The sequence below is a fragment of the Diorhabda sublineata genome, chromosome 3 (assembly GCF_026230105.1).
Source record: "Diorhabda sublineata isolate icDioSubl1.1 chromosome 3, icDioSubl1.1, whole genome shotgun sequence".
Taxonomy (NCBI): Eukaryota; Metazoa; Arthropoda; class Insecta; order Coleoptera; family Chrysomelidae; genus Diorhabda; species Diorhabda sublineata.
The window spans coordinates 25,944,372-26,207,777 of record NC_079476.1 but is presented as its reverse complement, the minus strand read 5'-3'; the positions used below and the strand labels follow the sequence as shown (position 1 = coordinate 26,207,777).

The following is a 263,406-nucleotide window of genomic DNA, read 5'->3' as shown; positions in this document are numbered from 1 at the left end:
CATGTTCAAACGTAATAAATCAGATTTTTTACATCTATATATGATAATAGATCCATAACTTCACTCCGGAATCGAAAAGATCATCATCTAAGTGGACTGCAATCAATGAACCACGTCCTAAATGTCCAAAGGCATTAATCACTCTTCAAATTGTTTCCTCATCCACCATATAACCCAGATCTGGCCTCCGCTTATTCTAAACATGCTCCACAGCTCAAATAAAGACAAATGATTGGAATGATTGTATCTGGTTCTACATTCTCAATTCTAGCTTGGAATTTCGAGTCCATAACGTAGTTTGTGTTCTAGAATGTTTCGTTATCTTCTAAATTATTTTTAATATAAATTTCGAAGTTAAAAACTTTGTGATTTAATATAGGAATGTCGCGGAATGTTTTAGAACCAGTACCAAGACTTTTATAATATATATTGATGGATTTTTCTTTTGTTTCAGCCATCGCTAGTTGTTTTAACATTAATATTTGCATATTCGCATACAGTCAAACCACCTGGATATGCGGAACCACAAAAAACAGATGCAGATCCGGTATGTTTCATATTTTTCAAAAACCAAATCATAATCGAGTGTTTTGAGACATAAATCAAATCAAAAAAAAACCTTTATAACCTTTAAATTTTGAATAATCGTTCTTTTAATTTAATTCAATCTAAAAAATACGGTTCTCATTTTACCTTGAATTTTGTATATACCTGCTCTAGATTTTGGAAAAGTAGATCAGACTAGATTGATTGATATCAATACGAACGAGCTCTGTTTTGGTATTTATTAAGTTAGTATCAGGTCTAGGTCGTTAAGTATAAAAAAAATCGTTAATTTGTACAAGGACAAATATTAGTTCACTTATATAAAATCTCGAAATACGAGGGTCGACGCATAATCCTATGGATTCACTTTTGGCGGGTAAATCCATAATGGCGGACATGTTTACGTTGCTGTAGCACAACGCCGACTGACACCTGATTGTTAAGAATCGTTTTTTTTTATATTTAGATTAATAAAAAATTGTTTTATACTACTTTTTATTATAGAATCCTCCAAAATACGAATACGGATACAATATAATCGGAGATAAAGGAGAAAAACAAGGAAAAGAAGAACAAAGAGACGGTATATATGCTTCTGGAAGGTATGAATCAATACGAGCAGTATTTTTCAAAATAAACAATAATTTTTGTCGTTTATTTCAGGTATTTCGTTCAAAATAAAGATGCCAGACAAGACGTCCAGTATTTCGCCGACGATTGGGGCTACCACCCAGCTGTAGAATATGGCAACGTCGGACCGCACAGCAAATCAAACGCCAAATTCGCCCTTGGTCACGAAGCAGTTATACAACTAAGAAACAAAGAGGTAAATACAATTAATCAAATCAATCTTCAACCAGATAACTAATATCATTTCCAGAACAACCTACCTCAACTTGAAGGTCTTCCAGATACCGGTCCGTTGAAAAAAGAAGGTACAAATATACAATCGATCAAAACACAACCACCAAATTCTCAATTCACTTTCCTGGAATCGAATAGTCGACAAACAAACTACGATCCCATAAAACAACAACAACAAATCGTTCTACAACAATCAGACCAAATTATTCAAGAACAACAGCAGATTATTAATGAACAACCACAGCAAATCGTTCAAGAACAACAGCAGATTATTAATGAACAACCACGACAAATTGTTCAAGAACAACAGCAGATTATCAATGAATATCCACAGCAAATCGTTCAAGAACAACAGCAGATTATTAATGAACAACCGCAGCAAATCGTTCAAGAGCAACAGCAGATTATTAATGAACAGCCACAGCAAATCTTTCAGGAACAACAGCAAATTATTAATGAATATCCACAGCAAATCGTTCAAGAACAACAGCAGATTATTAATGAACAACCGCAGCAAATCGTTCAAGAACAACAGCAGATTATTAATGAACAGCCACAGCAAATTGTTCACGAACAACAGCAGATTATTCATGGGCAGTCACAGCAAATTGTTCAAGAGCAACAGCGGAAGATCGTCCAAGAGCTGCCCCAGCAAATTATCCGAGAGCAACAGCAGATTATCCATGAGCAACCACAGCAAATCGTTCAGCAGATTATTGAAGACCAGCAACAAGTATCTTACGTTTATAACCAACAACCGATTGCTTATTCACAACCTCAACAAGTAATTGTTCAACATATCCAACAACCTATTGATAACGTGATTTTTCCTCAATCTACACCAAGTTCTGTAGGTGAAATTAAAGCGATTCATCAAGAAGATGAGAGATTACGTGAATCCGATGAACGAACAAACACTTACCAACAATTCGGAGTTAGATACCAGTCGAAAGAACCAAACAAATTGATAACTAATACCCAGAATTTGATTAACGGTCAAGATGTTTTAGATATCAATAACGCCGTCTCCAGTACTGTTACAGAAGATTTTAGCTTCAAATCGACGACTCCTTGTTCTGCTTTTAAAGATCTAACTAGATCTAATTTCGAAGAACAACCAATAGTAGCAGCAGAAATAGAAAATAATCTAGTATCGACTACAGAAAGTATTTTTAATGAAAAAGAACAGTTTGTATCGACGATAGGTAGTACCAACAGTGATATATATACAACTTTCGAATCAACTACACCTACACCAACTGTAGTAGTAACTCCAAGACCTAATCCTGTTACAACTAGATTAGAAAGTACCAAAAACGACGAAGAAAACTATAGAATAAATAAACAGAACGTTCAAGTCGAAATACAAAAGACAATTCCGTACTACTTGGGAAAATACGATTCCTCCTCGGGATACATCAGTACCAAGAACGAATTAGAACTCGGTAAAACGTTGTTGTACCTTCCCGGGCAATTCCAATCTTCAACAACGAAACCAGAAGTTGATAATGACGTTAATATCCAGAAATTACCGAATCCAACAGTTGATAATCGATTCGTAGAGTTAGATCAACACCAAGCCGTTTTTCAACAACAATCGGGGGTACTTAATCAACCTTACCCGATAAGAGTACCGATACCAGTTGTAAAACAAGTAACGGTACCAGTACACGTGGAAAAAGTTGTTGAAAAACCGATACATATAACGAAAATAGTCGAAAAACCTGTAGCGGTACCACAACCTTACCCAGTAGAAAAAATCGTTGAAAAACCAGTACATGTTCCAGTACAAATAACTAAATATATAGATAGACCTTATCCTGTTGCAGTTAGAGTACCTTATCCTCAACCGTATCCTGTTGAAGTTAGAGTACCGGTACATATCGATAGAATAATAGAAAAAAAAGTACCAGTACCTCATTACATAGAAAAACAAGTACCAGTAGAAAAGATAATCGAAAAAAAAGTACCGCAATACGTGGATAGACCGTATCCAGTACATATACAAGTACCTGTACCCACTCCAGTGGCGGTACCTGTCGATCGTATAATAGAAAAGAAAATTCCAGTACCACATTATATAGAAAAACAAGTACCAGTTGAAAAGATAGTCGAAAAACCAGTACCGCAGTATATCGATAGACCTTACCCAGTACCACAACCTTATTATATAAGAATAGAAGTACCAAGACGTTACCAAACGGTTAAATACATACAAAAACCTTACGCCAATTGGCCTTTACGTAATGAATGGAATTACCAAGTTAAAACGAATTTAGAACAATTTCAACGAAATATTAATACCGAAGTACAAACGAGGTACTTAAATAAAGAAAAAACCGCCGAGGAAAGTAATTCGGACGGTTATCATTATCCTAATCCATATACCTACGCGCCTAAATTTTATTTACCGCCCAAACAAGATTTGGTTTTAAATAAAGGATATTTACCTCCTTTAAGTCATAGTTGCGATCATGGTGAGGGGAAAGATAACCATAATTATGTTGGTTTATCGCCACCGAAAGCAGATGAGGGAGTTTCGAGGAAATACCGAAGCGCTAGATCGAATTTCAACGACAAAAATATTAAAATGGAATATGGATTTAAGCCGCCTCTAGTTCCGTCTTTGGAAATCGACGAGTATGGACAACCGGTGGAAAAAGATGAGAAATAATTGTTTTTTTTTACGGAAATTTGTTGCTATATTGGTATTCTATATTTAGCATTCACCCTGTATAAGAACGAATTTTTTAAATTCGGTTATTTCCTTGTTAGTTTATAAAATTCAATCATTTAAATGTTTTACTGTTACATTTATGAATTCCCATCTCTATACTTGTTAGTCATATTTCTTCTTTTTTATTCAATGTTCCGTAGACGTATCTCAGATAAATCTTCACTATCAACACGATTATAATGATAATTTTCATTAATTCAATTATTTTTCGTCCCTCGTATAATGTAACATGTCCAATTGCTTTTTTTAAACTTGTTTCCTTCTTCAAAACATTTTTTGTACACAGAATTTGTTTTTTTTTTGACATCAAACGAAAATATTCTAAATGCCCATTGAAAAACTGTTATTTTTGTAATGACAAGCATAAATTCCCATCTCTATACTTGTTAGTTATATTTCTTCTTCTTTATTCGATGTTTCGTAAACGTTATATCAAATAAATCTTCACTGTCTACAAGATTTTTATGAAAATATTCATTAATTCAAATATTATTTGTCGTCCCTCGTATCATGTGACATGTCCAATTATTTTTTTTATAATTATCATGCTTAATCAAAACAATTTTTGTACACAAAATGAATTTTTTACTTTAAACGAGAATTTTCTAAACGCATATTGAAAAACTGTTATTTCCATATTGACAAGTATAAATTCCCATCTCTATATTTGTTAGTTTTATTTCTTCTTTTTTATTCAACAATCCGTAAACGTTATATCAAATAAATCTTCACTATCAACACGATATTTAAGAAAATTTTCATTATTTCAAATATCATTTTTCGTCCCTCGTATTATGTGGCATGTCAAATTGTTTTCTTTTACATAATTTTTATGTTTATTCAAAACATTTTTTGTATACAAAATGTGTTTTTTACTTCAACCGGAAATTTTCTAAACGCACATTGAAAAACCGTTAAACGCACATAGAAAAACCGTTATTTCCATCATGACAACTATAAGTTCCCATCTCAATATTTGTTAGTTATATTTCTTCTTTTTTATTCCATCTTCCGTAAACGTATATCATATAAATCTTAATTATACAAACAATGTTCATCAATATTTTAATTAATTCAAATTTTCTTTATCATCCCACGTACATTTTTGAAATTCTTCTCTCTATTTTTAATAATATTAACGTATAAAAATATAGTAAACACATACAAATATAGTTGTATAAATCATTTTGTTTATGTAGTCAGTAATACTCCACCGTATGGTTGGTTGCATAATTGATGGAAGCAAAATATTTCTTATAAATATTTTCTACATATTTTAATATAGTAACTAAAAAGACGTAAATCGATCTTAATTTTTTTTAATATTAATGAATAACAGTAGTATAGCAACAAATTTTTTTAACGAATGAAAAGTCCTAGTGAAAAAACTTGCCATATCTAATAAGACGTAGATATAAGTGAATTATTTTGGTTACCCTCGTACAACGATACCTCAATAGATTGAGATAGTTTGTTGTAAATTTGGGAAAGGTGTGGATGTTTTTATTTAAGTACATATTTATTAATAGTGATTCTTGTTGTTTCTAAATTATTTTTATAGTAATAAATTTGTGGAAATATTTCTTGTTAATATAATTTATCAAGTTCGTTACTTCATCACCACATTTTTATGTCATTTTAGCTCATATTTACATATTGCTTGCTTAATTTTTTTTTCAAAATGCTCAATATATTATTTTTTTAATATACTAACTTTTAATTATTATAAATAACTCTATAAACTGCACATTTGTTTAAATGTTCAATGATATTATTTAAAAATAAAAATTGAGAAATAATTTAACTGCTTTTCTTCTGTTGTATACAGCAATCGTCAATGGTCCTATATTATATACAACAAAGTATTATTAGTTACAAACTACAATAACTTTTACCATCGTTAGTTTTGTTCTCTAAAACATATTTTAAACCTCAAATACCCAACAAAAGTCATTGAAAATAACAGATTCGAAATTTCCCTAATAACTTACTGTTTCGAAAAACCTGGCAACATTGACGTAAGCTATGCGTTCGTCACTGCACCCATAGATAAAATATGAAATATGAGAGTTGTTTACTGTAATAATACAATTATGTTGATCGGAGAGCCACCAGGTAAGAATATATGAATTAATTTTTACAGGGTTACTCAAATTTACTAGTTTTTATTTTGGGTATGTAAATTGTATAATTTGTATTAAAATTCTTTGTTATAATTATTTATTGTGATTAAAAAATTATAGTGAATAATCAGAAGGCAAATACTTTTGATGAATAAGAAAATTTACACTTTTTATTCGCACAAAATGGATCAAAAAAAATTTGTTCAACGAACAAAGGACTGATATATACAAGGGCTGTTCTTCAAGTTACACTATTATAAAACAAAATGTACTCATATGAAGTATTATTTGAGAAAAATATTATCTGGAATTACTAAAAATTATATTCGATTAAATTTAAAACTGCGATTCTGGGATTTATAACATTTTCTATTGCAAATTGTTTCAGGTCTAGGTTAGGAATGACAATTTTGTCCTTACTTGGTAATATTAAAAACATTTACATTTCGTTTTCTATAGATATCAGCCTAAATTCACTTCTACTACGCGAGAAAGTTCTACGGGCAGATGTTACTTGTACTCTGTATATCGTACAGCGTTGTCAACAGTTTAAAAATGTGAGAAACTTTTCATAATCTAATTAACACTATAGCATTGCATCGAAAATTTTTCAAGATCGTTTTGCGTATGGTTATTTTAGTTGTTTAGCCACATATAACTGTAAGGTCTAAGGGTCTAATAGTTCGGCAACCAACATTACATTGGTATTGTAGTATACTTTACTTTAGTGAGAACAGGTTCGGACTGGGCCCGTTATATATCATTCAAAAAATTAATTTTTCAAGTTATTTGCATAAATTAACCCGCGTTTAATATCTTTTTTAAGCGCATGCGTTTCTAAACAAAAGAAAAATTTAATTTTGTTTCATCAAATCCAAGTATGGAATTTTTTGTTCATATAGAAGAAACACTCTTGAAATTAGTTGTTGATATTGGGCGTATGTCTTAGAGACGATTTTTACTTATTTTTCAGTCGTATACTAAGGTATACAGTCTTCTTCAAGTGATAATAATTGAAAAATTAAGTATCTGTCAATTTTTTCGTCGAAAATTTGCTCTACGTATAAATATTTTACGATGCTTGTTGGATTTATGGAAAATAAAATTGGCAACACTGGTTAGAGATATTACGTTACAACGATTGATTATTAAAAATTATATTGAAGATGCTGGTAATGAATAAATCTTCAATTCAGTAGAGCGAATACTCTCAATTAGGTTGTAGTAAAAATATTAAATTAATGACTTTAACGTTACGTAATTTTGTAACACGTAATTATTTTTTTTAGTGTATGAAATAATGGAATAAAAAGTAGTGTGTATCTAGTGTACTTTCATGTTAATTGTTCATTGTTTTTGTAATAATAATAAGTGGGAAAAAGATAGTTTTAAAAAAAAATTTAATATTAATTTTTCTTAACGCTAATTTACTTTCAAATTCAAATTCGATTGATATGTAAACATGTTACTTTCAAAAATAACAATGAAATAAAAAATAAAACATGAGAATACTGAATTAACTATTTGGCAACGTTGCTAGTTAGCAAGTTATAATCGTCAATAATGATTCATTACAAATAACCCATCGAAACATTATTTTTAATTAATTGTTTGATATCTACCAATATTCTATTTTATCCTTTCTAAATATTCATTTCTTTGGAAAGGAGAATTTTTGTTTAAAAGTAAAAGTTTTAAAAGGAAACGATTCGTAAAATTCTTCTATATGAACCAGATGTTTTATGTAAATCCTCGTTCATTAAATAATTTCGTTTTTTTTTGTAATGTACGAATGAATAAAAGTGGCCTTGACATCGGGACAAGTGCATCTATTTGCATATATTTGAATCACGATTATTAAATTTGAAAAAATAGAAAGTTCGTGGGAGAATATTAAAATAAAATAATTTATTAGATATGGCATTAAATTAATAATTATCCATAAGATGAAATTTCTATATTATCAATTCTTGTTGAATAGTTACAAAATTAACAAAAATAGTGACAGAATTATTTAGATCAACTCAAATATAAAAATAATAAAAAACCGTAAAATGCGTGTTTGTATTAAATTTCAGACTCATCACAACTGTAGACAGAGCCAAAGAAATTCCACCATTAAAAAATTGTGGTATAAAGAAGTAAAACTTGAAAAATGACTAACGATTTTTCACGATTATGATCTCTTAAAGAGTTTATGTCGGTAGGTATTTCGAAAACTAACTGAATATTCTCCAATAACAATTTATTTTTCAATACAAATTTTAATTATTTATAAATTTTGATATGAATATGATTTTTGGTGGAATAAATTAGTGTGTGTTAAGGAGAAATGCGGGCTAGAAGAATCACATGTCTGAGACAAGTTCACATCCTCTCTCTTCCTCTAAAACACAAAGATACGTTATAGAAAGAGGAACCATAATCGAGATGGCGAAGTATAGAAATGAAAGCCGCTATTCAATTTCTTCAGTGCCAATGCTAAATGGTTCTAGTGAAGACGTAGAAGTTTTTGGTTAGTTATAAAAGTTTATAGTGGAATTATGAAATTTATAGAGGTAGGTTTTTAAATATAATCAAATATAAATGCATAGAATTTTATTTCACTTTGAAATTAAATTTTCATTGTATTTAAAAATAATATTCAATTAGAATAAATCAAGTTATAAAAAGCATATTTTTCTTAAATTTTTTCTAGTCTACCCTCTCTAGGGACTACTAATATTTCAAAAGTTACAGTCGATCAAATTAACCTTCATTTTGACGTCACATTCAACAAACAAGTTATACATATCGTTGCTTCCAAAAACGAAACAAAATATTAAATAAAATGCGTTTGTATTTGACACTTCTAATTAAATCACAAGTTGAATGATCTTAAAAAAATGTTGATACTTATTCATAATTTCGTTGCTATTTATATTACGTACTAACCAATTTGGTAATTAGAAGCTCCCATCTCTATACTTCGAATTGACGATAATTATTTACTATCCTTGTTGTGTTAATATATTATTAAAGGTAAGTCCTTTTTTTGTTATTTTAAAGGTAGTTATACACGATCTTTTAAAAGTAAAATTTTTTCTATGAAAATATTAGGCCAGTACAAAAGGTTAAACGCAATTAAGACGAAATTATTGATTAGAAAACTATTTTATTCGGTTTTCGCTCCCAAATTGTACCTTATAATGATGAAATTGTCAAAATTATTTAGGTTTTCTTAAATAACAGATCATTCGAAGGAAATAATCACTAATTTCCTTTTAATTTTGTTTGAAACGAAGTTATATTGAAACTTGATGATTTCGGGATGAATTTGATCAGCTGTATGATATTTATAATGAAATTTTCATGATTTCGGGATGAATTTGATCAACTGTACGATTTACGATGTTTATAATCAAATTTTGATGATTTCAGGTTGAAAATGAACGATTACGATATTTTTAATCATTTTTTGATGATTTCAGAATTAATTTCATTGACTGTACAAACTTTTTAATCAAATTTTGATTATTTCGGGTTGAATTTGAACGATTACGATATTTTTAATCAATTTTTAATGATTTCGGAATGAATTTGATTGACTGTACAAACTTTTTAATCAAATTTTGATGATTTCGGGTAGAATTTAAACGACTACGATGTTTTTAATCAATTTTTGGTGATTTCGGAATGAATTTGATTGACTGTACAAACTTTTTAATCAAATTTTGATGATTTCGGGTTGAATTTAAACGACTACGATATTTTTAATCAATTTTTGATGATTTCGAAATGAATTTGATTGACTGTACAAACTTTTTAATCAAATTTTGATGATTTCGGGTTGAATTTAAACGACTACGATATTTTTAATCAATTTTTGATGATTTCGAAATGAATTTGATTGACTGTACAAACTTTTTAATCAAATTTTGATGATTTCGGGTTGAATTTAAACGACTACGATATTTTTAATCAATTTTTGATGATTTCGAAATGAATTTGATTGACTGTACAAACTTTTTAATCAAATTTTGATGATTTCGGGTTGAATTTAAACGACTACGATATTTTTAATCAATTTTTGATGATTTCGGAATGAATTTGATTGACTGTACAAACTTTTTAATCAAATTTTGATGATTTCGGGTTGAATTTAAACGACTACGATATTATTAATCAATTTTTGATGATTTCGAAATGAATTTAATTGACTGTACAAACTTTTTAATCAAATTTTGATTATGTCGGGTTGAATTTGAACGATTACGATATTTTTAATCATTTTTTGATGATTTCAGAATTAATTTGATTGACTGTACAAACTTTTTAATCAAATTTTGATGATTTCGGGTTGAATTTAAACGACTACGATATTTTTAATCAATTTTTGATGATTTCGAAATGAATTTGATTGACTGTACAAACTTTTTAATCAAATTTTGATGATTTCGGGTTGAATTTAAACGACTACGATATTTTTAATCAATTTTTGATGATTTCGGAATGAATTTGATTGACTGTACAAACTTTTTAATCAAATTTTGATGATTTCGGGTTGAATTTAAACGACTACGATATTTTTAATCAATTTTTGATGATTTCGAAATGAATTTGATTGACTGTACAAACTTTTTAATCAAATTTTGATGATTTCGGGTTGAATTTAAACGACTACGATATTTTTAATCAATTTTTGATGATTTCAGAATGAATTTGATTGACTGGACAAACTTTTTAATCAAATTTTAATGATTTCGGGTTGAATTTGAACGATTACGATATTTTTAATCAATTTTTAATGATTTCGGAATGAATTTGATTGACTGTACAAACTTTTTAATCAAATTTTGATGATTTCGGGTTGAATTTAAACGACTACGATGTTTTTAATCAATTTTTGGTGATTTCGGGTTGAGTTTGAACGATTACGATATTTATAATCAATTTTTGATGATTTCGGAATGAATTTGATTAACTGTACAAACTTTTTAATCAAATTTCGATGATTTCGGGTTGAATTTGAACGACTACGATATTTATTTTGATGATTTCGGTATAATATTGAATGTTTTTTCAGGTGATTTTACTTTTAACTTTCGTCGCTTCGATTTATACTATACCAAATCACAATCCTAAAGTTACAGAAGACGAAAACGATGAAAATACAAACGACAAAGATTCCGTAAGAATAATCCGACATACCGAACCGACAAAATTTAATTTCCATCAGACTAAACAACAAGATTATTTAAAACAGAGATACGCGCAGCAACAGAAAATCAACTTGGAAAAACTCACGCAATTTAGAAAAAATAATTCTAATAAACAATTTTTAGACGATTCCTACTTGAAAACGTTGGAGAACCCGAGAAATTACGATAAAAAATTTGTTTTAAACGTTAAAACTAGACATGGAAGAGATATTAAAGACGTCGATAGACAAGATGGCGGGTCTGAGCTAGACAAACACGTCATTTACGTTGACCCAAAAGTGGTTAAACAAATTTTAAAATTAAAAGCTAAAAGAAATGCGGTTCAGATCCAAAGTAGATCCTACGAGGACGTAGATTCTTTAAACGATCTCATAGGAAAAAATCCACAGATGCAATTGGAAAGTTTACAAAGATTTTTACAGCAAAACACATTCGTACCGGTGATTGAAAGAGCGCAGCCCTTCAGCGGTAAAGACCTCACTTCCATCCCAGAAAAAAACGCAAATATCCAAATATCTAATCAACCCCTAACTCCCGAATCAAACCAAGTGGTTACCAAAGAAACTTTCCAAAGGATACAAAAGCAACTCGAAGAAGCGTCCAAATTTCAAGTGCAAAACGCTTTAGAAAGGGCACAACAAGCTGCACAAGCTCACGTAGCTGCCCAACATAAAGCTATAGAACAAGCTCAAAGGGCTATATTCGAAAATGTACAAAAACGTTTATACGATAACCCACATGCTTTGAGTTTAATACAACCGAAGCAATCAGAATATACTACTCTTTTAAATACCCCCGTACATCACCAAATAGTGTATTCCACACCTATACCGCCACAAGTAGTATCACCAACGCAAACAATACAACAAATTAGTTATAAAACTGCTTTAACCACCGCGGTTCCTTCTATAGAACCAGAACACGCACCAGATCATATTAACCAACCACCAAAGCAAGTTTTAGTACAACCCCAGGTGAAACCTCAACAGTACGAAGATAAAAATATGGAACATTACGCCCCACATCATCTCCATAAAACTATAGCTCAACTAAATGCCGAAAAAGTAATTTTACAACAAATCCATCAAAAAAATAAAGCGATTTTAAATAGAAATAAAGCTCTAGTTGAATACGTCGATAAGAAAGCACAAAAAGAAGAAGAACAATACGAAAAAGAAGCCGAATCGACAGCCTACCAGCACGTGATATTAAAACAACAAGAAACATTTGAGAATAACCCTGTAGAAGATAACGAAGACGTAAGTATTAATAATAATAAAGTAAAACGAGATATAAATAATTATACAGAAGAATACGATGAATATTACGAATATTACGATGACGAAACTAACGAAATTATTAAAACTGTAAAACTAAACAAAACACAAATTGAAAATACTAGTAAATTAGATGAGCCCAAAGCAGAGAGACTCGTTTTTAATAATTTCGACGATTCCCTGTATTATTTGAACGATTATATTATACCCGATACGACCAAAGATATAATTTTTGATTCTCGAAAAGATACTGATGAACATTTCCATTATGATATTTCTAAACGGTTTTATAAACCTTTGGTGAGTCATTATTTACCGTCTCCAAATCACGATCATGGTTGTAAACATGTGGTTATTATAAATAACGATAAATCTCCCGTTTTTAATAAAAGAAGGAAAAGAAGAAGAAAGAATCATAAACGATATACGAATAGATATCCTACGTTTCGCGAAATCGAGAGGAAAGTGCAACATGCTTTATCTAAAATGAAAATTAAATTATAACATTTGTGTAGGTTAGGAGTTACTTGATTTCAAAATAATCGATTATAATAAGACAAACCCTATATTGAATCAACACAAAGAAACAAAACTGTTATTTTCAAGTTTAAGTTCCCACCTCTATTCCTAGAATCAATATTTTCATATTGATACTATTTGTTATCCTCGTTTAGCTAATATATTACTATATATCTGTCATTGTTAAGTTGCGCATCAGTGTTAGATTTATCATCTTCATAATGGTTAAGTCATTTATATACGTTGTTTATGTTTTTTGAAACATGAATGTTTTTATTGTTTTCTTTTTGTTTATTAGGAAATAATCTCGGAGTCGTTATAAAAGTTATTAAAATGAAATATAAGAATATGATCACGTAATGTAATATTTAGTGTGTGTCTAAATTTAGTTTTTAAATTATGTATACTTTCTCTTCTCGTTATAATTACGTACTTATTTTTTTTTGTTTACCATATTGTTAATTGAATTATATTACAAATAAATATTATAGAAACATGAATCAAATAACTGAACTATACTTTTTTTTTCAAAATTTTACCATAAAAGCCAAAGTTTTGTACTTAGAATTTTGCATTTTCCTAGTAGTAAATAAAAATTATTTTCACCTATCTCTCGAATGATACTTTCACAAAGAAAGTACAAAATCGATTTTATCGATAAAATAACCGTATAAACATCGATTATTTTTAAATAAAAGTATCATTCAATAATGAATATTTATAGAATATTAGATGTGATAAATAAGGTTTAAAAATAATCATCATAACTTTTTTCATTAATTTTTATTATTATTTAGTGAATTTAATTGAACATTCATAATCAAAAGACGTATATCTATTATATGAAGGTTAAGTTTACACAGAAGCACCATCTATATTTCGAAGATAGTATTATTAGGTTGAGTTTAGTAAAGTAGCGTCATCTCTATGTCAAAGAACAAAGTTACTAAAACAAAATTTACATCTCCGCCTGTAATTTTAATAAAACAAAACAAAAACTGAGTTTTATTTCACTTATTTTACAATAATTACATATAAATGCGAGAATAATAATATTTATTAACAAAAAATATATTTAAATATAGTGAAATTACATGTATTTAAAAAGTAATTTACCTTGAACCAATATTATAACCTATGATTCCTATTTGTTTTTTTTTTCATTTTATAACGTTTTATTGGAACAAATATCACACAATTTGATTATTTTCCGAAAAGAAAACTATTTTTTGTACAATTAATTTCGAATGTTGTTGTCTCGAAATAATTACAACACTAAACCACTGAAATCGAGTCTTTCAATATTTATACTTAACTAAAAATATACTCAGCTTTATAACTATTAATAATTGAAAGTTTTAACAATGAAAAATGTTTAATGATGCTATCGAAATGTTTTCATTGGCGAGAGTGAAACATATTTGAACAACTGTAGGTAAACATTTGAAAAATTTCGTTTATGTATTTGAAAGTTGGTGTGCTAAATTCATTCAATACTCAATATGTAGATATTATCTACAATAACATTTTTTAACATCTTCTATAAATATTTAATGTTTATTGTTATTTAAATAGCTAAAATTTCAATTTATTACCTTTAAAAATGAGTCACATCACTCTGTATACGAAAATGAAATGAAAACATACATAAACACGCAAAGAAAATTCACTTAGAAATATCCCAGCCCACCCCTACATAGAAAACAAATCCTACATCTTCACCATGACCATCCTAATAACTAAAATACATAAAATCATCAAACTCAACGAAATAAGAGTGGTAGGGGAATTAACATTCCTAGAAAGACTTCATAATAGTGCGATGTTGCCATATGCAAAAAAAATAGTCTTCAAAATTCAATTATTATATTTCCGTTTTGATTACTAATTATTTCTAGTTTAAATTAATGAATGTGTATATATTTTTTTCAGTTGCAATACGCATCCAAATACGCTTTCGGTTACAGAATCAAAGACAAAGAAGGTAGCGATTTTGGACACGAAGAAAAACGTAGCGGCAAAAATGCAGAAGGAAGTTATCACGTGCTATTACCGGATGGTCGGCGACAAAAAGTCCAATACTACGCGGATGATAATGGGTATCACGCTAAAGTTACGTACGAGAATATAGCCAATCACAAATAAATTTTAGAAGAAATTGAATTTTCTTTTGACAACTATTTATTTAAATCCGTGGTGAAATACGATTCACACTATTTTTTTATATTTTTGTTTGCAATCTTTTTAGAAGCCCCCACGATTCAATCTGTGACTATTTTTTCTTGTTCTTCTCATTATTTATGACACTCTGTATAAATAACGCGGGGATGTGTGCAATATTATTTTAGATTAGTTCCAATTAAAAATATTGACTGAATTCTCAAAAAAAATGTATTATCAAATGATATTTCTATTTATATTCTTTTTATTTATATTATATTGTATTTTTTGTTATTGTTTGAAATAAAATGTTTTATTTTATGAACTTCTTTCCATATTGTAGTGACCTCAACCAAAAAAATTATTGCGCCCCTCGTAAAACAAATGATTGCCAAATGATTAGTTTGCTTTTATTAAATGTAGTTGTAAGAGAAGAAGAAACATCTCAAGAAATTTTGTTTTGAACCAAATCTCATTTACCAGACAAAAAACTTTTTATCAAAATAGACCCCATATTGTAAAACATAATTTATTTATTTTTGAATTAGTTTTCTGAAGATCCGACTGAATGTTATAAAAGATAAATTACATTATCATACTTTTTATTTGACTCACCGGTGAATTTGTAAAGGATTTGAGTTTCATGAATAGTTTACATCATTACAATTTTCCGCCACCGGTGTAACAATGGATAATTTCCTTTTACACTAACGTGACTTTTAAATGGTACAATTAAAAATTATTTTAAATAAAACACAACACTCATAAACAAATTAAACATCTAAAAAAATACTTTACGAATAAAATATTTATACCACAACACTCGTTCTATGCTAGAATCGTTTCTAAACGACGTGAATTGATTGATTGTCAATGTTCGTACATACTTCAGGTGGCTTCTTATGTGATGGGACGGACTTATCATTTCCGAACTCGCGGCATTAAAAAAAATTTCTATTTTGTTGTTGATACGAGAAATATGGAATATTCGAAAATAATGATAATTAATAATAGAAAAAATGGGATATATTGAAGAAAAAATACCAATATAAATAAAATAAACGTTTATTTAGGGACTAGATTCAAAAATTACAATTAATAACCAGCATTTTACATATTTACAATGTTTATACTAATTTTTGGTTTTAAGACTCGAATTTTTTTTTATTATTTACATTTATACACGATTTTTGGTAATTTTATCACAACAGTTAATTATAATAAATATAAAATTAATATAATAAAACCAAAATACTTATAAAAATTGCAAGTAGCGACGTTGATAATTGGGGTATTCCAGAATTATCTGAAAAAAAACCATTTGTATCACTTTCTTGATGTTCTTAAGTAACTGAACTTCCCTTTATTATTTACAAAATATACGAAGATATCATGCAAGTATTGACAAATGTACCGAAATATGTCTACTGAATAACAATTAAAGCATGCCACTACAACTAGTGATTAAATTCAAATACATATACAAAAATGAACGCTTTTATAGTTCGATAAAAAATATTTCAAAGGCTATGCCGGACCTGTACATATTAACAATAAGGTACACATCGTGACGTAGACGAATATTCACGAACATTCAACATTGTTGAATTAACAGAAAATGAAAATAATTTAATGATTATTATGATAATTTTATTAATTCATTGTTATTTACCGTTCTTTTTTTTCACGGATCATTAATGAGAATATTATTTTCTATTTGAATAATACTCCAAAAATTATATTTTATTCTAACTAATCATAACATTCGGGACGTCTATTAAACTCGTATTCTATGAAGAAGAGAATTCGTTAAAATAATTGGTATCACTGTTTGCTGCGTTGCCAGGTCGCTAAATTAAAATAAATTCTAGTTATATAAATATTCTTATTATCGTTGTATTTTGTATTTTCTTATTACTTTTGTGTATTTTGGCATGAAATATAATTAAACACTGAATATGAGGAATTTTTTTTCATTATTTCATCATCGTTAACGAAAACGTGATGATAATGGCTATATTCTGATATTTCTACCGGGGGTATCTGAAAATTTATGTATATAAAAAGCGCCCATCTGTGAGGGATCTGTTAAAATGAACAAAGCAAAAGACAAAACAACTAAATAAAGGATTTTTTTTATATACCTCGGTGAGTATCGCTGATAATTTCCGCTGAGGTATCATTCCTTGTCAAAGTTATATTTAAATCTTCTTCAATCGTGACATTTGTCAGTGTTTGATCATGATCATCTTCAAAATATTGAAAACATTAAAGAACTCTGATGTTTAAGTGAGTGTATTACTGTGTACAGTGTTGCCTATGTTATTTTTAGAAAATAATTATAATGTCGACGTGAAGAAGAAATTGCAGAAACGTTCATCAAATTAAAGATGCTAATGAATTATTTCCAATATGACGTTAGTTATGATGAATCATTTGTAAACGCTTTTGCAACTGTCTGTATATACGGATAATGACAAGGAACATTGATTAAAAAAAGAGATAGTAAAAGAACTAATCGATCAAATCGATTTTATAATCGATTATGGTGGAATCGATTTTACAATCGATTCCACCGATGAAACCATTGAATCCAGTTTATAAACGGGATCAGTAGAATCGATTCTATAATCGATTACAGCAGAATCGATTCAGTTATCGATTTTATTAAAATCTATTCAATAAACGATTGGATCAGTTTCAATTATATGATCGATTATAGTAGGATAAATTTAATAATTCGATTACAGTAGAATCGATTCTTTAAGCGTATACGATAAAATCGAGTCTATAATCGAATTCAATTTCATCCTTGAATCAAATTCAATAGAATCGATTAATTAATCGAATTTTTGAGAATTGATTATGAAATAGAATCAAATCTATAAGAATCCATTCTATAATCAATTACACTAAAATCGATTGCAGCACAATCAATTCAATAATCGATTCCAGTTGCATCCATTTTATGAGCGAAATCGATTCTATCCTAAAATCGGAAATTATAGAATCGATTATGTAATCAAATCAAACAGAATCGATATTTGAAATTATGTTTTTTTTGTTTTAATTTGGAATGTACGTAATTGTGTATTTTGTTTCGGGTTTATATACTTACTACCAATATTGACGATTTCCTTGAATAAAAAGTAATCCGTCCCTGGTATACTGATATTGCAAATAAATGTTATAGATCCTGTAGAAGAATGATTATATTCAGTTATATCGTGGGTAGCATTTATATTATAATAACCATCTTCATCTACTTCAATATTTTGATCTTCGTTTATGTCAATTTTTGTTCCATTCCTTCAATAAAAAATAATTATTTTGAACATTTTATTCAAATTAAACCCTGAAGAAACTGATATGATTGGTTATGACAGTTTTTTTTCAATATTACTTCAAGGTCTAATAACACTCACCCCTGTAATATGTAAAAATCAACTTCCGGTTCCGGGTATAGTCCATTCCCAGAACATATTATAAATTCATTATTATTCAATATAAAATTAATTCCAGATTTAGCTGGTGCTGGAAATTGGTTAAAATAAATAAATCAACAAGAAATAACTGTGTTTTTGAAATTAAAACATACTGTATATTAAGATAACTTTTAAAAATTATTCAGTCATTATGTAGGTTAAAGAATTGTAAATAATATTTTATGGCGCGTAGAGTTTTTCTTTGTCGAAATTCAACGAAGGGTAACCGACTGTGGCACGAGCCAAGAAATAGACAAACAACCGGTAGGAATATAATTACGAGAGCACGTACAGGAAACAAAACAGTGTTGCCAAAATTCGAGAATTGTATTTAATATGGATGATTATAAACTGAAATTTCCATTAATCGTTAACTGGGATGATTTTGAAGAAAATTCTTATGAAATATTACAATAATTTATATCATAATTAGTTTTTTATTGGCACGACAGGTTTATGAGCCCTCCACTATTCCACTAGGGAATGTCCATAAACCACGTAGCTGTTCTTGATAAAAAGAAATAAGGAAAAATTCTTTATTTTTGTTAATAAAAGTAAAAAACAATTAATATTATGATTTCTATAATTTTTCAAATTGAAATATTTGTTTTTGCACTTAAATCCCATCGAATATAAAAAAATGGAAAATATCAATTTTTCGACTTTATATGGCTAAAAATTGAGTGGACCTCTCCAAACATATACTAAATTCTCTCTTTTCACTATACTCGACGCTGTTACGAAAAAATTTATTTACTTCAAGGAAATTCGTTTAAAAAATACTGTAACTACACATTCAATATTCACAATAATTATTAGTTTTCAGTTTGAGGTTACGTTTATAAAAATCAATAATCGATCATGAATATTATTTAAAAGTGTAATAAATAAAGAGGAATTGAAACGAAAATCACATTTTTTTATACAAAAAAACATCCTTAAAGTGAAATTGATGCACTTAAAAAAGCGGGAATTTACGTATAAGGGATAAACATTCCAAGAATTTGAGATTGATATCTAATAATTTTGAGTTATGAGTGAGTTAATGTTAGTTTAAATAAAGAACAAAGAAGTACATCATTTTTTAAGGTAAATTTCATTTTAATTTTGGAGAAATGGGAGAACTTTTTGAAACTAATACATTTCAAGGGTTTTAAAAGATTAGCAATAAAGTATCATTATCACGTTGACACTAAAATATTAATTTACATTTTTTAATATCGTTAATAAAACATTATCTAAGCAACTTCAAGATATAAACATAGTATCGTGTTGTGTTTGTAAACATTTAGAGTCAAAACTTATCTCTGCAACGTCAGCAATTTGTAGATTATAAAAATCGTATCAAAAATAAATGTCAATACATAAATCATACATGTTTCACTTCTTTAAAACGAAATATATCAAATCTTTTACGTAATATAACCTATAATTTATAAACATAACCTATAAACTTTCATATTAGATGTCAATTCCATCAGAATACTTACAATAAATAACCATCTGCTTAGTTTTCGAAGCCTCGTCTGTTTCTCCACTAATTTTACACGTGTAATTCCCAGTTAGCTCTCTTACAATATCCGTTATTCTGAACCCCCGGTACTCAGTGTCGCTGTTATTCGTTACTTTAAATTTCGGATCTAATCGGTCCTTTAAAATACCCATAGCGGTACGACTGTCATTGTAACCAGGCACCCACTGATAAATTTGTTCGTACTCGCCATTAAAAAACCATTTAACTTCTATTCCTGATTCATTTACTGTTTGAAATTTACAGTCCAGATCTATAATTTCTATAGTACCGTTTAAAGGTATGGATTTTGGTACTGATAGTTCGTTAATTATTATCTTGGAATATGCTAAAAGACGTAATTTTTATGTATCAAACAGACAGAAGAGAATTTAAAAGGTAGAAGAAAAAATAAATTTATGATTACATTCATATTTTTAATAACCCTGTAATAAGAAAACGTTATTGAATAGACAATATTTTCATATTAACTGCCCGAATGAACATAATTAAAAATATTTGAGGAATTTATAAATACTATAAAACACACACATTGGCTGAATGCGGTCCTGTTCAATATTTCAATATGCGCATTTAAGGTTATGTTAAAATTTCTTTCATTATTTATCAAACGTTTGCCGAAAATTATATTAACAGTTACTCTAATTTTAATAGTTTATATTAAATGTAAAATTGTTTTAAACGGTAAATCACGTGACTAAAAATGTCAATGGAATCTTAAACGACGTGTATATGTGCGGGTTGGAGTACCCGTTATTATTCTATTAAATATATGTATATATTAATCTAAATAATGTTTATTGAAGAATGGTAGTTTCATTTAAAGTTGAGTTTAAAATATTTAACATAAAGTTAGCCGGAAGACGTGTATTTTTTATTATTTAATTTGTTGTCTACACGTACAAAAATTTATAGATGATATCATTCAAAACGGAACCTCCCTTGTGTTATAAATAGAAATTCACACTACATTCAAAATACTTGGATCGTTTCCAAACGTTTGCCGTATTTTTGATTATTTTTATTAATACGAAAGTTGTTTCAAATCATATAATTCGTCGCTATATCATATATATATATATATATATATATATATATATATATATATATATATATATATATATATATATATATATATATATATATATATATAAAACTATTTTGAAGATTGAAAACTTTTATTTCAATTCCAAAACTAATTCTTTTCAAAATAACTGTGACATTGGTATTTCTAACCTCAAATTATACTACTACTTTCAACGATTATTTTGCTGCATTGCCACGTCTTCCTATAAATTTTGTTTTCGTAAATTTCTGTTACAAACGTAAAAAAATAATCATTTCACCGGTTTATTTTATTAAGCCGTTTATAAAATGTTGAATTAAGTGATTGGAATGCCAGACATAAAAGAAGTTTTTGGCATGCAGATATAGTGACCTAATTCAAATCATGTAGTGAAAAGATTCAGAGGATAAATAGTTTGCCAAAACTGTTTATCTAACATAAATAAATATGTTTTTACGAAAATGATTTAAATTTTTTCATGAAATCTATAAATGCGTCACCTTTTTATAAACAATGTGACTACAATATACGAAACCCTTTCAACAAATCTATTAACGCGTTACCTTTTTCTGTTTAAGTCTGCGTTAACTAGTTAAATTTATAGGTTAGTTGATGATAGACAAAATAAAATTTTTATCTTATAGTTTAACGGATCTAATAAAACAAAATTACACATATTAATTCCATCAAGCATTTCAGCGAAATTAAATTCTTGCATGTTATATTTATAGTTATAATATGATACGTTTTGAAACCATATGCCATGGCTACGTATCCGGTCAGGGTAATTCGGTTTCCGTTTCTGTGTAAGGTCAACGCCGTCTGTGATTTTAAATACTTCCCTTAACGAGGAAATGACCATATTGAACTTGGTTTCGTTTTTCATTGTATATTTACATTGCATACATTATTGCATAAGTTCCAAATGAGAAACTATTAGGATATACGCATTAAGAAACAATATATAATCAAATTTAAAACAATTGATTCGATATTTTGTAATGATTATATAATAAAGTTATCTGTGGTGTTTTTGCACCAACTACGAAAATTGTTTCAGCAAATGTCCATATATGAAATTAAAATACCGGAAATTCCTTTCTACTTCCTTGGACACGTGCCGTTTGGCATAACACGTCTTAAAAAGTGGGAAGACTAACTTAGAGATTAAATATAAGGCGGGGTTTCGGTTAAACATAACCAGGACCGGATCTAAATTGAACATCATCTATTTCAGATATTTTTTTATTGAAATATACAAGTGAGGTAGAATTAATACAAATTTTATCAATAAAATTCTTGTAACTTTCTAATTTTATAAATAATTGAGTAGTTTGAATAATAAATAATGATAAATAATATAAATGGAGAAATTTTTTGATTTCGGCTCTGCTTCGCGTATAATATAGGCAACAGATGGTTGTAAATCAGTGGGGCATAACCGTTGGGGTTGCTCACTTCATATTTCTTGTGCATTAAGTATAACATGAGGCACGCTTATTATGTACAGGATGTTTTTGTTAGTTAGTTTTATTTCGATACATTTTTAAAATACGAGGGTTGCTACTTATGTTTTGAGGCAAATAAGAACTGCTACTGGTTTAATCCACCTCGAAAGTCATAGAAAATTTAATTCCAATTTTTGATCAAAATGAATGTATCTGGAAACAGCTTGAATAGCACTCGTATGACAACACGTTCTGATTACGAGCAACCCTCATAAAATACTAAATTAAATAAAACATACGAGGTCTTGTATTAAGACTAATATTTATTGAGAATATTATATATTTCATTGGAAATATATATAGAATTCAACAAAGTATAAAATTTTTTGTTCTGTAGTAATTTGATGTTTTTTTTAGTTACCCTGTATATAGAGAAAATTTAATTTCAATTCTATTTTTAGGTTATGTTCAGCAGTTCGTATTGAAAAATTTGTTTTTAGCAAAAACTATCAAAAATATTTAAACTATAACAGCCATTATTACTATATGTAACATTTTTTTTAATTAAACTTACGTCAATTCCCTTAATTTTTCAAAATATAACTCAAAACTTCAATTTTCTAATATTATATGGTGAAATTAACAAAGTTCGGTTATTACCGACCTGTATAAATATCCGAAGGCTAGACTAAACTATTCCAATATAAAATTAGTAAACTTACCAAAACTAAAAAATACAAATAACCACATGCAACAGTGTAATTTTTCCATTATTTTTACGTACAGGAAAACTGGAAACAAACAAAAACAACGGCACTAAGTAAAAAACAAACAGTTCGTTTGCGGGGGTCGTGCTTTTTTCCTCTTCTCCTCCCGCTATTTCTAACCTTCCGAATCCAAAGTTACCAACGGACTGCCCGACTGGCGCGCGTTCTAATTTTAAATTTTCACTGGCACATGGAAATCAACGGAGCGTAATGCACGTATGGGGTAATTCAGCTTTCGATAAAGGTAGTTTATTGTGTTATACAAAGTGATAATTATTAACGTGAATCAACTATAGACGGTTAAAAATATGTTATGAAGTTATGAATGATTCTACTATGTTTAGAACGTGTATATATCAAAAAATAATTCGATAATATAATACATAATTGTTCTTGTGACATTGCGATGTTGCCGCTTATCTGCTTAAGAATATAAGATTGTCTGGAGGAGTACATCGCTTTAAGATTGATAAGGTATGTGTATCTAAGTTTTTTTGACTATTTTTCCATCAATTATTCATTAATGAAGCAAGTCTTATACAATATTTTGTATTTTTCACCTTAAATTTTATTGATTGTTTTATTTACTTTTCTTTTGAATTAATAATTTATATTAAAGATGTTCAACATTTTATAAGGAAAAATAAAACACAAAAAGTCCTTAAATCATTTTTATTATCAAATAGTGAATTTTCCTGATAACTTTCTGAGTTTAATATACAAATTTATGGCATCTTGTGGATTAATTACCAAATAATTTTTTACCTAAAAATAATCAGTCAGTCAGTTCAGGAATCGATCGCATGCGTTGGAGTGAAATCTTTGACAAGCTATTAACTTTGTTTAAAACTAGAATCGCTTCTAAATCAGTTCGTAACCAATTTAGGAATGTTTGATTTTGATCCATTGTTTTTTACTACACTTTAATATACGTATTTGAGTATTAAATATTTTAAATTGAGAAAAAAATTAATTTCAATTAATATTTAGAACTAAGCGAATCATCAAGTACAATTGTCTAAATGCGCTTGCATCTAAGTACAGCTTCGTAATTAGATCCCTTAACAAAGCTATGGTTTATATAAATAAATTTCAAATGATACTAAATAGATAATTTTTGTTTTTTTTAAAAAAATTTTTTATAAGTTGGGTATTCAAACACGTTTTATTGATCATTATATTTGCTTACAATAACCTTACAAATATTATACCGCCATTTTGTTCTACGTCATGTATCCATAAGAGATTATCAAATTTTTTGTGTAGTAGTATTATTTCTTATAATATCACCTCAACAATAATAATGACTAGTTAGACAAATGTGTTTACACTAAAGAACAATAGTAAAATATGATATCAGTTTGCTTATCGAACCTCTCACTCCGATTCTGCATTTAGATTTTAGAGTGTAATGAGTGTTGTCTAAATTAAACGACAATTATTTTATAAAAAAAAATGTAGATAAACTAACGTATATGAATATTGTAATATTTCGATTAATATCTTGAGATAATAATCACTCAAATATTAAATAATTTCCATATCGACTTTGAATTATTTAATTAAAAACACCCGCCATATTGATATTACCTATCATTTGACTTCACAGAATCATAGAACTCATACATCATTCAATTTTTTAGTATATAGAGTGTTGTCTAATCGTCGTAGGAATAGAGATAGTTTAGTTTTTACGAATATTTCCAATAATTCATATACAGAGTGTCTAAACACTTTTACTTTATATCAAAAAGTAATAATTGTACCACAAAATCGAATATTTCTATAAAAAAAACGTAATATTTTGAATAATTAACTTATATTTTGTCTTACAAACTATTAGGGGATATTTTACTAAAAAAAAACAAAAGTGTCATGATTAAAAAAAGGTACTTACCTCATCTAGTGCAGTTGACCTTTCACCTTCATTGTCCTTATGTAGAGTTTTTATAAAATACTTTTTTAACAATTCTAAATTGACAAAATCGCTTTTTAACCTTAAAGTATCTTTCCTGTTGTAAGTAATCTCAATCTTACTGAACCAAGCACGAATTTGAACAACGAAATCTTTTTTATTATCATTTTGTATGTCAGCGAATAATTCGATATCTAAACTATGATATGCGTTTTGTAAAATCATTTCTATGAATTTTCTCTCATTTAAATCACTAAATTTTAACTCATAAGATAAAAACGGTATTTCTTTCAACTGTTTTGAATCAAATTCTTTGTTATAAAGTTGATTTAACCGTAAAATATTGTCAATTTGAGGAAACTTGAGTTTTTGTTTAAATTTATGAAAATGGTACGAAATATCAATGTCTATATGATCTAGTTTCACGCAAATCCATTCGTTTGTAATGTTTATCAAATCAACATCCACGCTACATTCAATCACATTATCAGGTACCAGTAATATTTCTAAAAATAACTAAAATATAGTAAAAATAACTTTTTTTGTATCAAAAACTTACCACAAACTGTAGTTTTTTTCAATTTTACACATTTACAGATACGAAAATTGCCATTTTGTACCGATATATTAATAAACCAGTCTTCTTTACGTAATTTTTTAAAAAATTCTTCTGAAATATAAATTTCCACAAAATAAAACTTACGATGTTTTTCTACTGATAACTGATTGACACTTTCTCTTATTTCTTCGGAATATAGTGTTAATAATTCAATAACATCACTAAATATTCTGACTTTAACTAAAGATAGTTTTTCTATTGACTTCGTTCTAATTAATTTGTGTATAAGTATACTGTCGTTTTCTTTTTCAAGTTCTTTAGCGAGTTGTTTATTTTTTTCGTATTCTTGATTAATTTCATTAATTATATTTTCATATTTATTTAGTACATCTGAAGAAATGAAATCCATTACAGTTCAAACACAACACAGTTATTAATAAGGTTATGATATGTAAACTTGAACTTATCCCGAATCGATTTTTTTATAAAAATCGATTATAAATCATACATTCTTATTTTCATTTGAATTTTAATTATAAAACGGCAATAATACTACTTTTGCATCATTTTTCTAGTTATTAGTAATCGATCGCATATTTTTTATACTTTTAAAACACTTAATATTATTTTCAATAATTTTTAAAAGAATCGATTCTTTTATAACCATTAAATACAGTCAAAAATTATGTCAAATCGTTTTAGACGCTGTCCTTTTAACAGCTCAGCCACTCTTTCGATAAAATTGTAACTGAATTATCTAACAGTTATGCAACCAAAATTACATTGGTATTATTGCCTACTTCACATTATTAAGTACAGGCTCGGACTTATCTTTTGTGTATATTAAAACAAATTATTTCTTCAGAAAATTTTTTTTTTTTAAATTTTCATTACATTAATTAAACTGCTACACTGTTCTTGATCAATTAATTCATTTTCTTTAAGTTTATATATCGTTTCTAAAGTTACTTTTTGAATATTTTGAAGTTGGTCGCACAAATTCACCTGAATTTCATATTTTTTTTGAAGTTCATGTAATCGAAGCGTCACCTCAGACCTAAAACAATCAATTTTGTCCTTACAAATTCAAATTATAATGTATTCCCCTAAAAAACGAATCTCACTTTTGAAATTCCAATCCAATAAGTTGTTGTTGATATTGGGCTATATCTTGCCTTAGAGAAAATATTAAATTTTGATTTTCTTGGCAATCTTTTTTGAGTTTTTCATTTTCGGCTGCTATAACCTAACAAGATATTAAAAAAAATATAGAAAAAAAATAATTTTTCGTGGTATTTAATCCTACTTTGATCTCGTCTTGATAGGCGACATTGTCTTCCAAATATACAACCTAAAAGTGTAAAAAAATTTCGAAATTTGACATTTCCAATCACATTAATGATAGATTTTGTGTTTCCAATATTTTTTTTTTCAAAATATTGAAATACACTGTCAATTTAGTACGAATCGATCCAATTAACATCTTACTTTCTCAGTTGGAATCCTCTCAAGTTGTTCTTTAACTTGTTCTAATTTTTTTTCAATTTCTAATCTTGCTTCTTTCTCTTGCACGTTTTTCTTCACGCTTTCTATAAACTTGGACGATATTTCTTTATGTATGTCAGATAAAGCTGCATATGATGTTTTTTCCTGCTCAAGTTTTTCAGTTAATTCAATGACATTCAATTTTATAGTTGAAAAATGATCGATTTTCTCTTGGAAACGTATATTTTCTCTAAAAACGTTAGTTGTGGAGTTATTTACGAAAATTACAGAATATTTTTCACATATTTTCATTTTTTTTAAATTTATTTTTGTTTTCGTTCATAATGACACCACAGATTAATAATAATAATAATGCCGCATAGCAAAAATGTTCTTGAGATCCTCTTGTTGGGCTAGATCAGTTTCCATAATCCATCTCTAAACTTTCTAAGTCCTACTCTGCTTAGATCAACTTCCATCTCTTTTAACCATTTTGTCCTAGGCCTGCCCTGTCTTTCTGTACCATCAAGATCTTGTCACACCGGTCCTGCACCCAGAATTGGCAGGGTTTTAAAATTTTTATAGTTTCGCTAACCATTGATAAAAGTTATATAATGGAAAATTTAGAAATAAAAGATTATCTTAACATATTATTTATTCAATAAAATAACAACAATCTATCAAATAGAATTGAATTATCTAATTCCATTGCTTAAAAAGCTTAGAAACAATAATTTACACAATTCCAAAACTTGCAGTAATTGAATAAAATGATATTCTGATATTAAAACTGATTTCCACTGATATTGGTGATTATAATGTGTCATTTAGTCAGATAAAAATCAATTTACGAACTTACCTCGACGTTTTTAGGAAGAAAAAGCATTTAAATATCGTTACATGTGTTCTTACAAGTGATTATAAATCAGTATTAAATAATTTTTAATCAACACAATCACTATAAATCACAAAAAAATTAAATTAACAAAACAAATTAATAAATGCATATAGACGAACCAAAACAATGGCTGACAATTGACAATTAAAATAAGTTATTTAATGGCGGGATTTTTAAAATCTGACATTTTCTCGATGTTCCAGCGCCACCGGTGGGAATAAGTATAACACGAATTGAACTTTCTTCTTCTATTCCGTATTAGTGCGTTATTAGTACAGGTCCGTACTAGTTTAGTTAAATTAAAATAGTATGTTATTTTGATAAATAATTTTAAAGTGAAACTTACGATTTGATTTTTTCTAAATCATTCTGTAAACGTATTAATTGTTCTTTTTTGTCTATAACTTCCTATTTAAAAAATATTTAATTATTAATTTGTCAAAGGAAATATTTATTTTTAACCTTTATCAACTGCTCGTTTTTAATATCGCTTCGCAGCAACATTTCTTTTTTCTCGTCTAATTCGGTTTTTAATAATTCTTCTTTTTCGGTTGTGTTTTTTAAATTTTTTTCCAAATCTTAAAAAAATCGTCTGTTGTTTAATACAAATTTTCATTTTAATAATTTATTTTGACTAACCGGATAAAATTTTTTCGCAAAATTCATTCGATTTTTGTAATTCTTGTGATAAATTATCTTTATCCGTTGTAAGATTCGCTATAACATGTCCGCTTTTAATAATCGCCTCTTCCAACAATTTCTTTTCAGTTAAACATGAGTTTAACGTATCTTTGAGTTCCTAGGGGATCGAAAATAAATTATATCCAAACATTAGAAGGAAAAAATTCATGTAAAATACTTTTTCGTTACTTCTAGAGGAATTTAGATCATCGAATAATTTTTGAGTGTTGTTTTTTAAATAATTAATACTGTCTTCCATATCAGTTTTTTCTTTTCTCAGCTAGAATAAAATAATCAAACATCTAAAGGTTACAAGCGTGATGTATTTTCAATATAAAATCACCTCGAAAATCAACTTTTCCAACTGCTTAACATTTTCTACGTAAGTTCCGGTTTCTAACCTCAATTTATCTTGCAATTTACAAATCTTCAAATCATCCTCCTCACGTCTTTTTAACAAAGTAATCAATTTATATTCATTTTCTTCTTTTATCGATAATAAATAATCAATTTTCTTAGCGTAATCATCGACTAATTTTTTCATTGAATCAAGCTACAAAGTAGAACTGAAATTTTATTTGGGTAGATCCGACCCTGGTCTATTCTAGACCACTAAGTGTAAAGGTGCGAATAAACCGCACGAAACCGGAAACTTACAAAATGTCCATTATTTAGTTTCTATTTTAATAATAATATTTCGGCTTTATCCTTGAAATAATTATTATTTGAAGTTATGTTTTTTAAATGTCTAATCTAATTCAATCGATATCTCAATTATACAATCATCTAAAGCTATACAACACAGGCCAAATACTATTAAAGTTGAGGCCAAACAAACAACATAAAAAGAAGGAATGAATATCGATACTACAATATACATAAATTCTACTTAATAGAAAAAAAGTTATTTAAAATAAACAAACGTATTTCGATTATTTAATAACCCAATTTTTAAAAATTTAAAAGTATCGAAAGCTGTAAACAAAACATGAAGTTACACAGTTAAACATGACTTTACATTGCTTAACATTGTTGCCACGTTATAATTTTTTTCCAGTTTTATACTCATAATAATAATTTATGTAATCAATATTCAGTTTTGCTATTTTATACTGAGTGTTTTGAATTTGAATTTCCATAAATATATTCGATACAGTTAAAAAATAATTTATTTTAGCTAAAAAATAATTATACCTCTTTTATTGTGATTTCCCTTTCTTTAATCAACGAATTTCTCTGTTTAGTTACTAATTTCATATCCTTAAGTAACTCTTTAAAAGCAATTCTCTCTTTTCTCTGAACTTTCTCAAATTTTTCGAGCTAAAACGTAACCTCAACCTATTTATAATCTAGCCTAACCTCACTTACCTGATTACTTGTACATCGAACTATATCTTGCTTGGCCTCGTCTAATTCTTCATTTTTCTTAACGACATTTGACAGTTGATTGTCAAGTTTGTCTTTTATCTGAGACAATTCGGAAAGTTCGAAACACAACGACACTTTTTCTTTCGTATTTTTCAATTGAATGTCGTTTAAATGTTCGATGGTATTACGGAGGGTCAAAATAGTTTTATCTTTTTCTTCTATTTCCGTTTTCAATTTTTTACCGAGTCCTTTGTTATATTCAGCCACAATCTAACAACGAAACTACTTTATAACCTATAAGTTATGCAGCGACATCTATTACTTACGGCTAACTTATTGGCCTCGTCGCTGACGTCTGATATAGTGTCTTCTAGTTTTTGAAGACGGGTTATTTCATTTTTCATGTGCTCAAATATCACTTTCAGTAACGATCTTTCCTCTAAATAAATTTTTCTTTCGTTCTGCAACGCTAAAAGTTTATTTAGAAACAAAAATCTTATTCGGAGCACGAAGAATGACTTACAAATGACAGTTTGACGTTCTGTGTCGAGTTTTTCTAACAAAATTTTATTATCAGTTGAAAGACGAGCTATTTGCTGTTGATATTCTTGTAGTAGCGATTCCTGTTGTTTCAACAAATTTTGTTTATCGATCAAAATCTAAAATATCATAATCTATTTCGTAATCTGACGATTCTTGAATAATGTGACTCGAAATATGACAACCCTGTATGTTACGAATGTTCTAACCTGATTAAATTGTTCCGTAGTAAAAATATCTCTGTACGAAAAATTTTCTTTGTGTGAAAATCTATTTTCCATATCGATATTTTTCATTTCGTCTAACTGTTTTTTCAAAATAACATTTTCAGATGATAAGTTGTTTATGTAAGTTATGGTTTGATTGTACAAACTTTGACTCTGAAAATATGAATTGATGATAACTGCGCCATCTAACCAATAACGAACAGACTTAAACTAATTGAGACGCCATTTTTAGTCCGCTTTTGTTGCAAGAAGTTTATTTTAATGGATGAATCACCTTGTTTTGCATTTCTTCGTAATACTGAATCTGCCTAAGCAAACAATTTTTTTCCATTTCAAAACCAAATTTCAATCTTTCATATTTATCAGTACCAAGTTTAAAATCAGTTTCTAATTCCGATAAAATGTGATCACCGTTGTCGATTTTTTTTTCATCGGTATTATCAAATTTGCTCGTTACAAATTTTGAATTTACCTCCATGTTACTTTTTCTGTAATAAAAATAATAATTTAAAAGTTAATAAATATCTTAATCCAACTATTGTAAATGCAGTGAAAAATGTAGTTTTCTTTATTATATTTTTAGAGTTAAGTGACTTAAGACTATTATGCGATTAATAGATGTCACTGGCGTATAATTGTTTGTGGGGATAGATATATACCTATTTCCTTTTAGTATTCTCTCGTTTTAGTTAAAGAAAATGCTGAAAGTTGAACCTATGTCGCAATTAATGATGGACACAATTTAAGATCAAAATTTGTTTAGTGAACTTGTAATAACACCGTTTTGAGTGATAATTTACGTAAAGCCCTGACGTGACGTGATATAATTTAGTGTTTTTTACGCCATATTTGTTAGTGAGTCATTTACTACAAAAACATGTTATTTCGGTATGTGTTGTGAGTGTATTGCATCTATTTCCATTAGCGATATCCACTTCAATTGGGATGTAATAGAAAAAACAAGAATTTGATCTGTACGTAAGTCGTTAACCGTATGTATGATATTGTTTCCCGCCAACATTGTTTGACATTCCGGAGAGTTTCAATGCTGGTTGCCTATATTACTCCTTCTTGTTTTACATTTCGCTATTGAGAAAGATGTATGAAGTGTTAGGACAGGGTCGGAACTTATACGAATTCAAAATTTTAATAACATCTGGGAAATTGTAAAATCGATGGGTTTCACTGGTGATACCTCGATCAATGCAAAATATTTGAATTTTTTTTTGTTTTTTATGTGTAATAATCATTGTAAATTGTTGTGGTAAGTGTTTGGTCATGTAAAATCGAAAATTTTTTATTTTTTATTTGATTTGGTTAATTTTTCCGGTTCGTTTAAGATAAAAAAAAATCCAAGCTTCAAAAACAAAATTTCTACAGTTTTTTGGCCATTACAAAATCGAAAAACAATAAATTTCTTAATTTGTTTCCAGAACTTTACATGAAAAATTTTTCCGTAGAATTTCGTCTTTTTTCAGGAAGTACACACAAAAACTAACAATTTGAAGAGAAAAAAAAACACATCAACATAATAATTTAAGCAATTTATACAGATTATTATAAATATAATATTTCCGTTATTTTTTTTATTTATAGGAAATTGGAAAATCAAACTTTTCAATACATTATTTCCATTTTCTTAATTTTTTATGAAAATTAAGTTTAAAAATAAAAATTTCAACACTTTTTTTGGTGAAAAAAATATATCATATTAATGAATTATTTATTTTTTAATAATTATTATTTACTGATTGAATCATTGTGAAATTAACAGTAGAAGAAAGATAACGTCAAGATCGTGAATTCTAACCTAACCTAAAAAATTTTAATTTCTGCACTGATATTTACTAACCATCATATAAAAAAATCAATCAAAGCGACACAAGCACGTGTTGAGCATATTAAACAAAAATTAGCGTTGAATTTATCAGCCAAATATATTGAAAGTTACAGAGTTCTGTACATTTTCACGTAAACTCAAAATATTTTATTACGAAACAATTTACTTTTCAGTAAAATGTGTAGTCGCAGTACTGATCCGATTCTGCACTTTCTCTTACTAAAGCTAGAGGATATTAGAAAGAGATAGGTATATCCTAGCACCACAGATGTTGTCGGTATAAATGAAAATCATAAAATTATCGATGGATATGACAAGAAATAATTATTTTATAGAAGTGTTCAACGAAAATCAATTTTTGAACTTACTTACATATTTTTTTCTTTACTATTAAGTTTGTTTCTAAGACAAACGACATCTTGCGTTAAATTTTTGATACATAAATGTCCGATGTCTATAATATAATATAAATTTTCTTCCTCACTACTCTACAAAAGTAATGTAGATGAAAATAACCAAAAATCTAGTGAAAACTGAAATAATTCAAATCTTTGTTAATGGAAATTATTAATTATCACGTATAGGAAATTATTTTCAGGTTATGGATATAGTAGATTCCTACTACAGTGTAGTTTAGCTCGATCAATAAATCAAATATGAACGACGTTTAAAGGTGAACGTCTGTAAAATAATTTTTTTTGTATTTTTGTTATGCATTCAAGTAGAGATGGCGAAGAAACAGTTTTCGGTTCAGAATCGTTTCGCGTGCATTCGATTTCCAATAACAACAGATTTTATTCCACGGCAGTCACAACCGTTATCGAAGATACTTTATCACAATTAATTATTTTAAAGAACCTGAATAACAGGAATACAACATATTTTGATAACTATGTCATCGAATACAAAACAGTTGGTGAGAGGTAATTGAAAAAATAAAATAACGAGGTAAGTAATTAACCGAAAAGGTATTTATAGATTTTCAACTGCAGAAAACCTCGCAGACGTCCGTCTACCGAGCGTAGACACTAATTACGATAAATTGGCCAATGATATAAATTGTTTAGTAAACGTTTTTCGAGAAACTTCGCAAGAACTTACTATATACGAAACGTATTCAACTTTACGACGATATGTAACGGCGCTAATTGCCATGGAAAAAGACAACAAGAAATTAATTGATAGCCAGATAAAAAATAAAAACGAGATTAAAAAATTAAAGGAATTAACTAGTCGAGAACGAGATACGAGATTGAACGAAATTCACGAAATTTGGGAACAGATACAAGATATGAAATTGAAAATCGATAGTAAAATAAGTAAGATGATATCGGAAATATTTCGGTAACGTATAAATTTTTTTTTATTTAAATAAAATTGTAGTTTTCGGCCGGTACGAAATCGCCTTTTACCAAAAATGGGAGAAAACAAGAGGTGAACAAAACAATATGGTTTGTAAAGAATATGAAGCTTTTCATATGAATACCATAAACGAAATGAGAGAAAAAATTGATCTAGAAATGAAATGTCATTTGAAATTTAACACGTATATTGAAGAAAGCAGAAATGTAAGAAATATTTTACACAAAATTCACTTTTCCTAAATCAACATATTATTTATAAACTCTGGCAACGTTGTTCAAATATACGTTTTATGACTAATCTCATCTGCGCACTTAAATGTGCAGATAACGAACACAGACTATACAATAGATAGAGAAAGCAGTACACAATTTTAAGATCAAAATATTTTCAAATAAAATCATGAAAATTGAATATATTTGTGTTTAAGAGCTTTTATATGCTTAAAGTAGTGAGTAATATCATATTTTCCTATATAGAAATACACTATTTCATAACTTTATTCACAATTAATTTTAATTCCATATCGGAAGTGTAAAGAATCCGTGACAGATTGTACGATCAACACTTTAAATGTTTCAATCTTGATGAGATTTACGATTTTTATTATTATTCCTGTTTTTCAATATTGTAAACTATTTTTTCAAATCTAAAGGATATGATTGATCAAATAAATTATTGGGTAAAATATTATGACGACGAAACTGAACGAAGGGAATCGGAAATGATCAAAATGAAAGCATCACTTGAATCTCTGACTAAAGAACACGAAGAAGTTATGGCTGAATATGAAAAAAGGCAAGAGGAAATGGCCAAGTGGAAGGAATATAAGAAGTTGAGATCTATAAAGAAAAAACGCGCGAAAATTGAAAGATGGGCGTCGATGGTTATACAGGTAAACAATAAAATGTGTTTTTATAATATAATAAGCGTGGATTTTTGCATATTTGTCGTTTTTATTCTGAGTTTTAAAGATTTATTGTTGAAAATGTTGAGTTTTTTGCGGGAGGGGAGATAAATTGAAAAAATACTTTAAAAAATCTGTTTTTCGTATAAATATCTCAAAATTATTACGAGAGGAGGTAAAATATTCTATAAAATTCTTCTTGTTTACTTGATGTAGTATAAATAGTTCAAATTTATAGAATATAGCGGAAAAATTTGAAAAAAAATAGAAAAATGCGAATTTTTTTATTATTTTTTTTTTGTTTTCAATAATATTTAATCAAGTGTAAGCTTAAATAAATGAATTTTATTAAATTACAAACACGTAAATTTAAAAAAAAATTGAGAAAATTAAATTTTTGTTAAAATATGAATCTGGAAAAAATCAAATTTTGCTCAAAACAAAAACCAACCATAGAAATTATATGATTAAAAACAAAATAAAACACAATTTTCAATTTTTACAAATTCCAATTGTTTATTGGAAATATCTCGATTTCTATTAAAAATACGTCAAAAATGATTAGAAATCATTTTGTAGCAAATTTTTTTCTCTACAAATGTTACCTAAAACTTTTTTTCATATCTTTTCGCGTTTTTGAAATATCTCAAAAAAAAAATATTTTTTTGATGGTTTTTAATTATTTTCGAATCCCCCACCCCGTACCATAAGTATGAAATGTATTTTTTCCAGGCTTGGTGGCGAGGTATGATGGTTAGAAAGCGATTAGGGCCGTACAAAAAAAGAAAGGGAATGGGTAAAAAACAAAATAAATAATCATATTTTTATAAATATACGTAAATAAATATAAATATAATAAATGCATTTTTATTTTTTCGAAAATAACGTGTCGATTAAAAAAATATTTAAAATTCTCAACCATTTAAATTAAATTGATAGAAAAATATTTTACGATTTGATTTACCTTAAACTTTTCCCAGTCGAATTCAAACGGAAAACCGTTCAGTTGATTCCTCATCGACTCCACTTCTTTTTTAAATATATCACATGAGTTTTTGATTTCCAACATAATTTTTTCTTTAGATTTGAAATTTTTCAATTCCAAATCGTAATCACTTTTCGTCCTTTGAAAAACCGCTAAAAATTATCCAACTAACACAATAAATTTTTATCCGAAATAACGAATTTCACCTTCCAAATCCCGTAATTGTCCCGAAACCTTCGACAATTGATCTCCTAAACTTTCATTTTGTTTCCTAGAATCCATCAGCTGGTTCTCGAATTGCTTACAGACGTTCTCCATTTTGTTTATCAACTCTATGTTATGTTTCATAACCTCCTTGATTTCTTGCTCACATCCTTTTTCGTTCGAATCGTTTTTCTCGACGAAATTTTGGAATTTATTAAGAAGTTTTTCGTAAGTTACGTAGAGACCTTCATATTCGACAAGTAATTGTCTATTTTGTTTTATTACCGATTCCAAAGCGTCTTGTAAAGTATTCTGTTGCCCCTTTTCAATTTCTAGTTGTTTAGACCACATCTCCGTAGATAGATGGCGGGTCAGTCTCTCTGTTTCTCTGTGTAAACTAGAATGAGCACTAAGAGTATCAACTAAAAATAAATCGAAGAAAATTTCCGGCTAGAAATATCAAATTACATAATTTCCCACTCACTTAATTCTTTTTGTAAGGTTATATCGTTAACGTATCGTTTTAAAACGTCTAATAAATATTTTTCGCTTTGTTCTAATCGAGACGTTAAATTTTGGAGGGAAACCACTCCTTCGATTAATGAAGCGGACAGGACCGGCTTCTTAAGTTTTCTAAAACATCACCAAATATAGAATAATATATGAATTTAAAAAAAGCAATTCGTTATATAAGGTATTTGAAGGGTACAAAAGGGATGAAAAACAAATTTCCAGCTACCATAATAAATGAATCCCCTCTTTTGGTTAAAATACTCCTAAATTTTTTAAGAAATTTGTTATTTGTATAGATAATTGGAGCATATTCTAAATTGGGTCTTTTAAGGGTTGATTTTGTGCATTAAAGGGTTGAAAAACAGAAATTTCCAACTATTATATCAATACAGGCCTCGGATTGATCTATTTTGTGTAGAAATATTTTCCTTATTAGGGATAATCAAAACAATTTCGAAATTCAAAATAATAAAATTAAAACTGGAAGAGAGGGAGAGATAGAGAATGGTATATCGATGTGCTTTTTCCTTCTATCAAGTCCACTTAAACTCCCTCTATCTTTTATATTAACTCAATGGAGAAAAAAGATAAACATGATAGAATTATAAAGACAGAAAAAGTGAGCAATCAAAATCACTTACATAAACGATACAGGGAATTCTAAATGACTTTTTCTATCAGTTATCTTTTCTTTATTTGCGTTTTGCGCGTCATCCCCAATACTGTACAAATTTTGTTTTCTAATATCGGTTGAACTGTGCTTCACTAAAAATTTACTGAAGAACTTACTCTTTGTTTTATTCATGGAATCAAATGAGGGCTGAAATTTGTAATAAAAAGCGTAAAAAATTATGTAGATATAATGTACAATACTCGGAGACGGTCCTGATAGTTTTGACGACCGATTTCAAACTGTCTGTAAAGTAATCTGCTGTCTCTTTTTAGCTTGTTTATACATTCATTGATAGATGGCGCATCTGTCACAAGCAAATGAGTATAGATTAAATTCTAATATATTTAATGAATAGTGGAAAAAAAAATAATATAGATAAAAATAGAACAGTTTCAGAAATAAGAATAAGAGATGTGATCTATTTTAACTTTATAAAACTAATTTTACAGATTACTAGTTAATCAAACTTCAAGTCCTTAGTTCGTTACCTATAGAAGAGATGGCGTGGTTAATGATAGTTTGTTAATTTTACTTTATTACGAAAAAACTATGGTTTTTTGAGAAAAACTCAAATAAGACCGAATAACTTTGGTAAAATTGTGTTATTTGTGGTGAATAAGAATACTTACTTCTGATTCTGTTGATCCAACAGAATTTACGCTTTTAAATTCTTCGGATGCCATTTTGTCTGCGTAATTGCTACCGAAAGTGGAAGTACTAGACACACAATTCAACTCACAATCATTATCGTCTTGTTTCTTTTTCTTCTTTGTGCGTCCCACAATCGCAGATAATAAATTATAAGATTTTTTATGTTTCTGTATTCCGTGATTTTTTTTATCAGTTAACTAAATATGAAAAAACATATAAACGTTTTTTAAAAATATCGAAATTTTCTAGTAGAATAATTCCTAACCTCATTCAGTTTCTCTTCGTTCATATTTATTTATTATTGTGTCCAATTTTCGAAATCATACATGAAATAATGTAAAACATCATAATTTTTATAAGTAAACTGTCAGTTTGACATATTTTTTAACGCAAAAAGAAGTTTTTGATGTCAAATATAAAATAAATCATTTTTACGTAATGCAGTAATATATTTCTAATTTTTTATTCCTGTAAAATTGTAAAATTTTTCATATTTTAAAGAAATTAGTTCAAATATTTCCATTTCACCACTTACTATATGAAAAAATGTAGTCATTCAAAGTCTTTTGTAAATATAGAAACTTGGCAACAATGTAACTTCTATTTATAACTTCGTGATTCGTTAAGGTATTAAACTAACAGTTTCAAGTTATGAAATTTCGTAGGTTTTTTGAGTTTATTTAAAATATTTTATGTTAAATTAGGTTTTAATTTGTTATAAAATACTTTTCATAACGTGTAGACTTTATCTGATTCTTTCGTTTATTTTTTTGTAGATTATCTCATTTACTTGCTCCTATTTATAATATATAAAATCTCTATGTACTATTTGTATTTTACAATCTAATTTAAATCAGTAAATTACTATCAGTCATACTAATCATTTTATTAAATTCAAAATTATTATTTAAATAAAAATATAAATACCAAAGTTTGTTTGAATATTGTACTCGAGAGTTAGTTCCGAGCTACGTTCGTTTGACTTATACTGATTGATGTTATTAGGTTGCTTATGAACGAATACAACGTTGCAACATGTCGTTTATGTGAAATTTCTTTGATTTGTATTGGATTACGCGTTTTATCATCACGAAATAAGTTGAATTTGATTGGTTGAATAAATATAGATATTTAATAATAGAAGCATGATAACTATGACTCCCGCTATGAACTAAAATATATATTTGCGGCTTTTTTTAAGTATATGAAGTGAATTAAATGGAAAATTAATTGGGATTCCGTTGCAAAGCATCGTTTAATATACATTAGAAAGTTTTAAATAATATATTTTTTATGGGATTATATTCTTGCTGCTTGTTCGTTTAACATAAACTGATTGATGTTATTAGGTTTGTTTATGAACGAATATAACGTTGCCACATGTCGTTTATGTGAAATTTCTTTGATTTGTATTGGATTACGCGTTTTATCGTAACGAAATAAGTTGATTTTGATTGGTTGAATAAATATAGATATTTAATAATAGAAGCATGATGACTATGACTTCCGCAATGAACTAAAATATATATTTGCGGCTTTTTTTAAGTAAAAAACGTATATGAAGTGGATTAAATGGAAAATTAATTGGGATTCCGTTGCAAAACATCGTTTAATATACGTTAGAAAGTTTTAAATAATATATTTTGATATGGGATTATATTTCCGCTTGCTTTAAACGCCACATTGGAAAACTTTTGACAGGTCGTTGAACTTTGATACAGGGAGGAATTTTTATTTACTTTAAGATAGTATTTTAGGAAATAGTATAAAGGGATAAATAAATAAGCGAAAACTATGTAAAAAAATTTATTTTATATAATATATATTTGTTATTGTAAAAGACAGAAATAAAAAAGGGACTACACGTAAAAACGTTAGACTCTATTTTTTGGTACGTTTCAAAATTTACTCGCGATGACAAACTAATTGAGACAAAAATTCGACTAGAGTACGAGTCGGTCGTCCGGAAAGTCCTTTCCGTAGGTATGCAAAATCTTTTCCGTTAGATAACATAACCCCATAGGTATCGAGATGTATCCAATCACCACACGGCACGAATTCGTTCAAAAACGCCGCTACTTTACACGCCTCGCCACATCTGGGACGACCCCCCCTTCCGAAAGTCTTCACGTCGACGTCGTGATGGTGGGCCACCAGTTTCGTGAAATGATCCCACAGAGGGAACCGCCACACGCGATCTCCGGTGTGCATAGACGAAGCCAACATGTATTCCCAAAGCGCCTCGGAGTTGCTGAATACCCCAGTAGCAGCGGCTCCCAACGAATGCTTCATATCGTTGGTCATGGTACCGACGTCGACGATAAACCGCGGCCAGAAGTTTTGAGCGTAGACCAAAGCGTCTGCTAGAACTAACCTTCCGGCGGTATCGGTCGATTCAATTTTGATGCTCTTCCCGTTCATAGCTTTGACTATATCACCAGGTCTCATAGCGGCGCATCCCGGCATGTTTTCGCATAGAGGAATCAAAGCTCTAACGTTGATCGGTAGTTGTAGACCAGCGACGGCTCTGCAAGCGGCTAAAATATTAGCCGCTCCACCCATATCACCTCGCATGTATCTCTGCTTGTTACACGGGATTATACATAAACCTCCGCTGTTGTAGGTGATTCCTTTACCGATTAAAACGACTGGTCTTTCGTCTCTGCAAGCTCCGTAGTAGCTGAGCTCGAGGAAAATCGGCGGTTCGCAAGATCCTTGGGCTACCGCTAAGAACGCGTACATCTTCTGCGTTTCCGCCCATCCTCTCACTTTAACTTCGACGTTTACTCCCGATTTGCACAACACTTCGACGGCGTTTTGAGCGAACGATGTCGGCGTCATCATATTAGCTGGGGTATCCATCAATTGTCGGGCTAGATTTTGAGCCGCGGCTTTCTGTAAACCGATCTGCCAACCGGTCCAATCGCAATCGTCGTATAATTCCAATTGGGGGATGAATATTTGGTATCTTCTATTCTTTTTTTCTTGGTATAACCAAACTCCGAGGGCAGCTCCTTCAGCGGCCGATTCCGCGTGTCCGTAACTTTCGACGTAGGCTCTTTTGATCGACATTTTCTGCAGGGCTTTGCAACCGGTGGCCGCGGACGTTCTGATGGCTTCTTTTCCTTCGTCCATTTGTTCGAATACGTCGTAACCTTGACATTCCCGTCCCAATCCACTGACGGCCACCATGGAAAACTCATCGTCGATGTTGTAGAAAACGCGCACTTCTCTTTTACCTGGAGGCGGGCCTGCGTATCGTAACAGTTCTGTGAGTCGATGACATACCATGTGGTCGTATCGTTCTCCGGTCGGAGTCAATTTTCCGACGTCGTAATCCGCGTCTGGGTTCGTGTAATAGCCTAATACTAAACCTTTATGGCGACTGGGTTTGCACGGATCATCATCGATTTTTCTAGGGCAGACTTCGACGTCATCGGCAAAGGTTCTTCTCAAGGCCGCGAATCTGGGTTTAGTTATATTCTTGAGGATACGGATCGGTAGAGACATTCTCATTCTCGATTACAAAAAAAAAAAACTTGATATTGTCTAGTCACAATTTACTACAATTTTTTGGAACATTTTATATGTCAAAAGTTTACATAAAGATCTTGTTTGTTGTTTCTTTGGTAATTCGGTTTTGTTTTTAATGTTTCGTACCACTTGGATACGTTGATATTTAAAATCTTAGAAACCGGCACCACAGTCAAGATTGTTTTCTTCTTCTTTTTTATATTTCAAGTTTATATTTTATATGACAGTGACATTTCAATAGAAAATCGATCGGAATGAAATTTTGACGTACACGTATTACAGCGTTGCCGTTTTGTAATACAAATTGTATCACCTTCAGAAACTAAATAGTAATAGAAAATAATTTATATTACGTATATAATTTGAATTATATTAAACAATTATTCCTTTTTTTTTTCTAATCTCTTCGAAAATTAACCGAAATTAAAAATAATTCGAATCTATTTTCATAAAAGATAAACAATTCCCAATCCAACGTTTATTTTTATTTATAAGATTTTCTAAGTACACCCTGTCATAGACGTGACGTCACCGCTTGGTTTCCGTCCGTTACAATTTACGTCTACTTTACCATAGACAGTATTTGATATATCTAGTCGGTGTTGCAAGCTTTCTTTATGTTTCTTTGTACCATTTCATTTCTCGCTTAAAATAATTTAGCGAATTTTTTGACGAAAAAAACCAATAACACACACATTAAATAAAACGAATGTTAACTATATCAATTTGGTTTATTTATTTATATAACAATTTTTAAATGAAATTTGTAGAAGAAATATTCATGATATGGTATATTTGTGTTAGATTTAGATAATGCACTTTTATAATAGTCCAGGGCAATTAGATCGAAATCGACGAGAATTAAGAAAACATGGTAAACAGTAGATTTCGAGGCTTTTTTCCTTGTCTTCATAAAGTGGTCGGCGAAAAAATTTAGAAAATTGCATTCTAGTGCAATAAATGCATTTTGCGGTTGCATAATTTTCCGAAACTCGGAAAAATCTCTTTAAAATCGTTTCTCGGGGATTTTCGGACATGGTGAATATAATTTTGGCATTGAAATTCCCTAGGGGTGGTTTTTAAGAGGCTGTTCGGGGGTTACAAATCAATACCATTACAAAACGATTATTAAAACCAGAAAAATCGCTGAAAAATCGTTTCCCGTGGATTTTCGGGCATGGTGCGTACAATTCTGGTATTGAAATTCGCCGGGGTTGATATAAATGATGAAAGTTCAATCTTAAATTTTATTATAAATTATGAAAATTTAAATTCAATCTATATCTTATATATACAGAAAATCAACCACTAAACACCTCGTAGAACCACCCCCGTGTCTTTGGCGAGTTTTAATGTCAAAATTAGACTCAGCATGCTCGAAAACCCCCGATAATCGATTTTCGAGCAATTTCTCTGGGTTTCCCATCGTTTTATAAGAAATTAAGCTGCAAAATGCATTTAATGCATTACTATAATACTAATTGTTCCGATTCGTTTCCTAATTTTCCTGGACTATAAGCACAATATAAATAGTTGTATATTGGTATTTTTAAAAAAATTAATATTAATTTTCAAGAATTTCTATACCTATCAACAATATTAGTTACTATTTTTTTTTAAGTTTTTTCAATATTTACTAGCGTTAAATGCCTGTTTACTCTATCATTTCATGATGACGTCACAACCAGCCGCCATGTTGTCTTCGTAGACGAATGTTAATGTATTTACATTAAAATTATTATTAGTAACGGTGTTTTATTTTCATTTTTTTTTTCACCAAAAATATTCGTTACGATGAAAAAACTACTCGAAACAATCAATTTTCTATAAACAAACGAAATAGAAACATTATTTACCACGACAATGTGGCCGACTTCCGAATCACCTCACCAGAAATGTATAGACACTTACATCACCGCATATTAAGAAATTTTATGGTTTTCATGATCTGGCAACGTTGTTTCGAATACGTACATGAAATTTCAATTTCATAATAAAATAATTCGACATAAACAACGATGTATAAAGCGGCAAATTTAGATAAAAATATAAAACTATATATAAAAATTTTGAAAATTATAAAAAAATTAATAATTCTAACCTAATTTATTTGAAAAGATAAAGATCGGAATGATACACAAAAAAATCGAATATTATTAGAAGAACTAATAAATTGACCTTGAAATCACAAGTCATTAACCCGCGTAATTAAATACCTCCGGTCATAAATATTATAATAACCTCAAAGAGTCCAAATGAGAACTAGACTTTGAATTTTCCATATGTACTGATACTGTTTGAAATTTTTCTATGATTCAAACAATTTTCTAAATTTATGTCGAAAATTTCAACAACCAAATACGAATTTCATAACGCCGTTATCTGTACTTTAGTTTCGAACGTTTGATTATCCAAATTGCTGGTTTGTCTATGACCAGCGTGCAGCTATAGTTATGTCTGGGAAGCCCCCAAAGACGCGCTAGCCGATTCTTTGATTACATGAACGCTTTTGACTTGATTCTTCTCCTCCAGAGAATTATACATCGGATATTCGCAGCAAAGTAGGAATTTTAAAAATTGAGGAACTTCGACGTATATTGAAGGCGGTACTGGAATTAGAGGAGACGTTGATGCCTTGTAGTACCGGTATTCTGATATACTAAAACATCATTTACTACACGGGGGATCCAAAAATCATTATTTGGATACTTACTCTCTATATTTTTCATCGGAAGACTTTTCTAGAAGAGGAATACCAGATAGGAACAATATAATTATTGTGGTGAATAATGGTGACATTATTGCTACCCATTCTACACCTTCGAGTACGTTTAACGATATTATAAATATCCCCCACCACAAAACTATCTCACCGAAGTAATTGGGATGTCTGGAGAGCCGCCACAAACCTTAAAAAATATGACACTACTAACTGCCATATTTTTATTCCGTTTATAAATAGAGTGCTCGACAAAACAATTCGGAGTAGACATAAAACGCGTTTCTATCATTATAATCATAGTATATATCGTAAGAAATAAAATTTTTTATTGGGTTTACATATAAATTTCGAAGTTTGGCAACGTTGTTAAAATATATATTGAATAGAAAGTTTTATGGCACGAAAAACTAAATTTCATTAATAGAGTGTTCGAAAGAGCAGTTCGGAGTACATATAGAACCCGTATTTGTCAGATAGTGATAATTCAGTTCACTCGTAAAAATACATATATACATTTGGCAACGCTGTTGAAATTTATATTGAATACGAAGTTTTATGGCGCGGACTAACTTGAATACTCACCATCGTTACACCACTTGCCCTGATTGTTGGCGTCCTGTCTAAAAGAAAATTTCTGTAAATCTGCGTAAGTTTCGGCTAAAAATCCAACTAGAAAAAAAGCCGTCCCTGTAGAATCTAATGTGGTCATAGTTTTAGGAGCTTGCGGTATAGAATGTCTGGGGGAATTTATTATTATCACCGGTAAACTTACTATATATACCCAAATGGCCTGAAAAAACTTGTAAATTGGTACAAAAAACATTTAAAATAAAATAATTATACCTGGAACGTCCAAAATATAGCGAATCTAATATTATTACTTTTCTTATCGTCGAATTGTTTATCTCTACCGATTTTCATTATTCTATACAATAAATAACAAGATAGCCTCGTGCCCCAAAGGCATACGTAAACTGTTACCATCAACTGTCTACTGTCGTAGCTTCTCTAAAAAATATATAAAAAAACTACCATCTAATTCTCGTGGGGTTCAATAAGTCCCACTTACTCTTTCACCTTGCCCCAAAATAAAAGTTAAAAGGGCTAAAATGATGAAATTTATCCCCCCGGCAAAATCCGTTACTTTATCCATTTGAAAAGTAGCCGCTATTATGAAAAATATAATTTGCATAGTAACAGTAACTATTGCACTAATAGCGTAGTGATCTTTATCTAAAATTTCGACAGCCATAATTTTTTGATTATTTAACTTCGTTTCGCCCTAAAAATATATTTAAATATAATATCCACGAAAATGATAAATCTCAATAGAAATTATAAATATGGCACGCCCTCTATAAAAACAATCTTCATATCTAGGTCATTACATTGTTGCCGTTGTTATTTAAAAATAGAATGTTATTACAATAAATAATAGTGTTACAAAATTTATAATTTAACTGTAATTAATACTATTCAAAACAATTAGTACCCGATGCAGACTTCTATGCAATTTTTACAAAGTATATGATCTGTATTACTAAATTTATTTATCATCAAACTATATTTTATATTTATGTGTCTTGGCCTCTTTCTTCATTGTATTTGGCTACCGTAAATAACAGGATTATTTTATCTATGTAAAAATATTTAATACAGTTTAATGATTTTGTATTTATTACATCTAATTTTTAACGTGTAAATCAACAAAACCTCTATGAAACAAAAGTTGCAAAAAAACCATTTTGTGATTTTTGCACCATAAAATTGAATAATTGTTATTCTATAAGATTCTTCTTTTATTTATTTTATGGAATAGTTCTATGATCTCAACTCTCGTGGAAGATATAAATTCATCCGAATTTCAGGGTAATGACCTTCAACCTCACATTTTAATTATTAAAAAAAAATGATTCTGTAACCATTTTCGGTATCAAGCTTGAGTTAACGCATTTGTTTTTGTAAGTTTATTATTAGGTACGCCGTTACCAAGTCGATAGAAAAGTAATTTCATTATAAACTATACAGAGAAAAAAAACAAACACGTATACATTTAGATGGTCTATAAAATTCGGTGAAATTATAGATCCAGTAGTTTATATACTACGAGGTGAAATAAAAACAAAGTTTAACTAATTATATGAAACTAAAAACTGAATTTTGTTTTTATATAGAAGGAATTTTCTTTCGTAAGGTATGGGTCAAGTCCATTTGTAAATAGTAGGGGAGTCAATACAGTCAACATTAAAACATTTAAATCACGATAATAATGAATTATTAAAATGTTTGGATTTAATTGTTTATTATAAATTATAACTATGGATTATGGATATACTTTTTTCAAAACTTTTTATCAAAGAAAAATTCAATATTTATCGTCTACCTATCTTACTACTGTGAAAGCTCAGACCTTGCAAATTAAGGAGATAACCAAGTACAAGGTCACAGCATCCCAGATCGATACTCTCTTGAACAACAGCAGATATCAGAATCTAAAATTTCAGTTAACTAAAACAACACACAAAAACTTACCAACAGCAACAATTTTATTATTAATTTTTTATTAATGAAAACCTGAACTATTCTTTTTTTAAATTAATCACTCTTACTGCTTGTTGCATGTACTTACTATAAACACAACACTTGACGAAAATAAATTATAAATAGATCAAATATGGAGGGAAAATACTATTTGCAGTTATTTTAGCGTATTATTGATTGATTTGCAGGAATTTGATTTGGGCAAAAAAACTTACAAAACATTGTGTAGAGATTTCTAACGACGCGGAGCGTCGAATTTATCTGCTTGACGACGGCGGGCGTACTGATAAGTGGTTTCGGAATGGGAGCGGTAGTGTGCTATAAATATACAGGGAACTCTCTAAAAGTTCTACTGAAATGTTTAAATGAATCATATTTTATTATTATTAAGGTAAATTAATAATTATTCTTCACTTGAATATTGATCTACAATAAATTATATCTTATTTTTATTTAATAAATAAAAGTTTACTAATAATTAAGTAATAAATTAAAGCTGATACTAATTCTTTATCACGTTAAAGTAGAAACATAGAACTAAATATTGAGGATGGTGTAAATGTCATTCTCAAAAACGTATCAATATGTCAAAGTTAGTGGAGGATAGGTTACCTGATAACGGTGTGGTAACTGACGTAAGATGGAAGCCGTTACGTCACATGTTGAAAACGATGCGAAAAATGAAGTGTTTGCGTTTGATTTGGGTCATTTGTGGTTAAATCTTGATTTGCATTCGATTTTTTTTTGTTGATTGTGTTTTTAATTTTATTTATTGAAATATTAATATATCAATAGTTCAGTAACTTTGATGAAATATTGCTATTTTACTAATTTCATTTAATTTTTTTTTTATAAAACAAGAAATATATTTTGAATAACCATAAGATATTATGTTGAATGGGTAATTTTGATAGGAGAATTTCTAAAAAAAAACAATAAAATTACAAAAAAAATATCTAATATCAAATATATACCTATATAATATTGGGAATTCCATTTTTTTTTATTATAAAAATATTTTGCTTTATATTTATCTTCAAAAACGACGTCACGCATAGATCGAATAAGTTAATGGGCAACCTATTCTCCTCTAACCTTGCCAATATTTCGATCCAATGTAAAAAATGACAGCGTATCGTACTTAAAATCAAATTACTTTGTGAAAAAGATCATTTTTATTGTTTAATATCGTATTCAAATGATTTTGCAAAATATCACTATAGATAGAGCTTATTATTAATAAATTTACATTACAATTACCAAATCTTGAGCAAGATGGCTAGTACAGCTCTGATAAACCAAGTAACATGAGCGTTCTTCTGTGTAATTTGTAGCAAACGAAATTAACAATGACATTTCAGTTCTCCCGAACTAGTTCTGTGGTTGACGTCTATTAATGTCAAATGTCAATCTATATAAAGATATTTATTCATTCTAATATTTGAGTTACATCTGTTAAGGTAATTCGTGCTAATTATATCGATTTAGGAATATAAAATTGTGAGTATTACATATTTCTTATTGTTATATAGTTTTTTAAATAAGTAAACCACGTTTTTAGATTTCCTTAGAATGAACGTCAATAATAAATATAGATACGTAAAACAAAATGTTCTACCTACAGTAACACCTTCTAAAGTTTTAATAAACCCGAATTTTAATAAAACAGTTTTTGTCAATCCAAATTTTCGACCAGGTACAACCACATACCCAATACCTGGGAAGATTCATATAAATCCCAACGTAACGATTAATTTACCTAAAGATAGGGGAAATATTCATGTAAATCCTAAAGTACTACAAAATTTATCAATTACAAAACAAGAATTTATAAAACAACCGTTAACTTATTCTTCTAAAACGAAATTAGTAAGGAAACCGTTAAAAGAACGATATACAGAGGTACCCAAAAGAGTGAGACGAACTTCTGTGTATTCAAAATTCAAAATAATCAAATCTTCCGTTTTAAATAAATCTGGTGAGAAGAATCGATTATTATTCAACAGCAAGTATAAATTGAAGCGAATTAGTGCTAATAAGACAGAGAAAACGTTTAAATCGAAAACTAGATTTAAATTGGATAACAGGAGATTTTCCGGCGGTTCAAAATTCGTATTTATCAATAGATATATTGATATTAGCGATATAGCGAAGAAAGTACCTTTGAGAGCGAAGAATATAGTAAATATAGGGGGTAATCTTTATATAACGACGCCTAACAGGTTACAGAAAACCGCATCGGCTCAAAAAAACAAGAAGAATAGTTTGAATAAACAAGAAAAAGTTCTGAAGAAGAATAAATATAAAATCGTGAGATTATCGCAGGTTAAATCTAGTTCGGAAAAGAGAAAAAGTGGAAACAAAACGGTATCAAGGTAAGGGGATTTTCTACTATCGCGATCCCTTCGTATTTTGATTCTTGAGTATTGAAAAATCATCTCATTTCATTACGTTTGTGATTCCCTCATATTTTAATTCTTGTGAATTGAAAAATCATTTTATTTGATTAAATTTGTAATTCCCTCGTATTTTGCTTGATACTAATTGTAAAAAATCATCTGATTTCATCAAATTTGCGATTTCCCCGTATTTTGGTTCCAAAATCGAAAAACCCTGCGATTTCAATGATTTTTTTTTTCAAATCTTTAAATTTCAGAGATAATAAGTTTTTTATAGTTTTTTACCTAATCTACCAATAAAAAACAATCAAATTATGATAAATTAGTGTCAATGTTAATTTTTTATGATTTTATAACTTAAAATTAGAAGATTTCCTTTGAAAATAAATTATATATACTATAAACATAACCTAACTTAATAGGTTAGCTTACATGTTACATTTTACATACAAATATTGAAGAAAAAAGTTATTTTAAGTAACGTTAATCAAATTTCATTAATAAACAAAATTTTTACATGTTTTTTTTCAAAATGTTCATTTTTTTTGGTTGTATTAACAAAAAATTTTCTGAAATTGAAAAACGAGGGAAATACGATAATACATATAAAACTACTAATATTTTTTAACAGAATCAACTTGAATAAATTGTATTATAGATATTCCAGTAGTAAAAAACAAATTTCCGGCGAAAAATTGCGGAAATGTAATATTCCATGTCCTTATTACCGAAAATTGGGTAAATGCAAAGGATACGAACAAGGAAAATGTCCTAGAAAACACGATCCTGATCAAATAGCCTTATGTACAAAGTACGTATAATTTTACATGGGAAAAACAATTTTTTCAAAAAAAAAATTACGTAGGTTCCTTCAGGGTGCATGTATAGATTCGAAATGTCTTTTATCGCACAACGTATCCCCGGAAAAAATGCCGACTTGCAAATATTATTTGGAAGGATCCTGTTCGAAGGACATCTGTCCTTATCTACACGTCAGGATAAATCCCAAAGCGGATATTTGCAGGGATTTTTTGGAAGGATTTTGCAAAAAAGCTGCCGAGGTGAGTCATTTTTGTATCAACATCTTTTACAAGGTGGGAACAAAAAATACTGTGAAAATAAATGTATACAGGAATTTTTTTAATTCTAAAAGGATTTGGGTTAAAAATATTACAAAATTTTGTTAGGAGGGTGTATAAGTTACCCAAAATTAATTATTTTATACAATTTGAAACTATTTTTTGGTATACAAGCATCAGAAAACGACATTTATTTATTGATTTCAAAAAAGCGAATAAACTTGTTATTTTTTCACTTATAAAACATTTGATTCGTTGTAGTTTGTATTTAACATGTAAATATAGAATTTTTAGTTTCTAGAAGTGAATTATCACAAGATTTTTATAGGGAGATGTAAAAATGAACTAAATTTGATAATTTTATATAATTTAAAATTTTTTTTTATATACAGCGTCTGAAAACGTTCCAAATTTGACAAAATGCATTTATTGATTCCAAAAAAGCGAATAAACTTGTCGTTTTTTACTTTAAAAATTTTTCATTTATTAAAATTTGATATAGCTTGTCAGTTAACGTGTTAAATATGGAATTTGAAACTTTTTTTGATATACGAGCATCTGAAAACGTTTCAAAATTGACAAAATGCATTTATTGATTTGAAAAAAGCGAATAAACTTGTCGTTTTTTACTTTTAAAATTTTTAATTCATTAAAATTCGTTATTGCTCGACAGTGAACGTGTTAAATATGGAATTTCAAATTTTTTTTGATATACGAGTATCTGAAAATGTTCCAAAATTGACAAAACGCATTTATTGATTCCAAAAAAGCAAATCAACTTGTCGTTTTTTCACTTTTAAAACTCTTAATTCAATGAAATTCGTTATAGCTCGTCAGTTAACGTGTTGAATATGAAATTTGAAACTTTTTTTGGTATACAAGCATCTGTAAACGTTCCAAAACTGACAAAATGAATTTATTGATTTGAAAAAAGCGAATAAACTAAGATTTTAACCTCGAGAAAAAAATTTGTCATTACTCACTTTTCATAAAAAAATCACGTTCATCAAAGTCATTATCATTGTGAAAGTATTATTTCGTTTAAAAGGGAAAAAACGTAAAATAATCTTACGAGGGGGCTTCGAAATGTTATCGAAAAAGAGATTGCAGTACTTTTTGCTCGCGCTTCGTATATTAAAAATGTCTTATTTGTGTCGGGGACTATGTAATAACCGATTGGTTCCAGTGTGACAAACGTCACCAGTTCTTATGTCCGGATTACGAGAAAAAGGGCGTTTGCCAAAAACCTAGATGTTGTTACCCGCACGGTAGGTTGGTAAGAAAATATTCAGTTTTCAATAAAGACAAATTTGCCAAGAAATCTTCTGTAAATAATAAAGAAAACACGGTGGCTGAAGAACGAGTCTCGATCGAAAATAAACGTGAAGAAAACGCGGGTAAAGAATCGACTCGGTATTATTCGGAAACGAATATTGAAAATTTTTCAAAATCCGAGCAGAAAGTTTTGAAGTTTAGACAGAAATTGGGGGATTTACCTGCTTTTATATCTTTCGAAGATACGTAACGAACATTTCTTGGCAATATTTTAATTTTTTTCTTTTAGAATATTTATTGTGGAAAAAAAATATTAATAAAAATAATTTTTTTAACGTAAAAAGTTTTTGTTTTATTTCAATCCCATTTCTACAAAAAAAATAAGAAAACAATTGAAAACGCCAAAAGAAAATATTATATGAACCTCGTATTAGATCAGAATTTAAGGACCATACGGCAACGTTGTAAACGTAGTCTTCACGTGATCGCCACAGTCATAAATATTAAATCAAAGATGCTCCCGCGATAAATATCGCGAAACATTATTAGTCCAGTGAAATTTTACAAGCACATTGTTGGTGATTACAAAAACGAGCCAAAATAAAAAAGACTAAAAAACGTGGTAAAAATTCGCGTAAAATTTGACTAACAGAAACAATATGGCCGTTCACATGATTCACCGTCATTGTTAGCGCAGGTCAGGGATAACTTTACCATCGTATATATATTTAGCGATTTGTGATTTTTTCGTATTTTCTTTGATAAATTTTACAAAAAAAATACCTTCTGACACAAAACACTTTTTAAATAACTTTAAATGACAAACTTTGTTCGGAAAGTTACTTATAACAATATGATGGCCGTGACGTCACTTTCCGGTTGTGTATTCTAATTTAATTTGAAATAAAAGAATTCAACTATGGCTCCCTTAAAAAAGTACTTTGAACTAAAATTTCTTTAGATTTTGATTGACAAAACATATAAAAAAGGGTACGTTGGATTAGTCATACTCTACATTATCAAAAAATATTCCAGTCCATTGAAATGTTACAAAACTTAGGCCTTACCTTGCGATGAAACTTTTGGGAAGTCATTGGTATAACAAGATCTTCTTTTAAGCACTATACACAAACACGACAATTGTTCACTTATTTGCATAAAATTTACAAAAATAGTATTAAACGGATAAAAAAATTTTGTTAAGTTAAGCGGTTTGATCTTAATTGCAACGCTGCTTTAATCACATTGACCAAAATGGATACCGATTGTCGTGAAGTAAGATCGCGACGTTGACATATTTACGAAAATATTTGTAATATATATATATATATATATATATATATATATATATATATATATATATATATATATATATATTTAATTAATATAGTGTTTTGATGAAATAATAGTAATTCAATTATAAAAATTTTATTTATTTATAAAAATAGAAAAATTTAGTCATACGATTTATAGAAATTTAATTTTTTCGAAAAAACTTTACAGACAGATAAAACTGGCAAAGACGAAATCTTTGGTAGGAGGAATGATTAGTGAAATAAAAATATAAACAATTCGGTTTTTTGGTTGTATTAGTTTGTGTTATATACACAGTGGAACAAAAAAGTACTTTTCTACATTATGGTAAGTTGTTTTATATTAATAAGGTTTGTGAAATTAAATAAAAATACGGTAAGTGGAACAAAATATATTTCGAATTTTAAAAGCAATTAACAAATATTTAAATTGAAAACAATCTACAATTTATAGCTAATTTTATTAAAATAATACTAAACTGATATATAATTTTGTCAACAAAAAGAAAAGTCACATTTTTCAACGTAAAACCACTATTATAAGTTGCCACCAATATATTACGAAGTTATGGCAGTGTTGTCAGACTTATTGATAACTTCTTCAACTAAATGACAAAAATTCTTTGGAACAAGGAGTGATTACTATTACAAAACATTTTTTTACAAATAAAAACTTCATTATAAATGAATATTTTTAATAAAAATGCGAACAAAACTAACAGAATATTTATTTTGTAATTGACGTTGAAAAAATGGCGTTTCGTATTTATTATATTCAAAAATTAATTAATTTCAATAAAAACAATTTGAATGAATACTTGGCAACGCTGTTATATGAGGCGTGTTCAAATATACTTGAAGTTAGTTGTAAATCTTATACAGATATGCTGTGTTGCCGGATGTAGTTTATAAAAATATTTGTTATTGAAATAAAAGCATTCTTATTATACGAGGTGTAAATGAAAATATAACCGGTAAAACAACAAAATTATATCTTGGGAACATGTTATTGACCGTCAATAATGTCAAATATCAATTTTTACTTGAAGAACCAACTTTTAAAAAAAATATTTGTCATTTATTTTGTTGTTATACATCTAATAATCACAGACGAGTAGTTATTTGTTTTATAAATTCTATTTATCTTTATAAATGAGTTTCCAATTTGACGGGGCATTATAAGCTAATAAAATTGGGGCATGTAGTAATAAAGAATAAGAATCTTTGTCTACAGAATCGGTCAATTTTATCCAATCGCCCAACCATTTAATCATTTCTTCGTTACTTAAATTCGTTGGATTCAAACCTGTAATTTGAATAAAAGAATACACTCGCGTATACAATATAACCAAAATTTTTCTATAAAACATTTTATTACCGAGTTACAGAGCGAATTTTTTTTACAGTTTTTCTTTATAATCTTTGTCACACTCTTGCCGCCTCTCCGGATGCCTTTCCACCCCAGCATTGATTTCGAATCGCCCCCAAAGTTCATTTTTTAATGTACCAAATAAATAATAATCACATAGCGACAATTATAGGGAGAGTGTTCCAGTGTTTTCTAACCCAATTCGTTCATTAATTTTCGATAACAAACAAGAAACACTAAATTTATCACGCGTTTATTTAAAAATTCCGGTATAAATTTGAACCACCAGATTGCCAGATTGGTGGCGTAGTTGAATGGATGGAAAAGGGGGACTCGCGAGACTTTCATCTTAATAATTTTATACCATTTGAAAACGAACAATACAGATTTATAAAACATTTCTTTGCCTCAAAAATTGATATTTCTTATAAAAATCTCGTTTTTAATAGTAATTTCCAATGATATCTGAAAATACTTGGCAACATTGTTTTAATAAATAATCAAAGATGGCGGTTTGAACCTCAACAGTACATATCTAATAGAACTAGAAGGAATTTCGAACCAGTTCCTAATTAATTCAGAATCAACGTAGTAGACAGGACCGTATTAGGATTTTATGTTACCGCGATCGAAATAAATAATTTTTGAATTATCGTGACTGAACAATGGTAATAATGAATAAATGTCATCCTTAGAAAAATAAATAATGGTGTTAAAAAAAAATTTTATTATATAATTACCTCTCATGAAACACGCCCTTTTAAGGGCGTCAAGCGGCAGATTATTAACGCCCCCTTCTCTTTTAATAGCCTTATCCAATTCTCTCAAAATAAAGGCCCTATATGCCAACCTCCTCCTTCTGAAGAAAAATCCACTTCTCATACCGTGCATCTTCAACAGATGCTTCTGAAAAAAATTCCTCTTAACTCATAAAACCTTTCCAAAAAAATTATTTACCACATGATTCCTGCTTAAATAAAGTAGACAGTACGGCTCTTGAGCAAATAAAGTCTTACAAACTACGATATTTTCAACAGAAGGATGTTGTCCACTTCCTATGTTTGCTATCACAGATTTCCAAGGTTCATACAAATGATGGGGTTTTAAGAAATCCATTTGGGTTTGTAAATGCCTAAATACGGGCCTGTTGTGAACGAGTCTGTCCCTTAGATTCAAAATTTGGAAATCGGCCTTTTGTTGTAAGCTCCAGAAGTGTGAACATAATAATTGCCTTGGGAACAAGTATAATATTGGTAGGGATATGTATGGGACAACCGGTAGCATGAACAACACCAAAATCGGACCGATTCTTTTCATATCTTTCGGTAATTGGTAATAAAGTTCGATTTCTCTCCTTAATAAATTGTTGAAATTCTTTTCGGGATTATAAAGGTATCTAACTACTCTGAGATATTCTTTAGTGTCTTTAATAAATTCTTTGGTACCTTCAACGAACTGTCTATAAGTGGCTAATGCTTTCGGAAATTTTTTTTCTAATACCCTGCCGATATTTTTTACATACTGTACATATTTCAAAACCACAAAAAAATGTAATCTTTTCGCTTCATCTCTTTTAAAAGATTTCTTGTGATTGAATCTAACTAAATTATGACTAAAAAATATATAATTATGGTGATAAAATAAATTTTAAACAAAAATTCCTACCTTAGAGAGTTGGTTATATTCCATGATTGCTTTAATATTGGATAAGTACGACTAGATCTTCTAAAGTTACCTACTAAAACAGGTACTCTTGCTATATTCATCATTTTGTAATTTTATAAATAAATTTATTTACATATTGTAATATTCAGTATTTTAATCTAATTATTAATCTGTTTTTGTAAACTATTTTGAAAATTTTTTAAATGACATTTATTCTTCTTCTTATTTATTGAAACTCTTTCAGACCGCGTTCAGCTATATACATCTATGAACACTTTAAGTAACATCTTATTGCTTTGAATCTTTAAAGAGATTTCTCATACTATTGACATATCAATTGGTTCACCATTATTATAGAACAAATAAACATTTTAAAAGTCAATTAATTCATTCATTTCGATTATTTTGGGTTAAGTATATTTTCGTTATTTTACTGTTCGGCAATTAATACGATCAATCTATTCCATCTATGATCACGTGATACAAATCGCTCTCTGCTCCGCGAACAACATTAATGAACGTAGCTATTGCTGTCATGGTCCACTGTATAATTTAAAATAAATAGTTTAAAGCTATTTAATTATAGTTTCAATGATGTTTAGTTAAAAAAATAACAAATATAACAAATAATTGAACTATTTATTGTCGCCACAAACAATAGCTTTTATTAATAACGTTTTTGGTTTGTATAAAGGGCTGTAGTAAGAAGTATATAATAAATATATTTTATTATATAAAACTCTTAGATTTTTCATTTAATCTAATTTTTTGCCTGTGGAACATATACCGGAAATTTTTTACGGATCATACCCCTGTCAGTTTATGTCAAAACAACTGTTTCCTGTAAATGTTGTACTCCATCTTTCTTTTTAATTCAAGTAAAGCATGGTAAGGTTCATCAATGATTTTTTTAATTTTTCATCTAAATATCAACATAATAAATTAAATTTACTTAAACTTTCTTTAAACGAAAATAATTTTTAATTGATGTATATAAAGTAGTTGAGAATTATTCTTAAGTAGCTATAACAATGTGTAATTTATTATTTTTATTTTCAGCCTTTTCAAAGGTTTGTGGAAACTGGCCGTGTAGCCGTTGTATCTGACGGCCCTCATAAGGGTAAATTAGTCAGTATCGTGGACGTTATTGACCAGACAAGGGTGAGTTTAATTTTTAATGTTGAGGTTATGTTTTGTACGTGTATCAATAAAAGAAATTTTGTTACGATAAATTTACATGATGAACCTCGATTTTGATAGGAATTGCCGACTGATACATATCTGAAGTTATTTAAATATCTGATTTATATTAAAATTTAATGTTTATGAGTTAGTTATCAATTTTTTCAGTAATAATGATTATTTTCTTAATAGGTTTTAGTTGATGGCCCTTTGAGTAATGTACCAAGAGGACAACTTAGATTAAATGAATTACATTTAACTAAATTTCGTATTAGATTTCCGTTTTCAGCATCTACACGTATTGTAAGAAAAGCATGGACAGATGCTAAAATTAACGAAAAATGGGCGGATTCTGTTTGGGCTAAAAAAGTAGCCGCAAAAGAGAAGGTAGATTTAAATTAAATAATTTTATTTTTTAATATTTTCAATTAATTTAACATGATGATCCTTATTGATAGGAATTGCCGACTGACACATATCTGAAGCTACTTTTTTCACTGATTCTCATTTTAATAATTCGATTTCACATTTTAAGAATTCCAGTTGTTTTATCTTGTTTTTAATTCTACTGTAGAGGGCGCAACTCACCGATCTCGATCGTTTCAAGTTACGTAGAGCTCGATCGAGGAGAAACAAAATCAGAACTGCCACTTTTCTTTGTTTGAGGAAAACTGCTTCCAGAAACGGTACACTCTATGGTAAAAAGAAGATGGCCAAAGGAGGCGACAAACCCAAACCACCCAAGAAAGGAAAGAAAGAAAAAACTGCTCCCAAGAAGAAGTGATTAAGTTAAGACAATATATTTGTTTAAAAAAAATTCACTTGTTTTATTTTTTTCCTAAACTGGAAAATTTGGAATTAATCCTAATCTATGGTGTAAAATACAGTGTGATTCATTTAAGGATATTTAAAAGGCAATTTTAATTTGAATAATCCTGTATTTGATTCAGTTTGAAATCAAATTTATAATTTTGTTGTTATTTGGAGCGCTATGACCATTTATTTTTTTCTTCTAATAATTTGAACTACTACAATTTATGCAAATCATGTATGAAACTGCTAAAAACTCATTTCAATGGAGGACTCAGAATATTACGATTTATTGTACTAATCATTTTCAAAACTGAAAAAAAACTTATTTTAGTGGAGGATTTTCAATAAATGACAAAAAATGAGTTTTTTTCTTTTAGTTCATTTGAACTACTGTTACCATTTATGGTAGAAATCCTGTTGAAAATTTATTTCTATGGAGGACTCTGAATATAATAGTTTTTTCTTTGGGTTCAATTTAACTACTACTACGATTTATCATAGAAGTCATGATCAAAACTGATAAAAAGTTATTTCAAATAAGAGCTTGAATGAGTTTTTTTTCATTTGAACTTGAATAGGTGACGAAGGAATTGTTTTTTTGAACTACTGGTATAATTTATCATAATTATCGTATACATCACATTTATAAGTAAATTGGGAGTTATGAGGGAAACTTTTTTGGAATTAACCTACCAGAAAAACGGTCACCATGTCTGTCTTTCCTTGTTTTTCATTTTTTTTTTACTTTTAGAGACATTTACCTACACAGAAAGGTTCTTGATCAATAAAACACTTTTTTATTTTATTTTCATATCAGTAGAAACCTCAAAAAAATGAATAAACCATAATGAAACAAATTTATTTAAAAAAAATTAATTCATAAAAACTTACATATAAAACATATAAATACAAAATCTCCTATGTATATACCAGATCCTAAAAAAATCGTCAGTTTGATTTAGTTTTGAAAAAAAAAATAATTATTTTACGAGGGCTGTACACTGTAAATGAGTTTATCGCCGCAGTGGGTGTTGTTAACGTCGCCATTTTATTTTCACCATTGACAGTTCCACAAAATCAGTCAATTAAAAATCACAAAAAACGCGAATCATGAAATTAGTTCACAAAAAATTTTTTAATCAAAAACATTCGTGTTATTTACCCTCGTAATATAATTTCACTGTTTTCTTATCATATTTTTTTTATTTTTAAGCGGATCACACACTACACATAGTGATTTGTCGTTATTTTCACAGTCCAACAATAATTTCTTCGTAGACACTTGAGAAACATTAAAAATAATTATTTTGGGGCTTCCTTTCAAAAATTATCATCATCAGATGTGCGTCACTTATTTTTATATTTCAATATCCAAGGATGGTCGAGCACTTGCCCCAATTCTAATCTTAAATCTGGTTTCACAACCAACAATTTTTTAATAAGATCTCCGGCTTCGGGTGATACATATGATGGAACGACGAATTGAGCCCTGCTTATCCTCCGGTAAGTTTCGTCGTAATTCGATGACTCGAACGGCGGTTTCCCGGTGAGAAATTCGAAACACAACACACCGAGACTCCAAAGATCCACTTTCTCGTTATGGGTTTTCCCAGTCACCATTTCCGGGGGTAAATAGTCTAACGTGCCACATAGGGTGGTTCTTCTGGATGATGGAGCATGTACCGACCAACCGAAATCGGCTATTTTTATTTCTCCTTTCGTTCCTAGAAGTAGATTTTCCGGTTTGATGTCTCGGTGAATAACTTTTTTTGTATGGCAATAGCGTAGAGCATCGGCTATTTGTTCGATATATTTCGCTGCTACTTCTTCGGCAAACCTTTTATTTGGACTCGTTGACAGTTTGGAATATACAGCTCCTATAAAATAGAAACAATTTCCCCTTGAAATTTTATAGAATAGAAAAGTGATGAAACCAAATCACAGTCTTCTAATCAAATGGAAAAACCATTAAAATAGAAAAAAGAAACATAGAAAGATATGAAATTATTAGTACAAATGGAAAAAACATTGTAATGGAGAAACCAAGCACAAAAAGTTATAAAATTAGCTCAACAAATGGAAAAAACCATTATAATGGAGAGAAAAGGTATAAGAAGTAAAATTAGTAGTACAAAAGAAAAAAAGAAACATTGTAATGTGTAATATAAAAAGACTAATAGAACTTAGGGTTAACAATAAAAGTAAATATCTAATACAGGAAATTAAACAAAATTTGAATAGATTAAACGATAATGGTAACATTTTAGAAGGCCGACAAAATGTAAATATAAAAAACGAAGTAATAGAAACTAATTTGGATGAACAAAATCTTACCATTTGCAGCATATTCCAATATAAGGTAAACTCTGGAATCATCATGAAAATACCCATACATTCTTAATATATTCGGATGTCTCAAATGACTTTGAATTTCGATTTCTCTACGCACTTGATGCTCGTTGTTGAATTCTTTGATAGCCGATTTGAAAAGAACTTTTAGAGCGACCAGAAATTTGGATTTCTTTTCTCTGGCTAAATAAACGTTGCCGAATTTTCCTTTTCCTAACGGTTTGCCTATGTCGAAATCGGCTAAGGTCCATTTATGTTTTTCTTCTTTGCTAGTCGTCCCATCCGATGTTTGTCTATTATTATTTTCGACTTCTTTAACGTTATTTATATTCGAATTTTCTTTTAGAACATTAATCTTTATATTTTCTTTTGTTTTAGAATTTTCAGAATTTTCTTTTATAAAATTTTTATTAGTATCGTTTCCCTCTTTTTCCTGATATTTCGTATTTAGTTTTACAATGGTTTTCGGTTCATTTTCTTTATGAGACGTTTTAAAAACGGTTGGGTTGTGAGCCATTTTTAAAATAATACAAGACACAAATTTTCGGGGAATATATTCACTTAGTACCACTCTCAGCAGTGTTTAATGTCCTGGTAATATTCAGGATAAAAGTTTTAAAAAATTCACTCAACGGTTTTTACTTCACACTTCAAATAAAATCTGTCAATCACTCTATAAATGTCAATCTATAATAGTTGATGTATTATGTAATTTTCTTCTCTTTTATAATTTATTTTAAAAAACATGGAAAAATAAAAATGTAAATCGATTATTTAGATCAAAAATTTGGATTTTATATAAAAAAATATGATTTAAAAATGATAAAAATCTACCAAACCTAACCTAACTGTGATCAGATGGATTACTGATTGAACTTCCATAATCTAAACGTGATTTTTAGTAGTTTCCGAACGTAGTGGATATTTTAAACTGATGGTTCGATATAAAAAAAAACTTATTTTCTGAAAAATTGCGAAACTTATTTGGATTATTCATCAAACAATCAGATTTTGATCGTTTTACTACAGACTGAGAAGTTATAAAGAAAAAGGTCAAATTTAATATATGATCGTTGGTAGATTGAATAGTAAAAAAAAGAAGACGAAGCTTAACCTCAAAATTGATTTAAATATACAAAATGTCTACAATTTTAATGTGTCGTAAAATAATAAATTGGAGTATAAAAACGAAATTTTCATCGAAAAATTTAAAACTTCATACATTTAATGGATCGAAACTACCGATTTTGAAGACGAATAGTCATAGTAAGACATCAAAAAGGGGTTTTTTTAAGATCTTAAGGAAACCAACGAAAGAAGATTTGAAGGTGTTAGATGATATCCCCGATCATTTTAAATTAATCCACAGGAACACAATGGAGCGTTATATATTATACACTCAAATAGGAACGTGTTTATCAATTGTAATTGTTGTGATTTTCTGTATGTTTTCCATCGAATCTCCGACGAAAGAATTGAAATTTTTAGGCGAACAAAAACACGTCCCTCGATCGACACAAAACGAATTAGAAATCTACTTGGCGATATTCGTCGCCCTGGTGGTAATATTACAATTTATAATTTTAAAGATGCCTTTGAGAATATATTATTGCTGCAAACAGAAGAAGTACATACTGATTTTTCCTACGAATTTACCGTTTACTTATAGTAGAATGACATGTGAGGTGGGAGACTTGGAAAAGTTGCCTTTACAGGGGATTTTACCGTGGAAAGACGCTAGGTTTAGGATAAAAGACAGAAATATCATACTAATTGATGATCACTTTAGAAGGCCTGCAGATTTATCGGTTATGATGGGAATTCAAAAGGACCCCGATAGTGAGGACTAATGTGCAATATTTGTTGTATCCTCCAGTATATAAATGAGTTTGAGTTCCACTTGAAGTTATGTAACTGAAAAGTCGAAGATAAGGATATTAAAACATGATGTTAAATAAATATTTAATGGTTTCCTATGTTTTTTTTTTAATTATAAATACAGTAGTCTCAAAAATAAAGATAACATCGATAATTGATTCAGTTCTACAGTATATTTGAATAAATTATGAAAATATAAAAGCCATTTGCTGCATTGGATATGAAGAAAAGTTTTTTTTATCATAATTGACATGCAATTGTATTTTAAATTAAAAAAAATTTAAATAACAAGTTAAATTAATATGTAAGACAACATTCAGTGGTATATTCACTTATTAGTGGAAAAACAACAACTTTATTTGCTTTTTTGTGATTAATAAATAAATTTCGTTAGTTTTGGCACTTTTCGTATGCTTTTATATGAAAATAAAATTTTAAATTGTACAAAACCATCAAAATCTTTTGATAATTTGCTAGATTTCTTATAGAATTAAAAAATTCCATATTTAACAAGTTAATTGACTGCAGTAACAATTTTAATGCATAAAAAGTTTTAAAAGTAAAAATACAACAACTTTATTCGCCTTTTTATGATCAATAAATGAATTTTGATACTTTAGGTACTTTTTAGATGTTTGTATATGAATAAAAAGTTTCAAATTTTATAAAATCCTCAAATTCGATTAATTTATATACTATACTCCCTTTTCAAAATTTTGTGTTATTTCTCCAAATTTATAACAGAAATAACAAATGACACGTTAACTGACGTGCTATAACAAATTTTAATGAATTAGAAGTTTTAAAAGTAAAAAAACGACAAGTTTATTTGCCTTTTTGTTTACAATAAACGAATTTTGATACTTTTGGCACTTTTCGGATGTTATTATGTCAAAATGAAGATTCGAATTTTATAAAATCCTCAAATTTATCGAAATTTTGTAAATTTATTTCAGAAATTAAAAATTTATATTTAACACGTTCCCTGAAGTGCTATAACACATATAAAAAAACCTTTTTGAATAATTGAAATAATAAAAAACGAAACATTTAGTTTTGGGAGATTCAAAGGGTTTTATTTTCAAATAGTTGCTACCTGGGATGGTTTTACAAGAAAAAAATTGGTTTTTTCGAAAAAAAAAAAAAATATCTACCACAAAACCATTTTTGACTTATTTTACCACAAAACCATTTTTGACTTATTTGAATGCATGTATGGATAGAATACATAGATTTAAATCAGGTGGTGTATAAATGGCCAGATAAATAGTTTTTGGAATCAAAGTTGGAACGTCCGGCAGTAAACGTGTTAAAATTTTTATTATCTATAAATAAATTTAGTTACATAATAATGTATTCACATAAAATCAGCTGTAGAATTTGGAAATTCCATTCGAAAGATGAAAACTTGATTCAGAAATTGAAGAACTGATCAATTTACAAAAATGACTACTAATTGACTAAAATGGCTATCGGAAAAGCCAAGCACTATGAAATTCAAATACTAATGCGCATTTTAGACCCACTACTTTAAGGCTACTTTGTATCACATTTGGTATAGGAAAATAATTTGACTGTAAATTTTTGAAGTAGCTCGGAGATTCGTTCAAAAAAAATGTAAAATCACAATGAAAAGTTATTTGTATGTGCCCACCTCTATTATTCAATTTGTGTATGTATAGAGATGAAATAGTTTAAAAATTAACCGACGCATGGAACTGAATTAAAATAATCATTCGTCCACCTCTTTTATTTGATATGTACCTATATAGAGGTGGCTGAAAAAGTAACTGTTGCACGAAACTGAATAAAAATATTCACTTTTCCAACTCTATTAATCAGTTTCTTTAAATATAGAGGTGGTCGCTTTATAGAAATAATTTTTTTTGTATTTACCCACCTCTATTATTTAAATTGGATTTATGTAGAGATGGCTGTTGATAAAAAGAAACTGTCGCACGGAACTAAACTGAAATTTTCAATCGTCCACCTCTCTATTCTTCAATTTGTACTTGTATAGAGGTGGTTATTAATAAACAGTAACTGACGCGCCGGACAGAAATAAAATTGACTTGACTTTCTGTAAATGTAGAGGTGGTGGTTTATAAAAATAACAGTTTATTTTCACAGAACACTATGAATAATAAATAAAATGCAGATCTCTTTTATATTTGGGCTTAAAGTAAAAAGTTTTTGAGTCTTATCTTAAAAACGAACGTAAATATACCGGGCGTGATTTAAATATACCTAATTTGCTAATTCCTACAAAATTTTCGTAATATTTTTATATTAGGTATAATTTAATTGGATATTTGAAACTTAAAAGTAATTTTTGTATACGGGGGCGTAAACGAAGTAACTGTTATTATTTCACCAATTACAGTGTTGTCAAGTATACTATTTTTGTTTAGACCGTTTTCAAGGTGGCAAAACTGAATTGCACGTGATATATCAACGTTGTATCATATTTTAGATGACGAATTAACTAGTGGAGGCGGTTTTTATACTGATATGTATTAATAAAGAAGAAAGTTCCAAATCTTCGCTGTAAGCGTTTTTCAACCAAACGCTTCTGTATCCGGTTCTCATACAATTAACCTAAAATACAAAAAAAATGACGATTTGGCAACCGCGCGATAAGTTCGACGACGAATACTTAAGAAACGTTCACTTACAGGATAAGTGGCTTGTCCGATGAAGTTAGGTTCGCCGAAAACGTCTTCTTCTTGTACGAGAAATCTCAACATGGCAAAATGTGGATTGATTACGATGAATTCGCATATTTCGGCGTTCCATTTTGGATTTAAACCGTTATCGACGATATGTTTGGATACTAATTTAACGCCGGAATCGTATACGGCTCCGACTACTTCGATTTCAACGAACGGCGTCGCCGTTCCCTTTTTTAACCTGAAAACGTAACGCTAATTCGTACAGCCCCACCTCTATTAACCGTTTTTATAAGTATAGAGGTGGACGTTTAAAAAAATAGCTACTCGGAACCGTTATTTCATTTTCATTGGAAAGTGACGTTATTAACGGCTACCTGATAATAGATTCATTCGCTCACCACTATTTGTTTGTGTTTGCAAGTATAGAGGTGGCCGTTTATAGAAATAATGACGTGAAATTGCAAATAAATAATTTAATAGTTATTTTAAATGATTAATAAATAACTGTTTCAATATTTTTAGTGCCCACCTCTATAAAGATGTTTTTAAAAGTATAGAGGTGGCCGTTTTTAAAAACGATGACTTTAACTGTTTTAAGTTATTTTTAACGAGAAAATTAATTCCTATTATATTATTTTTACTGTCCATCTCTATTTATTTGTTTTCGCAAGTATAGAGATGGGCGTTTATAAAAATAACAACGTGGAACTAATAGAATCAAAATTATCAATTCTTTATTAGAATTATTGTTAATAGAGATGGGGGTTACGTATCAACATTGAATTTATCTGGAAATGAATCATTTCACCTATAGTTTTAACTATAAATTAATTTCTTTTAAAATTTCCATTTCTATCTGTTTGTTTATAAAAGTATAGAGGTGGTCGTTTATAAAAATAACGACGGAGAACTTTAATAAAATGAATTTTTTAAATATATCATTACTAGAGATGGATGTTATATATAAGGAAAAAAATCATTTTGAAGTTATTTCTAACAATTGCAAAATAAATATCAAAAATTTTTTACTTTCCACCTCTATTAGTTCGTTTCTACAAGTATAGAGGTGGCAGTTTATAAATATAAACGACGTGGAACTGTGAGAAAATCATAACTTTCACATCTCTGTTAAAATTAACGTTAATAGAGATGGCCGCTTATAAAAATAACGAAGCGAAACTGTAGGAAAATAATAATTTTTCGTTTCCATTAAAATTAATGTTAATAGAGATGGCCGATTATGAAAATAACGATAACCAAATTACTATTGAAATATTTTCATTTTCTATTTCTATATTTTTAAAGTATAGAGATTACTTTCTATGAAAATAACGACGTGGAACTGTAAGAAAATCATAATTGTCAACTGTCAAACTTGTATTAGAGTAGACGTTAGTAGAGATGGTCATTCATAAAAATAACGACTTGAAACTGTAACAGTTATTTTTTAACGATAAACAAATAACTAACGAAATATTCTAGCTTTCGACCTCTATTTGTATATTTTTAAAAGTATAGAGATGACAATTCATAAGAATAACTACGTGGAACTGTAACAAAATCACAATTTTCACATTTCTGTCAAAATGTGTTTTCATAAAAATAAAGACAGAGGAGTGTAATAAAATCGATTTTTCAAAACTATTATTATTAGAGATGGGTGATATGTATCAGCGAATAGATCACGTGGAACTGTAAGAATATGATAAATTTCAAATTTTTATTAGAATAAACGTTAATAGAATTGGCAATTCATAAAAATAACGAATTGGAATTGTTACAGATATTTTTAAACGATAAACAAATAATTATCGAAATATTTTCACTTTCCATCTCTATTTATTTATTTTCAATAGTATAGAGATAGCAATTTAAAAAAATAACGAATTAGAACTGTTAAAGTTATTTTTTAACAATAAACAAACTATCAAAATATTTTCACTTTCCATCTCTATTTATTTATTTTCAATAGTATAGAGATGGCAATTCAAAAAAATAACGAATTGGAACTGTTAGTTATTTTTTAACGATAAACAAACTATCAAAATATTTTCACTTTCCATCTCTATTTATTTTCAACAGAATAGAGATGGCAATTAATAAAAATAACGACTTGGAATTGTTACAGTTATTTTTTAACGATAAACAAATAACTATCGAAATATTTTCACTTTCGACCTCTATTTGTATATTTTTAAAAGTATAGAGATGGCAATTCATAAAAATAACTACGTGGAACTGTAACAAAATCACAATTTTAATATGTATTTCTGTCAAAATGTGTTTTCATAAAATTTAAGACAGAGGAGTGTAATAAAATCGATATCGATTTTTTTAAACTATTATTATTAGAGATGGGTGATATGTATCAGCGAATAGATCACGTGGAACTGTAAGAATATCGTTAATAGAGATGGCAATTCATAAAAATAACGACTTGGAATTGTTACAGTTATTTTTTAACGATAAACAAACTATTAAAATATTTTCACTTTCCATCTCTATTTATTTATTTTCAATGGTATAGAGATGGCAATTCATAAAAATAACGACTTGGAATTGTTACAGTTATTTTTTAACGATAAACAAACTATTAAAATATTTTCACTTTCCATCTCTATTTATTTATTTTCAACAGTACAGAGATGGCAATTAATAAAAATAACGACTTGGAATTGTTACAGTTATTTTTTAACAATAACCAAATAATGATTTTCACTTTCCATCTCTATTTATTTATTTTCAACGGTATAGAGATGGGCGTTTATAAAAATAACGACGCGTAACTGCAACAAAATAATATTAGAATAACGATTAATAGAGACGGGCGTTATTTATTATGAGCGTTAAATTTACCTGCAAAGGTGTCGTCCGGCGATAAGTCTGATAGATATTTTCAAGGGTTCGACGCCGACTAAACTATTTTTATCGTACGGATCGAATTCGTCGTGAAACATAAATTCCGGTTTTAACAGATAACCGCAATTGCCGTTATCCCTAAATTTCGCTTGGTTCAATTGCATCGGTTTATCGCCAGTTTGAAAATTCAATGCGACCATTTGCGATCCGCAATTCCATATATTTATCGGATTGTAATTCGAAGAATCGATCCTTTGCCCTTTCGGATAAACCTACGATCAATAATTTTCGCTCGTTAATTTTTTCCCAACAACTCGCTCTATCGCTCAACAATAACTCACCCTGGAAAATTGCTGTTGGTGATATTCGAGGAAAAACTTTTTCATCTGTTGGCACATCAATTTTTCGGCTTTGGTTTCCGGAAAGGAGGACATCTCGTAGAAGACGAAACCCTGTTGTTTGGTCCTTTCGGCGTTGAAAGTCGTCGCTTGGCAATAAATTATCAGATTCGACATTTCCTTGGCGATTTTGAAGGTGCGCTCGGCGTCGCTGTGCGACGATTTTATCGGAGACATCGTTTGCGACGCTGATTGTATCGCCGTACACCAATCGCGGGCCATTTGCGACGCCAATTGTATCGCCGTACACCACTCGCGGGCCGTTTCCTCCGTTTGGACGCCGCACTCCAGGGGCGGACCCGCCGTCGGCGAGCTTATCTTGATCACCCATTCGATGGGTTGTCCGGGGTTTCTCGCGTAGCTCGCGAACACTCCGTTCATATCGAGGGTGCCCTGCAACGCCGATTCGCCGGACTGCAACATTTTTTACGTATACATGAAAAAAAAAAGACGTCGATCGATTGGGGGTGATTCGTTTACCGTTTCGTCTGATTCCTGCGTTTCCGAGCGATCGATTTCCTTGACGTAATTTTTCGGGAAATAGAGTTGTTTCAATCCGCCGTAATCGCCTTTCCACCATTCGTCCATGTTTGTATTTTTGTTGACGTTGGTGATAATCGCGTGTTTGCAGAAACTCAGTTCGTCGTCTCGTTGACGCATATAATCGAATATTGCTTTGACTGTTACGTTGGTATTGATGGAATTCGGGTCCATGTAAGACGGAGCCGCGTACGGACTCGTATAATTTTGTTCCTGATATACAAAATACCCTGTATATTAACGGAAACTAATGAAAAATCGTCGTTTCTCCCATTAACCACCAACTTTTCGAAAATATCAAGTAATTCGACAAATCAATTAATTTTTTTTTAATTTTTGGTACATCCTGTATATAGAGTTAAAAACACCCTGTATATTATTCAATAAATGATCGACATTTTTCTAATTCACATATAAATTTTTGTAAACTTCACTTAAATCGACAAATCAATAGAATTTTTTAAAGGCTTTTCGTGTTTTTGGAACATCCTGTATATGCAGTAAATAAATAAAATTATAATAAAACCCTTATGAAAATGAACTGAAAAATTATTTCTTTATTACGTTTAATTTTGATTGATTAAATGTAACTAAGAACAAAAATATTTTTTAAACACCCTGTATACTAATTAAAATTGATAAATTCACGATATTTTTCCAATTTACCATCAACTTTTTGAAAATTTCACTTAAATCGACAAATCAATAGATTTTTGAAAGATCTCCTTTATTTTTGGTACACTCTGTATATGGAGTTAAGAATTACCCTGTATATTATTCAATTAATCATCGACATTTTTTCAATTCTCACCTAAATTTTTAGAAATTCAACTTAAATCGACAAATCAATAGGTTTTTGAAAGACTTCTGGTGTTTTTGGAACATCCTGTATATGCAGCGAATGAATAAAATTATAATAAAACCCCCATGAAAATGAACTGAAAAATAATTTTTTTACTACTTTCAATTTTGATTGATTAAATGTAAATATAAATAAAAATATTTTTGAAACACCCTGTATACTAATTAAAATCGATAAATAATCGATATTTTTCCAATTTACTACCAACTTTTAGAAAATTTCATTTTTTTCGACAAATCAACTGATTTTTTTAAAGATTCCCTTTATTTTTGGGACATCCTATATATATATATATAAAGTAATAAAATAAATTATGATGAAAAAATCATGAAAATAAATAGAAACATTATTTTTTTTAATACGTTTAATTTTGATTGATTAAATGTAAATATAAACAAAAATATTTTAGAAACACCCTGTATACTAATTAAAATCGATAAATACTGGATATTTTTCCAATTTACCACCAACTTTTAGAAAATTTCACTTTTTTCGACAAATCAACTGATTTTTTTAAAGATTCCCTTTATTTTTGGGACATCCTATATATATATATATATATATATATATATATATATATATATAAAGTAATAAAATAAATTATGATGAAAAAATCATGAAAATAAATAGAAACATTATTTTTTTTTAATACGTTTAATTTTGATTGATTAAATGTAAATATAAACAAAAATATTTTAGAAACACCCTGTATACTAATTAAAATCGATAAATACTGGATATTTTTCCAATTCACCACTAAATTTTTGGAAAATACCGATCTAATAGATTTTTTAATAGTTCTCCTTATTTTTGGGACATCCTGTGTACGAAATTATAATGAAATAATATTTTAGATGCATTCTGTCTATATACTAATAAAAATTCATCATGACTTTCTTTTTTTCGAAAATATGACATAATTCAACAAATCAAACTATTTTTTGACAATTTTTGACAAAATGATAATAACGAAAATTCAATCATAATAAACCCGAGAACATTTTTTAAATACGTTCAATTTCGATACTATTCAAATGCAACGTTTCAATATATTTTTGGAAGATCCTATATGTCAAATAAAAAGTTCAGAGTAAAAAAATAAATAAATGAAAATATTTCATGATCAATAAAACTTTTTTATAACCAAAATTCCGTGTACTAGTATTCATATCCAATCATTTCTGCAATTGCAATAAATTTGGCAACATAGTACGTTTAGAATTCAAGATGGCGACTATAACCTATTAAATATCATTTAACGATTAAATATTTATTTGATTATTCGTTTCCCAATTAAAATAATTCGTGACCAAATAAGAAAATAATTTTGTATTTAAATTTTATTATTCCCGCTTATACTACGTCACGGCTATTATAAGACGTCGCCAAGTTTTATTATTACGTAACAGTTGAATGATTATTTGGACCTTGACCTATTTCAATCATATCGTTACTCTTCATTGATATACAACGAAAATAACTTGTAATTTTAACGATTCTTTGTATATATATATATCTTCATTAAGCTTCATCTATTATACCTCGAGATAAATTCTTCTCGTGCATAGTTCATTTTCTTTCATGTTTCCCGTCATAATTTCGACGATAAAAATATAAAAAATCGTTGAATAATCTCCCAGGATAAATATAAGATAAAAAAAAAACCTGTTCGAAAGCGTAGGATTAGTTATTAAACCACGGAAACCAGCTCAAGAGTACAGGTTATTTGAGTTATAACATATTATCAAATAGAGAACTACTTTACTGGAATAATAGACAGGACCGGATTAGTATGAAAGTACGAAATCAGAAAATAATTATTTAGATATGAGAAAAAACTCAAAATTGAAAAAGTTGTGAAAAATGGCATATTTTTGGTAATTAGAATAAAATATACGGGGTGGTATCGAAAAGATGAACCTCAACTTTATTAATTTACATTACAATGACTAAACGTTGTTGAAGTTTTCCTGAAACGGTTCATTAAACTTATGGTAAACATCAACTTTATTTGGGTAATAGACAGAACCGGACTAGTGAGAGTGTACGAAATTAGGAAATAATTATTTAAATAAAAAAAATTGAAAATTACGTGAAGCATGTTTTTTATAGCCAATTTTTTATTCACGAATCGGTAATTAGAGGAAAATATACGGGGTGGTATCAAAAAGAACCTCGACTTTATCAATTTCCATTGTACTGACTAAATGTTGTTGGAATATGAAAAAAATTTAATATATAAAGGGAATTCTTCCCGAAACGGTCCATATAAAGTAATGAACAACTACTCGGGTAATAGACAGAGCCGGACTAATGAGAGAGTACGTATTTAGAAAATAATTATTTAAATAAAAAAATTGAAAATCACGTGGACAACTTATGAGAAACGGATAATAAACGAAAAGATAATTAGACGAAAATATACGGGGAACTATCAAAAAGATGAACCATAAATTTACGACATGATAAATCTTTTCGATACAAATCACCTACTATTTTAGAGACGGTTAAGTTATAGATGAATTTTGTACCGAGCCGTCTCTGGAAAAGTACCTTGTCGTCTTAAAGGTATGCACCCTTCAGTTGGAAGTATCTGTTTGTTTAGGAGAGGGGGGGCGTTAACGTTAACATTCCAATCTAGGGTTAAAAAACTATGAAGGGAGTCACAGACACTGATTTTTAATCGAGTCGGTCGAGGTGCTTGGAACAGGTAGTACGGGACGTGTTTTTCAAAACGTGAAATTGTACCTTTAAATTTGTCAATTTTATAAGTGATAAGATGAAGTTTTTCGTTTGTTTGGTAAGTAAATCATTTCATTGGTTATATTTTAGTTACAAATTGTTTCGTACGTAATGGAAAATCGAAATAAAAAACAAAGTAATTGGGAAAAAATTTTTTTCATTTTGAAAGACTTAATATGAAGAAATTGAACATAAAATTAGGATTTAGAAATAAATTGGTTACGAAAGTGGCGAAATTTGGTATAACAGTTTAAAATAAAGGAAAGAAGAATAAATGGATGATGTACAACCAATTAGAGGTCACAAAAAATTTTGTAAAATGAAGAATTCAACTCGAGTTAGCAAAAATTATTTCAAACATTTAATAACCATTTAAAATCGTTAAAAAAAGAAGAAAATGATGTTTTACAACCAATACGGATCTTAAAAAAGAAGATACAAGTTGTTTAATCATCTTTAGTGTTAAAAAAAAAAGAAATACATCGTTTATATATCAATTAGATTCATTAGATTCATAACTATTTCGGAATGCCAAAAAAGAAGAAAATGATGTTCTAGAACCAATTCTAGTTTAAGAAATGGAAGATACGAGTTGTTTAATCAATTGAAGCTTACGAAAAAGAAGAAATGGACGTTTTAGAATCAATTTTAATTGTAGAAAATTAAGATACAAATAGATTATCCAATTGACGTTCTCAAAAAGCCGATTTCAACCGATTTACGGTCATTAAAACTTTTCTAACCAAATTAAGTTGACAGAAAAGAAGAAATAAAACTACCAACTATTAAAAAAAATGAGAAATAAACGATTTAGAAGCAATTTATGGTCACAAAAAGTTTTAAAACCAAGTTACATTGACAAAAATGAAGAAATAAAACGTCGAACTTCTTAAAAAAGAAGAAACGAACCATTTTAAATCGATTTACGGACATTAAAACTTTTATAACCAGATAAAGTTGACAGAAAAGAAGAAATAAACGATTCAGACAGATTTATGGTGAGAAAAAGTTTGAAAACCAAATAACGTTGAAAAAAACGAAGAACTAAAAGTTCCAACTCCTTAAAAAAGAAGAAACGAACCAGTTTAAACCGATTTACGGACATTAAAAGTTTCATAACCAAATAAAGTTGACAGAAAAGAAGAAATAAAACTACCAACTATTAAAAAAAAAAGGAGAAATAAACGATTTAGAAGCAATTTATGGTCACAAAAAGTTTTAAAACCAAGTTACATTGACAAAAATGAAGAAATAAAACGTCGAACTTCTTAAAAAAGAAGAAACGAACCATTTTAAATCGATTTACGGACATTAAAACTTTTATAACCAGATAAAGTTGACAGAAAAGAAGAAATAAACGATTCAGACAGATTTATGGTGAGAAAAAGTTTGAAAACCAAATAACGTTGACAAAAACGAAGAAATAAAACCTCGAACTTCTTAAAAAAGAAGAAACGAACCATTTTAAATCGATTTACGGACATTAAAACTTTTATAACCAGATAAAGTTGACAGAAAAGAAGAAATAAACGATTCAGACATATTTATGGTGAGAAAAAGTTTGAAAACCAAATAACGTTGACAAAAATGAAGAAATAAAACCTCGAACTTCTTAAAAAAGAAGAAACGAACCAGTTTAAACCGATTTACGGACATTAAAAGTTTTATAACCAGATAAAGTTGACAGAAAAGAAGAAATAAAACTACCAACTATTAAAAAAAAGGAGAAATAAACGATTTAGAAGCAATTTATGGTCACAAAAAGTTTTAAAACCAAGTTACATTGACAAAAATGAAGAACTAAAAGTTCCAACTCCTTAAAAAAGAAGAAACGAACCAGTTTAAACCGATTTACGGACATTAAAAGTTTCATAACCAAATAAAGTTGACAGAAAAGAAGAAATAAAACTACCAACTATTAGAAAAAAGGAGAAATAAACGATTTAGAAGCAATTTATGGTCACAAAAAGTTTTAAAACCAAGTTACATTGACAAAAATGAAGAAATAAAACCTCGAACTTCTTAAAAAAGAAGAAACGAACCATTTTAAATCGATTTACGGACATTAAAAGTTTTATAACCAGATAAAGTTGACAGAAAAGAAGAAATAAACGATTCAGACAGATTTATGGTGAGAAAAAGTTTGAAAACCAAATAACGTTGACAAAAACGAAGAACTAAAAGTTCCAACTCCTTAAAAAAGAAGAAACGAACCAGTTTAAACCGATTTACGGACATTAAAAGTTTCATAACCAAATAAAGTTGACAGAAAAGAAGAAATAAAACTACCAACTATTAAAAAAAAGGAGAAATAAACGATTTAGAAGCAATTTATGGTCACAAAAAGTTTTAAAACCAAGTTACATTGACAAAAATGAAGAAATAAAACGTCGAACTTCTTAAAAAAGAAGAAACGAACCATTTTAAATCGATTTACGGACATTAAAACTTTTATAACCAGATAAAGTTGACAGAAAAGAAGAAATAAACGATTCAGACATATTTATGGTGAGAAAAAGTTTGAAAACCAAATAACGTTGACAAAAATGAAGAAATAAAACCTCGAACTTCTTAAAAAAGAAGAAACGAACCAGTTTAAACCGATTTACGGACATTAAAAGTTTTATAACCAGATAAAGTTGACAGAAAAGAAGAAATAAAACTACCAACTATTAAAAAAAAGGAGAAATAAACGATTTAGAAGCAATTTATGGTCACAAAAAGTTTTAAAACCAAGTTACATTGACAAAAATGAAGAAATAAAACGTCGAACTTCTTAAAAAAGAAGAAACGAACCATTTTAAATCGATTTACGGACATTAAAACTTTTATAACCAGATAAAGTTGACAGAAAAGAAGAAATAAACGATTCAGACAGATTTATGGTGAGAAAAAGTTTGAAAACCAAATAACGTTGACAAAAACGAAGAAATAAAACCTCGAACTTCTTAAAAAAGAAGAAACGAACCATTTTAAATCGATTTACGGACATTAAAAGTTTTATAACCAGATAAAGTTGACAGAAAAGAAGAAATAAACGATTCAGACAGATTTATGGTGAGAAAAAGTTTGAAAACCAAATAACGTTGACAAAAACGAAGAAATAAAACCTCGAACTTCTTAAAAAAGAAGAAACGAACCATTTTAAATCGATTTACGGACATTAAAAGTTTTATAACCAGATAAAGTTGACAGAAAAGAAGAAATAAACGATTCAGACAGATTTATGGTGAGAAAAGGTTTGAAAACCAAATAACGTTGACAAAAACGAAGAAATAAAACCTCGAACTTCTTAAAAAAGAAGAAACGAACCAGTTTAAACCGATTTACGGACATTAAAAGTTTTATAACCAGATAAAGTTGACAGAAAAGAAGAAATAAACGATTCAGACAGATTTATGGTGAGAAGAAGTTTGAAAACCAAATAACGTTGACAAAAACGAAGAAATAAAAGTTCCAACTCCTTAAAAAAGAAGAAACAGACGATTTAATGTCACAAAAAGTTTAGTAAGCAAATAAATTTGGCAAAAAACGACGAAACAGAAATTTAAACTACCAAAATAAAAAAGAAGAAAATCACAGTTTTTAACCAATTTGAGATTTCAAAAAATAAGATACAACATTTACGAACAATTAGAGGTTAGAATAAGACGAAAAAATATATTTACAAATCAATAATCGATTTTATTTTCGGAGAATATTAAAAAAAAGATTTATATCCAAATTATTGCAAAAAAAGTAGATAACGATGTTTTTTTTAACGAATTTAATGTAAAAAATGAAACATTGAATCAAATTTTTTCCAGATTTTAACAATCTGCACGAAAACTTCAACGTCATTACCGATATCCACTACCACGCACGCGTCAACCGGAATCATAGAACCGCACAACATAAAATTAAACGACACTCCGATACCCAAAGAGGAAAAATCGAAATACGCGCAAAATTTGGAATCGAAAGAAAGCGGAATTGAATTCCACGATGTTTTGGACGACGACGAAGAAGTAGCCATCGCCAAATCGACTACAGAAGACGCAACGAAATTGAACATGAGATGCCAACAGATTTACAAATTGCTTTTCCCCAACAAACCCCATTACAAATCACCAAATTACGAAGAATACATCGAAGAAAATCGACCGATTTACGTGACAAGTCAAAAACCGACAACCAGACCTTCCACAACAAGACCGAGCAGTTTTTACATAACAGCGCCGAGCGTCAATAACAGACAGACGATATCGGCAACGTCGCCAATCAAATACATCCGATTGGAGCCGGTCATTTTACAAAAAACGATCCTTAGTAACGGGAAAACCGTTTACTATTGGCACAAGAGTCTTCCGACCGCCGTGGAGTATCCCGAAACGATCGCCAAAGAAGACACCCAACAACATTTTTATAATCCTTATTATTATTATCCTCAGTATTATCCTGGCGGGTTGTACTATCCGAATGTCGAGAAAAAGAACGCAGAAACGACAACGGAAGCTGTCACCACGACAACAGAAGAAACCGGTTTCGGGTTGAGTAACATTTTCCCTTTTTACGGTTAGTTCGGTTCGAGTTTATATATACCAGGAAGAGTAGCGAAGAATTTTACGTTCTACCGACAACTGAAGGCTTTCATTTTTTTTATTAATTTACGGTGATTTGTTAAAATGACCGTTTGATTTTTTGAGTTTTTTCATGAAGCTATCAAAAAATACGATCGGTATTAGATAAATTCCAGGACCTGCTTTGGAAAAATCAATTTAGGGATTCGAATATATATTTTTTAATAATAATCGTCAGAAATGTCAAAAGTTTGTGAAGAAAAAGTCGGAATTTTTGGTTTAACGTCAGATTTTTTCGAAAATTTTCAATGTAAAAGTCGGGAGTTTTGTAAGTACGTTTGTACGGTCGGAAAAAGGACCCACTGTTCAGAAAATGATCAGAAATTCTTAGGGAAACGTCAGAATTTGTTAAAATGTCAGAATATTTGGAAAACGTGAGGAGTTTCTAGAAAAACTATGAGAATTTGTGAAAAGTCGTCGGAAATTTTGAATAATCGTCAGAAATGTTAAAAGTTGTGAAGAAAAAATCGGGATTTTTGGATTAACGTCAGATTTTTTCAAAAATTTTTTTTGTAAAAGTCGGGAGTTTTGTAAGTACATTTGTACGGTCGGAAAAAGGACCCACTGTTCAGAAAATGATCAGAAATTCTTAGGGAAACGTCAGAATTTGTTAAAATGTCAGAATTTTTGGAAAAACGTCGGGAATTTCTAAAAAAACGTCAGGAGTTTGTTGAAAAACGATGAGAATTTTTTGAAAAGTCGTCGGAAATTTTGAGAAATCGTCAGAAATGTCAAAAGTTTGTGAAGAAAAAGTCGGGATTTTTGGTTTAACGTCAGATTTTTTCGAAAATTTTCAATGTAAAAGTCGGGAGTTTTGTAAGTACATTTGTACGGTCGGAAAAAGGACCCACTGTTTAGAAAATGGTCAGAAATTCTTTGGGAAACGTCAGAATTTGTTAAAATGTCAGAATTTTTGGAAAAACGTCGGGAATTTCTAAAAAAACGTCAGGAGTTTGTTGAAAAACGATGAGAATTTTTTGAAAAGTCGTCGGAAATTTTGAGAAATCGTCAGAAATGTCAAAAGTTTGTGAAGAAAAAGTCGGGATTTTTGGTTTAACGTCAGATTTTTTCGAAAATTTTCAATGTAAAAGTCGGGAGTTTTGTAAGTACATTTGTACGGTCGGAAAAAGGACCCACTGTTTAGAAAATGGTCAGAAATTCTTTGGGAAACGTCAGAATTTGTTAAAATGTCAGAATTTTTGGAAAAACGTCGGGAATTTCTAAAAAAACGTCAGGAGTTTGTTGAAAAACGATGAGAATTTTTTGAAAAGTCGTCGGAAATTTTGAGAAATCGTCAGAAATGTCAAAAGTTTGTGAAGAAAAAGTCGGGATTTTTGGTTTAACGTCAGATTTTTTCGAAAATTTTCAATGTAAAAGTCGGGAGTTTTGTAAGTACGTTTGTACGGTCGGAAAAGGGACCCACTGTTCAGAAAATGATCAGAAATTCTTAGGGAAACGTCAGAATTTGTTAAAATGTCAGAATATTTGGAAAACGTGAGGAGTTTTTAGAAAAACTATGAGAATTTGTGAAAAGTCGTCGGAAATTTTGAATAATCGTCAGAAATGTTAAAAGTTGTGAAGAAAAAATCGGGATTTTTGGATTAACGTCAGATTTTTTCAAAAATTTTCTTTGTAAAAGTCGGGAGTTTTGTAAGTACACTTGTACGGTCGGAAAAAGGACCCACTGTTCAGAAAATGATCAGAAATTCTTAGGGAAACGTCAGAATTTGTTAAAATGTCAGAATTTTTGGAAAAACGTCGGGAATTTCTAAAAAAACGTCAGGAGTTTGTTGAAAAACGATGAGAATTTTTTGAAAAGTCGTCGGAAATTTTGAGAAATCGTCAGAAATGTCAAAAGTTTGTGAAGAAAAAGTCGGGATTTTTGGTTTAACGTCAGATTTTTTCGAAAATTTTCAATGTAAAAGTCGGGAGTTTTGTAAGTACATTTGTACGGTCGGAAAAAGGACCCACTGTTCAGAAAATGATCAGAAATTCTTAGGGAAACGTCAGAATTTGTTAAAATGTCAGAATTTTTGGAAAAACGTCGGGAATTTCTAAAAAAACGTCAGGAGTTTGTTGAAAAACGATGAGAATTTTTTGAAAAGTCGTCGGAAATTTTGAGAAATCGTCAGAAATGTCAAAAGTTTGTGAAGAAAAAGTCGGGATTTTTGGTTTAACGTCAGATTTTTTCGAAAATTTTCAATGTAAAAGTCGGGAGTTTTGTAAGTACATTTGTACGGTCGGAAAAAGGACCCACTGTTTAGAAAATGGTCAGAAATTCTTTGGGAAACGTCAGAATTTGTTAAAATGTCAGAATTTTTGGAAAAACGTCGGGAATTTCTAAAAAAACGTCAGGAGTTTGTTGAAAAACGATGAGAATTTTTTGAAAAGTCGTCGGAAATTTTGAGAAATCGTCAGAAATGTCAAAAGTTTGTGAAGAAAAAGTCGGGATTTTTGGTTTAACGTCAGATTTTTTCAAAAATTTTCTTTGTAAAAGTCGGGAGTTTTGTAAGTACGTTTGTACGGTCGGAAAAAGGACCCACTGTTTAGAAAATGGTCAGAAATTCTTAGGGAAACGTCAGAATTTGTTAAAATGTCAGAATTTTTGGAAAAACGTCAGAAATTTCTAAAAAACGTGAGGAGTTTCTAGAAAAACGATGGGAATTCGTGAAATTCGTCGGAAATTTTGAATAATCGTCAGAAATGTCAAAAGTTTGTGAAGAAAAAATCGGGATTTTTGGATTAACGTCAGATTTTTTCAAAAATTTTCTTTGTAAAAGTCGGGAGTTTTTTAAGTACATTTGTATGGTCGGAAAAAGGACCCACTGTTTAGAAAATGATCAGAAATTCTTAGGGAAACGTCAGAATTTGTTAAAATGTCGAAATTTTTGGAAAACGTGAGGAGTTTCTAGAAAAACGATGAGAATTTGTGAAAAGTCGTCGGAAATTTTTAGTGATAAGATAGAAATGTTCACGTTGTCTGAAAATTTTCAGATAAACGTCAGAAATTTTGAAATAACTGGAAAGATTAGCGAATTATAAATTTTTTTTTTTGAAAAACCTTGGAATTTTCAAAAAATATCAAATTGTTAGTAAAACGTCGGGGATTTTTAGAAATCCGTCATAAAATTTTTCAAAAAATAGGAAATTTTTAAAAATAGACGAAAATTAATGAAAAGAGCCGAGATTTTTCGAAAACTTACAGAAATTTTCATAAGAACGTGAAAATTTTTTAGAAAATGTCAAAATCGACTTATTTCTCGAAAATTCAGTGAAAGTTTGGAAAAACGTCTAAAAATTTATTTTTTGAAATTGATATTTTTAGAAAATTGACTGGAAATAATTTGAATAAAAAAGGAAATTCTTAAAAGTGATGGAAACTTTGAAATATGTCAATAATTTTTAGAAAAACCTCGTAATTAAAAGAAAAAAACATTTGTGGTGAAACGTCGGGAATTTAAAGGAAATCGTCAGAAAATTTTGTAAAAAAAGACGAAAATTGAGGAAAATCGTCGGCATTTTTCAGAAACTTTTGTGAAAACGTCACTTTTTTTACGTCTTTTTGAAAATTTGTCTGTAAGTTTTTGAAACATCCCGACGATTTTCTTAGAAACATCAATTTCAAAAAATAAAACCAAAAATTTCAGATGATTTTCCAAAAAAAGACGCAATTGTTTCAATTTTGACTTTTATTTTAGAAATTTATCTTTTTCTGGAGATTCAGGAGTTTTTCTAAACATTTCTGATATTTTCGAAAAATTTGTCTGCAAGTTTTCGAAAACTCTCGATGTTTTTCCTAGAAATATTAATTTCATAAAATAAAACCAAAAATTTCTGACTTTTTTTTAAATTTACCTTTTTTTAGAACACCAGGAATCTTTAAAAACATTTCCGACAAAATTAATGACATTTTTTCAAAATTCCTTTAAATTTCATTACGATTATCCAAAATTTCTGTTACTTTTCAAAAATTCTCATCGTTTTCCAAAAAATTCGACGTTCCTTCAAACATTTCCGATCTTTTCGAAAAATCTGACGTTTGTCTGAACATTCCGACATTTCGAAACACTCCCAAAATCACTCATTGCGTTTAAAAAAATACATACAGGGTGCAATATCGAATACAAATCCCTAAATTGATTTTTCCAAAGCCGGTCCTGGAATTTATCCAATATCGATCGAATTTTTTGTTAGCATCATGAAAAAATTCAAACAAATCACCCTGTAAATTGATAAAAAAAAATAGAGGCCAACAGTTGTCGGTAGATCGTAAAATTCCTCACGACTCACTCTGTATAATAAAAACAAAGAAAACACGATGTACACGTTTTTTGTTTTTGTTTTTTTTTCAATTAGGTAGCAGTTCGATAACCAGTACCGAACCTCCGACTACAATTTCGACCGAATCATCGTATACGAGGGGGCCGGAAGATGTTTTAAATCGTCGATTAAATTTCGTGGTACCTTATTATTACCAAATGTTAATTAAATCACCTTGGGGTTATCAACCCTTGGACTATTATCAAAAAATTCCTCCTCAATATTATAGATTACCGTATAATTATCAGTATCAGTCCTTAAGGGAGTCTAGACACAATAAATGAAGCGGTTAGATAAAACTTCTCCACCCTGTATAATAGAAATGTCGGATTTTCGTGAAATTTTCAGTGAGAGATGAAAGTTTCAGAATTTTTTGGAGAGCGACAAGAATTTTTAGAAAATAATAGAAAATTTTGTATAAACGCGAATAAATTTTCGGGAATTTCCAGAAAAACGTCATTAATTTCTTTTGGATTTTAAGAAAAAGACAAATTTGTAAAAAAATTGCAGAAATAACAAACTTTTTTCGAAAATTCACTGAAATTTTCAAAAAACGCAACCATTGTTTGGAATTGATATTTATAGAAAAACTTATGGAACTGACTTTTGAAAATCGTTAAGAATTTTTGGAAAGTGAGCAAAAGCGTCGTGATTTTTCGTTGAAAATTTTTAGAAAAAAGTAACAGGAATGTTCAATAATATATTTTCCAAAATTTAATGACATTTTCTAGAAAATTTTCAAAAATCAATTCGAAATCAGTTCGAAAAAAATTCGCGATTTTTTTCAATAATTAAGTAGATTTTCGAAATTTACAGTCCCTTTTCATAATTTCTGCAATTTTTTTTTCAAAATTTGTCATTTTCTAAAAACTTCTGACGGTTTTTGAATTTTTGCAAAACTTTTTGACGGTTTTTCGAAAATCCCTGAAATATTTTTAAAAATTTCATGTTTTTTCTAAAAATTCCTGATGATAAAATACGGTCGTTTTTTGAAAAATATCAATTTCGGCCACAATTTTTCTTAGGAACTTGTTCTTTTCCAAAAAACCAGGAGCTTTTCAAAAAATTTTCGAAAAATGAATGGTGTTTATCTAGAAATTCCAAATTTCTTACGTTTTTATGAACATTTTTGTAGGTTTTCGAAAATTTTAACGCTTTTGCTAAATTTTTCGAAAAATTTAATTGACCATTGAAAATTGTCGGGAATTTTTATGAAAATCATAAAATTCTTAGAAAGATTTCAGGGATTTTTGAAAAACCGTCAAAAAGTTTTGCAGAAATTCAGAAAGAGACGAAAATTAAGGAAAAACCGAGGAAACGCCGAGATTTTTCGAAAAATATCATTGATCTTTTAAAATCGTCGTTAATTGTTTGAAAAAAATATCAAATTTTTGCAAAAATTCTGACAGGTCTTCAAAAATCCCTGAATTTTCAAAGGTCAAACGATGTTTTCCGAAAAATCTCGGCGTTTTTTCCTCAATTTTCGCAAAACTTTTTGACGGTTTTTCGAAAATCCCTGAAATATTTTTAAAAATTTCATGTTTTTTCTAAAAATTCCTGATGATTTTCAAAGGTCAATGATATTTTTTGAAAAATATCAATTTCTGCCATATTTTTTCTTAGAACTTGTTCTTTTCCAAAAAACCAGAAGCTTTTCAAAACATTTCTGACATTTTCGAAAAATTAATGACGTTTTTTTTTGGAAATTGCTAATTTTTTCTCGGCGATTTTCATTAATTTTCGTCTATTTTTAAAAATTTCCCATTTTTTGAAAAATTTTATGGCAGATTTCTAAAACTCCCCGACGTGTTTTATTAAAAATTTGATATTTTTTGTAAATTCCAAGGTTTTTCAAAGAATTTCCGACTTTTTTTTCTATTTCCATCATTTTCCAATAATTCAAAACGATTTTCAAAAGACAATATTATATTCAAAAAAAAAAATTGCTATTCATGTCTGAAATAATATCGTTCAATAATTAATGAATCACCCAGTATAATAAATTATTTTTCGTTATAATGATCAAAATGATTTTTTGTCGAAAATAATTTAACATAAAAGTTTTTGTACAAAAAGTAGTGGACAAGATTTTTTTTTAATATTTTCAAAAATATTTTTTAAATTATTATTTACCGCCCCACAAGTAGAATTAATCATTTTTTCAACTAAAAATCTTTCAAATCTATTTTAAAATAAACTGTCAATTGATTATTCGATTTAATTGGACTACTTTATACAGGGTGAAAGTTATTATAAATAAAGAAAAAATACTTCGAGTTTATTTATATGAATACCAAAATAATGCTTATAAAAAGTACATTTTTACTCATTTTTTTGAAATATTTCAGTATACAGATTATTTGAATCAATTCTTTTTAATATTGTTACAAAAAAAATATGTACAGGACGCTTTCATAAAATTGATTATTTTCGTAAAAAATTTCGAAGACTGAATTTATGAATTAAATAAATATTTAATAAAAATTAATAATAAATAATCATTTTTTAGTGTATAGTTAAATTATTATTGTTTATTTATATTGCTAAATTTAGAATATAAATTATTAAAAAAAAAAAATAAAATAATATAAAAAAGAAAAGTTTATTTTATTTTTTTTTATATTTAAGTTTAAATTTAAGGGAAAAAAATTATTGTAAAGGTCGGTTATGTGCAATTTAATATCATGTATTTGGGAAATGAAAATAAAATAATTTTTATTACGACTCACCAATGTCATTCGTCTAACCATTTCTTCGCTAATTGCATCGTTTAATTTCACCTTCCTGTACAGGGGGTGTCTTTTATAATAATTTATCAGGGATACCAAACTTTCGAATTCGACGTTACCTATTGTGTATAATCTTCCCTCTAATTTCACTCGACAATGTTTTATTTTTTTATCGGCCCTAAAAAGCAGAATTAACAAAAAAAAACGACTTTTCGCTTTTTCCTCGTATATTTTGGAGTTAAATGAAAAAATGACACTTATAGGAATTGTAGATTTTTTAATCCTCTACAACATTTGTTCAATACATTTTCCGATAAAATGTCTAGATTTGCTATAATTTACTTAAAAAGTTGAAAAAAACTTTTTGCATTTACTTCATATATTTTAAGAGTTGAATTAATAAATGCGATTAATATGAAATGTAGATTTTTTAGTTCTTTGCAACTTTTACTTGAGACATTTTTCTATAAAATTAAAAAAAGACTTTTTACATTTTCCTCGTATATTTTGAGGTTAGTGAAAAAAAGTATTCATTATGAATTATAGATTTTTTAGTCCTCTACAACTTTTGCTCATAATCATAAATGTCTAATTTTACTATGGTTTCTCAAAAAAACTAAACAAAAATCGAAATATTACTTTTTTACATCAAAAATTTTGAGGTTAAACGATAAAAAATATTCACTAAAAATTATCATTTTTTTATAATTTGCGTTTAGACGGAACAAAAACAAAAAATAGAAGAACAAATAAATAAGAAAATAGAAGAAAAACGGAAAAAAAATTATAAAAATCAAATGAAAAAAAAAGAAGAAAAATATAAACAAAAAAAGTACAAATCAAATGAAGAATAAAGAATTAAAAGTAAATGGAATAAAAAAGAAGAATTGAAAACAAGCAAATCAGAAAAATATAAAACAAGAATATTGAAACAGAAGAAAAATAAATAAAAAATGTCAAAACTGAAAAAACAAAAAAATAAAAGGAAAAAAACAAAGGAATAAAAAATATAAAAATAGGAAAAAAACTAAGAAAGAAATAAAAAAAATAAAAAAAAACAAATAAATAATAAAAAATACATATAAAAATAACTAAGAAATAATAAAAAATCAAAAAAATGAAGACAAGGTCTAAAAACAGAAAAGAAAAAGAAAGAAAGAAAAAAATGGAAAACAATAAATAAAAAACACAAGGAAGTAAAAAATAGAAACAAATATTGAAAAAAAAAGAGAAAAACAAAAAAATAAGAAAAAGGAATGGAAAAAAGGGTAAATGAAAAAGAAGCAGAATAAAAAATGAATGGAAAGAAATAAAAATAGAAAAGCAAAGAAATAAGAAAAAATAAAAAAAATAAAAAAACAAAAAAAAATATAAAAAAATTAAGAAATACTAAAAAATAAAAATAAAACAAAAGACTAAAAATATAAAAGAAAAACAAAGAAATAAAAAAAAAATAAACAAAACAAGAAAGAAAATAAGGAAAAATAAAAAAGAAGCAAAGTAAAAAATGAGGAAAAAACGAATAAACAAAAAAAGAAAAGCAAAATAATAAAAACAGGGAAAACACAAGAAAAACTAGGAAATAATAAAATAAACAAAAAAATATAAGAAAAACTAAGAAATATAGAAATATTAAAAAAAATGGAAAAACAAAGACAAAACACAAACAAAAAACACAAACAAAGGACTAAAAATATAAAAAAAAAAACAGAGAAACAAAAATTGAAAATAAATACAAAATACAAAGAAGTAAGAAATACACACAAAACAGAAAAAGAAATAGAAAACAAGGAAAAATAAAAGAGAAATAAAAGAAAAAATGAATAAATTAGAAAAATAAGAAAAGCAGAGAAATGATAACAAAAAGCAACAAAAAATAAAAGAAAAGCCAAGAAATACAAAAAAAACAAAAAAATTAAAACTACGAATTAATAAAAAAGAAAAAAAAAACAGAAAAAAAGAAACAAAAATTGAAAATAAATAAAAAACACAAAGAAGTAAGAAATAGAACAAAACAAGAAATAGAAAACAAGGAAAAATACAGAATAAACAAAATAAAAAACGAATAAATAAAAAAAAATAAGAAAAACAAAGAAATGATAAAACAAAAAATAGAAGAAAAACGAAGGAATGGTTAATAAAAACAAAAAAATAAAGATAAAAGAAAAACAAAGAAACAAAAATTGCAAATAAATAAGAAATACAAAGAAATAAAAAATAGAAACAAAGCAAAGAAAGAAATAGAAAACAAGGAAAAAGAAGAAATGAATAAATTAAAAAAATAAGAAAAGCAGAGAAATTATAACAAAAAAATCAAAAAATAAAAGAAAAACCAAGAAATAATACAAAAAAAATATAAAAACTTAGAACCAATAAAAAAAAAACAGAAAAAAATTGAAAATAAATAAAAAATACAAAGAAGTAAGAAATAGAAACAGAACAGAAGAAGAAATAGGAAACAAGTAAAAATACAGAATAAATATAAAAAATAAGAAAAGCAAAGTAATAATAAAAAAAATAGAAGAAAAACTAAGGAATGATAAAAAACAAAAAAATAAAGATAAAAGAAAAACAAAGGACTAAAAATATAAAACAAAAATTGAAAATAAATAAAAAATACAAAGAATAAAAGAAAAGCCAAGAAATAATAAAAAAATAAGAAAAATTAAGAATCAATCGGAAAAAAAGAAAACAGAAAAAAAAAGGAAAATTAAGAAATAATAATAATGAAAGAAGAGGGGGTACTTACCTAAAACTAATAGTATAACAACTGGTATCGTTTTCGCTGGGTCTAACCAAAAACGCCCCTTCGGTCTTATTCCGCCTCAATATCTCCTCGGCCTGATTCTTTCCCGTATTCTTGTGGTACCACTCTTCGTTTTCGTGTAAATTCGGTTGCGGTACCGGTTCCTGCAACGTTATCGAAAATTCCGCGGTAACCAATGGACACGTCCGATAATGCGTTATCAACGAATACAAGCTATCGAAATATTTGGCTTTGATTAAATAATATTTCGTCTGTTGTTTATCCTGTTTGGAAAATATCCTGCAATGATTCACTTTGTCGTCCCGCCAAAACGAAAGGCAAAATTCACCGGGAAACGTGACGCTCGCCCGCACCAAAAACGTCCCGTCCCCCAAATGCGAATAGGTCTTCAATAATTGCTCGGCCTCCAATCGGCCCTTCTCCAATTTGCCGTGGAACCATTTTTCGCTGTAATGCAATTCCTCGTTAGGTACGTTGCCCTTCGGTCTTTGGAACGCGCCGTTGTTGTCGTCTTCGTCTTCGGATTTTTCCGATTCGGTGAATTTGTGGTTGTCCAAATAGTAGAGTTTGTTTTGGGTCAGCACGAAAAAATGCGGATTCCATTCCTTGTCGACGCAATCTTTCAAATACATCGTGCCGCTTTTTATGGAATTTCTTAGGTCCATGTCGTTGGAGTCGTTGCGAAATAAAAATGAACTTTCCTCTTGACCGTCCGGTAATTTTTTGTGTTTTAGGATTATTTTTTTGCGGAGCGCGTACGGAGACGGTAGTTTCGATTCGAGGCTTTCGATGGGTTTTGTTAGGAGCATATCGCCGAAAACTTCCTGAAAATATTGTAATTGGTAGGTACTGTGGAAGATGGTTTGTTTGTTGTTGTAATTGGTAGGGATAAAAAACTAAAAAGAAAACGACTTTTTGCATTTTCCTCCTATATATTGGTGTTATGTGAAAAAATGTTGTTCGTATGAATTGTAGATTTTTTGATCCTCTACAACTTTTACTCGAGATATTTTTCAATAAAATGCCTAATTTTGCTATAATTTACCAAAAAAAAAAATTGAAAAAAAACGACTTTTTGCATTTTCCTCGTATATTTTGAGATGGAATGAGAAAATTCATCCGATATAAATTGTAGATTGTAGATTTTTTAATCCTCTACCACTTTTATTCGACAGATTTTTTGATAAAATGTCTAATTTTACTATAATTTACAAAATCAATAGAAAAAAAAACAACTTTTCGCATTTTCCTCGTATATTTTGAAGTAAATTGATAAAATTCATTCATTATGAATTGTAGATTTTTTAATCCTCTACAACTTTTATTCAACAGATTTTTTGATAAAATGTCTAATTTTACTATAATTTACAAAACCAAAAAAAAAAAACAACTTTTCGCATTTTCCTCGTATATTTTGAAGTAAAGTGAAAAAATTCATTCAATATGAATTGTAGATTTTTGAATGCTCTACAACTTTTATTCGACATATTTTTTGATAAAATGTCTAGTTTTGCTATAATTTACAAAAACAATTGGAAAAAATGACTTTTTGCATTTTCCTCGTATATTTTGAGGTTAAGTGAGAAAATTCACTCAATATGAATTGTAGATTTTTTAATCCTCTACAACTTTTACTGGTCACTTTTTCAATAAAATGTCTAGTTTTGCTATAATTTACAAAAACAATTGGAAAAAATGACTTTTTGCATTTTCCTCGTATATTTTGAGGTTAAGTGAGAAAATTCACTCAATATGAATTGTAGATTTTTTAATCCTCTACAACTTTTACTGGTCACTTTTTCAATAAAATGACTAGTTTTGCTATAATTTACAAAAAAACAACTTTTTGCATTTTCCTCGTATATTTTGAGGTTAAGTGAAAAAATGCAATTAATATGAAATGTAGGTTTTTCTGATGTTCGTCCCAAAATTCTCAATGCTTTTCTAAGAAACTCTGACTGTTTTCTAAAACATTCCTGACGTTTTTTAAAAATTCCTGGTCATTGGAAATATTTCCAACATTTTTCTAAAAACGTCTATTTGTCTAAAAATTCTGACATTTTCCATTAATTTCGACTTTCCTCTAAGAATTTCTGACCATTTTTTCCAAAAATTCCGACATTTTAGTATTCCTCCCAAAATTTTAAATGTTTTTCTAAAACCTCAAGACATTTTTTCTAAAAATTCTGACATTACAAACATAAACTTCCCAAGAATTTCCAAGACTCTTCTAAAAACTGCGACATACCAAACACTCTCAGCAATTTTTTCAAAAATCCCCGATATTTTTCGAAAAATTTCTGATACGACACGACAAAAAAAATATACAGAGTGAGAGAAACAATTTCGACTTACCTGCAAAGCGGACGCCATCTTCTTTTGTTGGGGCAAAGTACAATTATCCTCAATGGATAAAATAACAGGATAATCGGAAATAGCAAAAGCATGTTCCTTAATAATTTTAATAACGTCTATAAATTTAATTTTAGTCGTTAAAGTATGACCGTGATAAATGAAAGGATAACCGTCCGGACCGTCCCAGCAATCCAACTCGATACACCTACACCCCATCCTCAAACAACGCACATAAGCCTCCACCGAAGATTCACTAGACCATTGATCACCCGTTAGATAACTAAAAAAAAAAAACAATAACCGTTCGTCGCGCGTGTTACACACTATATTTCATCTACGGAAAATAATCGCACTCACGTGTTATGAGACGACGAAATCCAATAATGGGATAACGGTTTTGTCATTAATTGATACACTGAGTTATTTTTCGGATCCCATAGATCGTTCTGTTTCGAAAATAAATAATCCACAAATTCAGGGATGGTTAGGAACGGTTCGTGTACTTCTCGTTGAGGATCTCTTAAAAAATCGCATATGAATTGACTAACGGCCCTGTCGTCGTTACCCAGCACGTCTTCTTGTTCGTTTATGAAAAAACTTACCATTTCTTGAAGACTTACGGTTTTCAAATTCGACGAATATTCCGATAATTTATCGAATATTTCATTCGCCGTCTACAACATTTTTTAATAAACGAAATTATAGTAGAAACGGTGGAGGTATTCCATCACGTGACACCAACACGTATAGATCCACTACAAGAACAATTTCCTTCCTTCCAGGATACCTTTGGACACTTTAGAGATAATTTTGATGGGGTTGGAAGGGTTTCTTACCCATTGACACTTATAATCAGCTAATATTGATATAAATAAAATATAAAAAATTATAAAAGGTTAATTACGATTTAGTAGAAGTCCGACCTTTGGAATATTAGTCATAACTATTATTTCCAATGAGTTGTTTGTACATTTTAATTTGATTCATATGAATATTGTCACATGATGGAAAAACTCCACTATTTATATTTTATATGATTAAAAAGTAATATATTTTTACCCCTTCTTCCAAAATTAATTTTTGATATAAATTAGCGAAATCGTCGAAGCAAATTTCGCCTCTTCTTCTCGTATCTACCTCACAGAACAACTCCCTCAATTTATTTGGCATTTTTTTAGGAAAAAACGATTTCAGATCTTTCAAAGTTACACTAAAAATGCCATAATATGAAAAAAATTCATTCTATTTGAATAAACTTACGTTTCCCTTAGAGATTCCATTAAATAAAACTCCCTCCTTAACCAATTTTGTATTTGTAGCGGATAAGGAGCTTTTATTGTATCTTCCACTAAATATTTCAATCCCGTGATCCAAAGGGCACATTCCGCTTCCGAAAAAGCTGGAAATATATTAATAAGTCGAATATTTTACCGATATACATTAATTTATTACCAGCAACGCTCAATACTCTTAATTTAAATTCCATGCCGTAATACACAACAAAACTTTTACTCTGTACTTTATTTGCTTCGTCAGGCCATTTTTCGAAATCTTTTGATCCCGTTCCGGCTCTTATTTCTTTTACTTCGATCAGATTAACCGCGCCGTCTATTGCTGGTTTCGAAGTACTCGCTGGTCTCATCCAAATTAATTGTTTAGTTTCTCTTCTTATAGCTAAAGTTTTACGTTCCGGTTTTTTCCTCCAGGAATATTTTGTTATCAAAGTACCCCTCTCCAATTGACTGATCCTCTGCTCCATTTCTGGTATGTAACCAGAGCCGGAAGAGGATAATATACCATTAAGAAGATTGAACATTGTTATTAATTAAAATCTACAATCCTAAATAATCAATGTATTAAACGTTTTTTTATAATAAAATACGTGTAATTAATATGAATTCCCTCGTAAAGATCACTAGTTTTGATGTCATCTATCTAATCAATAAATTACCGACGACTATAATATCAAATAAAACTTTCTATTATGAAAGGAAGTGAACTTGTCAAGTCAATTAGGAAAGTTTAACAATTTATTACAAATAAAAATGTAATAATCTAATATATTAACAAATTTCTAATTGCCTTATAATTATCTGCAGGATACAAATAGATTATGTTATCAAAATAATGTAGGTATAATACTTACCATGTTTATTCGGTTGATAAACGTGTGATATTGCACGTATATAAATGAAAATAATTAAATTTTATACCCATTTAGTATTTTTTTTAAAAACAAAATTATAAATTAATGATAATTTATTTCAAATTCAAATAAAAACAGGGTAAATATTAAAAAATCGAAATCATTTTAGTACACTTTTTGCTGTCAAATGTCAACTAAATATAACATTGACATTTAAAATCATACCAAGGTTGTTTTAACTGACATGATTTTAAATATCAGTTCGTTTATGCAACACTTTATACAGTAATTACAGAACAGAGACGAATTTACCTACATTTACATTAAAATATTTATTTTATATTTCTGTTTTCAAATTTTAATCGTTATTTACCACTTTTTTAAGGAATCACTACAACCGCAATAAATTTATATAATATAGGTTGTATATAAATCAAGCGAAAATTCTATTGAAGGCCATAAAAACTGACATATACGTTGTTAGGGTATAAAGGACATAACTTTTATTTATTGATATCGCGTTTTAAAATACGTCCTGTACGTTAAGAACTATTTTTTATCAATAATCTCACATGTAGAATAAAATTATTGTTAATAAATATTTTGAAATTAAATATAATAGAATCAAAAACGTGGTGTATGTTTGGTTGCCTATACCAAATTAATTATTACGAAAGAAAAACAATAAATCAAAACTATTTTCTTCTGTTTTATTTATATAAAACGAAAATAAAGATTCACAAAACTTGAAATCAAACCGAAACGTCTTTAGGTAATATTTTATTTCGTTCATATAAAAATGCTAATAGAGAATTCCAAACTTGTAGAAGTCACATGCCCTTAAGGTAAGAATCCTGTTGTGCAATGATACTTATTTCAATTTTGGAAACAATATGAATGTAAATTTTGACTGTTCATTTTCCACGTTGTTTATTTCGCAATTCCAATAATTACGTGTTGAAATGTTTGTTAAAAGTTGTCGGTTTAAAATTTATATCTTTTTTTTTTATTAAAATATAATTTAGAAAAGTTAATATACGAGGGTGGTTCGAATATAAAACGGAGCTGAAATTTTTTACAGTTTTTACATATTCCGATATATATAAATCTAAAACTTTCTTCTTCTATTTCCTATCACAGTTTTAGTCTTTGTGTAATTAGCTGATTATCTCATTTAAACTATTCCTCTTCTTTTTCATGTACTTTGGTCTACATTATATAATGTATTTGCTTTCATATTGTGATAAAATTTGTTGTTTGCAACGTTCGGAAGTTAAATTAAATAAAAAGATTCTTCGAACACGTGCTCGGAAGATTTTAATCAACCACTATGACTTTTCCCCAACGTTTTGTTTGTTGAATCTCGTTTGAAAGCTGGGGACCGAGTGAAACTGTTGGGGAGAATGAAATATGATTGGCGTGCTATTGAATGTGGGTGAAATACCTGATACTTTTACAAATATATCTAACGCGTGTTTTGTAAACCTAATTTCAGTCGTTAGGGAAAAATAAATGGACAATTAACGCATTATTCGCTAATACCATTTAATAATTCATATTAATGACACGTGTTTTGGTAACTAAGTCATCGTCTCCAGAGGAAAAGATAAAGTCAAAATAAATCTAAACAACGACCGAGTTCGAAACGAAAACAAATCAAAATACAAATAAAAAGACAAAAATACAGACTAAGACTTACAACTATACATTTTTTGAGTTTTTGTTGAGTCGTGTATGTGTTGGTAGCAATGTCAAAAAATATTTTGACATTTGACGTTTTAAGAAGATTTAATTGTCGGATACACCGCCATACTTGTAAATGAATATTATCAGGAATGTTTATTATATAAATTATTTTCGTCGGGTGTATTTATTTATTTTTTGCATCCAACTAGATTATTCTCACTTTTTGAAATTTCATTAGGTTAAGTAAGTGGTCGGAATAAAACTACACGAATATAACTTCTCAGGCCACTTTCCGATGATTACAATTATTCAAAGCAAATATGTTAAATCTAGTAATAAAACTTCCAATATTACTAATTCGTTATTTTTATTTAATACAGAGAGGTATTCAATGAATATTAATACGAAATAACAATTTTAAATAATTGAAAAAACTAACAGAAAATTACAGTACAACTGTTCTGCTATGACGTCACTCAATATGGTGGCCTTACTGAAACGTTTAAACTACCTAAGAAATTCTTGAATTTACAATACTTTTTTCTCTATAAATAAAGATCAAAGAATTGGAAAAAAATCATAATAAGAGTTGTGTATAAACTATTCAAAATTATTAATCAATTAATGAACATTTTTCTTGATTTATACGAGGTATGTTAACATTGTAAGTTCGCTGCGATCGCGATTAGAGTTCTTGCTATGACGTCACGAAATGTGGTGGCCTTACTGAAATGCTTAAACTACCTACGAAATTTTTTAATTTCCAATACCTTCTTTTCTATAAATATCTATCAAAGAATTGACAAAAATAATCATAATAAGAGTTGTATATAAACTATTTAAAATTATTAATTAATTAATGAACATTTTTCTTGAATTACACGAGGTATATCAACAAAGATTATATTTAATGATTATTTTATTTATTTTATAAGTTCTTTATGTGAAATAATCTCAGAAAGTGAAATATTCAATTGAAAATCGTGAAAATTCCAAATTTTTAAATACATAACAAAACGATTCTCATTGGTTTGTCTGTTTGGTGATCACGAGGTTATCGTTTCCAGCAACGTGGCGTGGGCTGTTGATACAGTTTTCATAAATTTGAATAAATTTTATTTGACGTCACGAAATATGGCGGCCTTACTGAAATGTTTAAACTACCTACGAAATTTTTGAATTTCCAATACTTTTTTTTCTATAAATATGGGTCAAATAATTAAAAAGTTTACAATCAGTGTTTTTGCTATGGAATTTTCGTAAATTTACACTTATTATAAACTAAATTCAGTAAAAACTGAAATTTTCATTAAACAACACTAAAATAACGAATGGGCAGAGCCTAAGCAAAGTTTGACACGTCGAATGTATCTATAGATTTGGGGTATCTTATACACTGTGACCCAAAGAATATTTTTTGTCCCCTTTTGTTAATACGATACTGGAAAAATCAGTTTTTACAGCTGATTCATCAATCCCAGTCCCAGAATTTACCTTATGGATATACCTCGTAATATCAGTTATTAATTTTAGTTATTTAGGTAGATTATACAAGAAAATTGACTTGTTATTGACTCAGTCATTCGGATTGCGATGTTTTGTAGGTATTATGAAATCTATCCAGTTCTGTTCAATTGACCTTGATGAATATTTTCTAATAAGTTTGATTACGTTCTAGATTTTCTCCGTTTCAAGAAATTAGAGATATTCATCCATTTTATATCCGGTGATAAAATGAAATTAATTAACTCGGATGAGACCGATTTATAGAGACATTATTATTTCTTCTATATATGATAAACGTTATTTGTACAGTGTTTTAACTAATTAAGAAAATAGTTTTAGACAGTTATGTACAACTGATTATAATTTTTAGATTAATGATAATTAAAAAATTTCGTAGGTAGTTTAAACATTTCAGTAAAGCCACCATATTTCGTGTCGTCATACCAAGAACTCTAACCGCGATCGCAGCGAACTTACAATGTTGATATACCTCGTATAATTCAAGAAAAATGTTTATTAATTAATTAATAATTTTGGATAGTTTATGTACAACTCTTATTATGATTTTTTTCCAATTCTTTGATCGATAATTATAGAAAAAAAGGTATTGGAAATTAAAAAATTTCGTAGGTAGTTTAAACATTTCAGTAAAGCCACCATATTTCGTGACGTCATACCAAGAACTCTAACCGCGATCGCAGCGAACTTACAATGTTGATATACCTCGTATAATTTAAGAAAAATGTTCATTACTCAATTGACAATTTTGGATAATTTACATACAACTCTTATTATGATTTTTTTCAAATTCTTTGATCGATAATTATAGAAAAAAAGGTATTGGAAATTAAAAAATTTCGTAGGTAGTTTAAACATTTCAGTAAAGCCACCATATTTCGTGAAGTCATACCAAGAACTCTAACCGCGATCGCAGCGAACTTACAATGTTGATATACCTCGTATAATTCAAGAAAAATGTTCATTACTCAATTGACAATTTTGGATAATTTACATACAACTCTTATTATGATTTTTTTCAAATTCTTTGATCGATAATTATAGAAAAAAAGGTATTGGAAATTAAAAAATTTCGTAGGTAGTTTAAACATTTCAGTAAAGCCACCATATTTCGTGACGTCATACCAAGAACTCTAACCGCGATCGCAGCGAACTTACAATGTTGATATACCTCGTATAATTCAAGAAAAATGTTTATTAATTAATTAATAATTTTGGATAGTTTATGTACAACTCTTATTATGATTTTTTTCCAATTCTTTGATCGATAATTATAGAAAAAAAGGTATTGGAAATTAAAAAATTTCGTAGGTAGTTTAAACATTTCAGTACGTCCACCATATTTCGTGACATAAAATAAAATTTATTCAAATTTATGAAAACTGTATCAACAGCCTACGCTACGTTGCCGGCAACGATAACCTCGTGATCATCAAACAGACAAATCAATGAGAATCGTTATGTTATGTAGTTAAAAATTTGGAATTTTCACGATTTTCAATTGAATATTTCACTTTCTGAGATTATTTCACATAAAGAACTTATAAAATAAATAAAATAATTATTAAATATAATCTCTGTGGCAATATTTTGAATTCAAATATTGTTTCTCAATTCGATTTTTGTCGTATTCTATAAAATGTATGTGTAGTTTTTTCTTTATCAAACTTTAATATTCATAAAGCTGAAGGAACATAAAGCTTTCCGTCTCTTTGCAAATTGATCGTTTATTAGATTTTTGTCTCTCAAAGTTTTAAAGTATGCATGTTCTATTTCAATAGAAAAAAAACAATCAAAACTTACTTTTGTTTTATAGAGAATTAAATTGAACAAGAGAAAGACAAATTTCCTGTACTAACATTTGAATTTTTTCAGGCGTTTTCATCAAGATTTAAACATTTTTGAGAAACTAGTCTTTCTATGTGTAATATTTTTTGGAGACGCTGTGTATTTTTTTTGAATCCATTAAGAATTTTCTTAAGCCCAGTAACGACTGGGTTATTTAAACAAAATGTTGTCACGTTTGAAAATATTACGCTACGAAAGTTGATTTTTACAGATGGGGCAACACTGATGTGAATATGTCAAATCCGACATTGCTATCGTAAAATTTGACGTTTTTAATGGTGAACGTACTCAGAACATTCATATTGGTCAAAAATTGATGATAATTTTCTATGGTTCTCGACGTTGATTAGCTACTTTTCTATCTAGAATCCGGGTTAACTTGCTAATTTCTGGGTTTTTCTAGTAAATAACCGGATTTTATAGTTAATTTCCTGATTAATACAATAAACTTCTTGGTTTTTCTAATAAAAATGTCGATTTTCCAGCTAATTTCTTGGTTTATTCAATAAATTTCTCCATTTTTCTAGCTAATTTCTGGTTTTTTAGAATATCACTGTGATTTTCTAGTAAATATCCGAATTTTTTAGTTAATTTCTGGGATTTTAGTGAATATCCGGATTTTCTAGCTAAATTCCTGGTATAACCAATAAGTTTCTTCATTTTTCTAGCTTGTTTCTTGTTTTTTCTAGCTTGTCACTGTGTTTTTCTAGTAAATATCCGAATTTTTTAGTTAATTTCTGCGATTTTAGTGAATATTCGGATTTTCTAGCTAAACTCTTGGTATAACCAATAAGTTTCTTCATTTTTCTAGCTAGTTTCTTGTTTTTTCTGGTTTATCACTATGTTTTTCTAGTAAATATCCGGATTTTCTAGTTAATATCCTGATTTATCCAATAAATTTCTTCGTTTTCCAGCTGATTTTTAGTTTGTTTTAGCTAATATCCATGTTTTTATAGCTGGATTATATAGTATTTATCTAACTAATTAGTGGGTTATTCTATCTTTCACTGTGTTTTTGTAGTAAATATCCCTGGGCTTTCTAGTTAATTTCCTGGTTTATCCAATCAGTTTATTGATTTTTCTAACAAATTTCTGGGTTTTTCTATTGAATATCCGGGTTTTGTAGTTAATTTCTTGGTTTTTCTAGCTTATTACTGGGTGTTTCTAGACAATTTCCGGGTTTTCTGGTTATATTTCGTGGTGTACCCAATGAATTTCTTGATTTTTCTAACTAATTTCTTTTCGTTTTTCTTTTAAACATCCGGATTTTCTAGTTGATTATCTAGTTTATCCAATAAATTGTTTAGTTTTCTAGCTAACTTCATAGGTTTTCTAGCTAATATCTCGTTTTTTTTTCTAGCTAATTTTTAGGGTTTTCCAACTTATTTTGGATTTGGATTTTTCTGGTTTGGTACCTGGTTTATCAAATCATTTTCTTGGTTTTTCTAGTAAATTTCTTTGTTTTTATAGCTAATTTATGGATTTTTCTAGTAAGTAAGTTTTCTTGTTAATTTCCTGGTTTTTTCAATAAATGTCTTGATTTTTCTAGCTAATTTATTGGTTTTTCTAGCTAATTTTTGGGTTTTTCTGGCTTATTACTGGGTTTTTCTATCAAATTTCCAGGTTTTCTACATAATCTCTAGATTTTCCTTTGTGCACGACAAATCAAAATACAAAATATGGATGGATAAATCGGTAATCTTCTCAAAAGCAAAGTTATGTCCAATTTAACCTTCATGTAGATAACGTTTAAAGGAATAGCAATTATATAAAACCTGTGGAACTATGTGGGACGACGAAGTAGTCTCTCCTTCTGATTATTTCCCATGATTTTCGAGCGCATGTACTCTGGAGAGCGGAGGATCTCTACTCTTTAGGCAACATTTCAAGAAATTTTTGCAGTCTCCAACAGCTGTTGAACTGTCAACACTCAAGAAGAGAGGTGGACTTAAAAGTGGTTGATTCTACTCGCGAACGTTCATAAATTTGAGAAGAATCGCGCGCTTTCGAGATAGAAAACTCGACTTAAAAGTAAGTTTTGTTTTTTCACACAATTTTGAATCTATTTGTTTATAAAAATAAATTTTTCATGTTATTCTTATAAATTACAGAGTTAGATAATGATCTGGATAAAATTTCTATTACGAATTATGAAAATATGGGTTTGAATTTATGTTGAATACTGTATAAAACATTTTAAAGTATTGTTTGATTTATTTTTCTCTCTTTTAAACGTTTTTAATAATCATTTTAAATCGGAAAAAATGCGAATACAAGGGTAGCTATATAGAAAATTTGATTACAATTCAAATCGAAATACAACCACATAAATTTTGAAAATCAGATTAGGTTTTGCCATAATTTTGAAATCGAATTGAGCTTCCACCAAAAATTCAAAAATCAATAGATTTCTTCGTCAAAATTTCAAAAATTTAATCAACTATCCACCAAAATTTCAATTAATTCAATTTTATTTAATTATAATTAATTTAAATAATTGAAAATTTGAAAATCGAACTGAGTTTCCACTAAAAATTTGAAAATCTAATCAAATTTTAGTAACAGAAATTTTCAAAAATCGATCGATTTCTTCGCTAAAATTTCAAAAATCGAGTTGACCATCCAGAAAATTTCAAAATTCGAGTCAAACATCCAGAAAATCTCAAAAATCGATCGATTTTTTCGCCAAAATTTCAAAAATCGAGTTGAACGAGGAAATTTAAAAAATCGGTCGATTTTCTCGACAAAACTCCAAAAGGTGAGATTAACATCAAGAAAAGTTCAAAAATCAAGTTTCCACCAGAATTTCAAAAATCGTTCAATTTCTTCGCCAAATTTCACAAATCGAGTTGACCATCCAGAAAAGTTCAAAAATCGAGTTGAACATCAAGAAAATCTCAAAAATCGATCGATTTTTCCGCCAAAATTTCAAAAATCGAGTTGAACGTCCAGGAAATTTAAAAAATCGGTCGATTTTCTCGACAAAACTCCAAAAAGTGAGATTAACATCAAGAAAAGTTCAAAAATCTATCAAGTATCCACCAGAATTTCAAAAATCGAGTTGAACGTCCAGGAAATTTAAAAAATCGGTCGATTTTCTCGACAAAACTCCAAAAAGTGAGATTAACATCAAGAAAAGTTCAAAAATCTATCAAGTATCCACCAGAATTTCAAAAATCGATAGATTTCTTCGCCAAATTTCACAAATCGAGTTGACCATCCAGAAAAGTTCAAAAATCGAGTTGAACATCAAGAAAATCTCAAAAATCGATCGATTTTTTCATCAAAATTTCAAAAATCGAGTTGAACGTTCAGGAAATTTCAAAAACCGATCGATTTTTTAGACAAAATTTCAAAAATCAAGCGATTTCTTCGCCAAATTTCATAAATCGAGTTGACCATCCAGAAAAGTTCAAAAATCGAGTTGAACATCAAGAAAATCTCAAAAATCGATCGATTTTTTCATCAAAATTTCAAAAATCGAGTTGAACGTTCAGGAAATTTCAAAAATCGGTCGATTTTTTAGACAAAATTTCAAAAATCGAGTCGAACGTCCAGGAAATTTCAAAAATCAATCGATATTTTCCCCAAAATTTCAAAAATCGAGTTGAACGTCCAGGAAATTTCAAAAATCGAGTCAAACGTCCAGGAAATTTCAAAAATCGGTCGATTTTCTCGACAAAACTTCAGAAGGTGAGATTAACATCCGAAAAGCTCAAAAATCTATCAAGTATCCACCAAATTTTCAAAAATCGATTTATTTCTTCGCCAAAATTTAAAAAATCCAATTTGGTGGATTTATTATCCACCAAAATTTTAAAAATCAGATGGTTCCCCAAAATTTCAAAAATCGATCGATTTCGTAGCCAGAATTCACGCAAAATTTTAAATTCGACCTGAGCTTCCACCATAAATTTTGAGATCGAATCCAGCATCCACCAAAATTTCAAATATCAATCGAACCCTTCGCCAAAATTTTAAAAATCCAATTAAGTTAAGTAACTAAAATTTTAAAAATCAAAATAAAGCTTCGCAAAATTTCAAAAGTCTATCGATTTTTTCGCCAAAATTTCAACAATTTAATTAACTATCCACCAAAATTCTAAAAACTGAAAGGGGCCTCACAAAATTTCGAAATCGAACCGAGTTTCAACCAAAAATTTTGAAACCGAATTCAGCATCCTTCAAAATCGAACGAATTCCTCAATAAAATTTATAAATCTAATTTATTAATCACCAAAATTTTAAAAATTAAAAGAAGGGGCTTCGCAAAATTTTAAATTCGACCTGAACTTTCACCATAAATTTTGAGATCGAACCCAGCATCCACCAAAATTTCAAATATCAATCCGACAACATTTTAACCGAATTCAGTATCACCCAAAAATCCATCGATTTCCTCACGAAAATTTCAAAAATCGATCGATTCCTTCACAAAATTTCAAAAATTGATCGATTCCTTCAGAAAATTTCAAAAATTGATCGATTCCTTCACCAAAATTTCAAAAATCTATCGATTCCTCCACCAAAATTTTAAAAATCAAAAGAAGGCATTCCAAAATTTCAAAATCGAACCGAGCTTCCACCAGAAATTTTATAACCGACTCAGCATCCACCAAAATTTTCAAAATCGAACAATTTCTTCGCCAAATTGATTAATATTAATTAGTAATTCGTCTATTTCAATTTAAACGTATATCATTCAATCATATTAACAGCGTTCAGACCTTAAGTGGTAAAATTTCATTCTAAAACTACTTTCGGAAACATGCAAACATGATGTAACTAATGACAGAGAGCAGGGTCCTTTCGGTAAGATAATTACCACGGGCATTATTAATTTGTCAAAGTTTCTAAAGTATCCGCAAACGCATTTATTTATACGAGGATACTCCCAAAAGTACCTGCCACAACACATGTTTAAATAACCTCGACACCCATTTTGAAATAAGAATCATTTAGCCCCCCAAACTACAGAAATTAACCCGAGGGGGCTAAATTCGGTATAAACATGAATTTCAAATACTACCCTCTAAAAATAAAATATTATTAAGGTTAATTATTTGTGTAAATTTCGATTAGAAAAATATACGTAAATATAAACTTATTACGGTCCTGTGGTCGAGTTATCATCTTAGTTATACTTGCAAGTATTAAACACAGTTTTCTTTAATGAAAATGAACAAAATAATTGATTAAATTTACGAGGAATTCAATTTTTTTCCATGGTTTCTATTCAATATTCAATATACCTTACATAACCTCAAAAAAAACAAATTCGTAATTAAATATTATATTGTACTTATAATTTTAATTTAAATACTCTAGTCTAGTAGAACTTAAACAAACATCGTGGAAAATGGTGTATTAACATCTCTAAAGACAGAACTTTCTTGAAACTTCCTAGACTTGGCTATTACGCAAATTATCTAATAAGAAACGGCATCAACGTCGTGGATTTCACAAATATTTTAGGTATAATTTCAAGTATTTACCTAAACGACTCATTATACTAATTTTTTTTAAACTAAAGCAATCAGAATTAACACTTTTATAGTACATTGTTATACAGATGTAAAAATAGTTTCCGAAAAGTTCTAACTCATCTTCTGAATATTCTGATACATCGTAGCAAATATTATCAACGTCGTCTTCTTCAGGCATGCGAAGTTTATCTATTTTAACTCTTTTAACAGTTTTTTTGTTGTTTGCCTTTCTCCCTTTTCTTTGTAACCGAATTTCCGTGACTTTTAAGCCAGGGATCCTCTAAAAGGCCCCAAAGAAGTCACACCTAGAGGCTTCCACAGGTTTGATTGATTGGAAAGTATACAACACGGTCAGGTCCAACTTTTTCCTAAGCTTCGAAGTTGAAAGGGTTTTACTGAAGAAGAGGTTGTTAGGAAAAATGAAAAATTAAGTCGAACGCAATAAAATTCGTCAAAGTGGGCATCATGGACGATCTGGAGTGCCGGTGGTGCTTGGAGGTGGACGAAACCGCAGACCACGTCATCTACGAGTGCCCCGCGCACATATGAACGAAGTTTGAACACTCGAGCAAGCTTCTAAGCTCGTCTAATAACATCAAAGGATCCAGGAACTTATCTACGTGCTCGACGACTTCTTGGTTGCTCGAAAAGTAATTACGAATTGGTAGAAAATGCTGGATAATACCTAAACTTACATAAAAACAGTTCTGTCGAAGATATCATAAAAGAATAGAGCAGGAATCATCATTAACTACTGGTTAACCATGGAAAGACGCTATTCCATCCATTTAAAGACCCAAAAGAAATTGGTGGGAAGATCTACGAAATCGGTAAGCTGGAGAAGACCTCAGCAAGTCATAGTGCAGCTCGGAATCCTTCGCGTAAACTTAAAGAACTGTATATGTTTTTATTGATGATGAAATTGAAAAGAAATTGTGAAAACAACTGCCGAAGTCGCCTGAGAAGCGATCGAGTGAATACGATCTGTAGTTTTGTCTTCAACGGCTGGTTCCTTATTCCAATGTTGATCGAAATCTCCTGTACTTTAAATAGTAATTAGGCAAATCGAAGGGTTCAAAAAAACAGACAAAAACAATAATTGATGTCTTATTATTCAATCTTTATTGAACAAAGACTTTATTACAACGTGGAATCGTGTTGGGAATATCTACATAAGCTGATTAATGATACGTGACGTAATTTGTAATTATAATCAGTTGATGAATTGGTCACAATTATGGATTTCATGGATATATCACGAAAAAAAACATTATTCGAGATGTATAGTGGTTCGAAAATTAACTCGTGTCAAAAAAAGAACATCGAAATAAAAATAGATCATTGGTTTGCTTTGGAAGAAGTTACAGTCGAATCAACTGGTGATGACAAGTCTTGGATTTGTCAAAATGATAAAGAAATATCCAGAGCCAAAACAGCAATCTATACATACAAAAAAGTTGATGAATATAATAAAAAAGAAGACAGAAACTATCGAAAAAAGAAGTTGGAATAAAAATCCTTTCATTATAATTAGTATTCAATTTTTATTATCTATAATAGCTAAAAAATAAAGAGATTGCTAGTTAAGTTTTGAAATATGGCAACACTTAAGTAAACATGTCAAATTTGACGTTGTCATTATGAAGTTTGACATTTCGATCCTCCGTTTTTCGTTGGTCGAACTCGCTACAGGGTGAATTTCGTGATTATAATTAGTTTTCGATTTTTATTGTTCATAATCTCTAAAAAATACGATAAATGCTACTCAAGTTTTGAAATATGGCAACAGTGAAGTAAACATGTCAAATTTGACGTTGTCATTATGAAGTTTGACATTTCGATCCTCCGTTTTTCGTTGGTCGAACTCGCTACAGGGTGAATTTCGTGATTATAATTAGTTTTCCATTTTTATTATTTATAATCTCTAAAAAATACGAGAATTGCTACTCAAGTTTTGAAATATGGCAACACTGAAGTAAACATGTCAAATTTGACGTTGTCATTATGAAGTTTGACATTTCGATCCTCCGTTTTTCGTTGGTCGAACTCGCTACAGGGTGAATTTCGTGATTATAATTAGTTTTCGATTTTTATTGTTCATAATCTCTAAAAAATACGATAAATGCTACTCAAGTTTTGAAATATGGCAACACTGAAGTAAACATGTCAAATTTGACGTTGTCATTATGAAGTTTGACATTTCGATCCTCCGTTTTTCGTTGGTCGAACTCGCTACAGGGTGAATTTCGTGATTATAATTAGTTTTCCATTTTTATTATTTATAATCTCTAAAAAATACGAGAATTGCTACTCAAGTTTTGAAATATGGCAACACTGAAGTAAACATGTCAAATTTGACGTTGTCATTATGAAGTTTGACATTTCGATCCTCCGTTTTTCGTTGGACGAACTCGCTACAGGGTGAATTTCGTGATTATAATTAGTTTTCGATTTTTATTGTTCATAATCTCTAAAAAATACGATAAATGCTACTCAAGTTTTGAAATATGGCAACAGTGAAGTAAACATGTCAAATTTGACGTTGTCATTATGAAGTTTGACATTTCGATCCTCCGTTTTTCGTTGGTCGAACTCGCTACAGGGTGAATTTCGTGATTATAATTAGTTTTCCATTTTTATTATTTATAATCTCTAAAAAATACGAGAATTGCTACTCAAGTTTTGAAATATGGCAACACTGAAGTAAACATGTCAAATTTGACGTTGTCATTATGAAGTTTGACATTTCGATCCTCCGTTTTTCGTTGGTCGAACTCGCTACAGGGTGAATTTCGTGATTATAATTAGTTTTCGATTTTTATTGTTCATAATCTCTAAAAAATACGATAAATGCTATTCAAGTTTTGAAATATGGCAACACTGAAGCAAACATGTCAAATTTGACGTTGTCATTATGAAGTTTGACATTTCGATCCTCCGTTTTTCGTTGGCCGAACTCGCTACAGGGTGAATTTCGTGATTATAATTAGTTTTCCATTTTTATTATTTATAATCTCTAAAAAATACGAGAATTGCTACTCAAGTTTTGAAATATGGCAACACTGAAGTAAACATGTCAAATTTGACGTTGTCATTATGAAGTTTGACATTTCGATCCTCCGTTTTTCGTTGGTCGAACTCGCTACAGGGTGAATTTCGTGATTATAATTAGTTTTCCATTTTTATTATTTATAATCTCTAAAAAATACGATAAATGCTACTCAAGTTTTGAAATATGGCAACAGTGAAGTAAACATGTCAAATTTGACGTTGTCATTATGAAGTTTGACATTTCGATCCTCCGTTTTTCGTTGGTCGAACTCGCTACAGGGTGAATTTCGTGATTATAATTAGTTTTCGATTTTTATTGTTCATAATCTCTAAAAAATACGATAAATGCTATTCAAGTTTTGAAATATGGCAACACTGAAGCAAACATGTCAAATTTGACGTTGTCATTATGAAGTTTGACATTTCGATCCTCCGTTTTTCGTTGGTCGAACTCGCTACAGGGTGAATTTCGTGATTATAATTAGTTTTCGATTTTTATTATTTATAATCTCTAAAAAATACGAGAATTGCTACTCAAGTTTTGAAATATGGCAACAGTGAAGTAAACATGTCAAATTTGACGTTGTCATTATGAAGTTTGACATTTCGATCCTCCGTTTTTCGTTGGTCGAACTCGCTACAGGGTGAATTTCGTGATTATAATTAGTTTTCCATTTTTATTATTTATAATCTCTAAAAAATACGAGAATTGCTACTCAAGTTTTGAAATATGGCAACAGTGAAGTAAACATGTCAAATTTGACGTTGTCATTATGAAGTTTGACATTTCGATCCTCCGTTTTTCGTTGGTCGAACTCGCTACAGGGTGAATTTCGTGATTATAATTAGTTTTCCATTTTTATTATTTATAATCTCTAAAAAATACGAGAATTGCTACTCAAGTTTTGAAATATGGCAACACTGAAGTAAACATGTCAAATTTGACGTTGTCATTATGAAGTTTGACATTTCGATCCTCTGTTTTTCGTTGGTCGAACTCGCTACAGGGTGAATTTCGTGATTATAATTAGTTTTCGATTTTTATTGTTCATAATCTCTAAAAAATACGATAAATGCTACTCAAGTTTTGAAATATGGCAACAGTGAAGTAAACATGTCAAATTTGACGTTGTCATTATGAAGTTTGACATTTCGATCCTCCGTTTTTCGTTGGTCGAACTCGCTACAGGGTGAATTTCGTGATTATAATTAGTTTTCCATTTTTATTATTTATAATCTCTAAAAAATACGAGAATTGCTACTCAAGTTTGGAAATATGGCAACACTGAAGTAAACATGTCAAATTTGACGTTGTCATTATGAAGTTTGACATTTCGATCCTCCGTTTTTCGTTGGTCGAACTCGCTACAGGGTGAATTTCGTGATTATAATTAGTTTTCCATTTTTATTATTTATAATCTCTAAAAAATACGAGAATTGCTACTCAAGTTTTGAAATATGGCAACACTGAAGTAAACATGTCAAATTTGACGTTGTCATTATGAAGTTTGACATTTCGATCCTCCGTTTTTCGTTGGTCGAACTCGCTACAGGGTGAATTTCGTGATTATAATTAGTTTTCGATTTTTATTGTTCATAATCTCTAAAAAATACGAGAATTGCTACTCAAGTTTTGAAATATGGCAACACTGAAGTAAACATGTCAAATTTGACGTTGTCATTATGAAGTTTGACATTTCGATCCTCCGTTTTTCGTTGGACGAACTCGCTACAGGGTGAATTTCGTGATTATAATTAGTTTTCGATTTTTATTGTTCATAATCTCTAAAAAATACGATAAATGCTACTCAAGTTTTGAAATATGGCAACAGTGAAGTAAACATGTCAAATTTGACGTTGTCATTATGAAGTTTGACATTTCGATCCTCCGTTTTTCGTTGGTCGAACTCGCTACAGGGTGAATTTCGTGATTATAATTAGTTTTCCATTTTTATTATTTATAATCTCTAAAAAATACGAGAATTGCTACTCAAGTTTTGAAATATGGCAACACTGAAGTAAACATGTCAAATTTGACGTTGTCATTATGAAGTTTGACATTTCGATCCTCCGTTTTTCGTTGGTCGAACTCGCTACAGGGTGAATTTCGTGATTATAATTAGTTTTCGATTTTTATTGTTCATAATCTCTAAAAAATACGAGAATTGCTACTCAAGTTTTGAAATATGGCAACACTGAAGTAAACATGTCAAATTTGACGTTGTCATTATGAAGTTTGACATTTCGATCCTCCGTTTTTCGTTGGACGAACTCGCTACAGGGTGAATTTCGTGATTATAATTAGTTTTCGATTTTTATTGTTCATAATCTCTAAAAAATACGATAAATGCTACTCAAGTTTTGAAATATGGCAACAGTGAAGTAAACATGTCAAATTTGACGTTGTCATTATGAAGTTTGACATTTCGATCCTCCGTTTTTCGTTGGTCGAACTCGCTACAGGGTGAATTTCGTGATTATAATTAGTTTTCCATTTTTATTATTTATAATCTCTAAAAAATACGAGAATTGCTACTCAAGTTTTGAAATATGGCAACACTGAAGTAAACATGTCAAATTTGACGTTGTCATTATGAAGTTTGACATTTCGATCCTCCGTTTTTCGTTGGTCGAACTCGCTACAGGGTGAATTTCGTGATTATAATTAGTTTTCGATTTTTATTGTTCATAATCTCTAAAAAATACGAGAATTGCTACTCAAGTTTTGAAATATGGCAACACTGAAGTAAACATGTCAAATTTGACGTTGTCATTATGAAGTTTGACTTTTCGATCTACCATCTTTCGTTGATCGAGCTCGCTACAGGGTGAATTTCGTGATTATAATTAGTTTTCGATTTTTATTGTCCATAATCTCTAAAAAATACGATAAATGCTACTCAAGTTTTGAAATATGGCAACACTGAAGTAAACATGTCAAATTTGACGTTGTCATTATGAAGTTTGACATTTCGATCCTCCGTTTTTCGTTGGTCGAACTCGCTACAGGGTGAATTTCGTGACTATAATTAGTTTTCCATTTTTATTATTTATAATCTCTAAAAAATACGAGAATTGCTACTCAAGTTTTGAAATATGGCAACACTGAAGTAAACATGTCAAATTTGACGTTGTCATTATGAAGTTTGACATTTCGATCCTCCGTTTTTCGTTGGTCGAACTCGCTACAGGGTGAATTTCGTGATTATAATTAGTTTTCCATTTTTATTATTTATAATGTCTTAAAAATACGATAAATGCTACTCAAGTTTTGAAATATGGCAACACTGAAGTAAACATGTCAAATTTGACGTTGTCATTATGAAGTTTGACATTTCGATCCTCCGTTTTTCGTTGGTCGAACTCGCTACAGGGTGAATTTCGTGACTATAATTAGTTTTCCATTTTTATTATTTATAATCTCTAAAAAATACGAGAATTGCTACTCAAGTTTTGAAATATGGCAACACTGAAGTAAACATGTCAAATTTGACGTTGTCATTATGAAGTTTGACATTTCGATCCTCCGTTTTTCGTTGGTCGAACTCGCTACAGGGTGAATTTCGTGATTATAATTAGTTTTCCATTTTTATTATTTATAATGTCTTAAAAATACGATAAATGCTACTCAAGTTTTGAAATATGGCAACACTGAAGTAAACATGTCAAATTTGACGTTGTCATTATGAAGTTTGACATTTCGATCCTCCGTTTTTCGTTGGTCGAACTCGCTACAGGGTGAATTTCGTGACTATAATTAGTTTTCCATTTTTATTATTTATAATCTCTAAAAAATACGAGAATTGCTACTCAAGTTTTGAAATATGGCAACACTGAAGTAAACATGTCAAATTTGACGTTGTCATTATGAAGTTTGACATTTCGATCCTCCGTTTTTCGTTGGTCGAACTCGCTACAGGGTGAATTTCGTGATTATAATTAGTTTTCCATTTTTATTATTTATAATGTCTTAAAAATACGATAAATGCTACTCAAGTTTTGAAATATGGCAACACTGAAGTAAACATGTCAAATTTGACGTTGTCATTATGAAGTTTGACATTTCGATCCTCCGTTTTTCGTTGGTCGAACTCGCTACAGGGTGAATTTCGTGACTATAATTAGTTTTCCATTTTTATTATTTATAATCTCTAAAAAATACGAGAATTGCTACTCAAGTTTTGAAATATGGCAACACTGAAGTAAACATGTCAAATTTGACGTTGTCATTATGAAGTTTGACATTTCGATCCTCCGTTTTTCGTTGGTCGAACTCGCTACAGGGTGAATTTCGTGACTATAATTAGTTTTCCATTTTTATTATTTATAATCTCTAAAAAATACGAGAATTGCTACTCAAGTTTTGAAATATGGCAACACTGAAGTAAACATGTCAAATTTGACGTTGTCATTATGAAGTTTGACATTTCGATCCTCCGTTTTTCGTTGGTCGAACTCGCTACAGGGTGAATTTCGTGATTATAATTAGTTTTCCATTTTTATTATTTATAATGTCTTAAAAATACGATAAATGCTACTCAAGTTTTGAAATATGGCAACACTGAAGTAAACATGTCAAATTTGACGTTGTCATTATGAAGTTTGACATTTCGATCCTCCGTTTTTCGTTGGTCGAACTCGCTACAGGGTGAATTTCGTGACTATAATTAGTTTTCCATTTTTATTATTTATAATCTCTAAAAAATACGAGAATTGCTACTCAAGTTTTGAAATATGGCAACACTGAAGTAAACATGTCAAATTTGACGTTGTCATTATGAAGTTTGACATTTCGATCCTCCGTTTTTCGTTGGTCGAACTCGCTACAGGGTGAATTTCGTGATTATAATTAGTTTTCCATTTTTATTATTTATAATGTCTTAAAAATACGATAAATGCTACTCAAGTTTTGAAATATGGCAACACTGAAGTAAACATGTCAAATTTGACGTTGTCATTATGAAGTTTGACATTTCGATCCTCCGTTTTTCGTTGGTCGAACTCACTACAGGGTGAATTTCGTGACTATAATTAGTTTTCCATTTTTATTATTTATAATCTCTAAAAAATACGAGAATTGCTACTCAAGTTTTGAAATATGGCAACACTGAAGTAAACATGTCAAATTTGACGTTGTCATTATGAAGTTTGACATTTCGATCCTCCGTTTTTCGTTGGTCGAACTCGCTACAGGGTGAATTTCGTGATTATAATTAGTTTTCCATTTTTATTATTTATAATGTCTTAAAAATACGATAAATGCTACTCAAGTTTTGAAATATGGCAACACTGAAGTAAACATGTCAAATTTGACGTTGTCATTATGAAGTTTGACTTTTCGATCTACCATCTTTCGTTGATCGAACTCACTACAGGGTGAATTATTTTTTTAAACACCTCCTCAAATTTAACCTACAGAAATAAATACTAGAAACCCTATACCCCCCTCCCCAATGTTTTTTACGTTAAAGTGATAATTCCACAACTTTAATAAATTCGATATACAGGGTGTTTAGCATAAAATACGACAAATAGCCGAGAGTTCAAAAAAATAACGATTGGTATTAATTTAAAACTTTTTCACATTAATTAACGACGAATACTTAAAAGTTAATTTCATAAATAGAGTATTATTGTTGCCAGGATCACTAAAACATTTGCGTTCGAATAATATGAAAATTTTAAGCAGTTCGGTCCTGTATACTTATAAATAAACAATATTAACAAAGCTTGAGATTTAACAACCCCGATACGAAGTGGAGAAAGGGTTTAAAGCTTCCATTAATCAGAACGTCTTCTAATGATTCTAAATTCTGTCAAATAAGAAAGAATATGGAAAAAATAAGGTCTCTATCTCTGCGGGGTGTTGAAACCAACCACGTTATTAATGGGGGGTGAAATTATCCTTCACTACCATTTGGAAAGGTAATTAATTATGCGATTTCCTTGTGAAACATGTTAAATAGGGTGTTTTCAATTGTTGAATGGTGAAATTTGCATCGTCGCTTTGAAATTGATAACTAAATAAAAATTTGATAATTTGGGTATATAAAATAACTATTTGTGTAATTTCAACGAAAATGTTTCGGGTAAGGATCTGGAAAAAGCGAAAAAATCGCACATTATACCCTTTATTGTAGATAAAAATAGGATTTTATTGCTTTGGAGAACATTTCGAATTGCCGCTACGTTAAATTTAGCCAAACCTTTACCAAAAAAAAACACTTTTTCCAAATAATAATAGACGTATTTCGATTAAAAATCAACCTCGAGTATTATGCAACGTTTTAGCGAAGAAATCAAGCGAAAACGGCCGTATTTGAACAAGGATAGAGTCTTGTTTCATCAAGGTAATCCACCAGCTCACACATCAGTTATTGCAATGTCCAAACTTAATGAATTAACGTTTTAATTGCTACCTCACGCACCCTATTCGCCAGATTTAACCCCTTCGGATTATTGTTTATTCCTAGACTTGAAAAATGGTTTCGTGATCAAAGATTTTCAAAAAATGAAGAGGTCATGTCGACGAAGATCTCTAACCCTGTCAGACATCGAAGAAATCAAATTTTGGACGTACTCTACAGGCATATCATCCCCTTTTTCATAAAAAACGATTTGGTGGCGAATTAGGCACGCCTTCCCTAATGCTCCATGGACTATCGTCACCAATAAATGGAGCAAACGGCATCACAGCCTCAGTCTTGATCGTCTCCACAATCTGTTTTGATCATCTCTACACTCTGTATTGATCGTCTCCACAATCTGTTTTGATCATCTCCACACTCTGTATTGATCGTCTCCACAATCTGTCTTAATTGCCTCCACAATCTGTCTTGATCGTCTCCACACTCTGTCTTGATCGTCTCCACACTCTGTTTTAATCATCTCCACACTCTGTTTTGATCGTCTCCACACTCTGTCTTTATCGTCTCCACACTCTGTTTTGATCGTCTCCACACTCTGTTTTGATCGTCTCCACACTCTGTCTTTATCGTCTCCACACTCTGTCTTGATCGTCTCCACACTCTGTCTTCATCGTCTCCACACTCTGTCTTTATCGTCTCCACACTCTGTCTTGATCGTCTCCACACTCTGTCTTGATCGTCTCCACACTCTGTTTTAATCATCTCCACACTCTGTTTTGATCGTCTCCACACTCTGTCTTGATCGTCTCCACACTCTGTCTTGATCGTCTCCACACTCTGTTTTAATCATCTCCACACTCTGTTTTGATCGTCTCCACACTCTGTCTTTATCGTCTCCACACTCTGTTTTAATCATCTCCACACTCTGTCTTGATCGTCTCCACACTCTGTTTTAATCATCTCCACACTCTGTCTTTATCGTCTCCACACTCTGTTTTGATCGTCTCCACACTCTGTATTGATCGTCTCCACAATCTGTCTTGATCGTCTAGATCTACGATGTCTTTCCAGGAGTGAGAGCCCATGATACAATTTCAGGCTACCTCAGTCTCCATCGTACTATTTCTAAGCTTACACGTGTCGTTTCAAGTTAGTTTAAGTCTATTCCGAACCTCTGGAGCTGTGGAATCTCTCTCAATATCGATATCGTGATAAATCTATCGTCTACCGTTCAAGTAAATCAACTTCAAAACGGACGTCTCAAATCTGAATCTACTGATTCGTATTTAGTTCAATGGACCACACTACACTACACTAAACTAAAACACTTCAGTAACAATTAACTTTTAATACAAAAAATAAGACTTGACGAGTTTTCCGCGCAGTTTTGAAGAGATAATTATTTTTTTTTTGATAGTATAAGATTTATATTAAATTAGATTTGAAGTTATATCGTAATATGGTGGATTAAGTTGCTATGAATCGAATCGATATTGAAATTTAATGTTATTCAAAAAGCGTTTGAATAGGATACGATGTAACAGATGTAAAACATTACGTCAAAGTGTGTGCTTTGAAATTTGATACACAATAAAAAATTTTATCATGTTTAACCAGACATTTTCGCACCTACACGTGTCTTATAAAACATATTTATTAATATTTTGAAAATTTTAATCAAGATTAAAAAAAAACTAACAAAACAACAGACGAATTTGTGTTATTTAAATCTGTCAACTTTTGAGATTTGAACCTGGGACCTCCCGCATGCGATCCTCGTATTCTAACCACTATACTAGAGAGACCTTAATAATACGTTTTCCTACGCAATACTCTTTAAACTATGTTTCTCAACGTACTACTGCGTAAAGTGATGTTTTACTCACTCGAAAGTGTATCTAAAGTACGTACTTTATGCACGGTAGTAGAAAAAATATATTTAGAAACGGCTTAGATCGAAATCATGCTTTTTTTGTTGTTATTTAGACTGAAAAACTTTGCTATAAACTGATAGAGCGTTTAAAAAAAACTCTCCAAGTTTGAGGTTTAATAGAAGTCACTAGGGACCAAATCTGTAGAATACGATGCCAATTCTAAGCCATTTCTTAAATTGTCTTGATGAAACAACACCTTCTTCTTCTTCAAAAGAGGCCAAATTTCCTGTTTATCGATTTTTTTCAAATTACAAAACACTTTAAATCACCAACCAACAACTACCCTTCCAAAAAGACCAATACTCAAAAACAGATCTCACAAGAACTAAACTACAATCATAAACACCGACGAAAAAATGCACAGTTATCGATGATAATAATCGATTATTTTTCAGTCGAGGTAATTAAATTGTCAGTAATAAAGTCTGGTTATAATTATAATCGGTGTATGTACCATTGATTCGAATCTTGGAAATTGAGGTTATGTTGCGTTTGGTAGTTGTTTAATTGATTTAATTGTACCTGCATTTTCTCGATTTCCGTTTGATCTCGACACACATGAAAGTTTCTAGAAGTTTATAATTAAAATTTAATGAAAATATACGAGATAAAAGGCGTACGAGTTTCATGTATAAAATTAGTACTAGTATTTTGATGAAAGAACGTGTTTCGGTTTGTTTAAGGTAAATTATTAGGTCTATCGTTAAAAATAACGAAAATTATTCATCGATATTGATTATTGAACAAATAGTGTCGTTCCATAAAAAAAATTACGGGTATAGAGATTAGGTTAGGAAATTTCTGTCCTCGCGGAAGTCAGCCATCATATTTTTACTCCAGCAGAAGTCAAAGTTGATTGGTTGGTGATTTTGTTGATTTTAGTTCAGGGTGTTGTAATTAAAAAAATTACCGAGTTTACTATCATGTCGTGTCAAATTTCGATAACATATATATAAATTGTTTTATTAATTAAATCGTTTCCAAATAAAACAATTTTGAAGTTCCATCTAGAAACTGCTACCAACTAATAATTACATCATTCCCTAGAGATTTGATGGCCATCTTTCGTTATATCCTTCAGCTTAGACAGATTTTCAGTCATGCATAAAATCAGACGGATCAATATGAAATTAAGGCAGCTTCATTAAGGATTTTATAGTTGATAATCTGAAGTTAAACTAATTTCTATAAGAAGAAGAAATAATACGAGAAATCTTTTTGGTAAACAAAATAATTTAGAAGAACTTCCAACAAGATGGCTGACAACATTTCGCGTCGGAAGTTTATAGAAAAAAAATGACTTACTCAGTTTCCGGTTTACTTCAAAACGTCATAAATTCCACAAAACTAAACCAAAACGATATAGATAATGTCACTGTACGTTAAAAATTTTTAATAAGTCTTGACAGCACTGAACGTTACTATTAGAGATAAGTGATTACGATACATTGAAGAACCGGTCGCAATACCAGCCAAAACGGCTTTTATGTGGGATCTAATGGACTTTCTGGAACGTATTATTGAATAAAACACTACCACGATGAACTTCATTTCACATAATTGAATATTTCTTGATGGACATTCTATTTTCAATTTATATATCAATATATTTATTTAAAATTGATTATATTTACTTTAAGTAATTAGAAAACTTCCATCATTTACATTAAATCCTTCCAAAATATATTAAAAAACGTTAAAACGACTTCAGTTTATTCGTAACTAATTCCCAGACTAAACTAACTCAAAACTATATGTCACTTCAGTTGTTATAGACAACAGTGTTGCCAAATTAACTTCCTTTATGTACTTAAACAAATATTTAATATAATTAAAGCAAAATAGACTAGTTTCAATTTTTTTATTACTGATTATTATTTAAAGAAAATATTTAATTTATTATGTAAGTTTTCGGAATTGTTTATATAAATATTCAGACGAAATTGTTTGAATATGATTTCGAATTGATGTAACAAGATACAATTATGGTATAATTGAATTTCTACAGATTAATTTCACGCACCTGAATGAGTTTAATCGTTTTTTAGGTGTTATTATGTTACTTAATTAGTTTCCGATTGTTTTATGACTAATTTGATTGTGAATACCAAAATCAAACTACACTGTTAAAAATTAGGAATACGTAATAGGGGAATGGAACGTCTCTGTCATACTTTTAAGTTATATGGATATATCGGAATCTATTGTTTATAGTAAAATCGATGAAATGTTTTTTATTTATAATGTTCTTGGTTTCTATAAATTTTTTCCTATCTACTTTTTTCGATTCGTAAATAGAAAAAGTGTCATGACGCTCTAAATGTACTCATATCTTTTGGACTATCACATTTAGAGTGTTCTACTCAAGCTCTATCGATTTGGAAGGATTTGTTTTAGGAATCCTCTAGTTTTCATTATCAATCTTGGAATAGTTTTGTATATACAGGGCCTTGAAATCGTGCTAAATTGAGAGAAATCAAAAAAATATCATGAGGCTCTAAATTTACTCATATCTTTTGGAGTGTCACATTTAGTGTGTTCTACTCAAGCTCTATCGCTTTGGAAGAATTTGTTTTAAGAATCCTCTAATTTTCATTATCAATCTTGGAATAGTTTTGTATATACAGGGCCTTGAAATCGTGCTAAATTGAGAGAAATCAAAAAAATATCATGAGGCTCTAAATTTACTCATATCTTTTGGACTGTCACATTTAGAGTGTTCTACTCAAGCTCTATCGATTTGGAAGGATTTGTTTTAAGAATCCTCTAGTTTTCATTATCAATCTTGAAATAGTTTTGTATATACAGGGCCTTGAAATCGTGGTAAATTGAGAGAAATCAAAAAAATGTCATGAGGATCTAAATTTACTCATATCTTTTGGACAGTCACATATAGAGTGTTCTACTCAAGCTCTATCGATTTGGAGGGATCTGTTTTAAGAATCCTCCAATTTTCATTATCAAATTTCGAATAGTTTTGTATATACATGACCTTGAAATCGTGGTAAATTGAGAGAAATCAAAAAAATGTCATGAGGCTCTAAATGTACTCATATCTTTTGGACTGTCACATTTAGAGTGTTCTACTCAAGCTCTATCGATTTGGAAGGATTTGTTTTAAGAATCCTCTAATTTTCATTATCAATCTTGAAATAGTTTTGTATATACAGGGCCTTGAAGTCGTGGTAAATTGAGAGAAATCAAAAAAATGTCATGAGGCTCTAAATTCATTTATATCTTTCGAACTGTCACTTATAGAGTGTTTTACTTAAGCTCTATTGATTAATAAAGAACTTCTTCATAAATTAATTTCGGAGATACAGAGCTTTAAAGTTAATTACTTTTTGTTCTGCGTCGTATCTATCGAAATGTAAAATAAAAATATTTATTCTGAAAATTTATCGATTTAGTTTGAATAATTTTTAATTTAAAGTTCACAGAAATAAAATTTTCCTAATATTTCTTAGGGTTTTTGAGATTTTGAGGCAGTTTTTTTATATAAAATGAATGTTTTCTAGTAGTTGATAAACTTCTTTCCAATTTTTGAGTTTCCGAAAACAACAACATTGAAATTATAAACCACTTTCACCTGACACTATTTATTCTCGAATACTTTTAATTCCGAAAGAAAAAACCTAATTAAGGACTGTTCTAATTCACTACCCTTAATCTCGGAAAGGAAGAAAATAAAAGATTAATACCCTCCGATGTGATTTTGTTATATAATTACCTTTCACGTTCGAGCTCCGTAGAGTCTAATCATTTTAATGAAACCTTCAAATTCCTAGTTAATTGTATAGGTAAGTTTTCTCTAATTACAACGTTTCGACATAGTTTCTATAAATTTACATATTATAGACGACATCTTGTTATAAAAGTCCAAAATATAGAGTTGAACGCCCCTAAACTAATAGCCGGACAGTTCGGCCATATTGGGTTGAAAAACATTATCAAGGATTTTGATAGAAAAAAATTTTATGCCATAACCTCAAAACATCGAAACTTCTCACTTATATTTTATAATAAACAGATTCCCGAAAGCCCCAACAACATCGTGTTAATGAAAGAAAACTTTCGATCGTTGAAATAATAATTAAATTTCAATATTTTCGAAAAGGGTCTGGTAGCACGATGAAGGAATTATTATTTTAGGATGAAACCCTCGAATGGAATTGCAGTTGAGATAAGGTTAAATATATTATATATCGAGATATTCTATTTAATAGAAACAATCACGAACATGACCTTCAACACGTCCTCGAGTTTACCTGTTTTACCAGAGACATTCGAAAGCTTTCAACATTGAATATAAAATAACAATTATAATTTTGGGTACATTGAAGATAGATAAATAAAAACAAGAATTTATAATTGGACAAAACTTAATTCTCTTCCAAAATATTCTCAATTAAGATCTATTCACGTTTCAACAAATATGTAGAAACAAATTAACGAAATTTCAAACATTTTATAGGTAGTTTAAACATTTCAGTACGTCCACCATATTATATGACTTAATATTATACTTTCTAATATTATTTTACATGAAGAACTTTTTAAAAAATGCAAATATCCTAATGTCGAAACGTTTTTTACGGTTTTGGTCGGGTTGCTACTCATTTTTTAAAATAGATGAATGAAAACAAGAATTTCTGATTGAACAAAACTAAATTCTCTTCCAAAATATTCTCCATTAAGAATTTTTCACGTTTCAACAAATATGTAGAAAAAAATTAATGAAATTTCAAACATTTTATAGGCAGTTTAAACATTTCAGTACGTCCACCATATTATATGACTTAATATTTTACTTTCTAATATTATTTTACATGAAGAACTTTTTAAAAAATGCAAATATCCTAATGTCGAAACGTTTTTTACGGTTTTGGTCGGGCTGCTACTCATTTTTTAAAATAGATGAATGAAAACAAGAATTTCTGATTGAACAAAACTAAATTCTCTTCCAAAATATTCTCCATTAAGAATTTTTCACGTTTCAACAAATATGTAGAAAAAAATTAATGAAATTTCAAACATTTTATAGGTAGTTTAAACATTTCAGTACGTCCACCATACTATATGACTTAATATTTTACTTTCTATTATTATTTTACATGAAGAACTTTTTAAAAAATGCAAATATCCTAAGGTCGAAGCGTTTTTTCCGGTTTTGGTCGGGTTGCTACTCATTTTTTAAAATAGATTAATGAAAACAAGAATTTATGATTGAACAAAACTTAATTCTCTTCCAAAATATTCTCCATTAAGATCTATTCACGTTTCAACAAATATATAGAAAAAAATTAACGAAATTTCAAACATTTTATGGGTAGTTTAAACATTTCAGTACGTCCACCATACTATATGACTTAATATTTTACTTTCTATTATTATTTTACATAAAGAACTTTTTAAAAAATGCAAATATCCTAATGTCGAAGCGTTTTTTCCGGTTTTGGTCGGGTTGCTACTCATTTTTTAAAATAGATTAATGAAAACAAGAATTTATGATTGAACAAAACTTAATTCTCTTCCAAAATATTCTCCATTAAGATCTATTCACGTTTCAACAAATATATAGAAAAAAATTAACGAAATTTCAAACATTTTATAGGTAGTTTAAACATTTCAGTACGTCCACCATATTATATGACTTAATATTTTACTTTCTAATATTATTTTACATGAAGAACTTTTTAAAAAATGCAAATATCCTAATGTCGAAGCGTTTTTTCCGGTTTTGGTCGGGTTGCTACTCATTTTTTAAAATAGATTAATGAAAACAAGAATTTATGATTGAACAAAACTTAATTATCTTCCAAAATATTCTCCATTAAGATCTATTCACGTTTCAACAAATATATAGAAAAAAATTAACGAAATTTCAAACATTTTATGGGTAGTTTAAACATTTCAGTACGTCCACCATATTATATGACTTAATATTATACTTTCTAATATTATTTTACATAAAGAACTTTTTAAAAAATGCAAATATCCTAATGTCGAAGCGTTTTTTCCGGTTTTGGTCGGGTTGCTACTCATTTTTTAAAATAGATTAATGAAAACAAGAATTTATGATTGAACAAAACTTAATTCTCTTCCAAAATATTCTCCATTAAGATCTATTCACGTTTCAACAAATATGTAGAAAAAAATTAACGAAATTTCAAACATTTTATAGGTAGTTTAAACATTTTAGTAAGGCCACCATATTATATGACTTAATATTTTACTTTCTAATATTATTTTACATGAAGAACTTTTTAAAAAATGCAAATATCCTAATGTCGAAGCGATTTTTACGGTTTTGGTCGGGTTGCTACTCATTTTTTAAAATAGATGAATGAAAACAAGAATTTATAATTGGACAAAACTCAATTATCTTCCAAAATATTCTCCATTAAGATCTATTCACGTTTCAACAAATATATAGAAAAAAATTATCGAAAATTCAAACATTTTATGGGTAGTTTAAACATTTCAGTACGTCCTCCATATTGCGTGACGTAATATTTTACTTTCTAATATTATTTTACATCGAGAACTTCTTGAAAAATGCAAATATCCTAATATCGAAGCGTTTTTTTCGGGTTTTGGTCGGGTTGCTACTCATATTTAAAGATGAATAAATGAAAACAAAAAATTATAATTGGACAAAACTTGATTCTCTTCCAAAATATTCACGTTTCAACAAATATATAGAAAAAATTATCGAAATTTCAAACATTTTATAGGTAGTTTAAACATTTCAGTAAGGCCACCATTATTACGTCACTTAATATTTTACTTTCTAATATTATTTTACATAAAGAACTTTCTAAAAAATGCAAATATCCTAATGTCGAAGCGTTTTTACCGGTTTTGGACGACAGAATTCATCCTGTAGCGAAAAACGACTCGGAAAACCACCGAAACGCGATAAAAAGAACCGTTATTTTTTATATACTTCAATATCCATTCTATTAACACTCAAAAATCTTTCGATATTTGTTGTAGCATGGCTTGTCATCACGTCATCATTTTTTGCGCTTTAATGATCATCTGGCACATCTTATTGGCAAGCACTCAAGATCCACTGCCCCAAAAAGACAGGTATTTAGTACCACAACGAACCAGAGACCTGTTAAGAACGAGAAAAATGTCCCAAAGGGCTTTTAAAAACATGGATCTACTAGTTGCTAGAAGTTTCGGAAAACGAGCTGGTTCTGAATGCTACGGAGGAATGTGTCTTAGAGGCTTTCCAGAATTCGCTGGTGCCAGAGGATATGGGAAACGGAGTATTGATGTTAATCAATTAAAATGGTCAGTTTAGTCTAAACAATAATAAACATCAAAACAATAATATAATAAATTATATTTTAACGTATAATAGTTAAACGGGACAACCAGTATAGTACTTTCATTAGATATGTTCGTTAATTAAACTTATAATCAATTTCGATTAAGTTATAACCAATTTAGTATCGATTTGTTTAATAAATATTTTACAAAATCGATGTGATCGGCCAATACGGACCTGTTTCTAAAAAAAATCAGAACCAAACTAACTTCAAACGACAATTTGACAATGTACATGGTTTTTAAATTGATTCGGAATCAAACACGCGAACGTAATTATTTGACACACCCTCGTAAAATGGAAATGTATTTTATCCATAGACATACTTATAATAGATTGTTTATTTATATTAAAAAGAGATAGTAATAGAAATGCAGTAGATGAACAAAGAGAGAGAGACAACTAAATAATATATAATAAACTTTTAGAACTATTGCGCATGTACATCAATACTATTATCAGTAAATTACATATAATGAAGAATTTATAAGAACTTTATTGTAGTCTAACTATACTTAAACTTTTTTATTATTATTTTGATGGAAAGTTCATGAACACTGCTATTTTTTTTAATTTGGAGGCTTCAAAATTATTAAAACCGAGATATAATTGCACACGAGGGTAATACTATTTAAATATCAAATCTTTCACGAATCATATAATAAATTAAATTAAAAAACTTACCTGGGCGTTAGCGTTTCTTAGTCGTATTTATAACAAATAGAAAACGACATATTTTACAAATATTACCAATAAAACGACTTTAAGACAATGTAAAACACTAAATTGAAAAATAAACAAAGTCATTTTACAAAATGGAGAAACAGTGTTGCCACTTGCTAGTTACATAGTACAAAACAGAATAAGTGGTGCAGTAGAAAGTTTCATTTAAAAAACATATTAATTGAAAATTTAATCAATATACTTAAAGGATACTTATAAATATAAATTCGTCATATGGATGCGATTTCATAAGATCTTACGTCGAGTATAATAATGATTTCGTTGGTAATTAAAATTACAATGAAACCGGATGTTTTCTATAATTTGGCAACGGCGTTTTATATAAATGCATGTATATAAAAAGATATAAATACTGTTTCTCTCACATTTAACAATTGTTTGTCTTTAATATCATTTTCTTAAAAATAATTATTGTTTCGCAATACACTCTTTCTGAAAAAAAAGAAGTGTAGCTATCATAAAAGTTTTTGTTTTATTTAGAGGTTATTCGTTTATAATCTTTTTTTGTGGCGAGCTTTCTGCGATGTGGTAAAATGAAGATATGATTTTTTTTCTCATTTCGGAGAATAATAACAGTTAGGTCACGATATGTTCATTGTAACAAAAAAATAGATGAAACCAAGCTGTATTCATACATTTTAATACAGTGTAAACGAAAAAAATATATACCAGTTCAATATATTTAACAGACAATATACGGATGGGAGAAAAGATTCTTGGAATTATTCACAATCCGAGTATCCAGGTGGCTGTGTACACGTCGATTGGTCTGAAAGGAACAATCCATTATTGTTATTGGGGGGGAGTAAGGCACTTGAATAATTTTAACGTTTTCTATTTAATTTAAAACTCATTTATAGTAAATTTTATGCCGAAAAATATTAATTCAGTTAATGAATAAGAATTATTAAGTATACAACCACAAATAAGACGAAAAATCAAAAACAACAAATATATAAAATATATAATATATAAAATTAGTGTTTACCCTTTTTTTAGCGAATTTAGCAATTCGTGTTGATTTTGTACTATATACGAGGTATGATCAATAGTAAATATACTGAAAAGATAACTGTTCATAATCCGTAATTTCTCAATAATACCCACCAAAAATTTTTTTTCGGAAACCAATAAATTCCCTCGAAGTGCCGTTTTCAATTATTTCGATTGTGTTGGTACACACGTTTACAAGTTTTTTTTTAAATTTTTATTAAGACAATCTTTACATCAGCATTAATCAAGCCAATCATTACATATTTACCCAACAACGAAATGCAGTGTTGACAGCGTTGTTTGTTGCCTATCTAGTCGGTTGGAATATGATTCCTCATACCCTACACACGGAACGTAGTACTGTCAATGATAGATGATATATACCCAAAGCTATCAATCTCAAAACATTTTTTTTTTCCATTTCAAGTATTTTTTCTATATTAAAGTAATTTACTTCGAAATACGTTTCTCCAATTGAAGGTTATGAAGTTATCAAATTTAATTTTCGTGCTTTTACCTTTCCGCAGTTAAAATTTAATAATGGTCTAAATCTATTTTAGAGAACATACAATTACCGCGAACTAAATGACGCTATTAATTATTATCAAACATAATTATCATTCAAGTGACCATAATTAACATCGAATTTGGTGTTTGGTTTCAAAGTAATTTGCAGATTAGGCAAGACGTTATATTTGATATGTTAAATAGCTTCAATGTAATACCCAATTATTGAATTTAACACAGAAAGACGGAAAAAAGGACAAAAAAAACTAAAAGAAAATGAATTTTGAATAAATGAGAATTACGAAGTAATGAACCAAATTCAATGATAAAATATAGTGAAAAACGTAAAATATACTGGAAATAAGTCATAAAAAACCATTTTAAGAAATTTGCAGTACATTTTATAATCTATCAACATAATCGAACAGGACCGTCTTCATAGTCCATGTCGTGGACGAGTTCGGAACAATAATATATGAAATTTTTATTAATAAGATTGACGTCATACTGTTAAGTGTATGGAATGTTTTTTTATTGTAGTTTATTCGTTGAATGTGACAGAGAAGAAGTTGACAATACAATAAGGAGCATTGATTACCCCAACAACGGCTACGAGCCGTTCAAAAGAGATCAAGAAATAGTTTTACCGGATTGATTATTCGTTATATAATTAACTTAACAATAAAAAAGGGCATTAATGTGAAGTTTTTCTTCCTAAATATTGAGAAAAGGCATTGAGATTTGATTTTTTTTGGACCTTTTTCCAAATATTTCATATTTTTCTGTAACATTCATTTCCTGGCATTTTTAACGACTTTAAACTCAGATTTGGTTTCGAGAATTCATGTGAAGCATTCATATATAACCTATTCGCAACATAATTTCGAGATAGAACATTTTTTGGACATGTAAAACATGTTTTTTAACTCTCATAAAATCAATCCAACCAAAAAAATATTTTCTTGTCTTTTTTCTGCTATTTAAACTAAAAAATATCGAACAAAAACAAATAAAAATGCACATTTTTTCATGTTTTATTATTCATTTATCATAATGTCTCTAATTTTTCAAAAATACTGTGAATAAAATATAAGAAACAATACAAAGAACAAAAAAATTTCTAGTAATTGCCCACCGCATCCGCCAAACTTGTTTTAATAGTACAGGACCGGCGAGTTCGTAACAATCCTACATAATTTCTTATATTATTTGTTTATTAAAGTTTTTTTCTTATATATATCAATATTTCTCAACTGTGGTTGACAAAATTCCACATTTATGCTATATAACGTTTTTTCTGACTGTGAATTTGAATGTTGTACCGGCTAATATGTACATTAAATATGTTATCCTCTGATACTTTTATTTTCGAATTAATTATTAGTAAATAAGTTTAAAATAATAGATTAATAAAAGACACGTTTGAATATATTCTTTTTTTTTACTTATGACCTTCACCTTTCCAAGAAATTTTTATTTTCCCAAAATAACAAAAACAGAATTTTCTTAATACTATCCTGTGCAATTTATGATAACTGATAATAAACCTGTAAGCAGTATTAATACTTGATCACACCTACCCTCAAAACAATAAATATAACCTCTAAATTTGCAATTGCTAGAATATATACTAAACCGTTATCCAAAAATAATTTTATTTCCAAATTAATTATTAGTGAAATACTTAATTAATAACAAAAACGCTTAAATATATTATTTTGTTTAATTACCATTTTCTCTTATCCACGAAATGTTTATTAATTAAAAAAAAACATCAAATTTTCCTAATACCGGCCCTGTGCAAATTAACTCTCTACCTCGTCATATAAGGTCACAGTCTAGCTGGTAGTAAATCTGTAAGCAGAATCAATACTGGTACACACCTACTGTCAAAATAGTAAATATAACCTCAAAATTTACAAGTGCTAGAATCGAGTGAATATATTTATTAAACTATTAGTTATTTTCTTTAATATTAGTTAAAATGGTGACTCAAATAATTGCTGGGTTAAAAAATTTCTTCATATTCAATTCTACATTAGGGACTAAAGAAGGAGAGGTAAGAATAAAACTTTTAATTTAGTTATGTATTTTAATAATAATCCTTTCAGGAATTGAAAAAAATTCTTTATTATTACCCCATAACAGAAAATACGGATATCCAGATTAAAAATGTTGGTCTGGTTGAAGGAATCATACAATTTACAGAGTATGTATTCAAGAATAAAATAATAGTAAAGGATAATTAATTTTTTTTATTACAGAACTTTCAAACCATCTTCTCCAGTTAGTTCTTTACATACGAATAGAACACGACATTTGTATTATCAACCAGAAAAGAATTATTGGATGGTTATGGTAATACAATTTTGTAAAAATCTTTTTTAATATTTGAGTATTTCAATGTATTTCAGACTTTACAATTAAATTATGCCACAAAAGAAGGTTCAAATGATACCGAAGATCTACAGGATGATGTCGAAGATAACGTCTATGAATCTATTTTAAAACAAGCTTATCTTATGTACAGATTATTTTGGAATACTTTCGAAAGTGTTAAAGATATTGGGAATTTAAAAAAAACTTTAGAATTATTTTACAGAGCCGTAAGTACATTCTTCCATTATTTAACGTATTTTTAGCAAAAGTTATTAATTATGGTAAAGAATAAAGTGACAAAAGTAAATTATTGAGGTTATGTAGGTTATTCTTCTTCAACTGGCCTTTTACTTATATAATATATAAGTTTTTCTTCTTTTCTTATAATTAGACTCTTACCTATATGACTATGCAGCTTTGACATAAACAAGCATCAATTAAGTAATATAACAAAACATCTGATCCACGTCAAAATGACGGCCGTGGGGTAAACAATCAACTTTCTTGTATATGGTGTTATCTTTTTTAGATTTTTTCCAGTAGTTCAAGTAATTTGAAAAGTTTTAAGAACCTTTTTTGGAAAATAACTTCCACTTTTGCCTTCAAGAATATTAACAAATTTCGCAAACAGGAAAGTGTTTAGTTTACCTCACGTCGACCATTTGGGCATCAGCTGATTTTGACAAGCTGACCTAACCTAACCCAACCAAAATAAAGAACAAGTTGAAAGTATAAACAATTTGAATAAATAATATGATGATCTAGAATGGTCTATACTATAGCTATAAAACATAACAATGTTGCCAAGATAAATTTTATATCAAAGATAATAGGAAATTAATATTACACGATTTTATCAGTTGATTTCTGACTTTAATAATAGATTCAGTTTATTTTTAGTATATACAAAATATGAAACTTGCTAATGCGGATATATTAAACATATTATCCGGTATTCAATATCTACCTTTAGATAAACAGACATTTCTGAAAGTACAATGTTTCATTAATTGTTTAGAAAGTAATTACGAGATTATAAAATATACTTCGTTTCTATTTAACGATCATTTAATATGGTAAGTAACGTGTATTTGTGAAATTTTTTTGTACGATAATTAAATTTCAGGAGCGGTGTCGAACCCACCGACATGCAAATAGTTTATCAATATTTAATAAACAATCTTCTTCCCGCTAATATCGAAACAGAACTCCAAGGAGGTTCGATTCCTCGTAATTCCCCTTCTCCTTTCGCGGCTTTACGTCACGGCCGATTCATAACTGGCCCTTCGAATCTTAAATTAGCAAAAACTATAGGGAAAGTACCAAAAGTTTATTTATTCGCTAGTGGGGAGGCTAGAGGTTATCACCTAGTCGTTTATAGGGTACTAAGTGCTACTATATGTCTTTTTATTAAAGGTAAAATATTTTTTTTCCAACGAAATTACTTTTTTTTATTGTTATTTTATTTTTAGGAGATATTGAATTGACGTTAGATTTGTTTAAAGTGTTGGACGAATTTTTGAATTCGAAATTGATTTCTATAGTGTCAGATATAGCGGAATATTGTTCGAAACAAGTTGTAACTCCTTCTGGTAGCACGGATTCCTCTCCAAGATTTATATATTTCAATAAACTTAATCTGGCTTATAAAAGTACGGTTCATTTGGATAATAGACAGAGCGGGAATATCACTTGTCCAAAAGAATCTATGAAGATTGCTGTGGAAATGAAAGCAAATGCGCCATCTTTGGGGCAATCTGGAGAAACTATTGTTAAAACTATGAACGATTATTGGGTGGTTATGAAGGTGTCGAATAATAGGGAGTTTTATATAGCGTTACAACAGAAGAATGCAAGTTTGATTGATATCAGTGGTAAGTACAAAATTACGATTCATTTTATTGAATTTGTAAAATCGAAAAATAAACAAGGCAACGTCGCAACCAACAGGTGTTTGAGATGGCGCGGGAAGCGGAATAAAAGACAGATTTTAAACAGCCACGGTCACGAAATCAATTGAAAACGAGGGCAATGTTCCAATTTAACTCATATTGGTCATTAATGTGAATCGTGAAGTTTTTTTTTTGAGATTAGAAAATAGAAAATCCAAATCGAAAAATGTGAATATTTCACCTTTTTCTGTATTGAAAAATAATTATAAAATTGAACGAATAATCTTGGCGTTTTATCAAATTAGCTACCAAAAGGCAAATTTAATTTTTTGGATCTTATTTTAATATAATTTTGACAAGCTCGTGGTTAAAAACTGTTTGGGGTGTTAAGTAATAGTTAAAAACTACAATGAAAATTGAAACTAACTAACTCAAATATATGGGAAGATATGAAAAAATTTCTTATATGTAAACTGTAGAAAATAAAATTTCCTATAGGATTGCCCTTAATCATTTTAACTTATTCGCAATAGAAATCGAGATATTTGTAATGAACTATCGATAAATGTGAATTTCCCAACTTTTTTGACTACTTTTTATTATATTTTATAAAATATGACAAATAATCTCGAAGGTGTGATTTTTTCTTTCAATTTGTTGGTAAACATGCTTTTTTAACATATATTTTAAACTTGTAAAATCGCACGATGAACACGGCATCGCCGCAACCATCAGTTGTTCGCGATTGCGTTGTCTAAGAAAACTTTAAACTTCACAAAATATGAATCAGTTGGAAGAGATGGCAACGTTGTCAATTTCAAGTTATATGGATCATAAACATGAATCGTGAAGTTTTGTTCTGTTAGATTATGAATTTTCTACCTTTATTTTGATTATATTGTATCTCTTAATAATATTTATTCTTTCACTTACCTTGAAATTAATGATTTTTTTATATTACATATAATATCAAACCCGAAGATTCCATATTTCGTATCCAAGTTAACTGTTTCAGTTCGGATCCTGACCTGCACAAGGTAGCTAACTTCACACTAGTTCGTCGTGTAAGTTTACAACGTTGCCATATTTATAAAATTTACTACAATGTAAACTTTTTAAAAAAGAAACGGTTTTGATTAAATTTTCGTGTATTATAAATTTAGAATGAAATGAAGTTTAGAAAATATCTCAAAAATATGAATAGATATATTTTTTTAAAAATCAAAAATATAGAGAATGAACTTTTCTAAAAAATTGTTCCTAATCACTTTTGACGTATTTGCAATAGAAATCCAGATATTTTCAATAAACTATGCAGAAATGTAAATGTTCATTCATGTTTTTTTCAATATATTGAAAATTTTGTGGTTTTTGAATTTTTTATCGACCAAAAAAGTATCGAAATTTTCATTTTTCAAGTTGGGTCCCATTTTTATTTTAAATGCGCAAAGAAATGAATAAAATATATTATTTCTTATTAAGTTTGATGTTTCCAACTTGGATCCTGACCTGCACAAAGTAGCTAACTTCACGCTAGTGCGTCGAGTAACATTACAACGTTGCCATGTTTACAAGAATTACTACAATGTTATTTTTTTTTAAACTGGTTTTTGATCAATTTCTTATTGTGTAATGTAGATTTCAAAGAAAAAAATCCATTTTTTCAAAAAGGTATGGAAATTTTGATTTTCGAACTTATGTCTCATTTCTAATTCAAACGCGCAGAAAAATAAAATGTTTTATTTCTAATTAACTTCAACTCTGATCCTGACCTGCACAAAGTAGCTAACTTTACACTAGTTCGTCGTGTAATATTACAACGTTGCCATATTTATAAAAAATACTACAATGTTATTATTTTTCAAGGGTATCAATTTTAATTGAAATTTTTTTGCTTTTTGTAAATTTCGATTTATAATTGAATTTCTTTTCTAGAGGAAGTTCGGAGGATATGTGAAACGGAACTGAAAGGAATATTTTTTCCCCAAATGTAAATAAAACACTATAAAAATACGTTTTAAATATTTTATTATTAAAAAAAATATAACAAATATATATATACAAGTAAAGTCACAATTAATTTACAACAACCATTACAGTATATCATCAAATTTCTTATCATGAAATAAAAACAAATTTATCTTCATCGAGACGCACGCGCAAAATAAATTTTAATATAAAACATAGTTGCCAGGTCGGGAGCGACTTATTGCATTCAATAAATTTTTGGAACTAAAGTGAGATCGGGGTACGTTCTAGCGAATAAAATGAGTAATTGCGAATCGAAACCGATATTTTCTATTCTTATAACGTTCGCTTCGGAAGCTTTCGGTTCTTTTCGAACGACAGCTAATCCCGTTACCCTCATCAGATGTTCTTCGTTTTCGGTTGAGGCGCCGCCGGTTCTGGCTAAACGGATGTGACATAACACGTCGATGAAAATGTATTTTTGGACAGCTTCGCCGTTAGGAGTCTTTATCTTTAATGGATTGAAAAGAGAAGTGGTTGAAATATTTGTATCGAAAATGAAAAAATTTGTAGTATTTCGAAAGTCAACGAAAGTATTTGTGAGAAAACATTTTGAGGTATTTTTATCAATATATTAGTGAAAATGTGGTCAAAATCAAAAAAATTTAGGAAAAAAATTATGTTTTCAAATTTTATAGTATTTTTAGAGGCAGAGAAAAAAATTTTTATTTTTAAATTTATTTTATGTACAATTTTATCAGTCCTATTTATTATACTGAAAGTTATGAGGATAATATCACAAAAAAATTATTATTCGAAATTGTATAGTATTTTTAAATTCAATTGAAAAAATGTATAAAAAGATGACATTTAATTTAAATACAAACACCTAAAAGTTCTTATTAAATCAGAATTTATATAGATTAGAATCAAAATAATATAAAATTCGTATCCAAATATCACTCAGTCTGGCAACAGTGCGAAACATTCCATTGTTTGACATTGAAACAGAACGCCAAGAATTAATCAATAAAAAAAGAAGAGGCTGGATGATTATAAAGTAAATTCGTGGAAAATACGAGGGAAATTCGATACAAACTACATTTTCGAACAAATTTTATAGTATTTTTAAAGTCAAATAAGAATTAAATACAAAATACAACATAACGATTATGAAAAATGTTTTTCAATATAATCTGGGGCCTTAATCTGTCATAAATACAATGGAAATCGATAGAAAAAAACATTCTCGAATAAATTTTATAGTATTTTTAAAGTCAAAAAAGAATTTACGACAAAATACGACGTAATCACTATAAAAATGTATTTCTAGTTAAGTTGCACCCCTGAATTAGTGGAAAATACGAGGGAAATTCGATAAAAATCACATTTTCGATCAAATTTTATAGTATTTTTAATGCCAGAGAGGAGTTAGCAACAAAATATGACATAATGAATATAAAAATGTATTTCTAAACAGTTAAGGACTTTAATCTGCGACGAAAACGAAGAAATTCGATCAAAAACATATTTTCGATAAAATTTTATAGTATTTTTAAAGTCAAAGAAGAATATTCAACAAGTTATAACTTACTATAACCATAAAAATATGTTTCTAGAATTTTGAGACTTTAATATGTAATAAATAATAAAAATCGATAGAAAAAATTCCTATAATTAAATTATATAGTATTTCTGAAGTAAAAGAAAAATTTTCAACAAGATATGACATACTATGACCATAAAATTATCTTCGAGAGATCCAGGATCCTAAATTTGTGAAAAATACAATAAAAATAAAAAAAAAATGTATTTCTACTTTAGCTACGCTCCTGAATTCGTAGAAGATACGAGGGAAATTCGAGAAAAACCACATTTTCCATCAAATTTTATAGTACTTTCAAGTCAAGTAGGAATTTGCAACGAAATGTCTAAAAAACGTATTTCTAGACAGTTTGGGACCTTAATTTGTGTCAAAAACGAATAAATTCGCTCAAAAAAATTTTATAATAAATAAAATAATTTTCAACAAAATCAAAACAATTCCAAATACATAAAAACAAATATTCAAGTGACAAAAATAGAAAAAAAAAAAACGTTAAACAAAAAAAATGAAGAAAGAAAAAATTACTCACCCTCTCCATATGTTCTTCGACTTGAGGCAAATCATCCCTAAAAACTGTCGCTTCCCCAAGCACCACATCGCCGGATTCCAAAACGAATTTCATCCCTTTATGCACCGCCCTGGGTTCCAGACCCAAACCGTCCGGATGACTATCCGACCACAAATAATTATCAGGTTCGACGAGAGAATCCGGCTGGAAAGTGAGCCTCTTAGCGTACCCCATCCCTATGCTCAACAACCTCAAAGCTCTACCTCCGAAAAGGTGATTCCTCCTATCGTTCGGTCTCACTTTATAGAAAAATCCCGGTATTATACGAGGATCGACGTAAGTACCTGAAACAAATCGAATTAAAAAACGACACCCCCCTCGTAACTATCCGCTTACCAACAACCGGGATCTCGTACGACTCCAAACCGGTCATGGTGTACTTGGTGGGAACGTCGTTGATACTGTCCCCTCTAACGGTGAATCTCCTGTGGATTTTTTGTATACCGGGTAACAAATAATATCTGTGTCTTCTGATATTCACGCGACTGATTTTAAGTATCTCGGCGCGCGGTTTGTTTTTCAATTTTCGAGACAGAATCGTCCCGGAAAGGAGCACCGGTTTGGCAACGCCGGTTTCGTAATATTCGACTTTACCGGTAAAAGTAACGGTCGCCCTCTTATCTACGAGGCCGTTTTTAAACGAGCTAAAAATTTCTGTTTGGGGACCCTGAAAGAATGAGCGCCATGAATAAACGAAACCGATTTAATTAAATTATTTTTTCTTTAAAAAAGACTTACGAAGCCCACCAACTTGCCCTTGGTGATATGGTTTAACGTTTAGGAGAGCCGCCGGTCTTCTTCTTCTTTTCGCTTGGGAATATAATTAGGGGAGTATCGAAAAAATAAACGCAATAAGTTTTAAGTAATATAAGGTTCTCACCTCGATCGAAAGTACTTCGACGGTGCCTTCGGGTTCTCCGTTGGGGTTGAAGAAAGTGAATTTGTCGCCTTCGGAGAGTAGCTCCAATTCGAAGGCGTAACCTTCGGGTCGGTTATCGCTCCAGAAATAGTTGTCGTTGCCGATGAATTTATCGGATTCGAAAGTGAATCGTCTGGCGTATCCCCTACCGATAGACGTTAATGTCAAAGCTTTGCCGTTGAAAAGGCATTTGTTCATCGTGGATGGTTTACCGACTTCGGGTAGGGGTCTGACAAGGTATTTGAAACCGGGTACCACTCGGGGGTCGATATATACCCCGACGACCGGTAGTTGATGGGGTTCCAGGGCACAGATTGTGTATTGCCCCGGTATGTCTCCTAAAGAGGAGGCGTCTAGTTTTAAAGGACCTTTTATTGGTTCCTCGGTTTCGGGAATTTGGAACGGGGACTTGGGGGTAACGTTACAGTCCTGAAAATATTTAAAAATAAATAAAAAAACACTTTCACGATTGTTGGATAATTACTATTTAAATATTCGGTTGAATTCAAAAACAATCAAATAACCTGATATTTGAGATCGCAATCTGTCATAAAAATTTTAAAAAATCGATGGAAAGAACATTTTCCAAAAAGTTTTTTAAAGAATTTGAAAAATGATGTGACATACTATGATCACAAAAATTTATTTTCTGATAATCTGAGACCTTGATCTGTGCTAAATATGAAAAAAATCGATAAAAAAAAACCAATTTCGATCAAATTTTATAGTATTTTTAAAGTCAAAAAAGAATTTACGACAAAATACGACGTAATCACTATAAAAATGTATTTCTAGTAAGTTGCACCCCTGAATTAGTGGGAAATACGAGGGAAATTCGATAAAAATCAAATTTTCGATCAAATTTTATAATATTTTTAATGTCAAAGAGGAGTTAGCAACGAAATATGACATAATGTCTATAAAAACGTATTTCTAAACAGTTAAGGACTTTAATCTGCGAGAAAAACGAATAAATTCGATCAAAATACATTCTCGATTTAACTTTATAGTATTTTTAAAGTCAAAGAGGAATTTACGACAAAATGTGACACACTATGACTATAAAATTATATTTGAAAGATCCTGGATCAAAATTTGTGAAATATACGATAAAAACCACATTTTCGATCAAATTTTATAGTATTTTTAAAGTCAAAGAGGAATTTGAGATGAAAATCTATAAAAACGTATTTCTAGACAGTTTGGGACCTTAATTTGTGATTAAAACGAATAAATTCGATCAAAACAAAAATTTCCATAAAATTTATAGTATTTTTAAAGTCAAAGAAGTACAAAATACAACGTAATCACTATAAAACTGTATTTCTAGTTAAGTTTCATCCATAAATTCGTGGAAAATACGAGGGAAATTCGATACAAACTACATTTTCGAACAAATTTTATAGTATTTTCAAAGTCAAAGAAGAATTAAATACAAAATACAACATAACGATTATGAAAAATGTTTTCAATAAAATCTGGGGCCTTAATCTGTCATAAATCGATAGAAAAAACATTTTCGAACAAATTTTATTGTATTTTTAAAGTCAAAGAAGAATTTACCACAAAAGACGACGTAATCACTATAAAAATGTATTCTTAGTTAAGTTGCAAACCTAAATTCATGAAAAAAACCAGGGAAAATCGATAAAAGCACAATTTCAAACAAATTTTATATTACTTTTAAAGTCAAAGAAGAATTAATAACGACATGTGACCTAACAACTATAAAAACACATTTATCAATAATCTGGGACCTTAATCTGTGCTAAATTTGATAAAAATGGAGAGAAAAATCATTTTTGATCAAATTATATAGTATTTTCAAAATCATTGATAAATTTTTAACAATATATGACATAATACGACATTTCAAATACATTTTTAAACAACACAAGAGTTGATTCTAAATTTGAGGAAAAATGTTGAAAAATTATTTTAAAATAAACCGTAAATTAATTTGGCGTAATTAGAAACCATCAGAAATTTACATAATCACGTTTTTAAAAAACAAAGTTCAAAATTACAGGGTAATTCAATGAAAAATATGTTAAAATCACGAAACGTTTTTATTAAATGTCAAGTAAAAAATCAACACTCACATGAATATCGATAAATTCCGAATCACTATCCAAATCACAGCTCAAACTCTTCAGAATTGGCGCGCAAGCCCCAATCTGAGATTCAACATGAGAATTCTGAAATGGAAAAAAGTTGATAAATAGTGCGAAATATAATTCGTATACGCCACTGGGTTCCCACCGCGCATTATTAACGCGCAGATATGGAAATCGGCGCCAACTGTAGAAATGTCTCGCCGTTTTACATCGTGAATAAAATATTCAAACAAAAAAATTGTTAAACACAGTTATAAATAACTGTCTACTGACTATTATTAAATTTACTACGTTAGCAGATATATTTATACAGATAAACCTGCCGTACAGAAGATTAGTAATTTATCTACAACCAAACCGTTAATCCACATAGAAGTTTATTTATCAATATATAATAGTAATAAAAGTTGCTGTATTTTATAAATTAAAAAAACACTAAATAAAACGATTCAATGAAAGGAATTTATAACAATAAATAAATGTAAACAATAACGTGTATTTAGTTGAAAATTTGACAGCATCAAGTGTAACCAACTTTCTAAACATAATTTCCCTGTCTATTAATTGTTATTCACATTTACGTTTTTAATTTATTACTTTGTTGGCTATAAAAATAACTAATAACTTCGATTCGTTAAAAATGATTCAACTTCAACTCCAATATAGCCGTTGTATGGGTACAGGGTATGATTTAAATTAAGTAATTTTACAGAGGCGAATATAATAATAAAATATTGATCAATCGATTTTTTTATGTAGAAAATTGAGGAAATCATATTTTATTAATGAAAAAAATATAACAATACTTACTTGAATCGGTAAAGCTAATATATTATCAGTCTCAATAACATCTTCAAATAATATATTTGAAGAAGGTGTTCCGCGACGAAGTGATTGCCAATGGCGTTGCATGGCATCGAGTTTAGCTTCTTCTTGCATACTTTGGGACATCATTTTCTGAAAATAATTAGCATTTTGCGATAACACACGGAAATTTCAATACGCATTTTAAAAGTGATTGACCGAAAATTGATGGAGACTTTTAATACACAATTATAAACAAGAATCCTATTTTTCATTTTTCCTAAAGGTCAGGCAGATCAGAAAAGTTGTAGGTCATTCACCATTCGTAAGATTTCGCGTTTATAAATTTCGTACGTTTGACCTTTGATAAAATTTTTGCAGAAGTAGAATTTGTGTCTATTTTGACTGGATTATATTAATTATAAAAAATGTACATATAAATAAAAAAAATCAAACAGCAAAAAGTAATTACGAATTTCATTATTAAGTGAATACTCTCCAATATAAAAAAATAAAATGAATAAAATACGAGGGTGGTTAAAAAATTTAAATCCAAAGAGATGTTCGTATATTTAATGGCTTAATTTTATATATAAATATTTAATAAACAATGTGAAAATTATTTATGAGACACTCTCTATATATTGACTGTACTAATATAGTAAATCTAAATCGATGCTGAGCATAATTTCTCTAATCAAATATTGACTCATATAATCAGTATGATTCACTACCTCGAACAATTTGTTTTAAATTAAAAATAATTAGAATCATTGTATGTGAGCTTTCTCGAATCAATTATTAGCATCTATAAATAGCTAGAATAGAAACTTTCACATAAATTAAGGCTGAATTATCTCCTTCATAAAAAAGAAACCTGTTTCACCGCCTATAAATTATCGATCGTCAACTTCCGCAACCTACAATGGTACCAACTTAAGGCCACATATTTCTAGATACTTCGATCACAGATACCGCTAGATTCTATATTTAGATTTATATACGTACATTACGAGGAAGCTTTTCGGAAAATAAATGATCGATTGAAGTTTAGATAATTAAAACTAAATAAAAAAAGAATCTTTTTCTCCTATAATGATAATAACCTTATTTTGGAAATTATATTAATTATTAAAAATAAACTCACCACTTGATAATGTGTAATAAGGTATCACTAAATATAAAACTTTGGAGAAATTATTTGGAAAAAATCACGAAATTGTACTAAAACGTCTGTTCAGCTCTAGCGACCACAATGAAATAAATTGGCTTTCAGGTTCCGTTCCAGCCAGACGGTTGTATTTGTAACAAAGTTGAACGTGTCCGGGGCTTCAACGCAGGGCCTCGGATCCTCGTTGTGATTGGTCGGATGCACTTCTATCACGATTTAGGAACGTGATAATTGTTAGTAAACATTTTACGTAGCAAATTATGAACTTTATGGTTGCCATAAATATATTTTTGTTTGATTTGAGATAAAGATTATGTAATTTTTAGCAATATGGATTGTTTCCAGTTTCTTTAAAACAAAAAGTGATTGTTATTGTTATTAAAAACCCATAAATTTCGTTAATATTTCCTGAAACGACATTTCTACAGTGTAGAATGAATTAGTAAATAAATAAAAATGAGGGTGTTGAAGAAAACGCTTGGCCACGTTGATTTATATTTATAATGCACATTTCTTTAAAAAAAATTATACAGGGTGTGTCATCTGACAGTGGCCAATAAATAACTATATGATTTAATTAGATTTGTTTTCTGATGATATCATCATTATTATTATTCTTCACTACACGGTTATCTAAAATCATCATAATAGTCGCTATGGAAAGAAGAATTGTTAAAATTCATATCTTAGGTCCTTTTTTCATTCATGGCAACTTGAATGAAAATAAATCAAATGATTTCTTATATCTTGATCCAAAAAACCCACAAAGAACATCACGCTCTCCTTATCTAACAATAAGACTCTTTTTTGTTGGTAGGGGATACGTCATATGTCAAAAGTATTGATACGTATATCCCATTTGGCTGCTCCACACTGTAGATTCTATTCCCAAAATAATTTACCTGATATTTCAAAATATACTTAATGCCCTTTTAGTTTTTTCGGTTCTCTCGGTACTACAGGTACAAATTTTGTAAAATTTTTATTGATATGGGTCGTTGCATAACTCTAAGCAGAGATGGATTCAGGACCATATTGAATAAAGTTAGTTTTGTTTTTATATATAAAATTTTTAGCTCGGGGTGGATGATGCAAGCAAGATAGTTTCAAAAAATTAAGATCTAAAAAAATTAAAATCATATAATTTGAATAATACTGATGTAAACTTAACGATTTTGTATTACTCATTCAAATAAAAAAAACAGTGGTAGACCAAAAAAAGGAAAAAATTAGATGTAAAGCACTTAACTCTGAGGATATTATCTTGAATATAGAGAGGTATAATGAAAATAAGTCGAAAAATATGTACCCATATATATTTTCAAAAGTTAGTATTAAATTTTGTGAGGTATTTGAATTCGTTCATGACATGATTAAAATAATTCTGTCACATTTACTTAAAAAACAATCAAAGTATAATAAAAACCTCGGTACAGATATGAAATAGTGTCATATTATATATAAAAAAACAAACAAGAAGATTATTTCTCTACTTTATTTATATAAGTAATCATAATATTTATCATAATAATAAACTTTTTTTAATAATTGAATTACTATAAAATATACTTAATACACCCCTGTCTGGAAGCCAACTGAATGAACTTCCTTCTCTGACCAATAAGGGCCTGGTTCGCCACCTGCTAAAATATGATGACTTTTTATAGTTCTATGTCAATGAATTGAATGCTTCTTTAAATAGTTGGTAAGATAAAATTTTTTTCTAGCTGGCAATAAATAAAAATATCATTATCGGTTAATTACATCGGTATGCAATTTTATAATTATTATTCAAATATGTAGACAACTAAATAAATATAATTAAGAGATCAAACCGGACTTTATAAATCGTCTTCTTTTATATATTATTAGCTAATTCGGCCTCTTTCTATATTGAACTATTTACTTCTTATTATGGATGTTACTCACAAATAGTGTAACTTGTTGGGTGCAACAAAATTAGTTATTTTAAAAGAAATATAATCTTTCTACACTTAAATATTGGCCTATTATTACAATACCTTGATACCTATTCTGGTTTTAAAAACTTTCAAGGTCAAGTACTCGTTTGACCTCTATGTAAAATTTCTGCAGTAAAAAAAAAAATATTGTCCTTATAATCTCAGCATTTATTGGAAGAATTAAGATAAAAAACTAATTGTTTTACTGAAAGTAATTTACATCAATTTTTTTACAAATAGTTTCACAATTTATTGTATTAACGTTGACATTGTTTTTTATAGGTTAGATTATAGAATTAAGGTAATTATTGTTAAAAAAGAAGAATATTTTATTATTATATACGTACAGGGCGATTGTGAAAACAAAAAAAATTATATATCTTTCGGAAACTGCAAATAATTGGGAAATTTCTTTTTCAATAAATTTCATGAGTCATTTATTTGCCTTGACCCTTGCAAACGTATAACATAAATAAAGAAGATAAGATTGTGAGGTTATGGACAACAAATCCACAACACGTGAACGAAAACACACGTCGTTTATGCATGATTCTAATGATTATACCAAACATTTCAGAGTTCAAAGAAAATCGTGAAAAAAAAAACATCATCATACGATAAGGAATTAATTCATTATTAAAATGGATGACAGTGTAAAAATCAATACAAATATCAATGGATATTATAATAAATATTCGATAATTGTCATATTGTATGGTAGATATAAGATTGCACTAGAAAACAATACGCAGATATGTTACTTTCTGAATACACTGTGGATAAAAATTACCTTCACATTCTATGAAAGTCATTTGGTCGATGCGTTGGCCCATGCATACAAAATTAAACGCAGTTGGAGTCTGAAATTGTCATCGTTTTATAAATAGACCCAGATTAAATATTTTTTGGATTTAGTTACTGGTTAAAGTCGGTGAGGTGGAAAATGCACAAAAATATTTGCCTATTGATTATCTTAAATTTGAATTGTTGCAATTACAAAAATATCCGATTAAATGTTACAGGGGCGATCAAAAATGTGTATTACTTCTAATAACTCATTTTTATATCATATTAAATTGTGAAAAAACGTCCAATGTAAGTCGTTTTCAAACATAATCGCACCTTTACATAATAGAAATTGAATTGCTTCTATTTCTTACTGGTTTTTTCAGATTTTTGTTTGAATACGATTCTAAAATATAATATCAGAAAATATATATTTACGATTCAAGTCATTTCAGCGCGAAAAGTTTTTCCGATTCATTAAAAGTTGTTATTTTGTGCAAATAACATATTCTAGTCAATATTTTTCGTGTAATGAAACATTCTAAGTTACAAATGTTCACGACTCCATCTTCCGACTGCAAGCTCAACAGGTATTCTATTCACCCATACTGTAGAAAACTGTAAAATAACTGTTCCAAGCTGACAATAAATAGAGATGGGAATTGCATCGAATTAGATTAAAAATAACAGTTTTTGTTTGGTTGCCGAAATAAAAACTGTTCCTTCTTTTTCTAATTAATTTCTACACATATGGGAAAATGTCTCGTGGGTCTATAACTCGATTTTAGTAGAAGAGATTTTGTGTAAATTTAGAAAAACATTCACGAGTTTATCTCACATAAAGTATATTTCGTTGTATTTTTTCGCATACCTGTATAATAAACCAACAAGATCTAGTTTGACTAAGGGAAAAGCCAAATAAAATGTCCTTCCTTTAATACAACATTATTTAGTATATAGAAGTAACAATAAAAGCAAAATATTTGTTATTGTATTTGTAAATAATCAATTATTGAGTGCTAAATCAGGATATAATTTGACTAAATTTCACCGCCAGTAAGAAATTTTTATTCTTAAGTCCGGCAACAGCGCGTTAAATATACAATATTCTTATTATAATAACAAAAATAAATTGTTTTCCTCCAATTAATATACACAGTATTTTAACGAATCATTTATAATTAGTACAAAATTGTAAAACATATTTACTGTTTACATAATTCTAATTAGGAGAATCTTAAATATTTGTTTAAAAATAAAACCATAATTATTGAGTGATGCTTTGCTTGCGACATTCAATACGCGTTGTGGTAGTGTTAGTTGCATAACCCATAAAACATTAATTGAAATAACTCGACTAAGTTTGAAGTAAAAAGTAAAGTCAGTTGCATAACTAGTGGTTGTATCGATAGAATTAAATGATGGATCCAAAAGTTAATATGATTTTATTCATTGAGTTATACTAAATATTTGTTAAATGCATTTGAAAAAAAAAATATATTCCAATCCAGATTATTTGAAATGCGTGACCAAGAAATGCACTCTGGATATAATTTAATCCTATTAAAAGGTAAAACGAGACTATGAGATTTAACGTAAGTCTTCTCTGTAATATATTTTTAGATAAAACACCATCGCGTTTAACAAATTTTAAAAAAAATGAGATTGTAAGAAAAAAGGATAGTAACTGATACAGGGCGGTACTTTCAGAATTCCTAATGGATATTTTAACGAAGAAATTCATGTTGCAAAAGTAAATCATAAGTGTAAGCCATATTTCACCACGACTGCGCAGTTTATTACACGACAATAACCCATAAACTAGCACGGCATAGAATCTAAAGTAGAAGAAACTATTATACAAAAATCTAAGAGAAACACTATTTGTTGTGTTGGCACAACATTTTAAATTCACACGAAATGTGAGATACCATTGTATCCCAGTTACGTTGAGATATATAATATTAATTACCTTGTGACCTACATTCAGAGGCATTACAACATCAATATCTTCTTTTTTATGAATTCGATCCCACGAAATATATTTCGAAATGATTATTTTCGTAAATAATGAAACGTAATACACCTAAATAAATTAACTGTGTAATATTTGTGGTTTTAATCTTCCAGCAAAGCGAAAATGATTAATTTTACGATTAGATACAGCTATAAATAGATCTATATAATGTACAGTAAAAGAAGTTGGTATTTACCAAATCGCTTATCATAAATTAAAAATTCACAACCGGATACAGGATCTAAATAATCAATTTTCATAATAATAAGACTACAAAATGGTAAACATTTATTGTAAAAAGTTTTGATAGCGATTGTAATGTAATACTATAAACTGTACATTATAAAGATGGCGTCTAATACAACGTTGCCAAACTTTCGAAATAATACGGATATTAAAGAAATATGAAAGGTTATATTAATACTTGATATAAATTATTTTCGTTGTCTACATTGAAGTAATTAGTTTTATTGTGAATAAAATTTTTGTTTATCGTTGTTTTAACCACGGTTTTCTTAATAATAACCAATTTATTATACTAGATAAATAGACATTCAAGTTTGTGGACAATTTAAGAGATCATTAACCTATTTAATATGACGTTAAATTATTTATAGTAGTAGCGATCTTTTAAAAAAATTATCTTAATTCACAATCGTTAGAATATACAAAGAGATGAAGTGTTTGTAAATAATTAATCTGTGATCTAGTTCAGAGAAAATCCCTTCTTAGTATACGTCACTGGCGGAACTACTCATTACCTGAAACCTGCAAAAAATCTTTTCATACGCTTAAACGTATAGAGGACTAACTGAAAATTCCCGAAGCCCACCGAGCCGAGATCTTTCATATTTTCAGTTTTCCTGGATATCTTCGAGAGGGCAAGGAGAGCTATTACTGCTAACAATCAATGCGATTGCGCAACTGTATTTCCTACCACGGTCAGGCCAGAACTCAGACGGTTTTCATTCAAAACGAAAAATATTAATTCAAATAATTATTATCGCATTCAAAATCAAGTTATTAAATTTTCGATTTCAACTAAACGCTAAAACGTTCACTAACAATATGGCGGTGCACTGACGTCAGCATGTGTCAAATTTGTAAACAGTTATCGACATTGTTTATTGTTTTATTTGTTTCTGTGAGATAAAATTAATAAATTTTGTGGTTTAAATGATAATTTGACATTATTATTATAATTTTTCAAATTATTATCACGTTTAAAATCATGTTATTACATTTCAGGTTTCAATTTCTCTCTAAAACACTCTTTACCAATATGGCGGTGCACTGTCAGTGCACTGCTGTCAGTAATAGGTAAAAGAACGTCTATTATTGTTCTATTATTACAAAAGTAATAATTTAAACAAGTTAATAATAAAATATAAAAATACTTAATTTTAGGATTATATCATATTTTAGTTCAGTTTACTAGTATTGGAAAGTCTAGGTTTGAGCGATCGTTCACGCGATTGGTTGATCTCGAGCTGAGAAATTAATGGCGACTCCTATAAGAAAAGCGCGAGAAACAGTGGTCTGTTCAAATGATCAATGTTATTGACTATTGGGACATGTATTCAATTTATAGTAATTTTATGAAGAAAATCACATTTATAGACATGAATAATGAAAAAAAAAGGATTCAAATTATAATATTCAAGTATTTGATCACTAAATTTTAGTTATATTACGAATTTATGTATGAACATCTGGTCTGTTTTGTTTACATTGGCGAGACCATATGATAGGAGTGTCCGACGCCGCGCGCAAGCGCGGGCGCCATTAATTTTTTAAGAAGGGGAAATAGAAAGAGACACAGAGTTCTCTCTCTCTTAGAAATCGGCGGCATAGAATGTATTTAATTGTCATATTTTAATCTTCACTGAATATTTTGTACGTATTTTCATCTTTTTTTCTAAATAAATAAGCCTCATAAATTATTATTTAATAGTGTTCAAATTGGTTAAAAACAAAATCAAATGAAAAGTTTGGGAATGTTATTTTTGCGATTAGTGTGAAATATGCAGGGAAATTATCGTACGATCTCAGCTGGGAGGCGGGGCAGGTCCGGTTCTACGTAGAGTTCGCATCGTCTCGCTCTAGCACGTGGAATAGCGGCAAACAATACGACCGACAACGTACGCGTTCCACTAAAAAGTGCCAGTTCTGAGTCAACTGTTGCACCACGTTATACGGTGAAACCTGTCCGTCATCTGGCAGGTCGATTGCTCTCAACCTGTGATCTCTCTTCTAGCATTTCATGACGTTATTTACAAATTAGAAAATTGATACGAAGTTATAATGGCGGAGGACGACGTTAACGATGATAGTAACGATATCAATACGAAATTCGGGTTGAAATTACGCGGAAGGAAAGGCGCTTTAAAAAAAAAGAATATTTACAAAATCAAAGATCATAATTTTATACCGAGGTTCTTTAAACAACCGACGTTCTGTTCGCATTGCAAGGACTTTATATGGTGAGTGTTCAAATGAATCGATTATTATGTAGATCTTGTTGGAATGCGATGATCCCTAGGGACTAGGCGATAATTGATTTTTTACCCTCCCACCATTGGCTTCATTCATAAAACACTTTCGCTAATATTAACAAATAAATTATACCGAGTACGTTCAAAAAATTAATAGTTTTAAATAAAATTAAATAGTTATAGAATTTCTTCTTTATATATACAGTGAGGCACTGTATTAATGTGTTAATTTCTATAGGTGATTTTAATATTTATAATAAAAGTTTATAAGTGGCATTTACATTAAATTATATACAGGGGTTATTAATTTCATACTATAATTAACAAATAAATTATGAATTATACTTAGGCAGTGGGTTAATCAGGGGCTGACTTAGGAGCGAATTGGACTCAATATATTATAAATTAGAGAGTAATAAATTTATGAAGCGTTCATAATCCATGGGCGTATCAATTCTTTTAGTACCTAGATACTTAAAATATTTTTTTCAAATTATATCTCCAGTATATGAAATATAAATCTGGCGAATTAATTTTGTTTTAATGAAACAACAAATACAGTGGTTTTTCAAACAACCACCGACATCTCTGCCGTGAATTACTGAATGATACGAGGGGCGTTTGAAAACGACCGATCTAATAAACGTGAATTTTGTTCTAAAAACAAATGAAAATGAAATGGAAATAAAAAATGTCGTGTCTCGTATTTTAAGTAAAAAAACGTACTGTATAAAACAAAGGTCTAATTTTTATTTTATAGACTAAACAATTAGTTGTATAATGTTTTTAAATGCTTGTTTAAATTTAGATTTTTAATAATGGTGTTATCACAATAGGTGTAAATGTCCTTGACTGACAAATAATGTGTTATCATTAAAAAAACTGTTAAATATTTTTACTGTAAACGTAAATTATTCAACTATATTGAAAATTTACACTAATAAAACCCTGAGTCAACTAAAACAGTCATTAAACGTTTTCTATAACAAAAAAATAATATTTTCGTGTCGACAAGACGCACAGTACATTAAACCTCACCAACTACACCTATACGGCTCGATACAAGTTTCGACGAGATTTAGGCATATAAGCAGCGAAACTGTTATACGAGAGAAACTAAAAGTGAAAAATAAATAGTTTGATATGCTTAAAAACAGTGTTTTCTAATTTTTTTTAAACTATATTTCTTTTTCTTCTTAACATTAAGTGAAGTTTTCATAATTTGATAGCAATTTTGTACTAGTCTTTGATAAACAATGCAATGAATGAACAGTAAACATTACGTATGTCGTAAATAAAAACAATTTTGAAAGTAGTGTAGGTTCCTGTTTGACCTCGAACGAAAAAAAAGCTATTAATTATTGAAAATGATTATATCTGAAACGTTCGATTCAAAATACTTCCTAAAACCGCATAGGAATTTATCGGTGATTCATTTCAACAATCCCAAGGTTGACTACGAGGTTTGATCGAAAAATTTCTATTGGAAACCAATATATAATTATTTTATTTAACGATCGGTTAAATAGAACATAACTCACTTGAATATCTACGACTACGACTCCATTTTGAAGGCATGAGCTGTCAACGACTTGAATGTTTGACGTATAACTAACTATTTCTTAATGTACCATGGTTTATGAAACAATAAATTCGACTCTGTCAACTGTCAACGTTATTCAGAATTATCATTTTTTTTTTCCAATATTTTATGTATAATTATGTTTATAAACCAACTAAAATGGATATAGAAAATGTAAATTTATTACCGGAAAATATATAATACGACATATGAATATTGAACTGGCAACAGGAATTATTAATAACTTCAAATAAAAATAACATCAGCAAAAATATTTAGTAGTCGTGGATAAAATATAGTATTCTAGTCGAGTATAATGAAGTATTATTCACGAAGTTTAATAATATACTATTAATAAATATTTTTCTCATCGACCATCTTTGTAAATAATTCATTAGCTTGTACATTGAGTTAATAGATGGAGCTCCGTGTTACGTCATTTAAATTAACCGTTTGTGATTATGATCATTTTAATTCAGTTACTTATATTGTGGAATCGTCTTTCGACACCGAAATAACCAACTAATTTCGAACCCACAGTGACATAAATGAGAAAATTAACATTTTATTAGATATAATTTGACAGTTGCATGATTGAAAAGACTTGTAGTCGTCTTGTTATATACATATACGTGCTAAATAGACATTAATACGAGTTTTTATTTCGATTGCGTGTATAGTAGTTATAGATATAGGTAATAACCACTCACAACCAACAGAATTTACTCAATATTTTTTTTATTTAATATGAACGTTGTAATAATTTCAAATTGAAATTTGAAGTGTAACATCTTTTCGATGCGAACGTGAAATCAAACGCCCTCAACGTTGCCATATTTATCTATGTAGAGATTAAAATAATTTACAAGAAGTAACGCGATGAGGATTTAAAAGTTTTTAATTTGAAAGAATCGCGTATGGAAAAGTGGAGATATGGCAAGCGTGTGGATTTATCAGGAACGAACTAACCCAATATTGCCAACTTTAAAATTAAGAAAGTACTAAAAGTGACGCCACATTGAAACGTATTACCTTATTTTTTTGTTGAATTTATCATTTTTAAGTTTAAGTACTTGAGTAGATAATTACTTTTATTGTTATATTTATATGAAAATTTCTTATTTTCTATTATTATTTAGTTTTAGAGCATCCAGCTCATTAGTATTTCAAAAATTAGAGGTTTATCTTTAGTTTTAATGATCCTTTTATATATAAAATTGCAATTGAATATACATAATAACGAAAACAAGGTCAAGGTCATCAAACATCTAGAATGTCCATATTTTGACTCCGACTACACCCCAACGGTCTGCAATTACCCCAAATCAACCCCATTAGATTATTGTAGATTTAAATTAGACGTTTTAGATGGTGCTAGTAGATTTTTTGCTTACAATATCCTGTTTTCGACATAAAGATGTAAAACTAATAGTTTTTCATATTTTACAAGAAACGTTGTAAAGTTTATGACAGAAAATAGTGTAAACGGGGTTTTATATTGCTCTTCTATATTTAAGACGTATATAGAAATAAAAACGTATCTTATTTTCAAAGAAATAAATCAGTGGGAAAGAGGAAAGTAGGTTAATTAAGGACGACTAGAAAGAAGCAATTTTTTCATTCCTTTAGGGGATAGGATGCGATTATACACCCACGGACAAGTTTGTAATTTCCGATTTAATTTCAGTAATACGCTAAGGGACTGCCCATCTTTGATCTAGTATATTGCTATAAATATTTTAATAGAAAAACGGTTTCTTTCGAAACTGTTTTGAACTGATTTTTCGTATCAAAAATGACAAATTTTTAAAACATTTTTATTTTCGAAAAGAAAAAAAGCGTTTGACACATTTTAGGTCTATTTCTTCAAACATACTTCAACCCAAAAAAAATTTTTTTTAATGAAAAAGTCCGTCTATTTTACTCCACAATAAAACAATATTTTTTTCCAAAATTTTTTTGAATAGGAAACGTTAATTTGTATTTAATCAAAATTAAACATCATGTTATCCATATTTACAACAGGTTTTTTATTTTTTTCTAAATAATTTAAGTCATAAATACCGCCAAAAATTCAGAGTATAGTTTTTCAATGGCGTGCAGTGTAACATTCTATTCCAATCAAAAAAAGTTTCAATTTTACATTAAAATAACTCATTTTCTAAATATATGCAACTCAAAACACGTGAAACTAAATAAAAATTAATATTTTGCCGAATTTCTTATTATTTTATGAAATCCAATCTGTATATAAGTAGTTAATTTGGTTCACAGCACATTTTCCTGGACCCTTTTTTCTCTAATCAATAAATCAGAGCTTTTTTTAAATGAATGCGGCTAAAATAGAACTTGGGGTGACTTTTTTGCCAATTCGGTACATCATATTATATAACTGTCATAAACAAATAACTTACTGTATCACGCAGATAATTTATTTCTATGAATACAAAATGTCCGGAACCGTTGATGATGTTACACTGTTAACATTACACCAACACTCACAATAAATACACTGTATACTTTCTCGAAATAGGTAACAACTGTGAACGACTAGAATAATATTCAAATTCTATTTAAAATATTATTCAATTAAAAAGAATAGAATTTAAATCACGATTTATGACAGAAAGTTATAAAACCCACTCTTGCACTTTAAGACTCTTCTTATAAACGTCCGTTCGTTTTTATTGAATGATTTACAACAAAACTAACTTTACATCAGAAAAATATGGTAGTTATTTGAACGCGTTTATTAAATTTTCGATCAAAGAAAAAACAGATTGAAAAATAACACATGTTAGTCCAACTATATTAATATATCTAATAAAATTTACGGTTTTACATTTAATTGTCGGCCATTACCGTTTAGACAGATTAGTTGCGGCGTTGCCTTACTGCTTTAATATTCCTTACAACTAATGCTAATTTATTATGAGGTCTTTTTAGTATTTACTTTAGGTTAAGGACACTTATATATTACAAATCACTTACATAAACAGTAAAGTATGTTTTTTAACAACTTTAATTAGTTTTATACATAAAAACATTGATTCTGATTCAGATATGATTAATGCAGAAGTACGTTTCGTAATGGTGTAAAGGTGCTCTCTGTCACGATTTTTCTCGATTTTGATTCGGATTAGTTCGATGTTCAATCAATTGTCATAAAGTTAATAAACTAAATGACTGATGACTTTTCGAGAATAATAAAGAAAATTGGATAATTTTTTGAGTAAACCTTTTTGAATTATCTACTTTGATATTAAAAATGAATCCACCTTAGTCTTAAAATTGATTAGAAAAAGTTAATGACGAAAATTTAGGAAAAAATTATGTAATTCTCGAAGGAACCAATTCCATATTTTCGATTAAATTAGATATCGATTCGTGTCATGTGATTTGAATGTAGGTCTCTAGAAAGAGAGAAGAGAAACATTGAGAAATATGAGAAGCAGTTTCAAACAAAAAATATAGGAAATAAAATTGTCTTTTATCACTTTTCACCCATTTGCAGTGGACTCCGAGATACATTATTTCGGGATTACGTGATAACCAATGAGAAAAGCGTTCGAAAGAACCAATTCCTTGTACATAAATGAAATAAAATCTTTTTTCCTCCATTATGACAATATGGCGGATTTTCAAATCGACAGAAGTTGTTTTAGTATTTTTAAAGTGCATGTACACAATTTTCTAACTTTAATAAAAGAAACAAAATGTCTAAAAACACTCTGTAAAGTAAAAATAAAAAATAAATTCTGCTACCGTTATGATTTATCTTAGTAGAGTTTCCAGATTGAATAAAAGTTTGAGCCAATCAAAGATCTGAAAACATTGGTTCAGTTTTTTATGACGCAGTATAGGAAAATAACATGCAAAAAATACAAAAACTCATTGTAATTTCAATATTCTGCGTGGAATGAAATTATTTCACGAAATTACGTAATTTCAGTTTTGACAATAACAAAATTTGGTGAAATAAAAGAATAAACACGGCAACGCAGCAAACATCAGGTGTACGAAATGGCGCGATGTTACAAGACAAAAAGTGAGGGTCAGTTACAACGTTGCCACCTTATATATTCTTATTAAACATATTGATTGAATTTCTTATCCCGTTATTAACCTTCAACTAATCTAATACATTTTTTACTATTTGATTAAATATATTTACTTTGTATTTTGATCTACAAGTACCTGTGAATAATCAGGTGATGCCTGTATGAGTTATAGCAGTAGTTCAACAAGATCTTTTACATTTGCACTGAAAAAATTTACCTAGTGGCAACACTGGTCGGTTACTGATTTATAGTGAAAAAAGATAACGCTGGATGTCTAGACTTAATATTGTTATTATTATGAAATATATTTACAAATTACCGGGATTTATTAAAAATAAGTATAACATAATAAGTAGTAACACTCAAATTACAAATTGAAAATGTGAATTTATTACGGACAGACAAAGCGAGAACAATTTGAAAGTCACATAACATTTGATGTATCACGTGATATTGACAAGATAGTGAACAAAACGTCAAACGGATTTTTGACAGTCGAATTACGCAATCTTTGTAGTTTTGGATTGTTTTTTTTATCACTACAATAACTTTTATTATTATTATTAGGAGTCTGCGTCCTTTGTTTGATTGTATTATTTAATCGCGTTTCTACCCTTAAAAATTTCCAGGTCGCAGCATGGAAAATGTCAAGACCACCTAAACATGTGACGTTATAATTTTAGATATAAAAAAAAGGTAATAAAGAACCTTCAGCGATTCTATGCGATAAAGTCAGTTAAGAATAAAAGTAACCTCGCGAAACTCAACATTATAAGTTTTTTTTTTATCAATAACTCCGAAGCCCTTGAAAATTTTAATCATAGATTAGCATGCGACAAGCCCATTTTATGTTTCTTTTCATATTTCGTGCGAAACAATTAATAATACCCGTCAATTCCCAAGTGCTTTATTTGGAGGGAATTGATAAAAGTTGTTGGGGGAATTTTTGACATGCTCTTTTATAAATTTTAATATTACGAATAATGACATGTAGATATTACTAAAACAATTCTGGTATAGACGCCTACGGTATTTTAACTTCGAAATATCTCAAAATCTATAGAGAAATGTTTATATTATTTAAACAAAATATACGGGGTCCAAAGTAACTATACGAGCTGATTTATAAGACATGATTTTTTTGTTCTTATTGACATACTCTCATAAAAGTATTTATAATTCCAAAATTATAAAAGATGAAAGTTTTTTTTAAATACTGTTTGATAGAGGAAAGATTGATTTATGAAATTCGTTATTTTCAATTTTGTCAATCGTATATTTTTTCTAATTATACAGGGTGAAGTTTGGGAAAAACTTTTCGTAGCAATTATTACAATAAAAATTATAGTACGCACGCCTATGGTTTTGTAACGTCGAAATAGGTCAAAATCAGAAGAGGAAGGTTCAGATTATTATAAAAAAAATATACGGTTTCAACAGATATAATACAAGCTGAATTATAAGACAACAAAGTTGAAGATTTGTTCAATATTTTTTTGAAGTTGACATACTTCTACAAACTTTTTATAATTAAAAAACTATCCGATAATTGAAAAATCGTTCTATTTTATAACTGATTTCATATTAGTACGAATTATACAAGTAGAATAAAAATAGGTTACACGTAAAATGCTTTTGGCCTGTGAATCAGCATCAATTCATTAGACCCTGTATAAACGTAAACTCGTATAACAAAATTAATTTGAACTGTATAAAATGTTTCTTTCATTCCAAATTATATAAAAAACAATATTTTCAAATGTAGTTTATAAACAACTTGAGAGATGAGAAAATAGAAGTCATAAATATTAATGAAAATCCAATTAAATCAACACACGTAAACGTTTAAAAAATCCCAAGTAATTCAGAACGACCTTGAATAATGTTTTTAAACATCTTCAAAAAACTACATTTCATTATATTCCACAGATGCTATTTTTTATTACAAAAACGACATGCAACAATCCTGGATATCAATTTGTGAGGTTATGTAAAGATATTCAACAGAAGCTATTTTTTACCTCAAATACTACATGCAACAACCCTAAATTTCAATTTGTGAGGTTATGTAAAGAACGATATTTATACAACCGAACACGCTTTGTTGAAATACGAATATTAGAATGTGAATAATTAATGAAATTCTTTAAAACCATCGATGTAATTTCGAAAAATATCTACCAATTTGTTATTGATTCTTACGATAAAATTTTACGTGAGTTAAAAACGCGGTTCTTGGACCAGTTGGCACACCACAGGCGTGAAGTTTGAAACAGTGTTGCCAAATATTGCAATATTCCTAGCAGCGTCAATTAAAATTCTTGTTTCTGGTAATTGAAATTGAAATTCACTGTAAAGTGATCTAGTTAATACCAATGAATTAAATGAGGTCTGACTCAAACTTGATTTGACTGGTTTGAGTCGATTCCCGTTGTTAAAAGAATAATCACAACGTTAGTTTGTATTTGTGTTCATTTTCGTACTTAAACAATTTAATTCATTCAGTTTTGAATTATGAAAAGAAGACTGAAAAAAATTATATGTTTTTTATTATTTTCCAGGGGTTTTGGAAAACAAGGGTATCAGTGCCAAGGTAAGTTTTTTTTAAAGCTTATGTCCTAATGTACCATGAAACGAAAGTATAATCACATTTTAGAATCAGTTTGAAATAATTAGAATTAAGTTTGTTTCACATGGAAATACGTATTTTTCAAACCACCTCAAGGAAAAATAAAAATACTGGAAAATAAATTTTCTGAAACAATATACTTTGCTTTGCTCGAAAACTTTTTAATGAGATTCAGTAAACTTTGGAACGTATTTTTTGGAATCTCAAAAAAGTTTATTGCGAAATAAGAAATGTTCCGATCAATATAAATCTCAACAAACTTTTCAAAAAAAAAAACGAGAGAGGTGTTGCCACATTTATCAAACCTTTTAAATAAATTCGATATGATTATATTATTATTAACAACAAAAGAATGTTGAAGGCGCAAACAAACCGATTATCACTTGAAATATTGCGCAAATTCAATTAATTATAGAACAATCAAATTAAATACCAGATTTAATAAATGTTGCAATGCGCAATTCCAGCCATTTTGATTGAAAAACTTATATACCAAATCCATACTTCATTTTTCGACTTAATTTTTATTTTATCACATTATTACATTACAATGAATAACGAATGCGCAAACAAAAACTATTATAACTGGAAATAATCCGCAAATTTATCTAATTTTATAAATAATGTTGAAGTCCAAGCAGAAGACATGGATGTTGAATGCGCAAATAATACTATTATGACTGGTAATAATGCGCAAAGTGATATAATATCACAAATAGGGTTTAATAACATATCCAAAGGGAAGAAATGGATGTTGAATGCGCAAATAATACTATTATGACTGGTAATCATGCGCAAAGTGATCTAATATCACAAATAGGGTTTAATAACAAATCCAGACGGAAGATATAAGAAATGGATGTTGAATGCGCAAATAATACTATTATGACTGGTAATAATGCGCAAAGTGATCTAATATCACAAATAGGGTTTAATAACAAATCCAGACGGAAGATATAAGAAATGGATGTTGAATGCGCAAATAATACTATTATGACTGGTAATAATGCGCAAAGTGATCTAATATCACAAATAGGGTTTAATAACAAATCCAAACGGAAGAAATGGATGTTGAATGCGCAAATAATACTATTATGACTGGTAATAATGCACAAAGTGATCTAATATCACAAATAGAGTTTAATAACAAATCCAGACGGAAGATATAAGAAATGGATGTTGAATGCGCAAATAATACTATTATGACTGGTAATAATGCGCAAAGTGATATAATATCACAAATAGGGTTTAATAACAAATCCAGACGGAAGATATAAGAAATGGATGTTGAATGCGCAAATAATACTATTATGACTGGTAATAATGCGCAAAGTGATCTAATATCACAAATAGGGTTTAATAACAAATCCAAACGGAAGAAATGGATGTTGAATGCGCAAATAATACTATTATGACTGGTAATAATGCACAAAGTGATCTAATATCACAAATAGGGTTTAATAACAAATCTGGACGGAAGAAATTGATGTTGAACACGGAAATATCATTACCGAAAATAATGCGCATATTTAGTGAAATCAATGATAAATCTCAATTAAAGAAGAAAATTACATGATATAAAGGTTAACTGCGCATTTTTTTGCAATTTTATTAGAAAATAATGCGCAATCTCAACTGATCCCACAAAAGTATTGGTATATAAATGTTACGCAAACATACCTATCGTTGAAAATAATCTCGAATACAGCAATAAAACAATATCAAAGTTGATGCGCAAGTTATTTCATTTATTTATCATATCATTAGATGAGAAATGAATGTTGAATGCGCAAAACAGTACTATTATGACTCAAAATCAATTGAATTGATCATTACACAAATTAAAGACGGATATCACTTGATACAGAAGTTGAATGCGCAATTTATACCTTTTATTCATCACAATTTTCAATGCGATTATTTCAATATAAAGTAATTTAGAACAATATGAACTTTGCTTGATGCGCAATTTGAGCTATTTTAATATACAATAATATTGAATTTCCTTTTTTCTTTATTCAATACATAAAAAAGAAATGATTTTTGAATGCGCAATCCCAACTTATCCGACTGGAACTTTGGTATATAAATGTTGATTGCGCAAACATACCTATCATTGAAAATGATATCAAATACCAAATTTTAGTTTTTTAGGTTATCTCCTATTCTTATTTCGGATTAAATGAATGCGCAATATCAAATTACGTTACGATTAATTTAAGTATTGAACGCGCAAAAATTTCTATTTTTTAACAAATGATGTTACAAGACGTATATATAATAAAATTGACTCCATATTTGTTTTACACTGTTCTCTAATTACGTTCTTTGTATTTTTGATCTAGTGTGTAGTTTCGTCGTCCACAAAAGGTGTCACGAGTATGTCTCATTTACGTGTCCTGGAGTCGATAAAGGCGCAGACTCAGATGTAAGTAATTTCTAATCTTGTCCAATAAATTATACCAAAAAAAAACTTATTATTCTAGGACACAAGAACTAAACATAATTTTAAAGTGCATACATATTCATCTCCTACATTTTGTGATCATTGCGGGTCTCTCTTATATGGTGTTTTACATCAAGGAATGAAATGCTCAGGTACGTATCTTATATCATCCTATAATCACGTTATAAAATAAAAAAAAACAGAAAACTCCCATTCTCATTGTTTCCAACAACGTTCAATAAAAATAATAAACACGTCGGTTTTTTATTATATAAATAACAGTGGCAACGCTGTCGAATAATTCTCGTTGCGGACTGATATAAAATAACTTCATTATAAAATATAAAAGTGAAACGAAAAGAAGAATATTGAATTAGATCTTGGCTATTTACATACTAAAAATAAGTTATTTCTTCTTTTTTTAAATATTGTTTATTGCAGTTATGTCAAAGGATATTAATTCAATTCATACTGGCAATTATCCAGTTTAAAATTCGAAATATTTGGAACTGATTCAATTGTTTTGAAGTAATATTGAAACGTTTGGGAAATTGATTTTATCTGAACGAAATAAACCAATATACCTAAAAAAAATCTTCTTTTCACTTTGGTACATCAAGAGAATTTTGACGTTTTCGTTAGGTTATACGTCTGTCGTTAGACGAAATTCACATAAAGATATACGGCAACAGCGCGCATTTTTTTAATATGCAGGCAAATGTTGATTATGAATGTATTAAAAAAAATTAGTATGGGTCAAAAATTATACAAAAATTTTTATCGTATATTATAATGACGTGTTACGTCTACTTCCTCAAGTTCATAGACAAATCGACGTAGGTATTTCAACGTTAATAAACGTTCTGTTGTATTGTAGTTTTAGTATATGCGTAGTTGCCAGATTTTACTTTTAATCTGACAAAATTTTATATATGTAGATTAGTCTATATTTCTTTTAATGATGAATTATAAAAAAAATGGATTATTTTGTAAATACAAATTTTAATAATGCAAAATCTCTCGAAATAAAGTCAATACGAGTCGGTTGCATAATAAAATATTTAAAAGAATTATTTAAGATATGAAACAAAGCAAAAGCCTTTTCCAATTAATTATTTTTTATTACTGATTTTCGGTTAGTGTTTTGGGGGTGTGGGGTGTCTATTTTTGCTAAAAAAAAATGGATAAAAGTTGTTTGTTTCTGCGGCGTATGTAACACAAATTGTTTCTTATTTTATTTTTTTCTTTTGTAATATTATGATTACTTCCTATGAAATATTTCATGTCCCCACACTTTTGATGTTGACACGTTTTATGAAAATTTCTCTATACATTTGGCCCGAGTCCAAAGTATTTCTTACTGTTATGTTTATTACATATTCAGTTTCGTCAACAGGAAGTAAGAAAAATTAAGTGGAATGTCACATAGTTGATATTTTTCTTTTTAGTTCGTCCTAAATTTAGCCCCACGTTAATAAAAACATCAATAAATAAAACCTGAATGGTATGTATATAGAAATAAAACAAAATATAATAAATGATCTATATAATAATCATTTTTGTTTCACGAAATAAAGTTATACTTGGCAACACGGTATTTGTTATTGCTAGAACGCTACAGCGTTGCCAAAATATTCCATTTATATCGTAAACAGTGTAAAAAATATTAAAATATGGACTATGGAACAACTACAGTAGAACAAATCAAATTACTACAGCAGACCAAACAAATATTGAAATTACGAAATAATTTATAACAAAAATAATGCATAAAATACTTATTCAAATTGTTTATTTTTTTTTGGTTGTTGTAGCTTGTGATATGAACGTTCACAAACGATGTGAAGAAAGTGTTCCTAATTTATGTGGTTGTGATCATACTGAACGAAGAGGAAGGATTCAGTTGAAAATTAATTGTACTGGAAGCAAACTCACAGTCCAAGGTTGGTTTTTCCCTTACACATTTAAAAATTAACAAATCATAAGGGAATTTTGTTATCTGTACCATAATGAAAAATCTGGAAAGTTTGGCGGCTATTAATTAATCTGAACATTTCAGTATTGGTATTATTTATGTATAAAATAAGATTTTTACCTTTTTAGCGTTGTGTGTATTTTGATACTTCTTATATTGTTACTATTTCCACCATTTTTTTACCCTTTTTAGAAATTTTTGATGTTAAAGCATTTTTATCGAATATTATAAACAATTTCTACTTAGGCACGCCTATGATGTCGACTGAATCACTTGATCGAGTGTTGTGTAGAAACTGTAACGATATTATTCATGCAACATCAAGTTAAATCATACACGCTGACAACGTTGCATTTCTTCTTTTTTATGCTAAGAATATATTTGGATAGTTTAAAAATAGTCCAGTTAAATTATTAAAAATTGGTATAACAACGGAAAGAGTTGGAGAAGTAGGTCTTTTTTTAAATTTCTGAGAGATTAAATAAAATATGAATTTTGTCAATAATTTCTTCATTACTACAGAATCCTTTTCTTTTGATCGGTAATGAAAAAAACTAATAATAATTATTTTTTTTTTCATAGTAAACGTCTAATTTAATTGGCCTATAATATATTTATAAAACATGAGTCACTTTTCACGATCAGGTTTTGGCTAATTTATAACGATTTCAACCAGAACAAATTTCTTCTTCTTTTTCATCATTCAACAAATTAAATAGGACATAAAATCCAGTGAAGTTTAGGTTCAATTAATAATAATCAAAACAAATTACGTAAAAATGATTGTTATACAGGATGTATCATTGTCTCGCTGTAAAATGACTTATAGAAAACAGTAAAAATATTTTCACATTAGCAAAATGGTCGTCCTTTTTAATCATGAACACATTTAAATATTCATTGTTAGTAATTTATAAAATACTGGGTGTTCCATTCGAAAGAACATAAAAAATGAAATGTTTTGAGTTTGGGTGATAATTACGATCATTATTCCAGTAATGCAAGGTAAGAATCTGATTCCAATGGACCCGAACGGTTTGAGCGACCCTTACGTCAAACTAAAGCTCATACCAGACTCAGATAACGTCAAAAAGAAAACTAAGACAATCAAATCTAACCTCAATCCTGTTTGGAACGAAACCATAACATTGTAAGTATAATTTTTATTTATTTATTAAAAAAATTTTATTTTTTTAAATTTTGCAGTGAACTTAAACCCGAAGATAAAGACAGGCGATTGTTGATTGAAGTTTGGGATTGGGATAGAACGTCCCGTAACGACTTTATGGGATCGTTGTCGTTCGGGATATCGGAAATTTTGAAATCCCCAGCCGACGGTTGGTTCAAATTACTCACACAAGAAGAGGGGGAGTTTTACAACGTCCCAGTTCCGGAAGAGGGTATCGATATGGTGCAAATTAAAAATCAACAAAGGGTGGGTTTTATTTTTTTTTTTAATTTTTTTTATTTATTTAAATATTACAGACGACTTCTATCACCAAAAGACCTACGATGATGGTGGATAAAGACGTACCCCATAATATGGGGAAGAAAGATATAATAAGAGCTAGCGATTTTAATTTCCTCATGGTTTTAGGTAAAGGATCGTTCGGAAAGGTGTGTTTAATCATACAGGATGTAACTTTATTTTTTCTTAATTAATTTTTTTGTAGGTTATGTTGGCCGAAAGGAAAGGCACCGACGAGTTGTATGCGATAAAGATCCTTAAAAAAGATATAATCATCCAGGACGATGACGTTGAATGTACCATGGTGGAAAAACGCGTATTGGCACTTTCCAGTAAACCACCTTTCCTCGTACAACTCCATTCTTGTTTCCAAACGATGGTAAGTTTCGAAATTTCCCGCTTTTTTTCCATACATTTAGGCCAGTCGTTTAACTAAATAAAATGTAATAAAATAATGTCACCATAGGCGTTCTTAGGAGAATGATACATTTAGGCCAGTCGTTTTACTAAATGAAATATAATAAAATAATGTCACCAGGGGCGTACTTAGGAGAAGGATACATTTATGCCAGTCGTTTAACTAAATAAAATATAATAAAATAATGTCACCAGGGGCGTACTTAGGAGAAGGATACATTTAGGCCAGTCGTTAAACTAAATAAAATGTAATAAAATAATGTCACCAGAGGCGTTCTTAGGAGAATGATACATTTAGGCCAGTCGTTTAACTAAATAAAATGTAATAAAATAATGTCACCAGAGGCGTACTTAGGAGAAGGATACATTTAGGCCAGTCGTTTTACTTAATGAAATATAATAAAATAATGTCACCAGGGGCGTACTTAGGAGAAGGATACATTTATGCCAGTCGTTAAACTAAATAAAATGTAATAAAATAATGTCACCAGAGGCGTTCTTAGGAGAATGATACATTTAGGCCAGTCGTTTAACTAAATAAAATGTAATAAAATAATGTCACCAGAGGCGTACTTAGGAGAAGGATACATTTAGGCCAGTCGTTTTACTTAATGAAATATAATAAAATAATGTCACCAGGGGCGTACTTAGGAGAAGGATACATTTATGCCAGTCGTTAAACTAAATAAAATGTAATAAAATAATGTCACCAGAGGCGTTCTTAGGAGAATGATACATTTAGGCCAGTCGTTTAACTAAATAAAATGTAATAAAATAATGTCACCAGAGGCGTACTTAGGAGAAGGATACATTTAGGCCAGTCGTTTTACTTAATGAAATATAATAAAATAATGTCACCAGGGGCGTACTTAGGAGAAGGATACATTTATGCCAGTCGTTAAACTAAATAAAATGTAATAAAATAATGTCACCAGAGGCGTTCTTAGGAGAATGATACATTTAGGCCAGTCGTTTAACTAAATAAAATGTAATAAAATAATGTCACCAGAGGCGTACTTAGGAGAAGGATACATTTAGGCCAGTCGTTTTACTTAATGAAATATAATAAAATAATGTCACCAGGGGCGTACTTAGAAGAAGGATACATTTATGCCAGTCGTTTAACTAAATAAAATATAATAAAATAATGTCACCAGGGGCGTACTTAGGAGAAGGATACATTTAGGCCAGTCGTTATACTAAATAAAATGTAATAAAATAATGTCACCAGAGGCGTTCTTAGGAGAATGATACATTTAGGCCAGTCGTTTAACTAAATAAAATGTAATAAAATAATGTCACCAGAGGCGTACTTAGGAGAAGGATACATTTAGGCCAGTCGTTTTACTTAATAAAATATAATAAAATAATGGCACCAGGGGCGCACCAAGGAGAAAGATACATTTAGGCCAGTCGTAAAAATAATTAAGTGAGATTTTAATGAAAAAATGATTTGTAAAAATAAATTTTTTGCGAAAATAAATTTGAAAACATAATTTTTTTAAAATTTTAATAAGAAATTCGTGAACTTTTATCGAATTGTACGTCATACATGAAAATAACTTTTTTATTAATTTTATTAAAAACAACCAATAAATTTTATTGTAAATAAAATAAAAAATGGATCTTAACGACTGGTCTATTTAAATGAGTTATGTTATTAATAACCTTCTGTCTCTTTACATTCAAGGATCGTTTATATTTCGTTATGGAATACGTGAATGGAGGCGATTTAATGTTCCAGATACAACAGTGTGGAAAATTCAAAGAACCAGTCGCTGTGTAAGTTAACGCCCTTTTTATTACGGTGTTAAATTAGCGGGCATTTATCACGGTTGTAGAGAAAATTGGACGTTTCAAGAACTTTCTTTCATTAGAGAAGATTTTTTTTCTATTTCATTTCCAAGACTTTGTTTCGGTAAATTTGAAAACTTAACATTTCCTTTTACAGATAATTCCGAATCTTGAATATATCTTTCCGATTTCCGTATTTTTTTAACACATATTTAGCCTCATTTATCTATTTCTATTTTACTTGTAGGCGGTATCCTTTAAATCACACAGTGGCGTGCTACCAGTTATTAAATAACGTTTCGTTTTTGTAGGTTAGAATATTTATTCTTTTTTATCTTGTTCTTTTTGAGATTTTTTATTTTTTTTTAGGTTTTACTCGGCAGAAATAGCGATCGGTTTGTTTTTCCTTCATTCTCGCGGTATAATCTACAGAGATTTGAAATTGGATAACGTGCTTCTGGATCAAGATGGGCATATCAAAATCGCCGATTTTGGTATGTGCAAAGAGGGTATAACGGGAGAACGTACCACTAAAACTTTTTGTGGAACACCGGATTACATCGCACCAGAGGTAATAACAACACCCTGTATATAATTAAATTCGATTATATTAGTATTAAAGTTTGAGGAATCGTTTTAATATCAAAGTTATGTATTTAATTATATTTTCTTTTCAGTTTGAAGTGGGAAGAAAAAAAAATAAAAATACGTATTTGTTTTCAAAAAAATTTTCGATTAACAAAAAATCGTTCAATATTTAAAGAAAAGAAACGATAAAAACAAAAATTCCCATCTCTATACTTGATTAGATAGAAGTGTGTATAGAGATGGCGCAACTAAAGCTTCTAAGTTCCGAATTAACCATGTCTTGAATACTGTTCATATAAATTTAAAATTAAAAAAAATAATAATGAAAATATATTAACGAAAATATTTGTTTTTCAACAGTTTCTAAGTTTACAAAAAAATGGGCCCATATTAAAAATTAACTTGAATAAAACCAAATAAAAGTAACCGAAAAGTAACGATAAAAACAGAAGTTCCCATCTCTATATTGGTTTAGACAGAATTGTGTAAAGAGATGGCGAAACTCAGCTTTTAAGTTCCGAATTAACCATGTCTTGAACAATGTTATTATCAATTTGAAATTAAAAAGATAATAATGAAAATATGTTAACGAAAATATTTATTTTTCAATAGTTTTTTAGTTTACAAAGAAATCGTTCCATATTGAAAATTGAATTAAACCAAATAAAGGTAACTGAAAAGAAACGATAAAAACAGAAGTTCCCATCTCTACACTTGTTTGGATTGAATTTTACATAGAGATGGCGCAACTGAAGCTTTGAAGTTCCATTGTAACCGTTGTAAGGGGACTTTACTATATCGAAAGCTTAACTGTTTATTACAAAAAATTTTCAACAAAATTCAACAATTTAAAAAAATTAACAGAAATAAATGCTCTTGTATAATGAATATTGTTATTTTATTTATATGTTGTACACTACACAAGTCTCATCAGTTTAGTAAAATAAGGTTATACTACACATAGTAGGTCATAATTGGGCAACGTTGTCAGACTTTCAAAGTGTTATGACGATTTACAAAAGTGTGTTCATACTTTTTTTTTGAGTTTGAAATTGGAAAAAATAATAAAAAAATATTAACCAAAATATATTTTTATCAAGAATTTTGATCCTCAAAAAATCGTTCACTTACGAGATCATACGTGAACAACGCTGCTACTTGTTCAAATTCCTAATCGTTTAATTTTTTCAGATAATCTTGTATCAACCCTATGGTAAATCAGTGGATTGGTGGGCTTATGGTGTTCTTTTATACGAAATGCTCATCGGTCAACCACCGTTCGACGGTGAGGACGAAGAAGAATTATTTGCCGCCATAACGGACCACAACGTCAGTTATCCCAAAGGTTTATCCAAAGAAGCTAAGGACGTATGCAAAGGCGTAAGACATTTCATAAAATATATCGTTATTTCCAAATTGAAAATCAAAATAACCTCTAATATTATCGTTTTATTACGTCACTGTGTATATTATTCTATGAGATTTTTGATTCGCTTGTAATAACTGCACAGGAAAATTCTTAAGGATGATGTCCAGGTTTTGGTGCACCAGGTACACAAGACAAGATTAGCTCTAAATATCTTCTTTATAATATTTTCACCTAGTTTGGAATAATTTTGTAAGAAAACTCAGGGAGATGACGTCCAGGTTCCGGTGCAACAGGTACTGTCGATACCACAATCGGTAAGGTTGGCATAAAATATCTCCCTAATAATTTTTTCACTTCGTCTGAAATAATTTTGTAAGAAAACTGTTGAAGACGACGTCCAGGTTCCGGTGCACCAGGTATTGTCGATACCACAAACGACAAGGTTGGCACAAAATATCTCCCTAATAATATTTTCACTTCGTTTGGAATAATTTTGTAAGAAAACTCCCGGAGACGACGTCCTGGTTCCGGGGCACTAGGTACTGCCGATACCACAATCGACAAGGTTGGCACGAAATATCTCCCTAATAATATTTTCACTTCGTTTGGAATAATTTTATAAGAAAACTCTCGTAGATGACGTCCAGGTTCCAGTGCACCAGGTACTGCCGATACCACAATCGACAAGGTTGGCACAAAATATCTCCCTAATAATATTTTCACTTCGTTTGGAATAATTTTGTAAGAAAATTCTCGGAGATGACGTCTAGGTTCCGGGTGCACCAGGTACAGCCAATACCACAATCGACAAGGTTGGCACAAAATATCTACCTAATAATATTTTCACTTCGTTTGGAATAATTTTGTAAGAAAATTCTCGGAGATGACGTCTAGGTTCCGGGTGCACCAGGTACAGCCAATACCACAATCGACAAGGTTGGCACAAAATATCTACCTAATAATATTTTCACTTCGTTTGGAATAATTTTGTAAGAAAACTCCCGGAGACGACGTCCAGTTTCCGATGCAACAAGTATCGCTGATGCAAGAATCCAAAAGGACGGTTCAAAAATCCTCCTAGTCTTGAGTTTTGATTAGTTTGTGATAACTGTACAGGAAAACTCTTGGAGATGACGTCCAGGTTCCGGTGCACCGATACCACAATCGACAAGGGCTGCAGTTTCTAGAGATTCGGCCCGAGCAACGTAGTTTAATTTTTCGTTGTATATATATATATATATATAAATATATATATATATATATATATATATATATATATATATATATATATATATATATATATATATATATATATATATATCTTTTGACATATTTACATCAGTGTTGCTATATTTCTTTTCTTACAGTTTTTGACAAAATATCCTAACAAACGATTGGGATGCGGTCCAAGGGGAGAAGAGGACGTAAGGTCTCACCCGTTTTTCAGGCGAATTGACTGGGATAAAATTGAAAATCGGGAAGTGCAACCACCTTTTAAACCAAAAATAGTGAGTATAATTATTATTTTAGAATTCATTTATTTATCTTGAAGTACGAGTGTCTATAAAAGTCTCATTTTCAATTCTGTGCGATTCTGAGACGTGTAACTGAAAAAAATGTTTAAAATTTTTAAAAAAAAAACGAACATCTTTTTCTAGAAACATCGTAAAGATGTCAGCAACTTCGACAAACAGTTTACATCAGAAAAAACCGACTTGACACCTACCGACAAATTATTCATGATGAATTTAGATCAAACCGAATTCACAGGTTTTTCATTTCTGAATCCGGAATTTGTCCAGCACGTTTAAACCGAAGATTTTTCTCATTGATACAAATTTATATGTAATTCGGTCATTTTTCATCAATTGAAAAATCCGGGTTGAAAAAAATTGAGAAGATACGACATATCTTTGGAAAGAAAAATAATTTTAAGAAAGTGAATAATTTAGAAATTGTAGTGTTTAGCTGCAGATTGATTAATTTCAGTCCTGATCGACATAACTTATCCCAACAATAAACCAAAATGCTAATCCTGGTTCCTCTTCCGGTTCTATCAGCTGTTTTATTAAAAATAAACTCCTCAGAACTGAAATTCAGATATCTGAAGCATCTTTCAGTGTCCCCACTGACTTATGTGCCAAGCTTGTCGCTATGCTAAGCCAAAAAAAAAACATTCCAATACTTTCGTTGTGTTCTTCAAGTCCGTTTCATTTACACCCGATTATATATTTGTGATGATTTCTTCTAACGTTTTGGAGTATATTGGAAATGGTCGGGTGTATGGAAAACTGATTTTCTTTGTTCAATAATCGTTTAGAAAAAGCAATAATAACATTCCTTAGAATTAGATTTTTCGCGAAGAAATGAAACAACCAACCTCAGAAATTTTAGTTACAATTCCAATTAAGGATGACAATAATTTTCGAAAAATATTTGTTTTTTTTTATCATGTTTTCCGACTCAATGCAAAGATCATCATCAAGGATTTTCCGCAAATACCCGCAAATAATTTCAAATCTGGTATTTGTATATGGTGCATCAGAAGTATGCACGTAATCTTTAGGGATTTGTCACAATATCCACGCAATGATTTCAAATCTAGCAGTTGCGAGTATCCCTATATACCTGGTGCACCAAAATTATGAAACGTGTTAAAAAATTTTTCAGAGAATGCCTCTATATTTTGACATACAAAGACATCCCCCGGGTACCTAGTGAAGCGGAACTTGGACGTAATTTGAAGGAGTTTATCCAAAAAATTTCGATTCTGGCTTCGACAGTATCTGGTGCGTTGGAACCTGGACGTCATCTACGAACGGTTTCCTCCATAGTTTACTAAAACGAATCTCGATTTCGTTATTGGTGGTACCTGGTGAATCGGAATTTGGAAGTCGTTTGCGATAGTTTTTCGTCAGATTTGTTACAAACAAGTCTATATTTTGTACTACCAATGCTATTTCTGGCATCGCTGTACGTGGAGCACTGGTACCTGTACATATTCTTCGATAATTTTCCTTTAACATTCGCGCAATCGAACCGAGAATTGTACCGGGGAATTTTCAGAAAAATCTTATCGATTACGGCATAGCGGCTGACCTAGTGCACCGAAATCTGGACATCATCTCCAAGAGTTATCCTGCACAGTTATGTCGAAATGAAAGAAAAACCTATATCGTAAGGATTATTTTGCCGGCATTTTAGATTCTAGTATGAGCGGTACCTGGTGCACCGGAACTTGGACTTCATCTCCAGGAGTTTTTCCTCAGAATTTTATGCCGCCCTTGTCGATTTGTATATCGACAGTACCTAGTGCACTGAAACTTGGAAATCATCTCCAATAGTTAATTTTGCACAACTGCCTCAAACGAACGAAAAATTTTATACCGGGAGGATTTATGTACTATTCTTTTGGAATCGAGCATCAGTGGTACATGATGCTCCAGAACTTGTAAGTCACCTCAGGGAGTTTTATTGCAAAATGTGTTAAAACGAACAAAAAATATTATAAAGGGGATATTAGGTACAGCCTTAGTCGATTCTACCATCAACGCTACCTAGTGCTCCAGAACCTGGACGTTATCTCCTGTAGTTTTATTGCAAAATTCTCCAAAACGAACAGAAAATATTTTAAAGGGTATATTAAGTACCGCCTTAGTTGATTCTACCATCAGCGCTACCTAGTGCACCGGAACCTGGACATACTCCGAAAGTTTCTTTGCAAAATTCTTCCAAAGAATAGAAAATATTCTTAGGGAGATATTTTGTTTCGCCCTCGTTGATTTTGGTACCGACAGTACCTGGTGCGCCTGAACCTGGACGTCATCTTCAGGAGATTTCCTTGGTATTCATCAGCAATCCTGAGTCCCATGTCGCCTATTTGATCGAAAAACATGGTACGTTTCGGAAATCCTCAATTCCATCCGATTTGTTGATAAAATTTCAGAGGTTCCGTTTCTTTTTTTGCTTTATTTCTATACCTATTTAGTCATTGGCTGAATTGCATTATAAATTTGCTTGTGATTCTAAGTACGCCATTACTTCTAGTCGTTACATCGATAACGGTTGTCGAATTACCTTTTTTTTTCGAACTTTGTATAGTACAGTCCAAAATATATCATCTTAATGTTGATGGGAAGCTCTCTATTTATATAACATCAATTACATTTTTTTCTTTTAGTCTTTTCTTGAGTATCAATTGATAAATAACATCCTGTACATTTTTTAACGTTCGCATGCAGTTATAATACATAATCAAGGAATTTATATATAATAAAATCAATTCAATTATTTATTATTATATAAAATAATCTTTTACGTGTATGATTTATTTATTTCTGACGTTTTATTTGATATAATTAATGCAATTTATAACAACGGATCTTAACCAAATTTTTACAATAAAATTGAATAGTATAAGCCATTTATTGACATTCGATGATAATATCTGCCAATCAATATCATGAAAATAATTCAGTAATCACTCAAACAAAATGCTTGTAGTCACGTACAACTTACAATTTGATATTTCTCCCCTTTAAAACCACCTAAATTCACAGAATTGCTTGTTGTTGCAAATTCCAAGGGGTCCTTATTCACGACTAACCGTTTCTCGTTGTCCTGCATCATTCTCGCACTAGGAGTCGATGCTTTAGCTCTGTACTCGCCGGTTAGTCATCTCATACCCCTTTCCGATTTAAAAACAACCGTAAAATACCACAAAAGATGAAGTTTTGAATTGAAAAAATGTTATAATTTTTGGACTACACTATAATTTTCCAATTATATAATATGTATAGATAAAAATGTAGAAGTACTGGCTTTCGTATTACAAATATTATCATAAGCCTTTCTATTTTGAAAATGATCGCACTTTATAATGTACGATGATGTAGTTGTTCACACGAAAATAATTATATTTCTTGCAGTTCTTCCAAAATAAAAGACAATTGTCTTAAAAGGTACGTTTATAAAGAAAAAACAAGAACAATTTTTATCGATTTCTTCAACATTTAATTAGTAATCGATTGAAATAATTTTAGGTTATGTTAAATGTTTTGTATTCGAAGATGATTTTATGAATCTCAAAATAAAATGACATTAGTATTATTAAAAATAGTAAGACTGGTATTATTATTTTTTTAAAATCGTCTTTAATATTAACAACATGCTTATCTTTACTATCTCTTCTAAAATCTTCACACGAAATCAATAAAGGAATCAGAACCCATTCTAAGAAAAACTAGTGAAATAAATCGATGCAATCGATAAATGATGCAATAGTCGAGTATGTAGGCGTCCGCCATGTTAAAAAGAAAACAATATGAAAATTCCTGACACTTTTTATGAATAGGGCTAAAATCAGTGTAGTTGAATGTAAAATTTCACTTACAGTTTTCTCCTGTGATTACTGAAGCATAAGCAATGTCCTTTTGATGAAACACTGTTTAGTACGAAACGAACAAAGTTTATAATAGATTACTAGTTCGAAACATGAAGAACAAAGCTAAACAATAATTTACGCGAAAATATTTGTTTCTAATGCCAAACGAGCAGAAACAACAAACTTCCTTAAAATCTAATCCATAATCGTTAAAATCGGGAGCTAGACACAATTTTCATAAAAACCACCTTATCTATTGAAACCGAAAAACTTCTTATTAAATTCTTAGTCCGAAGACGTTTAAAAAACGGCAGCCATGAATTTTGTACACTTGTTACTCGATAATAATCCTTACGCAAAGAAACAAAGATACGTAAATTGAATCACCAACCGACAAATGACAACGCAAGCAAAACTCGACCAAAGACCATGTGTAAACTTAAACAAAAAGCACATGTTCGATTTTAATCTTATTTTGATTTTATTTACCAGTATAAGAGTTTTTATCTTCGAATCGTGGGGAATTATTATTATATTAAACGGAGAATTGTTAATTATAATTTGTTTTATTGCTAATTTCTTTATAAACATAATATGTACTGTTGGTACATTTGGGCCGAAAAACATGGTGGACGTTGAGGGCGTTGAGACATGCGCAGTAAGCAGTCTTCATTTTGTTATTTATGACATTCTTAGCTTCTTATTTATTTCAATATCCGTAATAAATTGAAAAGTACTTTATTATATCTTAATAAGTTTTGAGGATTTTATAAGACGACTTACTACAGTTGAAAGTTTTGTGTGTTAAATCAATCTCAAGGTAAATTTTATCTCTTTTTAGTTTATAACTCTTCTAATTGATTTCTATTGGTTTAATTCGGGTTTTTTCTAAAACGCTTCTCCTAATTTAAAAACATTACGTCATTATAACGATTTCAGGTAATTTGATTTCGTAAAAATGTTCTTGTTTTGTTTTTAACGTACTATTATATATTTAATTGTTGTGAAATTGCCTCAAAAAAAAATATCTATTTATATCTTCGATACTTACTACAGAATAGTGTTGCCAACATGACTAACTTATATAAATAAATATAATAGATTCTCCTAGTGAGGAGAATAAAAATATTAACTTTTAAAAAGTAACTTAATAATAATGATAATAATAAAATCGTGATGGACTTCTTATAATTGTGATATTAAGTGGCTATGAAAAAATAAGTGTCCAAACAATACTTTCGAACTGAAATATTGAAATTAAAATTTTAAATTTCGTTTGGAAGTATTTTATTAAGTAAATGTTAAAAAAAGCAGTGGTGTAGACTGTATATTTTGTTAATAAAATTTTTAAATTACAGTCTACCACGTTGTTTAAATTCACAAACAGTAAAAATGATCAGGTTTTTTTTATTTGTTTTTCAAAATATTAGGTTATGTTCATTTTTAAAAAAATCATTTCTGTTTGTGAAATCTATCGAAGTTTGTACAATTTTTTCTATAACGAAATGAATAAATAAATACAGGGTGTTTTAAAACTTGTTAAATATATCTTTCTTGCAAGAACTATTTTTTTTTATAAATCAATTTATAGAACAGGGTTGTTAATTTTTGAAATCGAAAATAATAATAGTGGGATGAAATTGGAAAAGTAGGACGAATATAATAAAAATTAAGGGAAACATAATTTACTGATGATCTGAGGTCGGGAAGTGGAAGGGGGTAGGTTTTTAAGGGTTAAAAACGGTTTATCTCGTTATTTGGAAAAACTACAAGTCCTATGGAAAAAAGCTGAATAGCAAAGTTGTTGGTAATGAGAAGATCTACAACTTTTGTGTTCACACTTTTTTCACATAACCTCAAAAACTTGGTTATTTCAATTTTTCACATAAATTTTGAGGTTATGTGAAAAAAGTGTGAATACAAAAGTTGTAGATCTTTTTATTACCTACAACTTCGCTACGTAACTTTTTCACATAGGGCTTTTAGTTTTGCCGGAAATTCACATAACCTCAAAAACTTGGTTATTTCAATTTCACATAAATTTTGAGGTTATATGAGAAAAGTGTGAATACATAAGTTGTACATTTTTCCATTAACTACAATTTTGCTATATAACTTTTTCTCATAAACCGTTTTTTATCTTTAAAAACTCACCCCTTTCATTTCCTAATCTCAGATCACCCGTAAACTATTTTCCCTTTCATTATTATAATATTCTCCTCATTTTTCAAACAGCTTAATCTTACTATTATCATTTTTTTTTTAATTTCTATAAATTTAATCAAAATATTTATTTTATGAAAAAGCTTGTACAATCATAAAATGTTAAAACTAAATAACTTTGTCAGCACTAATCTGTACACTTATATACAAGTTGTGTATATTTTCAAGTGATTTAATTTAACGTAATATTAGTAATAATAATTAGAATTTAAGTACAGGGTGATTCGAAAGATTTAAAAAAAATTTTTCACCAATTATTTAATCAAAAAATTTGTTGGTCTACATTTAAAACCATAAAATATTAACGTCACGTAACGAAATTATGTCATATACGAGGGTTTTAAAAGATATATTTGAAACTTTTTTATTGTTTATATATAGCCTAGTCAACATGTTCAAAAACATGATAAATAAAAATAAAGGTTTCAAAAATAGTTCATTAGATTTGGAATAACCTCTAGAAAAATGTTTTTGAAAGTTTTTGGTACAGGTAAAAAATTTATGGAGAAAAAAGTATTTAGTTTTTCGTTAATAACTCGAAAAATTTTGATATTTGAACAATTTTGAAAAAAGCTCGTAAAATAGGAGGAAATTTGACATTTGAATGACAAATGACCTTCCATGTTATAAAAAATTATTTTATCTGCCGAAACAGCCACGCGAAACCCAATTTTCAACCTCAAATAAAAATTATAAATAAAAGAGATGGGATTTTGGGAGTTACGAGTTTTTTAGCGAAAATTCCCTCCTCTTTAACGAGCTTTTTTCAAAATTGTTGAAATATCAAAATTTTTCAAGTTATTAACGAAAAACTAAATACCTTTTTCCTTCATCTTATATCGTTAATAATAATTTTTTAACTGTACCAAAAAGCTTCAAAAACATTTTTCTAGAGTTAATTCCAAATCTAATGAGCTATCCTTCATATTTTTAGGACCTTTATCTCTATTTTTCACGGTTTTGAACTTGTTGAATAGAACCTAGTCTATTTTCAGAATACCACCTGTATAATTATTATTATGGATCGATTTTTTCGCACCACTCTGTAAATATACTATTGTGACCTTCATTTTAAGAAATCATACATATATACACTTAAAAATTTCATACAAATTTTTCTATCTTAGATAATATTCTCTTAGTAAGATTTCTATTTTTTTTTTGGTTTTTTACTTCGCCCTTAGGGAAACTATTTTCCTAATTATTTATTGTTAAATGTTATAAAAAAAATGTTTTAGTCAAATACGTTTTTTATTAAACTGTGGATATGTACTATGTTGTTGAAGAAATTTATTTTTATATCTACGTCTGTTGATGCATTTCAATATATTTTTCGATAAAAAAAATCATTTTTTTTTATATAAACAAAAAAATATATTCAATTAGCAATTTTCACTTCAGTGTTGATAATAGCTACCATTGAAGTGAAATAATTCCTCATGTGTTAGGAAAATCGTTGGCAATGGCGTGGCATCCGTTAACAGTGTTGCACGATCTATTTTTTTTTGTTAAATTCCCATTTGAATCGTTTTAATTCACATTTCATGACAAATTAATTACAGTGTACGTTATAATCAGTTAATTTCATAACTACAATCAAGTGATTTGAAAAAAGTGATTTTCACGATTTGAGAAAAAACGAAATCAAAATGGACCGATTTGTAAGTAATAATAAATAATTTTCAAATTACATCATTATTTTTAGTATTATCGACTATTTATATAGAGAATATATATTAAAAATTTCAATTCATTCATTTTATGCTAACTTTTGGAAAAAAATTACAACGTGGCAACGGTATACTAGAATACTAGAAAAAAAGTGAGGTTAAAAAAGTAGTTCAGATAAAGTTCAAGTAGTCATAAAATTATTAGAATTGTAAGAAAAGTATAAAAGGAATGTGTACCACGTGGAAAAAATCTATTAAATTACGTAAATTATGTTTGATTCCTTTATTTAGTATTTTAAATTATTCCATTTTATTCCAGTAACTGGAAAAAACTGACAACGTGGCTACTTTGTAAAACATCTATCATATCTGCAAATTCACTAAACAGCTTTTACAATCTTTAGAAAAAAGTGAGGTTAAGAAACGGATATAACTTGACCAGACATCAAAAAAATTATTTTTAAAATTGATACAAAACATATCCATAAGTTACAAAAACGTATCAAAAATTTTAAATTTTCTTTATTTCATTGTATGCCAGTAACTGAAAAAAAAATTACAATGTGACAAAGCTGTAAAACATCTGTTATGTCTGCAAATTTACTATAAAAACTTGTATGAGCTTTAGAAAAAAGTGAGGTTAAGAAACGACTATAGATCATAAAAATTAGAACAATAAAAAAATAGTCATTGTAATACTGTTTGAAATGTGCCACGTGGATTAAAAAAATCTATTAAAGGTAAATATGAATATTATAACATAATTTCGTTTTATGTATTTGATTCTAATAATAAATTTTTACGACACATAAAATCAATCTAATTTTATTATTAAATCTAATCATTTATCGAAATTGAATAATGAAATGCACTGTAAATCTAAGATCACATAACACTCTAGTCTTTTTATGAGTTTTAATACCTATCTAGTCTCGATTTATTACAATCGCATTGATCTTGTTTGTATAATCTTTTTATTGTTAGTATCTGATATAATATTATAATTATTATCATCGTTGTAATCATATTATGACTCCGTATTATAATTAAAGCATAAATTCGACTTTTATTTCATTTCCCACACCAGTATTTTTTTGAAAAATCACGATGAGAGTAACTATAACCTAATTTTTTGATAAAAAAAGTGCAAATACAAAGATTGCTACGAAATTAATTCTCCCTAGCTTTATTTGAACAACTATACCCCTATAAAATATAATGAAATATTAAATTTACCTTAGAATTTGTTTTGGTTTGTTTTGCTTTTCCAATACACAGCAGCTATTTCGAAATATTCCTTCCTGTATAATCTTACTACACTATTTACATCACTAAAACATGCCCGTTTATTCTAATTTATTTCTAATTATATATTTTAATAACTTTTTCAATATTAATTTCAAGATATTACCGAACTTTTTAAAATATTTATTCAATCTGCTGTGACAGCTTATTGTAGACCACCATGACCAACATTAACAAAAAAACTTTGTTCGCATATCCAGTTCTCAACCACTTTTTGGACTAATTACACGAACACTTATAAAATTATCATTCCAGAGTTTTATAGTTTCAATTCCGAATCCATAGATCACACATATTCACTTCTAATAGCGATTAGTTTTATTCAAACAAATTATTTAAAAAAAAAATAATAATTTTAATTTGTTTTCTGTATAAATTTCATTTTGGTAAATTTGAACGAATAAATTAACCAGAAAACGTGCTGTTGCCAGATAAATTTGTATATGGAACAACATTTCTTGTTTGTTATAGTGTTAATAATGATTTACAGATGCTATAAATTATATTTTTGATTTTTATATACTGACTATTTGATTATTAGACATGAAGCAAACATAAGAAACCAACTTAAAATGTAGCTTGGAATTCAATTGGGCAACGACTTTCTCAGGACGCGGCAGCCATTACGAAATTTTATTTTCTTTATAATCTGACATCTAACATTATTGGCATCACCAAAATATGTGTTCATTCTATTTGATTTAATAAAAAAATTTATATTCATTTATGAAAATTACTGAACGTTCTACAATATTTAATTAGTCACAAACAACTGATTTCAGGTATCCATGATGCGCACCAGCAGTGCGCTGTCACTTGAGTACATAGCTTTGTTCACGTGTTTAATTCCCAACCCAATTATAATTCGCGGGTCTTTTAATAACAATTTCGCCTATATAAATCACATATATAACTGATCACAAATAGTTTTATAAATACAAATTGTTTTAGAAGAAAAAGAAATGATCATTCAAATTTGTTTTGTGTATAACTTAGTTCCATGATTCTTTTCTGTATTTCCATGGTTCGATAAGGATAAGAGTAGATTAATCTAGAAAGCGCTGTTGACATATTTTTTTATACATGGAATAACATTTATTTTTGAGGTTATTGTAGTGTTGTAGTTTTGATAGTCAATTTGAATTAAAATACCAATTATTTCACCTAGAAATCATGTTTTTTTAGTAATTAATTATTTTTTCTTTATTATGTTAATTTCTTGCGAGATGAATGTATATGTTGTATATACGAGGTTTAGAGGAAGTACTAGTGAAAGAGGTGAACAGGTTCGAAATGAAAAAAATTTTTACTCAAAAAGTAAATTTATTTCCATCATTATAACAACGTTTCCATTAAAGTCAACAATATCATCAACACCAAAAAAATGTATGTATAATAAAAATACCAATTACATCAGTTTTTAGAATTTTTTTTTAAATTAGTTAATTTTTCATAAAACTCATATTGACCACTCCTTAATACTAATATATAAAATACTTTTGGTAATAATAATTTAAAATTAAATTTAAAAGCTGCCAGGACAGGTTTAAGTAATTTTATGGAAAATTTTGAAACAAAAAATGTGTTTGCTACTACGAGCATTAAATTTATTAAACTGAATAACTAAATCTAAAATTTTTAAAAATACATCACATCTTTTTTGAAAATACTTTTATAAAAAATCCCATTAAGCACGAGTAGTAACGAACCCCGTATCATCGTTCGATTTTTTCTTTTCGGGTTCATCATTCGGGATTCTTTTCTCAGGTTCTTCGTAAGGTTGATCCCACGGTTGCCGTTGTCCAGAACCGAAAATAATGTAAAACGTGCAACAGCCAGCGTAAACCGCGGCCGCGGTGACGAAAACAGTTCTCCATTTGGCAACGCTGGGCTGTAACAAAATAACCATTTCAACCCCTTCCACATCTTGTCATTTGTCAAAAATGATTCAAAAGGGTTTTTTATGAGCTTACCGTTCCGACAACGACGTGTCCGGCATAAATTGGTGCAAGTAAACCGGCTAAATTTGCCATACAGTTTGTAAAAGACATAAGTATGCCGGCGAATTGGGGGGATATATCCAAATGGTTGACCTTGAAACCGGAATAGATACCACCGTTTAAACCAACTCCGATAGTTAAAAGTATAACCGTTAACCATTTATTGCATCCTGTAAACGACACTGCTACCAAAGCAATCGCTGGACCATATTGACCTATAAAAACAATATATTTACGAAAAGATAAAAGCAAATGAGAAATTATGGAATAAAATATAAATATACATCATAGGTTTTTTACATAAAACAATAATATTTAAATTCGTATGTTTTGCTGAATACGGTCCTGCTTAAATTCTAAATAAAATAATGATAGATCTTTAACTAATATATTTCTTGCTGCAATTTACGTTTTTATGGACTCCAATGTATTAATATCTTCAAAAATTTCAAAATTATACCCTTGAAAATAGAAACAAAAAATTTCATAATTCATTCCGTAAATTAACACTCCGTTTGTCAAACTTTCGTCCCACTAGTTATGCAAAACATTACACGTGAGTATAAACAGTTGCATACATGCAGTAATGAAACACGAAATGACGTTCCTTATGTGCCTTATAAATAAGTTTTAGATTATTTCATCATGTTGTCATGTTGTCTGATTGTGAAAATAAGCGTAGCCTATAGAAAACTTCGTTATTATAAGGTAAATAATAGAAATTATTTATATGGGTTGTATTAAGGAAATTCTTGTAAACTTACCAATTCCATTTATGAGCTTTCTAACGATGGTGTGGGTGAAATGTGGTTTAGTTAACAAATAATCCGCAACATGGCTGATAAATATGGAAAATAGCCACATTGCCAAATAGGGAAGTGCTGATAATACTCCGTTCTAAAAAATTATAACGAAAAACGCTATTAATTAATTTTTTTAGTTGATTATCAATTTATTAAAAAATATATATAATTCACTTACGTCTTTAATACTGAAATGATGAATTTGTTTCATGTACGTTGGCAATTCAGTCATAAGAGTTTCATAGCCATAATTGTGCCCCATGTGGGCCAAAAGAATCGCGTAGAATGGTAAAGATGTTAAAATTGACATCCAAGGTATTGGTGGAATCTATATATAATCGAATAAATTATTCTCATGAAAATAAGTAACTGGTAGTTGTAACTTACCGGTAGACCGATTTTGCTTCCTAATTCTTTTTGAATATACAATCTTTCCTCGGCGTTCATTTTGGTATGAGATTGGGGATCTTCGTAAACTAATATCAGGAAAAATATACACCAAACAGTACCTATCGTACCGAATACGTAGAATATTGAAGGCCAACCGAATCTACATTCTGATAATAATCCACTGAGCGGCATAGATATCACAGTACCAAATTGAGCTCCTATAATTAATAAATAATGTTACGAACTACCACTTCATGGATCGTAAAGCCGGTCCTGTTCGATTATTGTGTATTAATTCAGCGCACCGTAGAAGAACAGTTTAAATATGCGAAACTAATCCATATATTTGATGTACTTTAAGACTAAAATCGTAAATCGTGGAAATAAAGATGGACGATATGTATGACAGTTATGAGTTAATGAAGCGGGAAAATAATAAATGCAATAAAAAATAATTTTTTGCAAAAGCTGCATACTGAAAATGTACATCAATATTGGTTGATATCAGTAGAAATTAATATAAAATAGTGGTACAGATTACAGATCGATAAGTGTGGTAAATAAATCATTAAAGAATTTATTGGATGATATAAAGTATATATAAAAATCTTATTACAACGAATTTCATATTTAAGCAATTGGAATTATACCCAAATTTTAATTGTTCATATATTATGAATTATACTTAAAATGTTACAAAAAGATTCTTACGTATATTTTCAATTGTTAGGAATAAATATGAAAAGAATGAATAAAAATTTCAATTCGATTAGATAAAAACCTCCAAACTCTTAAATTTGTCTATGGCGATATTCATTCGGTTTCTATCAGATTTAATATCATGTAAACAACGCTGTTGCCAGATTTTTTCTTGGTCAATATGAATAGTGAGATATCAATTACCTTGCATTTATAATTACTAGAAAATATATTAGTTTGCATATTATTTGTTTACAGACCTTGACATTACCACTTTATTCGTTCAAACTCGATCTAATTCCGCATTTATGCTAATTATATTTTTTTCAAATAATAAATACGTAATTTAACATTGCATTTTCTACAACGCAATAAAATATGAAAATATTGCCATTTTTTTTTCAGTTTTAACATTTACAGGAACTGAATAAAAATGAATAGTACGTGGTGCTTCTAAAATATAATTATATAATCACGCAAAAATCTAGATATAAATATATTTATTGAAATCGATCATTCAATTGTAGATATAACGATAAATTTAATTATAACATCAGCATGAAGTTAGTCATTTAAAAAATTACTGGATAGCTGTCACATAAGATGTATTTCGATAATCATGAATAGAACATAAAGTGATTTGTTGCTATCTCTTTTTAACGTCTAAAATAACGTATGTCTATAATTAAATGATAGATGTGAATTCACTTTCTACCCGCAGTAGAAAAGGATAGAATGAATAAAGTTAGTGTTTTATTATTTTTACTGTTAATTACGTTAACGTATATATAAATTGTATTTACGTTGTTGTCAGATTGTAATTTCTTCCTACAATACTTTGAAATTACATTAAACTACTAACATCGATGTTTATTGAAAGTTAGGTTAGAATGAAATTGATAGAGATTGTTCAATGAAAAAAAAAGCGAATTTTGATTTTAATTATATTAGGATATGGTGATGGAACGTGTGATTTAAGAAAAACATAGTACCTGCGTAAATAAATGCTCCCATTCGACTTCGCTCGTTTGGAGGAATCCATTTTGCTAGCAAGGAATGCGTGCATGGTACAATAGGTCCCTAGACAAACAAGCATCGTTGAAATTCATTTCAAATACACGATTGAGTAGCTTTCTAGTTTTTTCTTCCTCTATTTTTCGGTCAATTTACTCACCTCTCCGAGTCCTTGTATGAATCTAACCGCGATGAGCCACCAAATGCCCATTTCGGCTGCGATCGGTACAAGTAGTCCAAACAACGAGTTAACCAACATCCCAATCCCCAAGAAATAAATATTCCCGTAACGTTTAGCTAGTATACCAAAAGGAATTTGAGTGATGACGTAACCATAGAAAAATGAGCTGAGCACGTAACCTTGGACGTCAGTAGGCCACACGAATTCACCTTCGAGTTCCGATTTTACCTAAAGGAAAAGGCTCGATAATTTGCCATTTCACCCCATACGAGAGGTTACTATTTATTTCTTTCAAAAATTTAACCTACTGGAGTTTTGGTGTCGTTCGCGTTGATTTCAACTCCGCATTCGTCATCGACGGATATAGCTGAATCGTGAGAACTGTGGCCTATAGCTGTATGATTAACCATAGCTACAATGGCGACTGACATGTTGGTACGCATGATGTAAGCGTTCGCCATACCCAAAAAAAGCATAAACGTAACCGTATGTCTTGTTCCAAACCATCCTGAAACAAAAAAACAATTTTTCATCAATCAAATCTAGTTAATTTTAAAAAATAAGTGAATTTGACGTTTATAAAAATATATCATAAGAAATACGACTTATTAGAAGTAATGGCAACGTCGCTTTTGACGATTAGTACTATTTTCAACATTATTCTTAATAATTACTATTTATTTGAACTAGTGGCAACGTCGCAATTCAATAATGGTCTAGTAATATAAACATGTCTCCTGTGTGTAGATCCGTTTAATCAATTTCATTCATGAATTTATAGTTACGCAGTCATTTTACGTCAGCATCGGTTCAAATAGATGTTTGCTAATAAAATTTGGTTAAAATCTTGTTTTATAAATAGCAATATCGATATAAAAATCAAATAAAACGTCAGAAATAAATAAATCATATGATTATTCACAATAATAATAAAAAAGATAATTGTTTATAATATGGATTTTCGTTATCGTATACGTAGCGATTCCACGATTATTTGAGTTTAAATCTTAACCTTATTTTTGTGGTTTATGATTTATATATTACAGTTAGTTTGGGAAAAAATATTACAGCCAAAAATGTTCAATTTCGAGTCCTTTTTACAGAGGCTCAGTTGAGGTAAATGCCAGATTAATATTCGAAAGTGATCATTAACGATGTCTGCGAATATTGGATTGATCTGTTCAAGTTCGTTGAACTTGATTCTTGTTGCTAATAACCTTAATCACGTGACAATGGAACTGTTAAAATCAAGTTTGTTGGAATACGGAGTTCGGTCAAAAAGTTCCACATTGTTTAAGCAACAAAAAGTTGAGAGCTCGTGAGTTTTAATATTAATATAAATTAATTCGAGTCTGTAATGGTTATGTATTTTTTTTATTACAAAATGATTTTATTTTTTAATAATACGGAATAAAGTAGTCTAAATTATACAGGGCGTTTGTTTTATTTTGTAAAATTATCATTTTATGGTGTTTTGTTTTGTAAAACAATACATGATTTTTTTTATCGTTATTATAGTTTATAACTTGCTTTGGAGTAATTTATATTATATATACAGAGTGTACCAAATGAGTTGTAATTCTAATTTTTATTCATTTATAAGTTACAAATATTAAATAAATACTAATTTTTTGCTACATTTTGCGAGCGAGGTTGAAAAAATTGAATAATTGGAATTTTTAGTTTTTTAAAAAAATATTTTAATGCACCACAGATTTCAGATTTAAGTTTTAATAGATTATTGCAAATATTTCGCTTTCTATAACAGATACGTCAAAATTTATTGAAACGAATTTTATAGAAAAACTCAATTCCTACATTTTTTGTTTGAAACATTTTTCCATATCTTTCCATTTTTTAGAGATAAGTCCAAAAAAGTATTTTTTTAGGTAGTTTTTTTCAATTATTTCGGTTTTTATAATAGATACGTCAAAAATCATTGAAACAAATTTCATAGAAAATTTTGAACTCTACTTTTTATGTTCGAGACTTTTTTCCATATCTTTCCATTTTTTAGAGATAAGTCCAAAAAAGTATTTTTTTAGGTAGTTTTTTTCAATTATTTCGGTTTTTATAATAGATACGTCAAAAATCATTGAAACAAATTTCATAGAAAATTTTGAACTCTACTTTTTATGTTCGAGACTTTTTTCCATATCTTTCCATTTTTTTGAAATAAGTCCAAAAAAGTATTTTTTTAGTAGGTTTTTTCAATTATTTCGGTTTTTATAATAAATACATCAAAATTCATTGAAACAAATTTCATAGAAAATTTTGAACTCTACTTTTTTTGTTCGAGACTTTTTTCCATATCTTTCCATTTTTTTGAGATAAGTCCAAAAAAGTATTTTTTTAGGTAGTTTTTTTCAATTATTTCGGTTTTTATAATAGATACGTCAAAAATCATTGAAACAAATTTCATAGGAAATTTTGAACTCTACTTTTTATGTTCGAGACTTTTTTCCATATCTTTCCATTTTTTTGAGATAAGTCCAAAAAAGTATTTTTTTATGTAGTTTTTTTCAATTATTTCGGTTTTTATAATAGATACGTCAAAATTCATTGAAACAAATTTCATAGGAAATTTTGAACTCTACTTTTTTTGTTCGAGACTTTTTTCCATATCTTTCCATTTTTTTTTGATAAGTCCAAAAAAGTATTTTTTTAGGTAGTTTTTTTCAATTATTTCGGTTTTTATAATAGATACGTCAAAAATCATTGAAACAAATTTCATAGAAAATTTTGAACTCTACTTTTTATGTTCGAGACTTTTTTCCATATCTTTCCATTTTTTTTAGATAAGTCCAAAAAAGTATTTTTTTAGGTAGTTTTTTTCAATTATTTCGGTTTTTATAATAGATACGTCAAAATTCATTGAAACAAATTTCATAGGAAATTTTGAACTCTACTTTTTTTGTTCGAGACTTTTTTCCATATCTTTCCATTTTTTTGAGATAAGTCCAAAAAAGTATTTTTTTAGTAGGTTTTTTCAATTATTTCGGTTTTTATAATAAATACATCAAAATTCATTGAAACAAATTTCATAGAAAATTTTGAACTCTACTTTTTTCCATATCTTTCCATTTTTTTGAGATAACTCAAAAAAATTATTTTTTGAGGTAGTTTTTCATCATTTTTAACCCCTTCAATGCAATTAAACAAATTTTAATTATAAATTATTGAAACGTATGCTGAAATACATAATAAAAAAATATTTCTCCTGATAAAACTAAATAGCACGCCAAAATTCACAGCAACACAAAATGTTGAAGGTTAAAGGTCACATTTTTTCTCGAATATCTCGTTAACGGCTACTTTTATCGAAAAAACGATAATCATTAAATTTGAAGTTTAAGAAATTCCCCACAAAAAATACACTATGACTTTTTTTCGTACGAATAACGGTTTACGAAAAAAATTTAATCGAAAATTCGTTCTTTGAAATAATGAAAATAATTTAATAATAGATTAATATAAGTGAATTTTTTTATAACTCTGTAGATCATAGATGACAGGTTATACAATGTTGTATACGAGTATAAATAATACGAACCACCTGTATGTTTTGAACGGTTTTTATAATTTAATAAAGCCTTAGCAAATTTTTAAGCAGGACGCCACTGGGATATCTACTTATCGATCACGTGTTTCTTGTTTTCGTTAACAAGTATAAAAACGGCGAAAACACAAAACAAATTTGCAGTTTTTTTTAAACACCCTTACCTTGTTTTTTACAGATGTCGTCAGCTTCCAATAACACAGCCGCGTACTTTGTATGAGTGTAACTATTTTTCCTACTACTTTGCCAACTCATTTTTGAAAAATTATTAATAATAAAAGAATTTTACAGTCTTTATACTCCTTAATTAAAAAAAATTAAAACTTCAACTTTCTTTTTTTCTTTGAAAAAACTTGCGAAAACTGTGTCGACCTAGGAAAAAATGTCATACTCCCACATTTAAATGAAAATATTTTTGACTTAATGGAAGCTAGTTCGACAGGCGCAACTAAAAAATGTTGTTCTCGCTATAGTTTTCACACTGCCGATGACTTTAAGGTTTAGAGAAATTAACTTTTCGGTATTTATCTGGAAATATATATTCTAAACCTATTTCCACTTCCACTCATTCCCCTCAACCCGGTAAAACGTTGATTCGGTTAAGATTCCAAATTTCATCCTTGGCCACGTTGCCAAATCAACTATTTAATAGATACTGGAATGAAAATAAACGTGCACTTGAAATCTACTAAATCAAAACAGTTCATATTTTTTTAAACCACGTTTCCTACGACTATTTAACAATATCGACCTACATCGTTGTGATTCATAAGTAAATAAATATTCAAGAACCAATCGTAATATACGACACCATTTTGTTGTAAATGATTTTATCACTTAATCTCCTACTTCTAGGTAACGATCATCACCAACTTCCGAATATATCGAGAAAGTTATGTTTCCTTCTATTTTACCTCTAAAATTTATTCAAATCCAATTTGTAAATATTTCTCAAACAAATTGAAAATAGCTTCAGAAAAATTTCCTGTAGTGGCAACGCTGGATTAAAGCTAGAATCGCCTGGAACTATTTTGCGCATGATCTACGGTCACATTGTTCCTTATGAATAAGAAAGAAATACCCCACTTAGCGAATTTCCTAAGTATACAGACAATTTATGTTGTCTCATTAATAATGGTTATTAAAGATTAGAAAATAATCGGCAGTTATAGATATTTAAATCTGTAGTAAAACGGTTGCGTCTTATATACCACACGTGACCTTAAAATAAAAATTTTATTCCTTTTATAAAGATCATTGATATGAGAATATGAAATAAATCTACTTGTGGCTAAGGATGAAAAATTCTTTACTATAAATCAAATTACATTTAAAAATACAGTTTTATGTCTTCTTTATACATATTTTTCATGTAGGTATCAAAAAGATTCAATTCATAAATCATAAATGTATCTATAGTATATAAAAGTAGGCAACACTTTATACATTATTGTATTGCAAGTTTTCTATATATAGATCTCAAGTCATTAGAAAAATCATTTATTTGATATAATAAGTAAGTAAAAGTTTAATAATATTTTATGAGGTTTTATCTTATTAATTTCGTTGTTGTATGGTAAAAAAAATTAGAATGCATGTAGACATTTAAACAAATCGTTCATTTCCTCTTTTACATGTGATAAAAGGGAGTTCTAATTGGAAAATTGTTCTTTTTAATTAAAAACAATACAATCGACCTTGTTTTCTGGGTTTATTTTTCCCAGGAACCTTAGTGACCGATTGTGTTTACCCGATCGCACTAATAACTTCTTAAATAGAATAATCTGGACTCGAAAAGAATGTACATAATCGTACTCTATGATATGATACAAAATGGTGGAAATTGAAATACATTGTGTTAGGGGTGGTTGTATAATAATAAAATAACCCCATTATTGATATAAAATGTTCAAGCAATAGGTATTTACGTATACAACGTGTTTTTTTCAAAACAATATCTAGTGATAAGCACATAACGAATAACATATTATAAATAAATTTTACGTTTCCATTATACGCTCCTCGAACCAATGTTGCCAAAATTGAAGAGTTTGATTCGATTTACAGGAACTTTTTTATTATACAGCAAATATTTTCAATAGAATAAATATGCCTATATTCCAATATTATTATAATATTATAGTTGAAGAAATTCGTTTAAGAAGTCTGGCAACACTGTCATTCTGTCACGTTTGTGTAACAGCGGCGAACTGATGACGAATCTTTGAAATCCATCATGTCCTATAATGTATTTTTTTATTTACTTCTTAATTTTCATACTAAGAATCGGTTTTATTACTTTATTTCCTTATTAAATTTGTAAACTAATGATCATAATAATCAAACTACCCAGAACGTCAAAATATGAAAAAGAAGAAGAAGAATCATATAAATCGTAAATGTTTTACAGTGGAGTTTTAAAGAATGCATCAAATTTTGAGGTCTTGAACGTTTATCCTTGACTTGAGTCGCGAAACCGGCTCACATTCCTTCTTCGAGCGAAATTTCACTAAAACTTGTTTCAATATAATTGATACCTTGCCTGTACGAAATTTTTTAATATGTCCAAATTTCCCGATCATCTCTCAACCGGTTTAGAAATGTTGTTTTTAAATATCAATATACTTAAAAATAATTGAAAATTTTCAATCATTGCTTATTTTTATTGTTTTTATTTCATCCCACTATAAAATGAACATTGCAAAAAGTATCTTACGACATTTCAATGGGAATTGAATGATATTTTACGTAATTGAAATTTGCCGTAAACTTGTTTTTATACAGATTTTCTAATAAACGTCCTTCATCAAAAATATTACGTCGTATATCTTTTGTTTTCACTTAGTATACGGAGTGGTCTACTGTATTCGATATAGATTTTTAGAGATATAATTTTTGTATTTCTGAATGGTAAAAATAAGTGTCTGATAATTTTTCTAACGTCTCAATTTTTTTAATATTTACATGAAATATTTGTATATACCGATATTACAACATGGCGGCAGCGCCTGTCATGTGATGAAATTGTTCCACCACTGGAAATGTTTTCAACTGCGATAAAATAAAAATATTGTCGATATTTATCAACAACATCGTAATTACATCGTTAAGTGAGGTGTGCTATGAAAAAAATTACTTCCTGTAATAGAAGTTACGCAGAATTGCTCGATTATTTGTATCCATTTAGCAGTTCTCTATAGGTTAAAGGTTATTTATTATGTTTTCTTAGGGGAATGCTAGATGGCGCTACGATTTTATTAGCATTTAAACTTTTTTTGCATACACTAAATTACGAATTTTTTACAACATTTATGGTATTAAAGATGGATTCATAGCCAAATACTGTGTGCTTTCAATATTATCATTTCAATACGAATAGATTAAACAAATAGTAAAAGTTCGACGATGTTGAGATTTTTAAATTGTTGGTAATATAATAAAATTACAGATAAATTTGTTTAAATTCATATTACAATAAAAAATCACGAGGAAATCATATAATTAAGATCTTAGTAATTAAATTTTTCAAAATATTTGTTAATTTCAAAATAGTGGATAAAAAATGGCGACGTACATAAAGTTCCCGATATTTTTATAATAATATCTACAATTTAAACGTTTTCAATTGCTACAAATTTCTTTCGCAGTTTTAAGTAATTATTGAAAAATATGGCATCTCAAATTAATGAAACTTTTTATTTTTATAGTCCACATAAATGTGACAACGATTGTAAAGGGTAACACCCTTGGTAACCTAGAATATTTTGTAATAACATTTAACAGTAAATATCAAGATTTCAAATTTGTTCGTCGGTGATATATTGATCTGCATAAAAATTGAATTCTATCGAAGTTATTGAATATAAATTAGTCAATTAACAATGGATTATTATTGTTCAGTTACAGGAAATATCGACCGGATACGTCAAGGTTATTGATCACGTGCGATATGGAAACGTCAAAGATTCTTTAGTTCAATCTTTTAACATTAAAATGAATGTTAATAATAATAATTATATTTATATTAACGAATTCAACCACCCTCTATTGTGTATATAAATAGAAGTCTTTAAACGTCGAAGGTGTAATAATATATAATTTTGGAATGACGTCATAACTACCTGTCATATTGTTTCGAGAAACTACGCATTATTTATAATTATTATTATTAGTAGTAGTGTTTTATTTTCATTTTTTTGTCCAAAGACATTCATTTCCATAAGAATTGATCGAAACAATCAATTCTCTATATACAAATTAAAAAAATCTTTGTTTGCCACGACAATATGGCCGACTTTTCAAGTCACGTTACTCGAAATGACCTATTTAGTAATTAGTTCACGTATAACATGATGTAGAACAATTTTAGTATACTTAATATTCTTTGCAGACATTATTTGCATACTTTAAACCTTGTGTACCTCTATTTTTTTCCACAAACTGTGAGGTCAAACATAAATAATAAATAGTGTAAACAGTAGGACTAAATTTAACATTTTGGTGTAATCACATCACGAAACCGTTCTTGTATCTTATCGCCCATCTCTATGAAATGTTTTTATTTCTGCTTTCTCTTACATTTTTTCAATTTCAAATTTCTTTTGTTGATTTTATCTGATATCCATTGACAGTTACTTTCATAAATTTTAAAATATAAAAGTGATTCAATAAGAATTCAAATTCAATTACTAAAATGACTAGCATAATTCAATTCATATTAATAGGATATAAAAAAAAGTTACGATCTATAAGTTCTAAACTAAAGTAAACAATAATAATTTTAAATAAAAGTGGAGATTAATTTTCCAATAGATAATTGAAAAACATTCTTTTTTTTTATGTGAATATTTTTATATAAACGGCATAACCCCACTTAATGTAAATGATTTGATGTTTCCGTTGATTATAAGCAGTTTAATGGCTCCTATTTCCGGTATATCGACTACGGATTTATATTTACAAATTGTAATAGAAATTTTTGCAAATGAAATGTGTACCAAAATAAATTTTATATTCAAATGAAAATAGGCAGTTGAATTTCCTTTTTATACAGGAATTTATCGAATAACAATGATTTCAAATCAGACAAATAGTATGTAAGATGGATCAAATTAAGCATGTCAACTGTCAACAACAACTAAGTTCTCATAATATCTTACATTGAATTAGGTTATTCATTTAGCTAAATTTGTATACGTGTGATAATCATCACTCTTAATAACCCATCACAATGAGGCCATTTCAGGAAAAAAACGAAGCATACGGATTTGATTATACAAGATTTTGGTTTTTCATTATAATTTTAGATTTTACGTTGTTTTATTTTTTTATCTAACTCAGTAACACAAATAATGTTTAAATTACCATTTTATTAACAGTCAAACTGTATTTTAATCACGAACAAAATGATTGGAACCGAACTTATTATTACAGTATGTATTGATACGAGGAATATCGAAAATATAACTACGTTTCTTTTGGAAAACATTTCTATTGAACAACAATAATTGAATTTTTGTAATGTAATATCATTGAAATAAAACGTTTTTATTTGATTTTAATGTGGTCATAACTATATCGGGTGGTAAAATGAGAAACAAATTGTTGAATTTACTTAGATGATAATTATTGTTAGATAAATGTAACCTACAAACTTTTTCGAGTTTTGTTATTCGACTATTCTTTATACGAGGTTTGTTTAAAAAGTTTTATTTATCATATCACATCATAATATTATTCATCTGGGATACATAAACTTATTTTGCGCGCTCTTTCCATACAATAAGATCTAAAACATTAAGGTATTGTAACTAGAAAAGTTCGATGTATTCAGTCCAACTTAGCACGTAATACGACGGGTAGGTGCAGAGTAAATAACATTTTAGGTCTTTAGGACGATTTGATCTTAATAACAATATACTTTAATAGTGTTTAGAACAAGAAAAAATTGATTATCAAGGAAAATATGGTGAGCAGAGGTGATAGAAGACTTAAGAGAGATAGAGGAAGTAATTCAGGACTGTAAAACGAAAGAAATAAAAGAAAAAAGTGGAAGGGAATAATTTCCAAGCTGTATATAGGATCTATACATATACATAATATTGTTTAAATGATTTAATGTAGTTTGGTAGTTGATTATAATGTAATAAGATGGAATATATTTATTAAATCTTCACATGAAAAAAGTATAGAGTTAAAAATGAAATGTAGGCCTTCACTAAATATTATTATAGAAAAAACTGTTATAAATAGATAAAAAAAGGTACAAAACAATTTATTTGAGATATCTATTTGTTTTGTGGTTGTAAAAATGGATTATATTGTTTATTTTCGGTTGCGATAGAGCTTGGATGAAAATAAGGGTCATTGTTTTATTATTGAAGATGAAAATACACAAAAACTCCAAAAGGAATCTTTATAATTGCTTGGAATATTGCCTAATTTGAATTTGGTAATTGCAAATTTCTTTTAAAGATATTAAAATTTAGTAATGCATCTTTTTTGTGCGGCAATTCATCATTTTAATCGAAAAAACCATCAGAAATTTAAAAAAAAAGATAAATATTTGAGAGCAAGTGAAATTTTATAACACGAATTGCCCCTGTAGGAACGTTAAGTATTTTAACAAAAAGAAGTACATATGTAATTAAAATTGAAACATTTAAGTACCACATAACTATCATAAAAATCAAATATCTATGATATAATTTTATTCTAATATTGGAAAACCTTGTATAAAACTTGTAGCTAATTGTATGATATTAATTCACTTCACTGATTTAGTATAATGAAATATATAATGTAAAAAGCTACTTACCCAAAGAAATATTAGCAGATTTTTCAAATGAAGGAAGTCTCTTTTCCAGATCGTATCTGTTTTTATGAACCATTATTATTATTTAACTAATATACCGATTTATATGTAAATTAACGTTTTGGAACGATTAAAATATGGAAAAATAGAAATATTTGCGAGAAAAAGAAAGCCGAAACGTAATGAAATTAATACATTTTAACCTAGAAAGGCATTATTACTATTTGGCGGTAAATAAGCTGCGCGTATATCTTCGTAAGTGTTAGTTTGTCGATTTGGCGCGGTACCTCCCGCGCGAGCAGGTAGTTGACGGTCACTGTCACTGGTCGGCTCGCAGAAGCGCTTGTCTTTCTACCCACTTTTTTCATTTTCTATTCACGTGACTCGTTGATTCGAAATTAAAATATTTTGTAGAACAATTATCATAACTCGAGACTATTATTTTCCTACTTTTGTTAGATTAAATTATTAAAATAGTTTCGTAGTTTAGATAATAAATGAATACGTCTCGTGACCTTCACAAAACGAACTTACAGCACAGTACAATTAAACCGACCTACCCTCGTACATTGTTTTAGAACACGATAAATCAAAATTTTAAAACGACAAATTATGATTTTTAAAATTAAAAAAAAAAATAAGAGTAATTAGATCGAGTATAGAAAACAAGATTTGGATCAGGAGATGGACGACGTATTTAGAAGTTAAAAAATGAGGTTATCGGCCCAAACATTCAGGTTAGGGAACGAAACATCCAAACAATCACTAAAAATGTCGATCAGAAGAGCTGAATCACGATCAGCAGTGAAGATACCAAGAAGATAAATAAACAACAAGTATTTTATGGACCTGTCATTATTTACCTCGATAATTTTTTTTCTGGAAGTTAAAAAAGCGTCTTTTTTCGTTAAGTCACGTGGTATCACGTAATTATGAAGACAGTAATTGGTTGGGTACGACACTGATGAAATTCAAGGTTATCAATGATTCACGAACTTCAAGGTCATTGTTTTCTTCCATTTTGGTACCATAGGAAAATCAGAATTAGTTCCAAGTGGGTAATATCAGATAAACCAAGAAGAAAAACGTCAATATTGCACTTTTATTTCAAAAAATCAACCATAACTTATTCTACCCTTATAAAATTTATTTAGAACTTGTTTCTTGAATACTTGTTGCCCTTATACCCTTAAGAATCCAATACGATTGATTGTAGGCATGTTTTTGCATGTTACGGTATGCTGAACGATCTTTTTAAATGACGTCATGGCGTAAAAAGTCGTGTTTTGACGAAATTCTATTCTTTCTGATTACTATGCATTTCATAGGGTAAATACAGTGCTGGTTGTAGGGAAATTTGTACAATAACATCCGTTTCCGTGATAAAAATAGTTGTTTGACCCCCTAATTTCGGCCCTGAATACCTTTAATGGGCCCATAAATTCAATTTACTCAAAATCAATTGACGAAATGGAAAACTGATGATTATATATTAATTTAGTTCAATATTTTATTGCCAATTTTTTTTTTCGATATAATTTATATTTTTTTGATGTGTACAATTCCATAAAAACTTAATAACCAACCGGCGTAAATAAATATTACGAAATATTACGTTGATTTGTGTAAAAATGCTTCCAAGGTTGACAATATGACAATTACTCAGCTGAATTTATTTAAAAATTAAATTTTTATTACTCTAATCTTGTAATAATTCCATATTTGTATGTATGAATTAAACAATACAACTTATTATCAACGTTTAGTGTTATATTTGTATTAAAATAAACAGTTCTGAAATTCAAAAGAAACGGACCACCCTGTATGTTCGACTCTCTTGTATTTACATACATTCTGTTTGTTAAGTTACTTTCCGAACCACCTGTACACATATCTATACGTATTTTGTTTTGAACTGTTGATTAAGTTACTTTTCGAACCCCTTGTACACATATTTGTACGTAATTCGTCGTGAACTGTTGATTAAGTTACTTTTCGATCCCGCTGTACACATATCTATACGTATTTCGTTTTGAACTGTTGATTAAGTTACTTTTCGAACCCCCTGTACACATATCTATACGTATTTCGTTTTGAACTGTTGATTAAGTTACTTTTCGAACCCCTTGTACACATATTTGTACGTAATTCGTCGTGAGCTGTTGATTAAGTTAGTTTTCTAACCCCTCGTATACATATCTATACGTAATTTGTCATATCAAGTTTCTTTTTATCCCTTGTATACATATCTGCTCGAAGTCGACATAGATTGTCAAGTTTTTTTTTAACACTCTGTACGTAATTTGTCACGGTTATACGTCAAAACATTTAATTTTGTAATTATTGAATTGTTGTGAAAACAATTTCGCGTGGATTTTTATAATTTGCAATTTTATTAATAAATGGAAGTGAATTAGGAAAATAAATAAGTGGAAAATTTGTTTAAAGTATTAGAATAAATTAATTTCACATCCGTATATTGATATAATTTTATTTTTGTAACCTGAAATGTTTAAAACAAATAATATTCTGAATAAATTTATTAGTAGTCTGTATAATTGCTAAGGAATTTGTACAAAGGTTTGTATACTAAATCTTTAGCGTCTTTTCCAAAAATATAATCGACGTGATTAAAAGAATCCATCTCAATTTCGTATGTTCCTGCCAAGTTCTTCAGTTCACGTGCAAAACGTAAAACATCCTAAAATGGCCACATATTGAACGTAAAATAAAATGTAACGCCATCTGTGTATAACACAAGAACCAATAATGACCGATGAAATAATAGTTAAATAAATTCCTATTTTCAAATATTTCTATTTGAAAAATAATGAAAAAAATTTCACAATTAAAGCGACATCTATATTATAATAGTGTTGAATTACAACAGTTTACTTGTAATGAAAATATATTAATCCTGCAGATGACACAATTAATCAATTATCTATCTATCTCTTTTTAATGTCATTTCGCTTCAGTGAGATTAAGTAAAATGAGTGAGTCAGAGCCAGTGTTGCCAGATGACACAATAATCATAATTTAACAGGATTTTTATTGTTTTCATAATGTAAATTTTATTTTCATTTGATTTTCGAATTTTTAACAAAAATAAAAAAAGCTTCTATCAAAAAATTTTTGTATTATAACAAAAAAAGTTTTTTTTTCAAAATTCATGAGAATGATTTATTAAACATTCAATTGATAAGAACATATTTCTAATTACAGCAAGGACACCTGGCAACGCTGGTTAAAGTAGACGAGTAGAGTAACGAAGAAAATGGTAGACAGAAAACAAAGTTCATTGTTGAATAGATTAGTGATAACGCAATTTACTCATGTCATTTAGTCTATCATGTGGCACTAATAAAGAAATTCTATTGGACGTTAATCAGATCCAGCGCTAAAATAGTGAACATTGTCATGTTGTATAGCGGATTGCCATTGGATTGGATCGCCATGACGTCGAAGTTGAAATAGCAGAAGAAACATCAAACAATCCATTAGAGAGAGATGGATTCCAATAGTACAATTGCATTTACATATTTCCATCTCTATCTTTAATATCTTTTTCGAACTAAATAATCTACAAAACTCGACACCAGAGGTAGTGACCAAATTCCTAATTATTAAATGATTATATTTAATATTAACTAGTATTTTATTCCTTTTTTTTTGTCACTTAATCTTTAATGAATTTAAATTTCAATTTTTAATTTCGATCATTTCAAATTATACCTCAATATGAAATATTCAACGACATCTAGGCTAAACTTTACGAAGCTATTAAAAATGTGATCAATTTTTTGCAGCTCCCTATCAGTTCTGTAAGTTTAATACTGAAATTACGACATAGATGACGCTACTTATATAAAATTGAAGTTATTTTATTTAAAAATTCATATTTTTGAATTACTTACCACTGGATTTGAAAGCCAATCGTTTTTAGCGTACATCAAATATATAGGATTTCTAATATTACTAATATTATACGGGGGTGGATCAACAGTACCGTATTCAATGAAATTACCAACGCTTCCGTAATCGTATTTTTGAAAATTACCGCGATTATCAATTTCTTGAGCGTAATGTATAATTGTTTTAGTTGAGGATCCTGCTGGATCTTTTGCTAGTAAAACCGGTAAGATATCCTGAAAATCGTTTACTTCAAACAAAATTTTCAAAATGTTTCGAAGCACTTACGATATTAAATTCTTCTTTATTGAAACCGCAAATTGCGAATATCAAATTTTCGCATATCTTTTCGTCGATTTTGAATAATTCGCATTGAGATGAAAGTATTTTCATCAGTTTACTATTCGGTAAAAATTCGTTGAAGTCTAAATGTTTTCGAAGCCACTACAAAAATTTTTTTCACGTTGTTTTTATCATTAAATAGAGATGTAGAATAAATTTATTACAGTTAGGTGGATTGAGAATCATAAATATTTCGACGCTTTTTTGACACTTTAAACGTGAAAAGAATAGAAATGCATAATATGGACTCGATTTTTTACATAAAAAGTAACAATACATACTGTAACTGTTTGCTTCTGTACAACTATAATAATTGAAATGAAACGGACGGAAGACTGAACGACAGAACTGAAGTTATTCATAATTAATCCACGGTGCGGACGGAAGACTGAGCGACACATTTGTGTAAGATGATGAGTATAGGTTAATACAATCACGTGAATTTTTACCTGAGAAGCAGATAATGTTTCTATTCTCTTCTGTCACATGAAATGTGAAAAGAATATGAATGCATGAAATGGAATCGATTTTTGAAAAAAAAATTCTTTAATTAGCGTCAAGTTCAATATACATTTTGCTTTGTAGAGTAACAGTTTATGTTACTCGTATTATCTGAAGCCGACTCTTACAATTGGGACGGACGGAAGACTGAATGGATCGTATTAATTACTAGTTCATGTAACTGAGACGGACGGGAGACTGAACGACAGACTTGTGTATGATAATAACTAATAAAATAACGTTCTCACCTCTAATTCAGTAGTCAATGGCGCGAAGTATTTAATAGGGGATTTAATATGAGTCATGTAAGCTGCTGATCCCATTCCAACCATCACTTTAACGTTCTTGGCAAGTACAGGGTTTTCTGAAGCGAAAACGTAGAACATGGTTGTTCCCATTGAATGACCAATATAAATGATTTCTCCAGGTTTATTTGTAACTTTGGTAATATAGGAAATTACTTTTGGTAAATCTTTAGTACCCATTTCGTGGAAGCTGGAAGAATGTAAATAATAAAATAAATTGTGTTTTGTTCTGCAGACTGGCTAAAATTGATGTTAATCAACGTAGTGGAAACTGGACGCTTTTTCAATGGAAAAAAACTTTACCCCTAATCGATTTATGCTCACCTGAAATTCCAAAACGTAGCGTGGGTAGTTGGTAGTGACACATGACCTCTCGAATAGATGTTTCCTCTGCAATTTCCTAACCACACATCGTAACCAAGATCGGCCAAATAAAAGGCTAAAAATATCAACAACTTTCATCGATGATGAATTATAATGGTCAAAATGGTTACCTAACGTTTGGTTACCATTTATAATCCAATCAGCACTGCTTCCCATTAACCCGTGTTGCAAAAAAATAGGTTGTTGAGGACCTGAACCATTTATCTTTGGTATTCTATGTATCTCTAAGATAAACCCATCATCGGTAACTACAGTATGGGATTCCGAAGGGTAACCGTGTCTGGCTATCATTTGTGGCTAGAATAAGAAGTTTATTGGTGGATGCGCCGTGTACAACTTTTAAATGCGGCAAGTTTTCGTATTGTTTTTTCAGCTGTTTCATATTTTGTGACCACTTTTTATAGAGACGGTTTTAAGGAGGGTTTTTTTTTGTTCGCGTTCTAGGTGAGAAGATTCTAGAATTTGAGGAAAATGTAGTCAGCCTTAAATAATCTAATGTCATTCCGAACAGAGATAGATTGAAATAAATGTGAAAACAATAGAAATGCTTGAAATCGGGTCGATTTTTGAAAATCCGAAACGAAAAACATTAAACTTTTTGATTTGATGCCGGCTCTAATAATTGCTTCAAATGAGACGGACGGAAAACTGAACTGAAAGAGAGAGAGAGAGAGAAATTCGTTGGGTAAAGTTTGGTAGGAGAAGGATTTTTTTGGGGAAATTTGGAATGTTTGATTCGGCCCTGATATAGGAGTTTTTTTGATCGAAGGAATGATCGAGGAAATTGAGGTAGGTTTCCGGGAGATCCTCGTATGCTGTTACTAGCAGTCGAAGTGGCGGGTAAGGGAGTTTTATTTTGGAATAGGGGCCTCATATTATTGGCCCAGGGGATGAGGAGGGTCTCTTTCGCAGCGGAATTACTTGATTCGATGGTTCGAATCACATAGCGGCCTTGGAGGTCACTTAGGCGGCTTGTAATGGGGATTATGTCAGTATTGACATAAACGGTGTTGCTGGGGCTAAACCTGCATTTGTATTGGCAGTACCTGAGAATCGACTGCTCGCAGGTGAAGAGTCTTTTGAGGAGATATTCGGGCTAGGTGCTAAAGACGTTTGCTCTATATTCGATAATGGGGCGGATGCATGTTTTATACGTATGAAGTAGGGTGAGGGGGTGGGTTCGTCCGAAATTTCCACCGAGTGCTTTGATGAGACAGACTCGTCTCCGTACTCTGTTTAGAGTGTCATTCAGATCGGCCGTCCAATTGAGAGTGTGAGTGAATTTCACACCCTGATAGATGGCTTCTCTGCGGATTTCGAGCCTCTCTCCCCAAAGTCTCAAGTGGAGGTTTCGGGGTTGATGTTTGCACACGTATTTGGGATGTATGAAGACGATGGCTTGAGTTTTTTCGGAATTGAGAGTTACCCTATATTTTCTGCACCAATACGAAAATTGGTTCAGAAGATTTTGGGATTTGGTATTGAGGGAGCGCATGTTTTTGGCGTAGGCGAAGAGTCCGGTGTCGTCATACAATTGGACCTTTACTATGGGGTCAAGAGGGACTGGAGTGTCATACGCATAGATAATATAGAGGAGTGGGGCCAGGATGGAGCCTAGCGGAAAGCCAGTAAGTGGGGTAAAAATTTCGGAAAGGCAATGACTAACTTTGACTTTGATGAGATATGAATATATCAATTTTATAGTAGGAGGTGGCATTTGCATAGTCAGAAGCTTCCTAACAAGTCCAGCATGCCATACCTGATCGAAAGCTTTCTGAACATTCATGAAAATGGCGGAGGCACACTGGCGTTGGTTTATTGCTTTGGTCAAGATAGTTTGAAGATTGGTGATGGCGTTGTGCGTGGAGTGTTCGGGCCTGAATGCGAATTGGAATTTTGGAATAATATTAAGCTCTGTACAGAAGTCCCAGATTCTGTGTGGTGGATTTCCAATGCCTGTCTTGAGATTCCGTCCCGCCCGAGTTCTTCCCAGCTCGGCAAGCCGACCTAACGACGTCAACGGTAAATGGTGCTAGAAGTGGAATGTTCTCATTTAGTTAGGTAATCCAGCGGGGGCTCCGGGTTATGTTTTGGGTAAAGAAGTGGGTTCCATCGGCAAAGTACCTTGAGAAATGGAGGTTATCAGTTGGAGTAAAGACCGTTTGTAGGTTGTGCGTCTCTACATGCTTTCGTTGCCAGTAAGCCTGTAGAATTGTTGCCAAATCGCACCACCCCGTCTATAGTCCAAGTCGGCAGTTGCGGCCTCCCTCTTTCTCCGCTTTTCAGCATTGATTTTCAACCTGACTAGGGCGTTGAGATGGTTCCATTGCGTTTTGACTGCTGGGTTTCGAACGTACAGCCTGCATAACTGTCTTTTCTGACGAATTTTGGATCGGATATTTTGAGAGATTGATATATAGTTGGTGTGAACGGTTGAAAGAGGGTCGGCGATGTCTTGAGCATTGATAATGAGGGATTGGAAATCCTCCGCGTATTTGTCTAGTTCTTCGGTAGTCCGAAGGATAGTGGGTTGGGGTAAATTGGAATTGATATGGCATTCGGCATTTTCTCCAGCCAAATGGCCGACGATAGAGAATAATACAGCCGCAGCAGTACCCGCCCACACCAAATTAGATTAGGAAAAAAACACAAAAAAATAGAAACGTTTTTACTTGCAAATCCACTCGTTTTCTCGATCAAAAAACCCCGCTAGAAGCAGTCAAATAAACACATCCCAACAAAACCACCACAACCCCCGCCTGCAGAGGAAAAAAATTCCTATATCGGGGCCGAATCCAACGAATCTCTCTCTCTCTAAACTAGGAGGGAGATTATTTCAAATGAAGCGGACGGAAGATTGAACGATAGACTTGTCTATGTTAATAACTAATAAAATCGCCCAACAGATTTCACCGAAGTAACCCACAAGAGGACACCCCCCGACACGGTAACTCTGCATTTCATAAGCAAATGTAGAGTTATACATCGGGGACAGCTATAGAGAAGGCGAAGGACCACTCGGATTAGATCTTTTCCTACCGGTTGGAAGATGTTTACCCGAGGCAGCGAAACACACACACACACATTAAGATGTCCAGAACAAGAAGCCAAGAGTGTATAGCCAACAGGCTAATCTCTTAACAAAAAGATAAGACATCCCAGAATCTCCCATAGACCTCAGGGGAAAGGAGTCTACGCGCGAAACTTCGACGCGAAAGAGGATGAGGACCTGTCGAAATGACAGGGGGAGGTGGAATGTTCTTCTTCGCACCCACTCGTGGATTTATCCGGGGGTGAATGCCTAGAGGGACGGGCTCGTCTCACGGGAAAGTGTGTGTGTGTGTGTGTGTGTTTGACAATGATTCAAATGAGACGGACGGGAGACTGAACGACAGACTTGTGTATGATAATAACTAATAAAATAACGTTCTCACCTCTAATTCCGTAGTCAATGGCGCGAAATATTTAATAGGGGATTTAATATGAGATATTTTTGATTTTTTACGTAAGTAAATAATTTGATGACATTCCGAACACATGGGGATTAGTGAAATTGTATATTATAATAAATTAGATTTGAAGTATTAGTGAATAGTTTAGTGGTAAATTTTAGTGAGTCTACTTACCACTGTCAGATCTTCGTCCGGATTATAATGACAGTTCTCCAGTTGACAATTTCGTGCAGATATCTCATTATCGTCGCAATTATTGTTTCGAAAAAATTTATCGAAATAACTGCACGTTTTCACTGAAGTCACCAAAGTAATTTCATCATCATTGGGGCACTCGCTTTTCCATATTTTTTGAAAAAAGTTACATTCGGCCTCGGAAATTGGTAAAGCGACTGTCGCTAGTATCAATATTGGTATCAACATCTTCTATATAACTGAGTATTACACTGTTTTTGTTAAATAAATATCTTTCCAAGACGCAAAACTGATTTGTAAACTAATTAGTCATTATTTTATCGAAATACATGATTAATTATCATACATATTGTTAATAACAACATTTAACGTCAAAGAAACGTTATCATTTTGTTGAGAAATTATTGATCTGTGAAAAGGTGATAAGATTTTTGGAAAATTTCATTTCCTCACTGGTTGACGTTAATTTTAATACAAGTTTCAGCTGTTAACTGGATTTTTTCTTGGAATAAAAGAAAAAAATTCCAAAACTGGTATACCGAGTCGAGTTGATACGAGGGTTGCACTAAATGCGACGTTGTCATAGTGTCCAAATAGTCTATAATCCTATTAAAAAAATTTTTTTTTCGAATAAAATTTCATTATACTGATTTTTTTTAAGCAAATTACCAATTTTTACGTATTCTTCTAATTAATACGTAAATTTTATATCTACGAGACAAAGTTCGATTTAATGCCACTTCAATTGCGATAAGACCCATTAAAGTATTTTAATTATCTAAATGTATGAGACATATCTAAAAAATCTCGAAGATCTTTTTGTCATACAAATATCACAGATATGTATTTGGCTCAACGAAAAAGTCTCGAGGATTTTACAAAATTCGGATTTTTGGTTTCAAATAAGCAAAACGACATAAATCTACTTGTTTCAGTTGGGCAGTGTATATCAGATTGTATTTAATTAATTACGTTGAATGAATTTCAGTATAATTTTGTGCGATTCAGAGTTAAATGTTCAATTTCAGTTACCAAAAATTACTTTTTTGGAAATATCTCCAAAACAAAAAACGATACGAAAAAAAGTCCCAAATGAAAAATATAGTAAATAAAATTTCCTATGAAATTATTCCAAATCATTTTGACGTATTTTTGATAGGAAATGAGATATTTGCAACAGAAAAAATATATATTTTCATTTTTTAAAAAAAAACCAAAAAATGTAAATTTTCAAATTAATTTTTTATTATATCACATATTTTTTTATAAAAGACTTTTTCCCATTTCTTCTTTAATTTTCGAGATATTTTGAAAAAGTAATTATCCCAATACAACTAAGTCCATTACTGAACCACTTCGAATACAATCCGCATATAATTGTTAGAATCTTTTAAATACCAATAAATTTATAGATTTTATCGGATTCGTCTAATTTAATCATGTCTAATATAGTAGTACTACTATTAGTACTTTTATCAGGTTTTACATCAAATGCATTAGATTGTCGAGATGAAAATAACAACCCTGTAGATTGGTGAGTGAAAAAAAAATCATTTATATCATCGAAATACTATTTTTCATACATTTACTGTTTTTATTGAAATTTAATACCACTAATGACGAGAAACTGATTTTTAAAATAGGCTGAAGACGTCTCTGTAAGAATTAGTGTACAAAACAAGATGGCCGACTATTGTTGGAGTTTACGAAATATTCTAAGTAAAAATAAAAATAAAACTCTAGTGCAAGTTTTGTCTTTTTTGTTGAAAAAATACCATCCAAAAAGAGTTAACTCTAATAAAATTTTTAATATATTACGATAAATAAAAAATAAAATTAACATTTTAATAACATGTGGAGGTTATGTCGGAAAGAGAACTGTTTTTATACGTTGATACAACTATCAGAAAAACGCATGCGTACTCACATTGTTTTGGAAAGTAAAATGAATATATTTCAGGTTCATTGCGTACAAAATACCACAACAACACGACGAAAATACGTTAGTCCAAGAAGGACTCGGCTACATTTACCTAACTTCAGACGAATTCACATCATGGAAACTATCTCAAATTTCTATTGATGACGAAAGTTCTCTTACCGGAAATACGTTAAAAGAATATTATCAAAATAAAGTACGTACATAATTATGATAATTTGATTTCTTAATCACGTGTTTTTGCTGAAAGATTCGTATCAAAATTGAAGTGGATATTTATTGATTAAATATTTACACTTTTTTCATTTACATAATATATTCAAATGTCATAAATACGAAGGCGTAAATATCGAAAATAATCGATCATGTACGACGAAGCACGATTCTATATTACCTTGTCTACTTTTAATAGGTTCCTAAAGAATCGAGACGCGTTTACAATGTTTTCGATTTTTATAAAAAAAATCGAAAACCGTTTTAATATTTAGAGAATAATGGAAAATGACCAAATCGATTATTAATTCTTAAAAAATCAGAATGTAATGTTAGTTGTTAGATGTTTTCCACTGGGAGCCGGACGGAAGACTGAACGACAGAATAGAATTAAAACAAAGTGTAACATACACGATAATATCATTTAACCCATATTACTATAAGCAAAAAATTACGAAAATATTGAAATGTATTCATCTTAAATACATTTTTATTAAGCAATCTGCTCACAACTTAGTTCAATTGTTACATGGAGCCGAGAAGTGGCGTCATACCTAAAATGATCAACGTATAAACGATCTTGCACGACTATGCACGATTCTATAATCCCTTGGCTGCTTTCAATACATTCCAAAAGAATAATGTTAAAATATTTCTGTCCAGAAAAACTGTGTTTTCATAAATTGAATATGTAATAATAGAAATTGCCAGAAAAAACATATAATTTGGCATGAAATATTTTTTCAAATATTCACGCTGCAGTTATAAAAATAAATGTACAAAACACACAGTTTTGCTATAACAATGGTAGATGGCGCAACACAAATGAGATTTATACACAACTTTATCCAAATTGAAAAGTTGCGTAACAATCATAGAAATATGTTAAAATTAATTTTTTTATATGATAAAAATCTGATAATTATATCTGGCAACGTTGCATGAGAAACAGAATATTAATTGAGGAAAGTCATTTAAATTAGACGGACGGAAAACTAAATGACAGAATTAAGTTATTACTGATTTAATTTTTTAATTTAAAAATTTTTTTTGTTTCTACAACGTTCATTTATTTATTTTATCTAGGATAGTTTATCGTATATTTTCTACAATGATCAACCGCCAAACCAAAACGCTTCTTTCAATTTAGGCCACACTAAAGGTGTGGTAATGGCTAATTCAGAAGGAGGTTTTTGGTTGATACATTCGGTACCAAAGTTTCCCGATGAAGGTTCCGCTTATGTGTATCCTAATAGCGGTAGAAAATACGGACAAATGCTAATTTGCGTGTCTATGGACTTAACGAATATTAACAAAGTCGGTACGTTACGTTTTAATGATATTGTTGACTTAAAAACGCATAAAATAACGATTTTCAAAGCAGAGGTTTCTATATTGGACAAAAAAGTGAATTTTGATACATTTTTAATCAAATTTTCACTAGTTTTTGGTGTAACGACAAAAGTATTCAAATCGCCATCTATCAACCAGTAGGAGAAATAAATGGATAAATCTATTTCGATATTGTTTAGAAGTTTAGAAGAGAATTGATAGATGGCGTTACGTTTATTAAATACATTTGATATTAGCAAAATATATGTATTGATATATTTGTTAGTATACAGTAGGTGAAAAAAAGTCGAAGAATAATTTGAAATTTGATTTTCTCTTTTCAATCATTTAAAATTCAGTTTTAAATAAATAAATCTAGTTTGCGAAACATGCTCTGATCGGATCGATTAACGTATAGTTATGAGGGGGTCATTGATTATAAACGATGTTAGATGAAAATAACGTTCACCGGATTGTTTTTGTAGGAGTACAATTGCAGTACAACGTACCCTACATTTACGAAGCGAACGTTTTGGATAATATGGAATCAGAATTATCGGAATTGGTAAAAGCGGCTATGAATGTAACTGTAGATCAAGCTCCTTGGTCACATGTCACCGAAATCAATACGAAAAACAACTTTACATTCACATCTTTCGCTAAACATAATAAATTCCATCAAGAATTGTATGAGGATCTCGTTGCACCTTATTTGGAAACTGATTTGGACGTGCAGACCTGGCCTAGGAGCTCGGGAAGATTAACATCCAATTGTTCCGAAGAATATAAGTGAGCATCGATTTTTAACGATGTGAAATTCAAAATTATTTCTTTAAAAACGTTTCAGGGTGTATAATATAGAAACAATTAAATTGCCTATAGACGAAATTAACTTTAAATCTACTGTAGACCATTCAAAATGGGCGGTTTCTAGGGTGACTTCCGACAAAACATGGGTTTGCATAGGTGACATCAATAGGGCGGTATGTAAATCATTTTTTTTATGACAAATGTGTTCAGAAACTACGGTCCTGGATCAAATGAATCACCTATCAGTTGATTGCGAAGATTTGACTATGTTTTTGTAGTATATTTCAAATTTTAAACGTAACCTACAAAAATATTTCATTTTTGTCGACTTTAAAATGATATATAGTTGATACCCTGTACTAATATTACAAAAAAACATGCAAAACAAAAATTTATACAACCAAAATTTCATTAATTATGTAAATTCGAAACACCTCGTAAATCAAACAAAGTCATTTCGTCTAATTTTTTATAAAAAAAGGCCGGCCCTGGCCAACGACGAAGAGTACGCGATTATTTCCAACGAAATATTATTAATTATATAGTTTTGAAGCACCCCGTATATGAGACTAAAAGTCATTCCATTCATTTGTATTCTAGTAATTGAAAATAATTATTACCAAACTTACCACACAACAAAAAAACTATTTTTAATTTCGAGGAACCAAAAAAATACGAAACCCACCTTGTAAATTACACCACTGATAATAATTAATCATAAATGAGTAATTAATAACATTTAAACTTAAAACTAGGAAAACAACCATCAGCTGATTTCTTTTACCCATCGATATACTAGAGTAGAATCGATTCCATCATATAACATTCGAATTATTCTCATGAGCTCGATCATAGTTTCCCAAAACCATTCGTTATATGTCATTTAAATCGTTCAATACTAAAAGCGATACCTACGTACTTAAAAATCATCTATGAATAATGCTACTGATTCGAGATACTGGCGACATCAACTGGAATATTCTCGAAACACTATTTGTAGTTTCTTATATAATTCTTGGTCGGACGTATAAATGACACTATTCGCTCTAACGATAAGTAATTTTAGTGAAAAACGTTTCGTGTGTACGAAAATAACATTTAAAAAAGAAAAAATTAGTTTTTCGAGTAATATGAAAATTATTCATCTAATTTCAGCAACATCAATCATTTAGAGGAGGTGGTACAATATGTTTACCCGACCCTGTAGTATCAGAAATATTCCAAAATTCTGTTGGTTCCATAGAAGAATGTTCGTTATAAGATATATAAAAAACAATATTCTTTACGATTTTATTCATCGTATTATAATAACTATTCATTATGTATGTTTCCTGGTTAGAAAAATAAATCTTCACTAATATACAGTGATTTTCTTTCTTCCTAAAAATTATTTTAATGATACTTCATATGAAAATACATTTAAAACTTTCAGATCCTAAAATATTTAGACGTACGTGACAAAACATATGTTTATTTACATAGTTGCCACGTTGTATTTTTTTACAAACGTTGATAAAGAATTATAAAATATAAAATTATTGAATATAATTTTAAAATTTGTTATTAAAACTAAAATATAATAATTATTATTTTCAAAAGTCATTTTTTTATTTACATTTCTCATAAAAATGATTGAAAGTAGTAGTAATTAAGATTAAGTAAAAAATTTTACACGGTTTTGATAATAATAAATCTAGCAACGCCGATGATCGATGCCACACGGCTGCCAACATTTAATGGTAAGTTCCCCTGATACACAAGCTATCATTTCACTTACATTTCGGTGGTTGTAGCTGTCATTACCAATATTAAAATCGCAATTAGTTTTTTAGCTAGACTAATTAAAATAGGGGCTAATTAGTTAATCTATTTATGTCAAAAGTTATTTGTTTATTTATAAACATCTTTAACGAAATTCATTTCCTCCAAATATAGTCCAGGAAATAAATCACAAAACTTAATAAAATCTGAGAAGTAAAAACGATTAAGATGCATGCGAGAAAAATGGATTTTGAAAAGTGCTTCTCGAATGATTAAGAAATTTACAACTCCACCAAGGTACCTGGTGCTCAAGGTGATCGATATCTACGTCATCTACTGGAGTTTCTTGGGAATTCGTTTAGAAATCGGGCCAAATGAATACATCTTGGGGGTTTTTGACATCATTGAACACGAATATCACAACGGGAAAGGTCTACGGTGCACCTGGTGCACCAGGTGATTAACATTTACGTCGTCTATTGGAGTTTCTTGGGAATTCGTTTAGAAATTGGTGCAAATAAATACATCTTGGGGGTTTTTGACATCATTCTTTGTTTTCTCCAAAAGTAGGGTGATTCTTTTTCGTGATGAGGGGTGGATGTGTTGAGTAACCTTGAATTAATGCATCGCTACTCATATCATTAAATAGAATGATTCGTCAGACGAATTATCTTGGCGTAATTGAATCTACTTGAAATTCCTCAATTTTCTTAAATTGTAATACAAATTTCATGTTAATGGAAACGCTAAATTGTCGCGTGGTGTGGGTAGAAAACGAGTTAAACTTTTATTCACAAACGAACCTCATTTATCGAAAATCCTCCTCAACCAAAAGTCATTAAAACAAAGTTTTAATCAATTGAATTGCGATAAAAACACAGTGATAGTTTTTTGTTCGTATATAATTAGCGAAATCATGATTTCTTTTATACAAATATTATAAGTAAGTACGAATTATTTATTTTATAATTATTGTTTAAATAATAAATTTATTATGGAATTAAAGACATCAGCTTTTACTTATAATTCCAATGATTATAATTTGAAAGGTTGATATGATAACAATAATAATAGAAATTTATCGTATGATCAAAAAATATACCGGTTGTCTCAATGAAAATTGTAATAATTGTACCGGGCGGGCTATATACCAGGACCGGATTATATTACAGGTTTAGGGAAGGGAAAATTATAATAAAAGTGGACCAAAAAATACGTGGAAACTATTTTCAGAATTTTATTTCCACTACCAGAGGGCGTATTTGAAAATATAATATCGAAAAAGCTTTTTTTTATATAATTTACCGAATTAAATGGCAAGTTTTATACGATAATCGAATTCTTCATCAAATTCTGGGCATTTTTGATTCTACAAGTTTTAAAATCATAGGTGGGGGAGAGTGGGAATTTTGTTATGAAAAATAAGTCCGGTTCTGCTTAATTGATGATTTTGTTTGATCCAATTATTGAATTTTCTTCGCTGTTCAAGGTCTACCGGCGGAAGTTGTTTAATCAGTTGGATTTTTTAGTCATACAGCTGTAAAACTTGTAAAAATGATATTTTTATTTTATAATTGAATATTTTATAAAACTTTCCCTCAAAAGTTTGCAAATATTATGACAGATGTTTTACATCGTTGCCATGTTGTATGGTTTATCCAGTATTCAGCATGAAATATTTCAAGTTTATCACTTTAAATCAATAAGAAAGTTGTAAAACTTCAGTGAAAATGTCAAATTTTTGTACCCTATGACGTCACTGTAAATTTTTTTTCGAAATCCTTTTCACAATAGATGAATTGGGCACGTGATTCGTCAGTGGTGATTAAACATCATTTTGATAATAATTCGGACGCGATGTTTACATGTTGGCAGCACCTTCAATCCTAAATGTCCTCCAAGGGCTCCAAGAATTTTGTTTCTTTCGTCGATTTCCCTGGTTTTATCTCCTTGGTTTATCACTTTCACTCCCTTCGACAGCTATTTCATCCTCGGCGTCATATTTTCTACTTATTGAGTCATACGCCCGCTTGAAATCCACAAAGAGGAGCTTCAGGTTTAATCCTTGGTCAGAGCTGTTCCTTCAGTATAAAAATTTGATCACTAGTTGAAGTATTTCACGCAAATTCATAACTTTGTTCACTGGACTATTATATAACAACGTCTATTTGATATTATTCATAAAATCCACGGTTTTTCAAGGTTACCCGGTGGTATTTGAACAATCAAATCGTATCCCACTCTTCGATGGAATGAGATATCAACAACAAAAAAACCGTTATCGTTATGTAAAGTTTTATTTCTTCGGAATATTTATAACACCTTGTATATGCGACGTCGCAGCTTACATAAACAATCGTATCCAATAAGTATGAAATAAGCCGGCAAATAAATAAAAATCTAATCTTATAATTATTTAGTAAAACATCGATGACGATATTGTGTAAATTATAAATTATGTTGTTTCCGATCATTCAATTTTTAACTTTATATCGAAGGAAATTGTTGAAGATGTGATTTAAGTGTGTGTGGATTCGTTATTAATATTTTCTTGGTAGGTACGTTGAATTTCTTGAAATTATGCAATTTAAACTCGTGTTTTTAGGTTATCTTATCTATTAGATCCATTATTATATAAGTAATTTGTTTCTATAGTGAATCTGAAGATTTAAAACTTTCGAAAATGGCAAAATATTCGAAATATTTTGTTAATTTTTCATCCTAATTGAAATATATCCAAAGTTTTGCTAGCATATACGAAAATTTCAATAACGTAATTAAATACATGTGATGGTATTTCACTGATGCAACCAGAAGTCTAAAAACGCCAATTCTGCAGCTAAGTTTACATTTTGATGTATCAAACTTATCGTTTCGTCCCCGTATAATATACGAAACATTGCATATGTAATTATAACACTTAGGAAATTGATTAGTATTCTGGTTTATTTAATACGATGAAATTCCACTTGACGACAATAAAATTTCTAAACTTGTTTATAATTACGCAATTTCTCTTTATAATAGAATATAAAACATTGCCTGTTATGGTATTCAAAGTCAAATTCCGATATAACTTCAAACTATCATTCTTTTTCTTACTCCGAACAAATATTTTATCTATGATAATAAAACATATCGAATTAATCGATAATTATAATCGATTTAATAATGACATTCCATATTTCGGTTGTAAAATATATATATATATATATATATATATATATATATATATATATATATATATATATATTTTATTTAATTAATTCTAAAACAAATTACGCTACCGAAAGTTGTAAATACCAACTTACCCTCGTATAAATATTATTATTCCGTTTGTTTTATTTATAGATCTAACGATTAACAAGTAATACATTTTATTTTGACGGTAAAACTTTATTATCAATAAAATTCGACAAGGTAAAATAATTTTTTTTTAGCTTTTATATAAAAAAAATGGACAGAAAACATTACAAATATGATAAAATACGTGAAAAAGAAATACCGAAAATAATTTTGGCAGCACCGTCTACCGAGAATCTTGATCATTTAAATGATAATAATCAGATTGAAGATAACACCCCGAAACCTATAAGAAGGAGGAATAGTATATCCATGCCAAATCTGGACGATCTAAAAGTATTTATTGAAAACGAAACGGTAAGAAGTTAACCTAAAGACGGCCCTGTCGCTATGAAATATAGTTACGAAAGTTAATTCAATATTTAGTTTGATTTTATTAGCAGCACTGTATAAAAAATGTCGTAACTCAAAAGATGAGTTTAAAAAACTATTATTAACTCAAAAATTTTAAAATACTTACAACTTATTATTCAAAAATTATGTATGCAATTAAATTATTTATCTATATATGGTGATCATGACTATTGCATAAATATTATATCACGTGCTATTGAAACATAATTTCACGTCATTTCAATCACGTGTGAAAATTACTTATAAATAGTTTACAGTTTTCGTTCTTAATAAATTTAGAAATTTTAATCGAAAAATGAAATAATCTTAACTATTATTCTCCATAAACTTTTATTATTTTAGTAAAATATTTACTGACAATAAACTAACCATCATTATTCTTCTTCTTTCTTCAAATATCTTAATTAGCCACGGTCACGAAATGTATAAATATCAACTGTAAGGAAGCGCGACGTTGCCAGGCCTATTCTTTTTCTATTTCTAAAATACCGCGTATAGGATTTGTTTGCTGTATTTATATTATATATATTCTTCTCAATCTTTTTTGGGTTAGTATAGGTTAAGGTTGGATTAAGTTAATTGCAAATACTTAGTTTCAAAATGCTATGTATTTATTTTATTATGGAAAAGTTATTTAAAAAACGTGATACAATATTTTATAGCGAATTAAGTATCTTTATTCTCTGAAATTGTGAAATTTTGAATATTATTATCATGCAGCATAGAAAATGTTATAGTCTATCTTATATGACATATAATTTTTGGGGCATCAGGTATCACTATTGGAAACAATTTGGCAACATAATACGTTATCGAAAAAATTATGACCGTTAGTGTTTAAGATCTTGTCCGGTATCTTTTGAGAGAACTAAATAGTAATAGTCCGGGATATTTCGACCAAAATCGACAAAAAAAAAACGAGAAGCTGATAGACTCCACATATCAAGATACAGTTTTCTGCATTGCGTTCAAGAAGCCTCTTAGTGGTTTCTTATTTTTGAAAATTGCATTCGGTTGCAATAAATGCATTTTGCGATTGGGTACTTTATAAAAATGATTAGAAAACCGGAAAAATCGCTCGGGGGTTTTTGGGAATGCTGAATCCAATTCTGGTATTAGAGAAGCCTCTATGGGGGTGATCGGATATTTATTAGGGGAAAAATTGCTAAATATCGATACTTGGTGATTTCGAGGAAGCTTAATTGATTGCCAGTATTAAATTTATCATCTTTCTTTGACATATTTTCTGATTATGAACAAGAGTATCGTCAACGTCGGCAATAGAAATTTCTTATATAGACTAGGGGGAAATATGAAAATAGTTTGAAAAATTACTTCTATGAACCCTTTAATCTATTTTGATATAAACGCCCTGGATTATTATTTAGTTTTACCAATTTTCACTGGACTATAATAGAAGTTGTATGTGACGTAGCGATATCACAATTTCGAGTTAAGAACGTAACAGTACATGATCTCACGTGATGTAATAGTAATTTAAGTCGTTATTAGTACAATAACTAATACTAGGATTAATAGCTTAATAAATGACATTTTAATTACTAGTATTATGATATAAGAATAACGTCATTGATGATGATATATTTAATGAAGAATCTGCTTGTAATTTATAATGTTTTATACCTTTTCAAAATTAATTTCTTATAAGTTTTTAATGAATAAATTTGAAATTACTTTTTATAATTGTATAAAAAGGTGGTTTATGATAAAAAAACGGTTTTTTCTGTATGAATATGATACTATTGAAACTATAACCTATAAAATATTTTATGTATACGAAATACATTGTATGTGTACCTAAATTTTTAGGAAGATGAATCGAAAAAGAATTTAGTGGATGTCAACACTATTGAAGAAGAAGATGACGAATTTCAACATATCTCGTGAGTTTAATTTTAACATAGTTGCCAGATGTTATTTGAAACGAATCAATTGTTGTAACTGTCGCTATTAGAATGTCAAGTTAAATACGAATTTGGCTACATCTTTTTAATTCGATTCAATGAAATACGAGGGAACTGAAATTATCAAATTGAACTTAATAAAAGTAATAAACGTTAATGCAATTGCAGTTTATAGTGATTACCACAATTATATGAAGTAATAATTCGATTGAGGATATTTCGTAAGGGTCAAACTTGGAACAAATAATTTCAATAATGAAAAAATGATATTTTTATTTTATAATTGAATATTTTATAAAACTTTCCCTCAAAAGTTTGCAAATATTATGACAGATGTTTTACATCGTTGCCATGTTGTATGGTTTATCCAGTATTCAGCATGAAATATTTCAAGTTTATCACTTTAAATCAATAAGAAATAAAAACAAAAGTTTGATGGTGAATTTCAATTTTTCACTCGGGCAAATGAAAAAAGTGATAAAAATAAAAAATTCCGATACAATTATCTGATTTTAAAAATAAAAAATCTTACAATAACCATAACCGATACCACAATGTTGCCAATATGTAGAATATAATTCCCCTGTTACGCTAGCAGTGATTTTACTTACACTTTGAACTATAACTGTCATTAAAAACGTCAAATTTCTTCTCGTAATTATAACAGAAGTTATATTTTCAATTGTTTTGATGCCACAATGTTGCCAACACGTTTTTTTATACAAAAAAAAACAAAAATGCGAATGTAATTTTTATAACGAAATATATAACCTCCCAATAACTACGCCTATGACAAAATAATACTTATAACGATCATATCCGTTCAGCATCTCATTCTTGTCACTTAGTTCTATACAATTTAACCTTTAAAGACCCCAGACGTACAATAAACGAAACAATAAAGAAGTTTCAGACATATATAATGCATTAAAGTTGCAACTTCCGATCTGGTTTGCAGTAATAATTTACAAAGAGTTAGAAGAAAATCCGTACTTAGTTCTACGATGTTGAAACCACCAATAGAAGAAGATTTATCGCCCAATTCCCCCACAAACTCTATTACTTCCGTAAATTCCATAGCTAGTTTACTTAAAGAAAAATTTCAGGTGTGTATAATCATTTTAATATGATATACTACCCCAAAACAACGTTAAAATTTCTCTTTCAGAATATCCCACAAACTATAAGAAGAAAAAAATCACCGGAATACAAAACCAAAGTTTTCGTAGGTTTGCTGTTCACTACTATCGTGGTTCTCATCAGCACGGCGTATATTCTTTATCATCAGAAAGTTTTGGCGAAAGTTTATTTCGGAAATATGAAATTTAATAAAGATACGAGAACCCTTAAAATTTTTAACGAAGAAGGTGAAGATATCGTTAAATTAACTTTAGGAACTACCATAGATTACGATATAGTTTTAAATTGTCTTCCGAAAGATTCCAGAGAAGATGGAAGCTTGTGTTTGGAATGGATGAATAGGTAATTATTTATTATCATTTTATAAAAAAATTTGTACGTATAAAAACCAGTGTAATATCGCTTTTGAATAATATATTGTCGGGTAGTGCAGTGAAATGAATAAAAAAGTTTAGTACATCAAATTAATTACCACCATGATATCACTAACACGATAATACTACAAAATTTATAGATTCTAACCTTTTCTATTGATGATATACAACACGTATTACCATAATTAAGTAACAGCATACGTTATTTTGGGATTTATCACGATTTCATAATGTTGAAAAGAGATATACAATTAAGTTCTATTCATAAGAACTATTTTAGTCTGTCATTTTCAGCAATCGAATCGATAGAGAAATACAAATAAATTGTATTCATAAAAAGCCAATTTCGATCTGATGAATGTCATTTTCAGCAATCGAATACATAGTGATATACAATCAGATTCTATTCATAAAGAATTTTTAGCAATCGAATCGTTTCTATTATATACAAATATATTTTATAAAATAGTTTCTTTTATTTCTAATTATTTTTCTACACTGAATACTCGAAATTTATTATATAAATTTAACACTTTCTAAATATTGCCAAAATTACTTTTCATTCTATATGTATTCGTTATGTTTAGCAGTCCAAAACTGAAATACTGTAATGAAACTAACTTTTATTTTACTAATAATTCAGTTTTAAATGAGTATCAGATGCGAAATAGTCTTCAGTAATTACAGCAATTATTATTTCTTATATAAATTTTCATCTGATGAATTAACATTTATTCAATTGAGATTATTTAAATACTAGTAAAAATATTTAGACACACGACAAAGTAGTAGTAGCCACTTCGTTTTTAGCCTACCTGTTATGTGTTTATGACAACGTCAAACGTCAGTGGTTGTTTAATTGTAAGACCAAAAAATGTTTTTGGCTTTATATTTAATAAATATTTTTATGTTTTGTCACAAATTTAGTGTATCCCGTTTTTATTTAATGGGTCGATTAAATAAAAACTCTAATGTTTCGATACATTTCTTTTATTTGTTTGGTATGACAGCAGGATGAAAAAAATGGAATTATTTTTATATATTTAGGGCACGATTATACATGAGTTTTTACAATTTGGGATCAGATGTAAAATGTTACAACTTGCAGTGGATTTCATTGTCAGACAACCTAGCGCCTACGGATTGTTTCGACATGTCAAATGCTCATTGGTACGGCGGCGGGCAAACAGCAGAAAGCGCCTGGCCTTTAGAAAAAGGCAGTCACTTCTATCAACCCTTCATCACTGGTAACATAGAAACCCACGAATGGGGTAACGTTCTTAAAAGATACTTCATAAATTCAAAAGGTGAACAAAATATAAAACCGAAAATATTTCTCGTTATCGCTAGGTTCGATTTTCAGGTGTGGCGATTATTATAGATAACGAAACCCCTCTTTACATTTCCATCAAAGATTCTCCTAAGGAGTTTTGCCTCAGGGCTCAATATGATAACTTCGCTTTTGTTAATAAATTCACTAGCACTGCTCAACTCAATTACAGTATGTGTACTAGCACTAATATGTCGCAATTACACGTTTTTTTGAGCGAACATACACTTTGGGACGGTTTGAAGAAAGAGGATAGTAACATTATTGATTATTTTTTGACCGAACCTGTTTGGGAAATGCCAGAGATGAAGGAAGTATTAACAGAAGGTAAGAAGCGAGTATCTATTTAAAATTGATCTAATTGATGACGGAATCACTGATAAAATCTAAGTTTACTGACTTCCAAGACGTGTTTATTTAAAAGTACTTAAATCTAAGTTTAGTGACTTTTTGGAAGCATTTGCCTACTTAAAAGTACTCAAATCCAAGTTTAGAGATTTCCAAGACATGTTTGACTACTTAAAAGTACTGAAATATAAGTTTAGTGACTTCCAAGACATGTTTGTCTACTTAAAAGTACCGAAATCCAAGTAAAGTTACATCCAAGACATGTTTATTTTCTTAAAAGTACTGAAATCTAAGTTTAGTGTCTTCCAAGACATGTTTGTCTACTTAAAAGTGCTCAAATCAAAGTTTAGTGATTTCTAAGACATATTTGTTTATTTAAAAGTACTGAAATCTAAGTTTAGTGATTTCTAAGACATGTTTGTCTACTTAAAAGTACTCAAATCAAAGTTTAGTGATTTCTAAGACATATTTGTTTATTTAAAAGTACTGAAATCTAAGTTTAATGTCTTCCAAGACATGTTTGTCTACTTAAAAGTACTGAAATCCAAGTAAAGTTACATCCAAGACATGTTTATTTTCTTAAAAGTACTGAAATCTAAGTTTAGTGTCTTCCAAGACATGTTTGTCTACTTAAAAGTGCTCAAATCAAAGTTTAGTGATTTCTAAGACATATTTGTTTATTTAAAAGTACTGAAATCTAAGTTTAGTGATTTCTAAGACATGTTTGTCTACTTAAAAGTACTCAAATCAAAGTTTAGTGATTTCTAAGACATATTTGTTTATTTAAAAGTACTGAAATCTAAGTTTAGTGATTTCTAAGACATGTTTGTCTACTTAAAAGTACTCAAATCAAAGTTTAGTGATTTCTAAGACATATTTGTTTATTTAAAAGTACTGAAATCTAAGTTTAGTGATTTCTAAGACATGTTTGTCTACTTAGAAGTACTCAAATCAAAGTTTAGTGATTTCTAAGACATATTTGTTTATTTAAAAGTACTGAAATCTAAGTTTAATGTCTTCCAAGACATGTTTGTCTACTTAAAAGTGCTCAAATCCAAGTTTAGGGATTTCTAAGACATGTTTGTCTACTTAAAAGTACTCAAATCAAAGTTTAATGATTTCCAAGATATGTTTGTTTATTTAAAAGTACTGAAATCTAAGTTTAGTGTCTTCCAAGACATGTTTGTCTACTTAAAAGTACTGAAATCTAAGTTTATTGATTTCCAAGACATGTTTGTCTACTTAAAAGTACTGTAATCCAAGTTTAGAGATTTCCAAGACATGTTTGTTCATTTAAAATTACTAAATCTAAGTTTAGTGACTTACAAGACATGTTTGTCTACTTAAACTTACTGAAATCGAAGTTACTGATTTCCAAGACATGTTTGTCTACTTAAAAGTGCTCAAATCCATGTTTAGTGACTTACAAGACATGTTTGTCTACTTAAAAGTACTGGAATCAAAGTTTAGTGACTTCTAAGACATGTTTTTGTATTTAAAAGTACCAAAGTTTAGTGGGGGTGTCTTGTACTAGTACGAGCGCGGTTTAACATTTAGGCAAGCCTAATGACATCAAAGGGTTCAATCCAAAGCGCCTGATCGGATTCCCAAAGGACATCGTCTAATAAGGCACGACGGGTCTATCTAGAGGCCTACGTGCTCAACGGCCACCTACAATGTACCTTTGAACTATCCTTGAAGTATTGATTAAATAATAAAGCGACCATATCGTTTTAGTTGTTAAAAATCGAAGTAATTACCCCAAATTTTCTCTATTTTAGTTTTAATTGACAGCGTCACGACCGAAATCGCGAATTTCGTTGGTACATTGAAACAAGGGCACATCCTATTCAACGAATTCTGGCAGAACCAAATCGGCGATTTCGAATTAGACGAAAAACGATTTACGAATTTTAGTAATTTCATGACTAAGCAAAGCCGTCGCGGTTTCCGAGTAGTTTTCACCATACAACCGTTCATATCGACGGAAAGTTTCAATTTCGCCAAAGCCGTCGAAGAAAATCTACTAATATCCGAACGATTCAGCGATAGAAGAATACCGGCACTTACTAGATACAAGAACGTACAAAGCGCCGGCGTTTTGGATATAACCAACCCCCGAACGGTAAATTGGCTACTAGATAAACTCAACAACATAATACAAACTCATAAAATCGATTCGTTCTATTTGGACATGGGTACGGCTTACAACATGCCCTTGTATTACAGTTGCCAAAAGGGTTTATTGAACCCCGACGAATACAAAACAATATTCACCAATAGTTTGCAAGGGAAAGTTAGTTTGTTCGGCGTAAGCAGCGCCATTGAACGCCCGAGGTCTCCGAGCTTCGTGGTACTACCGGAATTCGAATTTTCATGGACGGGTCTTCGAAACGTCGTACCGACTATACTGACTTACGGTATACTCGGATTTCCCTTTCTGATACCGGGCGCCGTTGGGGGCGATTACGCGACTACCCAAGACGTCGTTATCGTAAACGGTACCGAGCATATCGTTCTCGAAGATCCCGAATTGTATATAAGATGGTTACAATTGGCTACGTTTTTGCCTGTCGTCAGATACAAACATCTACCGAGCAGTTATTCCCAGAAGAATATTTCTTCTTTGGCGAAAGATTTGGCGAAGAAACGGTACGATTACGTGAGTATTTATGGTGTTTGTGTTTATGATTGGGTTGTGGAGTTTTGTGGGATTTGTGTTCCAGATAACGCCTAAATTGAAAAAATTCGCCAGGGTGTCTTTGAATTTGGGATTGCCTATCATTAGGCCGTTGTGGATGTTGGATTCGGATGATCCTAATTGTCATTTGGCGGCCGATGAGTTTTCCATAGGGGATGAAATTATCGTAGCCCCTATTTTGTATAGCGGAGCTAGGGAAAGGGAAGTAAGTGACGTTTTTATTTTGTTGTATTTACTTGAAATTTTATTAAATTAAATATGTTTAATTCCAATCCTAAATGTTATTTTTTTTTGTCAATTTTCACTCTTTTTCACTTTAGCCAGTTTCGGGGCTTCAAATATTTAATAACTCTCTACAGAGCTGGACTTAGAGTCATCGTGGCCCCCGGGACAAAATACTTAAGGGGCCTATGTAAGGCGGGCGTTTTACGTGATTTCTTACGTCAAGTTGATTTTTCATTATAGCCGATTTTTCGGAACTTTTAAAATGATTGCGCATAAAAAAATATATGTTGATTCTGAACATTGGCTATGGATGTATTTTTTCGCTTGCATTCATATGTTTAAAAATCAATCATATGGCTCGTCGCGAGGCCCCCCCCAGGGGGGGCACCCGGCGCACGCCCGGGTTGGCCCATGCCTAAGTCCGGTTCTGACTCTCTAAACACGTGGTTATGTCGCTTTTCAAATAATTTCTATTTATTTTCTTTCTTTTCACTATTTTCCACTAAATGTTTCACTTTATTTAGTTTTGGGGCTCTGAATTGTAATTTTAACATCATTTACTCTGAAATCACATCGCCATGTCGCTTTTTAAATAATTTTTGTCAATTTTCACTCTTTTTTTCACTAAATGTTTTACTTTTTTACATAAATTTTCATTTTTTTCACTCAATGTTTCACTTTAGTTAGTTTCAGAACTTTAAATGTTAATATTTAACATCATTTACTCTGGAATCACTTCGCCATGTCGCTTTTTAAATAATTTTTGTCCGTTTTCACTCTTTTTTTCACTAAATCTTTTACTTTTTTACAAGAATTTTCATTTTTTTCACTAAATGTTTCACTTTAGTTAGTTTCAGGACTTCAAATATTGATTTTTAACATCATTTACTCTGGAATCACGTCGCCTTGTCGCTTTTCAAATAATTTTTGTACATTTTCACTCTTTTTCACTAAATCTTTTACTTTTTTACAAGAATTTTCATTTTTTTCACTAAATGTTTCACTTTAGTTAGTTTCAGGACTTCAAATATTGATTTTTAACATCATTTACTCTGGAATCACGTCGCCTTGTCACTTTTCAAATAATTTTTGTACATTTTCACTCTTTTTCACTAAATCTTCTACTTTTTTACAAGAATTTTCATTTTTTTCACTAAATGTTTCACTTTAGTTAGTTTCAAGATTTCAAATGTTAATTTTTAACATCATTTACTCTGGAATCACGTTGCCATGTCGCTTTTCAAATAATGTTTGTCCATTTTCACTCTTTTTCACTAAATGTTTTTATTTTTCACATAAATTTTCATTTTTTTCACTAAATGTTTCACTTTAGTTAGTTTCAGAACTTTAAATGTTAATTTTTAACATCATTTACTCTGGAATCACGTCGCCATGTCGCTTTTCAAATAATTTTTGTCCATTTTCACTCTTTTTCACTAAATGTTTTACTTTTTTACATAAATTTTCATTTTTTTCACTCAATGTTTCACTTTAGTTAGTTTCAGAACTTCAAATGTTAATATTTAACATCATTTACTCTGGAATCACTTCGCCATGTCGCTTTTTAAATAATTTTTGTCCATTTTCACTCTTTTTCACTAAATGTTTTTATTTTTCACATAAATTTTCATTTTTTTCACTAAATATTCCACTTTAGTTAGTTTCAGAACTTTAAATGTTAATTTTTAACATCATTTACTTTGGAATCACGTCGCCATGTCGCTTTTCAAATAATTTTTGTCCATTTTCACTCTTTTTCACTAAATCTTTTACTTTTTTACAAGAATTTTCATTTTTTTCACTAAATGTTTCACTTTAGTTAGTTTCAAGATTTCAAATGTTAATATTTAACATCATTTACTCTGAAATCACGTCGCCATGTCGCTTTTCAAATAATGTTTGTCCATTTTCACTCTTTTTCACTAAATGTTTTACTTTTTTACATAAATTTTCATTTTTTTCACTAAATATTCCACTTTAGTTAGTTTCAGAACTTTAAATGTTAATTTTTAACATCACTTACTCTGGAATCACTTCGCCTTGTCGCTTTTTAAATAATTTTTGTCCATTTTCACTCTTTTTTTCACTAAATGTTTTACTTTTTTACATAAATTTTCATTTTTTTCACTAAATATTCCACTTTAGTTAGTTTCAAGATTTCAAATGTTAATTTTTAACATCATTTACTTTGGAATCACGTCGCCATGTCGCTTTTCAAATAATTTTTGTCCATTTTCACTCTTTTTCACTAAATCTTTTACTTTTCTACAAGAATTTTCATTTTTTTCACTAAATGTTTCACTTTAGTTAGTTTCAAGATTTCAAATGTTAATTTTTAACATCATTTACTCTGAAATCACGTCGCCATGTCGCTTTTCAAATAATGTTTGTCCATTTTCACTCTTTTTCACTAAATGTTTTACTTTTTTACATAAATTTTCATTTTTTTCACTAAATATTCCACTTTAGTTAGTTTCAGAACTTTAAATGTTAATTTTTAACATCATTTACTTTGGAATCACGTCGCCATGTCGCTTTTCAAATAATTTTTGTCCATTTTCACTCTTTTTCACTAAATCTTTTACTTTTCTACAAGAATTTTCATTTTTTTCACTAAATATTCCACTTTAGTTAGTTTCAGAACTTTAAATGTTAATTTTTAACATCACTTACTCTGGAATCACGTCGCCATGTCGCTTTTCAAATAATGTTTGTCCATTTTCACTCTTTTTCACTAAATGTTTTACTTTTTTACATAAATTTTCATTTTTTTCACTAAATATTCCACTTTAGTTAGTTTCAGAACTTTAAATGTTAATTTTTAACATCATTTACTTTGGAATCACGTCGCCATGTCGCTTTTCAAATAATTTTTGTCCATTTTCACTCTTTTTCACTAAATCTTTTACTTTTCTACAAGAATTTTCATTTTTTTCACTAAATGTTTCACTTTAGTTAGTTTCAAGATTTGAAATGTTAATTTTTAACATCATTTACTCTGAAATCACGTCGCCATGTCGCTTTTCAAATAATGTTTGTCCATTTTCACTCTTTTTCACTAAATGTTTTACTTTTTTACATAAATTTTCATTTTTTTCACTAAATATTCCACTTTAGTTAGTTTCAGAACTTTAAATGTTAATTTTTAACATCATTTACTTTGGAATCACTTCGCCTTGTCGCTTTTTAAATAATTTTTGTCCATTTTCACTCTTTTTTTCACTAAATGTTTTACTTTTTTACAAGAATTTTCATTTTTTTCACTAAATGTTTCATTTTAGTTAGTTTCAAGATTTCAAATGTTAATTTTTAACATCATTTACTCTGAAATCACGTCGCCATGTCGCTTTTCAAATAATGTTTGTCCATTTTCACTCTTTTTCACTAAATGTTTTTATTTTTCACATAAATTTTCATTTTTTTCACTAAATGTTTCACTTTAGTTAGTTTCAGAACTTTAAATGTTAATTTTTAACATCATTTACTCTGGAATCACGTCGCCTTGTCGCTTTTTAAATAATTTTTGTCCATTTTCACTCTTTTTCACTAAATGTTTTTATTTTTCACATAAATTTTCATTTTTTTCACTAAATGTTTCACTTTAGTTAGTTTCAGAACTTTAAATGTTAATTTTTAACATCATTTACTCTGGAATCACGTCGCCTTGTCGCTTTTTAAATAATTTTTGTCCATTTTCACTCTTTTTCACTAAATGTTTTTATTTTTCACATAAATTTTCATTTTTTTCACTAAATGTTTCACTTTAGTTAGTTTCAGGACTTCAAATGTTAATTTTTAACAACATTTACTCTGGAATCACGTCGCTTTGTCGCTTTTCAAATAATTTTTGTCCATTTTCACTGTTTCTCACTAATTTTTGACTTTTTTCCATAAATTTTCCACTTTAGTTAGTTTCAGGATTTAAATGTTAATTTTACAATAATTTATTCCGAAATCACGTGGCAAGGTCGATTTTCAAATGGTTTTTCTCCATTTTCACTCCTTTTCACATAAATGTTTCACTTTTTCATGAAATGTTTAACTTTAATTTCGTGGCCTCAAATGTTAATATCAACATTATTCACTAGCAAATCATTCGGCCACTCATTTTCACTAACTGTTACACTTTTTTCCATAAATTTTTCACTAAATATTTCACTTTAGTTAGTTTAAGGATATAATTATTAATTTTACCATCATTTACTCCGAAATCACGTGGCCAGGTCTATTTTCAAATGCTTTTTGTCCATTTTCACTATTTCACATAAATTTTTTACTAAATGTTCCATTTTAGTTAGTTTCCAAGCTTTAAATGGTAATATTGATATTATTTATTCTCAACCACATTTTTCAATCGATCCCCGTCTATTTTCACTATTTATTTCACTTTATCGTCATCGATCGATATATTTTTTGTCTCAATGTAATTCCAATTTCAAGATCTATTTACCTGCCGGAGTTTGGAAAGACGGAATCGACGGAAGTTTACGTAAAGGAAATCGATGGATTCACGATTATAGAGTAGAAGACAACGTCGCCTATTTCGAACGTATGCCCGACGATACACGGTTTTAGTTATTAACGCGAATTAGACAAAAAAAAATTTGGACAAAACTTAAAATATGTGTTCAGGGGTACGAGAGACAATTTTACATTATTTAATGATAATTTATTGTAAATATATTTAATTGATAATACAATTTATTATTTTTCACCTTCCAGGAATATACGTATTTCCCTTTTAAGCCGCTTCCCTTTGATTCCTCTCTATTTTCCTTTGGACTAAATTCGTTATATTACCATCAACGTTTTCCAACGGTTCATTCCTCCTTATCGCGAGCTGAAATTCGAAATAAAATGTAACGATATAAGAATGATTCGGATAATGGATCCGTTCACCTCTATTTGTTGGACCATTTTAACTTCCTGTAAGCCCGCTACGAAATTGGTGACTTTACACGATTCCGAACTACCCAATCTTCCAACTCGTCCGATTCTATGTAAATAATCGGCGGCGTATAAAGGAAAATCGTAATTCAAAACGTGTCTAACTTGCACGGTATTCAACCCTCGGCTACCAACATCCGTAGCCGATAATATCTTGACCTCACCTCCGGCGAACCGATTCCACTGGTCTATTCGGATAAAATAATTCATGTCGCCGTTGATGTTCGCGCAATTTATGCCGTTTTCCCTCAAAAACAAAGCCACCCAGTTGCAAGTTTCGTTCTTATTCGAAAATATCAACATTGGTTGAGTGTTTGCTTTAGCTAACTGTAACAAGTAACCCGGTTTCGAAGATTTAGTTAACCTCAAAAATTTCTGGGTTATATTCAAAAGCGGTTTGTGGATTTTCGGCGAAACGACGTGTCGTAACGACATTTCTATAGGCTCGAACACCGGCGGAAGTTTTCTCGGTATCGTCGCCGAAACTAACAAAATTTGCGATTGCGGCATTCGTTTTATTAAACTTTCCATTCGGTCTACGAAACTGTCGTCGATTAAAGTATCTGCTTCGTCTAATACCGTGAATTTTACCTAAAATATATATTTGACGGTTGTTAAACCAGAAGGCCGTTAAAAAATAGGCGACTATAGATCAAAAACGTGTAATTCGACTCGATCAACAATCACGCAACGTTGGATAAGCGATTTTAAATTATATCAAACCTTGTATCTAATATACCAGTGATTTGGAAGATGTGCTTTTATCAGGTTCCCACTCACACCAAAGTGAGGGGGGCGTGAAGACGAATTGGGGAGAGGGGCGCGCGATATTAGTTGATTATTTTAAAAAATTCATTTATTAAAACTACATTTACGTTGTAGAACATTTTGTGTTTACTATCGCTCACTTTGACAGGAAATATAAACCGAGAGTATTCGAGAATTTCTGAGGTCTCCCCTCCACCACCACGTCTTTAACGACTCAATTATATTGTAATCCACGGGTTAAAAATATGACGGTTGTTAAACTAGAAGGTGTAAGATTATGTATAAAATTACTTACTTTTATTTTATATTAACGTATCGTCTCTAATTACCTAATTTTTGTCTTACATTAACGTGCCTGTGAAGAATCATAAATCTACCTACCTAACTTCAAGTTATTATGATTTATCATACACTTACCGCTCCTAATGGGAACCAACGTCGCAGTGAGATACCTTACTTTGGCTTTCGTATATTGTGTAATATAACTTCAATTAAAATCTTCAACTTTCTGTGTAGCTTCAATGTTTCTAAATCTATTCATTTATTGAGTCAAACGCGTTCTTAAAATCTATATAGATTTCATGTAGCTCTATATTGAGTTCCCATGGTTTTTGAACTATTTTGAATGTTTTTGTTAAAACTATTCCACCTAATTGATCTATTGTATATTTAGTTGAAATAAATTTGAAATTAAAATAACTTACCTCGTTTAATTTATATATCCCAACGGTTGAAAGTTTTCCTAAAGCTCCTGGGGTGGCTACTAAAATATCGATGTCCTCAAAAACGGGATTCATCATTAGAGCTTTAGTTTTACCCCCGACGACTGTTTTTGCTACAACTCCAACAGCTTTGCCTAATAATTCCGCTATTTCTCCAACTTGGTAAGTTAATTCCCTATTAGGTACTATAACAACCGCCCTTGGAGTATTTGGATTTTCAGATTTTTTGTTAATCAAGTCTTGTACTATTGGTAAAAGGTATGATAGTGTTTTACCACAACCAGTTTCTGCAGCAATCATCGCGTTGTATCCTTAATAATTATATTAAAATTAATACAATATTAATAGCATTAAAATTATTACAATACCTAAACGTATCTCATTAATAGCTCTATATTGAAATTCCGTTAATGTTTTTATATTTAGATTCTTCAAAACCGGGATTAAACTTGTATGTATACCTACGTCTTGAAATGAATACGTCGGGGTTTTTACATCTTCTAATTTATTTACGGTAAATACGTCTCCTCTAGATTTTGAATGTGCCCATCCTTTCGAAGCTAAAGGTACTTCATCTAATTTACTATAATAAACACCGGCGTAATGATTTAGATTTGAGCGTTTACAACTGATAAGTAAATCTCGTCCTTTTTTCTTCAATTTAGGTACAGCTTGTGATAGAAACGCACTTTGAAACACTTCTTTTATCGCGTTATGTTTAAATAAAACTTTTGAACTGGTTAACATTTCTAAATTCGAAGTAGTTTTCACTTAAATTAATATAATTTACTTGTAATGACAATGTAAATTAACCCTAAACATTGTGTGGTTTATTTCACGTTGTAGGTTATGTTTTTACAAATTCTAATTCAGATCGTATCGATATATAATCGATTTTTTCCTATTAAATAAAGCTGGGTTTACACAGCAAAATAAAAATTAAATTACTAGTGGAAAGACACTGAAATGATACTTGCAGTTAATACGTCATATGAATTAAATCAAACTGTAGAAATAATCGTTATGACTAATATTCCAATGGACGGACTTAAACGAAAATTATATTAAAAAAGAAATTAACTTTTTTGTTTGTATGTATATGTTTAACAAGGATGTATTCAGCAAAACTCTTGTGATAGAAATAGAGATATACTGGATTAATAAGTTACAAAATCCAAAATTGATATTATCTATTATTATTGGAAAGCTTACTTCAATCTTTCAACTTAATTAGTTCATACATGTTATATAAAGTATTCCGTACTGCCATTTTGACTCCTTCGGGTATATTCTGTATTTTTGTTTTAATCGAGGTGCCTGACTGAGTTATACTGAGAAAGCTAGATTATTTTCCTTTTTTAAACGAAATATAAAATAAATAGAAATATTTTTAAATAAATACAACAAAGACAATAGTTGAACGTAATTTTAAAAGTATATATATATATATATATATATACAGAGATATACAATTACACAAAATTATAAACACTATTTACTACCATTGTATAAAGAATACAATGTTACTACTAATAAGTAATAATGTAATCTTCCCGCCTCACGGCATTTTAGGTATTATAGAATGTCAGTTTACAAGTTGATGATGTACTATATTCGTACTTACCGTTATGAAATTAAATAAAAAATCATATTAGTTCTTAAAAAACTGATTCTAACAGTAAATACACGTTCAATCCAAAAATTCATTTAAATCAAGTATACAAACCTCGCATAACCTCAAAATGCAGTAACTTCAAATTTTTAATACGTTCAGTTATTCACGTTACGTCAATTATATAGTTGTCTCTTTTTACGATTACTGCTATGAGTTTAAAGAAAATATTACGTATGTCTTGTAGTTGATCTAGTGAAGAAGGCAATCGATCTTATTTTTTGTTTGATTTTTATTGATAAAAGTATATAGAAAAATGTGTTGATGAATCGTAGATTAAGTTATGGTTCTACTTAAGATTAGATTTCACTATTTTTTTTCAATATGTGATAACACAAGGTAATGTTTTATTTTAAACTTTTTGATAAAACGCCGTGGCTAAGTATACGAATAACAATATTTTTAAAATCGATACAGCAAAACGATTTGGTTTAAAATATATTCCTTCTATTCAATCAAATTTCAATATAATAAAAATAACGTTTCAATTTTTATATATATATATATATATATATATATATATATATATATATATATATATATATATATATATATATATATATTAATAATAAATATAAAATTTGTATAAAATATGGGAATAAAAAAAATAATAGTCCGACATCTGTATGAATAGACACAACCTTAATGGATGTAACTATTTTAAGGTTGTGAATTTTAGTTTAGCCGCATTTTATTTATTTCTCTTTGTATAAAATATACAATGGACCAAGATATCGTCAAATATAATTTAGAAGCCGAAAAAGCTGTAAGTATTCTAAAATAATACGTAATTATAGATAAATAATCCTAGATAATCTCTACAGCTGGAACAAATTAATATCCTAACAACACGTTTAAACGAATTGCAAAATAATATTAACGGCACGGTTTTACAACCTACTACAAATGATAATAATTTAAACAAATTAATTACTGAAAATATTAAATTGAAACATCGTTTGAACATTTTGAATCGAGTGAGTATGATGCAATAATTTTTTTAATTCGTTATAATTACAAATTAATTTATTTAGGCCGTAACTTCTCAGTTAACGAAAAAAGTAGACAAATTACCAATGGACGAAACAAGATTACAAAGTATTAACGATATATTGTTTAATTTATTTTCAACTGCAATTTCTACTGCTTTTCCCGATATAACCGATCCTCCAGTTACTATTGCTTTAGCTGGAACGAATCCAAAATTTGGCGATTACCAATGCAATTCCGCTATGCCTTTAGCAAATATCTATAAACAACTAGGGAAGAAAGTGGTACCAAGAGAACTCGGTTTAAAAATAGTAGAATGTGTTCCACCACACGAAGCAATTAAAAAATTAGAAGTAGCTGGTCCAGGTTTCATCAACATTTTCTTGAACAAAGATTTCGTTTTAAAGAATTTATCTCGCATATTTGAACATGGTATAAAAGCACCAGAAATTCCGCGAAAATTAAAAGTTTTAGTCGATTTTTCTTCTCCTAATATCGCTAAAGAAATGCATGTAGGACATTTAAGATCGACTATAATCGGTGATAGTATTTGTCGTTTATTGGAGTTCTTGGGACACGATGTTTTGAGAATAAATCATGTTGGCGATTGGGGTACTCAATTTGGGATGCTTATAGCTCATTTGGAAGACAAATTTCCCGATTATAATGTCAAATCACCACCTATAAGTGATTTACAAGCTTTTTATAAAGAATCTAAGAAGAGATTTGATGAAGATGAAGAATTTAAGAAGAGAGCTTATGCTAGTGTAGTTAAACTACAATCATTCGAGCCTCTACATAAGAAAGCGTGGGAATTAATTTGTGATGTATCTAGAAAGGGTAAATCCATTTTTTATACTATAATTTCGTTAAATAAATAAAAAAATTTTTAGAATTTCAGAAAATATACGATCGATTAGATGTTAAACTAACAGAAAAAGGTGAATCTTTTTATCAAGATCGCATGGAAAAAATAGTGAAAGAATTAGATGAGAAAGGTTTATTAGAATTAGACGAAGGTCGTAAAGTAATGTGGGGTGAACAATCCATCCCTTTAACTGTGGTAAAAAGCGACGGTGGTTTCACTTATGATACCTCAGATCTAGCGGCTATTAAGTATCGTTTTTGCGAAGAAAAAGCGGATTGGGTGATTTACGTTACAGACGCAGGTCAAGCTACTCATTTTTCTATACTATTCAGTTGTGCCCAAAAAGCCGGTATACTAAATCCCGCTATCCATCGAGTAGATCACGTTGGTTTCGGGGTGGTATTAGGCGAAGATAAAAAGAAATTCAAGACCAGATCAGGCGATACAGTGAGATTATTGGATTTATTAGAAGAAGGTTTAAAAAGGGCTTTAGGTAAGTTGAGAGAAAAGGAAAGGGATAAGGTTTTGACTCCGGAGGAACTAAAAAAAGCTCAAGAATCCGTAGCTTATGGTTGTATTAAGTACGCAGATCTTTCCCATAACAGAAACCACGAATATATATTTTCGTTTGATAAAATGTTGGAGGATAAGGGTAATACGGCGGTTTATCTCCTCTACGCTTTAACCCGTATAAGATCCATTGCTCGTACTGCTAATTTCACACCGGAAAAAATTAAAGAACTCAGTAAAACTCATACTATATCTTTGGATCACGAAAAAGAATGGAAATTGGCTAAAGTTCTGCTTCGCTTTCCTGATATCCTTCTTAAAATCACCAAGGATTTGTTTTTGCACAGTTTGTGTGAATATGTTTACGAAATTTCGACGACTTTTACCGAATTTTATGATAATTGTTATTGTATCGAGAAAGACTCCTCTGGGGATATTGTTAAAGTTAACGTTGGTAGAATTTTACTTACCGAAATAACTGCTGTTATATTGGAAAAATGTTTTGATATTCTCGGTTTAAAACCTGTTGCTAAAATGTAAATAAAATTTTTTAAAACTATTTCAGCTTTTTTTTGTCCTTTTATCCACTATAAAGACCGATTCATAACAAATTCTACACCCTATTCATAAAGTTATTTTTGCCGTTATTAACCTAAGAATTTTAGGTATTGCTTTTTGTTTTCGTGATATTTTTCTTTACAATCTGGTATTTACGGACGATATTATGGAGAATTACGAAGAGAAAACAAATAAAGCCAAAAGACCACCATAAACAAACAAACAGAAAAAGAAATAATCCCAAAATCGCGTTCTAATGTCGAATGTCAAAATCACGTGACAAACGCAAACGGTTGTGATTGGCTCTTTTCTATTTTTACGAACGGCGGATGGAGGAATATATAATTGCATTTCAATGTTTTTAATTTTGTAACGACAAACGGAAGTCAAATGACGTTTGACGTAAGTTCATCCTATTTATAAACTTGATGTTGCTGCCGTTAACCTAAAAATTTTATTTTCGTGAAACTATCGCGACTTTTATATACAGGGATTACACCAATAGTACGGTTCCTATATTGTTTCCATTTCTGAAAATCTCAAATTTTTCAACATAATTCCATTTTTTTCGACACAATTTTGACTACATATACAGGGGTTATAGCAAAAGAACACTTCCCATATCGTTCACAAATAGAAAACATTGTTCTATGTTATAAATGTATACATTGTTTAAAAGATTATATTTTTCAACATAATCCCATTTTTACAATTTTGACTACATATACATGGGTTATACCACTTAATAAGTATCTACGACATAGAATCTGTCTTTTAGAAAAACTCACATTTATATCTTTAGAAACTGTTTTACGAAAAAAAGTTATTTGTTGTTAGGGACAATCTTTTACACTAACAAAAATATTTTTGTATGGAACTTAATAACAATGTTTTCTATTTTCAAATAAGATGGGAAGTGTACTTGGCATAACCCCTGTACATGTACTCGAAATTGTGCTGAAAAAAATAGAATTATGTTGAAAAATGGAAGATTTTCAACGATGTAAAAATTTTTAACTAAAAACCCTAATAACCCCTGTATATGTAGTCAAAAGAGTGTAGAAAAAACTGAAATCTTGTTGAAAAATGGAAGATTTCCCACAATGTATAACTTTATAACAAAAAAGATGTTTTTTATTTATAAACAATATGGAAACCATACTTTTGTTATAACTCCTGTATATGTAGTCAAAATAGTGTCGAAAAAAATGAAATCTTGTTGAAAAATGGAAGATTTTCAACAATGTATAAATTTATAACAAAAAACAATGTTTTCTATTCATAAACATGGGAACTGTACTTTTGGTATAAACCCTGTATATAATAAATTTAATATAATTTCTTAGTGAGTAAAACTGGGAATTCCTCATTTAATATGAAATTTAGTAATGAAACAAAAAATTATTTCATACAACACTATTTAATCGGTTTATTTTTTCTTTTAAAAATACATGTAACAAATTTTCGGAATCGCTGGTAATATTTTCCATGACACATCCTAGAAATTTATGGAAGTTCAATATCTGCCCCGCAATAATTTTCGGATATTTCCGCTCTTTATTACAACTATAAGTAAACAACAATCGTTTACTTATGTAATTATCATAAAAAGATATATTCCCAACTTCGATATACTCCTTTTTGAAATTGGAGTACATCTCGATGGATATCCTCAAACTTTCAGCTTTCTCAATTCGATTAGCGGGTAAAATCACAATACGATAATGAACACCCAGTATACCGTAAATCTTTGAAATCAATTCGATAAAACCATCTAAATCTTCCCTATTTTCTTCTAAATCCGCCCGAAAAATGTTAACAACACTCTGTTGAGATAAATTGAATAAACTAGAATCACAATCAGTACGAGTTGGTTGGTAAATCCTACCGAGAGAAAAATATTTCAAAGGTAAAACTACTTGGTTGACGATATGTCGTGCGAAATAAACCATGAATGATTTCAACGTTCCGGAACCGCACAAATGGAGACGGTTCAAGTTGTCATCGTCGCGGTCTTGCTCGTCCAGGGTTAAAACTTTGTCCCTACCACTACAAATTTCTTCACCTTCAACAATAATCGTTCTACAGAAATTTGGATTCGAAAATAGCGAATAACCGAGTTTTATCAACTTTCTTTTGAAATATTCCAAAATACTGAGTTCTAATAAAGCCGCATCTGATTTTAAGTAACAAGTAAATGGATCTAAATATTTTAAATAACCATTTCTGATTCCTATATCAATATTATTTAAAGAAGAATTTGTAGGTTTAATCGAATGTGTACAAATGACATTTTTCTTAACAAAAGGGGTTTTATTATGTAAATCATTCGGTAATCCAAGTATTTGTAACATTGTAGACCCTTCGATGTCATAATACGAATCTTTAAGATGTTTAAGATCATCTTTAACTATTTTCGCATGCAATCTCCACTTATCAACCTCCGTTTGATCAACTTCTTGTTTTTTTAACAACTGGGAAATATTTTGAAAAATATCCTGCCTGGTTTGATCTAAAGTTTGTTTTCGGTTGAGTATATCTTGAAAAAAAATCCATTTTTTCACAATGGCATCAACGTTTATTGGTAAACCTCGTGCTTCGATGTTTTTCAATAATTTATCTGGTTTTGTTAAATGTTTTTCAAAATCTATTACCGGATTTAACACTACGTACGTTTTTTGTGCTTTGTCACCTGTTATATACAAAGCAGAAGAATAAAACCTTTTTAAATTACAAATCACTTTATAGTTCATCATCATCAATTTTCATTTTTTTACTCGACGATTCTAAATCTTCTTTATCCGATTTTAAAGGTTGCGTTTCGATTTTTCTTTTGATAGGAGTTTTCCAATTACCAAAACCGGCAGCTCGTTCAGATTCTTCGACTGTATATGGTTCCAATTCTAACGCTTTTAATCGTCTCTTGTGAACTTTGGTTTTAAAGTGATCTTGTAAAGCGTTATCTGATATGAAATATCTAGCACAATGAAGGCAATAGTGTTGAGCAGAGCCTGGTTTATCGAAATCGACTTCTTGATTCAATAGTTTTTCGCTATTATTTACTTTCAAGTCCTCGTCGATCTGAAATTTCAAATTATAACTAACCTCAAAAATATAAAAATTAAATGTTAGTATTACCTCATCTAAATCTTTCGTTCGGCGTTTTGTTCTCCACTTTTTTTTCAAATGGGTGTCACCGTAATGATATTTTTTACGTTTATAAACCATCAGAAAAATAAAAGTTTAATACTGGTTTTAAAAAGAATTTGAAAACACATGGATCTGTCAGAACTATTTGAAAAGAAGAAGAAAACTAGAACTGTGTCAAATATAGAGGTGGGCTTAACAAAATCATGTTGAAATTTAAAACGTGTTTCTAAGAAACTGCTGTCTAGGAATAACAAAAGAAATATACTAAATTTTGATATATTTTATTTGTATTATATCATATTCGCAGTTTTTGATTGTGTGAATATTTTTAAATCAGAATCTAATTTGTGTTCTCGTTACTAAACGATACTTTTTTATTCGCTCATTTAAGAAACACCCATCTCTATTCAAATTTACGATTTTGTCTACAGTTGATTTTTAATTATATTTACTATTTATATTGATATTATAGATAATCAATAGTAGTAAAAAATCAAAAACATCGCACAAATTATTCAAAAAGATTTATATTTTAATAAAACGATATACAAATATTCTATAATTCAAGTTTCCTGTTATACTTAAGATAGTCATATAAAATACCTGCAGATGCAGACACTATCAATCTTACAATTATTATTTATCTGTTTTTTTTAACATGTATATTGATAAACTAATGATGAAGTAGTTATTTTTAAGTTGAATAATTATTTACGTGACCTCGATTAATATATTTACATTGGATTATGTCATTAGATACGTCTTGTACACTTTAGCTTTGATTGGCAAAAATTAATCATAATTTATGTATCAAAATAGTTATTCAACATAATTAGAAATATTAAGTTACAGGAATCTGCTGATTTTCAAAGCGCATTCGCAGTCTGAATAAAGTAGCTTCGATTTTTTACCGTTCAATAATTTTCAACGGTACGCTGTAGATGTCGCCACTTGAAGCAATTAGTTTGTCATTTTGAACTAATATTTTGTGCTGTCAAAAATAAATCGTACGGGATTTTAAAGGATTTTTTTAATATGAAGTGATTCAAATACTTAGAAACATTGAAACAAAATTAGTCCAGAAATTATTTATCGTTTAAGTGTAGTTTAAAAGTAGAAATACTTATATTTGATGTGTTAGTACAGTTTATTCGCGCCTCGATAATAACAGGGAACCGGCAGCCATGTTGTAATTCTTGTCAAGCATCATGGGTTAAGAGTCTCGAGTATGCTGGCAGCAAATCGCTAAAAATATTGTTGTGAAAATATGCAAGACAGTGAATTTTATCTGTAAACTTTGCATCTTTTAAACGGTAGTTACTGTGGATCGTGTAGTGGCCGCGAAAGTAATGTTTCTGCGCATTTTTACGGTCAGAGTGCAATGTCGTGCTAGCTAGCGCAGGGAGTCGTCTACTGCCTGGCCAACGACTGCCAGCTTCCAGCATCCCCAATTGCGGGAGGTGAGCAAACGGACGTCGGGACCGTTGTTCTAACGTCTTGGGGTCGCGTCCGGTGCCGGTTTCAACGATATGACACGTGCGGAGTAGTAAACAAGGAATTTAGGTGATAATGGCCAACTTTCTCGGTAAGGATCAGGCCACGTACGCGAAGGAACGCGATGTCTTCCTTCGGGACTTACAACATTTTCATGAAATTCGAGGGTGAGTTTTTACTTATTACATTTCGACCTATTAAACCGTCATTAACGATATTTTGCGTCATTGCAGGACGCCATTCAAGCGGGCCCCTACTCTAGGTGGCAAGGAGGTCGACTTGTATCTCCTTTATACCCTTGTTACTGCACAAGGAGGATGGCTGAGGGTGAGTAAAATACTCAAATTTACCGTATTTTCTTTGAGAATTAGATTTATTTATGTTTCCTTAATGATTCGAGTTCTACATATAAATTGCGAGGTGGTGGCCTTGATAATTTTAACGATTTTGGGTATATACACATATAAATATCTACTTGATGTCGTTAAATAAACAAAGAACGTAAATTTTAAGTAAATAAAGTTATACATTTTTATAGAAGATAATCTAGGTAGGATCTATTACATTTAAACTAGAAAAAATCGTGATGGAATTGAACGAAACAAAAACATGAAATGGATGGTCGGGTTCACGCGACTCGATTTTTCACTTAATATCAAATCTCACGTGCGGTGTTGCAGTCTTTTAAAACAGTTATATAGAGTAGATAATGTATACAATAGTCGTGTGTTTCTCATGCTGCCAAGACTCTCACCTACGGAGATTTCTGTTTACCTGTGTGCAGGTATACCTACAGTGTCGATCAAAATATACACAAATGGTTCAACTATCTTATAATTGTTGTGCAATTCATTTTAAAAGTTTTATTACGTTTGAAATCGATAAGATAATATTACAAATGAAATATACTAGCTTGAAATAAATAATTATGAACATACAGTTGCATATATGTTGTTATATCATCGTTTTTTTCATATTCTGCATATAATTTTATTAATTGAAGTGAAATTGTGGTTCAAAATTTGTGTGTTTTAATTTATATTTCAGAAATTTCATAATCTTTACTAGACTGTTTAAAAAAGATATCTATAATTTATTTTCTTAAATATATCAAAAATATTGTTAGAAATGATGAAAAAAAATCCTTTGAAAGCCACAGTCCTTGATATTAATATTAAGTTATCCTGCATGATAAATTTCGAAGTTATTCAACTTTAAAATATAATTTATAATAATTTCTCATTTTTTCCCCCAATTTTTTATAGAAATTATAAAATTTTGTTTATTTTAATTTTTTGTTGATCCGCAGAAGCTTTTATTTAACTGTCAAATTTCTAATATTATCATATCTTAATTTTTAATAAATTGAAATTATTTTTTTTCCTTAACTGTGTGACATTAGAGTATTTTCATTACAATTTCGAATTTTTTCCTGTCTTAGGTGAAAATAAGTAATAAGTATGCAATTATTCTTCATTTTTTGTAAAATACTTATTGTAATGTTCAATCAACTCTACCCCACGTTCCGCAACAGTCAATTTACCAAAAAACTTCATACATTCATCATAATTTTCATTTAATTCACTTTTATATAAAAGAATGATTTGTTCTGGCCTTTTTGATGAACTATTAAAGAGTTATAACTAAAAAAAAACAATCTTTCCCATGTTAATCATATGGGAAATTGAAATTTATCATGTGGGGTATTGATACTAAAGGCTGTAGCTTTCACAGGATCTTTGTTTTCATAATTTCCAACAATATATTCGATACATTTAAGTAGATTTTTTTGAAATCAGTCTTAACTTTAGAAGTTATTTCAACAAAATTAATTTTTCATAACCGAAATAGTGTATTTTAGCCCCTCTAATATGTTTGTAATTCAAGTTTACATATAGTATGAAATTAGTGGGGAAATAAATGAAAATTCGTTTAAATTTAGGACAATTCGGGAGTGTCTTGTTAAGGGAGTGGGCTAAGGAAGGTGTTTTATAATAAAAACCCATAATTCGATTTATTGATTTATTTTTCTGATAAATTTGAATATTTTCACATTTAAATTGAAGTTCGATCATTTTTACAAGTTAAAAATAGAACAATACTTATTACAATTTGGTTATAATGATGATAAATCCTCTTGAAAGTCTAATATGTATATAAAAAAAATTACAAAGTGTATTATAATCTTTAACAGCTTCATGCATGGAATTTCTTAGTGAAAATACATTTTTATATAATTTCAAGTATAAATTCATAAAATGAAGTACGAACCCAAATAAAAGCAAAACTCAGTTAAATATTTGATTACTACACAAAACTGCTTTGCATTTAGGTTTAAAAGGACCCATCTACACAATTTAAAGTCCTTATGTAGCGTATTATAACCTCTAACAGCTTCATATATGGAATCTCTTAGTGAAAATGCAGTTTTATATAGTTTCAAGTATAAATTCATAAAATGGAGTACGAAAACCCAAATAAAAGCAAAACTCAGTTAAATATTTGATTACTAAACAAAACTGCTTTGTATTTAGGTTTTAAAGGACCCATTTACACAATTTAAGGTCCTTATAACCTCTAATAGCTTCATACATGGAATTTCTTTGGAAAATTACCGATTTATGCTGAGGCATAGTTAACAGATGTCTCACAAGTATTATTTCACGAAAAACAGGTTTTTCCCTCAAATAAACAAGCGTGGAATATTTTTAACACATGATGTGAAAGTTTTTTTGTTATTTTTGATATTTAGAACTATTTTAATTTGTTAATTTTGGCCAAAACATTTTTTTTTTTCATTGTTATGTAAGATTCTATTCAATATTCACAATTGTTTGTAGTATTTTCCATCAATTTCTTACTAAATGATGTTAGTATCCAAGCAAGCATATTTTCCATCAATTTTTCACCATAACATCACTTAATAAGCCGTGTGACCGATACACAGATGGCGCTATCATTGTCAAATCCATATGACGTTTAACAGTAGTACCAACTCTAGTCAGAAAAAAGGGACAGCCCTTTAAGTGAAACTACTTTTGTTATTTTCAAAACAATGGATTATCATTGCTTCTTGATAGAAAAAAAAATACTGTACAAGCTCAGCAATGGCTTCAAATGTGTTATCCAGACAGACACCAAAGACATTCCGGTCGTCCAATTGAGATGGTTACTCCAGAAAACATTTCTAGCAGCTCTGTACCTATACTTGAAGAGATATTTGTGATTTTTTTCTCACTTTCTGAGTTATTTATCCATTTTCTGAAATGGCCTGCTATTTCTGGCTTGCTTCGAAGAATCTACAGTTATTCTATACCATAACTATCGTCTTAAGGTGGTATTCGACGTCTCAGAAGAACGACATCGAGTTAAATTTCGTTTGGAGAAGTTCCTCTGACTTTTTGATAGTCTCAGAAGTACCTGATCTGAACTAGAGCTTGCTTATTGGCCCAATCGACCTTCAGAGCGTCTGTATGCCACTGATCATAACTTAGTTGAAATTTGTGACCGCCAGATCGGCGATGCGATCGAGAGATTATTTTTATATTATTAATTATTCGACTTGAAATGGATTATGAATATAAAAAATACGAAATATTACAAGAATTGATATTAAATTTTTCGTTTATAAATTTATAAATTTTGTGTAAATTAACGTGAATTTGGTATATTATTTTCTGTTTTAATATTGTTGATAAATTTTCAAAATTAGTCTTCCGTCTCGTTTCTCCCGCCACAACAATCGTTCAGATACCACCTGTTTCTATGTAACGTGCTAATATAGCAGAGCAATCGTTTGGTGTTGATGCACACGCAGGGTCAGGTCTAGTTTATTTACTGTAGGTGTATACTGTGCATTTCTCGATCATATATCCAAGTCGTTCGGTACACGTATGCGAAAGGTGAATCATTGAACACGTAACCGCGTTAGGTGAATCCTCAGAGTAGCATTCAGTTGTAGAAAAAAATTTTGCTTAAGTAAAATATATTAATATACGATCCGTCCAATTTTTTTAACATTTATTTATTGTAAAACGTTCCGTATAGTGAAAAATTTAAGTTTTAAACTACAACTATGAAATTTTTTAATTCGTATATGAATAGTGGTAGAAAAAAAATGATTTTCGCTCAACATTTTTATCAAAAAAAAAAAATTATTTAAAATGAACGAAATTGAATATTTTGTTTTGGAAATTTCTATCGCCAATTTTTGAATAAACTATATATTATTAAAAATTTAATGACGTGACGTGCTAAAACATCTCACAATCGACGTTTTCTTAATTAATTTCGAAAAATTTTGGGTATATTTCAACTTTTATTTTTTTCTAATTTCTTTAATAATTTCAATTAAAAAAAGCATTCTACATTGAAAAAATTGCAAATTAAAAAATAAAATTGTTCCTCCCGATCCGATCTATATCCTGTTGTGGTTTGGAACATGTTGGGGGAGATCTGGGTCACATAATTGAATAATAAGATGTCCGTTTTAGTGCTTGTAGAAAAATTTGTCTTTTGTTTCAAAATAGGCTTCAGTTCTAGCAATTGCTTCTTCATTTGAACTGATTTTTTTTATAGGCGAGTATTTTTTTGAGATCAGCAGTCACTGGGGGTCATATCTGAACTATACGGTTGATCAAGTGTAATTTAACCATCGTTACCATCGACTTGTGAATCGGTACATTGTCTTGATGAAACAGTAGTTTTTTCTTCGGCTTATGATGCCGTTTTTACTTGATCTTTGCGTTCCAATAACTCTATGTAGTATTCGGTTGATTGGCTCTCCATTTTGGTCCTAAAATACTGAAGCCATAACTTTCCCAGTTGACTGTTGTGCTTTTGGTCGCATCGGACGTTGTTCAACGGCTGCAGTCCAATCAGATGATGATCGTTTTGATTCCGGAGTGAAGTGATTGATCCATTGTCGCATATCGATACAAAAAATCCGATTTATTACGTGTAAACATTACCAAACACTACTCAGGATCATGAAATTTCAATTTACGATTAGATATAATCAATTTGTGGACTTTTTTGATGTAAGCACCTCAATGGAACGACTGAAATATCATGAAATGTTATACATAGTTTTTTAAAAATTGGTACTTCATATGGATCTGTGTGTCAGTCACACGACTTATTGTTGATGTTATAATCATTGTTTTGTACAGAAAAATCAAAATATCTGGAAAACTAGTAAAAAAAAGTTTGTTGGTAGTATTTTTCGATACTCTTATAAAATACAGTGTGATTACTTTGGAAAAAACCGAGAAAACAATGTATAAGTACTTTGATTCACCCTGTATCAGATTATATGAATATTAAGAAAATAAATAAATACTAAATATTTCTTTTCCATTTTACAAGGTATTTACGAAAAATTGCTTATAACTTTTTAAATACCCCGCGTAGAACACATCGCAACCCTATATTATTATAACGGGAAAGTCGAACTGATCCCAAATATACACAACATTCTGGATTCTTGTAAATAATTATGGCTATAATCCTTCAAAGGATGAACTGAACTCGTATCACACTAATCAATCACCCTGTATAATCATTTATGGTATATTTATCGTTGGCACCACCCGGTTTAGTTTTTTTTTTCTTCTGTAGCTATTTCCGTTTATCCACCGAGATTGTATGGCAACATCCAGAAAAAAAAAATGAAATAATGTTTCAACTCCCGCACGATTACATTGATCGGATCACATAAAACCACTCGAAATCGCGCATTGTCGGGAATTAGACGAAAATATACGATAGTCGATACAGGTCGCGTTCATAGTTCGGTTTTTCGTTCGCGGTAGCAGGTTCTTCTCTCTTGTACATCAAACAGTCGCTATACGACATTACAGAAAGTTCAATAACCCCGAGAAACTTGTTCGTATTCCGTTTTTTTAAAGCGATACAATTTCGAATGAATTCACAAAAATATTTATTTTGTTGTTTTGCTTTTCTTATTTATTTATTCTATTTTATTATTTAAACCCTACAGTAGATTTACTTATTACTCCGCTAAACATTCTCGATATATATAGCAGAAACCACATCTAGAATTCTAGAAAGTAAAGAAACACAAATAAATAAATAAAACCTTCCTAGAAATTAGTTTTAAAAAAATAACAAACTGTTCATAAAGATCATATCAAAGACAAACATCAAACGATTCGACGTATTCGCCAAATTTTAGAATTCCATTATAACCGGACAGGACCAACTTCACGGTCCATGTCTTGGACTTTTTCGAAACAATATTCTTAATTATATAATTCATTCTTGATAATTTTTATAAAATTTTTTATTTGCTTGTATCTTAGATCCTTGAAAATTGATTTTGTTACCAAATTAACAAAATATTTTTAAACTTGATAGCTTCCAAACAAATACTAAACAACGTGGCGTCTTCGAACTTTAATATTTGTCAATTTGAATAGTACGACATTTTCCATCAGATGCACCGTTTTCCAATAAAAAAATTTCATTACTAAAGTTGAGCTCCAGCAAAAAAAGGAGTAAAAAGTGCTATTTGTTCATTCTCCCTCGTATGTATCTTTGAATCGATCATAAGAATCCATTTCATTTGAAATATAATTTTGAAGAAAACGTAGACTAAAAAAGTCCTTACGATTCGTGGAGAAATCCTTGGGTTTGCATTGAAATTTTCCTTGGAAAATGAGATTTTCTTTGCCTAAAAACAATTCGTTTTGCCTCCATCAATACATCGGAAAATTCTTTTTCGTGAACTTTATAAAGACTTTTACGAATGATTTGTAATATTTTTTACTACCTAATGTTTTTTCTTGATTCGATGTCAACCGTAACAACTAAATGCAACAACTGTATGAAATATTAGTATGTCTTTGTAATAACCAAACTGTTGAAAAGTCGTACATCAGTTTCCGCCTATTACGACGTTGCCACTTTTTTCATTTATGATGTACCAATTTTTTTTCTAATGTAATTTCATATGAATTGTCTAAGTAACTGTATCATTTGAATTGAATATTTGTTTAATCTCCCCGATTTTAATCAACTAATTAATCATTAACATATTTAAGCAAAAAAAATAATAGTGTTTAATTTCAAATATAGATACGTTTGGCAACGCTGCGCTAAACGAGTGAAATAAGCGTTTACTGGTATTAAAAAATCAAATCGTATCGTCTCGTTTTTTTCGTCATTATCCGAATCATAGCAAAACGCAAAGCGGCAAGGTGTTGCCATACGAGGGCGCGTGCTCCGTTTTGGCAATCGCGATAGATCGGAAACTGCGTCCGGCGTTGTCAGTTGTATTTATTATAACGGAATATACGACAAATTTTTTGAGTGTATCCAAACATAAAGTAAATTTTTTTTAAACAATCTTTCCTTCAAACAAAAATTGCGATAATACTCAAACGGTTTGGTAATTATGGTAATAACTAATTATTTAAGATATAAACATTTTATAACGATTCATGTAGAATATACTCACAACAAGCTGATATTTACTCATTTTTAGTAAGCAAACTCTGTCACAATTTTTGTTTTACTTATTTATACTTCTCAAAAAAAAACATCATCTTAAAATTATTTTCTCAACTGGCCCAAATTATGTCGTATTTGTTAAGCATATAATTTTTTAAACTATAATTATTTTGCAATGTGGCAACGTCGATATTATTTCTGACGGTAAATCGCTTGTCTGCAGTTTTGTTTTTCTGTACAAACTAAACTTTCTAGTAATTTATTGAGATAATACTTGCACCCACACCCACAAAAATTTTTATTAAAAACAATTTTTGGATTTTAAATAAGAATTATAGAAACTACTCGAATAACGGGTAATTTTTGTTTTGTACTTTTTCACTGTTTTTGAAGAAAATCCTGAGGGGTCATCGTCCTTAAGTGACGTTTTGATAGATAGAAAACATTTTGGAAATTAAACTTAGTGCGTTCTAAATATAGTAAAATACGAATTTTTTTTCGAGGGGACAGGTCCGGCGTGGCTCTAAATTATAAGACACGATTATATTTTAGTTTTTGATCAAATCTCGAGATTTTTGGTACGAATGGGAAAAAAAGGAATGTTTGAAGTTTCTTATTTAATTTCAGGTCAACTCGAAGAACACCTGGTCCGAAATTTTACCCCTCTTGAAGCTTCCTTCGTCCTGCGTTAATGGATGTGTTGCTATCAAACAAACATATTTGAGGTTAGTATTTTTTTTACAACGTTTTGATAAAGTTTTTATATATTCTCGAAATTAATTGAAAAATGGTCAAACTTTAAACTAAACTATTGAAAGGACACAAAAATAATCTAATGTATCACGCGACAAAAATATTTCTGCAATTTTTTTAAATATCCTTTATAGTTGGGGCTAGGGGTGTATAATTTGGAAAAAGTTGTTTAAATGATATAAATGTACCTACCTTCGATTTGGCATACAAAATTCAAGTACAAAAATTAGTTTTTTTGTTTAAACTTCCTGCTAAAACGCTCGTCACCAATATGGCGGTGCGCTGACGTCAGTAAATAGTAATTTTGTAAACAGTTAATGGTTTTTGTGTTGTAAAATGTCCTTCGAAATTTAAAATTGAAAAAAAAATAAGACTAGAAAGTCGTCTGCTCCACTGATTACTAAAACAAAGTGAATTAAATGGCGTCAATTCAACTGCATCGAGTATTTACTATTTAGTGACGTCACTCGTAGCTGATTGATTGCTTTTTTTTCAAGTTATTAGGTTTATCATTATGAAAAAAAATTGCGTTTTTTGAAAATTTTAAGACATTTAGCGACGAATAAAATTTTTTTCCCAGCATCAAATATCCAATTGGAGGTTTAAGAAGACAATTTTTATATTATATTAAAAATTGTTGATACACCCCTCCTAGATTAAAGATTGTCATGGAACAACCTCGTTCTTTTTAGCTTATAGACGGGGCTACACCATGACCAACAAAAATTTCAAGATTTTTTCTGTCTGACGCGTGTTTCGATAACCAAGTTATCGTCTTCAGTGTTTGAATTTAAAACAACCAACAATCTCTGAAGATGATAATTTGGTTTATGAAATGAGTGTTGGACACTATAATTTTGAGTGTGTCTCTTAAGTGAGTTTGTTTGGTGAAAATTCGCTTTCAGTGTTGCCGGTTATTCAAATAATTTGCTATTTTTCATTGTAACTGTTTACTTTTGATTTCCAATTGTTCTTAAATCGAATGCAAATACGATTTAACTGACGAACAGTCAATCACTTCGATTTCGTTCTTTTAGATCAATACTTACACATTTTGGAACTTTCCAGATCGATCCAACAATTTATAGAACTCTCTAAAACAATATAAATCAATTATAATAGTTTGCACTCATTTTAGAACTTTCCAGATCATTCGGGAAGTTTCTAGAACTTTCTCGAGCATTTTAGATCCATCTTAATCATTTGAACTCATCTTAGAATTTTTCAGATTATTCGGGAAGTTTCTAGAACTTTCTAAATCGGATACAATAGTTTGCACACATTTTGGAACTTTCCAGATCATTCGCGACGTTTCTAGAATACTATAAATCGATTAAAATAGTTTACACTTGAAATTTCTAGAACTTTTTAGAACATTCTAACTTCACAGCCCCCTTTCCAAAAAGAACCAGCTTCTCGCAATCATTTTTTCATTATAGGAGTACTCAGATATTCATTGATCTGAGCTGCTATCTCTAGGTTTGTGGTTTTTCGAGGCCGATCTAAACGTTTTCTATCGCCAAAGCTCTTGGTGGATGAAAATTTTTCACGTTGTAGTCCACGGGGTACGTTGACAGAAAAGTCGATGAACATCACGCCCTTCAAAGCAGATGTAATTCAATATTCGTCGAGGTATTAGCCAGGAAAGCAATTGTTTTTTCCTTCGATTATATTTCCGAAATAATTTCCAGTATTTTCTTGTTAAATTTGACACACCTCGTATACCATCAAAATGTAATCGAAACATATAAAAAAATTTTACGTTTCGATCTATTTCATCAAAATATTTTGATTCCCCATAATTTTTTCTCCAAAAAATCTCTTTGATATTTCTTAAAACATTTTACTACAAATGATATACAGGGTATTATCTAATAATACCAAAATTACGTCGGGTTCGGAGCGCTTCGGATTTACCCACTAGATTTGTCTGCGATCCAACGTTTCTCTCGGCGGCGGTGTTATCAGAGCCGGCTGGTTGATAACTAAAATTTTTTGTTGTTGATCGAGTTGACGCAAACCTCCCGTCTCCGATCGGTCTAGCCCAAGCTCGATACACTACTACGGAATAAACGCATAATATCTGGGGCCTGTTACATGGGAGATTCCAAGTTGCAGTGTCTATGCAATTGGGCGTTCAAGGTCGTACATACTACAAACACCGGCCGGCGTGTTTGTCTACGTCTGATACGAGATGACTAAGAACGTAGTATTCTAGAAAACATTTGGCAACCCCATCCCGGAGACACCGCACGCGAAATGAATTGTATCGGATGGTATCTTCTCTTTTTGGAGTTCGTTTATTCATCACGTGTTGTGCCGGGTATTTCGATTTAGTTTTTTCACTTGCAGTTTTCGTTGACGTTGAAAATTTTTTTTTTATAAAATAAACTGAACATAATTTTACTACCAAAAATTGGAGATTGGGAGGAACAAAAAATTTTTAAACGCTTGTTTCGACAATTTGGATGTTAAAAAAAGATTTCATTTCCGCGTTGACGCGCATCGTTCGTTTTGAAATCGATTTTTTTTTCAAATTAGATATCGAGTGAAATTACACACGGGGTAGTTTGAATTTCCAAGCATAAATCAAAAGAGGTCTACGTATATTTTCAATATATTTTTCCAAGGGACACGAAAGACCGAATCTAAAAATAAATTTGCTTAAATTTACAATTAACCATAATTTCATGTGAACGATAAGTTTTCCTATCGAAATTGAATGAGTAGAGGGTAGGGGAGGGATATGTTTAGTGGAACCCTTTTTTGCTGTATCTGATGTTCCACTTCGTTTAAAAATCCTCCAAACTGGCGATGTTAGAATGCTTTTGATAAGATGCAGTTAAAAATTTTAATCACCGAATTCATAACCTCAACTATTTCGGCCGAAAATAATCGATCACATCTTGGTGTATTATGCAGTGAAACTTTCGAATTTCGTGGTTTATTTTCCTCTGAAGAATATCCGTCTAGTTGGTTCCGAGAGCGAAGCTCTTCTTTTGGACTTTGGGAAGACAAATATCTGACAAAAAGAAAAATGATCAGGATCAGATCTAGAGTGTCTTCTTTGCATAACAATCCTCCAAGTCCCTAGGTCGGTAGCAATCCCAAAAGCTCTACTTTTGGAACTTGGAAAGACAAATATCTGACAGAAACAAAAATCTAATGAAAGAAATTGATCAGGTAGAAGAAAATTGAAGACATTTTAGCAAACTTTGGAGCTCGATCTTTTTATATCTGGTTGGTTTTTGAAACCACGAAACATAGAATCGATGCCTAAATCTTATCATCGTCAATAGACGATTTTTTTTTTGATAAAATCGATAATATTACCGTATGGAATTGAAAACCATCCAGCTTTACGTTCAAAAAGCCCCATATGGTTCGCGAACTGCAAGATTTACAGTGTCTTCTTTGCCTAACAATCCTCCAAGTCCTTAGAGCGGTAGCAACCCCAGAAGGTCGTCTTTTGGATCTTGGAAAGACCAATATCTGAGAAAAAGAAAAATCTAATGAAAGTAATTGATAGGGTAGAAGAAAATTGAGATATGCTGCATTAGAAGACATTTTAGCAAGCTTTAGAGCTCGATCTTTTTATATGTATGGAACTGAAAACCATCCAGCTTCACGTTCAAAAAGCCCCATATGGTTCGCGAGCTGCAGGATTTACAGTGCCTTCTTTGCTTAGAGTTTTATTCGAAAAAACTTTTTTTGATTTTAGAGATCAAATTTAAAAAAAAAATATTTTTCATCGTATTCAACTTCTATGAAAATCATATTATCAAATAACCGTTTTCCGCGTATTTTTTTCGTTGGTTATATAACAATTAACGTAAAAAAAAAAGAAACGTTGCATTAGTTTGAACCAATCGGCCACGGCGGCGTCGTCGTCACGAAGTAGTTTCATTATCATCCTACGATGGTCACCAACGAAATATACAAAACAGTCGCAGTCGGAGGAGTGAAGCTGAACCGATTACATTTTGGGCTAGGTCAGTGTCAAGCTTATACGAGTGGATAACTGTCGGTATCTCCTGCCTCTCGCACGATCCTTTACTGCCGACGACGCGACCCTGCTCGTTACTCAACTCTACATTCTACTACTGAGAGTTTTGCGTTTAATAATACGCTTCTCCCCACTCTCGACGCGCCCTCAACAACGTCGAGATTTGATTTTGCGTTAGTTACAAATCTATTTTATTAGATTCCGTAAATTTCTTGAATAATTATTTTGGGCAGTGTATTTACCCTATTTCGAATGCTCAAAATAATTTGTTGACGCTGAATCGTTAGTATTTTGAAAATCATAAACTGTTTCATCAAATTTTTCTCCGATATTGAAATATCAAATATTATTTTCGAAATAATTAAACTCATTTAATATTATTTGTTCTTTGATGACGTTAAATTTCTTTTTGGTATCTTAGAGATTCAGAACGAAAAGAAAAAAATTCGTAAATATCTTTTTTATTTTTGTTTTTGTTCAATTTTTGTCTTTATATCCTTGGATTAGAACGAAAAATACAATTCGTTCGCCCCACAGTTTGCGTGATACACTCTCCAGTCGGTTTTTCTCCAAAACAACTTCAAATCATCACCTGCGCACAAACACTCTTTTCCTAGTCTCTAAAAACCTCAAAGTTTGATTCATCGCTCTATAAAACTCTCTACCACTCTTCGTGCGTCCAATTTTGATGTTCTTCAACCCACTGCAACCTCTTAAATTTATTTCTACTTCTTAAAAGAGGTTAGCAGATTTCAATTTCCTTTTCACTGTAGAAATGCTCAAAGATTCGTTGATCTGAGGTGTTATCTCTGGGCGCGGGAGTCGCTGCTCACGTGCTGATCATTTCAAAACGTTTATCTTGAGCGGTTGTGGTTTTTCGAACGTTTTCGGTTGCAAAAACTCCTGGTGGTACATCGACAATTCGTATTGGGACTTGAAAGGTTTAAAAAGTATGAATCACGGTGCGTTTTTGGATTATGGGGTGGGCGAAAACTGTTGACTGGTAGTGTGTGTGTTATTAAATGAAGTTATGGATTTATTATAGATATTTGGACCGATGGGAGAAGGTACATTTCCTCCATGAAGATGCAGATCGTGCCAGTGACGACGACGAAGAAAGCAGACATAAGCGCTGGTCCGCGAGATCTCTACATTCAGTACCTTGTTCCTACAATTACTCCCAACATAATGTAACAGGTAAATAGTGGAATTTTTAACGATAATGAAAATTTTTGTAGGTTTCCAAATGATCCCGACGCTTTTTCTTCATTTTTATATCTTTATGAAATTTTTGCAAATATTTCTGACGGTTTTCGAAAAATTCCGAGGTTTTACTGAAAATTTGATATTTGTCCAAAATTTTAAGGTTTTTTCTAAAAATTTCTGACATTTTCAAAAATCATCGATATTTTCTCAAAAACTTTCACGTTTTTGTTAAAATTTTTCTAGGTTTCCCTAAAATCCCGAAGTTTTTCTCAATTTTTTCCATCTCTGAAAATTTCTCACGGTTTTTAAAAAATTCCAACGTTTTGCTAAAAATTCAATATTTTTTGAAAATTCTAAGGTTTTTCTAAAAATGTCTGATAATTTTTATCAAAAACTATAGATATTTTCCAAAAAAAACTTTCACATTTTTATGAAAATTTTTGTGTTTTCGAAAAATCCCAACGCTTTTCATCAATTTTTTTCCTCTATGAAAATTTCCCATTTTTTGCAAAATTTTATGAAGGTTTCCAAAAAATTCCAAGGTTTTACTGAAAATTTGATATTTTTCTGAAAATAAAAATTTCTGACGGTTTTCCAAAAAAATCGGGAAGTTTTACTAAACATTTGATATTTTTTGAAATTCCTAAAGTTTTTCAGTAAATTTCTGACATTTTCAAAAACCATTGATATTTTCTAAAAGACTTTTACGTTCTTATAAAAATTTTTGTAGGTTTCCTGAAAATCCAAACACTTTTCTTCATTTTTTTCTCTCTGAAAATTTTCCATTTTTGCAAAAATTTTTGGCAGTTTTCAAAAAATACCGTCATTATACTGTAAATTTCTGTAGGTTTCCGAAAAATTCCGACGCTTTTCCTTAATGTTTGTCTCTTTTTGAAAATTTCCCAAAGGTGTTTCGTAATTCTTATCACTTTCTAAAAATTTCCGACGAATTCAATGGTATTTTGTAAAAATTCCATTTATTTTTCCTAAAAATATCAATTTCAAAAAATAAATTCAAAAATATCAGTGGATTTTTGACAAATAACGATCCATTTCATTAATTTCTGACATGTTTTTAGAAATTTATCTGTTTCTAAATATCCAGGAACTTTTTGAAAATTCTCGACATATTCTAACAACAGCAAAAAATCACTTAGATTCCTTAAAATCTTTGCTAATTTCTAAACTTCCAACGTTTTTCAAAAAACTACTGATATTTTTTTAAAAACCTGATGTTTGTCTAAAAATTCTCACATTTCAAACAATCCTCTCTTTTTTCCAAGAATTAGATTATGTTGCAGGCACTCATTCTTATGATCAATCAAATGAGCTCTATAAACACTGTAGCTAATTAAAATTTATGATCAATTTCCTGAGTGGCTCTACATATGGTGGAAGTATGTAAAGTTTCTCATGATTCACCTTGTATATTAGAACGGATATAAAATAAATTTTATGGTGTTTTTTTTTTATAGAAATCAACAGGGAACACAACCATCTTTCTACTAACTTGTACAAGCAATCCGATTACGATCGACTCTCTTTATCCTTGATATCTCCATTACCGAATGAACAAGATTTCGCCATCAACGTATGCACGTTACTCTCCAATGATGGAAAACATACTTTGAAGCTAGAAAAACATCCACGTTTGATTAATTATCTGCTAGCACACGCCGGAGTTTTCAGTCATAGTAAGTACTTATCGAACAAAATAATCGCATTATTCTAATTTATATTTTTTAGGTTCCTTGAGAAAATTGTTCATCCATTTTTACAACGTGGTCAGGAAGAAACCCATCCATAATTTTTGGAAAGATGTCCTCGAATCGCCGGAATACCTCGATCTGACAAACGAAGCCATATTCAAAGCATTAGATTCCGAAACCACCACGAAAACAAGTTCTTCTTCCCTCATACTCGGTCAAGAAGAAATAGAAGAAAAAGCAGCAGGTTCAATAACCATCGACGTTTCCACGAACGATCAACAAAAAGAAACAACAGACAGTGTAGATTGTGAGATCGTCGAAGATACATGTGATACTTTCAAATTAAAACTGAATCCTGAAGATAGTGAACTGTTTTGTTTAAAAAGGAATTTGGGTACGCAGGATTACATAGGTCAAAGGGTATTACAAATCGCCACCATATTGAGGAACCTCAGTTTCATCGAGGAAAATGTACCGGTATTAGTGAAGAATAGTTGTTTCGTTAGATTTTTGTTATTGTGTAGTATATCGCGTTGGAACGTTCTGAAGAATCTCGGTACGGATATGCTCAGTAATATAGCATCGGAATTTATAGTGAGAGATTTGCAAAGTGACATTTTAGCAGCTAAATTGTTGAAAATCGTTACGGACGGTTTGAAGAGCCAAGATCGAGCCGCTTGCATATCTTCTTTGGAAGTTTTGAATAAATTGAGTCAAAACGAACAGAACGAAGAAGTGATGCAAAAATCTTTGCAGAAACAAGTTTATACGAACGTTTGTTCCTTTTTAACTTTACACGATGTCATGTTGTTAATTTATACTTTGGAATGTTTATATTCTTTGTCTTCTTTGGGTGAAAAATCTTGTAATTATATTATCGTTAATCACGGTGTTATTGACACTTTGGTGGCTTTAATAACGGTTGAAGGTAAAAGTTACGGTCCAAAAGCTTGTATCGGGATGAAATTGGTGGAAACTTTACCTAGCGGTACCAGCCAGCAGGCTCAGGTATGAACATCTATTTTATTTTTGTATAGAATAGATTAGATTAATTCTATTTCGAGTCATTAGATTCAAAATGTCTTAAAACAGTTTTAATTATCCCTTGTCATTTAATTCTGTAATTAAATCTTACATTAGTTCAAATGGTCGATTTCTTGTTATGTTCCATTTAATAATAACTTCTGTAGACATTTATTCAAAATCAGTAGTTCAAATGATCATTTCTGAAACAAATGTATCTCAAAAAGACCAGGAATGCAACCTAATTTATTTATTTCTTGTCAACATACATAATGCTTCTTGATCCGTTTGTTAAATCTGTAATTAAATCTTACAGTAGTTCAAATGGTCAATTTCTTGTTATGTTCCTTTTAATAATAATTTCAGTAGACATTTATTCAAGAATAGTTGTTCAAATGATTTTTTCTAAAACAAACAAACAGCTCACATTCTTCTCACAGGAAAATATTTACAATCATTTTTTGATTTTGAACAACAAAAAAATATTTACAGTGATGGTTGCAAATTTTATTAGTTCAACAAATTTTGTAGTAATTTTTGTTAGTCTTAAAGAGGGAATGCAAAAGTAGTTGAAATGACTACTTCCTTATTATTTTCTTTCTAACTATAAACGCAGTAGGCATTCACTCAAAAATAGTAGTTTGAACGATCATTTTTGAAACAAGTGTTTCTCAAAAAGACCTGCAATGCAACCTATTTCAATTATTTTCTATCAACTTACACAATGCTTATTCATATATTTTCCAATTTCTAAGTCCTATAATGGAATTCAAAAGTAGTTCAAATCACTGCTTTCTTATCTTCTTTATAACAACTGCAGTAGGCATGTATTCAAAAATAGTAGTTCAAATGTACTAAAACAAATGTTCTCAGCCTTTTAGGGTATTTGCTATCTCAATGCTCTTTGCAGTCATTGTTGTTAGATTTAATTCATCTAAAGTAGTTCAAATGATCATTATCCTATCTGTTTTCTTTCATTGAAACACAAATGACTGCTAGTAAAATAATTATATACTTCTATTTTGTCAATAGTAGCCTAATAATAAATCTTTTGCTTTTTTTTCATCATTTAGAAAAAAATAGTTTTTCATAAGTTTCAAAGTTCTCTGAATTATATTTGACATTTCACTGTAAAAATGGTCTATATATATATAATCCCTAGCATAGTTGGTGAAGCCACTTTTTGTTTGCTCTAATTTGTGTGAAGTAGTTCAAATGACCATTTTCCTTTTTCATCCTTTGACAAAAGGCTATTATCTAAAAGTAGTTCAAATGACCATTTTTTAAATATTGATGTATTGTTACATGTTTGGTAAATTGTATAAACAAGATTTTTATAATTTTCAATCCTTTGAATTATCTCGTCGAACTATTAAGTGGTCTTTTCATATCACCTCGAGCATGGTTATTGTCATAAATCAGTGGTGGTGGTTAAATATTAGCACATTTTGACCCGTATCTTTTTTCAGGTTCATACTTGAACAAATATTTTGTTGTTAATTCCAAGTACCACTTTTTATTTGTTTCTTTATATATTTTTTCTTCAACTCTCTATTTCCTATACCCATTTAGATGTTTTTTTTGGATGTTTCATTTTGATTTCAGGTCTCTTTTCATATAAAAATCTGCTTAAAATAATATGTAAAAATTTGATAATTCGACATACTTCTATCTTTATGAAAATATTATACCGAAGTAGGTCAAATAGACAACTTAATTCGATTAATCATATTTTGACTATTAGGTTCAAAATACTACCCAGTCACAAACAAATCAGACCCAAACTCAAACAGTGTCAACTGTAACTGCAACCTTAACAGTATCCTCGTCCAGTTCAACGTTTACTACTATCAATTCGAATATGACTGTCGTTACAACTTCAACTCTCACCCCAGTGGTTAGTAGTAGTAGTCCTACTCCGAAATCAGCACCTAGTACGCCTGTGAGACAAGTACCTATAGTACCACAGAGGCTTTTGCCTATCACTCCCACACCAGTGGTTACAACAGGTCAGTTTATTCATTCACCTGTAATTTATTAGCCGTTTTAATTTTTTTTTTTTTTTGGGCAACAGCAACACCTTCTACGTCTTCTGTAATTCAATCTACGTCAACGATCATGACGCCTCAACAGTTGATTCAACAACAGCACGCCCATCAACAGGTCATACACGAAAATGAACAGTTCGCATTGGCTTGGTTAAGGGCGACTTATGAACCCTGCGCAAATGGTAAAGTCGATCATCAGGAACTTTATAAGCACTATTTGAATTCTTGTTCGACTATTGGAAGAAAGGGGGTCATATCGCCCCTACATTTTCCAAGATGTGTACGGTGAGTTCATTATTTGAACCTAGAAAAAAATTTTTTTGATAAATTTTCATTTAGTTTGTTCCTAATTCAACAATTTATTTTTGAATATTTATAAATAATAATCAATTTAATATGATAAAATAGCTATTTACATGAAACTAAATTATATCTACATTTTTTTTTATTATTTCCTAGAAATTTGTACTCTTTGTAGATTTTCTAGAATAAAGTAGTTCAAATGACCCTTTTCCTATTAGCGCTTGGCATTTATCAAAAAAATTGTTGAAATGACCGTTTCTAAAGCAGCAAATCACTCTCATGCTTTCGATTGTGAATGTAGAAAATTTTTCACAGCTTTCTCTCACAAAAAACTCTACATTCAATATTGACTAGATTGTCTTGTTGTCCATCATATATGGTTCGAAATCATATAAATTCAGTTTTTGTTACTTTTCATTTGAGTAAAGTAGTTCAAATGACCAGTGTCATATTAGTTTTCCAACTGTTCTAATGATTTCACTGAAAGTAGTTCAAACGACCATTTCTAAAGCAGCGATCTACTTAAATTCGTCTTATGTCAATCAAAGATAAATATTAATAGGTTCAATGGTGTTATAAAGAATTAATCATTTTCAATTTTATGGGTTATGAATAACTAGATAGAATGTAGCAGTTTGAGGAAAATTTGCATCATCTTCATAGATATTTTTGTATAAAGTAGTTCAAATGACCCTTTTCCTATTAGCAGTAGGCTTTTACCTTCAAATAGTAGTTCATATAGTCTCATTTTCTTTCACTGATATTTCCAAACCCTATAAATACAGTCAAAGAGCTTTGATTAATGTTGATTTATGTAAAGTAGTTCAAATTACCACTGTCCTATTAATTTCTCAATTTCGTTTTAACTTCTGTAGCTCTCAAATGACCATTACTAAATCAACAGTTGACTCTTATTCCTCTAATTCTAATCAAAGACAAATATTCATATTTTTCATACCATTAAAAAAAACTAAAATAAGTTTTTTCCACTCTCAATTTTATTGTTTATGAATAATTAGATTAGATGTAGCTTTTTAAGAAAACTATTCAAATAAAATCAGCTTGAATCAACATTTTCCTATTGTTTCTTATACATTTGCACAATATTTGTAGATATTTTTATATAAGGTAGTTCAAATGACCACTTCTAAAGTAGGGATCCACTCTTATTCTCCCAATTGTGGGCGAAGAAAATTATTCACAGCTTTTCCCCTTGATTTATTCTATATTTATTGGAGTGTCTCATTTTCATTAATGATGGTTCCAAATCATACGAATTCAAACAGTATTTGTATCTAAAGTAGTTCAAACGTTCTTTTTCTTTTTAGGGGTAGGCATTAAGATAGTAGTTCAAATGGCCATTTCTAAAGTAGGAAGAAATAATTAGAATTAGAGATTTTTCATTATATGGTCGATTGATAATCATTTTAAAGCGCCTATTTTCAGCCCCAAAATAATATCATCAGACATTTAGACAAATTTTCCTTATAATCTGCAATAGTTTCATTTAAAGCAGAATACTCTAATTCATCCGGTTTTTAGTTTTCGGTCTAAAAAAAAATCATGTTCGCTATCCAAATGACTGTACGATTATTTTTTTTTGCAGATCTATTTTTGGCGGCACAGTGGGACCGAATCCCATGAAACAATCGAATTCGTCCGATCCCCAGTTTTACGACGGTATCAAGGTGCGAGACAAACCCCTCATAATCAATATCCCGCCATCTGCAACGCCCCAAACTAAACCCTCCGTATTTATCCCGTCTCCCGCCCCGAAAATTCAACAAGTACGTCGAAAATCGTCAGTACAACCAATTTTATTAACGTCTCAGGGACAGGGAAACGCGCTGACCGTGGTGGCGGACAATAACGGGACGGGAACCGACGTCGCCGCGTCTGCGCCGTCTCCCGCCTCGCCGATACTTAAGGCGCAACTTAGCGCCCCGCCTAAACAAAGGGACGCATCACCCGTGTCGACCAAAGGCGATACGAAAAGTCAGGTAAATAAGTTGGTGGGGGTATTGGTAGACAAACAAATTCACAATCTTATCTTTCTCTCCCCCGCCCCCTTTTTATTTTCAAAATTTCCGTTTAAATACGTGGTTGTACTGAATAGTATTCTTTCGTTGTACCCAACACTTGTAGTCACTTTTGCTTTAATATCTCTAAAGTAGTTCAAATGTCCCTTTACTTGTTCATCTTTTATCTTCTAAAAACAGTAGTTCAAATGCTTACTTCCTCATTACTTTCTTTTTAACAATAAACGCAGTAGGCATTAACTTGAAAATAGTAGTTCAAATGTTCATTTCTAAAACAAACAATCCGTTTTTATTTTTCTCGCAGGAAAATATTTACAGTGATGGTTCCAAATTTTATTAATTCACACAATGTTTGTGGTTATTTTTGATAGTCTCAATTCTTGTAAAGTCATTCAAATGCCCAGTTTCTTATTAATCATTCATCTCCTAAAGACAGAATCCAAAAGTAGTTCAAATTACTGCTTCCTAATTATCTTCCTTTTAACAATAACCGCAGTAGTTGTTTATTTGAGCAAAGTAGCTCAAATGATCATTTCTAAAACAATCCGCTCTCATTCCTCTTACAGGAAAATATTTACAACTTTTTTTCTATTTTGAACAGAAAAATATTCACAGTGATGTGGTAATTTTTGCTAGTATTAATTAATACGAAGTAGTTCAAATGATCTTTCTCCCTATTAATCTTTTATCTGAACACAAGTTGAAACAGGTATTCAAATGATTATTGTTTCTTAATCTTTGTCACAGCCTTAAAAATAGTTCAAATCGCCATTTCTTTTACAACAATCCACTTTTATTTCTTTTATAGAAACATATTTGCGGTTGATAGTTTCAAATATTATCAATTTATACAATCTCTGTAGTTATTTTTGATAGTGCTAGTTGTTGTAAAGTAGTTCAAATGACCTTTTTCCTATCGATCGTTTTATCATTTGTCTTAGGACAATTTGCAATAGTCCTCAACTTAAAATTAATTCAAATGACCATTTCTGAAACATCAATTTACTCTCATTCTATTCAACGGAGGCCACAGATAAATATTCAATCTTTGCGCATAATTCGATTTTGAATATATATATGCAATAAGGTATCTCAGTGCCCACAAGTAGTTCAAATGATCATTTCTTCTACTCTTATTCCTCATAAACAGTGATAGTTCCAAATATTATTAATTTTCACAATATCTGTACTTATTTTATTGCTAATAGTTGTAAAGTAGTTCGAATAACCGTTTTCATATTAATCTTTGCTTTTTTTCGTCCAAAAACAAATTGCAATATTCCTTTAAGCTATAATTAGTTCAAATGATAATTTCTGGAACTTCACTCTTATTTCACTTAATGATGGCTACAGAAAAATATTTTGCAAAATTTTATTTTGAATATCTATTAAAGGATATCTCATTATCCACCAGTAGTTCTAATAATTATTTCTTTAATTCCTCGAGCAGAAAAATATCCAATGATGATTTCAATTATTTAAACAATTTCTGTAGTGCTTATTGATTTAAAGTAGTTCAAATGACCATTTTCCTTTCTGTTATCACTTGAACATGATTTGCAATATTCATTACCTAAAATTAGTTCAAATTACCAATCCTTTCAACAGTGGTAATACATTTATTTTGAAAATCTATTGAATATGGCAGATAGTTACAAATATAGTAATTTCACACAAGAAATTCTATTTGTTAACTTTAATTCATGTCAAGAAGTTCAAACGACCATCTTTATTCCATTTAATTTAAACAATAAACTTGACATTTACCTAAAAATAGTTCGAATGATCATTTCTAAAACATCAATCTACTCTTCCATTCAACAGTGGTTATCAGTAGTTCTATTGTTTCATTATTTTTTTTCTTTTTTTAACACAAACTACATAATAAATCTATGTATAAACGAAAATATTAATTTTTAATGTCTCTTGAGTTCTATTTGAGGTTAGATTGTAATAGCTCATTTCAAATTCACGGTGTGCTTAGTTTTCGTGAAATTAATGGTGGTGGTTGTGAATCAGGACATTAAAAGTTACAAAAAAATGTTGGTTGTTAAATTGAATGGTGTTTCTCAATCAAATTTTGGCTCTATTTAAGACAAGACTTTACTTGGACATGATATTAAGGTGATTCGATGGTTTTATAATTAATAAGTGGGTAAATCTACTGAAACACTATATTGTTAATCAGAATGTACTGAGAGTAGTGGCGACTGCTTTTTTACATGACACCATTAAAACCCTACGCTGTTTTCCCCATACTAACATTTCTTATACCACTAACATACCGTATTTTTTTCAAAATATTCATTATAAAAATAATTTTGATGATACAGCTACTGGATGTTATTTTATTTCCATATAAGGATGTATCTAGTAGCAAAAAGTTTATTATAACATCCCCCCGTAGTATTTTAAAATATTAAAATACAGGGGATGTTGAAAAAGTATATGTTTGTTGTATGTATCAAATTAATTATTTGTCTTTGAATTCCATAAAGGCCATAGCTCATCCTCATCTTAGTCAAGCTCTACTCGGTTTGGGTAATACTTCGACGACTAGTAGTAGTGGAGTTATTAATAAAGATAATTTAACGACAGCGTCGACGTCGTCGACGGGAGCAACAGGTCAGACAAGTAATACGTCGCTTATAAAAAGCCTTCTGGCGACAAAGGTAAACGATTGCATGTCAACAGTGAGCATGAAGACTGCCACAGACTGTCAAAATGTAGCTCAGGTAACACACTAATACCCACTAGCGATTATATGTTTTCCACCATTTTATTTTTTTTTTTTTTGGTAGACGTTTTAATTGAAATTTAATAATTTTTTATTTTCTATGCGTCCAAAACATTGAAATTTTTATCAAAATACTTTTCGTTTCGATCGATTCTGTAAAATTACATTCTTTGGAATGTAATTGGATTGTCTGATGAGCGTTTCGATAATCATTTTCACCTTCAGGACCGAAAGTAAACAGTTTATGATAATTTTATATCGAAAATTATTATTTCAAGTATTTTTTATTTGTTTTTATTACCATTTCTTTATTAAAACTGGGTTTATTTGGAATTTTGTCAGCATTAATTTATTAGATTAGAAATTTTTGTTACTTGGAACCATTTTTGAAAAATATAATGAACTTTATGAACGTCCCAGCCAATCCAACCCTGTTGTTTATTCACTTTTTCGAACTATTTTGTGAAGTGAAATTTTTCATATTATCATTTCGCTGTTTCATTTGTGTTTCTAGAATTATCATCTTCAGAGACTGAAGATAAACAGTTTACTATAATTTGCTCATTTGATTTTATTCTGAATTTTTTCAGTATTTTGTCATTATAGCTGAATTTTAATTGTAATAAGTAGAAAAAAAAAGAAAAAATTAGATTTCGTTATTTGTATCAGTTTTTGACAAGAATAATATTTTGTAGTGAGAAATATCTTAGCCAGTCCGACCCCGTTGCTTATTCACTACACTCAATTAATTTATGAAGTGAAATTTTTTAAATCGTCATTTCATTGTCCGATTTATATTTCTAGAACCCAGTTATCATCTTCAGAAACTAAAGATGAACAGCTTACGATAATTTGGTTATCAAAAATTGTCACAGATATTTTTGAACTCGTTTATTATCATTTTTTTAATGAAAACTGAGTCAATATTTCTAATTTGGTTTCTGTTATTACTTTTAAATAAAAATATTTACTGTAATATGAAAAAAAAAAAAGAATTATTTCTGTTGTTCTCACCCATTTTAGACAGGAATAAAGAAATTGATATTTTTTACTTACAAAGCTGTTTATTTATATTTTCAGTCGATTTTGAGAAGTGATATTTTTCTTGATATAATTTCATGGTGTATTCAACGTTTTGATAACTATTATTATAAACATTTTACGATAATTTACTTATTGAAAACTATCCCAGATATTATTAAATTCATTTATAATCATTTTCTCCAGGAAAATTTGTTTTATTTGGAATCTTTTCTATCATTATTTAATTATAGTTGAGATTTTAACTGTAATAACGAACAAAAAAGAAAAACTTTCGTTATTTGCAGCCATTTTTGACAAGAATGATATTTTTGTCTTGAAATATGCCCTAGCTAGTCCGACCCCGTTGTTTGTTCATTTTTTTTTAATAGAAAGTTTCCAGAAAGCCATTATACCGTTTAATATACTATTTTAAAATATTTTTGGTTTAGTATCATTTTCTTTACAAAAATTTGCTGTTAGCATTAAAATTTTATTTTTTTGTACCCATCTTTGGACAATAAAAATTTTATTCGTGCAAACTCACTCCTGCTCTGTTGTTTATTTATATTTTTTTGCATATTTGCCAAGTGACTGTCACCAAACTATCAAATCAGTGTTTCGTAAACCAAGTTATCATCTTCAGAGATCTATTTATTTTACCATTGAAATATACAACTGGCAACGTTGTTGTATTGATAGTTGATGGTAAGGGTATTACCAAAGGTTCCTGGTTTGTATGCAGAACCTTTTGAAACGTCTACCACGTTTTGTTGTAATACATTAACAAATTTTATGTTCAAATAAATGTGAAATAATATTTTTTTTTAAATTATTTTTCTTTTTTTTTTGTATAAAATATGACATATTTTGAAAATTGAGCATAATTTTCTCAAAATATTCAGCATGCTTTTTGTGCTATTGTTTAAAACTAACAAAATTCTGTGTTTTTAGTACTAATAATAATAATAATTGAAGTATCTGCTTGATTTTGCATTCAATTTGGATGTTTGAAAAATACTAGACAATTTTTTTCTAATTATTTTTGATTTTTTTGACGAAAATTTCATTTTTTTCAAACGATATCACCCTTTAAATATTAATTTTATTAGATAATATGATACAGGTCGAAAAAAAATACATAAAACAAATTTCAATTGATATACAGCATAATTAGGATACATTTTGTTTTTTATAAAATGGTACAGAGGGTTCTCAATTTAATATACCATCATAAATATAGTAAATACTCCGTTTTGTTTTATAAGCCTTCGATAGCAACAACAAAAATTCTCATTCTGTAGGTGGCTGCACGTCAACAGCGACTCCTAGCCCAACAAGCCACCGATAAAACCTCGATAAAGGAACCTTTGAAATCGTCGAGATTAAACGGCGTTCGACAACTTTTTTCCGATACCGATATAGGAGATCCTTCGGTATCATCTACAACCCAATTCACCGATTTGACTAAGGGGAAGAAAGAACCGCCCCAACCGCCACCTCCGCCTCTGGCGCCGCTCAGTAACAACGTCAAAGGTGGTAAGCAGAATAGAATCGACAATGAGGACAGCGATTCCCTTGGGAATCATTCGGCTGCTTCTAGTTCCGGTATAGGAACAGTCGGTAAGTGAAAATTGTCTTTACGAGTTGTACGGGGTTGTTAATTGCGATTGTTCCTGTAGGTTTGGGAGGTGTGTCTTCGACGGAAGACGGCGAAAATTCCTTAACCAGTTTCGAAGGGCTACTAAACGGAATACCTAACGCTGACAACGCCCTAACCGAAGACAGTAATTCCAAAGATTCTTTAAAACACGGCGAGATATCGATGCATAAACCCCTTAGGCTGGCCGACCTTTTAGAAAAGAAATTCGAAAAAAGTCCCCCCCTGTTGAACGGCGGTATGAGAAAAGAATTAAGACTGGGCGAAAAGGCCATGGATTTGGTAGAAAATCACATCGAAAAGGCGTTAAGTAGAGAAAACGACAACAATGCCGATACAAAAATGGAAATTGACATTAAAGAAGACATCGTCTCCAAAGAAGAGGTCCACAGAGAAATGGTAAATTATCAAACCGATAAAGAATTTTCACTAAAATTCATTAATTTGATTCAACAGGTTGGTATAAAACGAAGCGCCTCCGAAGAAATGATGGAAATTGAAGCGAAACGTCCTCTACTATCCAGCAACATCAACGGTTCCTCGACAGCAGCCTCCCCGGCACCAGATTCGTCGAGTTCTAACGGCGACGACGGTCCTTCGAGAGTATCCACCGCCGCAGCTAAACTCTTCGCGGATATAGCTGCGGATATATTAGAAGACGAAGATGAGGAACAATTGTTACAAGAAGCACAATCGACGCAGATAGTAACTGACAACCAATCTCAGGTGCAACTACAAACCCAGGCTCCTTTACAACAGATCATAATGGACAACAGTCAACAGATGTTGTTGACTCAGCAGAGGCAGATCATCGTTTCGCAAGCTCAGATACCAGGAACAAATCAAATGGTCTTTTCGACAGGTTAGTTCGGATTCGAATTTTCTTTTATTGGCAATCAAAACTTCCACGGTTCCATAAGCTAGTTGTGAGCTGTTGAGCTCCAACCCTCTTTCAGGTCAACGGACCAGTTTCTGTTGAAACTTCTACCCGGCTGTGGTTCTAAGAACTGATGGAATAGCCAGTTTCTATTGAATCTTCTGCCCAGTTGTGGTTCTGAAAGTAGATAGAGGGTCCAGTTTCTGTTGAGCCTTTTACCCGGTTGTGGTTCTTAAGGTGGATAGAGGAGACAGTTTCTGTTGAAACTTCTACCCGAGCTGATAGAGTAGCCAGTTTCTATGGAAACTTCTACCCGGTTGTGGTTCTGAAAGTGGATAGAGGGACCAGTTTCTGTTGAGTCTTCTGTCCGATTGTTGTTCTAAGAGTGGTTTGAGAAGCCAATTTCTTACAACATTGACTTAACTGTCGCGGTTGTTGGATATGGGGCACTATGTTTAATTGGACTGTTTATTCAATCGATTTGAATTTTGAATTTTTTATGTTTCAGGTGGTCATTTGAAAACCCAATCTGGTCAAACTGTAATAGTTCAAAATACATCCGGTCAAAGATCGATGATGTTGGCACAACCTAATTCCGGGCCGATTCTTCTTTCCCAAGGTCTGCAAGGACAAATGCAGATAGTGGCTAGTTCGCAGGCGGGTCAATACGTTTTACAAACTAGCAGCGCTGGTGGTCAAGGAACGGCGTACGTAGTTGCCCAACCGCAAACTGCGATGGTACACGGAGGTCAACAACAAACTGTACTTTTAGCTCAAACGTCCCAACAACAAGGCACCGGCGCTAAAACCATCATTATTTTACAACAACAACCCACTTCAGCTACACCGACGCAACACCAGAAGGTTGTAGTTACACCGCAAGGACAACAGGTACGTTTAACGATTTCGTTACCGTTTGAAACATTTTTTCATTGTTTTTATTTTACAGGTTGTCGTGACTCAAGTTCCTAGGCCTATAGTACATACTTCATCGGTATCTAATAACGTTTCGCCAGTTAATAAAGTTACGAAAACGACAGCCGGCGCTGCAACAACTAATACGAATACTTCTTCTCAAACACAACCCGCTACCAATTCGAATTTATCGACTGATAAAAAGGAGGATATCAAAAAGCACAAGATCGCCAGAGATCTGACAACGCCTTATATTTGCGAATGGAACGATTGTTTGATGTAAGTGATTCGATACAACTTATAGGAAGTAACTGTATTGGTTCCAACAATAAAACTCATCATCAACTTGAGAAACAATTTTAAGTTCAATTTTTTGAATTTTACGAGCAAACTCCTGAAGAAGACGTCCAGGCTTAGGTGTACCAGGTACTCTGGGGTAATCGCTTGTGACATATTTGAAAATAGCGGCTTAATGAAAACTTCATATACAATTTTAAGTTCGATTTTTTGAATTTTGCGAGCAAACTCCTGAAGATGACGTCCAGGTTTGGATGAACCATGTATCCGTGGGTGGTTGCTTGTGTCATATTAGATAAGAGCGCTTAGTAAAAACTTGAGGTACAATTTTAAATTCAATTTTTTCAATTTTGCGAACAAATTCTCGAAGAAGACGTCCAGGTTCAGGTATACCAGGTATCTGTTGGTGATCGCTTGTGACATAGTGGAAAAGAGCAGCTTAGTGAAAACTTGCGATACAATTTTATGGTCAATTCAATAGATGAAGACTCTTTTTAATTAAGTCTTTGTTTATAGTTCACATTTCAAACAGTTATATTGAAATTATATTTCATTTGGATTATTTATTATTTTCTAGATCTCTCCTTTAGTTTAATTCCATCGAAATGACAAAATTCTTAGTTTTATTGTATTTTCGTTCAGTATTTAACTTTTCCTGATAAAATATTTTCGATTTTCAGTGAAAGAAGATTCAAATCTGCCAACGAAGTTTATCTGCACGCTTGCGAAGCTCATTGTCCATCCGGTACTGAGGAAATAATTTGTCAATGGGACAGATGTGATAATATGAAAAGAAGAAGGTTCTCGTTGATGACTCACCTCCATGACAAACATTGTAACACCGAGGTAAACAAATAGCAGTACAATTTTTTCCCTGAAAATAATTTTCAATTATTTTTTTTCAATAATTAGGCGATGAAACAAAGTTTGACGAAACGGAAGCAGGCGGCTCAGAATAATAATAAAACTGAAATGCCTGCACCATCGGCTCCTAGTCCCCATCCCGGTTACGCTCCAGATGCAGCTTTACACGCGATCAAAAGACATGCCATGGAATTCGTAAATCCCAAGGAATTACAAGTGAGTAACAACTTTATTATGAAATTTGAATGGAAATATTTCCGTATCCGTTCGGTTTAAAATAATAATAACCGCCAATTTAGCGTTATCGAGGTCGCAGAATCCATTTATCCAAGAATTAGATCTCGGAAATGAGTACCAATAACTATTTCAGTTGGTTGATTCCTGTTTGCATTTTTGATTGAAAAGAAACTGCAAACCTAATGTAATGGAAGCTAAAGTGATCTCTATAAATGGATTTTACGACTTGGAAAAGGCTAAACTACCTTGTTTTATTGATGAACTGATAAGATATGGAAGTGTAGCTGTTTGAATCGGGCGATTTCAAATTGAAATAGTAATAATTTTGGAAATGAGTTTTTTTGTGGTAACCCTGTATACTATATCTTTCTTAACCGAAATGTTTTTACTTAAAAGATAATTTTTTGAGGCTGAACTCGCTCTCGCTAGAGGGGTAATATAATTTAATTGAAAATCAATATACAGATTGTCCCGTTAAAAATAAATTTGAATTAGTTGTAAATAGTTTTGGCTTTTTTATAATTAAAATATAGAGGGTGGTACGTTTTGGAATGGTATACAATGTGTTCCATAAAAAATAATTTAAACTCCGAGTATTATTATATTAAAAATAAATATGTTTCATATATAAATTGTAAATAATTTTGTCAAGCTGAAACCTCCATTACCGGTCACTGCCGGTTCGACAGCGGCTGTTGTCGCCCGTGGTGGTCCACCACCTACCCCCGACCAGGTGAGGTGTCGGCTTATAGTGAGTAATAACCGATTGCCATCAATTTTATTTTTTTCTCGTACATTTTCATTTTTTATTTTATGTAGATTGCAAGCATGGCGTTTACCGTAATCAAATCGATATATAGGGTGTTTCGAAAGTAGTGAATTGACGGTTGAAATTCTACTTCCAGCTCGAAAAGCTTCAATTTTATTTTTTTAATGTTTATATTTTAGCTTTTCGAAATCCGGCGAAATACATGCATGATTTTTATCCAAACACGTAATATTTGAATTTATTTGAACCACTGTATATATTCACTTTATAGGTGTGGAGATAACGCATTAGATTCAGTATAAAATTGATGTTCAAAACAAATTTTTACATAATTTTAATGTACTTCCGTATCTGTCCGGATTGTGTTAGTTAATTTAGCGTTTTCTAGGCTGTAGAATCCATTTATGGAAATCCTAGATGTTCGTTTTTATAAATAATTGGGTTCGGGTTTTGGAACTCTAACATCGGAAAGTACTGATTTCCGACATCTAGGAAATCGATAAATGGATTCTGCTATTTAGAAAATGATAAATTACCGTGTTTTAGTTAAAGGGGCAGATGTGGTGAGTATTGTCCACAATTTTTTTGGGAAGATTTTCATTTATTTTAATTTTTTTTTGTTTTTATTTCAGGATGACAATGAAGGTCCAGTTACAAAAAGTATTCGTTTAACGGCATCGCTAATTTTAAGAAATCTTGTTATTTACAGTAGTCAATGTAAAAGGTAAGCAAAATGTTTATTTCATTCAAAATTTCGCAAATTTTATTCATTACTAAAGCTGAAATATGAAAAAATTCTTTTGTTTTTTGTTTTATATATCACCCTGTACTTTATTTTATCTAAACTGATTAGTCTAAATTTATTTCGTGCTTATTTGTCACCCACAAATATTCTTCTGGTTGAGTCATATTTTTTTTAAACAAATACTTAAACGACATTTTTGTTTTTCGTATTTCAGGTACTTAAAATCCTACGAGTCCCATTTGGCGAATGTGGCCCTTAGTAATGTAGAATCATCAAGGACTATAGCACAAATTCTTTTCGATATGAATGACGGTTCTACGCATAGGTGACCTATACGTAACAAAAGTGATTGGTGTACATGAACGTTGTGAATTGCGAATGTAAAGAGAAAAGAAAGAGAGAAATTAAGGGAAAATACACATACATAAATAGACGCGCGCGCGCAGTGAAAGAATCGAGATAAAAACTCCTTTTTGTAAATTATTCGATGAAGAAGACACAGAAGAAGAAGAAAATAAAAAGAGTGTACAAAAATATTTAGTTGGATAGGTACGAAATATGTAAGAAGCCTAATTATTATTTTTTTATATTATTTTAATTAGAATAGCGAGTTGTGGACTTTTTTTGAATTGTTCTGTTTCTTGATAACGTGTCACGTCCTCGGAAATAAATTCTCCCATTAACTGAAAATATAACAGAAAAGTGTGACGTTTTTGTCTTTTGTCCGTGCAATTGATGGCTATTTATGGTGTTCGACTGAAGAATCATCAACATTTATCATAACAATAATATTTAATTATTTTTTTGAATGTTTCAATACTGAATCTGTATTTTTTGCTAAAGAGTATCACACACGTTCCGGTTATTCTGCACAGTTTTTGCCCGGCAATTACCAAAATATTGCTCACAAAGTTCTGGAATAGATTTTCAAACAAAAATGCCAGTTTATCCTAAGGGATCTGTCATACGTTCCGGTTTTTTGATGGAGCGTATTTTATTATTTATATTAATTCGATGGTTTCATATATATATTACATTTTTCACAAGATCAAGTAGAAATTTATTTTAATATGTTAAAAGCTTTTTGTACTAAGGAGCCTCTCGTACGATCCGGTTTTTTTGCCGAAGATACAATTCATCAAAATGGACTATTTTATTTATATTTTTGATAACTTAAACAAATTATTAACTTGCATGCATTAATCCATGAATAGTAAAAAATAAAAAAAAATTTTCCCTAAATTTTACAGAAAAAGCAAATATGCAGTTAATAATAGTTTCCTTTCTGATATTTATACAATTTTTTACTAAGGTGCCTCTTCTATATTCCGGTTTTTGCCGGAAATACAAATAGTCTGTTTTATGTGTATATTTGTATATGTATATATTTTAAAAAAAATATTGACTTTATTGTAATTTTCATAAGAAAAAACATTGCAAATGTCTGCTAAATTACTAAATTTTTCTATGTTTATGTTTGAATACTTCTAAAATTTTTACTAAGGGGTCTCTCATACGATCAGGTTTTTTTGCCGGAACTTTCCATCAAGTTTCCAAAACGCCGTTTATCAAATAAAGAAAAATGTGTAACAATATCGCAAATAATCATCAAGGTTTTTCTGTCGGAGCTTCTCTTCATCTTTAAAATGTTTCTAAAACGCTCTTTATCGAATAAACAAAAAAAATGTCTAGAAACATCGCAAATGCCCATTTTGACAAAAATGTATAGTTCACACGTTTTTCTGCCGGAACTTTTCTTCATCTTGTAAAAGTTTCCAAAACACTGTTCATCAAATAAAGACAAAAAACGTCTAACAACATCACAAATAAACACAAATCTATACAGAAAAATGCATTTTATATATTCTCGTTTTAATACTGTCAAGACTTTTGTATTAAGGGGCTTTTTCTACGATTAAGTTTTTCTGCCGGAATTTACCTTCA

The 263,406-nt window shown here is 29.8% G+C and overlaps 27 protein-coding genes across 48 annotated transcripts in view; 13 read left to right on the top strand and 14 right to left on the bottom strand.

Annotated features, from left to right (window-relative positions):
• Positions 1-4,084, top strand: part of LOC130441741 (putative mediator of RNA polymerase II transcription subunit 26) — a 6,026-nt gene extending 1,942 nt beyond the window's left edge. The window contains exons 2-5 of the mRNA XM_056775525.1: positions 455-547; positions 1,051-1,148; positions 1,210-1,372; positions 1,427-4,084. Coding sequence (XP_056631503.1) covers positions 455-547; positions 1,051-1,148; positions 1,210-1,372; positions 1,427-4,084 — 3,012 coding nt within the window. The remainder of the gene's footprint in view (positions 1-454; positions 548-1,050; positions 1,149-1,209; positions 1,373-1,426) is intronic.
• Positions 4,085-8,324: 4,240 nt separating this feature from the next.
• LOC130441740 (transcription factor SPT20 homolog) lies at positions 8,325-15,412 on the top strand. Its single transcript, XM_056775523.1, has 4 exons — positions 8,325-8,411; positions 11,336-12,551; positions 12,597-12,730; positions 15,200-15,412. Exons 1-4 carry the CDS (start codon positions 8,325-8,327, stop codon positions 15,410-15,412), a joined length of 1,650 nt encoding a protein of 549 aa, XP_056631501.1.
• Positions 15,413-16,476: 1,064 nt separating this feature from the next.
• LOC130441438 (uncharacterized) lies at positions 16,477-23,904 on the bottom strand. Of its 2 annotated transcripts, XM_056775127.1 has the most exons (6): positions 23,680-23,904; positions 20,403-20,771; positions 18,853-18,961; positions 18,546-18,736; positions 17,572-17,676; positions 16,477-16,733 (listed from the first exon to the last, which is right to left on the bottom strand). In XM_056775127.1, the coding sequence occupies exons 1-6, from the start codon at positions 23,726-23,728 to the stop codon at positions 16,660-16,662; spliced, it is 897 nt and encodes a 298-aa protein (XP_056631105.1). In that variant the 5' UTR covers positions 23,729-23,904; the 3' UTR covers positions 16,477-16,659. The 2 variants fall into 2 exon arrangements, with proteins under 2 accessions (XP_056631105.1, XP_056631106.1); XM_056775128.1 differs by lacking the exon at positions 17,572-17,676.
• A 183-nt stretch (positions 23,905-24,087) lies between these two features.
• Positions 24,088-36,351, top strand: LOC130441436 (uncharacterized). 2 transcript variants are annotated; one of them, XM_056775124.1, is made up of 6 exons: positions 24,088-24,198; positions 33,836-34,160; positions 34,216-34,556; positions 34,621-34,805; positions 35,255-35,494; positions 36,239-36,351. In XM_056775124.1, the coding sequence occupies exons 2-6, from the start codon at positions 33,949-33,951 to the stop codon at positions 36,320-36,322; spliced, it is 1,062 nt and encodes a 353-aa protein (XP_056631102.1). In that variant the 5' UTR covers positions 24,088-24,198; positions 33,836-33,948; the 3' UTR covers positions 36,323-36,351. The 2 variants fall into 2 exon arrangements, with proteins under 2 accessions (XP_056631102.1, XP_056631103.1); XM_056775125.1 differs by lacking the exon at positions 24,088-24,198 and adding an exon at positions 32,312-32,375 and having other exon boundaries at positions 36,239-36,342.
• LOC130441437 (uncharacterized) lies at positions 24,382-26,717 on the bottom strand. The gene is made up of 3 exons (XM_056775126.1): positions 26,199-26,717; positions 25,622-26,145; positions 24,382-24,489 (listed from the first exon to the last, which is right to left on the bottom strand). Exons 1-3 carry the CDS (start codon positions 26,605-26,607, stop codon positions 24,403-24,405), a joined length of 1,020 nt encoding a protein of 339 aa, XP_056631104.1. The 5' UTR covers positions 26,608-26,717; the 3' UTR covers positions 24,382-24,402.
• On the bottom strand, positions 27,252-30,694 carry LOC130441439 (uncharacterized). Of its 3 annotated transcripts, none has more exons than XR_008909614.1 (3): positions 30,631-30,694; positions 27,687-27,933; positions 27,252-27,549 (listed from the first exon to the last, which is right to left on the bottom strand). XR_008909614.1 is itself a non-coding variant. In XM_056775129.1 (3 exons), the coding sequence occupies exons 1-3, from the start codon at positions 27,993-27,995 to the stop codon at positions 27,319-27,321; spliced, it is 480 nt and encodes a 159-aa protein (XP_056631107.1). In that variant the 5' UTR covers positions 27,996-28,082; the 3' UTR covers positions 27,252-27,318. The 3 variants fall into 3 exon arrangements, 1 of the variants encoding a protein (XP_056631107.1); XR_008909613.1 differs by lacking the exon at positions 30,631-30,694 and adding an exon at positions 28,543-28,704; XM_056775129.1 differs by lacking the exon at positions 30,631-30,694 and having other exon boundaries at positions 27,252-27,444; positions 27,505-27,549; positions 27,687-28,082.
• Positions 36,352-40,382: 4,031 nt separating the features above from the next.
• Positions 40,383-42,042, bottom strand: LOC130441739 (cytosol aminopeptidase). The gene has a single exon (XM_056775522.1). It carries the CDS (start codon positions 42,040-42,042, stop codon positions 40,438-40,440), a length of 1,605 nt encoding a protein of 534 aa, XP_056631500.1. The 3' UTR covers positions 40,383-40,437.
• Positions 42,043-42,778: 736 nt separating this feature from the next.
• Positions 42,779-47,685, bottom strand: LOC130441642 (uncharacterized). 3 transcript variants are annotated; one of them, XM_056775414.1, is made up of 6 exons: positions 47,545-47,685; positions 45,858-46,070; positions 45,632-45,796; positions 45,371-45,578; positions 44,780-44,975; positions 42,779-44,725 (listed from the first exon to the last, which is right to left on the bottom strand). In XM_056775414.1, exons 2-6 carry the CDS (start codon positions 46,038-46,040, stop codon positions 44,518-44,520), a joined length of 960 nt encoding a protein of 319 aa, XP_056631392.1. In that variant the 5' UTR covers positions 46,041-46,070; positions 47,545-47,685; the 3' UTR covers positions 42,779-44,517. The 3 variants fall into 3 exon arrangements, with proteins under 3 accessions (XP_056631392.1, XP_056631394.1, XP_056631393.1); XM_056775416.1 differs by having other exon boundaries at positions 47,418-47,621; XM_056775415.1 differs by lacking the exon at positions 47,545-47,685 and adding an exon at positions 47,321-47,453.
• Positions 47,686-48,717: 1,032 nt separating this feature from the next.
• LOC130441641 (zinc finger CCCH domain-containing protein 3) lies at positions 48,718-52,425 on the top strand. 2 transcript variants are annotated; one of them, XM_056775412.1, is made up of 5 exons: positions 48,718-48,829; positions 48,891-49,704; positions 50,387-50,539; positions 50,594-50,789; positions 51,994-52,425. In XM_056775412.1, exons 2-5 carry the CDS (start codon positions 48,902-48,904, stop codon positions 52,330-52,332), a joined length of 1,491 nt encoding a protein of 496 aa, XP_056631390.1. In that variant the 5' UTR covers positions 48,718-48,829; positions 48,891-48,901; the 3' UTR covers positions 52,333-52,425. The 2 variants fall into 2 exon arrangements, with proteins under 2 accessions (XP_056631390.1, XP_056631391.1); XM_056775413.1 differs by having other exon boundaries at positions 48,722-48,829; positions 48,875-49,704.
• Positions 52,426-53,771: 1,346 nt separating this feature from the next.
• On the bottom strand, positions 53,772-56,673 carry LOC130441172 (LETM1 domain-containing protein 1). Of its 2 annotated transcripts, none has more exons than XM_056774733.1 (4): positions 56,430-56,673; positions 55,722-56,376; positions 55,505-55,670; positions 53,772-54,701 (listed from the first exon to the last, which is right to left on the bottom strand). In XM_056774733.1, the coding sequence occupies exons 1-4, from the start codon at positions 56,531-56,533 to the stop codon at positions 54,532-54,534; spliced, it is 1,095 nt and encodes a 364-aa protein (XP_056630711.1). In that variant the 5' UTR covers positions 56,534-56,673; the 3' UTR covers positions 53,772-54,531. The 2 variants fall into 2 exon arrangements, with proteins under 2 accessions (XP_056630711.1, XP_056630713.1); XM_056774735.1 differs by having other exon boundaries at positions 55,505-55,667; positions 56,430-56,634.
• A 600-nt stretch (positions 56,674-57,273) lies between these two features.
• LOC130441550 (60S ribosomal protein L14) lies at positions 57,274-59,317 on the top strand. The gene is made up of 4 exons (XM_056775277.1): positions 57,274-57,317; positions 57,489-57,590; positions 57,804-57,998; positions 58,186-59,317. The coding sequence occupies exons 1-4, from the start codon at positions 57,315-57,317 to the stop codon at positions 58,393-58,395; spliced, it is 510 nt and encodes a 169-aa protein (XP_056631255.1). The 5' UTR covers positions 57,274-57,314; the 3' UTR covers positions 58,396-59,317.
• LOC130441549 (aurora kinase C-like) lies at positions 59,263-61,468 on the bottom strand. The gene is made up of 2 exons (XM_056775276.1): positions 60,759-61,468; positions 59,263-60,301 (listed from the first exon to the last, which is right to left on the bottom strand). Exons 1-2 carry the CDS (start codon positions 61,288-61,290, stop codon positions 59,772-59,774), a joined length of 1,062 nt encoding a protein of 353 aa, XP_056631254.1. The 5' UTR covers positions 61,291-61,468; the 3' UTR covers positions 59,263-59,771.
• Positions 61,469-61,866: 398 nt separating this feature from the next.
• Positions 61,867-65,101, top strand: LOC130441556 (uncharacterized). The gene has a single exon (XM_056775284.1). The coding sequence runs from the start codon at positions 61,913-61,915 to the stop codon at positions 62,621-62,623; it is 711 nt and encodes a 236-aa protein (XP_056631262.1). The 5' UTR covers positions 61,867-61,912; the 3' UTR covers positions 62,624-65,101.
• Positions 62,724-91,858, bottom strand: LOC130441555 (1-phosphatidylinositol 4,5-bisphosphate phosphodiesterase gamma-1). Its single transcript, XM_056775283.1, has 13 exons — positions 91,661-91,858; positions 90,967-91,354; positions 90,775-90,913; positions 90,574-90,724; positions 89,872-90,188; positions 89,515-89,794; positions 87,142-87,983; positions 84,393-84,570; positions 69,061-69,333; positions 68,524-68,994; positions 68,180-68,454; positions 65,327-65,561; positions 62,724-65,249 (listed from the first exon to the last, which is right to left on the bottom strand). Exons 2-13 carry the CDS (start codon positions 91,328-91,330, stop codon positions 65,133-65,135), a joined length of 3,642 nt encoding a protein of 1,213 aa, XP_056631261.1. The 5' UTR covers positions 91,331-91,354; positions 91,661-91,858; the 3' UTR covers positions 62,724-65,132.
• A 6,760-nt stretch (positions 91,859-98,618) lies between these two features.
• On the top strand, positions 98,619-124,572 carry LOC130441977 (uncharacterized). Its single transcript, XM_056775916.1, has 3 exons — positions 98,619-98,749; positions 120,557-120,862; positions 123,684-124,572. Exons 2-3 carry the CDS (start codon positions 120,558-120,560, stop codon positions 123,796-123,798), a joined length of 420 nt encoding a protein of 139 aa, XP_056631894.1. The 5' UTR covers positions 98,619-98,749; position 120,557; the 3' UTR covers positions 123,799-124,572.
• A 448-nt stretch (positions 124,573-125,020) lies between these two features.
• On the top strand, positions 125,021-129,483 carry LOC130441976 (vacuolar fusion protein CCZ1 homolog). Its single transcript, XM_056775915.1, has 8 exons — positions 125,021-125,202; positions 125,255-125,352; positions 125,408-125,501; positions 125,558-125,749; positions 126,423-126,598; positions 126,649-126,938; positions 126,995-127,396; positions 129,350-129,483. The coding sequence occupies exons 1-8, from the start codon at positions 125,128-125,130 to the stop codon at positions 129,406-129,408; spliced, it is 1,386 nt and encodes a 461-aa protein (XP_056631893.1). The 5' UTR covers positions 125,021-125,127; the 3' UTR covers positions 129,409-129,483.
• Positions 129,428-172,864, bottom strand: LOC130441975 (uncharacterized). Of its 2 annotated transcripts, none has more exons than XM_056775913.1 (7): positions 167,548-172,864; positions 135,403-135,549; positions 134,578-134,673; positions 132,437-132,904; positions 131,893-132,223; positions 131,518-131,840; positions 129,428-129,893 (listed from the first exon to the last, which is right to left on the bottom strand). In XM_056775913.1, exons 2-7 carry the CDS (start codon positions 135,544-135,546, stop codon positions 129,630-129,632), a joined length of 1,626 nt encoding a protein of 541 aa, XP_056631891.1. In that variant the 5' UTR covers positions 135,547-135,549; positions 167,548-172,864; the 3' UTR covers positions 129,428-129,629. The 2 variants fall into 2 exon arrangements, with proteins under 2 accessions (XP_056631891.1, XP_056631890.1); XM_056775912.1 differs by lacking the exon at positions 167,548-172,864 and adding an exon at positions 136,544-136,735.
• Positions 143,370-167,538, top strand: LOC130441974 (protein kinase C, brain isozyme). Its single transcript, XM_056775911.1, has 14 exons — positions 143,370-143,814; positions 152,031-152,062; positions 154,444-154,526; positions 154,585-154,696; positions 156,359-156,487; positions 157,516-157,669; positions 157,726-157,954; positions 158,005-158,136; positions 158,193-158,366; positions 160,095-160,186; positions 160,568-160,769; positions 161,978-162,166; positions 163,523-163,663; positions 163,814-167,538. Exons 1-14 carry the CDS (start codon positions 143,636-143,638, stop codon positions 163,964-163,966), a joined length of 2,001 nt encoding a protein of 666 aa, XP_056631889.1. The 5' UTR covers positions 143,370-143,635; the 3' UTR covers positions 163,967-167,538.
• Positions 172,865-174,039: 1,175 nt separating the features above from the next.
• On the bottom strand, positions 174,040-188,590 carry LOC130441365 (putative inorganic phosphate cotransporter). 2 transcript variants are annotated; one of them, XM_056775012.1, is made up of 9 exons: positions 188,200-188,590; positions 178,132-178,331; positions 177,803-178,051; positions 177,621-177,708; positions 175,927-176,147; positions 175,718-175,867; positions 175,501-175,633; positions 174,710-174,951; positions 174,040-174,627 (listed from the first exon to the last, which is right to left on the bottom strand). In XM_056775012.1, the coding sequence occupies exons 1-9, from the start codon at positions 188,270-188,272 to the stop codon at positions 174,424-174,426; spliced, it is 1,560 nt and encodes a 519-aa protein (XP_056630990.1). In that variant the 5' UTR covers positions 188,273-188,590; the 3' UTR covers positions 174,040-174,423. The 2 variants fall into 2 exon arrangements, with proteins under 2 accessions (XP_056630990.1, XP_056630989.1); XM_056775011.1 differs by lacking the exon at positions 188,200-188,590 and adding an exon at positions 181,547-182,007.
• Positions 188,591-190,671: 2,081 nt separating this feature from the next.
• On the bottom strand, positions 190,672-202,378 carry LOC130441363 (lipase 3-like). Of its 3 annotated transcripts, none has more exons than XM_056775008.1 (8): positions 202,267-202,378; positions 197,267-197,893; positions 193,751-193,937; positions 193,581-193,695; positions 193,200-193,446; positions 192,397-192,552; positions 192,114-192,344; positions 190,672-190,897 (listed from the first exon to the last, which is right to left on the bottom strand). In XM_056775008.1, exons 2-8 carry the CDS (start codon positions 197,513-197,515, stop codon positions 190,739-190,741), a joined length of 1,344 nt encoding a protein of 447 aa, XP_056630986.1. In that variant the 5' UTR covers positions 197,516-197,893; positions 202,267-202,378; the 3' UTR covers positions 190,672-190,738. The 3 variants fall into 3 exon arrangements, with proteins under 3 accessions (XP_056630986.1, XP_056630987.1, XP_056630985.1); XM_056775009.1 differs by having other exon boundaries at positions 197,267-197,696; positions 202,267-202,373; XM_056775007.1 differs by having other exon boundaries at positions 197,267-197,526; positions 202,267-202,373.
• Positions 198,682-202,945, top strand: LOC130441364 (plancitoxin-1). Its single transcript, XM_056775010.1, has 6 exons — positions 198,682-198,821; positions 199,248-199,422; positions 200,526-200,760; positions 201,257-201,560; positions 201,619-201,754; positions 202,737-202,945. The coding sequence occupies exons 1-6, from the start codon at positions 198,727-198,729 to the stop codon at positions 202,839-202,841; spliced, it is 1,050 nt and encodes a 349-aa protein (XP_056630988.1). The 5' UTR covers positions 198,682-198,726; the 3' UTR covers positions 202,842-202,945.
• Positions 202,946-204,097: 1,152 nt separating this feature from the next.
• LOC130441360 (myogenesis-regulating glycosidase) lies at positions 204,098-219,802 on the top strand. 3 transcript variants are annotated; one of them, XM_056775000.1, is made up of 10 exons: positions 204,098-204,285; positions 206,783-207,002; positions 208,890-208,963; positions 209,943-210,090; positions 210,153-210,466; positions 211,546-211,805; positions 211,862-212,155; positions 213,958-214,838; positions 214,903-215,082; positions 219,543-219,802. In XM_056775000.1, the coding sequence occupies exons 2-10, from the start codon at positions 206,799-206,801 to the stop codon at positions 219,675-219,677; spliced, it is 2,490 nt and encodes an 829-aa protein (XP_056630978.1). In that variant the 5' UTR covers positions 204,098-204,285; positions 206,783-206,798; the 3' UTR covers positions 219,678-219,802. The 3 variants fall into 3 exon arrangements, with proteins under 3 accessions (XP_056630978.1, XP_056630980.1, XP_056630979.1); XM_056775002.1 differs by lacking the exon at positions 204,098-204,285 and adding an exon at positions 205,542-205,896; XM_056775001.1 differs by lacking the exon at positions 204,098-204,285 and adding an exon at positions 205,582-205,900.
• On the bottom strand, positions 219,750-222,559 carry LOC130441362 (probable ATP-dependent RNA helicase DDX28). Its single transcript, XM_056775006.1, has 4 exons — positions 221,908-222,559; positions 221,522-221,850; positions 220,002-220,640; positions 219,750-219,942 (listed from the first exon to the last, which is right to left on the bottom strand). Exons 1-4 carry the CDS (start codon positions 222,284-222,286, stop codon positions 219,844-219,846), a joined length of 1,446 nt encoding a protein of 481 aa, XP_056630984.1. The 5' UTR covers positions 222,287-222,559; the 3' UTR covers positions 219,750-219,843.
• Positions 222,560-223,353: 794 nt separating this feature from the next.
• On the top strand, positions 223,354-226,138 carry LOC130441361 (arginine--tRNA ligase, cytoplasmic). Of its 2 annotated transcripts, XM_056775005.1 has the most exons (5): positions 223,354-223,550; positions 223,877-223,977; positions 224,036-224,188; positions 224,246-225,041; positions 225,095-226,138. In XM_056775005.1, the coding sequence occupies exons 2-5, from the start codon at positions 223,933-223,935 to the stop codon at positions 226,117-226,119; spliced, it is 2,019 nt and encodes a 672-aa protein (XP_056630983.1). In that variant the 5' UTR covers positions 223,354-223,550; positions 223,877-223,932; the 3' UTR covers positions 226,120-226,138. The 2 variants fall into 2 exon arrangements, with proteins under 2 accessions (XP_056630983.1, XP_056630982.1); XM_056775004.1 differs by lacking the exon at positions 223,354-223,550 and having other exon boundaries at positions 223,824-223,977.
• Positions 226,139-227,538: 1,400 nt separating this feature from the next.
• Positions 227,539-228,896, bottom strand: LOC130441469 (serine--tRNA synthetase-like protein Slimp). The gene has a single exon (XM_056775170.1). It carries the CDS (start codon positions 228,894-228,896, stop codon positions 227,544-227,546), a length of 1,353 nt encoding a protein of 450 aa, XP_056631148.1. The 3' UTR covers positions 227,539-227,543.
• LOC130441470 (zinc finger protein 593 homolog) lies at positions 227,539-229,716 on the bottom strand. Its single transcript, XM_056775171.1, has 2 exons — positions 229,276-229,716; positions 227,539-229,218 (listed from the first exon to the last, which is right to left on the bottom strand). The coding sequence occupies exons 1-2, from the start codon at positions 229,363-229,365 to the stop codon at positions 228,880-228,882; spliced, it is 429 nt and encodes a 142-aa protein (XP_056631149.1). The 5' UTR covers positions 229,366-229,716; the 3' UTR covers positions 227,539-228,879.
• A 533-nt stretch (positions 229,717-230,249) lies between these two features.
• LOC130441381 (AT-rich interactive domain-containing protein 2) lies at positions 230,250-262,707 on the top strand. Of its 7 annotated transcripts, none has more exons than XM_056775035.1 (20): positions 230,250-230,948; positions 231,015-231,108; positions 238,882-238,979; positions 244,059-244,210; positions 245,695-245,913; positions 245,966-246,936; positions 248,696-248,960; positions 249,026-249,284; positions 250,909-251,302; positions 253,840-254,076; positions 256,403-256,721; positions 256,781-257,157; positions 257,215-257,620; positions 258,144-258,526; positions 258,585-258,829; positions 259,528-259,693; positions 259,760-259,927; positions 260,601-260,681; positions 261,350-261,441; positions 261,677-262,707. In XM_056775035.1, exons 1-20 carry the CDS (start codon positions 230,857-230,859, stop codon positions 261,789-261,791), a joined length of 5,133 nt encoding a protein of 1,710 aa, XP_056631013.1. In that variant the 5' UTR covers positions 230,250-230,856; the 3' UTR covers positions 261,792-262,707. The 7 variants fall into 7 exon arrangements, with proteins under 7 accessions (XP_056631013.1, XP_056631016.1, XP_056631018.1 ...); XM_056775040.1 differs by having other exon boundaries at positions 230,272-230,948; positions 250,909-250,990; positions 253,840-254,013; XM_056775039.1 differs by having other exon boundaries at positions 230,272-230,948; positions 250,909-250,990.
• Positions 262,708-263,406: the final 699 nt, after the last annotated feature.

Coding starts and splice junctions, on each gene's coding strand:
- LOC130441469 (XM_056775170.1), bottom strand. CDS start 228,896: ATGATGATGAACTATAAAGTGATTTGTAATTTAAAAAGGTTTTATTCT.
- LOC130441977 (XM_056775916.1), top strand. CDS start 120,558: ATGGCTTGTCATCACGTCATCATTTTTTGCGCTTTAATGATCATCTGG. Junction 120,863..123,683: donor GATGTTAATCAATTAAAATG/GTCAGTTTAGTC, acceptor TTTTTATTGTAG/TTTATTCGTTGAATGTGACA.
- LOC130441437 (XM_056775126.1), bottom strand. CDS start 26,607: ATGGATTTCATTTCTTCAGATGTACTAAATAAATATGAAAATATAATT. Junction 26,146..26,198: donor GAAAAAAACTACAGTTTGTG/GTAAGTTTTTGA, acceptor AGTTATTTTTAG/AAATATTACTGGTACCTGAT. Junction 24,490..25,621: donor GGTCAACTGCACTAGATGAG/GTAAGTACCTTT, acceptor GATTATTTTTAG/GTAAAAAATTATTTGGTAAT.
- LOC130441436 (XM_056775124.1), top strand. CDS start 33,949: ATGCATTCAAGTAGAGATGGCGAAGAAACAGTTTTCGGTTCAGAATCG. Junction 34,557..34,620: donor GAAAATCGATAGTAAAATAA/GTAAGATGATAT, acceptor ATAAAATTGTAG/TTTTCGGCCGGTACGAAATC. Junction 34,806..35,254: donor ATATTGAAGAAAGCAGAAAT/GTAAGAAATATT, acceptor TCAAATCTAAAG/GATATGATTGATCAAATAAA.
- LOC130441975 (XM_056775913.1), bottom strand. CDS start 135,546: ATGATGTCCCAAAGTATGCAAGAAGAAGCTAAACTCGATGCCATGCAA. Junction 134,674..135,402: donor TATTAGCTTTACCGATTCAA/GTAAGTATTGTT, acceptor TTTCCATTTCAG/AATTCTCATGTTGAATCTCA. Junction 132,224..132,436: donor TCGAAGTACTTTCGATCGAG/GTGAGAACCTTA, acceptor TCATTCTTTCAG/GGTCCCCAAACAGAAATTTT.
- LOC130441361 (XM_056775005.1), top strand. CDS start 223,933: ATGGACCAAGATATCGTCAAATATAATTTAGAAGCCGAAAAAGCT. Junction 224,189..224,245: donor GTTTGAACATTTTGAATCGA/GTGAGTATGATG, acceptor TAATTTATTTAG/GCCGTAACTTCTCAGTTAAC. Junction 225,042..225,094: donor TTGTGATGTATCTAGAAAGG/GTAAATCCATTT, acceptor AAAAATTTTTAG/AATTTCAGAAAATATACGAT.
- LOC130441550 (XM_056775277.1), top strand. Junction 57,591..57,803: donor ACGTTATTGACCAGACAAGG/GTGAGTTTAATT, acceptor TTTTCTTAATAG/GTTTTAGTTGATGGCCCTTT. Junction 57,999..58,185: donor AAGTAGCCGCAAAAGAGAAG/GTAGATTTAAAT, acceptor ATTCTACTGTAG/AGGGCGCAACTCACCGATCT.
- LOC130441974 (XM_056775911.1), top strand. CDS start 143,636: ATGGCGGAGGACGACGTTAACGATGATAGTAACGATATCAATACGAAA. Junction 160,187..160,567: donor TTCAAAGAACCAGTCGCTGT/GTAAGTTAACGC, acceptor ATTTTTTTTTAG/GTTTTACTCGGCAGAAATAG. Junction 162,167..163,522: donor CTAAGGACGTATGCAAAGGC/GTAAGACATTTC, acceptor CTTTTCTTACAG/TTTTTGACAAAATATCCTAA.
- LOC130441739 (XM_056775522.1), bottom strand. CDS start 42,042: ATGTCTCTACCGATCCGTATCCTCAAGAATATAACTAAACCCAGATTC.
- LOC130441641 (XM_056775412.1), top strand. CDS start 48,902: ATGAACGTCAATAATAAATATAGATACGTAAAACAAAATGTTCTACCT. Junction 49,705..50,386: donor GGAAACAAAACGGTATCAAG/GTAAGGGGATTT, acceptor ATTGTATTATAG/ATATTCCAGTAGTAAAAAAC. Junction 50,540..50,593: donor CAAATAGCCTTATGTACAAA/GTACGTATAATT, acceptor AAAATTACGTAG/GTTCCTTCAGGGTGCATGTA.
- LOC130441363 (XM_056775008.1), bottom strand. CDS start 197,515: ATGTTGATACCAATATTGATACTAGCGACAGTCGCTTTACCAATTTCC. Junction 193,938..197,266: donor CGGACGAAGATCTGACAGTG/GTAAGTAGACTC, acceptor TTCTTATTCTAG/CCACAAATGATAGCCAGACA. Junction 193,447..193,580: donor GCTACGTTTTGGAATTTCAG/GTGAGCATAAAT, acceptor ACATTCTTCCAG/CTTCCACGAAATGGGTACTA.
- LOC130441172 (XM_056774733.1), bottom strand. CDS start 56,533: ATGATGAATATAGCAAGAGTACCTGTTTTAGTAGGTAACTTTAGAAGA. Junction 56,377..56,429: donor AATATAACCAACTCTCTAAG/GTAGGAATTTTT, acceptor TATATTTTTTAG/TCATAATTTAGTTAGATTCA. Junction 55,671..55,721: donor ATTTAAGCAGGAATCATGTG/GTAAATAATTTT, acceptor AATTTTTTTCAG/AAGCATCTGTTGAAGATGCA.
- LOC130441642 (XM_056775414.1), bottom strand. CDS start 46,040: ATGGCTGTCGAAATTTTAGATAAAGATCACTACGCTATTAGTGCAATA. Junction 44,976..45,370: donor GGGCAAGTGGTGTAACGATG/GTGAGTATTCAA, acceptor ATATTTTTTAAG/GTTTGTGGCGGCTCTCCAGA. Junction 44,726..44,779: donor TCCGATGAAAAATATAGAGA/GTAAGTATCCAA, acceptor ATGATGTTTTAG/TATATCAGAATACCGGTACT.
- LOC130441556 (XM_056775284.1), top strand. CDS start 61,913: ATGTCTACAATTTTAATGTGTCGTAAAATAATAAATTGGAGTATAAAA.
- LOC130441439 (XM_056775129.1), bottom strand. CDS start 27,995: ATGAAAATATGTGAAAAATATTCTGTAATTTTCGTAAATAACTCCACA. Junction 27,550..27,686: donor AGAGGATTCCAACTGAGAAA/GTAAGATGTTAA, acceptor TTACACTTTTAG/GTTGTATATTTGGAAGACAA. Junction 27,445..27,504: donor CCTATCAAGACGAGATCAAA/GTAGGATTAAAT, acceptor ATATCTTGTTAG/GTTATAGCAGCCGAAAATGA.
- LOC130441365 (XM_056775011.1), bottom strand. CDS start 181,637: ATGAGTTGGCAAAGTAGTAGGAAAAATAGTTACACTCATACAAAGTAC. Junction 178,332..181,546: donor CGACATCTGTAAAAAACAAG/GTAAGGGTGTTT, acceptor TTTTTGTTTCAG/GATGGTTTGGAACAAGACAT. Junction 174,952..175,500: donor AAAGCTCATAAATGGAATTG/GTAAGTTTACAA, acceptor TTGTTTTTATAG/GTCAATATGGTCCAGCGATT.
- LOC130441555 (XM_056775283.1), bottom strand. CDS start 91,330: ATGTTCAATCTTCTTAATGGTATATTATCCTCTTCCGGCTCTGGTTAC. Junction 89,795..89,871: donor ATTTCGTCGTCTCATAACAC/GTGAGTGCGATT, acceptor TTTTTTTTTTAG/TTATCTAACGGGTGATCAAT. Junction 87,984..89,514: donor AGATGGCGTCCGCTTTGCAG/GTAAGTCGAAAT, acceptor CAATATTTTCAG/GAAGTTTTCGGCGATATGCT.
- LOC130441549 (XM_056775276.1), bottom strand. CDS start 61,290: ATGGCTCACAACCCAACCGTTTTTAAAACGTCTCATAAAGAAAATGAA. Junction 60,302..60,758: donor ATTGGAATATGCTGCAAATG/GTAAGATTTTGT, acceptor TCTATTTTATAG/GAGCTGTATATTCCAAACTG.
- LOC130441381 (XM_056775035.1), top strand. CDS start 230,857: ATGGCCAACTTTCTCGGTAAGGATCAGGCCACGTACGCGAAGGAACGC. Junction 231,109..238,881: donor CACAAGGAGGATGGCTGAGG/GTGAGTAAAATA, acceptor ATTTAATTTCAG/GTCAACTCGAAGAACACCTG. Junction 246,937..248,695: donor GTACCAGCCAGCAGGCTCAG/GTATGAACATCT, acceptor TTTGACTATTAG/GTTCAAAATACTACCCAGTC.
- LOC130441360 (XM_056775000.1), top strand. CDS start 206,799: ATGGACAGAAAACATTACAAATATGATAAAATACGTGAAAAAGAAATA. Junction 211,806..211,861: donor ATACTTCATAAATTCAAAAG/GTGAACAAAATA, acceptor TTCGATTTTCAG/GTGTGGCGATTATTATAGAT. Junction 214,839..214,902: donor CGAAGAAACGGTACGATTAC/GTGAGTATTTAT, acceptor TTTGTGTTCCAG/ATAACGCCTAAATTGAAAAA.
- LOC130441740 (XM_056775523.1), top strand. CDS start 8,325: ATGCGTGTTTGTATTAAATTTCAGACTCATCACAACTGTAGACAGAGC. Junction 12,552..12,596: donor AAAAGTAATTTTACAACAAA/TCCATCAAAAAA, acceptor ATAAAGCTCTAG/TTGAATACGTCGATAAGAAA. Junction 12,731..15,199: donor CTGTAGAAGATAACGAAGAC/GTAAGTATTAAT, acceptor TATTTTTTTCAG/TTGCAATACGCATCCAAATA.
- LOC130441438 (XM_056775127.1), bottom strand. CDS start 23,728: ATGGAAAAATTACACTGTTGCATGTGGTTATTTGTATTTTTTAGTTTT. Junction 18,962..20,402: donor TAAGCAGATGGTTATTTATT/GTAAGTATTCTG, acceptor ACCAATTTCCAG/CACCAGCTAAATCTGGAATT. Junction 17,677..18,545: donor GGAAATCGTCAATATTGGTA/GTAAGTATATAA, acceptor AATATTTTGAAG/ATGATCATGATCAAACACTG.
- LOC130441470 (XM_056775171.1), bottom strand. CDS start 229,365: ATGGTTTATAAACGTAAAAAATATCATTACGGTGACACCCATTTGAAA. Junction 229,219..229,275: donor GAACGAAAGATTTAGATGAG/GTAATACTAACA, acceptor TTGAAATTTCAG/ATCGACGAGGACTTGAAAGT.
- LOC130441976 (XM_056775915.1), top strand. CDS start 125,128: ATGGTGACTCAAATAATTGCTGGGTTAAAAAATTTCTTCATATTCAAT. Junction 125,203..125,254: donor TAGGGACTAAAGAAGGAGAG/GTAAGAATAAAA, acceptor TAATCCTTTCAG/GAATTGAAAAAAATTCTTTA. Junction 125,750..126,422: donor TAGAATTATTTTACAGAGCC/GTAAGTACATTC, acceptor GTTTATTTTTAG/TATATACAAAATATGAAACT.
- LOC130441364 (XM_056775010.1), top strand. CDS start 198,727: ATGTCTAATATAGTAGTACTACTATTAGTACTTTTATCAGGTTTTACA. Junction 198,822..199,247: donor AATAACAACCCTGTAGATTG/GTGAGTGAAAAA, acceptor AATATATTTCAG/GTTCATTGCGTACAAAATAC. Junction 201,561..201,618: donor AATTGTTCCGAAGAATATAA/GTGAGCATCGAT, acceptor AAAACGTTTCAG/GGTGTATAATATAGAAACAA.
- LOC130441362 (XM_056775006.1), bottom strand. CDS start 222,286: ATGTTAACCAGTTCAAAAGTTTTATTTAAACATAACGCGATAAAAGAA. Junction 221,851..221,907: donor TATTAATGAGATACGTTTAG/GTATTGTAATAA, acceptor ATAATTATTAAG/GATACAACGCGATGATTGCT. Junction 220,641..221,521: donor GGATATATAAATTAAACGAG/GTAAGTTATTTT, acceptor TATATATTTTAG/GTAAAATTCACGGTATTAGA.